General features: G+C 53.1%; 10 protein-coding genes, 1 long non-coding RNA gene and 1 other non-coding gene across 26 annotated transcripts; 7 read left to right on the forward strand and 5 right to left on the reverse strand.

The window, feature by feature from the left end:
• Positions 1 to 7,764: 7,764 nt before the first annotated feature.
• CDIP1 (cell death inducing p53 target 1) lies at positions 7,765 to 31,356 on the forward strand. Of its 5 annotated transcripts, none has more exons than XM_033840229.2 (6): positions 7,765 to 7,886; positions 27,809 to 27,892; positions 28,467 to 28,572; positions 28,706 to 28,861; positions 29,598 to 29,871; positions 29,993 to 31,356. In XM_033840229.2, exons 3-6 carry the CDS (start codon positions 28,488 to 28,490, stop codon positions 30,102 to 30,104), a joined length of 627 nt encoding a protein of 208 aa, XP_033696120.1. In that variant the 5' UTR covers positions 7,765 to 7,886; positions 27,809 to 27,892; positions 28,467 to 28,487; the 3' UTR covers positions 30,105 to 31,356. The 5 variants fall into 5 exon arrangements, with proteins under 5 accessions (XP_033696120.1, XP_033696121.1, XP_033696118.1 ...); XM_033840228.2 differs by lacking the exon at positions 7,765 to 7,886 and adding an exon at positions 8,110 to 8,228; XM_033840230.2 differs by lacking the exon at positions 27,809 to 27,892 and having other exon boundaries at positions 7,771 to 7,886.
• Positions 31,357 to 32,153: 797 nt separating this feature from the next.
• On the reverse strand, positions 32,154 to 59,381 carry HMOX2 (heme oxygenase 2). 5 transcript variants are annotated; one of them, XM_073792377.1, is made up of 7 exons: positions 59,267 to 59,381; positions 50,788 to 50,915; positions 36,953 to 37,079; positions 34,950 to 35,067; positions 34,089 to 34,580; positions 33,027 to 33,153; positions 32,154 to 32,937 (listed from the first exon to the last, which is right to left on the reverse strand). In XM_073792377.1, the coding sequence occupies exons 3-7, from the start codon at positions 37,036 to 37,038 to the stop codon at positions 32,810 to 32,812; spliced, it is 951 nt and encodes a 316-aa protein (XP_073648478.1). In that variant the 5' UTR covers positions 37,039 to 37,079; positions 50,788 to 50,915; positions 59,267 to 59,381; the 3' UTR covers positions 32,154 to 32,809. The 5 variants fall into 5 exon arrangements, with proteins under 5 accessions (XP_073648478.1, XP_019784402.1, XP_004310399.1 ...); XM_019928843.3 differs by lacking the exons at positions 50,788 to 50,915; positions 59,267 to 59,381 and adding exons at positions 42,159 to 42,307; positions 43,812 to 43,941; XM_004310351.4 differs by lacking the exon at positions 50,788 to 50,915 and having other exon boundaries at positions 59,267 to 59,367.
• LOC117308387 (U6 spliceosomal RNA) lies at positions 43,912 to 44,018 on the forward strand. Its single transcript, XR_004522369.1, has one exon. It is a non-coding gene; the product is annotated as a U6 spliceosomal RNA (small nuclear RNA).
• Positions 59,382 to 65,533: 6,152 nt separating the features above from the next.
• Positions 65,534 to 75,341, forward strand: NMRAL1 (NmrA like redox sensor 1). 3 transcript variants are annotated; one of them, XM_019928851.3, is made up of 6 exons: positions 65,547 to 65,829; positions 65,988 to 66,061; positions 69,375 to 69,613; positions 72,267 to 72,516; positions 73,784 to 73,974; positions 75,053 to 75,341. In XM_019928851.3, the coding sequence occupies exons 2-6, from the start codon at positions 66,022 to 66,024 to the stop codon at positions 75,230 to 75,232; spliced, it is 900 nt and encodes a 299-aa protein (XP_019784410.1). In that variant the 5' UTR covers positions 65,547 to 65,829; positions 65,988 to 66,021; the 3' UTR covers positions 75,233 to 75,341. The 3 variants fall into 3 exon arrangements, with proteins under 3 accessions (XP_073648479.1, XP_019784410.1, XP_004310400.2); XM_004310352.4 differs by having other exon boundaries at positions 65,547 to 65,792; XM_073792378.1 differs by lacking the exon at positions 73,784 to 73,974 and having other exon boundaries at positions 65,534 to 65,829.
• A 2,491-nt stretch (positions 75,342 to 77,832) lies between these two features.
• DNAJA3 (DnaJ heat shock protein family (Hsp40) member A3) lies at positions 77,833 to 108,873 on the reverse strand. Of its 2 annotated transcripts, XM_033840220.2 has the most exons (12): positions 108,648 to 108,873; positions 102,656 to 102,789; positions 96,849 to 96,932; positions 95,845 to 96,045; positions 94,692 to 94,844; positions 89,420 to 89,567; positions 88,313 to 88,377; positions 86,722 to 86,850; positions 86,092 to 86,207; positions 85,233 to 85,330; positions 79,668 to 79,784; positions 77,833 to 79,060 (listed from the first exon to the last, which is right to left on the reverse strand). In XM_033840220.2, exons 1-11 carry the CDS (start codon positions 108,856 to 108,858, stop codon positions 79,681 to 79,683), a joined length of 1,443 nt encoding a protein of 480 aa, XP_033696111.1. In that variant the 5' UTR covers positions 108,859 to 108,873; the 3' UTR covers positions 77,833 to 79,060; positions 79,668 to 79,680. The 2 variants fall into 2 exon arrangements, with proteins under 2 accessions (XP_033696111.1, XP_033696113.1); XM_033840222.1 differs by lacking the exon at positions 79,668 to 79,784.
• Positions 108,874 to 117,137: 8,264 nt separating this feature from the next.
• On the reverse strand, positions 117,138 to 121,310 carry LOC101322877 (small ribosomal subunit protein eS19). Its single transcript, XM_073792382.1, has 2 exons — positions 118,858 to 121,310; positions 117,138 to 118,673 (listed from the first exon to the last, which is right to left on the reverse strand). The coding sequence occupies exons 1-2, from the start codon at positions 119,011 to 119,013 to the stop codon at positions 118,308 to 118,310; spliced, it is 522 nt and encodes a 173-aa protein (XP_073648483.1). The 5' UTR covers positions 119,014 to 121,310; the 3' UTR covers positions 117,138 to 118,307.
• On the forward strand, positions 121,299 to 179,148 carry CORO7 (coronin 7). Of its 3 annotated transcripts, XM_073792380.1 has the most exons (29): positions 121,299 to 121,456; positions 123,823 to 123,919; positions 124,329 to 124,433; positions 124,731 to 124,805; positions 129,079 to 129,149; positions 129,525 to 129,708; positions 132,187 to 132,263; positions 144,224 to 144,274; positions 149,764 to 149,850; positions 150,293 to 150,375; positions 170,565 to 170,619; positions 171,116 to 171,173; positions 171,250 to 171,395; positions 171,483 to 171,575; positions 171,730 to 171,861; positions 172,687 to 172,813; positions 173,190 to 173,365; positions 173,843 to 173,951; positions 174,056 to 174,142; positions 174,223 to 174,365; positions 174,439 to 174,543; positions 174,621 to 174,706; positions 175,499 to 175,640; positions 175,738 to 175,827; positions 176,749 to 176,865; positions 177,145 to 177,280; positions 177,677 to 177,768; positions 178,293 to 178,379; positions 178,502 to 179,148. In XM_073792380.1, the coding sequence occupies exons 1-29, from the start codon at positions 121,397 to 121,399 to the stop codon at positions 178,505 to 178,507; spliced, it is 2,877 nt and encodes a 958-aa protein (XP_073648481.1). In that variant the 5' UTR covers positions 121,299 to 121,396; the 3' UTR covers positions 178,508 to 179,148. The 3 variants fall into 3 exon arrangements, with proteins under 3 accessions (XP_073648481.1, XP_033695733.1, XP_073648482.1); XM_033839842.2 differs by lacking the exon at positions 124,329 to 124,433; XM_073792381.1 differs by lacking the exons at positions 121,299 to 121,456; positions 123,823 to 123,919; positions 124,329 to 124,433; ... (3 more) ...; positions 132,187 to 132,263; positions 144,224 to 144,274 and adding an exon at positions 149,099 to 149,516.
• On the reverse strand, positions 154,678 to 165,638 carry VASN (vasorin). Its single transcript, XM_033839844.2, has 2 exons — positions 165,472 to 165,638; positions 154,678 to 157,363 (listed from the first exon to the last, which is right to left on the reverse strand). The coding sequence occupies exon 2, from the start codon at positions 157,351 to 157,353 to the stop codon at positions 155,323 to 155,325; it is 2,031 nt and encodes a 676-aa protein (XP_033695735.1). The 5' UTR covers positions 157,354 to 157,363; positions 165,472 to 165,638; the 3' UTR covers positions 154,678 to 155,322.
• A 2,381-nt stretch (positions 179,149 to 181,529) lies between the features above and the next one.
• On the forward strand, positions 181,530 to 189,045 carry PAM16 (presequence translocase associated motor 16). 2 transcript variants are annotated; one of them, XM_019928861.3, is made up of 5 exons: positions 181,530 to 181,663; positions 186,997 to 187,081; positions 187,907 to 188,043; positions 188,400 to 188,465; positions 188,890 to 189,045. In XM_019928861.3, the coding sequence occupies exons 1-5, from the start codon at positions 181,661 to 181,663 to the stop codon at positions 188,974 to 188,976; spliced, it is 378 nt and encodes a 125-aa protein (XP_019784420.1). In that variant the 5' UTR covers positions 181,530 to 181,660; the 3' UTR covers positions 188,977 to 189,045. The 2 variants fall into 2 exon arrangements, with proteins under 2 accessions (XP_019784420.1, XP_004325048.2); XM_004325000.4 differs by lacking the exon at positions 181,530 to 181,663 and adding an exon at positions 181,703 to 181,935.
• A 455-nt stretch (positions 189,046 to 189,500) lies between these two features.
• GLIS2 (GLIS family zinc finger 2) lies at positions 189,501 to 210,758 on the reverse strand. Its single transcript, XM_033839845.2, has 7 exons — positions 210,525 to 210,758; positions 196,210 to 196,452; positions 195,158 to 195,330; positions 194,436 to 194,612; positions 194,219 to 194,352; positions 194,016 to 194,134; positions 189,501 to 192,758 (listed from the first exon to the last, which is right to left on the reverse strand). Exons 2-7 carry the CDS (start codon positions 196,379 to 196,381, stop codon positions 191,959 to 191,961), a joined length of 1,575 nt encoding a protein of 524 aa, XP_033695736.1. The 5' UTR covers positions 196,382 to 196,452; positions 210,525 to 210,758; the 3' UTR covers positions 189,501 to 191,958.
• Positions 210,759 to 216,574: 5,816 nt separating this feature from the next.
• Positions 216,575 to 232,065, forward strand: LOC141276494 (uncharacterized). The gene is made up of 2 exons (XR_012326133.1): positions 216,575 to 216,785; positions 230,602 to 232,065. It is a non-coding gene; the product is annotated as an uncharacterized lncRNA (long non-coding RNA).
• Positions 232,066 to 238,195: 6,130 nt separating this feature from the next.
• Positions 238,196 to 250,138, forward strand: TFAP4 (transcription factor AP-4). The gene is made up of 7 exons (XM_033839876.2): positions 238,196 to 238,496; positions 245,791 to 245,956; positions 246,067 to 246,165; positions 246,574 to 246,744; positions 247,348 to 247,488; positions 248,132 to 248,287; positions 249,104 to 250,138. The coding sequence occupies exons 1-7, from the start codon at positions 238,408 to 238,410 to the stop codon at positions 249,296 to 249,298; spliced, it is 1,017 nt and encodes a 338-aa protein (XP_033695767.1). The 5' UTR covers positions 238,196 to 238,407; the 3' UTR covers positions 249,299 to 250,138.
• Positions 250,139 to 251,077: the final 939 nt, after the last annotated feature.

Raw genomic sequence — 251,077 nt, forward strand, 5'->3', positions numbered from 1 at the left:
CCAAGTGTTGGCAAGGATGCGACTACAGAACTCTCATATGCTTTGGTGGAGTGTGAGTTGGCAGAAGCACATTGGGAAACTTTGTGGCACAGTCTACAAAGCTGAACATAGGAGCACCCTGTGACCCAGCCACTCCACCCCTTGGAGGGCACCTGACAGAAATATGCTCATGCCATACACCAGAAAGTCTGTGACAGCAATATCAGAATAGCTAAAAATTCCTACCTGGGAATTACCCAGATGCCCATGAACAGCAAAACAGACAAACTGTGGTCTGTTCACAAAATGGACTATCACATGACAATGAGAATGAACACTGACAACTATATAACAATGTGGATTCCTTTCTTTTTTAAAATTAAAAATTTTTTTTTATTTTTTAGGCTGTGCCACGCAACATGTGGGATCTTAGTTCCCTGACCAGGGATCGAGCCCATGCCCCCTGCATTGGGAGCGCAGAGCCTTAACCACTGGACAGCTAGGGAAGTCCCTGGATGACTTTCGTAGGTGTAAGATTGAGCCAAAGAAGTCATATACAAAAGAACTCATACTATATGATTCCATTTCTGTAAAAATTACAAAAAGGGAGAAAACTAATCTTTGTTGCTAGACGTCAGGAGCGTGGTGACCCCGGGGTGACCTCATGCTTGGAAGGGAGCGTGAGGCAGGTTGCTGGGAGGTGGGTACAACAGTGTTCGGTTTGTGAAAATGCATCATGCTGTAGCTGCTCTTTTCTGTGTCAAAGGTCTGAGAATCTGCAACAATTCAAACAAATCAATCATCCAATCATGTGGATTCTGCAGGGGTGGCAGGCTCCCCTCCTGTCCTGTGCAACGTGAGGGCCTGAGTCTGACAGCTTCCTCTCTCACCTCGTCCGTGCTGGCTAGCGCCGCCTCTGGAGAGCAGTGTGGGTGGTGAGGAATCAGTCCAGGGTCACAGGAGCTGGGTCTGCCGGCCGCTGGCTCTGCAACTCCTAGCACATTACTTCTCTGCTCAGCTTTAGGTAAACGCACACAGGCTCCTTGTGGGAATGCAGAGAGGGGTGAGTGTAAAGAGCTTAGCATGGCACCTGGCACAAAGCAAGTGCTCAGTGATGTTAGCTGCATCTCCCAAAATGATCACAAGGCTGTGTTTGAGGCTTTCAAGCCAGTAACGCATCAGCCTGGTGGGTGGAAGGGGGTTAAGGAGGACACAGAGGACTGTGGGAGGAGAGCGGCACCCAGAGGGGCTCAGGCTCTGCTCCAATGGGCAGAACCCTTTAGTTACCTGGAGTGTTGCATTACAGAGCTATACACGTTATGCTCCAACTGGCTCCAACTGGCTCCAGCTTGTAATAGAAGATACAAAAACAGGCAAAACAAATCTATTCGTAGAAGTCGGGCTAGTGGCTTCCTCGTGGGGGGACAGTGAGTGGAAGGGGGCACAGAGGAGGTTGCTGGGGAGAGGAGGTCTCACTCTGTGTCTTGACCTGGTGCATTAACGAGTGAGGTTCATGTAAATGCATCAAGCTCAACACTTAAGACATGCACTTTTCCTTTGGGTCTCAATGTAAGAATCAGGCCCAATTTTAGCTCTGGCCTGACAGAACTAAACAAAGAAGGCTGAATATTACCCCGGCCCCCATGTTCTGTAATGCAGGCTCCAAGTCAGGAAGGAAAGGCCAGCGGGGAGGCCACCTCCACATGTGCGCCATCGTTTTGCCAGCAGATGGCACTGGTTTAGAAAGGATGGAGGAATTCTGACTTTTCCCACTCTGGGCCATTTTCTGCACAACCTGGGAGGCAAATGGTTGGATGAAAGTTGTTGGGAATCCAGTGGGCCAGCCCCATTGAAGGCCAACATGTGTTCATCCAGCGGCAGGAGGATGATCTAGTGGCAGGGGCCCAAAGGCACCCGTCACCAAAGGCGTGCTGGGCCTGAGGTGCTCCAGCTGGCCCAGTTAGGGTCAAATCTGCACTGAAAATAAAGGGCGGCTGGCTTTGCAATACAGGTCGGTGGGCAGAGGAGAAGGCAGGTGACACGGAAGGAGCCGTGGGTGTGTGTTCATGAGGATGGAGGTGTCTGCAGAAAGTGAATGCTCCCCAGGAAAAGGTGAGACAAGCAGTTATCCTGCAGGATGGCCAATGACTCCTGCCACCTCCTGGGATGGCTGGTCATGGGCTCCTGGTCTCACATACGCCCCTATGGATTCTATAGTAAATAACACGGAAAACATCTCTCTCTCTGCACAGAGGGGGTGGGGGCTTGCCTTTATTTTGTTGTTTCATTATGTGTCTGAATTCTTCTGAGTTGCTTTGGGTAGTGTCTTTCTCTCTCTCTCTCTCTCTCTCTCTCTCTCTGTCTGGTAACTGCTTTAAGGTATAGTTCACATTCACCCATTTAAGTGTACAATTCAATGGCTTTCAGTACACCCACAGAGTTGCGCAACCATCATGACAAACAATTTTAGAACGTTCTTATCACCCCCCAAGATAAAACCTGTACCCATTAGCAGTCACCTCCACTTCCCCTGAACTCTCCCAGCCCTAGGCAATTGCTAATCTTTCCGTCTCTACAGATCTGCCTATTCCGAACATTTTACATCAACGGAATCATAAAATACGTGATATTATGCAATAATATTTTGCATATATTGGGTCCTGTGTGATTGACTTCTTTCAACTCGCATGATGTTTTCAAGGTTTATCCATGTTGTAGTCTGAATTTCAGTCCTTTTTATGGCCGAATAATAATGCATTGTATGAACAGAACACATTCTGTTGATCTACTTATTAGTTGATGGGTTGTTTCCACTCTCTTGGCTATAGTGAATGTGAACATTCATGCTATGAATATGAACAAATGCTGTGGACATTAGTGTATGTGTTTCCGTGTGGACATATGTTTTCATTTCTCTTGGGTGTATTCTTAGGAGTAGAATTGCTAGTGACCCCATGTTTCATCTTTTGATGAACATTTGCCTTTGTTTTTATTTATTTTTTAAAATATTTATTTATTTCTGGCTGCGTCAGGTCTTAGTTGTGGCATGCGGGATCTTTTCGTTGCAGCACGAGGGCTTCTCTCTAGTTGTGGCATGGGGGCTTTCTAGTTGTGGCACACGGGCTCAGTAGATGTGGTGCACAGGTTTAGTTGTCCTGCAGCATGTGGGATCTTAGTTCCCCAACCAGGGATCGAACCCGTGTCCCCTGCATTGGAAGGCGGATTCTTAACCACTGGACTACCAGGGAAGTCCTACCCTTAGTTTTAAGTGCAAATACAACTCAATCATCTCATTTATTCCTTGATTCCTTTAACAGCAAGTGGTAGATGGCAATTCCATTTTTGTTAAGTGAGGGAACTGAGGCCCAGGGCATTGAAAGGATAGCAAATAGTAACAGCTACTATTTGTATCGAGTGTCAGTAAGTGCCAAGATCCGTGTAAAGTGACCTAACTGCAGTAAGCCAATCCATCCTCACAACAGCCCCCTGAAGCTGGTCTTTTTTTTTTTTTTGGCCATGCCACACGGCTTGCAGCATCTTAGTTCCCCGACAAGGGATTGAACCTGGGCCACAGCAGTGAAAGCGCCAAGTCCTAACCACTGGACTGCCAGGGAATTCCCAAAGCTGGTTTTATATTTAATCTCATTTTGTGGTTAGAAAAACTTAGTACTTTGAGGACTTCCCTGGTGGCGCAGTGGTTAAGAATCCCCCTGCTAATGCAGAGGACACAGGTTCAAGCCCTGGTCCGGGAAGATCCCACATGCCGCGGAGCAACTAAGCCCGTGCACCACAACTGAGCCTGCGCTCCAGAGCCTGTAAGCCACAACTACTGAAGCCCACGCACCCTAGGGTCCATGCTCCGCAACAAAAGAAGCCACCGCAATAAGAAGCCCGTGCACCGCAACGAAGAGTAGCCCCCGCTTGCCGCAACTAGAGAAAGCCCGCGCACAGCAACGAAGACCCAACACAGCCAAAAATGAAGAAAGAAAAACTTAGTACTTTGAATAAGGCCACACAGTGGTATAGTCCAAGACTTGAACCCAGTTCCATCTTACTAAATTGTAGGTTCTCACTGGTGCTCAATCCCTCTGCCATTTCATGGACTCTGGAGGGTCAGCAAATCCCCACCAGCCTCTGGCATAGTAAGGTTTGCCTGTTCTTTTCTACTGCACAGAACATGCTGGACCACCCTTTGCCCTCCCTCCTCTCTGACCCTTCTCAGTCTCCACGGGGCTTTCTTCTCCATCCATCCTAGGGTCCTTTCCCTTCCTAATGGGTCTTCCTGTCTCCGGTTTCCACCCCTTCCCCGTTGCCAGAATGATCTGTCTACAGCACAGATCTGATCACATCACTTAGCTTAAAATTCTCACCATTCCCCATTACTACTTAACAGGGTAAGTTCTACATTCCATATATTGGTCTATAAGACCCTCTTGTTTCCTTACCCACCACCCTCACATTTCATTCCCCACACTCCAGCCATAAAGAACTGCTTGCATTTCCCCAGAGATGCTCGGCATCATTTCTCTGGGACTTCGCATAAGCAGTTCTCACTGATAGGAGTGCCCTTCCCTACTTCTTCCACCTGGGAATCTCCTACACATCCTTCAAGTCCCAATTTCAATGTCTATCTCCTCTCTGAAGCTTTCCCTATCTGGGTGCTCCCTCCCTGACCTCTCAAAGCACTTTGTCTTGCGGTCTTCAACACAAGCTGTTACATTAGTCTCCCTAGCTGGAGTGTGCACTTCAAGAACAGAGATTGGGCTTTATTACATTCTGTATATTTCCAGGCCTACAACAAGATCTTGCTTGGTTGAATGAGTAAATGGATAAATGTTCAATATCTGCACTGTCTCATATAATAGCTACAAGACACATGTGGCTCTTGAGCCCATGAGATGTAGCTGAACCAAACTGAGATGTGCTGTAAGTATAAAATACACACTGGATTTTGAAGACTTGGTGTGGGAAAAATAAGAATGTAAAATATCTCATTGATAATTTTTTATACTGATTAAATATTGAAACAATAATATTTTGCATATATTGGGTTAATTAGTACAAATTAATCTCACCTGTTTCTTTTTACTTTTTTAATATGATTAGTAGAAACTTTAAAAACTGCATGTGTACTCGTTTCCCAGCTTCCTAATTGCTTCTCTTGGTCTAAACCACGTTCTACACAATCAGAATGATTCTTTAAAATGTCAATCGAGGGCTTCCCTGGTGGCACAGTGGTTGAGAGTCTGCCTACCGATGCAGGGGACATGGGTTCGTGCTCTGGTCTGGGAAGATCCCACATGCTGCGGAGCGGCTTGGCCCGTGAGCCATGGCCACTGAGCCTGCACGTCCGGAGCCTGTGCTCCGCAACGGGAGAGGCCACAACAGTGAGAGGCCCGCGTACCGCAAAAAAAAAAAAAAAAAAAAAAAAAAAAAAAAAAAGGTCAATCGAGAGACTGCTCTGCTGGTGCAGTGGTTGGGAGTCTGCCTGCTAATACATGGGACACGGGTTAAAGCCCTGGTCCAGGAAGATCCCCCATGTCACGGAGTGACTAAGCCCGTGTGCCACAACTACTTTGCCTGTGCTCTAGAGCCCGCGAGCCACAACTGCTGAAGCCCGCACGCCTGGGGGCTGTGCTCCACAACAAGAGAAGCCATCGCAGTGAGAAGCCCCTGCACCGCATAAAATCGAATCATATGCAGTTGAGTCTCATTATTAGTGGTATATATGTTCTATAAAGTTGCTGCAACTTCTCAGCCATAAAAAAGAATGAAATATTGCCATTTGCAGCAACATGGATGGACCTAGAGATTGTCATATTAAGTGAAGTAAGTCAGAAAGAGAAAAACAAATAGATGACATCACTTATATGTGGAATCTAAATTATGACATAAATCGGGAACTCCCTGGCGGTGCAGGGGTTAGGACTCCGTGCTTTCACTGCCAAGGGCGTGGTTTCAATCACTGGCCAGGGAACTAAGATCCTGCAAGCCGCATGGCACGGCCAAAAATAAATAAATAAATAGTTAAAAAATAAAATATGACACAAATGAACTTACAAAACAGAAACAGACTTACAGACATAGATAACTCACAGACTCATGGTTACTAAAGGGTAAAGGAGTGGGGAGGATAAATTAGGAGCTTGGGATTAGCATATAAAAACTACTATATATATTGAATAAAACAGATAACAAGGTTCTATAGCACAGGGAACTATATTCAATATCTTGTAATAAACCATAATGGGAAAGAATGTGAAAAAGAAAAAATATATATGTATAACTAAATCACTTTGTCGTACACCAGAAACAAACACAAGATTATAAATCAAGTACACTTCAATTAAAAAAAAAAAGTTGTGGGCTTCCCTGGTGGCGCAGCGGTTGAGACTCCGCCTGCCGATGCAGGGTACGCGGGTTTGTGCCCCGGTCCGGGAAGATCCCACATGCCGCGGAGCGGCTGGGCCCGTGAGCCATGGCCGCTGAGCCTGCGCGTCCAGAGCCTGTGCTCCGCAACGGGAGAGGCCACAACAGTGAGAGGCCCACGGCGGTCCAGTGGTTAGGATTCAGCGCTTTCACTGTGGTGGCCTGGGTTCAATCCTTGGTCGGGAAACTAAGATCCTGCGAGCCACACGTTGTGGCCTAAAAAAAAAAAAAAGGAAAGGAGGAATATCATTTGGATAAATTAAAAAATGACCAAAGGCTTAAAGGTTAACAATAAAGTATAACTAAATCCCTTACTAGGCTGATTAAGAAAAAATAAAATAAAAATTATTTTTTAAAAAAGTCACTGCACGGTGCTCTGTGACAGCCTGGAGGGGTGGGATAGGGAGGGTGGGAGGGAGGGAGACGCAAGAGGGAAGAGATATGGGAACATATGTATATGTATAACTGATTCACTTTGTTATAAAGCAGAAACTAACACACCATTGTAAAGTAATTATACCCCAATAAAGATGTTAAAAAAAAAAAAAAAAGTCACTGCAAACACTGAAATAGTGAACAGTGAACCACTCACTGCTCCAGGGGAAATGCAGGGTAAGGTTCCTGCCAGCCACTGGTCATAACATTTGTATCAACTAATTAATACATAACCATATTTGAGTGTTTCTGTTTAAAAACAACTTATTTAATATATATTATTGGTTCAGTAACATTGAACTCAAGGCCAAGGGCACTATAACTCACACAGGCACAGTTGATATAACACAGGTACTTTCTGTGTAAGGCACATCACAGCTTTCTCATGCTCACTGAACACTGGACAGCGCTTCAACACCATGCTTGGGGGCCATTTTAAACAGCAAAACCAACCAAAGGAAAAAAACTGCAAAAAACATGGCATTAAAAATGCCCACTAACACTTGTTAACAGTATGAGAGCTGAAAGGAAAAGGCGGAGTGTTGTCTCATTTAAGCTCTGCTTGGAACCGCCACATCAGGCAACTAAAATCTTTCCACCTGGTCATGTCCACATAATGTCCAGCGCCTAAACCCAACAGATATTTGTGGAATAAACGAACAAATGCGCCTGAAAGGAAGAAAGGTGCGCCTAGCTCTGGTGGATACCCGGGGTCTGGCGAGCCGGGAGGGAGACCTAGCAGGGCCTCCCTTGATTGCTCCCTCACCTGACAAAGACCCCACGCCCTGTCACGTGCCTCGCGTGGGCCGAAGGGCTCCCGCTCTCGTGAAGTCACCAGGGCTAGTCACGTGCCGCCTCGAGGCCCCGCCCCTGCACTGACCTCATGGCCCCTCCTCTGACCGCATGGTTCCACCCCTCGCTGTGACGCCACGGGCCTCGACCCTGCTCCAAAGTCTACCCGCCTCCTTCTGACAGACGCGCCACTGCGAGCTGCGGAGGCGGCTGTTCTTGCTGCTGCGGCCGCCGCGGCCGCCGCGGCGACGGTGAGTCGCCTCGACCATTCTAGACGGCTTCCCGCGGAGACTCCTGGGAGCAGGGCTGGGTACTCGCGGCCAATGCGGGGACTGCTGAGACCTTGTACCGCGCAGTCCCCTCCCTGCCCCCGCCTGCGGCGCCCGCGCGGTGCACGCCGGGCACTGTGGTCCCGCTGGCCCGCGGAGCGCGTTTCGGGCACCCGGACGGACTACATCTCCCAGAGGCGTTTGGGCGGACGGGGGGCGGTGGTGTGCGCGCAAAGCCCCGCGGGGCTGAGGGTCTTGTCCTCCGAGCGCTTGGACCCGGGCTGTCTCGGCGTTCGCTCGGCCTTGGGCTGCTGGCTTCTCGAGGTAAAGGGACCACGGGGGCGGCGCAGCGGGCCGGTCGCCTCCTCCCAGGATGCTGATGCGATCCAGAGCAGCCTTGGGGTTTTGACGTCGTACCGTCGCTGGGTTGGCCGGCCACCCGCGGGGCTGCGGTGACAGCTTAGCCAGGCTTCGGCAGGCGGCGTGCTCGGTGCCCCGAGGGCTGACGGTCCGCTCCTCGGATCCCGCTATCACGCCTCCCACATCCTCTGCAGGGAAGGTTGGGGAAGTACCATCCCCGGTTTTCCGCAGGGGCTGTTTCCTCAAGGAGGGGGGGGTCGGGAGGAGGGTCCCGGCGACAAAGAAGCTTCTGCTGAGCTCCGTGGTGACCTTGGCAGGCCAGGCGGGCCCCGCGCGGCTCTCCCTCCCCCGCCCGCCCTGGTTTGCCTACATCTGTAAATCTCTGCGCCCGCTCTTGACCGCACACGCCGGTGCCGGAGGTGGAGGCAGTGACCTGGCCTATCTTTGGGCCCAACCTCATACCATCGAGGACTTTGGTGTAGTTGAACTCACGGCGTCATGCGAGCCCGGGTTTGGGCACTTGACTTATTTAAGGGTATGCGTGTTTTTGCTTTCCTCTAAATGTTCCCAGGAGGCCTTTCAACAGGTGTCAGGTAAGGAGCAAGAGGCTATAAGTTTCTCCAGTATGGGCCTAAGATCCTCTGCATCAGAGACATCGGGGCCCTCGTTAAAAGGGCCGATTCCGGGGACCCACCCCCAGAGGTTCAGATGTAGCAGTTATGAGATGTGCCCCAGGAGTTTACTTAATAAGTTCCACAGATAATTCTCGGGCTCATTTGGGGTTGAGAACCTTGGTCTTAGTGTGAGGAGGATGGAAGACGAGCATAGCGTTTATACCAGTTTCGTGTGTGTCCTGTGGGCTGCTGGGCAGGGCAGTGCCTAGCAAGTGTGACCTTGCTCCTCCGTGCTTTGTTTCTTCCCTCAGGGCTGATCTAAGAGTCTGGTGGGGAGAGGCACGCCAGCTCTGCCTTGCCCTCTGCCAAACGTTTAATTATGAAAAGTTTCAAACGTACAGGAAAGTTGAAGAAATTCTACAGTGAATGCCACCTGGAAAGTCCAACATTTTATTGTACTTTATCACAAATCTAACCATCCAGCAGTCCATCTGATTATTTTGTTTTTATGTGTGTCAGAGTAAGTTGCAGATATCGGTCTATCCCCCCCTAAATAGTTAAACATGCATATTATTAATTAGTCTTAGAATTCTTGTTTTTTAACTGACTGCATATTTGAGAGTCATTCTCTCTGTCTCTCATCCCTGAGGAGCTGAGGACTTTGGAGGTTTTTCTATAGGATGGGCCTCTGGAACCAAGAAAGAGCTTTATATGGGCTCTTGCAAAGATTTGAAAACAGCAGGCCATGGTTCTAGAATCACCCTAAGAGCAAAAACATGGACTGTGTGACATAGAATGATACTTCAGGGAACAAAATTGTTTTGAGGGGGAACTGATGGGATGTGTCCCGATGGCCAGGTCGCCCCACATATTGTGTTGGCAGGGACTGATGTAAGTCGTCAGCTTGCAAGCCATTCCTCCTCTTTACACTATAAGCTTTCCCGGTTTGAATCTGCTGGTTTGGTGTGTTTTCTAAAGCCCTAGGGGCACAGGGCTTCGTAGCCCAGTGAACAAGCTCTGAGTCCCTTGGGCCCAGGTACTTTATTCCATAGCCAGAGATACCAACCCTGACCCTCTTCAGTGGTCTGAAAGGGAGCGAAGAGACAGGTCCTGTGAAAATTCGTCTCCACTTTCAGAAACACTATTCAAAGGGCACGAACGTATTTGTACTCATATAGGACACAGTCAGGGAAGTGTGGCAGTTAAAGTCATGGCATCTTATATTGATGTCTCTACCCTTACAAGGAGGAAGGCAGTTGTGCCAGTGAGAAAGCAGCATGCAGTGGGAGCTCGGCCCTTAGTGGGGAGGAGAGAGGAGGAGAGCCAGGCTGGCAGTGGTGGCATGAGGCTTATTGTGCCCCACAAAGGGACTTGGAAGTGCAGTGCACAGAATGGAAATGTGCCAGTTTCTAGGATCCCACAAAGGTCTTCGTTCTCTCTTCTCTGCATAGTCAGGACTCTCCCAGACACATCTCCCCTGGAGGTGGTAGAGGCTGCAATGCAACTTAGTGCTGCAGGGGACAGGGGGCACCTGGCCTGGGACCTGTGGCAGGCAGAGCCTCTCACCCTGAGAGGGCCCTGCAGACCACGCTAGAGGCCTTTTTGTCGCTTCCAAGCTGTGTGACAAGTCATTTGCCCTTCCAGACCCTCAATTGCTGCATCTGTGGTAGGTGAGGAGCAACACCCAGATGAAGGTCTGTCTCTGCTGTAAGCACTGAGAAGATTAGGGGCCCCTAATATTAGACAGAAGACAGCACGAAACCATGCAGTGCAGGGTAAGGAAGGCCAATGACGTTCTGATTCTTTCCATGAAAGCAGTTGTGATGTGTTTTTGGTAATGTTTGATCATTTTTCTAGAAAACATTTCTCATCACCTTTTTGGTACTCCTGATCTGTGGGTGCTGTGAGCTCCTGCGTGGTCTGTCCGCTGGGTGATCCAGACCATCAATTCTTACCACGAGGAGGTGTCCAGTAAAAATTGTGAAGGTGCTGGATACATAATATGTTCAATAAGTGTTGATTCAGTCTAAAACTCAGATCTGTTTCAGTGTCTGTGCTTTTCCTTCAAGGAGAAACAGAGGCCAGGAAAGGTGGAAGTAGGTAGGGAATGGCGGAAGGGTCTCCCTGGGTGGAGCTTGAGGAGAATTCTAACCTGTTATTACTTCAGGAAGACGTGAAACGGTTGTCACAGTTCTAATTAACATTAAGAGCAATAGTCTTACAAGTTGGGGAAACAGCAGGGAATGAAGTTTTGTCTGCAGTGTGTGCCTTTTGTATGTGCTTTGTTCCCACCGGACAGAACTCTCACCTGTGTTTTGTCATTGCATGCAGTGTCAGCTCTGCAGATGCAGCTCAGGCACCTCTGAGTCTCACGGCTGAGGAAGCAGCCAGAATACCAAATGACGTGTCCAGGGTTGCCAAATAATGGCAGAGCAGAGCCCCAAACCCAGCTCTCCTGAGACAGCAGGGTTGAAGGGAAATGGGGGCTCCCCCGGCCCCCTTGTGCAAACTGCTCCCTGGACTCGACAGTGACTCAAGAAAGGGTTTCTCTTCTTGTCTGGATTTTTGGCACTCTCATCGGGAAGCCCGCACACTGCTGCTCGGCTGAGGCTGTGCTCTGGGCCAGTGGCTGCGGGTTAGGGACAGCATGGGAAGCCTTCCCTCACCGACCTGCTTATTCAACACACCTGTGCCAGGGACTGAGCTGGGTCCCAGGAAAATGAGGGGGAGAGTCCCAGTGTTCTCCAGTGGGGTGACAAGAGTGAGGGACAGAGGATCCCCACCACAGGGAATTACAGGAGAGGCTCCATCTTCTGGAAAGAGGGTTTGGAGGCTGAAGGAAGGGTCGGTGGAAAGGTTCTTTGGTTGGGGCGGGATTTGGTTTGTTTGGGAAAGGGCGAATTACACTCTTGGGTAGAGAGATCTGGAACACACGGCCAAGTCCAGACTTTTCCCCTTGAACCTTGACCAGTAAACCTTGACCTTGAACCTTGACCAGTAGATGAGTTCTGAGAGCTTTGGGAACCATGGCATTCGCAAGGCTTGCTGACAGGTCAGGTTTTAAGGGGCAGAGACAATTCTGGAACATCTCTCAGACGTCCATCTTGGGGACAGGGGTACTGCTAACTGAAGCAGGGCCTGTGGGCTGGGGGACAGAGCTCCTGCCAGGGAGTATCAGCCAGGCTGTGTTATCATCCAACTGGTCAGCTGATATTTGATGTATTGCCTGGGGCTGTGGAGAGACTGGCCCCAAACACCACCCCTGCCCTCTGGGAGCTGCCAGTCTGCCTGGGGAGGCTGGGCCTTTGACCACAGTTCTTTCCCCCTTTCTCCTAGTGACTCTTGCTCCAGTCCTGGAACCCCTGCCCACCTCCTTGCAGGGCCTACCTAGGGCCCACCTGGTCCCTGAAGCCTTCCCAGGGCCCCCACCCACAGACCGCCCCCTCTCTCACCTGGAGCACCTGCTGTCACATATTCTCATTTGGGTTTTGCTGAGTATCTTTTGCAAAATTTTTTCAAGTGTGAGCTGGCTTTCCAGCTGGATCTGCAGCTGCCTGAGGGCAGGGACCAGGGAGGTGAGTGGCCTCTATAGAGGGCCTATGAAATGTTGGCTGAATTAAAGAGTCAGGAATCAAGTCTTTTCAAACAGGTAGTCACTTGAAAGAAAGAATAAGCAAACAAACTTGGGTAGTGATGGCTCTGCTGAATAAAATTGGCTAATCCCAGAGCTAGAGGAATTCTGTGTTGCTCACGTGACCACTTCTCAGCTCTGGCACTCGGGGCAGGCCTCGGTTTCTGTCCCCATGGAGGCAAGCTTAGGTGAGCTCGGGTCACCTGTCTACCTGCTTTGCCTGGGGAGTATGGGGGCCACACGGGGGCCCATTTCTCTGTGGTCCCAGTCACACTGGCCAAAAAGAACCTGTGCCCGCCGGAGGTGGGGGCCAAGCACTGTAGGGTTCAGGACTCTTGGGGACCCACGTTAGTGCCTAGGCACAGCACGGGAAGCCCTCCATCTCACTCCTGCCCCAACTCTGCCCAGCTGCCTGCCCAGCCACGGGCGTGTGGACATGCTCCAGGCCTCTGCGCGGAACTGCACTTCCCCAGGGCCTTTCCCCAGCCGTGTACATGGCTCGTGGCTCTCGCCTCACCTCCGTCCTGTTTTTGCCTGAAGGTTCCCCACTCAGAGAAGCCCTTGCTTCCCTGCTCCTCCTTCCTCCGTGGTACGCCTCACTAGCTGACATACAATGTATTTTACTAGTTTCTGTGTTTTACAGCCCCTCTCCCACTGGATTGTGACATGAAAACTGTTTCCCCCATCTTCAGGGCCTAGATGCGTGCTGGCTGTTTGTGTGTTGAATAAAATCATGTATGTGTCTGCCCTTCAGCTGTCCCATCTCTCTACTGGCTGGTAAAGCCTTGAGGTGTAGGGCCCGTGGTCTGTGTGTGCTCCATCCTCCCTGGAGTGGGGAACACAGATCTGCGTAGAGTTGAATTCCCTAGTGAATGTGCAGTGGTCAGGACTGCAGTCAGCCAGCAGGGCAGAGGCCTCCGGTCCTGGTGCCCTGTGGAGGCCTTGGGTGGCACCAGGGGAGGCATGCAGGAGCCCTCCTTCTGTTCCAGGAGAAAGGGAGGGACTGGTCAGCTCACTTCACTTGTTTCTCCTTTTGTCCTGGGTGCAGTGAAATCCATGTATGCTCACACAATGGAATTCCACTGTGTGAAGCACTTTGTTGGGTGTTCAAGATTCTGCTTAAGCAAAATTTTGAGAAACATTTTGGAAAATGTGTGAGATAAGAGATGGGGCTGAGCCAGCTGCAGTGGGAAGGAGCACTGGTTTGAGACTCGACTCTTGTCTGAGCAGCTGGGCCAGGCTCCCCGTCAGGGAGCTGCTGGAGGGCAGGCGCGGCCATCTTGCCCACTGTTAAATGCAGCACCGCGCCCAGGCCTGCCTTCATGGGTGCTTAGTAATGTCTGAAGACCAAACGTATGTCAGCTGAGACCTTGGACTTGGTGATCACTAGAGACACTTGTGGCCTGAAAGGTGGCCTCTAGATGTACGAAACATAGAGAAATACGCACATGGCCGAAAATAAGGCAACCCCAGATACAGCGTGAGCTCTCATTTCCTCAAAGAGAAGATCCAAAATAATTCTGTCCCAAATGGCACAAGCCAGCTCTTTGGGTCAGATGTCCATTTAGAGTGATATGAATTTAGTTCAACTTCCATATACTGTTTCATGGAGTGTAATTTCACATGCTGATTAGATTTGTTCCCCACTCAGGTTTCCCAGGGCACTTTTCCGGCTCTTCCCCTTCACCTTTGTGGACATCGTGTCCTTGTCCTGGACGCTAGCTCCTCTGGATTGTCAGTGCCAGTTGTGTGAGTGCCCCTTGCTACACGTAGGGGCGTTTCCGCTGGAGAGTATCCCTGTGCTGTTGTGTGTTCTTGGGTTTTTTCGTCAGTTCTGTATGCAGCTTCTTACCGTGTGCCCCTTCACAGGGTGTTTACGGCACATCTAAGCATTGCAATTGTGAGGTCCTACCCCAGGAATAATTACTGGTCTGCTAGGTGTCTGCTGGCTTTGGGCTTCTTTCTTTTCACTGATTCCATCCAAGTGACCTCTAGAAGCGTGCCACGCTGGACTGACTGCACCTGCTGTTCTTCACCCAGCAGTGCTTAGTGTAAAAGAATTGAGACACTGCCTGCAACAGGAGGGACTTAAATGATGCAGAGGCGCTCCCTCCTTGTGCTCACGGAAAATGAGCAGTACCTACGGGACTCGGAGTTCATGAGGGCAGAAAGGCAAAGCCATTCTCTTGGGAGCATAGCGGTTCCCCCACCCCCAACGGAATGGGGGGACTTGGGCAAGGCTCAGCTGCAGGCTGAGTTCCTCTCCTGGGCCAGCAAGGCCAGCAGGCCTTTGTGTCCAAAATAAGACTCTTACAGCTGAATGGGGACTTGTAGTGGCCACGTGGCTTGGCTGCACTTAAGGCCCTAGAGCTTTTTCCTGGATCAAGATGGTGTATCTTGATCTCAGATAACCAGTTAAAGTAGAGTCGATCCAAAGACTGTCCATTTGTGTCAGCTCGCGTAGGTGGTGTAGTGGTGAGCATAGCTGCCTTCCATTTTGTGTCAGCTCAACAAAGGCAGAGTTAAGGACTTTTTCTTTTCAGGGTTCCACTTTGATTGCCTAAGGGATGGTTCTTTAGATTCATTGCATTTCTAAAATTAGTCAGCCTTCTGGTTACCAAGCCCTGCCTGTCCAGCAGGTGCAGATGACTTGTTTATCCACTTGTGGTTGCAGCTGCATCTGTTTTCTGCCCTTTGCTCCTCATCCCCCTCCTGTCTGTACTTCCTTCTTCTGTGTCAACGGTAAAACATGCAGAATCCAAGCTCCTGAGCTTGGTCCTGCCTGGGAGGCGGCTCAGAGGGCAGGAGGATACCTGTGTTCCCAGCGCCAGCTCCAGCTAGTGACCTCGGTCAAGCCCTGTGATGCTGTCAGTCTCAGTTCTGTCATGTGTCTGTTGGGATTTTCTCACCTGCCTCCTCTGCCAGGTGACTTCCTGCTGGCTCTCCAGGCAGGGTCTCTGGGGCTAGAACTACCTTGGATGGCGTTTATGTTCCAGCTTCACAGGTCTAGACCCTCAATTTTACTGGAGCACTGGGAAGTGACTTGGTATAGAGAACTGACTTGTGTTACCAAATTCCTACAAAACTGAAGCAAAGACCACTCCAACTCATGAGAGGGGAACAGCCCAGTCCTTGGGTTTGCTCCTTGGAGCATTTCTTTCCCTACAGACAGAACTAGATTATGGTCAGAGACACCTTTTCTGGACTGAGGAGGAATATACATAAATATAACACACTTATAGTGAGCATTTTGAGGAAGGAACCAACCAAAGGAGCTGCCTACCCTATAAAAACTAGAAACTACACAGAAATAAAAAGTTTCTCTATATGTGTGTGTGTGTATGTGTGTGTGTGTAAACAAATCATCCAAAATCTCACTATCCAGAAAAAACCACCCTTAACATTTGGTGTGTAATCTACATGTAAATACACACGTCTCTCTGAGAAGGGATCGCACTGTACATGCTACGTGGTGCTCTATCAAGTCCATCTTCCTATGTCAATAAAGGTAGATCCACATCATTTTGAGGGAGTGAATATAGTTACATGGTATAGGTTAACCAGATGGGTAACTAGTTCCTTTGGTTGAACATCAAAACGTTGATCTACAGAAACATTTTTACATGTGAACCTTTGCTCATGTGTTCGTTTATTTCTAGGACAAATGCCTCGAAATGGAATTAATGTGTTAAAAAGAATGTACAGGAGTGAGATTGTCCTCCAGAAGAGTTGCATGAACCCACTCTGCTGTGGCCCAGGTGCCCTTGCCTCTGTCACGGGGAGTCAGAGTGGTTTGCCACGGCTCTGACCAGAATTCAGCATGATGTAAATTGTGCATTTATGATTTTCATCATCATCACAGTTCCTAGAAGCCTTACTACTTTTTAGCTTAGAACCATTCTTTGAGTCCTGTCTGCCTTTTGATTTTGCTTCTGATTAAGAGCAACCAATGTATTCTCTTTTCTGTTTTATTGTATACTTCCTTTTCCCACACTCTGCTTGCGTCTCCATAAATACAGCTATTTGTATTTATGCAAACCATGATTTGTGCTTATTGAACACTATGTGACAGGCTCTGAGCTCTTCATCCATGACCTCATTTACGCCTCATCACAACTCGGTGGGTCAAGGACGGCTGCTGCCATTTCACAGATGAGAAAACTGAGACTCTGGAACATTAGGTGGCCAGATGGGTGGGACCTAGTGCCTGGGTGCCAGCAGGTGAGGAGTCTGCCCTTCCTGCTTGGCCTGTGACATCAGGACTCAAGCCTCCCTGGGGAAGGGCGTAGGCTGTGGTATTTGGGGCCATTGGCTTAGGCTGATGTATCAGCTCTGTTGAGCCATGATACTCATCAGGGAGAAGAGTGTAGGGCTGGGTGGGAGGAGAGCAGCCAGATGGGAGAACCAGATCTACTTTCTGGTCCTTTCCATGTCTTTAGCTTGTTTTGAAGTGTTTAGAATTCCCAAGGCATCAGATACACCCAGGTTCGAGCGTTAAAATAAATGGTTTGCAGCCACCAGTGATGCTATCTGAGGGAGGGATTGTCTCTCTTGTCCTGCCTGCATCTTTAAGGACAATGGAAAAGGGGCTGAGTTCAGGATTTCCAGTCTGCCAGGGCTGAACTTGGCCTCCTATGGGCCTGCTCTGCAAGGCATTGTGAGCTAGAGGAAGCCAAGGCATGGGGAAGTCCTAATGGGAGCTTTTCAATGATGGACCACTTGTTTACATACCTTCAGGCCCAAGGAGCACTATTTATTTTTAATGGTACTTGTTTTCCTTTCTTGTTAATAACTAACTGGAAATTTACCAATCACAAGTAGATTCTGGCTACCTTGGATTTGAGAATTACTGGAAAACTAACTTCTCTGTTTCTCTTTGATATTGAGGTCTGGCTGCATTTACTAGGAAACTCACAGTAACCCCAGGGAAAACAAGTTAGTTTGTTTCTCTCTCACTACAAGATAGGTGAGAGAAGTGGTCCATTCAGTGCTGGAATGGTATCTCCATGGTCATCCAGGGCCTGGGCACCTTCAGTTGTCCTTAGCATGGCTTCCATTCCCAAGGTCACCTCGTGGTCAAGCATGGCTGCTAGGGCTGTCACATCCATCTTCCTGGCAGCAGGCAGGAGGAGGGCCTGAGGACATGGGCTCCATCTCCCTGCCGAGGTGGCTCCCTTTTAGCACCTTCCAACAAGAACATATGTCACTCTACTGTGACTCATTCGCCAGAACTTAGCCACATGGTCACATGACTGTCCTACATCTTAGCAAAGATACTGCTGCCCTGAATAAAAATGGAGTTCTGTGGTCCAGGTGGGGAAACTGAGGCGTGGAGAGATTATATAGGGTCATACAATCCATCGGTGGCGCTCTTCAAATTTTACTGCCGGTCTAGAAAGGAAGTCAGTGTCTTTGTTCCTGAAGGCTGAGTTGAGGGGGTGGTGCATGGGGTGGGGGGTGGCTGCTCAGAGGAGAAGGGCCGGGGTGCTGCTGTGGGCTGCGTGGCCTGAGGTCCTTATCCTGCCTACTGGCCCAGGTCCTCTGTGGGGATCTGAGGTCTGTGCGCTGCAGGGCAGCCCCTGCGCCTCGTGCCTCTGAAACAGTCCCGAGGCTCGATGGCTCCAGGCTGCTGTCTGGCCACCCACACCAGGCGCAGCCTCCTTCCTGAGGCCTTGTGACTCACTGTCCTGCCACTGTCCCGTCCTCTCCTTTGCCTGCTAGTCTCATTGACCCCACCACCTCCCCCCGGCTTACTTGGAGAGTTGCTCCCTGACCCCCGGAATGGGTCTGATCTTTCCGTACTTTCTTGTACACCACTGGTTTCACTGTGTACTTAGGTTTGGTGTTTCTGGTGTGTATCTGACTCCTGTCTCCCCCACTCAGTTGTGAGCTTCTGGAAGGCAGGGACCGAGCCGCTCACTCCCTGACACTTCCCAGCCTGTGCCCAGCGCAAAGTAGGTGCTACACAATGATCAGCACCAACAGATGGTTGGTTATTCCCAGAGGAAGTGCCGTCCCCCTCCAAGGGCCTCTGTTAAGTGGCCACCAAACAGACTGTCCTTAAGCCCACCCCTGGGAACTTGGGAGAACAGGACGGTACGTGGCGTCGCCCAGGGAGTCAGTGGCCATCCCTGGTGAATAAGCCCCCAGCCACAGGGACGCCTCATGTTGCCTGGTCCTTCATGGTCCACGCAGCCTCTACAGTGGGCAGGCGGGGTGTGGACGATGTGGGCCAGGCCCCCTTGCTCAGCAGGGGCTGAGTGTGCTCCCCTTCCCCCATCCTCTGGGTGGGCCCTAGGGGACCCCCCCCCCCCCAGGGCACTTGGCTTTCACCCCGGGCCTCCACCCTTCGCGGAGCAGTGGGCGCCTCCTTGGTTCAGCAGATGCAAGGCTGTGGGCAAGGCGGAAAGCTGCCTTTCAGTTTCCCCAGCAAAGCCCAAAGCCCCCTCTGGCCAGACGCCTGGAACCTGCCTCCTGGGGACAGAGGAGCCCCTCTGAGGCCAGCTGGCATCCTGGTGCAATGGCTGCTGGAGGGTGGGGGGTGAGTTCCTCTGGCGGGAGGCAGTGGGCAGGCCAGCCCGGCTGTGGGAAACTCGGCCCTGCAGTTGCTGCCACTAGGGTCTCGGGTGGATGCCAGGGTCTGGGCAGAGTGCCCTTCCCGGGGCATTGTAGCCCATGGAGCTCCAGGGCAGTCGCCTGGAAGGAGCGATGGCCCTTTAGAATGATTGCTGGTATCTCTTCCTTTCCAGAACTTGTCTTAGGGGCTCACAGAGCAGTTGGCCGCCACTTGGCCATGCCACAGTGACCTCTTCTGGGCTGAGCCGCTCAGGCTGGGCTTGACTACGAGTACCCCGGGATCCTGGGGGAATGCACACCAGGATCCCCGCTCCTGTGGGAGCAGAAGCTGCCATAGCAGAGGCATCAGTGCCTGTTTTGTTTTCCTTCCCATTGGAAGTTGTTCACAATAATTGACCACAATAGCAGGTGCCATTTATTCAGTGTTCTTGTGTGCTCGGTCTCAAGCTACTGCTCTGGGTGTTTTGCTTATTATGCTGTTTATTATAAAACTAGCTCCAACCCTGAGAGGTAGGCATGATTATCTCCATTTACAAACAAGAAACTGAGGCTCAGTGAGGTCACACAGCTGGAAAGTGGTGGAGCTGAGTCTGAACTAGTCTGATGCCTCCTTAAAGCCTTGCACGTTGCAGCAAGCATGTTCCTGGGGTGGGGGCCTCAGTGTGACAAACAGCCAGCTCAGAGACTCACCGGCGCAGTCCACTCGGTCCTGGGACTCTTGGTCCCTCTGGCCCTGACCCTGCTCTGCCTGCAGGTACCCTCTTACCGGCGTGGGGGTTCCTCTAGCCCGGCAGCTCTCAAAAGGTGACGTGCAGTCTCCTGGAGGCTTCCTGAGACCTTCCAGGGGCTGAAGGTCAGAACTATGTTTATAAGGACACCAAGACGTTATTGGTTATATTGCCTTTTTCACTATGTTGGCATTAGCATTGGCCGTGCAACAGTAGCAGGACTTAGCTCTGCTCGAGGCGTGGCACCCAGCTGTGCTAGTCATTGTTGTGGTTGTGTTCACGCCAGTTTCATTTAAGAAAAAGCAGTAAAAATTATTGAGTTTATTATCTGGACCCTTGAGTACACATTTTTTTAATGTTTTGTGTTGTGATGAAAGGACGCACATGAAGCATGCTGGAGACCTCAAGGGGAAGCATGTGTGCAGCTGTTTGAGCTGTGAGCTGAACTAGCGTTTTCATGGAGCTCCATATTTATTTAAAACAACAACTGACACACAGACTATGGTTATTCAGACTTAGGGATTTAGCAGACATTTTCTTGAAAGTGAACAAAGTGAGCCTGCTAATTCAAGGAAAACAACTGACCTTTTATTTTTGTATAAGTTGCCAATGATAAATTTGTTACTGTTTTCAATGATAAAATTTGAGCTTTCAAGTGAAAATGTCAGAATTTTGGAAAACTTGTATCTGCCACCGTGAGGTTGACAGCTTCCCAGTAGTTAAAGACTTTTCTGATGGGGTTGGTGGTGATAGTAACAATGTGATTTTTTGGAGGGAGGCGTATCTTACAATGAGATGTGTTAACATTGCTAGATCTACATAATCAGGGCTCATATCATAATCGTGGACCATTATTTTCCAAATGACCCATGCATGCTGTTATAAAACGGGACATGTGTAAAAGATCCATTCCAAAATACAAGGTAGCCCAATGATTTTCAATATAATAGGAAAAATTTGTTGTTAAAGATTCAGATTCCATATTGCAACTAACCTTTAAGAAGCTACTACCACCTGTCAGGTTTGGGTGTAGTGTTGAAGAATATCCACAATTAGCTGAGAAGACTATTCAGATACCTTTCCCTTTTCCAGCTACTTACTGTGGGAGGCTGGATTTTCTCATACTTTAACCAAAACATCACAACAGATTGGATGGAGAAGAAGATATGAGCATCTAGCTGCCTTCTCTTAAGCCAGACTTTTTTATTTTATTGAAGTATAGTTGATTTACAATGTTGTGTTAATTTCTGCTATACAACAGTTTCAGTTATACATATATATTAATTCTTTTTCATATTCTTTTCTATTATGGTTTATGACAGGATATTGAATATAGTTCCCCATGCCATACAGCAGGACCTTGTTGTTGATCCATCCTTTATATAATAGTTTGCATCTGCTAATCCCAAACTCAGTCCTTCCCTCCCCACCCCCACCCCCACCCTGCTTGGCAACCACAAGTGTTCTCTATGTCTATGAGTCTGTGTTTCATAGGTAAGTTCATTTGTGTCATATTTTAGGTTCCACATATAATTGATATCATATAGTGTTTGTCTTTCTATTTGACTTAGTATGATAATCTCTAGGTCCCTCCATGTTGCTGCAAATGGCATTATTTTCATTTTTTAAAAAATTTTATTTATTTTTGGCTGCATTGGGACTTCATTGCTGTGCACAGGCTTTCTCTAGTTGTGGCGAGTGGGGACTACTCTTCATTGCGGTGCATGGGCTTCTCATTGTGGTGGCTTCTCTTCTTGCAGAGCACAAGCTCTAGGTGTGCAGGCTTCAGTAGTGTGGCACGTGGGCTCAGTAGTTGTGGCTTGCAGGCTCTAGAGCGCAGGCTCAGTAGTTGTGGCACGCGGGCTTAGTTGCTCCGTGGCATGTGCGATCTTCCCGGACCAGGGCTCGAACCTGTGTACCCTGCATTGGCAGGCAGGTTCTTAACCACTGCGCCACCAGGGAAGTCCCCCATTCTTTTTTATGGCTGAGTAATATTCCATTGTGTATATGTACCACATCTTCTTTATCCATTCATCTGCTGATGGACATTTAGGTTGTTTCCATGTCTTGGCTGTTGTGAATAGTGCTATGAACATAGGCGTGCATGTATTGTTTTGAATTATAGTTTTGTCCAGGTACATACCAGGAATGGAATTGCTGGATCATATGGCAGCTCTATTTTTTGTTTTTTGAGGAACCTCCGTATTATTTTCCATAGTGGCTGCACCAGTTTACATTCCCACCAGCAGTGTAGGAGGGCTCCCTTTTCTCCACATCCTCTCTAGCATTTGTTATTTGTAGACTTTTTAACAATAAGCCAGACTTCTAAAGGGTTTGCAAAAATGTAAAACAATGTCCATCTTCTTATTAAATTTGTTTTGGAAAGTAGTTATTTTAAAATTTTATTTATGTTAACATGTAATAAGTTAATCTTTTTAATGAATAAATACTTTTAACAATTCCTTATTTTTTATTTCTAGTAAGGTAAGTATTGATATATATAACTCACACAATCTTTTTGGAGTCCTCAATAATTGAGTGTAAAGGGGTTGTGAGACCAAAAAGTTTGAGAACCGCTGCTCTAGCAGACCCTGGGGGAAAACTGATGTCAGAAAGTCCTTCTTCTGGGTGCGTCCTCTCCCTTCATCTCTGTCTCGTCCCCCACATCTGTCCTCAGTCCTCCAGGAACCTGCACTCATGTACAGATGCGTCTCAGCTCCACACTGCCCTCCCAGTCCTCCTCCAGAAGGCAGTGTGGGTATGTTTCCTCAGCAGAGACTGTCTGGGGTGGGGGGACCGGGGACAGGGTTGGCACCCCCATGGTGGTGTGCAGGACAGCTTAGACTGACTGCAGAATGGAGTTTGCAGCAGCGGCTGAGCCAGTGAGGGGTGTATCCTGCTGGCCCCGGGCCCAGGCCCTCCCAGCTCCCCCGGGGAGCCACCTGGGCCACCTCAGGCTGCTGCCAGTTGGCCAGGCTCTGGCCCTGGATCAACAGCAGCGCTCTCCACAGGGCACAGTGAGTAGCTGGGAGCAGAGCAGAACACCAGAGCCGTTTCCCAGGGCCGGGAGGTCTTGTGCTTTTAACTCCACTAGGGGACATGGGGAGACCTGGCTTTGCAGAAAGTGCCCGGCCCTGTGTCCTACCCCAGAGGCCCAGTGCCTGCTGCTCTGGGGAAGGTGACATGAGATTGCAGCAGGGAGTGGGTCCAAAGACAGACAGACAGACGTGGAGACAGGCTTCATCTCACTTTAGGGTGACCGGAATAATTCCCTCCTACATAAGAGCACAGGGGGTGCTAGGCTGTGTTGGTTGTGGGGGCAGAGGCCAGATGTGGCTTTTAAGTGGCCCCATTCCATCCCCTGGTGGAACAGGGTGCAGGCAGGCCCTCCCTCTCCTCTCTCCCATGTAGGGGATGATGGTCCCAGAGCTTCTGGACACCCCCTTGTCCCTTGGTCCGTCCTCGGCTCCTGAGGAAGCTGTGGGCTCACGGCGTGGATCAGAGTCCCAACAGCGCCTTCTCAGCTTGCCAGCCACGCGCCCCACGCTGCCTCCCTGCCCTGTGGCCGTAGTCAGGACATTCCTTTCAGGCTAGGCCTCAACCTGAAAATGCAGTGGAGGGGACACTGATCTCCTTTGTCAGTTCCATCTTCGGGGCCCCGTGACAGGTGCCCTAGGAATCCAGCCTCTGCCGTGCACACATTTCCAGCTCCTGCTTAGTTCCAGCCCAGACTTAAGCTTTTCGAAAGTGCTCTGTCTCCCAAGGCCGGTGGCTTCTAAAGTAGGAGCCGTCAGGGCTGGGGCAGCGGCACTTCGCTTTCATCCAGGGTGAAGTGGAAATTCCCCAGCATCCCCAAAACTGCCAGAAATCAGGTAAGCAGGAATTTAAGGCTCCTTAAATAGGAAATCCATGAAGCTTGTGGCAGAGTAGAGTCAGCTCCCAGGTCTTGGGCGCCCTGCTCTGCACCTTACACCCACTTGCTGCTGGGGTCAGCGCCTTGGCTGACCAGCTGCTAAGCGGTCAGCTGGATCTCTAGCTCTCTTCTCAGAGAATCTGTATTTTATCAGTACTATGACTGGGTAATACCTCTGCATCCACCAAGTCCAGAGGGCATAAAGGGGTGTGCTGTGTAACGTCCTCTGGGCCCCCTGGGAGCTCCTGTTTGGTTTATGATAGACTCGTGACGGCTTTCAGACAACTCTGTTTCTTCACAGTCTGTAGCTACAATATCTAAACAGGAGGCTGAGAGGCCTGTCTTGGGGTTCAGGGGCTGCACGTTGGCTTCATCAAGCTCCCAGGACCATGGGCCTCCCTCTCCTCTGTTGGGAACTTGCTGCCCTTCCTGAGCCTCTTTTAACGGACGCTCCAGCACCTGCCCAACAGTGAAGTTGCCGGGGCTGTGATATCAGATTCCACGCTTGCACTTGTAGTTTAACTTGAGCAGTGTGCGTTTTTATTGGAAAACTGTTCTTTTGGACATGTGCCTTTTTTTTTTTAAGATTATTGCATTCTTGAGGTTTTTGATTACACCTTGGACAATGCAGTTTTGTGGGAACACACACATTTGATTTTATATTGGGAAGCACTAGGGGAACTGGGGTTTGAATTCCTGAAATCTTCATGAGCCATTTTTCAGAAACCTCTCTTTCGTATTGGAGGGGCCTGCCCCCCAGTCTCTGCCACAGTTCAGGAAGGCAGCTGCATCGTGGGTGTGGGTGTGGAGGGGAGGGGAGGAGACAGGAGCAGCTGGGCCGTGGTGTGGTCAGGGCCTGGAGTGTAATGAGTGTCCTGCAGCAGTGCCTGCTCTAGGTTCTGCTGGACACCAGGGGAGGCCTCTGCCCTGTGTGCAGGGCTTATGCCATCATTATGATGGTGGGATTCCAGAGTGAATTCTTGCGCTCTAGGAGATGATGGAATTAGATCCAGAGATTTTGGTGACAAGGCAGGCCACTCCTGCATCCTCTGAAGTGTGTGTGTGTGCCTGCTCCCCAGACATGGAGGGGCTAGTTCCTCCCTCTTAAACCCAAAGGTGCTCAAGTGCCTTGCCAAGCACAGTGCAGCTCTTCCCGGCCTGCTTAGCGACCCAGGACCCGCCAGTTTCCTGGTAAGCCACCCCCACAGGCATCCCTGATGGGCGGAGCATGGCAGTTTGCAGCAGGTGCCCGCCCAGGTTCTAACAGACTCAGCATATTAGAGTTTTCTGCAGACTCGAGTCAAGCCCCTTAAGGAAAGCTGCCCTTTTCTCCCATCGGGGTGGCTGTGGCCACTGGCAGTGGCCTGGGCAAGGGACCTCAGGCCCAGCATGCACAGCCAGTGCCCCTGGACAGGGACCTTCTGTGACGTCCTCTAGAGGCTCTGCTGTTTACTGTTCTTGACCCTGTGCTATGAGGAGTCACCTGCAGGTGGGGGTGGAAGAGTCACACCAGGGTCCTAGGCTTGGCTCAGCCTCTAATAAGCCATGGGACCTCAGACAGGTCCTGTCTTTCCTTGGCCTCCATGTCTTCACGGGATAATTATAAGCAGCAACTCACAAGAGCTGGCATATAATTGATAAGCATTTGGGAAGATGTCCTCCCTCTTAGTGATCAAAGAAGTAAACATAACCAAGTGTCATCTTAACATTACAAATCATAATAACAGTAGTATTCAGAGTTTGCACTGTAAATCAGCATCATCCTTCACAGAAGGCATAAAATGTCCATACCCTTTGACCTAATAATCTCACTTCTGACAGGTTTAGCCCAAGGAAATAATCCCAAGAAAGGGAAAGAGCATTAGCCAAAGGTGTTGCAGTTTTTTATGAAATAAGAAGCATTCTAAATGCTTTAATAGGGATTGGTCATGTAAACAGTGATAGGCCCATTTTTGGAAATATTAAAATCTATGGTCATGGAGTCTTGCAAGATGGAGTAAATATATGTGACACAATGTTAAAAGGATTTAAAACTTTGTCACAATGGCAACTATATAAAAATATAGGTGCCTATACATACAGACTGGCAGGAACATGCAGAGACTGGCTGCATTAGGGTGATAAGGTTGGGCAATTTTGTTTTCTTTCAGTTTAATAGGTTTTATTGACATACAGTAATCCACATACCATACGATTTCCCCATTTAAAGCGTGCAATTCGGGGACTTCCCTGGTTGTCCAGTGGTTAAGACTTCGTGCTTCCAATGCAGGGGGCACAGGTTCAATCCCTGGTCAGGGAGCTAAGATTCCGCATGCCGCAGGGCGTGGCCAAAAAATTAAAATATTTTAAATAATTGTGTGCAATTCAGTGGTTTTTAGTATATTCACAGAATTGTGCAACCATCATTACAGTTTTACAATATTTTCATCATCCCTAAAGGAACTCTGTAATTGCTGTTCTATGGCCAGCCCCCCAAACCCCTGGAAACCACGAATCTGCTTTCTGCCCCTATGGATTTACCTGTTCCAGACATTTTATGTACGGAATCATATAATATGTGGTCCTTTATGTCTGGCTTCTTTCACTGAGCATAATGTTTTCAAGGGTCATCCAGGTTGTAGCTGTGTCAGTACTTCATCTCTTTTCATGGTTGAATTAATATTCTACTGTGTGGAAATATATATATATATATTTATATCCAGTTTATCCATTTATCAGTTGACGGACACTTGAGTTGTTTACACTTTTTAGCTGTTATGAATAATTCTGCTATGAACATTCTTGTACTAGTTTTTGTATGGACATGAGTTTTCAATTCTTTTGGGTATATACCTAGGAGCAGAATTGCTGGGTCATGTGGTAACTCTATTTTAACCTTTTGAAGAACTGCCAGACTGTTTTCCAGAGCGGCTACACCAGCAATGTGGGGGGTTCCAGTTTCTCTACATGATACTTGTTATTGTCCTTTTCATTTTAGCCATCCTGGTGGGTAGGAAATGGTACCTTGTAGTTTGGATTTGCATTTTCCTTTTGGCTAACAATGTTCAGGTTCTTTTCATGTGCTTATTGGGCATTTGTTTATCTTTGGAGAAATGTATGTTCAGATCCTTTTGCCCATTTAAAAAAATTGGGTTATCTTTTTTGTTAATGAATTAGAAGAGTTCTTTATATATTCTAAATGGTACAGGTCCCTGAAAAGATACATTATTTGTAAAAATTTTCCTCCACTGTGTGGGTTGTCTTCCCACTTTCTTGACGGTATCCTTAGAAGCACAAGTTTTAAATTTTGATGAAATCAGTTGTATCTTTTTTCACTTTTGTTGCTTGGACTCAGTTCCTCTGGCCCTGCCACTAATGTGTTAAATTTAATATTTAAACTTACTGACTCCAGGCTCCCTCTCCCCTGGCAGGATTGTTTGGGGCCCTCCATCCCCACATCGTTCTGAACTTAACACTGATGGGCTCTAGGAGGGAGCTATACTAGGAGACTTGCTTTCACTGTATATATTTTTTATACTGTTTTTTTTTCTAGTTCATATTATATCAGTTTAAAAATATGAGTCTCACTTTAAAATGCTACTAATTTTTAGCCTTTTATGCTGCTGAATAGAGTGGAGGAAGTGTCTTACTAAAGGACACAGAATACAGACTCAGGGGCGGGAGGATGGCCTGCTTCCCCTGCTTCTCCCCCAGTACCCGGCAGCAGGTGCTCAGTGGACCTTGTGAAGGAAATGACCAACACTACCTCCTTCCTTCTCGCCCCATCCACTCTCCGCCCAAAACAGCGCTGCTGCTGTGGGGAGAAGCCCTTGGTTCTGATTCCTTCCCACAGGGCATGTGGACATGAGGGGGCTGCTCTGGGCCTGGTGGGGAGTGGACAGAGGACTGGCTGTGGCCCTGAGGAGACAGCAGCTGTGGGGAAGGGAAGGGGGGGCTGAGGAGTGGGTAGGGACACAGGACGGCGCTGAGCTGGGCAGCGGGGGAGACACCAGACATACAGTGCCGAGGGAGTGTGGCTGCGTGGGGCCAGGTGCCCAGGGCAGCCGCTGCTGAGGGCGCTACCTGTTCTCCCCCTGAAACAGCTCCCCAGAACCCTGTGTGTCTGCCCAGGCCGGCAGTAGAAGGAGCCTCACCTGCCTGTCTCCTCTGAGTACCTGGGATTGGAGGTAAAAACTCTCCCAGACCCCCTCCCACAAGCAGGCCACAGTGCCCTGGCGTGGAGGCCAGCCTGGTGCTCCCTAAGTTGGAGGGGAGGAGAGGACCAGTGACCAGACTGCCCTGTGAGAAGTCCTAGATTAGGTTCCCAAGCTGCTGGGTTCTGTCCCCTTCCCAGGGCCACCCCACTGTCTGGCTTTCACAAAGGAAGTGTGGGTGACCCCTGAAGCTGGTAGTTTCTGGAGGTTGGAGGATGGTGGCTCTGGGCTGGGTTACCTACGCAATGGTGGGGCATCTCCAGGGCCTACAGGGAGCCCAGTCTGCTCTCTCGAAGGAATTGGTCCCAGCCCATCACAAGTGTGGAGATTTATGGGGAGGGGAGTGAAAGGTGATCTGAGCCCCGGGGCAGGGGATACCTGCAGGAGCCACAGGAGGTCCTGTGTGCTTGGGCTCAGCAGGGGCGGCTCTGAGGATGACCACACACCTTGTGCTGCAGCCCCTCATCACAGACCAGTGCCTGACTGGCAGTGGGGGGCTGAGGGGGGCGGGATGGGAGCATACTTTGCATCTCAGTTTGTCCTCCAGGGTCCAGGAGAAGCAGCAAAGATGTCGAATGAGCCGCCCCCTCCTTACCCTGGGGGCCCCACAGCCCCCCTTCTGGAGGAGAAAAGTGGAGCTCCACCCACCCCAGGTAGGTTCAGCGCTTGATTGCTGTCTCCTGCCCTTTCCAGCTGCTAGGAGCTGGTGCCTGGAGCAGCCATCCGCTGATGGCTGGAGCCGTCTGAGCTTCCTCTCCCTGTCTCTCTGTGTCACTCTCTGTCCAGGCCGCACCTCCCCAGCTGTGATGCAGCCCCCACCGGGCATGTCACTGCCCCCTGCAGACATTGGCCCCCCACCCTATGAGCCGCCGGGTCACCCAATGCCCCAGCCTAGCTTCATCCCCCCACATGTGAATGCAGACAGCACCTACATGCCTCCAGGTAAGCTGGAAAGGAATCCGCTTAGCCCAGCACTCAGCATGTCACCTGGGTTGCCAGCCAGCCTTTGCTGCGGGCGGGTAGTCTGTCTGTGTGGGTGTTTAAGGGTGGGGGGCTGATCGTGGGTCTGGACGTGGACATGGGAAGGTGCCCTAGAACATGGTGCAGGTTCTGTGGGCCAGAGGTGTCCCGGGCCCTGCCAGGGGAGGGCTGGCTCTGGGAGGTGCTGCCAGGAACCTGAGTCCATGGTGGAGGCCTGGGATCCTGCTCACCCAGCAGCTCTTCAGAGAGACTACACAGGCTGGAGAATCGGGCCCTGGTCAGGTGGGCTGGCCCCTGGCACCACAGTGCAAGACCTGATGCTGGTGGGGAGGAGAGGCTGATGAGAGACAAGGTTTTCCCTCCTGTGGTCAAGGTCCTTGAGCACAGCTCAGTCCCCTGTGTGTCAGAGGCAAGGGAGCCAACGCATCAAGCTAAGATTGAGGAGAGGTTAGACCTTGTTCCCAGCTCTCTGCCCTATCTGGCTGGGCCAAGTAGCTTCTCTGTCTTGGTCCCCATGGGACAGGGAGCAGGAAAGGTTGGGAGAATGTCGATGGTTACTTTGGCCCAGGGCCTGGTCCCCAAGGCTTCACCCTATGTCCTTGGGTGCTGGGGGCCTCAGGGCTTTGTGCTCACCTCTCACATGGGGCAGGTGGCAAGGCAGTGATCTGTCTTTGCTCCATCTTCTGTGTCATTCCAGGTTTCTACCCTCCTTCAGGCCCCCATCCACCCATGGGCTACTACCCACCAGGGCCCTACCCGCCAGGGCCTTACCCTGGCCCTGGGGGCCATACGGCCACGGTCCTGGTCCCTTCAGGGGCTGCTACCACAGTGACAGTGCTGCAGGGAGAGATCTTTGAGGGTGCGCCCGTGCAGACGGTGTGTCCCCACTGCCAGCAGGCCATCACCACCAAGATCTCCTACGAGATTGGCCTGATGAACTTCGTGCTGGGCTTCTTCTGCTGCTTCATGGGGTAGGTGGTATAGCGCTTGCTGGGTGGGGAGGCTGAGCCCACCCACCACCACGCTGGAGTAGGCCCCGGCCCTCGGCGCCTTTTCTTCAGGCCTCCCTGTCTCTCCCCATCTCCGATTCAGGTGTGACCTGGGCTGCTGCTTGATCCCCTGCCTCATCAACGACTTCAAGGATGTGACGCACACGTGCCCCAGCTGCAAAGCCTACATCTACACGTACAAGCGCCTCTGCTAACGGAGCCGGGACTGGACTCCCACTGTCAGTCTGGCCCCCTGTGCTTTGCTCCCCGCGCTCAGTGGCTCGCTTCCCTGCTCCCACTTGGGGGTGGAAGCTGTTCCACCAGTCCGTCCCCTGGAAGTCTTGTCCTCTTCACCTTGCCCTTCCCTGAGCATCTGACTCTTTTGGCAAAAATTCTGTTGGATTTTAGGCCAAGGGTCAGCAAGTGGCAGGGGGATGGCACTGAGCTTGTGTGCTGCTGGTTTGCTTGGTGTTTGTGATCAGAAAGATAAGCAGGGAATGATCTCACATGGTCTCCCTGCTGGGGTCTCTTCATGCATTTCTGAACCAGGTACAGGTTCGGTCCTGGGTCTTCCTGGGACCAAAAGCAGCCAGAGCAGTGGCTGGTTCCCTAGACCTGGGGCCTGCACTGGGGCCTAGCCTGTAGCCACAGTCATTTCTGATCTGCTGGGCTGAGAGTGGGGGATGGACCCAGGCAGGCCTGAGTTTGTTTTTGGAGTGCTAGAGGCAGGTATGATGGTCAGAAGGAATGACTCTGGCCCTCAGAACTCAGGAACTCTTAACAGTGCCCAGATGCCACCTGGGATAATGTGGACATTGGCACACCTACAGGCCATGGGGTAAGAGATTGGGCACTAGCTTGCCAAGAAGGGACTCTCCTCCGGCCCCTGCCCAGCTCCCTTTCCAGCCACACCTCTGTGAACCCTGGTCTTTGCTAGGGCCAGAAGGAATGCCCAGGAGCCTAGCCCATCAGTGTATACCACGTCCTTGCTGCATGTGGGCACAACCTCTGTGGGGTGTGTCCCAGCTGGGACTAGAGGTGACAGAGAGGAGGGGCCTCCTTGCAGGCACACTCAGATCTGCAGTGCACTCTCCACGGATCCTCTTCCCAGTAAGTGCTGCGCCCTTTGCCCTGGCTGGCTTGCTGTCACCTGTCACTGTGCTCGCTCCAACAGCGGGCACTGCAGCAGGAGCAGCTGCAGCACTGGACGGGGGACAGGCTGGGGACGAGAAAGGAGCAGCCACAAGTGGCACAAGTGCCCTGGTGGACACCAGCCCTGCCCTGGGCCTGAGCCCACACTGTCTATTTCCTGAATGGTTTGTCTGTGAACTTGCTCACGTGGACCACTGTATCCTGCTGCCGCCCCTCTCCTGGTCTCGCACTGCCACTGCATGGCCTCCTGTCACTGTGAATTGTGGCTGGTCTCAGTTTATAGTTTCTCATTAAATCGGCCCTTTCACTCCCCTGCCCGAGGCCTCTGCTCTCTTGCCTGGCTTCCTTTTGCGAGGGAAAGAGGGTGGGGGGTTGAGTCCTCAGGGTGTCGGTGCACCGACTATCCAGGAACAACACTGCTATCTCAGTCCCTAATTAAACCCGCCAGAGCCCAGTGTGGATGAGCCCTAGGATTCCAGCTGTGACTGCACCAGGAAGTTGGCTTCATGACTGTCAGGCCGCCTTACTGATAACATGTAACCCGCCTCCACACCATGCATCCACCCACAGGGTCTGCAAGCTGGAGACCCCCAGCTAGAGCTCAGGGTCATCCCACCCTGCAGGGAGGTACCCTCACTCCCTTAAGCAAGACAGAGCCACTGGGGCTGAGGCTACTGGGGGTGGGCAGGCAGCTGGGCCCGCAGGTTCTGGCTGGCTCTGCCCCTGCCCCTCATCTGACTTGTGAAGGCAAGTGGGCTCAGTCAGTTATTGAAAAAAGTGTCCCCACCGTTGAACCCTTTTCTGAGTAAAACTTTCACAGATCCTCAATATATAAAACCGCTAATAAATTCCTATTAAAATAAGTACTTCATTTCTATTGCTCTTTTATCTTAGTTATTAAAAAAAAACCTCAAAAAGTAGGAAAACTCCAGAGCACTCTAAGAATTAGAAAACCACGGGACCACATGGACTTTAAGGGTCTTTGTGAGATGGTCACAGTGACTCTGCCCTGGAGAGGTGCGCTGCTGGAACGGGACCAGCAGTATTGGGAGCACATGAGGGGCTGCCAGGGGCCATCGAGAAGGATGACATCACACCAGGAAGGAGCGAGGCAGCTGTCAGAGTCCATTTTATTGAGTGCAGTAGCATTTCCACAGGTCAGAGAAGACAGGCCATGGGCAAACAGACCCCACTTAGGTTTCTGCTTGAGAGGCATGAGGACTGGCTACCCCGGACAGAGCTCCCAGGGCCTCTGAGGCAGGGTGCAAGCCTGGCTTCTGCCCCCTTCCTGGCCCCTGCCCCCAGGAGAGGTCCTGCAGAAGAGCAGCCACATCTAGGGAGCCCCCCGACCCCAGGGGTATGGGAGCCTGAACTTGCTAGCTACTCCACTCCCAACAGGGGAAAGATACCCACCTAAATGCCAAAATGACGAGGAAGAGCAGAGGGAAAGAGCCTTGGGGTCAGAGGTGTGGGTGCACCAGCAGCAGAGCTGGTTCCAGAGGCCCAGGCTGGCCCGCTGAGCTGCACTGGCTGCTCCTGCTGCCGTGGCCTGGGGGCTGCAGGGAGGGTGGACCTGCACCCAGGTCAGCATTTGGCCCACAGATGGGATGCTGACAAGCAAAGGCTTTAGCATCTGGCTTTTATTGGTTGCTTGTTTTCTCAAGCCCAGCATTAAAAAAAAGTCACCTGAGGTGGTAGTTTGGTCGTGGGTGGAGGTAAGGGCAGGCCAGTGGTCAGGAGGAGGGCGCCAGCATGGGTGGTGGGTCCTTCACATGTAGTACCAGGCCAAGAGGCCGGCAGCCAGGGCCACGCTGGCGGCCAGGATGAACTGGAGGCTGGGCTTGCTCAGTACAGCTAGGACTGTTCGGAAGGGGCAGCTGCTGCCCTCCAGGGCACCTGCACGGCAGCACCAACAAGGGACATGGCATCAGCGGGGGACACGGACACAACCACCCTGGGGGGAGCTCAGGACACACGAGACCTACCTTTGTCTTGTTTAGCAGCGTAGTAGGGGCATTTCCGCACATCTCCTTTCCCATCGTGCACAGGGAGCCCATCCTCCAGGGTCTCTTTGGCCAGCAAGGAGCCAGCCTGGTCCAGTTCACTGAATATCTGCAGGTGCAGAGGATCGACAGCCATCACTGGACTGTGTATCCTCTGTTTTCAAAGAAAAATCTCTCTCCCCCGGACACGGAGCTGGAGCAGGCGAGGCTTGCTCAGGAGTGCAGAGCAGCAGCCCCAGTCCGTGCCCCACCGCCGAGCTCTGGGAGGTGTGGCCGCGCCTGTGCTGCCCAGACTGACAGCCCACAACTGAAACTACCAGGGGACAGATAGGAGAAAGCAAAAGCGCTGCCCCAAGACACTGTGTGAGCACTGGTACTTCCCTACTTCCAGCCACTGGGTATTTTTAGCAAGAAACAACAGAAAAGGAGGAACATGGGAGAATGAGGCCCTGACAGGGCTGATCTAGCCTAAGTGGCCCTCAGAGGCCTGCTGAGATCAGACTAGAGGGCTGCCAGGCCTGTGGTCAGGCTGGCGCTTCACCACCTCCCGTGGCAACTTTCTGGTGCTGAGGGCTGGGCCTGGGCTCTGGACACAGAATCAGCCTCCCCAGACTTGGGCCCATCTAACAGCTACTTGTAAACTGAGTCATTCTCACTCTCCTTGGTTCTCTCCCTGAACTTATCAAGTAGGGCTTCTCATAGCAATCCTCGCTAAAAAGAGGGAAACCCATTCCTTAAGACCAGAATCCTGGGGTGAGAGGGAGGGAGATGGCTCTCTCCTTCCCAACCCCTCAATGTGCTGGGGACTCGCCTTCCCAAAACACAACACACAGGCTATCAAACAAGGCAGAGCTATGACTGGGTTAGTGCTCTCTGGCCTGTTTGGTCCCTTGACTTTCTCTCGGGCAGGCTGTAGCTCCTGTCCTAGTGCACTGATGCCCATTTGGGCAGCCCCTCTGTCCTAGTGCACTGATGTCCATTCAGGCAGACCCACAGCGGCCCCCCACGGTCAGAGGCCCTTTCCCGCCTGACCCCTGGCAGTACCTGCATGTTGTACTCGAAGGCCTTGTTGGCCTCCTCCACAATCTTCTCTTTGGTCTTCAGGTTCAGGTCCAGGGCGTTCATCCTGGCCCGGTAGAACTGCTTGAACTGCTGTGCATTGTCCACATTCTCAAACAGGTAGAACTGGGTCCCTTCCCCTGTGCTGGGGAGTTTCAGGGCCCGCTGGGCCACCTTTTTCAGCACCTGGCCCCCTGAGAGGTCCCCCATGTAGCGGGTGTAGGCGTGGGCCACCAGCAGCTCTGGTTCATTCTGCCCCACACAGTGGATCCGCTCCACGTACTTTCGGGTGGCCTCGGAGCACTGCACCTGCTCCTCCCAGTCCTCACCATAGAAATACTCCATGTCCTTGATCAGCGCCGCCTTCCGGTGCAGCTCCGAGGGGAAGTACAAGGGGGCAAAGGCCGGGTGGTCCTTGTTCCGGTCCATCTCTTCCTCAAGTGCCGAGTATGTGAAGTACAGTGCAGTGGTGGCCAGCTGCCGAGGGCGATGGGGAGACCATGGGAAAGGGAGACCTTGGCCAGCAACTCCCGAGCCCACTGCCCACACTTCTGAGCAGCTGTAGACAAAAGCTCGAGTAGCACCCCCCTCCATTCCCCAAAGGCCTACTTTTATACAGTGAATTATTTCACATGTGCAGGAAGCTTTTGTTTCTTAAAGGAATGACACGGTGAATTCTTTGGAACATGGATCACTTCCTTTACATCACTATGTTATTCCACTTAAGACATGAAACCACAGCCTGACGCTGAGAAAGCATGTAGTATGGAGAAAGGCTCTCCAGGGGGGCTTCCTCATGGGACTAAGGCCCCCAGCCCGACCCAGTCCATGACCTAGGGCACAAACCTTAAACAGCTCCTTCCTGATGTTGCCTTTCAAGAAGTCCTTGACAAACTGGGTGTTTTCTGCCCGGTCATGCGCTTCCTTGGTCCCTTCCTTCAGGAGCTCGGAGAGGTCCGCCATCCTATGGAGAGAGCATGCATGTGTGTATTAGCCCTTCCCAGCTCTAGGCTGACCACTTGCTGAGCTAGAGGCAGAGGCTGCTCAGAAACTTGATTCCAGCCTCTTACCAAGAAGCACAGGGCAGGCAGACGTGAGTCTGCTCCAAGGACTTGGGAGATACTCTGGATGACTGTGACCTACTCCTCCACAGTATCCGTGTCTCTCTGAACCACCCAAATGAATGACGCTTTGCTACTGTGGCCCCCTAGTGCCCGAACAAACACACCACAGCGTGTGCTGGCTTCAGGGAACAGACAACCTTTGGGAATGTCTCTCCTGGAATCCACACCACTGAGAAGGACTGACCATGCATCTCCTGGGGTGGCCCTGCTGCTTTCCTCCCACCTTGGACCCACAGTGTCTTCAGGATTACATGTGGCTGGGTCCAGGAGTAGGAGGATGCAAATGAGATCAAGGCCGGGGAGGTTAGAGCCAGGACCTAGGTTTGTGCTGCTTAACAAAATTATGCAGGATGGAGTGGTGCTGACAGATGCCAGTAGCCAGTACCAGACAAAGTGGAGAACGCACCGAGTAGGGGCTCACGTGCGTCCACACAATCATCTACTAGAGTGAGAAAAACCTGACCTCTCGAAGCCCAGCCTCTGTTGGCTTCTTTAGGAGACTGGCTCATATCACTCATGTGCTGACAATAGTTTATTATTAGCAATTATTTCAAGATATAAAAAAAGAACTTTGCTGGAACTCTACTCACTGCTCTGTGGTGACCTAAATGGGAAGTAAATCTAAAAATGAGTGGATATATGTATAACTGATTCACTTTGCTGTACAGCAGAAACACAACATTGCAAAGCAACTATACTCCAATTTTAAAAAAAAAGAATATGTGAGATATATATATATATAATACATACATGCATACACATATATGGAATGGAATATTACTTAGCCACAAAAAATAATGAAATAATGCCTTTTGTAGCAACATGGATGGACTTGGAGGGCATTATGCTATGTGAAATCAGAGAAAGACAAATACTAAATTCCACTTACATGTGGAATCTAAAAAATACAACAAACTAGTGAATATAACAAAAAAGAAGACTCACAGATATAGAGAACAAGCTAGTGGTTACCAGTGGGGAGATTGAAAGGGGGAGGGCAATATAAGGGTGGGGGACTAAGAGGTACAAACTACTATGTATAAAATAAGCTACAAGGATGTATTGTACAACTCAGGAAATATAGCCAATATTTTGTAATAACTATAAATGGAGTATAACCTTTAAAAATTGTGAATCACTATACTGTACACCTGTAACTTATATAATATTATACATCAACCATACTTTGATAAAAAATAAATATTCAGGAAAAAAAAAAAAAGAACTTTGCCAATGACAGGGCTACAAGGACAGGCTAAGAACAGTGAAGAACAGGCCCAGGTAACTAGAGGCTTTGAGTGAACTGGTCCTCCCCAGTAAGGAAAGCCCTGAAGTTAGAGTTGCTCCCACATTCGAGGGGGTGGGAGACACTGGAAAAGGTGCCAGCTTTGCCTCTGATTACCCTTTCTCACCCCAGATGACAAAACGCTTAGAATTTTAAGAAGAAAAAAGGACCAGGAATATCATCAAGTTCCACTATTCAGCATTCCTAGCAGTGCCCGTCCTGCCTCCTCGTATGATGGAGGTGACGGTGAGAAGGAGCGGGCAGAGCGCTGAGCAGCCCAGGGTGCCATATGCTGTCTCTTCAGTGCCAGCCTGGCGTCCGGGAACCACAGCAGCATGACTCTGACCACACCTGGTGCCTCCAGCACCTAAAGCCAGGTGTGCTGGGCATGGCAGGCCCTGGGCCCACCTGACTCAAGATGGCCAGCCCCCATCGCTCACCTGGTGTGGTTTTCTTTTTCTGGGGCCCCAGAGCTCTTTTTCTCTGGCTCATCCACCCCCTCTGAGGTCTCCAGTTCCGCTGACATCGTTGCCGGGTGTGGTTCTTGCTGCTCTCACTACTCTGGTCCTGCAGAGACATGAGGAGTAGGTGATGCGGCGCCCACGACAGTCACGTCCCCCAAACACCTGCTGGCTCTGCTCTCCCCTGAGCAACATAAGCAAAGAGTCACCCACGTGCCTCAGGAATGTTTTTGTTAAAAATAAAGCTTTGCCGTTACTGGGACTATATCTGCATATGGACAAAACATGGACAGTGGTGACAGTATTGCACTGATGCTGAACTTGCTGTTTTTTATAATTGCACTGTGGTTAGTTAAGAGAACGTCCTTGTTTTAGGAAACACATACTGAGGTATTCAAAAGTAACGGGGCATACTACCTGCAACTTATTGTCAAATGGTTCAGAGACAGAGAAAAAGAGCGCGCGTGTGCGTGTGCGTGTGTGTGTGTGTGTACAGGCACGTACATGGAGGGGGGAGCACACACAAGTAAAGCACATGAGGCAAAATGCTGATGGTAAATCTGGATAAAACGTACACAAGAGTTCTATGTACTATTCTTACAACTTTTCTGTATTTCTGAAATTATAGCAAAATTAAAAGTTATCCAAAACATAAAATAACAAAGAAAACATCATTTTAAAAAAAAGAGCAGTGCAGCAGCTCTCAGTGCGGCAGCAAGCTCATCTAAGCCAGTCCAGCCTACCTGTTAAAGGCAGGTGGCCTTGTGCAGAGAAGCACACAAAGTGGAACGTCAAGCCAGGCCATTCAGAGCAGCTCTGCTTTAAAGCAGAGCTGCTTGAAAGGCCCCTGAAAACCTGCATCAGCTACACTGAGTCACCACGCAAGCAAACTGTCCCCAGCCCACTCCAGACTCTGCCCGGCTGATGGAAATAACAAGTTAGCCAATCGGTGCCTGCTGCTTGCTGCCACGGCTGAGCCTTCCTCAGCCAGGGAGATACGGTCCCAGAACACAACAAGCTCACCCTCCACTCCGGCAGTGCAAAGGGGTGGGAGCCCATCTGGGAACTTTCCAGATGAACAGCAGCACAGCTGCACCAACAACTAACAAAGTAACGCAAGACCAGGGCTACCAACTCAGGCCAAATCAAGCCAAGAAAAGAAGAGACCTTAACTTTCTACCTCAAGCAGCATCTACTTACTGAGCATTACTGAGCTCTACCCAGAAATAGGTACTTCTTTGTTCAAGCAGAACAAAGAAGTACAAGAAATGGTCTTTGAAAGGTATAAAGAAGGCATAAAGGTCCCTGAAAGGTATAAAGAGTAAAAAACAACCTCTATCTCACCCCACAGATACAACCAGTTAGTATTTTGCTAAATATCCTGAGTTTTCTCTAGATAACATCTTCTTTGTTATCTTTGGGGATATTATAAGGCATGGTTTTGCTCAGCAGGATCTTTCTGAACCTTCTCTCACCTTTAGATTTAGTATTTATACAATCGGATTAATGACAGGAAGGATTAAGTGAAAATACGGAAGCATAGTGCCTGCCATTTGGTAAGCACTCAGTAAATATTAGATATAATGGTTTGTACTTGCCCAAGAACACTTAGAAAATAGCAGAAAGTTAAATAAGCCAGACAAAGCATGGTACCATTTCCATGCACAATCTTTAAAAAAAAAGGTTCAGTTCATAGAACACAGTGGAACGGGGGCTGCCTCGGAGTGGGGGCAATGGGTAATGCCTGGTAAAAGGGTACAAATTTTCAGTTTGAATAAGGTCTGAGAAGCTAATGAATAGCATGGTGACTATAGCTGATAATAGTGTACTGCGTAACTGAAATTTGCTAAGAGAATAGATCTTCAGTGTTCTCACTTAAAAAAAAAAAGGTAGGGGCTTCCCTGGTGGCACAGTGGTTAAGCATCTGCCTGCCAATGCAGGGGACATTGGTTCGAGCCCTGGTCTGGGAAGATCCCACATGCCACGGAGCAGCTAAGCCCACGCGCCACACGTACTGAGCCTGCACTCTAGAGCCTGCAAGCCACAGCTACTGAGGCTGCAGACCACAACTACTGAAGCCCGTGCGCCTAGAGCCCGTGCTCTGCAACAAGAGAAGCCACCACAATGAGAAGCCCGCGCACTGCAACGAAGAGTAGCCCCCGCTCACCACAACTAGAGAAAGCCCGCGCGCAGCAACGAACACCTAACACAGCCAAAAATAAATAAAATAAATAAATTTATTTTTTTAAAAAAGGTAAATATGTGAGGTGATGGATGTGTTAATTGTGGGGATCCTTTCACAATGTATGCATATACCAAATCATCACGTTGCACACTTTAAACAATTACAATTTTGTCAATTATAACTCAATAAAGCTGAAAAGAAGAGAGAAAAGAAACAGCAAAATAGGGCTTCCCTGGTGGCGCAGTGGTTAAGTCCGCTTGCCGATGCAGGGGACACAGGATCGTGCCCTGGTCCGGGAGGATCCCACATGCCTCGTAGCAGCTGGGTCCGTGGGCCATGGCCACTGGGCCTGCACGTCTGGAGCCTGTGCTCCGCAACAGGAGGGGGCGCGGCGGTGAGAGGCCCGCGTACCGCAAAAAAAAAAAAGAAACAGCAAAATATAGAAAATGGGACCTTCTTTTGACTCCAAATTAGATACACTCTTCTCTATCAAAGTGTTGGTGACGGTATGGTGCAGACCATCAACAACAGACGGGATCTGGGGTGGGGGAGAGGAAGTGCCTCTAGATCAAGCAACAGTATGAACAAAGCTAGAAACTGGACAGTCCACAGAGATGGTGAAAGGCTACCCAGCTATGTGTCCTCTTTCTGAGGGGTCGAGGTAGACTCTGCCAACTGTGGAATAAGCCCCACATAGCTTCCCCCAGCTTGTTCATACTGACCCAACTTTACAGACTTCTTTTTTGGCCACACCGCGCGGCCTGCGGGATCTTATGGGATCTTAGTTCCCTGACCAGGGATGGAACCCGGGCCCTCAGCAGTGAAAGTGTGGCGTCCTAACCACTGGACCACCCGGGAATTCCCCAGACTTTTAAGAAAGAACATCTGAGCTCCACTCCCTTAGGGACCCTGAGAGCCACAATTTGTCCCCAGCTGCTCGGCACTCAGACTGCAGAGAGAAGAGGGTGCTGAGATGAGAGTTCTAGGCTTCCCACAGGAGGGAGCTGCAGTAAAAGGCCCCAGAGGCTGTAGGCAGGTGCACGGCCACACTGAGGACACGCCCCAGGCACCTGAGGACTGCAGCCCGCATGCTGCTTACAGGAAAAAACTAAAATCAGGCAAAGACAAGAACAAATGCCATTCGGTTGCCTAGGTTACCAACTGCAGTAACTTAGGTAAATTCCTCCACCTGAACATCATGCTGCACAGCAGTGATTGTATCAGCGATTAAATCTGACCATTAACTGTTTTACTTGATAACTGCACATTCTGGGAGGTGTAGTCACTTGAGCAACAAGGCTTCTGCTTCTCTTAAAAACACAGAGGAAGGCAAAGCCAGTTTTCCTCCAGTGCCCGTCTTGGCTTTTTTTTTCTCAGCAGCACTTTATTTGTGCCAGTCCTCCCTCAGGCACACCCTCCGCCCACGCTCTTCAACCTGGTCCTGCCCAACAGCCCCTAATTCCTTCCTCCCAGCTCTCAGGAGGCCCGACTCTGCCCCCAGGGGCGTGGCCACAGCTGTCTGCTTCACTGCTGTAGCTCCAGGGCCCCCAAAATAACAGGCTCTCCATAAACACATGTTGAACAACAAATCCAAAGGAATGAAGGTGGGTGTAATGCGTGCCGCCAACAGCAGGCATCTGTGGCCAGCAAAGCGCACTCTGCGGTCCACTACTTCAACAGGTTCTAAACTCAAAACACGGTTTAAGGATTTTGCTTTGAAACAAGGACAGATACCAGCTTATTCCATCCCAGTGGCAAGAATACTGAGTCCTGGAGTTTTTACACAGGCTAAAAACTCCATCTGGCAGGGAAGGAGAACATTCTCAGCAAGGCTCAGTTAGTACATTCAACCCACACAGGCTCGGTGCCAGGAAGAGGGCTGTGTCCATTCCTGAGGCCTGGCCACTGTTCCTCAAGGGAGTGGCCTGGGGTGCAGCATTCAGGAGCCACCTTGCACGTCAGAAACAGAAATCACTTCATTCTCTGAAAAGCTACATGGCCAAACTTGGTCAGGCTGACTTCTACACTCAAATCCTTTTTTCTTTGTAGGAACCACTGTAATCCCTAGAAAATCAGAGGCCAAATCATAAATGTGGAACCTTTCTAGACTTCAACCTCTTGTTATCAACAAGAAGCTGCCCCAACCCCCCCAACAAAAACAGAAAGATCCCAAAATATTCCACTGTGGGAAATACACTTCAAGAAGTATTAACAGTAATCAAAATGATAAGTAGCCATACTATGACATTTGCAAAAAGTCACACAGTCTAACAATACAGGGCAGGGCTACTCAAACAACAGTAAACAATGGAATCCTGGCACCACAGCAACAAGTTGACGGGCTCTACCCCTGCATAAAGAAGTCTACAGAAACTTCTTTGTTAAAAAAAGGCCCCCAAACACTGACTACGACTATCTACAACTAAGTATACTGATGGTGACAGGAAGGGAATTTGGAAAACTATGAATACTTGTTATTTGTTGGACTTTTTAGCTAACTGGCTCCTTCTTTCATATAAAGTGGCTCAATTCTCTTGAAAGGGGGGAAGGAAAGGCATGGGAGGAGGGAGAGAGAGAGCAATTGGACCAAGGAAACCAGCTAAGACCCTGTACTGTACCAAGTGGTCACCAGGAAGTCCCCTGGGCCCTTTACTTTGCTCTTACTAATTCTAGAAAGGTCGATCTGCCCTCTCTCTTCTACTTCCAGAAAACTGTGACTTTCTGTTTGTAAAATCTACTTCCATAACTCCATAATTCCTGTACTCCTAGCTGTTCACCCGATCACTACTGGTTTTCACTCCCACTCCTACACCTGATCTGAGAGAAGCGGCAGCAACGTCCCGATCACCAATGTTCCCTCCTGTGGACCTGGCCCAGCAGATCCACAACACTCATTTCAAAGCCTCTGCCCTGGTAAATGACAGGCTCAATCAAGACTCTAGGGCTTCTGAAAAAACAGTCATGTTCAAAGACATTAAATCCTCCTCCATAGAGACTCACGTCAGCAAATCTCAGGTCAGTCAGCCTGGGACACGGCTGCCAGACGGAAACACAATCACCACTCCTTCCCCACCTGGTGATCCCAAAAGGCACAGTGGAGACTTCATCCGTAACAATTCTTTTTTTCATTCCCATTCTTCTTCTTTGCCCTGGAAAACCACAAGTGAGGGAAGGGGGCAGGTTGCTGAGCTTGGCCAGAACTAGAGAGGAAGGAGCAGGGAAGGGGGAGGAAAGGCAGGCAACCAGCTCCCTGAAATGAGAACAGTTCTCCTGCCTGACTGGAATTGACAGTGACCAGCTATCAGCTACCGCAACTCATGGGATGCCCACAACATGAGCTAGTGCTGTTTTCCCACATACACAGAGGAGGAAGCAGCCAGACGGAAGGTGAGTGGCTGCTCCCTCCCTACCGAATGGCTTCCTACTGGGCACCAGAAGTCCCTGCCTGCCTCCTAGAAGGCTGTTGGTGGCTCAGAGTTCACTCCGGTCTAGAAGTGGCGTCACATTTATAAGAGATGATTATTCTTCATCTTCCACAAGTGCCATCAGCCTGTTTCCCACCCCATTAAACTATAAGCATCCTACAAGACAGATCAAGATTCCCTCATACTCTGAGTTTCCCAGAGTCCAATACCATGTTCCAAATCATGTACAGCACAGCACCCTGAGGAGTCTCCAACCTGAGCTGTAATTGTTGCTGATGCATGAATGAAATGCCTACTGACAAAGCTAGCTAAATGAAGGGGGCGGGTGAGGGGTGACAATAAAATATGGATTAAATTCTAAAATACCAAGTAAAATAATAAAAAAATTTAGTTGGGTACTACCTCTCTGAATTAAATGGTATGAAATCTGGTTTTATTTTTCTTCAAATCTGACTCCTTCCCTCCCTCCTTCCCTCCTTCTCTCTACCTCCACCCCTCTTTCTGGTGGTCTGGTTTTTTTCTAACTAATGACTTGTTTATAATTCCCATGCCTCTGAGCTGGCCAAGGCCATTCACCTCACAGGGCCCAGCTGGGCTGTTGCTTTCGTTTAGGAGCCAGTGTTGTTTTTTCTGCTGCTCCCCCAGAGTCCTCTCCCAGGGCTCCAGCAGCCCAGGGTCTCCCCCATAGTCCCTGCCCCGGGCTGCTCTCCCCACATCAGAGGTGGACACTGACTCCCTGGGTCCCTCTGACAGCACCACACAGGCCCAGTCCCACATCCTCTCTCCCCTTGCCCAGCAAGGCCTCTCCTCACCCGCGGGCCTGTGAGGGCAGGCGCCTCAGCAGGCTCTGACTCCTTTTCTTAGCCAGTACTGCTGGTAATGAGGCCTCTGGTTTCTTCTGTCTCAAGGTGCCTCTGGTCATTGGTGCAGCCTTCCTCCCACAGCCCATGGAGATGTGTTTGTGTGTTTTCCACTCTTCTGGCTGAACTAATACCTTTCAACTGTATACATCTTTGTCTATGATCTCACCCCACCCACATATTGTGACATTCAGGAGGGTCATAGTTAAAAACGATGCATCACCTGTCACAGAAACCATGTACAATATGTGCCCCATAAATGTTTTCAGATGATAAACACAGAATACAAGAGTCCAAGACACCCCCTTTCCTGGACTATAGGATTTGTTCCTTCTCTACATCCCCTTTTCACCTTTAAGTGAGAATACCTGTTTCTGTTGAACAATCCCATAATCAGGCCAAGTCAATTCTTAATGGTGCCACATACTCCTATCAGGCAAGCCTCAGCAGATAAAGAAATGGGTTGTTGTGCTTGCTTCGGCAGCACATATACTAAAACTGGAACGATACAGAGAAGATTAGCATGGCCCCTGCGTAAGGATGACATGCAAATTTGTGAAGCATTCCATATTTTTTCCAATAAAGATGTTAAAAAAAAAAAAGAAAGAAATGGGTTGCTTACTCATCATGCAAGTTCTTTTCTGAATATCTGTCTACACAAAACGAGTAAATTCTAACATCCTCCTTCTAACCCTATATATGATCTGGGGAACAAACAATGCTAGGGCTACTGTGGAGGGAGAGGGAGAAGGAGAGAGGAAGCCAGGGGGCAGGAAGGTGCATCTCTTCAGAGCTTCCAAATCTCTCCAGCTTTCTCCATTTTTCACCTGTAAAATGCAATGAATACTTGCCCAGCATTCAACAAAAGACTATTACTAGGCTCAAACAGGATAATGACCATGAAACCACTTTATAACAAATGTTAATGTTACAAAAAGAATTGAGAATGAACTCAGAACTGTTTACTAGCTGGTCTACCCTAGAAGACACTCCTGGTGAGCTTTTTTCAGACCGTGCTAGGACACCAGGAAATTCTCAACAGGGGGAAGAAGCCCTGTTCCCGGATGCAACGTGGAAATAAACTTGCTCTCCTCAGCACTGTTTAAAATCCAGTATTTATAAGCGTAAACCCTGCACCAAGGGCCAGTTTTGCACCCCAGCTGGCATATGGATATGAAGAGGAGGTGCAACCTGTTTTCTGTAGCAAACAGCCTTGACTGTCCCTGCACTGCTCCCAGACCTCAGGGAGGGCTGGAATGATGCAGGGGAGGGGGGAGCTCAGTGGACCTGTCAGTTTACAGGGGCCACTTTTGGGCTCCCACTTACTGTTGATTATTGCTCTAGACCCAGCTCACCTTCGGGAATGGAAAGGTAGCTGGGCCCTGCACAAAGGGTATGGTCTTTAGAGTTAGAAAGATCTGGGTTGGAGTTCCAATGCTTAGTAGCTCCATGGCTATAGGTAAGTCATAACCTTCTGAAGGCTGAGTTTCATCATCCATAAAACTGGGTAACAAAACTCTCTTTGCTCCACATTCTCGAGTGTGCTGTGAGGACTAAATGAGCTAATGTGTGCACAAGTGCTTCATGAAACTTAACGCTGCTCAAATGCTCTCTTGAGAAAGTTGTTGGTGAAAACGGGCAGCTGGGTGATTCTGAAACACTGAGGAAGAATGTGAAATTTGGTGAATCCATAGATAATTCTGGGCAGGTCACACCTGAGGACTTCTGACTCAGCCCTCATCCTCTGACAGTGTCAGGAAATGGGAATTCCTGCTCTTTCTGAGGTGAGACCTGTGACCACTGAAGCTAGAAAATCCACACTGCAGATGCTGCTTGATGCTGGCTAAGTTGGATGTTGCAAGCGGTGCACAGGGTTGACTCAGCTCTTACCCTACGAAGCAGTTATAAGAGGGGCCTCCCAAAACCCTGAGGAAACCACATCACCTAGATCAATACCTTCTGAGTTTCAAGAATAAATGACCTGAGGTCTCTGAACTCTGGTGCTGCCATACCTCAGGAAATCTTACACACAAGCTTCACCCATTTCATTTTGATCACTGGGTGAATTCAATCCCACAGTTCATTGAATGAATGGATGACTATTAACCTCTTGACAAAGAGCAAGTTCAAACAAGGATTCCTGGAAAAGTGGGGAGTCCAGGGACACAAAGCTCTTGCATCAGATTTACTCAACACACACCTGCATATTTGGGCAACAAGCAACCAGAAAGCAACTAAGGGCACTAGTCTCTTAGTAACCTCAAAAACTGGCGTGATTCAGGAAGTCCAAGACTTCTCTGGCAGGCTTTTTTCACTATGGAGGGGTGGGCTCATCTGTAGCACATTCTAATACAGCTGAGCAAGAATTCAAAAGCAAACACTGGGACGAAACCTGAAACACTGAAAAGAGCAGAGAAGAGGCCAGAAATCTACTGCTGCTGGCACCAAAGACGCCACTTCCTACTACAAATGAAATAAATACAAGACCTGCCCTTGTTCCCTGAGTGCCACTGGGTCTCAGGGCTGAGAAGACAAGACTCTTTAGTCCCATGAGAAGGACCTGGAGGGATAGGGGCTGAAGTACTGACTGAATTCTAAAATGGTTAGGTTGGGATTTTATAAGAACAAAGCCTAGGCACCAGACATCTACAGGGCTGGTTGTAACAGAGTAAATGCTGGTGGGTCATCTCCATCAAACAAAAATCATTCCAACTTTGGAACAATCTTGAAAGCACATGTCCTGTGGGTTAAGTGATCAGCCACATTTCCTTTCACTCAGGTGCAACAACTGTCACCTGTGACTTCAGCTTCTCTCATAAATGATGACTACAAATAGCATTTGGGAGTTGAGGGAGAGAGTGGATGATTAGGATGCTTCTGCTGAATTTCCATTTTGGAAAACCTAGAAGTGCTATGGGCTCCCAGGTAATTTCCTCTGTACAAACAGGATCAACAGAACCTAAGCAGCATCCTTGCAGGGACCAAAGGCCCTCAAGTTCACCCCAGAGAGGGTGGTGCAGAGGAAGAGCACCAGACTAAAGTCTAACAGATGTGGACACACCAGACTAAGTCACTTTCAAGCAGAATCCCATGACTATGAAGGAACTAAGATCAAGAGAATTAAGTAATATGGCCAAGGTCACTCAGAGTAAACAGTCGAGCTGGGACCAAACCTGAGTCCTTCTGAATGCAAGGTGATTCCTCCTGTGTCCCCAGCTAACCCTCAGTGGTACATGAACGTGAAATTAGTAGGGTGTCATGACAGACTACTAGCAACATGGAAACTGAGGTTATATTACACTGCATTTACGCTAACAGTGGAGGGGTTTGCTAAACCACTGAGTGCCATTTGTTTTTTAGTATGAAAAGTGAGCTCAGTCCTATGATTTCTGAGAAGTAAATGCTCAGGCTCCCATTTGAAGATTCAGAAGCTGCTGCTGCCCATCCCCACAACTCTCATCTTGGCTCACTCAGAATACAGGGCAACCCGAGAAGGTTGTCCCCTGGAGAGCCCTACTTTTGTTGACTAACACGGCAGGCCAAGGCTGGAGATGGTTGGTCCCAAGGGGGAGGATTGGGACTCCATTCCCCGACCCCTGCCACCACTCAGTGCCTGGAAGGAAGCAGCCAGATCTGCCAGGTCTTGGTGGACGATGAAGCCAGAGGCTCTGGGGCATCCCAACACCAAGAGGAAGTCACAATAGAGTCTGCACATTTCTATAGTACCTATTACCATAGTAACTACAGAGAAACAGAAGACCTGGTTTTAAGAATCTGAAAGCGTGTCCTCCATGTGTTAAGTGTCTAAGACCTATTCAGTCCTTTCTGTCTACTGAAAATACATCTGCCTTTGAAACAGTAGTGTGATGGATAGGAAGTACATCAACATAAACTTCTTATAAGATTAGCAACTCCACAGGCCAAGGCATTGGTCAATCTAATAATCTAATGAGGTGGCTCCTCTGTCTCACTTTGGACCTGTTTGGGATCTTGACATATTTCCACAGCCCTACAGAGTTAGGTGTCATTCTCAGGCTTTTTCACGACTGCCTAGATTCTGGCAGCAGGGGAAGGGGTGGGTGAAGTGGTGGCAAGGAAACAAGCCCTGACCAAGAACTGGCAACTCCAAGAGCCTGGCCCTGTCCTCACAGGCTTGTGTCTATGGTGGCAGGGGACCAGCAGCAATAGCTACCGGACTTTCTTAGAGTAAGAGGCTCGGCTTTCCCAGCGTTCCCAGCAGGTCCTGCCTCCACTGGAGGAGCAGTCAGGAGCACAGAGTAGGCAGCCTGCTGCCACTCAACTCTCTGGTTCCCTGTATTAATAAATGAGGCAACAGCTCCTAGGAATGGGGGTGCGCAACTGTTTTCCTCCCTCAGTATATCTGGCCTATTTGTACATGGATGAAAATATCCCTAGGAGTAGCCAGGAGCTAGAGGGTAGAAAAAATATACTGTAGGTGATGTGAAGTTATCAGCAGTTAGTTGTAACAGCAGCCCTCTCTTCCACTCTAAAAAGCATCTCAGAATGAGAGCTGACTTATAAGGATAATCTTTAACTCAATAAAACTTATTTTTTGAAAGACAAAATATTCAAAAATTTCACTGTTAGTAACAATTTACTTGCAACACCCCTCAAAACCATACTTGAAAGGCAGAAAAATCAAGGTGGCACAGTGATTACTTAGCAAAATGCCCTCAAACTCTTTTTCTAGATACTCTAGGTCTTCACTGAAGCCTTCTCAGATCCAAGGTAAGAGATAACAGATCATCACACATTACTCTACCTGGTCTATCCATGAAATTTCCACAGCCATGTGCATTAGTTTCCTCACCAAGACGAAATGCCCAGGACACAGCCTCCCCATGCAGTAGTCACCGGCAGTAGCTCAGCATCTGTATAAATGTGACTATTAACTTAGATACAAATATAAGTATTTGTATTTCGGTATACATCCTATGACATGCAGACCGAATCCCTCCACCTCAAAGTTTCTGGAAGATGGGCTCAACAAATCTAACAGCAGCCATACACACAGAAGTCCTATCTGCACAGCACAATGCTAATGTGCTGACAGGACACCAAAGGAGTTGAGGCAATGACTGAATTGCATGATGATCTCTAGAGCTGGCCTATGGTAAGCGTCCAACAAACCTGACCTGAACTAAGCCCAGCCAAGAGAGAATCCCCTGCCACACACAGGCTGAGAGGCAGCAAAGGGCTGTGGTCAAGGCACAGGCTCTAGTCAGGCAGGATAGAGAGAAAACCCTGGTTCTGCTGCACACCTGCTGGGTGGCCCTCGACCAGGTACCTCTCTGAGTCTCAGTTTCTTCATCTGTAAGGATAGTAATAACAACTCTGCAACGTAGGTATAAAAATGAGATAATTTACTTATAAAACTGCCATATAGTATGATGCTGATTAATAAACTAAAGAAAGTGTCACTTAAAGTTAACAAATGTTCCTGTATACTTTTAGTTAAGAAATGGAAAAACCCCTGTCTCTATGAAAGGCCCTACAGGTAGCATCAAATCTATACTGGGATCACAGACTGAGTTGAATGCTCACTGTGAAGAACCTCTGTTTTCATTCTGATAACACTAGATACCAAGAAAGGAACAGAAAAACCTTGGAATTTCTAGCAAAATAAAATTTGCAAAGGACCTAAAGGAAGATGATCACCAGAGTTCAAATTCTTTTAAGGAGGCTCTGAACATGAGTTAGGTGAAGCCCCTCCCTGCCACAGAGGGTCAGGATCGGGGACGGGACATGTTACTGTTTTGTTTCTTTAGAGCAGCTCATCGCTGTAAATAAAAGTTTAGGTAAATGAAAAATGTACTTGAAAATTCTGATTTCCATTTAGGTCTCTTGCCGATCAATCCCTAACCCAGCAGTTCTCAGATGGGGGCCGTTTTATCCCTCAAGGGACATTTGGCCATGCCTGGAGACATGTTTGGTTGTCACAACTGGAGGATGGGCTGTGCTACTGGTATCTAGTGGGTCTGAGGTCGGTCTGATGCTGCTCAACATCCCACAGAAAGCACAAGTGTGCACACACACACACACACACACACACACACACACACCAATAACAACAACAATTATCCAGCCCAAAACGTCAACAGCACCAAGGCTGAAAAACCCCGCTCGAACCTCTCATCCCTTCATCAGTTTACAGAGACAAGAAGAGCTTTGTTTTCAGGCTAAGCTTCACACCATCCATCACACCTTCATCAAATATCCTTTACAGAGATTTCTGAGGAAACTGAATTTCCACCAGAAAACAGAAGAGGCTGTAGGTGGGGCAACTTGGCACTGCCCACAGATGACAATGAAAAGGGTCACAGTACCTTCCTGGGAATAGGACTGATTTGTATTTAGATCGCTAGGAGGCAAAACCTTTAAAGTAGGCTCAGTAACAAAGCCAGGCAGAGGTGAAGCCCTGACAGAAATGTACTCACTGACTTCTTGGAGGAATAGAACATAAAACTGGGAGAAAATCTAATTATTGTTTATCAGTCTGGTGTCTGACTGACAAGTAGGCTAAGGATGAGAACTAAGCTCTACTACCAGGTCTGCGCTAGCTAGCTGTATTACACGACTGCCCTGAACTCCAACATCCTCATTTATAAAATAAGAGGCACTTCTCAGTGAGCTGCAGGGAAGATGGTATTTAACAGGAGGCAGAGCAGGAAAGACTGGGTTTCCCCCACCCATTTCAGACAGAGCAGCTCCCCTATTCCTCTGAAAATGGAGTTGTACTGCTTCTAAAAATAAGGTCTAGATAACAATGAGCTGGATGATATTGGAGGCATGATGTTACATTAAGGGCTACCTAAGTAAGCCTTTCATGATCTATTATAGCACTTGTATTCTGTTACAGTATTTATTTGTACACATGTCTTTTTCCGGATTATGGCTCATTTATCTTTGTCTCCTACAGCCCAACACAGGGTACCTACCTAATCAGGGTTTGCTGAGTGAATAGACAATTTCCAGAATGTAAGGTATTCTCAAAATCAAGGTATTCTCAAAGAGCAGATGACAAAGAGAACATTTAACAGTGAATCCCAGAAATAAGAAAAATGCCTGGCTAGTGAGTAAGCATCTTTGAGCAGTATTTTTACTGCAGAAATTGCTACTGATGGAGGGTGGGGGGTGACACAGACCTTGTAGGGGGACCAAGCACATGATGCTCTGTGCTCAAATAGCTCACTGAAAGAGAAATGTTGCACTGCATTGGTTTTAAACTGGCTTCCTAACATTCTACAGATACAGCTATTGACCACACACCTTTTAGATTTTAAGGACTTTGAAAGCCTGATTAAGAGCAGAATACTGCCTTACCTTTTTTTTTTTTTTTTTAAAGAAATGGATAGGTGGGACTTCGCTGGTGGTCCAGTGGTTAAGACTCTGCACTTCCACTGCAGGGGATGCGGGTTCGATTCCTGGTCAGGAAACTAAGATCCCACATGCTGCGCAGCGCGGCCGAAAAAAAAAAAAAGCAAAGAAAAGAAATGGATAGGCAAAATTTTAACAGTCCAGGTAACAAACACTTACCAGCACTCCTCCACTCCATGCATGCACAAACCACTGACCCTTCCTGCTGTCCACCTCTGTGAAAACCCTTTATTTTCCCCCAGTTGGCTTTAGAGAAGGGATTTCACAGCAGAATTCTCTTCATGTTCGTTAGTCTAGGGAAGGTGTCAACCTTCTTTTAACATGCCCATATCCTGTCTTTAAGCACATTTTGGAGGAAATACACCAAGGCATTAGGTTATTATTGCAAGGGGGAAAAGCAAAATGCTACAGTGATCGCAATTTACCAAAAATAAAATAAAATTAAAAAAACAGCATTTTGCCACTGTAAAACGAATAACTTCCTGTTCCATGAGGCAGCCTGCACAAAATACATAAATTAAAGATACATGAGGGCTTCCCTGGTGGCGCAGAGGTTGGGAGTCCGCCTGCTGATGCAGGGGACACGGGTTCGGGCCCTGGTCCGGGAGGATCCCACATGCTGCGAGCGACTAAGCCCGTGCGCCACAACTACTGAGCCCACGTGCCACAACTACTGAAGCCCGTGTGCCTAGGGCCGTGCTCCGCAAGAAGAGAGGCCACCGCAATGAGAAGCCCATGCACTGCAACGAAGAGTAGCCCCCGCTCGCCGCAACTAGAGAAAGCCCGCGCACAGCAACAAAGACCCAACACAGCCAAAAGTAAAATAAATAAATTAAAAAAAAAAAAAAAAAAGATACATGAAATGGGTGCCTGTAATTCCCAAGAGGTCTCCAGAACTGGTCAAACATCATTGTCACCACTAATCATTATCGAGAGGAAACTCAAATAGCCCAGAACATCTACTGCTGACTAAGGACCTGATTAGGCAATAATGAATGAATAACTAGGGGTAAAAAAGGTAGACACGATGGGGAGGGCAAATGTCAAGAAAGGAAGAGAATCATGTGCTCCAGGGCTTTGAGAGGTATGCTCACCCCTTTTCTCAAACCAAACCCTACACGGAAGGCTAATACATGGAGCAAGTACAGTGGAGCATCCACAGTTAAAGCAGTCAGGGCGGGTGGGAGGCAGGAGCTCAGCTCCTCCTCCGCCCTCAGGAGCCCTGAGCTCAGCATGCTTTGCTGGCTGTGGTCTGGGGCAGCTAGGGCACTCACTCTGAAACAGATGGTTTCCATTCTCGCCGTGTGTGCTAAGTGACGGCAGCTCTAGGACAGTCTTTTAGGTCTGCATGTCCAAAGCAGCAGAGGGAAGCTGGTCTTGAATTAGGCACTGTTCACAGACCTGCCCAGGGCTCCCTCCACTCTTTCATACCTTGTTTCCAACAGTCTAGTAGTTTCTGAAAAACATCCTGACCTTCCAAAAAGCATGTGTTTTCTGTGCCAACTCACCCTCTCCCCAACACTCCTGCTTGGCTCTAGCTCTGTATCACAGACAGGTACACACTCTATTGGCTGCACTTGACTATAAGGTCCCTGAGGGCAGACCTGGAGCCTTACTCACACCAGTCAGGTAAAGGCACTTTAGCTACCCCACTCCTGGGAACCAGATTAGACCACTGTGTATGTGGGAACATGCTGCCCTTTGCATGAACACTCAAGTATGTCCCATGACACTTGATATTTGGTAGAAGGCTTCTTGTTTACAAAGGAATCCTACGGTTTCTGTCTCTAATCTTCCATGGAAATACCTCCTCATCTGAAGATACAAATTCACAGACGTGCACTTCTGAAGATGGGTAGCAAGGGTATTTGTCAGAATATAATAATCATTAGCCTTTTGAAGTTGCAAATCCCTTTGAAAATCAGATGAAGACTTCAAACTCTCTCTCCAGAACAATTATATATTTAAAAAATGCTACCTATGCCATTCCAGAGCAACCACAGGCCCCTAAAGTTCACCTGTGGACCGAGAATTCAGGTTAAGAATCCCTATTCTAGATGAGTTACTTTATGAGAGACATTCCTTTTGTGGGTAATATGTTTTTAGTAAAACCCCTTAATGCTTATTCATTAAAGAGGGGTTTCCCCTCCTTCCTTCTTTTCTCTTCCTACTCTGTCTTTTACCTAACCCAGTGGGTTTCATTCAAATTATCATCTTTTCCACTTCTCAGCTCCATACTTCCCTGACCTCGCAGAATATTGAGTGTCAAAACAACAAACATAAACCATACAAAGTGAATTTACTGTTTTGCACCTCCTCAAGGTGACTGCCAACCCCCTGTGAACAAGGATTGCTGGATTTGCTGTTGTTTTTGTACATCCCCTCAGTGCCAATAGTCTGCACACCATAGAGGCAAGACATGTGTGCCAAATGGGCAGATAGTTAGCTTCTTTGTCCTTCTACCTGTAGGCATTTGCACTTGAATGTGTTGACTTTAAAATCTGGGCATAAGTCCCGGAAAAGCCACATGCAAAGGGAAGAAAGCATAACCTAGAGCAGCCAGTCACCCCACTTTGTTCCTTCTGGGTCTGCCGGTAAGACTTTTTGCAAACACAAAAAGTGTTACAAAGCAAGACAAACATGACACTGAGCACAGACACTTAGAAATTTTGCTGAGGCTGACAAAAACCCAAGTGTGGCAGAGGAATAGAGTGTTTTTGTTTGTTTTTGTTTTTGAATATTTTGGTTTTTTGGCCCCGAGGCACGTGGGATCTTAACTCCCCAACCAGGGATCGAACCCACACCCCCTGCATTGGAAGGCGAAGTCTTAACCACTGGACTGCCAAGGACGTCCCAGAATAGAGTGTTTTAAAAGTTCTTTTCTAATTAGTGGGATACCTGCTACTACTAAGCAAAGAGGAGGCGTGACTCTTCCCTTGCCTTCCTGTAGAAAATCAAGGGAGTAAAGGTTTAATGCCACTTCATTACGTCTGCTTTTCTCATCTGCCTTCAAACACTACTACCTAGTCCCCACTCCCACCCACACTCAGTTTTGCTCACCGATTGTTCTCCTTCATCTGCCTGCCCTCCTCCAAATTGCCCTGGAAATAGTTCCAGGTGACAACAGCTCCTCTGCAGCAGCTCCTAGTGGTCTTGCCAGAGAGAATAGCAGATCCAGTACTAAGGAAGGCATGTGACATGCCATCTTATCATCAACAAACACTTATAATGCTCATGGGCTCTACGACTACAAGGAGGCCTAAGATGTTCAGGACCTCAAGCAGCTTTCAAATGAGAAACAGACAGAGAGAAATAGAAAGATAAATGACGTAACAGGTGTATTATAGTATAAATGCTAATTGTGCAGTACAGACAACAGTGCTAAAGATGGAGCCTTATGTTCCAGATTTTCCAGGACAGTTCTGACTCAAATATCCTGTCTCACCAACTCCTTCAGTATACCTGTATGCTCAGACTATGGGTCCCACTGTTTGGCATAATAAATATGATCACCCCAGTGACTGAGGAGGCAGGTCAGCCAACTAGATTAGCTAAAAGCATGATGGCAAATTGTTTTTAATCATGCTAGCACCTTCCCATAGCCCTAAGGTAACTGCGGGATTGAATATAATACAAGACAGTGAAACTTGAGGCTTCCAAGACTGAGAGAGCTCACTGGGAGAAAGGCAAGAAGCTGGGAGTATTGAGAAAAAGTCAGGCTGGCGGGGTGCTAGACACCTGTCTCTTTATGCCATTCTTCCACAAAGCCCTTTTAAAGTTACTGAGAACTATGACAATAATTAGACTTATGATATTCCTGGGAAGGAAACAAATCTATTCGTGTGACAAAAATTAATTTTTCCCCTAAGTGGAGAGAAAAGAATATCCACTTGCTGGGCCTCTGGCAGAAAAGCTGACCACAGTCACTGTGTGCAGCAATCCGCCCTTCCTGTCCTCTCTGCTGTCTCCTTCCTCATGTATCCTGTCGCTTACTTCTCTGCCTTCCTACCAATCTATTCCCTCTTCCATCCAGCCTGGGCTTTAGACAAGGAGGCCCCAAACAAGAATCACATGGGAAACTTTAAAAACACAGGTTCCCAGGCCCAACTCCAAACTTAGTGAAACAGAAAAGTTTGGAAACCCCTGTCTTAGATTGAAAAGCAGCATTCAAGGCACTCAAGACTTGAAGGCTCATCAAGAATTAATCTCATTTTTCAGACACAGAAACTGCAGCTCAAGGGGCTAATGTTTTTCTCATGATCAAAAATATACCACAGCTTCCTTTTTGGGGAGAAACAAACCGTTTATTTTTCACTCTTTCTAATATAAATTAATATGTATTATTTGGATACATATACACACATGTAAAACAACATTGTCTAGTGTTGAATAGCTGTTTGTGAAAATAATGGTTACAAATTGATTAATCAGCTCAATTTTGTACTTAATCCAATCATTTTGAAGTGCAAACAAAAAGTTAGTGTATATGTAGACTTTCAGAGAGAGAGATACTTAAGCATACATTTGAAAAAAGAACCCTCCTCAACATCACATCATTGAACAGCAAGAAGACACGCAATCTGATGCAATTCCTACTCCAAAAGCAGACTAAACAGCCCTTGGATTACTATTAAAATATTTGCTTAAAAGAAATGTATCACATAGGGAAATGCACGTTTGCTAAAAGCCTTTTAAAATTACATCAAAGCAACATTAAAACCTGCTCACTGAGAAGAGCCTCATGAATTTAACTGCTGTTTTGAAATGCCTAGTTAAGGTTTAGAATATTACCTTGTAAGGTCTGACTATAGATGTGGTTGATATGACGACCCAGAAAGAGTTCCTGGCTCCACTGCAGTCAGCCACAATCGCAATTTAGATGCAGTCCTCTGATGGGCTGATTGTAAACATATTCCCTTTATAATAGCTACGCACCTCTAAATTATCTATAGTGAACTACAAAACCATTGTTATTCTTAATGGAAAGACACTGGTCATACAGAAAGGATTTATGAATAAATGTAACTGCATATCCTGTAAACATATGTAACACTGTTAGACCAGACCATCAGTTATGGGCTGCTGTATTTCAGTACTGTGTGTCAGATTTTTAGAAAGTTTAAAAGAATTTAAAGCCAGATGCCTTCATTAGCTGGCTTTACAATGTGTAATATAATGGGAGACATCTTATGGTAAATAAATGAAGTCAACAGGGAAAAGTAAACCTTGGAGTGAACTATCACAGAGCACCCGAGTGGTCACCAGAGTGAAATAACTTCCATATAAAAAACAGGAAGACCCCAGTATAAGCAGTTATATTAACTGTTCCAATTAAAGATATGCCCCCTCCACTTTCTCTCATTGCTGGCAAGAATTAATCAGCAATGGCACTGCTTCTCAGCAGGGAAAAAATACCCTGAGAGATTATTCAGATTACAATAAAAGGAAGAGGGGCTTCCCTGGTGGTGCAGTGGTTGAGAATCTGCCTGCTAATGCAGGGGACACAGGTTCGAGCCCTGGTCTGGGAGGATCCCACATGCCGCGGAGCAGCTAGGCCCGTGAGCCACAGCTACTGAGCCTGCGCATCTGGAGCCTGTGCTCTGCAACAAGAGAGGCCGTGATAGTGAGAGGCCTGTGCACCGCGATGAAGAGGGGCCCCCACTTGCCACAACGAGAGAAAGCCCTCGCACAGAAACGAAGACCCAACACAGCAAAAATAAATTAAATTAATAAGATCCTACCCCGACATCTTCTTAAAAAAATAAATAAATAAATAATAAAAGGCAGAGCTTTCGTCCTATACTTTTACACAAACAAACCTAACAGATATAATAAATTAAGTTAAAAAGCAAAAAACCTTCACTGTGTTCAACACAAAAGGAAATGTGACCCAGATCTCTTAATTCTCCCATTAACTAGTATCAGAAAAAGAGACTGCATTAAATGTCTATTTATCACTTTTTAGTTAACTATGGTCAATAATATACAAGGAGGTAATGTATTGTTCAAATCTTTCTCTCCAAGGAGTTACAAACTAAATTCTGAATTTTACACTGAAATATACAATTCCAATTTTCAAAAATATCTTCCTCCTAGAGGAGTAATATTTCAGTTTTTGGTGCAAACCTGATACAGAGCCCAACTATCCTATGAACAGAGCCCAACTATCCTATGAAGAGAGTCAGCTTTTAAAAAGAAACCAAAACACCAAGGTAGCCCAAAGGTCCCAGCTATTTTGCTTTTCAACAGACTCAAGGAACGGTAAGCCAAAGGCAATGAATACTTTACTTTCTGTAATTCACCTTCTCCTTGGCATTGTCATTTCTGGAGTAGCTCATACTCCTGACTCTGGTGACTCACAGCATATCATCTCATTGGCTCAGGCAAAGGAAAAAAGGAAATCAAGTCAGACAATGGGGGAATCACAGATTTTTCCTCTTCACATAGCCAGTCTGACAAGGTCACTCAGTAAGTGTGTTTCCAAGCTCCCTGGAATTCCCATACCCCCAAGAGTATTTTGGCTTAGGTACTGTATTTGAAAACTCTTCCCAATTTCACCAAGTAAACTTGAAATGCCCAACTGAACTGTTAGCTCTTGGTAAGCTTGTGATGTCTTGTCTTGTGATGTTTCTTGAAAAAAACATAATGAATAAAGCCCAGATTTAGGGACTTCCCTGGTGGTGCAGTGGTTAAGAATCCGCCTGCCAATGCAGGGGACCCCGGTTCGAGCCGTGGCCCAGGAAGATCCCACATGCCGCGGAGCAACTGAGCCCGGGCGCCACAACTACTGAGCCTGCACTCTAGAGTGCGCGAGCCACAACTACTGAAGCCCGCACACCTAGAGACCGTGCTCCACAATAAGAGAAGCCACTGCAATGAGAAGCCCATGCACCACAACAAAGAGTAGCCCCCGATCTCCGCAACTAGAGAAAGCCCGCGCACAGCAACGAAGACCCAAAGCAGCCAATAAATAAATAAATATAAAATAATAATTTTTTTAAAAGCACAGATTTACTCATTTATATTCCTTATCCTCCTCCTCGCAAAAGAAAACCTAAAAATTTTAATATGACAGTTAAAATTTTAATCAAAACAGGGGCTTCCCTGGTGGCACAGTGGTTGAGAGTCTGCCTGCCAATGCAGGGGACATGGGTTCGTGCCCTGGTCCGGGAGGATCCCACATGCCGCGGAGCAACTAAGCCTGTGTGCCATGGCCGCTGAGCCTGCGCGTCCGGGGCGTACCGCAAAACAAAACAAAACAAAACAAAACAAAACAAAAAAAATTTAATCAAAACACCTGGTTAATGCCTAACAGAAATTCAAATACATAAAACCAGTAAGCTCCCTGTTTCCTTCTGCTTGGGAGGGCAGTTTAGGGGGAGAGGGAAAAATGTCTAGTTTAAATAACATAATCCATTTCCAACCTCCATGGCTCTGTTTAGGAAAGAGCATGGGATCTGGGAGCAGACCACCAGGTACAAGGCCATCTGTGCCATCTTCTTGATTGTGGGATGCAGGTTAAATCTCTTAACTCAAGATTCATCATTAAAACCCATTTCACCTGTGGGAAAACTATCAACTCACAGGGTTTTGTTAGGGGCTGAGAGTGAGAGGGCTTCCTGAACTGTAGAGCGCCATAGGATGTTTATATTTTTTCAATCATGCTCCGCCTTGTGTGGTTCACAGAGCCATGAATACAAGACAATAGGATGAACAGCCACAGACCACAACAACCAGTTCATCAGAAGTCATTTAAATGACATGACACAGGCCTTGTGCAAAGACTGTGCAAGGCGGTCCTGGCAGCTTTTACGAGACAATTAATACACCTAGGGCACTGCGCTTATGAGGTGACAAGCAGACTCCCTGCCAGACTAACCGGTTGCCCCTGACGTTGGTCCCTCGCAATCTGGCGGCCGCGGGTCACTCCGTCAGTCAAGACAGTGACTCAAAGGGCCCTACGGACCGAGGTGAGTCAAGAGCAGGAAGGGCAGAGCCCCGGCCCACGCCAACAGCCCAGGCACGGCTCTCCGCCGCCGGGCCAGGTCTGGGTCCTCGCCGGCCCAAGGTGGACAGACGTGCGGGCTGGGCGGCCAGAGGCTGCAGGCCCCGCGGGAACGCCAAGTCCGCCCGCGGCGACCAGGGGGTCACCTCCCCCGGGGCACAACTACGCGAACTCGCGGCTTAGGCCTCCCTGGGCCTCTGAAACGCCGTCTAGGAAGCGGGGTCCCCCCGCTCGGCCCCCACCCCGCTCGCCGCGTTCGCCCTCTCCGGGCCGCCCCCCGCCCCTGGCCCGCCACGGCTCCCTCAAGCGGGCGCTGGGGCGCAGCGGGCCATGGCCGACCGAGCCCAGCTCCCGAGGGCCCGGGCGGGCCAGGCCCGCGGAGGAGCCCCGAGGGAGGGGCGGCAGGGCGCGGACACTCACCGGCCGCTGAGGTCTGCTGCCCGTCAGCGCCGAGTCCGCGCGTCACTCAGCGTCTAGCTCAGCGCGGCGGCCGCCGCAGCCAAGCAGGCGGCCCGACGTGCGCACGCAGCGGAGGCGGGGCCTGCGGAGGACACACCCCTGCGGCGGGCAAGTGGCTGCAATCCCAGAACGCTGGTCGGCTGCGGAAGTCGAAAGTGCTTGCGACTGAATGATCCATTCATTAGAGGGGGTGTTTATGAGGACGTCTCGGGGCTAGGCGCTTTTCTTGCCTTTTGTCACATCCTCTTCAGGCTCATCTAACACTGGGCTCCACCTGTCCCTTCTGTTTCAGCCACACTGGTTTCCCGTCATTTCCTTAACCACGCGACTGGCTGCAGATTAAAAGACTCGTATTGTCCGGTACTGGCAAAGGTGTGGGGAATGAGCGGTATTTGCGGGAGTTATTGGGAAAGGGGGAACAGTTTGGCAAAATATCTGTTAAAATTCAGAATAGGCATTCTCTTTGATCCAGTACTTCCACTTTTGGGTAGCTGTTCTAGAGAAACACAAGAACCCCAAGAGACACAAACAAGGAAGGTCATTGCAACAGCATTTCGGTGAAAACCTTGAAACAACCTTAACGTCTATCAAAAGACGATGGGGTTGGGGTTGACAGGGGCACATCTATTCAACAGAGCTGTGCCGAATAAAAAGGAAGGGCAGGGAATTCCCTGGCGGTCCAGTAGTTAGGACTCGGCCGCTTTCATCCCTGGTCGGAGAACTAGGATTCCGAAAAAAAAAAAAAAAAAAGGAAGGGCGGACATCAAGTAGAAGGGGGAAAAGCAAGTTGTAGGAAAATACAAAAATACATTCGAACCTAGAGATTGTCATACTGAGTGAAGTAAGTCAGACAGAGAAAGACAAATATATGATATCTCTTACATGTGGAATTTAAAAAAAAATGGTGCAAATGAACTGATTTACAAAAGAGAGTCACAGATGTAGAAAACAAACTTACCGTTACCAGGAGGGAAAAGGCTGGGGGGGGGGGGGATAAATTGGGAAATTGAGATTGACGTATACACACTATTATATATAAAATAGGTAACTAATAAGGACCTACTGTATAGCACTGGGAACTCTACTCAATACTCTGTAATGACCTATATGGGAAAATAATCTAATAAAAGAGTGGTTATATGTATATGTGTAACTGATTCACTTTACAGTACACCTGAAACTAACAACATTGTAAATCAACTATACTCCAATAAAATTTTTTTAAAATACATTTGATAGTATGTAAATTTAATCTTAAAAACAAATATTGAACTCTAAACAATGTGTGTGCTGAAGTGTTAAAGGGTAAAGAGTACTGATGGGGCTTCCCTGGTGGCGCAGTGGTTGGGAGTCCGCCTGCCGATGCAGGGGACACGGGTTCGTGCCCCGGTCCGGGAAGATCCCACATGCCGCGGAGCGGCTGGGCCCGTGAGCCATGGCCGCTGAGCCTGCGCGTCTGGAGCCTGTGCTCCACAACGGGAGAGGCCACAACAGTGAGAGGCCCGCGTACCGCAAACAAAAAAAGAGTACTGATGTCTGCAACTCACTAGAAAAAACATAAAAAAATAAGATTAGTTGATGGCTAGATAGATATCTGATAAAGCAAATATAGCAAAATGTTAAGAATGAAAGTGGTGAGATTTCGCTGAAGGTTCGGTGGTTAAGACTCTGCCCTTTGGACTTCCTTGGTGGTCCAATGGTTAAGAATCAGCCTGCCAATGCAGAGGACACAGGTTTGATCCCTGGTCCAGGAAGATCCCACATGACACGGAGCAACTAAGCCCAAGAGCCACAACTACTGAAGCCCTCAGGCTTAGAGCCCGTGCTCCACAAGAGAAGCCAGCTCAATGAGAAGCCCTCACACCGCAAGGAAGAGTAGCCACCGCTCACTGCAACTAGAGAAAACCCTCGCGCAGCTACAAAGACTCAGCACAGCCAAAAATAAATAAATAAATTTATTTTAAAAACTAAATAAATTGTTGTTATTTAAAACAATAATTAAAAAAATTTTAAAAGACTCCATGCTTCCATTGCAGGGGGTGCGATTTCCATCCCAGGTCGGGGCATTAAGATCCCACATGCCACATGGCATGGCCAAAAAAAAAAAAAAAAGAATGAAAGTGGTATTAATATATAGCTGCTTACTATAGAGTTCTTTCAAGTTTTTTTTATGTTCACAAATTTTCATAATAAAATTCGGGGGAAAAATATATTCAATATGATACTGATGAAGTAAAAATTCACATTTTGAGACAAGAAAAATTCTGGGAATTCCTTGGCCGTCCAGTGGTTAGACTCTGCGCTTTCACCGCCGAGGGCCCGGGTTCAGTCCCTGGTCAGGGAACTAAGATCCCACAAGCTTCACAACTTTGCCAAAAAAAAAAAAAATTCTGTTTGGGCCTCCTCCCTCCCCTCTAGTGTGCATTATGTGTATCTGCTTTATGCATTAACCAGCCCTCCCTAGCGGCAGAAATACCTGCTCAACCATAAATACCAATTTTTCCCCTTCTGAAGCCAGTCATGAAATTCCTGAGACCATAACATTCCTTTCTCAATCCTGTAAGGGGTCAGGATGCAGATATCTTGGGGAGATACTGGGTTGCACCTAATGGAAGTTCTTAGCTTAAATATTTATTTATGACTTTATTAATGTAACTAGCTGAATTACTTGTATTCTACGTTTACAAGATTAATGTTTCTTGCATTACCAAATGTGTGACTGAGCCTCAGATCAAATTAATGACGATTAAGCAACTTGAAACAATTGACCTTATATATAGTTCTAGAAGATCAATGATTGTAATAGTATAACTCTACATATGGGAAGAAGCAACAAGAGGGAATCATTTCCTTGACCATGACAGACTGTAAGACAGGTGGTCCAGAGGCTTTTGACTACTCTAAGCAGGGCCTAGTCCAGTAATAGTACATTAAGTGGCCTATCAATGAAATCCTGACCTGAGAATGAGCATTCCTAGTTCCATGGGACAAACTGGTCACAAAATGCCTCCCAAAACTTGGTTGAAATTAAGACTGAAAGGGAGGAGATTGTAAAATAAAGAATGTTGCCCACCAGCCAGTTCTACAAGAATTGTCATTAGCCACTAGAGTCACTGACCTACAACCCACCCTGAAAGAGCAAAGATCAGGATGAGGCACTTTGTGCTCTAGGAAAACTGACAGAAATGGCCCTCAGATATTTTCAGGAGAAATTTTTAAGAACCCAGTTTCCTGTATCTTCCCATACTTAGAAAAGCACTAAAACAATTAACTAAGATATCTGTTCCTCATGAATAGCAGTAGGCTTCTCCCAGGATGTGTGCTTGACTGCATGTAACCCTTCATCAAAATCACATATATTCTGGCCTCCTCCCTTACCTCTTTGGAACAGTTCTCAGAGCTCAGGTTGATGAGAATAAAATTTTCCATTTCTTTCTTAGATTGACTATTTAATTTTTTTAGTCAACAATCCCTTTTATTTTTTATATTAAAAATTGTTTTCTGTTTTATTTTTTTAACTGCAAAATGTTATCTTTCTACATGTTCATGTTTAGGCATGTAAATGCATCCAAAAGAGGGAAGGTTTACACACTAGAATGACAGAGGGATGTCAAGGCTCACTTGTGCTATATATCTGTACCATTTAAACTTTTTATGAGAATGAATAAATGCATTATGCTATCAAAATCAAATTTAAAAGAATGAATCTTGGGACATCCCTGGTGGTCCAGTGGTTAAGACTCCACACTCCCAATGCAGGGAGCCCAGGTTTGATCCCTGGGCAGGGAACTAGATCCCGCATGCGGCAACAAAGATCCCACATGCCAAAACTAAGACCTGGTGCAGCCAAATAAATAAATAAATATTTTTTTAAAACCCAAAAAACACAACAGGATTAACTTAAAAAAATAATAAAAGAATGAATCTTAACCACTGGCGGTCCAGTGGTTAAGACTCCGTGCTTCCACTGCAGGGGGCATGTGTTCCATCTCTGGTCAGGGAACTAAGATCCTGCATGCCCATGCTGCGTGGCCAAAAAAAAAAGAAAAAAAATGAATGAATCTTAAAACTGCCCCCTGCCCCAAACACGCACACGTAAAATTGAATTAAATCGAGTGGCACTGATTGAAGGAGGGGTTGCTCTAGAGTTAAAAATGAGATAATGTGGGGCTAAGTCTGTGCCTGACATGTAGGAGAAGCCCAGAGAAGGGTTCCCACTGTTATCATCATTAGTACATGTCGCTTGGCTGAGTGAGCTGCTGGCAAGTGCTTTGCTGGAAGTCCTTTGTCAGATATAAAGTCCCACAGGAGGTGCCGAGTCACGGCTGATCATATGCCAGTCAATAGCCAAATCTCTTCCCTCAGGCCTCAGGGAACCGCCTGAGGTGGGTAGCTGGGGCTTCAAGAAACAAGACCTTTGCCCAGGCTGCCTGTCTGCCCACCAACTTCAGGACAGCTCCCTGGCACCAGCACCACTGACCAGAAGCCCAGGGCAGAGATGCTGTTCCCTGCCACTCATTGCCTGCACTGATTTCCAAGCTTCAGGTTCAGCAAGGCCAAAGGGCACTGGAGTTGCTCAGGCCCCAGCGTGGCCCTGGGCTGCTACTCTCAAACCTAGGGACCAGGGCCAATCAACTTCATGGGCTTATGACTGGAGCAGTCATACTGGGTCCCAGGCTCAGAAGGACCTTGGGTTTGGTTTAATGCTCTGCTATCACTGTTCTTGGTAATTTTAAAACAAGGAGCCCCACATTTTCTTTTTTCACTGGGCCTTGCATATTATGCAGCTGGTCCCACTAGGGATCTCCTTGTTTGGATTTATTTCCTTAAAGTGGAGACCTCGGAACATCGAGTTTTGTGGTTTAACCCATGCAGTTAAAGAAAAACCGCATCTTTTATCAGAATAATATGCACTTGTGTTCCATTTAGTGAGTATTTATTGAGTTCCTACTAAGTGCTGGACATTGTGCCAGGAGGGAGAGAGATAGAGACAAAAAAGACATGGGGCCAGCTCTTAAGAAGCCCTGGGTCTAATATGGTAGAGACAATGTTGCCAGTGGAATAGAGATGGGAGTGAAATAGTAGTTACCCTAGCCTAGGGGTCAGGGATGGCTTCTTGGAGGAAGTGGTGGTTATGTGGCGCATTAAGGAATGAGTAGGAGTCAGCCCTATCTAAGGTGGTGGGAGGAAGGTATTGGCAAACTTTGCAGTCTGAGCTCAGAGACATACATAACAGGGTGTGGAGACAATGCAAGATTTAAACATTCTATTTAGACACCACCTTCACTTGTAAACACAAACATAAATGAGTATTTATTAAAATAAATGCATCTTACAACACATAAAGACCAATATTTTACATACATAAAATACACATTACCTGGTGGGTTATCTCCACTATTAGATTCGGGAAAACAGCACCAGTTTTACTTTGATTTCCCTGTGACTCCAGTTCCTAGTAGATGTTTAGACAACCAGTCAGTCAGCAAATATTTATTGAGCGACTACTTTGTGCCAGGTACTATTTTAAGTGCTGGGAACTCAGCAGTGAACACAGAATGTTTACTGTCAGGAAGCTGACGTTCCCTGAGGAGTCAGTACACATTTTGGAATGAATGAAAGGAAAAAAATGAATGCTTTTATCCAGTCAGCAATAAATTTCCGAAGAGGAGTGAGAGGGCCATTTTTGAGTTTTAGTTGAACACAAAGAAATCTCTTTTCTGGGGACTTCCCTGGCCGTCCCCGCTTCCATTGCAGAGGCACAGTTCAATGCCTGGTCGTGGAACTAGGATCCCACATGACGTTGCCTGTGGCCAAAAAAGAAAAAAAAAAAAAAAAAAAAAAAGAAAGAAAGAGAGAGAGAGATCTCCTTCCTGTTAAATAGAATTCAAAACGGGCAAGTAGTAGCAACCTCAAATGTGAGTCAGGTATACAAAAACTCAAACAGAGCCTTGGGTATTAAGACTCACAGATATAGATTTATTTGTCTTTGGGTGACACCCGTATATCAAAGTTCAGATGCTCATGCAAGATAAAATTTTATTTATTTATTATGTGTTTATGTATTTATTTTTGCTTCGCACAGTCATGACCCCCAGCATCCGGCTAAGAAGCCCTCGGCGTGTACATTTCGGTTAGATCCGATTTACACAAATTCGGTTTACGCAGGCGTCGGGCTGGCGGGTTCTGACCTGAGGCTGAGTCTAGCCGGAGCTGGGACGAACCATCTGTGTCCGCGGAGGGGGGTGGCGGGTCAGCTCCGCGCAGAGTCAGGGCCCAGACGGCTGGGATTCGGAAGCAGGCCAGCCTGGGGTCCCTTCACGCAGGGTCGCCGGGAAGGGGTGACTTTGCCAGGTTGCAGCTGGTGCTGGGGGCGGGGGGCGGCGCCGCTCGCAGGCTTCCATCCTTCCCCTCGGCGGTGGACTCGGCTGCAAAACCGGGGGTCCCTATTTCCCGGACCGTTTCCCACCTAGGCCGCGGCTAGGAGGTACAGCCGACCTGGGGGACCCGGGCGGCGGGTGCAGGTAGGACCCGGGAGGGTCGGGCCCGAGGGGGCGGGGGTCGCGGTGTCCCGACCTCTCCCGGCCGGACCGCCCCCTTGGTCCTACCCGGCGCGCGCGGGGTCGTTCCGGGCAGGCACCCCCGACCCCTTCACCGACTGTGCACCTCTCACGGCCCTCAGACCTCTCCGGACTTAATTTCCGGCTCCCGGCCTCATGGCAGACAAGAAACTGGTGGTCGTGTTTGGAGCCACAGGTAAGCGAAACCCCAAACGGGGGCCCCGAGGCGCAGGACCCCTCACCAAGGCCAGCCCAGGGCAGAGGTCAGGCCGGTCCGACCCCGCAGAGCGTGGGCGCCCGCCCCTCAGCTCCAGAAGACGTCCCCGGCGTCCTGGAGGGAGCGATGAGATGGCTGGGACCCCTGACTCACGGTGGGGCCGTGGGGCAGGACCTGAGAGCAGATTCCCTTTGAATTTTTTTTAAAAATTACTTAGCTTTGAATAGCAGGTGATTGCACATAATATCAAAATTAAATCTCCCTCCCACCTCTGTCCCCGAAACCCCATCCATCACTGTTGTCAAGTTTCTTGAGTAGGGCTTCCCTGGTGGCGCAGTGGTTGAGGGTCCGCCTGCCGATGTAGGAGACACGGGTTCGTGCCCCGGTCCGGCAAGATCCCACATGCCGCGTGCCCCGGTCTGGGAAGATCCCACATTCCGCGGAGCGGCTGGGCCCGTGAGCCATGGCTGCTGAGCCTGCGCGTCCGGAGCCTGTGCTCCGCAATGGGAGAGGCCACAACAGTGAGAGGCCTGCGTACTGCAAAAAAAAAAAAAAAAGTTTCTTGAGAATCCTTCCAGACAAATTAGGTATATAAAGATACTGTTTATTAAATGGGAGTGTTTTATTTTTACCCCACCTGTTTTTTTCTTTACTGTATATATTTTAAAAATATATAACAGCTTTATTGAGGTATAAATCACATACCATACACTTCACATGTTTAAAGTGTTCAATTCTAGTATATTCACAGAGCTCTGTGACCCTCATCACAATCAGTTTTAGAACATTTCATCACCACCCCCAAAAAACCCATACCCACTAGCAGTCACTCCCCATTTCCCCAGCCCCTGGAAACTGGCAGTCTATTGTCTAAAGATTTGCCCATTCTGGACATTTCATATAAATGAAATCATACAGTACATGGCCTTTTGTGTCTGGCATCTTTCACTGAGCATTGTTTTCCAGGTTCATCCACATTGTAGCATGAATCTGTACTTCATTCCTTTTTATGGCTGAATAATATTCCATTATATGGATATACCACATTGTGTTTATCCATCATCCATTATGGACATTTGATTTGTTTCCACCTTTTGGTTATTGTGAATAATGCTGCTGTGAACCTTCACATACAAGTTGTTGTGTGGACATATGTTTTTAATTTTCTTGGGACTATACCTAGGAGTGGAATTGCTGGATTATATGGTGACCGTGTTTAGCATTTTGAGGAACTGCCAGACTTTTTCAAAGCGACTGTACCACTTTACATTCCCACCAGTACTGTATGAGGGTAGTTGTAGTTCTTCAGTTTGCCTTTTCCACTCCAGGACATGTTGTGGTCACATAAGTCGTGCATACAGATCTGCTACATTCTTTTTTTTTTTTTTGTAATTTTATTTTTATTTTTATTTATTTTTGGCTGTGTTGGGTCTTTGTTGCTGAGTGCAGGCCTTCTCTAGTTGCAGCGAGCGGGGGCTACTCTCTGTTGCAGTGCGCAGGCTTCTCATTGCAGTGGCTTCTCTTGTTGTGGAGCATGGGTTCTAGGCACACGGGCTTCAGTAGTTGTGGATCGCGGGCTCTAGAGCACAGGCTCAGTAGTTGTGGCGCACGGGCTTTGTTGCTTCGTGGCATGTGGGATCTTCCCGGACCAGGGCTCGAACCCGTGTGCCCTGCACTGGCAGGCAGATTCTTAGCCACTGTGCCACCAGGGAAGCCCTGCCACATTCTTTTTAATCACTTTTGTATGGATTTAGCACTTATTTAGCCAGGTTCTTACCAAAGGACATCTAGGTTGTCCATAAACTTCCACTATGGATAATAATACTGCAGCCAATGTTCTTTTTTTTTTGGTAAGGAGTGGATTTATTTATTTATTTATTTATTTATTTGCAGCCAATGTTCTTATACATATATTTATGGATGATTTTTATTTTCTTTCTTTTGATGATTTTAATAATTTTCTCTCTTTTTTTTTCTTTTTTGGCCGTGCCACAGAGCTTGTGGGATCTTAGTTCCCCGACCAGGGATCAAACCCAGGCCCTCAACAGTGAGAGTGCAGAGCCCTAGCCACTGGACTGCCAGGGAATTCCCCTCAATCTTTTTTTTTTTTTTTTTTAAGGTATAGGTGATACTTTATTTCTTAAGCTAAGCGGTGGGCTTATGGGTGTTAGTATCCCTTTTTTGTATGTGCTAAATATTTCATAATACAGACTTCCCTGGTGGTCCAGTGGCTAAGACTCCACGCTCCCAATGCAGGGGGCCCGGGTTCGATCCCTGGTCAGGGAACTAGATCCCACATGCATGCCGCAACTAAAGAACCCGCATGCCGCAACTAAGACCTGGCGCAGCCAAAATAAATAAATAAATATTAAAAAAATATTTCATAATACATTTTAAAATTTTTGTAAAGGTGTAAGTGTGATGACTGCTAAAACATGGATGAACCTTGAAAACATAAGTGAGAGAAGCCAGACACAAAACACCACATATTGTGTGACTCCATTTATGTGAAGTGTCCAAAATAGGCAAATCCGTAGAGACAGAGAGTAGATTAGTGGTTGCCAGGGGCTAAAGGGGAAGGGAAAATGGGGAGTGGCTGCTGATGGGTATGGACTTTCTTTTCTGGGGCAATGAAAATGTTCTAAAATTGACTGCAATGATGGTTGCACACTCTGAATGTACTAAAAGCTGCTGCACTGTACACTTTAAAAGGGTGAACGTGGGCTTCCCTGGTGGCACAGTGGTTAAGAATCCGCCTGCCAATGCACAGGACACGGGTTCAAGCCCTGGCCCAGGAAAATCCCACATGCTGCGGAGCAACTAAGCCCGTGCGCCACAACTACTGAGCCTGCACCCTAGAGCTGTGAGCCACAACTACTGAGCCCGTGCGCCACAACTACTGAAGCCCATGTGCCTAGAGCCCGTGCTCTGCAACAATAGAAGCCACTGCAATGAGAAGCCTGTGCACCACAACAAAGAGTAGACCCCACTCGCCGCAACTAGAGAAAGCCTGCGTGTAGCAACGAAGACCCAACACAGCCAAAAATAAATAAATAATTTGTTTTAAAATTGTATTTAAAAAAATAAAATTAAAATAAAAGGATGAATGTTACGGTATGTGAATTCTATCTCAATGAAGCTGTTAGTTACAAGATTGTGTGAGGCAAAACAGTGGGAATCATAGGTGAAAAGTGCCAGGTGTGTTGCTGTGGTGGAGGATTCCCTGCAGGGCCTCACCCTTGGCAGGCTCCCAGGCTGGTCCCACCCTGCGGGTCTTTCTGCCTCTCTGCAGGTGCCCAGGGGGGCTCAGTGGCCCGGACACTCCTGGAAGATGGGACATTCAGGGTCCGAGTGGTGACCCGGGACCCTGGGCAGAGGGCAGCGAAGAAGCTGAGGCTGCAAGGTGCAGAAGTAGTGCAGGGAGACCAGGATGATGAGGCCAGCATGGAGCTGGCCCTGATCGGGGCTCACGCCACCTTCATCGTGACCAACTACTGGGAGAACTGCAGCCAGGAGCAGGAGGTCAAGCAGGTAAGGGCAGGCGGGAGGGCATGGGGAAGCCAGGGCAGGAGCAGGCCATCTTCAAAGGTGCTCCCAGGTCTCTACTTGCCCTTGTGGGGCAGCTCCAACTTGCCAGAGAGGGGCTGACCCCTGCCTGACCACTGACACTGCAGGCCTTTCCCCTCCTCTTCTATGCAGCCCTCCTAGACTTTGATGAGGGCAGAAGGTGGCCGCTTCCTCATCCGATGACTTCTTTTAGACATCATTCATGTACCATACTGTTCACCCTTTTGTTTTTAAAGCTTTTATTTTATTACTATTTTTAAAGTATTTATTTATTTATTTTTGGCTGCGTCAGGTCTTAGTTGCGGCACGCGGCATATTTTGTTGCAGCACGTGGGCTTCTCTCTAGTTCTGGTTCACCGGCTCAGTAGTTGAGGCACGGGCTTAGTTGCTCCGCGACATGTGGGATCTTAGTTCCCCAACCAGGCATCAAACCCGCATCCCCTGCATTGGAAGGCTCATTCTTAACCACTGGATCACCAGGGAAGTCCCTGTTCCCCCTTTTAAAGTGTACAATTCAGTGGTTTTTAACATATTCACAAAGTTGTGCAGCCATTATCACTACCTAATTCCAGAACATTTCATCACCCCAAAAGAAACACCATACCTGGTAGCGGTCACTCCGCATTCCCCACTTCCTCAGCCGCAGGCAACCACAATCTGCTTTGTGTCATCCAGTGACTCTTTACACTTTCTAAAAAACTCTATTGACCCATAATTTTCTTAAAATCAAATATAGGGACTTCCCTGGTGGTGCAGTGGTTAAGAATCTGCCTGCCAATGCAGGGAACGTGGGTTTGATCCCTGGTCCAGGAAGATCCCACATGCCACAGGGCAACTAAGCCCGTGCACCACAACTACTGAGCCTGCACTCTAAAGCCCGCGAGCACAACTACTGAGCCCGCGTGCCACAATTACTGAAGCCCACGCGCCTAGAGCCCGTGCTCCGCAACAAGAGGAGCCACCGCAATGAGAAGCCTGCGCACCACAACGAAGAGTAGCCCCCGCTCTCCGCAACTAGAGAAAGCCCACACACAGCAGCGAAGACCCAGTGCAGCCAAAAATAAATAAATAAAAGTAAACTTTTTAATTGTACAATTTAATGAAATTTGAAAATAAATATACCCATGTAACTACCATTCTAATCAAAATATAATACATCTCCATCATTCCGAAAAGTCCTCCATGTCCCCTTTCAGATGTTTTCTGTTTCTCTTTATTCTGTTTTCCACCCAGCTTCTCTCTGGTTGGGTGGTTATTGAGCCCAGGTGGTGGGGGGAGGGATGTGAGAGGAACACGCATCTTTTTAAAGTCTCTTGGAAGGTGGGGACACTTGCGGTGGGCCTGTCACGTAGCAGGCACTCAGGTATTTGTGGGAGGTATGACTGGTGCCACAGCAAAGGCACTGGGCTGAGACCGTGCCTGTCGGCTTTCAGTCCTGCCTCATCCACAGCTCCCCACCGTTGTGGCTGTGGACGTGACTTCCCCGCGCTGGTCTGTCTTTCCTCCTGTGTACAATAAAGGGAGACTGGACCGGACCACTGGTCTCCAAACTTGTTTTTAGCCCTGAGCCTTTCTTTAGTTACAGTCTTACATGGAAGCCCATCTCAGAGAGTGGACAGAGACAGCTTTTCTGGTGCACGCAGATCTCGTCAACCTGACCTCCTGAGCCATAACAAATGACCCCAAGCCAGGTGGCTTAAAACAACAGGAATTTATTCTCTCCCCGTTCTGGAGGCCAGGAGTCCAACAGCAAGGTGTTGGCCCTGCCCTGTCTGGAGGCTCCAAGGGAGGTTCCAATTCTTGCCTCTTCCAGCGCCCAGTGGTACCAGCTCTCCGTGAGGCAACATCACTCCGGGCTCTGCCTCTGTTTACACAAGGCCTCTCCTCTTCTCTGTGTCTCCTCTTCCATCTCTCATAAGGACACTCGTCATTGGGTTGAGGGCCCAGGAGGATAATCCAGGATGATCTCAAGTTCCTTAACAAAAATATCTGCAGAAACCTTTTTCCAAATGATGTGGCATTCACAGGTTCTGGGGTTTGGGACATGGACATATCTTTTGGGAGGCCACCATCCAGCACCCTACACAGCCTTGTGCAGCAGGTCGTGTTTCTGTCCCCATTTAACCGACAAGGCCAAAACAGTTAGACCCCTTGTCTTGGATGGCACAGCCAGTGTGCTGCAGAGCTGGTCTGGAGCCCAGGTGGTTTGTGTTGTGTGCTTAACTGCTGAGCCGTAGCACTTCCCTAGGGGATGGTTGGGGCTCTCCCAGGAAGACGGCCCAGCACGGGGACAAGATGCTTTCTGAGAGCAGGCAGAGGTGGAAGCCTCTGTGCGCACCCTCCCACGTGGCACACGGTGGGCTGTGGTCCAGTACACTGGAAGGTGGAACGACCCAGACGATCTAGAGAAGGGGCGCTAAGGCTATGCGAGTGGTGAGAAGCTTATAATCCCGTGGTAGAGCGTGTGGCGCCATGTGAGCCGCACACGGAAGAGGGAGCCTTATCAGAGGGCTCTTGGCACCGGGCACAGTGGCCTCTGGGGTGGGAGAGCCAGTGCTGTGATGGGGACACACATCCTCCCTCTGAGCTTTGTGGTTTCTCCTTCCCTGCCCACCAGGGAAAGCTGCTGGCCGATCTGGCAAAGCGCCTGGGCCTGCACTACGTGGTCTACAGTGGCCTGGAGAACATCAAGAAGCTGACAGCAGGGAGACTGGCAGCAGGACACTTTGATGGCAAAGGGGAGGTGGAGGAATATTTCCGGGACATTGGCGTCCCCATGACCAGCGTGCGGCTGCCCTGTTATTTCGAGAACCTCCTCTCCTGCTTCCTGCCCCAGAAAGCCCCAGATGGAAAGAGCTACTTGCTGAGTGAGTGCCCTCCCCGCTTCCTCAGGTGTCTCCTCTCACCGTGTGGAGCCGTGGTGGCCCACTGGGCTTGTCCTCAGAGGGCTCTGGGTCCAAGCTCTGGCTCGCTCACGTTAGGCTGTGACTGCGAGCAATGCATGTGACCACGCTGGGCCTCTGCGTCCTGTCCCGTGAGATGGGCATGACTCGGACTTCCCCGGGGCCATGGGAAAATCTGCCGAGTCTGGGGATGCAGTGCTTTGTCTGTTGAAGAGCTTTACGGAGAGAGTGTGCTTATCGTTACTGCTTCATAAATAAGGAGAGGATTTGGACAGCGAGGTCCAATTGTAGATTTCCCGAAATAGGAAAGCACTTTCTTCTCAACATCTGTTTGCAAATCCGTAAACAGCTTCGAGGGAACCATGTACGACCTGTGTCCTGCCGGCGGGGCAGTGGGTTAATGCAGGTGGCTCAGCAGGCGGAGCAGGAGGGGTCTGAGCCCTCCCAGCCTCTCACCTCTGTGTGAACGCCGCTCACCCTCGCTTGGGTCTCACCTGCTGGTGAGCAGTCTTGTCCTTGTGTTGGCACACGGGTTTGCAAAGCCATAACCAGAGATTTGCAAAGCCATAATCAGATTCACCTGTGTTCCGTCTGTAAGTTGGAACAGGCTCCACCCCGGCAGGCTCCCTGGCCCATCTGAATGGGCAGCCACGGAAATTTTATAGGGCAGGGCCTGAGCGCTCCAGGTGCCTCATCAGGACACAGCTCTGCCTCTCCATCCCCAAGACCACACCTTGGCAGGTGGAGTCACTCGTTAATTTAACATGTTTATCAGCACCCGTCATGCTGCTCTGGGGTCAGCCCTGGCCTCAGCTGATCGAGCATTCCTGCCGGTGGAGCTGGTGTTTGGAGCACCCCCCACCACAGGCGTCCCTATCAGGGATTCGGGTCTGACGAAGTGTACGGGGGCCTGAACCCTGGGAGCTCCCGTTCTCAGAGGTGCCTATCAAAGCCTTCCTCTCCTTCCCCTTGTTCCCGTCTCAGGCCTGAGAGGGGCAGCAGGCCCAGGGTTCTCCCCGCCTTGGGAAGAGCACAGCCAGGCTCCCAGGGTTTGAATGGCCTGCCAGGTGGCACAGCTCGATCGTGTCCCATTTCCTGACTCATTTCTCCTGCTGACACCGGAGGTGTCTGCCTCGTGCCAGGTGCTGGCTTGTGCACACATCCAGTCGACTGGCCGGTGGGGACCAACCCCTCAGAGACGCGTGCCAGCACGTCCCTCTTTCCCTCCCAGGCTTGCCCATGGGTGACGTGCCCATGGACGGCATGTCTGTGTCCGACCTGGGCCCCGTGGTGCTCAGCCTGCTGAAGATGCCCGAAGACTACATCGGCCAGAACATCGGGCTCAGCACCTGCAGGCACACGGTGGAGGAGTACGCTGCCTTGCTCTCCAGGCATACCAGGAAGACCGTGCGAGATGCCAAGGTGGAGGGCCCAGGCTTGGGACTTGGCAGCCGCGGTCAGAGGGGCTTTGTGGGTAGAAGGGAAGGGGCATCTAGGGCTTCCCTAGCACTCTGAGCAGCGTAAAGCCAAATTCATTCACTGTGAACGTTTATATCGTGCTGTTCTTAGGAGCCAGGTGTGGCCACTGAGTGAAACTTCTGGTTTTGTCAGTTGATCAAGTGGTAAGGAAGGGTTCCAGGAAGAGGGGACAGTAGGGGCCAAAGCAAGGAGGGAAAACGCAGGGTGTCTTGGGCTTCTCTCGGGGAGGGGAAGGAGGCCGGATTAGGCCCCATCCTGGTCCCCTCTTCTTGGCCTGGCAGAGTCCCCTCCTCACCTTGCCTACTCTGTCTTCCTGTCCAGACCCCCAGGTGCCTTGTTTCTTGTTTCTCATTATGAAAATCTGGGCTACTCCAAGTCATTAAATGACAAAAACCACCTGTAGAGCGCCCTCAGACCCAAGCAGAGCAATGATGGGGGAGAGGCTACGGCAGGACGGGCCAGTCAGACCTTGGACTCAGATCTTGCTCCCAGCCCTTAACACCCACCCGTGTGTGACTGGAGGCCCAGCCCCTGACCCCTCTCTGCCTCAGTTTCCTCATCTGTAAAGTGGGTATATGGAGAGTATCCCCCTCCTCGGGCTGCTGTGAGGATTGAATGGAACAATTGCTGTAAATGCTCCCAATGAACGCACTAGAAACATGCACTAAATGGTTGCATATTACTCTCTAAACAAAGAAAGCCTGAGGCAGTCATGGAGGATTTGGAAGCTGAGGAGTTAAGATTCAGTTCGGTCAGGAAAGGGGAACACCTTTGGTTTTTTGAGCAAGAAGTGACGTAAGCATAGTTCTGATTTGGAAAGGACTGAGAAGTTTTCATCTCGTCATCTTGGAAGAACAGGATTTAAATTGCCCTAGAACAGTGGGTTTTGACGTTTCATCTTTATAATAGACTGGTTTTCAGGTGAACTTAGTGGGGACCAAGGTAGGAACTGAGGTGTCAACAGCGTGGTCAGGGTACTGCAGATGCCGATCGACCCTAAGAGACTCCCCTCTGCTTCCAGATAAGCCCCGAGGACTACGAGAAGCTTGGCTTCCCCGGCGCCCAGGACCTGGCCAATATGTTCCGTTTCTATGCCCTGAAACCTGACCGCAACATCGAACTGAGCCTGAGGCTCAACCCCAAGGCCAGGACGCTGGACCAGTGGCTGGAGCAGCACAAAGGGGACTTTGCAGGACTGTGACCCTGCCCACCTCTCAACCCCATCTGGGGGGACGGGAGGTATAGTCACAGTGATCCTTTCTTGTGTTACAAGAAAGTTTATTTTTTAAATAAAGGCCATTGTTCTCACAGATGGCTTCCAAAAGAAAAGTGCTTTGTTTCAGGGACTGGGGTTGGGGTGGCAGCTGCCTGAGGACATGAAAGTTCCAACAGGAAGCATAAAGTGGTGGGGGGCCCAGTCAAGTGGGGGGGGGCTGAGAGGACCCCCCCTACGCCCGCCAGCCAGGAGCAACATTTGACACCCCTGCACACATGCCGTTCCTCTCCAGAACGTGAGTGCAGCCACCCACGTGTTCCTTCTTTGAGTTTTAGGGCAGGAAGACCGGCCCCTTCTCCCACACTCTTTTCCTGCCTCCTGGGCCCCCGGGTGCAGAGGCCTCGAGACGTGGGTGATCGCAAAACAGGCTGGAAAGAAACCCTTGAAGGAACGTGGCAGTTCTGTGGACCCCAGGTCATATAAGACTTGGACACTGCTGAGAAAAGGTGACACCGCCCGCAGCAAAGGCTGGGAAGGGAAACCAGAGAAATAACCACCCAGCCCTACTTGGTGGGTTGAGCTCCCCAGGCATTTGGACCGTTTCCCTCTACTGCTTGCTTTACAGAAGAGAAATGAAGGCCCAGAGGACACAGCCGGCAGACTGACCAGTGTCTGCGTGGACTTGTGAAACCTCCACCAGCATCTGTACTACCCCGCCTCAGCCTCAGGACCCGCAGAGGCATTGAAAGGGGAGCAGGGCAGCCAAACTCATTCGATCTGTTCATTAACTGAGTCACTGAAAAAGCACTTCTTTGACAACCTACCAGTGTAAGCTAGGCCCTAAATACAATGTTCACCAGAAAAGTATGCGCCCTGCCTTGAGCCTGGTTTAGCAAGAGAGCCAGATACAAATCTGCAGAATGACTGCAGATTGACATAGGGTTGCAGAGAGCAGGAGGAATGAGGAACACTGGAGGAGGGGCCCACTTTAGTGGGACAGGGCCAGCTTGCGGTCTGAGGGGAGCAGCCTCCCAGGCAGGGTAGGAGGAAAAGGATGTGATGACATGGGCTTCCAAGCCCACCCATGTCAGCAAGAGAACATGAGAGGTCATCTGTGTCCAGCCCTGTGATGCCCAAGTCCCCCAGGCCCCTGCGTGGGAAACTCACCTGCTGGGGCTATGACTCACCGTGCCGAGATCCTGGAGCAGCCCTTGGCCAGTACCAAGCCTGGGTAGAGCCTGCTGTGCCAGGTCCAGGTCCAGGTCCAGGGCGAACTGCAGGGAGCTGATGCCAGGCTCCAGCCGCTCCTCCTCCACAAGCAGGCCATGGACACGTCGCCGAGCCTCTTGGGTCTGTTTGCTCACCCGGTGCCCCCTGGCCAGGCTGTGGTGAAGGCAACGTAAGGGCATTTGTGCGAAGCGGTGTCTGACTCCCCTGGGCTCACATGGTCAGGCCTGTGAGCCTCCAATGCCTTCCCTTGTCCACGCTCCAAACATTTCAGCAAATGCTCACACCATCTACCTCTCCTCCTCTCGATCCCCAGAGGCTCAGGGACCTGGAGATACTCTTTTGTATTTTTAAATACCTCACCTCACACTACAGCCCCACCTCGGGCTGCAAAGTTGTCTGAAGACACGTCTCAGGATCCAGCTGTGGGAATAAGCCAAATCCAGTCCAGGCCTTGAGTGGCGCTTGATTCTACAGATATTGCCCCGCCACCTTCTGACCATCTGAGGGGAGGACGCCTCAGTACAGCAATGAAGATGTCTCGCTAGAAAGAAAATCCACTTTTCCCTTTCAAAGTCTAGGCTTCTGTTTTCAGAAGACAGGCCATGAGTGGGACTTCGGTTGGCTTCTCCAGGAAGAAAACCTAAGCTATCACGAGAGAAACCATCTAGCTCCCCACCGCCATACCCCGGGGTCTAGGATCCTTCCAGGCCCATACTGAGTCCACAGCAGGCACTTGACAAACTTCTGTTCAATGAAGGACAAGTTTGGAAATTGGCAGGAAGTCACTGAGCCCCTTTCTCACCCAACAGGTATTCCCAGCCTCTTCACCCAACCCAGCAGTGCCCTCACACCTCAACCTGCTCAGCCCAGAACCCAGAGTGGGGCAGAGCTATATGCTCGGGGCCCACTCCAGCCATGACAGCACTTGGGCTTTTGTGAGACAGCCCAGACTAACACTGCAACACAAAAATATACCTTAATATTCCTCTGAAAATAATGGAGGAAAAAAAAAATCTAGTGAGGGAGCTGGTGACCTGTAGGGACCTAAGTAGGCCACACTGCACGTCTCTCAAATCGCAGGCTGCCAGAGAAAAAGCTACATGCCGAACCCTAGAACATTCGTCAGATCAGCACCCTCCCCCCTCTGGGATCTGGGCTGGAGAGGGTCAGCGCCTGTCAGAGCGCCACCCGTCGCTTGGCGCACGTGACTCCAAGGACTAGGACAGCTACCTCCAGCCGCCCCAGGAAGGCCAGCAGAGACGTGGGGTGACCTGACTGGCAGGTGACCACCAGTAACCCCCTGCTGGGCCACCTGCAGAAAGCTGTCTGAACTCTCAAAGAAGAAATGACAACAATTTAGGTTTTAAATATCTCTTTGTAGTAGATAATCTTATTTACATTGATACAGAATCATTTTACATTCCTAAAGCAGACACTAGTAGATACTTTATTTTAGTAAATTATGAAGGAAAACAAAAAGGGAACTAATCAGAAGTGTTCTCCATTAACCTGTCTTACCACAGCAGGGGGATCTGGAAACACAATGGAACCCACACATCCTACGAGCCAAGGCTGGGGAAACAGTGTTTTGCTCTGGCTGGATGGTGGAGAACCTTCAACTGCTGAGACTGTGCTCTCCTTTCCTAAACAAACGTTTATGAGGAAAAGACGATGATTCTTAGCACTGAATAATTTAAACACACTTCTGAAAACAGAGGTCAACTGTGAGTGGTGAGAACCAAGGCCCTGGCAGGCAGCAGGGCAGGGCTCCGGGTTTAAGAGGCCGTTAGTCGGCCCCAGGCCACGGCTGGCTGTGGTCCAGCAGAAGGGCAGGAGCTCCACTCTCACCCGGCTTAGAACAACAGAACTCAACTGTCAGGGGACAAGGGGCCACCCCAAGTGGGGTGGGAGGAAGGACTATCCATCCTGACAGAGATCATGGCCCATGTGATCAAGAGTAGCATCTCCAGGGACTGTCTTCATATGTGTCACCCCGGGCCCCCAAGGCCCCCATGTTCCAGCTGCTTGGTACCTTTTGGAATTAAAACAAACTCTAGCAGGGGATGCCCCTGCTGAGGAGTGGATGACACAAGTGGGGCGTGCATGCCCCAGGTTCCTGGAAAAGACAACCCTGTCAGGAAAGACTCATTCTGGAACCTCCCAGAGGTTTGCTGAGAGGGAAATTAATCACTTCACAACTCGGTGCAACTTAAGGCTTCATTTTTAAGCGGTAAGCATGGCCTTTAATTCTTTAACCACATTTGATTCCAAATCAGAGTTTTAGCTCTGCAAGAAATGTCCAGCTGTCTGACTCTGCCGGAGCCAGAAGAGGCCAAGTTACCTACCCATGGATAGGAAACTACCAGCCCTGAGACCTGCCATGCCTTACTGCCCAGGGGCTGTCCACCATGACCCTTCCATGGAGAGGTGCATTGTCACATGATTTTGCTGTTTCCAAGGTGGTCCAGAGGGCCTCTGCAGGCAGGGGCTCGGTGCTGCTGTGTGGAATCCTCCTGCATCTGAGATGCCCTGGCCACAAGGAGGGGCTGCTGCTCCCGGCCTAGTTTCCGGTGGACCGTTTTCCTGAGCCAAGACACAAACAGTTACATTTCACTGGCATCGCAGGAAGAACACGCCCCGTTGGTGAGCTTCTGTCATCCCTGAGAAGGAGCTGCACCAGGAGCCCCAGCCACCAGGGACCAGCACAAATAAAAAGTGAGTCCCGAGACACCACAGTGAGCAAGCAGGACTCCTGGCAGTGCCCCCCACCCCAGCCCTAACCAAGGTTGACACCTCCCCGTGCCTCCCAGGCAGGACAGGGCGGGGATTGGGGAGATCTGAGTTCTAGGCCTGGCTCTGCTATGACTTGCCCTCTGTGACCGTGGGCAACCTGGTCCTCACCACGGCAGGACGCAGAGCCCCCAGGAGCTGGTGGAAGGAGGGCTGGGAAGCAGCAACCTCTCCAGGAAGTGGAGCCGCAGAAGCGGCTACATTCTGTGGTTCGGCCCTGCACTACCGGCTGACTCCCCACAGGCTGAGGCTTGACTCTGAGGGGAGCCAGACACACCACGCCTGAGACTGGAACCTCTTCAACTCTGGGTGTGGGGGGACGATACTGGTTAAAGTGACAGAAAACGGATTAGTTCACAGAGGGGAACAAAAAGGGGAGGAACCTCAGGGGTTTTCCTACCTCGGCTGGGATATCAGGAGGTAAACATTTTCTTAAGTTTGGAAAGGAGTCCCTCCTTGTCCTCCCCAGCCTCAGGCCTAGCCTTGCCTCCTGCGGAGCTATCCATGGTGCTACCACCTGGGCACAAACAGCAGAGAGAACTGGGGTCAAGGGCGCACACCTCCATGTGTCCCATCCCAGGTCCCGCCTGGCTACCCAGGGCTCGCCACTGAAGGAGCCACCAAGCGCCACCCGGAGAGGAGAGGGGGCTGCACCCCGATTGGCCAGGGCTGCCCCGCCTGTCAGATGACTCAGCACTTCGGAGCATCCCAACTGCTCCTCGAGTCACTGGCCCTCGAAAGGAAGACAAGAAATAGAAAGGGACAAAAAGGAGCTGTCTCTACCTTAACAACCGTAATAGAAATAGAGCCAAGTGCCAGATGTCTTCTGGGCCAGGCCACACGGCATCCACATTAGCTCGTTCAATCCTTAGGCTAACCTTACAGGTAAGTTCCACAGATGAAAAAACCAAAAACCAGAGGCACAAAGGGGTTAGGTGGCATGCCCAAGGTCACAGAGCCGGTAAGCAGGCAGGAGGCCCGAGATGAGACCCAAGCAGTCAGATGCCAAAGTCCAGGCTCTCACTCACCGGCTCTGAGAAGTGAAGAACACGCACCAAGACCAACCAACCAGCTTCCACAGCCTGTCGGGGCACACAAACCGTCTCCGGGACACCTGGGGATCCCAGGACATGCGCACTTCTCATCTATGACAATGGCAGCCGAGGACCCTGTGTGTCACTGGGCAAGCATCTGGCTCCAAATGCTCCAGATAAAGGGAGGCTGATCTGCTGTTTCTTGAGGGCCCACTGAGAGCAACTCTGCTGCACTAACACATCGTTTTAAAGACCTGCCAACCACGAGGCAGAGGGCCAACTTGTTATGAGCTGGACTGTACTCAATATTTTTCATTGTGCTAGGAGAATTAGCACATCTCAACATGCTAGGAGATGTACATCAAGTACAGCACGTCGAGGGTACAAAATGGTCACGTCTCCAAGATCTCAGTCTAAGACGCCTTTGTTGGTGAGAGGCCCAAAGCTCTGGGCAACAGGCCCCCAGCAGGGGTGGGGCAGGTTGTCCTGGGTACAGCCCCCCGGGCCGTCCTCTGGACCTGATGTGCTCTCCTAAGTCAGGAATGTCCTCAGAGAGATAGCGGTGGCCCCAAACAAGAATGTGCTGACAGAGGTCTGAGCAACCACAAAAGCCCGATGCCCAGGGCTCCCCAGGTGAGGACCCGGGCACTGCACAGTCACGGCGGCAGGCCCCTGTGAGAGGCATCCATGGCCGCAGGTTACAAGGCCAGGTGTGCCCTCCTTCAGTCCTTCACGTCCCCTTTTCTTACATAAAGACTTAAGTAACAAAAAAGGACTCTCCTAACACAAAGGAATCCACAAACCAGAAATTTCCTGGGCCTCCTCGGACAAGGCAAGGCATGGCAAAAGTATTGAATTTTGTTATGTCCTTGGTGAGGGGACAGCAAGTCTGTGTGTGTGTGCACGTATGTGTGTGTCTCACACTATGAGTTACTGCTGCTGATGGAGCTTTTAACATGTGCCAGGTATCGTGCCAAATGCTTTATCCACATGATCTTATTTAATCACAGAAGAACCCTATGAAGTAGATGCTACTATTATCCCCAATTTATAGATGAGGTAACTGAGGCTCAGAAGTGAAGAAATTTGCCTAAGGCTTTATAGCTAAAAATGGCAGAGCTGGGACCTGAATCATTTGATAGCAGAACCCAAGCTCTTAACTATTAGTCACAATGGGGCACAGAAACACTCAGTGACCACCATCACCCCCACCCCCACTCTGCTGTCCCTGCAGTCATGCCCCGGGGCCACAGCGTTTGGCCAAAGTCTGGGAGAGCCAGAATAAATACCTAGTTAGCGGGTTAATGATTCAAAACCAAAAAATAAAACAGAACACAGACACACCTGGAAATTCTCACCCCCTGCCACCAGAACACATTCTTATCTCTCTATATTTTAAATGTGGGCTCCTTCAGGAATAAGGCTTACTGACAGGGACATCAAAGGATTTAAACACTGAATTTAAAATTCTGAACCGAAAGTCAGGGATAAACTGTGAGCCTCTGCACACGGATGATGCAGTCTATACCTACATCACTTTTCTGGCTCATGGGAGGAGGGACGTGTCCTTATAGGATGTCCTAAGCACTCAGGTGCCTTCTGGTTTCATTACAGGATACAAGCTGGCACATGATTCCTGCACTTAGGATAAACAGGAAATGCCCATGATCCCTCCAGCTGCACAGGCACTGCATGAGCGTTTCCAGTCTGCACCTTCAGGAGGTGACCAGAGCGGAGGGGCTGCTCAGCCAACCTCAGGCAGAGGTCAGACCCGAGGCACAGGACTCCTCTATCAGACCACACGCAGCTTGCCCGAGCAGGGGTTACATTTCCATCCCTCAGAAGGAAAATGAATTCAGATAAACTCAGCTAACAGGCGCTGTGCACGTGCAGGGGATTCAAAGAGGACATGCTCCCAGCCTACAGGCAGCGATTCCCAGTCATAAGTGTTTGATGGCCCTTTACAAAATGAAGAATAACCAGGTAACATTCATTCTGGGAATGTGTACCACCTTTCTCCACAGTCACAAACCCCTAGTGTTATAAGCAAGGTCTAACACTTATTTGGGGGTTCAGTGCTTGCCCTGTCCTCCCCACTCACACTGTAAGCTGGATGGGGCAGGGACCCTGTCTCTCTGTGCATTGCTTATCACGTGGCAAATGCTCAATGACCATCTGTGTGAAGAAACAGAGAAGCCAACAGGACTCCAGGATGACTTCTGAGGACTGGACCCACCCTACAGGTAGAGGTGTGGGTCTACACTCACAGCCTGACTCCCTGAGCCGTCTACACGCACAGACTGAGCCAGTGGAGCACCCCTTGTTCCACTAAAATGTCTCTTCCCTCATCTTCCTCTTGCCTCCACTCTGCCTAGATAAAGGGGCTCTATAGTCAACTGTCAGCTTGTCAGAGAAGAGAACACAGTGGGATCCCCAAATAATGAGCTATGGAACAGGCTCCTACACGACAGCTAAGTGTACGTATGTGGGTTGTCACAGGAATTAATGATGATCCAGAAACACAAACAATGAGCCACACTGTCTCTAAACCCAAAAGGCCACGTGGTACCTCAGAGCACCCCAGGCCCCCGAGAGCACTAAGGGTCCCAAGCTCACTACGGTCTTCTGCTTCACAGACTGGGAATGAAGCCAGGGTCAGACATTAGGGTTTTCAGCAGGGGCTTTAGGGAACAAAAGTAAACAAGGGATACTAAACCCACCAAAAACTTTAGGTCAGTTTCCTACATAATTGTAACTATTCCAAATGCCTTCCCGTAATGAAAGCAAAGACACCCAGGAATCCGTTTGTATCTGCAGTGACAGTCTCCGATGACTATCTCACTTAGAGGCTATTAAGAAATGACACTTTAGCCCAAGAACCACTGATGACTGCAAGCAACTGCTTCTAGTAAAACTTCAATGAAAGAGATTCAGGCTCTACTTAAATAAATAGGAGTCACCTTAAGGAAGTTGACAGGAGGGGAATTTTGTACACTGGTGTGTTTTCACACGTGGACTGCAAAGGTAACTTTCTTCACAGTGTAACAAGAGGCTTAACCACACCCAGGTAGCAGACTGACTGACAATGCATTCTTTGAAGCCATTACTAAGATTCTTAAATGCCTTTTAAAGAATTATGTCTGGCAGCCAAATTTCCCACTGGAATACAATTCTGAAATGACAACAGAAGTAGAAAAAATAGTAATTCGGCATACTCATTTTACTTTATAAACACTTTTCACAAATGCATCCAATGCCTATGTAAAGTTACGCTCTAGTTAACAAAATTATGTCAATAAACATTTAAAGGAAGAACTGGCAAAGTGTCTGGCACACAGGAGCGTCCCAATAAATCCTGGCTGAACAAGGGGACAGGGAATGAGCTAACAGGACAAAGAACCATGAAAATAATGACGGTTCTAAGAACACTCATAAGCTGACTGCATGATCAACTCCCAATTTAAGCTCTCAGAAAGGGACTGAAGACAACAACTGGTGATGACTAATAACTGACATTCAAATATAGTGAACAAGGCCCAGGTGGACCTCAAGTTCCCAATGTGGGAGGGGGCACAGCTGAGAACTGGCTGCAGAACAAATCTCACATGCTCCATGACTGCGGAAAAATTTGGGACTCAGGAAGAAGCTAGAGGTGCATAAGTAGAGTTACATGGAACAACCATTCCCACTTCCTTTTAGTTCAAGGGATATTAACAGAAAATATGAAAAAAGTCTAAGAACGAAACCACTAAAGTAAGTGCCCATTTGGTGCCTAGTTGGCCACAGACAGGATTTGTGGCAGCTGCTTTTTCACGGAGGACTTGGTCCCCTGGACTTAACAGGAACTCAGGGGACCTCCCTGGCAGTCCAGGGGTTGAGACTCCACGCTTCCAATGCAGGGGGTGCAGGTTCGATCCCTGGTCTGGTTACTCAGAACCCACAAGCCACATGGCACAGCCAAAAAAACACAAAAAACAAAAACAAAACGAGCTCAGCCAAGTCCATGCAAAGGCTATTGCTGCTGGGACCCCCACCCCTACCCCGGGGTGCAAGGCCAAGCCCCCACCCCCCACTCCAATCACCTGCTCTGAATGACCATACACTGATCTAATGCCATTCAAGCTCTGAGAAGGTGAGAGGCAGATCCAGGACCCAGACAAAAACAAAATGATGCAAGGAGGAAGCAACATGTTGGGCAGCTGAAGCCAATTCACCCTTGGCACGGCCTGTCCTGGCCCCAGCAGAGGCCCAACCGACAGAGAACAGCGTTTTCTCAGCAGAGCAGCCCCATCCCATGGCAGGAGGGCTGTGGCTGAGGTTCCCGTGGTCAAAGCTTCTGCCTGTGGGCATTTTGGTATCAAATCACCAATATTTAACTCCACTCTACAGAGGGCCTATGATGTTTAAGCTCAGGGTAAATAAGGTGTTTTGTTTTTCATTGCCCTAGGAATTCAGAATTTAAGCCTGCTATGAACAGGCAGATTTGGGGTAATGTGACCACGGTCCTTCATTGCTGTAGTAGTTGTTTACAGGACACTCTGAAATCCTGGAGAAGCTTTCTGGGAGAGGAATGCATTAAGCCTCCCAACCCATCTTCTCCTTTAGTGGTTACAAGGTGATCTCAGGTAGGGATGTGCCCAAGGTCACAAGGCAAGTGGCAGAACCAAGGATAGAACTCAGGAGAGCAGCCCTCTGAGACACACAGCTGATACCTGGCAGGAAGCATCGTGGAACTTGCTAACCTCGGCAAGCAGCACAGGTGCAGAGGAAGGGGGAACAGCTTTACTCTGGAGCGCGGCTGCCCCTGCCGTTCCTAGCCCTCAGCTCTCCTCTTTCTACTCTGCTCTGCCCAAGTGGAAACCCCAACACGCTTCTGAACCGTCCACCCTCCGAGGGGCTGGGGGCTCCCACAGGTCGCTGGGCCACCTTACCAGTGCTTGTGTTGGTGACGCCGTTCACTGTCCCCTCCACATCGGTCTCATCCTCAGCGTAGCTCAGAATCAGGCTCTGCTGCCGGCTTGTCAGTCTCCTGTGGACCGAGCACAGTCAGTGTCAGAGTGCTTCCTCTGGGCAGCTCTTTAAAGGACGTGGACGCGGCCAGTCCCCATGCAGCATGTGGGAAATGCAAGACCCGCAACCCAGGCACAGGACACACCCTGAATCCAAGAGCCCACACCCTCAAAGCTTCCGTAAAATAAACCTCCTGAACTACCCTAACTTGTTCTAAACAACTGCCACTGTGGCTATGCTAAATAGTTTACAGGGGGGAACAAAATGGAAATGATCTAATTAAAGAGAGGGCTGGAAACCCAGTCCTCCCAAGTGGAGTCTGGCATGCCCTGCTCCGGATGCCCACAGCTCCTGGCTTGGACTTTTCTCCCAGACACCGCAGACATCACCCACCACTATCTGGTTATAGGTCTCTCCCACCAGATGGCAGGCAACCTGAGAACAATAATAACAAAATCAACAGCAGCAGCAATAGCTAAGCATTCCCTATGGGTTATTCCTTTAATCTTCCAGCAACTCAACGAGGTCGAGCTTTTGTATTACGTCCACTTTCAGAAGGAGCGCCCGGGCAGGACACACTTGACTTAGAGCGAGAAGTAACCTGCCTAAGCCTCAGCGCTTATGGCAGCAGAGTCACACAGGTCGGGCAGTCGGGCTCGGCGCTGAACCACCATGCCGCTCAGCACCAACTCAGCAGGTAAGAAGCCCTCAAGCGGCTCCTGCCCAGTGCTGAAAGCTGCAGAGATCGGGCGGGCCTCGCCACAGCTGAGCAGCGCTTACTTTGGAACTCTGATCTTGATGTGAATGTAGTGATCTCCATAGCCATAGCTGTTAATCCGGGGGATGCCTTTCCCGCTCATGCGAATCTTCTGGTCTGACTGAGTCCCAGGGGGAATCTATAAAGAAAGAAAGGAATCTCTGGTTTTCCTTGGTTTCCAGTTGCCCAAATGAAAACATTTCACTACGTGAAGACAATCTTATTCCCAAAAAGAACTCCATTCAGGTTTCTAGACCAAACCCACCAGACACCACACGGAAACTGGCTAAGCCAGGTCCATCCCGAGCAGAGCCTGTGACGGCCTTGAGGGCAGGGAGTCTGGGGTGGCAAGCCCAGAGCAGGAGTGAGGGAGCATGGAGAGCAAGACCTGGGAGGAGGCAGAGCCAACTGGGGCACCACTGAGGCTGCTCCCCCGCCCGGCAGCAGTGGACATGGCCCGGGAGCTCCCTTCCCTGCCAAGTCACACCCAAGGCACAGCCAACACTCCTCCTTCCCCCCCACACCCAGCTTGTCTCCTCGAATCCCCGACAGGCTGGCTGTTCCCAGGTTCCAGCCACTTCTCAGCCATTTCCCGTTTCAGAAAAAAAGAACAAGGAAATACAAGGGTGGCGAGGCCACACTTGTCCTCTTACCATCACGTTGATGGTCTCATACAGGCCCTGCGCTCTGGCGGTGCCTCCCAGAATGGCCTGAGCTATGGAAATGAAGAGGTCGGAGTGGATGTCTGCACCGTCCCTCCGGAACACGGGGCTTTTCTGCACCTACAGCCAAGCACGAGAGGGGGTTACGCTCAGAGAAGTTATTCTGGAGAGCGGGCAACAGACGCATCTCAGCAGCTCAGAGCACAGCGTCAGGGAGAGAATGTACTTTCACCAAAGCAACCACGCCCTCAGGCTCTGGGAGTTACAGGGCAGGTTCCTACTCCACTGCAATGCAAGAGTGTCATCTCAGATCAAGCTGTTCAACTGTTGAGGGAAGTAAAAAAGTAAAATCAGCTTCTGAACATTAAAAAAATAAAAATCTTTATTGGAAAGTATAAAGAAACACAGACTAATACAATCTACAAAGGCGAAAACGGTTTACTTTCCAGAGTCGTTTGGTACAAACTACCTTCAAGTCAGACTGACAACACTGGAATTATTCTGATTTTATAAGCACTATTTTTTGTGTGTCAAAGACGTTCTTTGCCTTCCAGTGATTTCTTCTTTTTTTCTTCTCTATCATCAGCTGCGAACAATCTGAATTCTCTACCAAGCCTTCCTTATAGATTGGCTTCCAGCACGCTGCCTTTGTCTTCGATTTCTCAGTCTAGAAGACTCACCCTTTACATTATTTTTTTGTTTTAAATTATAAAATATTTCACATATACGTAAACCAGCAAAGTAAATAACACACGGTGTTTCCACAACCCAGCTTAGGTAACAGAACATTAGGACACAGGTGACTTCTCCCCACCTCCAGCTCACCCCTCCAGAGTAACCAGGCCAATTTAGTAGGTATCATTCCTACAAGCATCTGTTTACTTTTCCTACATGTTTACATGCCCCTAAACAATACATAACACCACCTCACATGGTTTAAAGTTTTACACAGATGACCTCCTTCCCTCGCCCTGCAACCTGCTCTCTCCCTGTTCGTAACTGAGAAGTCCAGGACATCTCATGCTGACATGTGTAGCGCGAGCCTCCTGCTCTGAGGTGCCCTGGGCCCACAGTGCAGACCACTCACCATTCTCCTCTCCAAGGACAGCAGACTGTTGTCACTGTCTCGCTGTTGTTAACGAGGCTGTCACACACCCTGCCTCTGCGAACTGCACCTCCTTGGGTACACGTCTGGTGGAATCGCTGGCAGAAGGCGCCACCTCCTCTCATGTTTCCCTCACCTCAGAAAAGTGGGTTTGCCCTGCACATTGTACGTAAAACTGTAGCTGTGGCACTGTTTGTCCCTATGAACAATTTGATACATAAAAAATACAAGATGTTTTCTGTATTTTTATGAGTCCAACTTGTAAACACCTCGAGGAAACTTTGTTCTCTCCACATTTAGCACAAAAGCTTGATGTAACACACGTTTAATCACCCTGTCAAAGTGGTCACTGCTCATCTTGGAAACTCAGATGGCCAGACACTCTGTGAAGCTCCTACCTCTCCTATGAGAAGCCTGGGCCGTACCCTCTCCAGGAGAGCAAGGGCCTGACAGAAGCTGTGCAAACAGAGAACCTACCCTGAATGTGATGAAAATTTCTCTTTTTCCTACAGGCATCCTCACAGTCTGGCCATCCTCGACTCCTGTAAGTAAAAACAAAAGTTCAAAAGAGAACGATTATTTTGGGACCTCCCAAGGCATTTTCTATGCTAGATCCATTTACAACCCACCAACTTACTCTTTTCTGTTTCCTGTTAACAAGGAATAACACAACTACCGAAGATAGCAACAAGTATAACTTAAAACAAGAATAACTTTCCAAAGGTGCAACATACAATAATTGATAACTGAACAAAAGCCCCTTCTATTCATTTCTTCGGTTTACTGCCAGGTCCACCTCGTATCTCAGTGAGTTTAGAGTCTAATTGGGGTGACAGCTATTAGCCAAATAACAATACTAACAAATGTATCGCTACAAACAGAGACGTGTTCTTAGAAAGAAAAGATCACAGCTCCAGACAAAGGAACATCTAAGGAACAGGGAGGTTCCAGAAGGCTCCCCTGGGGAAGTGACACTTGAGCTGGGAGCTCCGGGAGAACAGAGTTAACCTACTGAAAAGAAGGTGGACAGTGAGCTTCAGTCACCGGGGAATGGCGTATGCAAAGGCTCTGTTCTGGGAGGCAGGGGCTACGTGAAAGTCAGGAAGCTGCAGGGCAGGTAATGAGGGGGAGACTAAAAAGAGCGGAGGCTGAGACCAGCAGGGGCTGGAAGGGGAGGCCATTTCTCGGCCCCTGAGAGTCACTGCAGTGTCTTCAACAGGATGAGAGACATGACCAGACCACACAGTGGAAACACTACCCTAGGAACAGGAGCCAGTTAGGGAGAGCAGGCACAAGCTGGCCCTGGAGGCAGGAGGAGGGGGTGGTGTTGCCCGCTGGGCTGTCAGTGGGGACGACATTGGCCTTGGGACAGAAGATGGAGGAGATGGGGGAGTCCTTCACACAGAAGCAGAGCAGTCACATCGGGTTCCATCTCCCCACATGACATGGGTGCAGATGTTAAGGATAACTGGTGCAGTGGAAAACGCAAGGAGACCCTGGTTCCTCCTCGAGTTTGGGCTCCAGAAACAAGGACACGATGGCCCCGGCTCCCAGCCCCTGTGCGTGGAGGAGCCCCAGACCCACCGGCAGGCACAGGGATCACCACCTTCTTCTTCTGCTTGGCTTCTCCTGCTCCTCTGCACACCACACAAGGAGACGTGATGATGGAGCCCCGGCCACCACACCTCCGACATGTGGAGCGCATCACAAAAGGGCCTGTATTTATGGTTTCCTGATAAAAAGAAGAAAAATGGGAGCCTTAGACACCGGTAAACCCTGACAGCGAGGTCCTGGGACCACAATGTGCACGAGAAACATTTCACCAAAGATGCACGTGTTGCGTGCACATGCGCTAAAACATACTGCCTAAAGACACAGGTGCAGGAGCTCAAACTGTTAATCTGACTTAGAGCGCACCGACTTCTGAATCCCAAACCACAAACCTGATTATATGAGGCTGAAAAATGAGATGCTGCCTCTCTACAGAAGTTCCCGAAACTCCTGGGAGCTGAGCAAATATGCTTTAAAAAGAGTACCCCCCCCCATTACAAAAGGGACAGCTGGGAAAGCAGAGAAAGAAAGAGGAAAGTGACGACTGGATGCAACCCCCACCCAGAGCTGCCATTGCCCACTCCAAGGGAGAAGCAGCACTGGCCTCTCTGTCTCCCAGGGCCCCCCCACTGTCCCCAGCCCCCATCACAGGTACCCTGGGAGCAAGGAGGCAAGCTGCTCCTCTCGCAGGTACTGGTGCTGCTCATGCTCCCACCCAGGGGTCTCTTCTTCCCCACCCCCCCCAGCCCCTCCCACCCCAGTCCTCCAGGAGCCTCCCCGGCTCCCAGCCCCTCGCACAGCTGGTGGGGCCTTACAATTTGTGGCCACTCCCATCAGCTCCTCACTGGGCACTGGAAATCGGTTACCTTTTTATTTAACCTAACATCCTTGGGGGTTTTTTTCTTGGTAAATTATCAAATACCTGTTGTTATAGCAAATCAAAGGATACAAACATATATTAAAAAAATTATTAATCTCCCCCCTCATCGTGATTCCCAAGGTGACCAGCTCTTGGTAGCTCAGTTTGAGGTGTTCTTTCCCACAACTCGCTCACTCACTCTCTCTTTCTCTCCATAAAAAACTTTTTAAGTAAAAATTTTATAATGACAATATATTATACTATCGCTCTGCAACTTGCTTTCCCTTTCATCTTCATGATACATCATGAACATTCCTCCAGACCAATATATATAGATTTCAATTTCCATTTTAATATTTAATTTTTGTTTCGGTGAAGAAAAAAATCTCTTCACATAGATCCTTCTGTTCTGATGTCTTAATTCTTTTTTCTAAGACAGATTCCCAAAGGTGGACTTGCTAGGACAAATATTTATTAAAATTAAAATTTTATGTGCTAGGTACTTCCCTGGTGGTCCAGTGGCTAAGACTCCCAATGCAGGGGGCCCAGGTTCGATCCTTGGTCAGCGAAATAGATCCCGCACGCCGCAACTAAGAGTATGCATACCGCAACTAAAAATCCCGCATGCCGCAACTAAGACCCGACACAGCCAAATAAATAAATAAATAAAAAGACTTTTTAAAAAATACAATACAATTTTATGTGCTATATTTATTTGAAAAGGTCCTATGTGCGTATGGTACAAAATTCTAAAGTAGGGACTTCCCTGGTGGTGCAGGGGTTAAGAATCCCCCTGCCAATGCAGGTTCAAGCCCTGGTCCGGGAAGATCCCACATGCCGCAGAGCAACTAAGCCCGTGCGCCACAACTACTGAAGCCCATGCGCCTAGAGCCCATGCTCTGCAACAAGAGAAGCCACTGCAATGAGAAGCCCATGCACCACAAACAGAAATAGCCCCTGCTCGCCGCAACTAGAGAAAGCCCATGTGCAGCAACGAAGACCCAACATAGCCAAAAATAAGTAAATAAATAAATTTATTTAAAAAAAAATTCTAAAGTAAAAAATGAAGGTACGGTGAAAGTTAAATGTCCCCCTCACCCCTGGCCCCTAACCATTCCAAGTACCTTCCATAGATGCACAGCTGTAGTGATATACTTGTGTATCCTACTTTTACAGACACACATTTCAAGCCATCCATCTGTGCATTACAAGTTTTCAATAAGCCCAGGTAGCATACCGTGCACACAGTTCTGTGGCTTTTGCTATTTTGTTTTTAACAATTTAATAATCTCAGAGAGCACTCCTCATCAGTGTATTTTTCAGACAACTCACTCCTGGTGGTCACTGAGGCTGTCCAGTCCTTTCTTATTACACACAGGCTCCAAGGGACACCCTGTACATGTGCTATTTTCCAGGTGTGATCTATAGGCTACATCCCCACAGAGAGAGGCATATGTGCAGGTGAACAGCCACTGCAGCTGTGGCCAGGGTGGTTTCCACATCCACCATCAGTGCACACGAGTGCCACGTCCCACAAGCCTGTCAGCAGGGCCTGAACCCATCTCTGAAATGTGTGGCGAACTTCAGGCATCTCCTTGGCTCCACCTGCACTTCCCTGATCGCCAGCAAGAAACATTTGCTGGTCACTTGCATTTCCTCTTCTCACCTTGATCTATTTTTCTAATGAGCTGTTAGTCTTTTTCTCAATATTCTGAAAGAGCCCTTTACATATTAGGAATACTAATCCTTTAGCTATGTCTTGCAAATTTTTTTCCCCAATCTCAAACATTACATTTTGAGAGAAATACACTTCAGCTTGTCTTATCTCAATGTTCACCTAAGAAATGTGAAAAAAGAAAGTCATAGCAATTCATGGCCTTGGAGAAAGGACCTTAGAAGTGAGAGGGAATTAGGATCAATAAAAAGTATCTGTAGGGAATTCCCTGGCAGTCCAGTGGTTAGGACACGGAGCTTTCACTGCCGAGGGCCCGGGTTCAATCCCTGGTTGGGGAATTAAGATCCCATAAGCTGCCTGGCGCAGCCAAAAATGAAATAAAATAAAAAGTATCTGTAACAAGTGGCAGCAACTCAACTCACAAAACTGTAACCACAGGAATCCTCATCCTCTCCAAGAGCGCCCTCTAGAGGAATGTAAGCACAACTTCACTTTCTCAGACTAAGCTGTAGGAGTATTTACAGGTAACTCTGGGCACACCCATCAGTGGACTATTATTTAGCCATCAAAAAGAATGTTTAAAAATATTCAAAGATATGGAAAAATGCTTTCATTATAATAAATGAAAAAAGGGAAAAATTGCATGTATGATTCTGAACGTTGAAAATTATATACAAATAGGCAAAAATATATTCAAAGTCAAAAGACAAATACAACTAAAATCACTGGCAAAGGACTAATTCAATTAATTTATAAAGGGCTTCTACAAATGAATAAGAAAAAGACCAATTACTCAATACAAAGAAGGACAAAAGATGGAATACATGCAAAAAAACAATGGCTCTCAAATCTTAGAAAAGATATTCTACTTCACACGTAATAGATACCTGTATATTCAAAAAATGAATATGAGGAATGACACTATTCAAAGGTATCCGTTGTCTATAACATGAAAAAAATATGAACCACCTAGGCATCCAGCAACAGGGGCCTGCCTAAACAAACGGTGATGTGTCCATATAAAGGAATACCGTGGCCATAAGAAGACTGAGGCAGGGACTTCCCTGGTGGCGCAGTGGAATGATGGGGACACATCAAAAGAATACAGGAGCCAGCCAGAAGACACTTCCACAGGCCAAGTCAGGGACAGTTTGAGCATCAAAGTAAGTAATACTAATGACAGCTCAGTGAATAAAATAAGAATCCATGAGTTCATACTGATATGAATGAAAGAATGAATAAATAAATGGAGAAGAGAAAGCTCTTCCTTTCAGTAGAATGACAATAAACAAAGAAGGGATGTTGCAATCAGAAAAGCACCATTTAGGGAGATTGGGATTGACATATATACGCTAATATGTATAAAAAAGATAACTAATAAGAATGTGCTGTATAAAAAAATAAATAAAATAAAATTCAAAAATTCCAAAAAAACCCTTAAAAAACAAAAAAGAAAATCACCATTTAGCAACAGTCACAATAATCCCTGATTTAGGCAAGACTGATCCATGGATGCTGTAACTATTGGGTATAAGTTTGATGAGGAACAGGATATTTATATAGTGTCAAGGTACCTCACAACTTCCTTGTTAATTTCAATGGGAAAAATAATAAACTTTATAATGAAGAAACCCGGTGGACACTACCTTAACTGATTGTGAACAAATGTAACATCACCACTAATGAGACAAACTGACACCTCATGACTCCTGACATGATCCATGAAAAGGGTACTACATGTCTGGTGTTTCTGCAAAAAATGCATAATCTGAATTTTATCAGGATAAAACATCAGATGACCTAAATGAGGGACATCCTACAAAGCAGGTCTGTAATCCTAAAAAATGTCAGTTGTCATAAAAGAAAGACTGAGAAGTCATTCCCGATTAAAGGAGACAAAAGATATGACAACCAGATACTATGCAAGATCACAGACTGGATACTGGGCTTGTGGAAAAAAAGAACATTATAAGGACAACTGAAAAAATCTGAATTGTACAGATAATGGTATTGTATCAACATTAAACTTCCTGATTTTGACAACTTACTGTGGTTACGTAAAAGAATATTCTTGCTCTTAGCAAATATATACCATAGGGACTTCCCTGGTAGTCCACTGGTTAAGACTCCACACTCCCAATGCAGGGGGCCCAGGTTCGAACACTGGTTGGGGAACTAAGATCCCACAAACCACAACTAAGTTCGTGTGCTGCAACTACTGAGCCTGTGCACTCTAGAGCCCAAACGCCGCAACTAGAGAAGCCCACGTGCCACAACAAAGAGCCCGCGCAGCCAAAAAAAAAATATACACACACACACACACACACACACACACACACACAGGTACACACCACAAATGACAAAGCAAATGGGACAAAATGTTAACAATTGGTGAAGCTGGGTAGAAGGAGTAAGGGAGTGGTTCTTCATACTATTCTATAAGTTTGAGTTATACCTGAAACTTACCAAAAAGAAAAAAATGATCACACTTCAAGCAAAATTTAAGTCCCCCTCCCCTACCCCAGGTTCAAATTATCAAAATACCCCACAATGTATTTTCAGAGAAGACAGCAGAGTTTCATTGCTTCTTCTGTATTGTTGATTAGGACAGAGCACTCCTGGGAAAATGCAGAAGATTCTAGATAAAACAGTCCCACCTAGTTATGAGCTCTCAAAGCCCTAGGTCCATTGGAGCACAGAAAAGAGGAGTGGTGGAGGGGAGCAGGAAGGGGGCAAGAGGTGGGAGGCCAGGGCCTCGGCCTCACGCTCACCATGCCGGAGCCACCGCAGTAGTGGCAGTGCTGCATCTTGGTGCCGGGCTCGTTCCCTTTGCCACCACACCGCTCACAGGTATCAGTGATGTTCACGGTGAACTCCTTGTTGACACCCTTGGCAGCTTGATTGAATGTCAACTCCATGATGTACTAAAGAAATCAAGGGACCGCCTGTTATCTCTCTTAAAGTAAGGGAGAGCACTGCCCAGCAGTTTACAGTTACTTTTTCTTTTAAAGACTTTATTTTTTAAGCAGTTTTAGGTTTACAAAATTGAGAAGGAGGTATAGAGATTTCCCACATACCTTTGCCCCCACACATGCACAGCATCCCGTTATCAACATCACTCACCAGAACGGTATTTATTTTATCAAGGATAAACCTACATTGACACAACATAATGATCCAAAGCCCACAGTTTACATTAGGGTTCACTCTTGGTTTTGGATATTCTATGGGTCTGAACAAATGTATAATAACATGTATCCTCACCATAGTTTCATGCAAAGTATTTTCACTGCCCTAAAAATCCTATGCTCCACCAATTCATCTGTTCCCCTAGTTACTTTACTTTTTAACCTACTTGTACTTTATCAAGCAAGAATAGATGGGACTCAACTGATTCTGCCCTAGTCCTCAGAATTTTTAAGAGATAATATTTAAGTGAAAATGTACTTTTCAACAAACTGAAAATGCTCACAGAAAATATTTGTACATGGTCCTTCCTAACAACTCAAACGATCCACAATCATAACTCACATCATAAAACAACTCCCCTCTCTCTTCAATTCTGATAATGTCTGAAACAAGACATAAATATGGAAGAGGCAGGACTGGCAGTAGCTCCCTATGGATTGAGCTCTCCTAGAATAATGAGGCAGGCTCTAGATAAAATATTCACACTCTAACTATGGACTCTGAGAGCCTTAGGTGTTGCTGGATTAAGCAACTGTAAGAATATAGTAAAACTGTATGTACACATTATTATATGATTTTTCAAATACTGGAACCATTTCCTACCAAGATGGCTGCCTCCAAATCATCCCATTTAAGCTGCTTTAGCTTTTTCTTTGAGAAAAAGAATTGGTAAAATCCGTTTGCATCACACTTGGCAGCTAAAATTTGAATGATTCTTCAGAATGAGATGCTTACCTCCTGGGGCTGATGGAACACACTCTGGAAGTCTCCAAAAGAGGAGGATGAGAACTCCCCAAAGATCTTCCTGAAGAGCTCCTCAGGGTCAACAGTGGGGCCTCCTTTCCAGTAGCTCTGCCCAGAGCTGCCGGCCCCAGGATCGAAGCCAGCAGAGCCATAGGTGTCATACTGCTTCCTCTTCACTTCATCACTCAGGACCTACCGTGAAAGGCACAGCAGTCAGGTGCTCCTGAGTCTCCCAAGGTCCAGGGACACACACACCAAGCACAGACAGTGGTATTGAATCAACATAAAATTTCCTAATCTTGACAGCTGTACTGAAGTTATGGAAAAGAATGTTCTTGTTCTTAGTGAATACACACAGAAGTACTTAGGGATAGAGAGACACCATGTCTGCGACTTATTCTCGAATGGTCGGGGGGACGCACACTTGCGCACGCACACGCACACACACACACACACACAAACACACACACAGAGCAGACATAGGATATCCTACATATCCTGAACCCCTTCAGCACGGCCGAAGTCCAGGAAGGAGGTCCGCTTTCACTTAACTCTGCAATGCTCAGTGGCTGTTTCATGTCCGCTTCATCCCCCTGATTACATTCTACATTCCTCTAGGGCAGTGGTGGTCTACTTTTATAACACCCACCATCCCCACCAGACAGTGATGCCCTAAGTTAGGGATGGGAGGGGTCATCAAATAGGCACAAAACTGTTTACTCTGACAAGGAGTTCCGAGACCCACCTACAAGTCCGAGTGGAGGGAGCTCTGTTAACACAGATTATTGGATCCTGTTCTTTGATGAGATTCCAAGTTAGATCTAATGTGAAAATTTTGGATCTGGGAATTTTTTTTTTCCTTCAACGAGGTGATCTTGTGGGGAACACAGCCTTCCCACTGGACCTTCTGACACAGCGATTGCCCTGGGCAGCGAGCTCTGATGCACACACACAGCGGAATGACAGTGACTGCACACACCGGTGGGCTGCATTACCTCATAGGCCTCTGCCAGCTGGGAGAACTTCTCCTTGGCTTTGGGATCATCCTTATTCGTGTCTGGGTGATATTTCTTGGCGAGCTAAGGGAGGAAATGGTAAATTACTATGGACACAAGATGATTACTAAAACTGAACCCCAGATACCAGTTACACCTCACCTCCTTTGTAGCAGTTGTCTGAGACTTTACAACCAATAGCAATTCTTAAAACAAGGTTTAAGACTTTAAAATAAACCATCTCTAACTAGACTTACTGTGATGATCATTTCAGTGTATGCAAATGTTGAGTCATTATGTTGTATACCTGAAACTAACATGTCAATTATACCTCAATAAAAACAAACTAAAAGCAAAGCACAGCCAGAATTAAGAACATACACATTGTGTTCAGCTTTCAAATTTGATCAAAAGTTTATTACAAAATGACAAACTGAATTTTGGGAAAGAGAAATAAATAAATAAATAAATAAAGCTATCTCTTCAAATCTGAGGTGTGTATACATTTTTCAACCACAACAAATCTCTAACAAAAAAAAAAAAAACTAATTCTTTAGAACTTGAGCACCTCTGTGAAAGATGCAAAAGAGTGTATCTGGTAGACTACCATCTATATAAAAAGAGAGAAAAATAACTGGATAGATAAATAGCTGTATCTGTTGTATAAATTAGTTAGAACATACACTAAGCTGAAAACACTGACTGCTCCAGGAGGGATGTGGATGAATGGGAAGGAGGGAAGACTTCTCACTGTACACTCCTTTGTACTTTTTGATTTCTGAACCAGGGGAATATATTATCTACTAAAAACACACATTTAAATATTAAAAAACAAAACAAGATCTCCCTTGGCTGTCCAGAGCACAGAGGCGAGCTGAGCAGCTCTAAATGAAGGTTTCTTCTTGGCCATGCTTAGCAGTGCTGTGTGACACCTTTGTAGGTGTTCACTATGTTTGCTACAGCTACTGATGCCTTCCAAGTCTGGGTCACCCTGATGGAGGGTGAGGAGGGCACAGAATCCTAAAGCTGAAAGCGACTCAGGAGACGTCTGGCTCCACCACTGCCGGCAACTGGCTGCTCACTTTGCTGCTGGACATGCTGGTCCTCACACCAGCACGTGGAAGGACGTCGGAGGCTGAGTGCTCAGCCAGAAGGGGGCCCTCAAGGTAGGGCAGTAGATCACGGTGGGCCACAAGGCTAGTTCCAGGCCAGGGCAAGACATACTCATGAGATCAGCACAAGGAAAAGAGAGGCCTTTTGCAGTCAGAAAGACCTGTGTTTTAGTCTTATATATGCCACTTATTGACTGTGTGGCCTCAGCTGCATGTCATAACCTCGCCAAGTCTTTTGCCATGAGGATTAAATGATGTAACACATGAAAAGCTTTTATCACTGTCTGACCCCAGTTATTGCTCCATAAAGCCTACTTTCTAAATTTCCGGTTTTAAATTACACAGCTAGGGCTTCCCTGGTGGCGCAGTGGTTGACAGTCTGCCAATGCAGAGGACACGGGTTCATGCCCCGGTCTGGGAAGACCCCACATGCTGCGGAGCGGCTGGGCCCGTGAGCCATGGCCGCTGAGCCTGCACGTCCGGAGCCTGTGCTCTGCAGCGGGAGAGGCCACAATGGTGAGAGGCCCGTGTACCGCAAAAAAAAAAAAAAAAAAAAAAAAGAATGTAAATTACACAGCTTTACCTGATCTATTTACTTCCACACCTAAAAACTTGGATGGTTCCCTACTCTCTCTTAAATTAAATCTCTAGTACTTGCTAAGGGCCTCACATGCCCCCTTAAGTTGGCCCCAGGCTCCGTCTCTCCAATCTTCTCCCACCCTTGTATCAGGTACCTTACCTTCCAGCTCAAGAGACACACTATTCACTATCCCAAGACAGGATCTCTGCTTCCTATCCCCAAGTCTTTCCTCATTCCCTAACAACCCAGTAAATAAAAAGATATCTCAATTTAAAAATGGGCAAAGGATCTAATACACATACAGCAAATGGCCAAAAATCACATGAAAAGGTGCTTAACATCATTAGCCACCACGGAAAAGCAAATCAAAACCACAGTGAGATACCACTTCACACTCACTAGGGTGGCTTGAATCAAAAAGACAGATAACAAGTGTTTGCGAGGATGTGGAGAAATTTGAACCTTCACACACCACTGGTGAAAATCTAAAACAGTGCAGCCTGCTTGAAATAGTCTGGCACTAGAAATAAACCCACACACCTATGGTCAATTAATCTATGACAAAGGGGGCAAGAATATACAATGGAGAAAAGACAGACTCTTCAATAAGTTGTGCTGGGAAAACTGGGCAGCTACGTGTAAAAGAATGAAATTAGAACATTCTTTAACACCATACACAAAAATAAACTCAAAATGGATCAAAGTCCTAAATGTAAGACCGGACACTATAAAACTCCTAGAGGAAAACATAGGCAGAACACTTTTTGACATAAATCGCAGCAATATCATTTTGGAACCATCTCCTAGAGTAATGGAAATAAAAACAAAAATGGGGCTTCCCTGGTGGCGCGGTGGTTGAGAGTCTGCTTGCCTATGCAGGGGACACGGGCTCGTGCCCCGGTCCGGGAAGATCCCACATGCGGCAGAGCGGCTGGGCCCGTGAGCCATGGCCGCTGAGCCTGCGCGTCCGGAGCCTGTGCTCCACAACGGGAGAGGCCACAACAGTGAGAGGCCCGCGTACCGCAAAAAAAAAGAAAAAAAAATCTACAAATGGGAAATAATTAAACTTAAAAGCTTTTGAACAGCAAAGGAAACTAAACAAAATGAAAAGACAACCTACAGAATGGGAGAAAATATTTGCAAACGATGCAACCGACAAGGGATTAATTTCCAAAACATATAAACAGCTCATACAGCTCAATATCAAAAAAACAAACAGCCCAATCAAAAAATGGGCAGAAGATCCAAATAAACATTTCTCCAAAGAAGTCATACAGATGGCCAACAGGCACATGAAAAAATGCTCAACGTTGCTAATTATTAGAGAAATGAAAATCAAAACTACAATAAGGTATCATCTCACACTGGTCAGAATAGCCATCATCAAAAAGTCTACAAAAAATAAATGCTAGAGAAGGTGTGGAGAAAAAGGAACCCTCCTACACAGCTGGTGGGAATGTAAATTGGTACAACCACTATGGACAACAGTATGGAGGTTTCTTAAAAAACTAAAAACAGAGTTACCATATGATCCAGGGATCCCACTCCTGGGCATATATCCAGAGAAAACTATAATTCAAAAAGATACATAAACCCCAACGTCTACTGCAGCACTATTTACAATAGCCAGGACATGGAAGCAACCTAAATGTCCACTGACAGATGAATGGATAAAGAAGATATGGCTTATATATATATATAATGGAATATTAGTCATAAAAAGAGAATGAAATAATGCCATTTGCAGCAACATGGATAGACTTAGAGATTATCATACTAGGCGAAGTAAGTCAGACAGAGAAAGATAAATAACACATGATATCACCTATATGTGGAATCTAAAAAAAAAGATACAAATGAACTTATCTACAAAACAGAAGTAGACTCACAGACATAGAAAACAAACTTATGGTTACCAAAGGGGAAAGGGGAGAGGGAGGGATAAATTAGGAGTTTGGGATTAACATATACACACTACTATATATAAAATAGATAACTAATAAGGACCTACTGTATAGCACAGGGAACTATACTCAATATTTTGTAATAACCTGTAAGGGAAAAGATCTGAAAAAGAATAGATATATATATTTATGTATAACTGAATCACTTTGCTGTACACCTGAAACTAACAACAGTGTAAATCAACTATATTTCAATAAAAGAAAAAAAAGAAATAGCCTGGCTGTTCCTCAAAATGTTAAACATGGCAATCGGAATTGCTATGAATTGACCCAGCAAGTCTGCTCCTAGGTATATGTATATACCCCAGAGAAATGAAAGTATAAGTCTACACAAAACTTACAGAGGAATGTTCATAGCAGCACTACTCATGATAACAAAAAGCTGGAAACAATCCAAATATCCATCAAATGATGAATAGATAAATAAAACACAGTATATCCATGCAATGGAATATTATTTGACCACTAAAAGGAATGAAGTACTGCTGCATGTTACAACATGGATGAACCTGGAAAACATTATTCTAAAGTAAAAGAAACCATGGGACTTCCATGGCAGTCCAGTGGTTAAGACTCCGCGCTTCCACTGCAGGGGGTACAGGTTAGATCCCTGATCAGGGAACTAAGATCCCACATGCCACATGGCGTGGCCAGAAAAATAAAAAATAAAGAAAAACAAACCAGTCACAAAAGTCCACATATCACATGATTTCATTTCTATGAAGTGTCCAGAATAGGTAAATCTATAGAGACAGAAAGTAGGTTAGCAATTTCAAGGGCAGAGGAGAATGGGGAATAAGGGCTTATGGTGTGGGGTTTCTTTTTGAGATATGAAAATGTTTTAAAATTGATTGTAGTGATGGTTATACAATTCTGTGAATATACTAAAAACCAGTGAACTGCACCCTTAAAAAAAAAAAAAAGTAAGAGAAGAAAGTAGCTATCCAAGCTATAAGGTCTGGTCTTGATCAGTATTTGGCTTTAAAAAAAGTTTTTTTTCTTTTTGGCCGCGCCGCTCAGCTTGCGGGATCTCAGTTCCCCAACCAGGGACCGAACCCAGGCCACGGCAGTGAAAGTGCCGAATCCTAACCACCAGACCACCAGGGAACTCCCAGTAATTTTTAAAATTTAAATTGTATTTAATTTATTAATTTTATTAAATTTTAATCTTCTTGAAGAGATGGGAACATATGTATATGTATAACTGATTCACTTTGTTATAAAGCAGAAACTAACACACCACTGTAAAGCAATTATACTCCATTAAAGATGTTAAAAAATTTTTTTAATCTTCTTTATTCTGATATGGCTTTCCTATGTTTATGGTGTTAAAGTGCTCTTTCTTTCATCAAATGACATTAATAGATTGTACTTGATTATTTTTAACACCTATATTAGGCAAAATACAAAAGCTAGCATTCCTACATCGGCGCCCTTGGTCTTTAATTTTTTTTTTTATTTTGATTGTGTTCATCAGAGCAAAAGCCTGGAAACCACAGGTCTAGATAACTCACATGCCACTTTACCAATCAGCCCAATACATTCCGGGATATGGATGATGGGTTAAAAAAATGAAATAATTCTAAACCCATAAACTTTTATCTAAATGCAAAGAATGAGTACCTAAAACTTAGAGCAGCATACCTACTGACTCAGAAGATACAGAAGAGATTTAAGTACAAAAACAGCCCTGGAAAAAGATTTTTTTTTTTTTTTTTGCGGTACGCAGGCCCCTCCCCGCCGCGGCCTCTCCCATTGCAGAGCACAGGCTCCGGACGTGCAGGTTCAGTGGCCATGGCTCACGGGCCCAGCCACTCCACGGCATGCGGGATCCCCCCAGACCGGGACACGAACCCGCGTCCCCCGCATCGGCAGGCGGACCCCCAACCACTGCGCCACCAGGGAAGCCCAAGATTTTTTTTTTTTTTTTTTAATCTCTGGTTCTGACTCTCCTTTTTTCTACAGCATTAACCAGTGTGGCCTCACGCACTTGAGGAACATGGTTCAGCAGAGCCCATCTTTACCATCTCATTCCACACTCTCGGCTGCACACAACCGACAGGTACGGGCACACACACTGCACCCGTCAGGGTCACACTACATCCACAGCATCCCTTCTGCAGTCTCGTCTGTAAAATCTTCCATACAGACCTGGTAATAAGCTTTCTTGATCTCCTTCTGGCTGGCACTTCGGGGCACTCCTAATATCTGGTAATAATCCTCTTTGGCCAAAGGGGCGCTCGAGTGGAAGGAGGCAGTACAAAGAAAAGGGTAACTTTTTACTCCTAAAAAAGAAAAAAGGAAAGAAAATCACTCTGGGAATGTACTCAACAAAAGGAAATTGTGAGCAAACAACCAGCCAGGCTATACCTGTGAAGGAGCAAAGAGGTCACAGCTTTAGGGCCTCTTCTCCTCCAAGCCCACTGGGGACCAAACTCACTGCACTTCAAAAACAGCTAAAGCCACTGTAAACGGAGTCTACAAAAAAAAAAGTGCTGGGTGGGGCTGATTCTGCTGGATTACACTAGGGCTGTAGCCTCATTATACCTCTAAAGGAACCACCCCCAGATGGGGGCTGCACCTGAGGATGACTGAAAAGGAACAAAGCTCTCCTGTTACACGGCTGGCCGAGCACCCACCATATGCCAAGTGTTCACATAGGCCTTGTCTCACTTAAAGCTTAACGACTCCCAGGTTCTTTCCCTCCACCATGCAACCTTGGATATCTGCTTATGGGGTGGTTTTCAGAGTGTGGTCCCTGGACCAGCAGCATCATCAGCTTGCTGGAAATGTAAATTCTCAGGCCCCACCCAAACCTGAATCCAAAACTCTGGAGGTGGGGTCCAGCAAGCTGTGTCTAACAAGCCCTCCAGCTGATGATTCTGCGGCACACTCAATTTGAGAACCACTGTGCTAAATAAATGGTTCTTGGTCTTTAGAGTCACAGATCTCTTTGAAAGCATCGACCCCTCCCCTAAAAACAATACATATATATAGACACACAAGGTTAAACGGCCCTGTGCCAGAACCTCTGTTTACCCCAGAGCAGACAACCCAAAAGGGATCAAAGCACATGGTAGCCCCACCTCCATGCCCTGCCCTCCTTTCAGGCCTCCTGCATCAGAAGCTGGGAGGAAAGGCTGACAGACACATCTACTCAACTGCCCTCTGTATGGAGCAGCGAGCCAACTGGACTGTCACCAAGTGAAGGGGGAAGAGCTGCTCTACAACCTGCCTCCTAACCCCCAACCTATCCTGTGACAACTGAAGATGGGGAGCGCAGGGATGGGAGCAGAAGGCGCCAAGTTATTGCAAAAGAGAGGGCAGGGCCACAAAAGAGAATGAGGATCATGAGGCAGCTCCAGGTTTTTAAGTCAAAGGTTCCCCTGCCAAGGAGAAGCTTCTAGATTCACCACTCATTCATTCAGCAAACTTGCCTGCCAGGCACTGGGCTCCTCGCAGGAGACACAGCACCAGCACGATCTTAATACTACTAGGCAATGAGGATACAAGTCTAAGCCAATGCCCTCGAGGAGCTTACCGCCCAGCAGGGGTGTGTGGGAGGCAGTGTGTGAAGTGATATGAGCACACAGGGAGACAGAGTAAGAATACACAAAAGGGTCACCTAGCCAGAGTCTCTCTGCCTCCACACTGTTGACAACGGGATCAGGTTCCTCGTGGGGGGGGGGGGGGCTGTTATGGGCTGAATTGGGTCCTCCCTCCCAAATTCACATGTTGAAGTCCTAACCCCCAGCACTGCAGAACATGACTGTATTTGGAGATGGGGGTCTTTAAAGACAACCCTACCAAAACATTGATCTTGGAATTTTATAGCTTCCCGAACTGTGAAAAAATAATTTTCTGTTTTTTTAAGCCACTTAGTCTGTGGTACTTAGTTATGGCAGCCCTATGTTATCTATTTATAGCCTAACATACCTATGTATTTATTGTAGGATGTGTTAGCAGCATCCCTGGCCAACTAGTTATCAGTAGCAACCCCCAACCCCAAACTGGTAACTAAAACTGCAGATGTTGCCAGATGTCTCCTGGAGGGTAAAATCATCCCCAGGTGAGAACCAGTAAACCCAATCTCAGAAATTCAGAGGTCTTCTAAGGCACTTGCTGTTAAGCTGCAGAAATTAGCTCAGCTAAGGAGGGCTGGAATCCATCCAGATTTATGCCTGTAGTCCTGGCACTGTTTGCAATAGCATCCCCTTTTGCTTTCAAAAGTGCTCCATTCAGCAACTACATCATATGATCACCTTTGGTTTGGAGAGAGAAAGTGCTTGTGTAACTGCAGGTACTATGATATAACTAGAGATTCGAGTGTGTGTGTGTGTGTGTGTGTGTGTGTGTGTGTGTGTGTGTGTTTGGTGGTGGTGGTGGTGGTGGTGGTGGTGGTGGTGGTGGTAGAGGGGTGGTTACAGATGTTGATGAGGATGATAATTAATAGGGCCTAGGAATAAACAGAAGGGCCTTTGAGTATGCTAAGGAGTCTGGATTTTATCCTGAGGGCAATAGGGAGCCACTGCAAGCATTAAACAGAGAACTGATCAGATTTGCATGAGAAAGAGCTCTCAAACAATAACAAGGATTGGGAGACAACTTAAAATTCATGTATGCACAAAAGACAACCCAGGGTGTGGAGCATATCCAGGAAGGGGTCAAGAAAAAGGAAAATCAGGAGAATAAGTAGGAATGGTCAGAACGAATGATAAAATCAGAAGCAGAAAGTAAATCCGTATTTTCAGTATCCTCCATACTTGTTTTCTGTTGCTGCACCCTAGATTTCCTGGAATATGAAAAGTAGGCAGTGTGGGAGAGGCAGAGACCACTGTCGTCTTTACCTGGTCAGATCTGAGAAAAACAGCAGAGCTAGTTTCTCAGTGCTCCCATACTCAACCCCCGCTTCACTCCAGGACTGAGGGGTTACCTTGACTTATCTGGCCTGTTTCCCCCACCCCTTCCAATCCAGAAGGCAGAGGGTGGTAGTGGCAAAGGTTCTGGAAGCTGCAGCTTCTACATCATGAGAAGAGAACTCAGGCTTGGGTTAGAATGGGAGACAGTAATGTGCACAACTGCATATAAAGACAAGTACATTTAACTAGCACAAGTTTGATGACTTGACATTATCCCAAAGGCATCAATGATTAGCAATGATTAGAAAGAGCTCACTTAATAGACATATTTTCCCCCGAGATATGACCAATAAATGTCTTGCCCATTTTAGAACAACCCAGAACAGGATTAGCTTCCAAGTCATTCCAAGAATGGCCAACCTTCCACTCTGGGAGAAGGTGTGAAATAACTACCTTCCATTCTGGGAGAAAAAGTCAGATTTAAAGTGTTGTTTTTAGGGACCTCCCTGGTGGCACAGTGGTTAAGAATCTGCCTGCCAATGCAGGAGACATGGGTTCAATCCCTGGTCCAGAAAGATCCCACATGCCGCAGAGCAACTAAGCCCGTGCACCACACCTACTGAGCCTGCACTCTAGAGCCCACAAGCCACAACTACTGAGCCCTCATGACACAACTACTGAAGCCCATGAGCCTAGAGCCCGTGCTCCACAACAAGAGAAGCCACTGCAATGAGAAGCCTGCACACCATAACGAAGAGTAATCGCCGCTCGCTGCAACTAGAGAAAGCCTGCGCACAGCAACGAAGACCCAATGCAGCCAAATATAAATAAATAAATAAATTTTTTAAATAAATTGTTTTTACATCATCTAACTGTACTGCTGGATTTGAGATGAGATCACACACCAACGTTTGGGAGCTGAGATGATGACCTTAGATGTGGTAACAGTGCACCTTGAAGGATGCCACCTCTCACAGGTGTTCAACACCTGTTACAAAACATGCCCATTGTGGGCACTGGGCTCACTTGGGGAAAAGGACAGCTGACTGCAGTTCCTTAGTAATCACGCCATGCCAGGCTCAGTACTTAGTGCTTGTCTGTCTCTCACACATACACATACACAATTATCAAAAAATGTTCCCAAACCTGGACAAATGTGATATGAACTAATTTAGCTTAATAGGTATCTAAGGAATTAGTAATTGAGCACAAAGATGTAGTCAAATTCTATTCACAACAACCTTGACATTAGAAAACGTTGGCAAAACCTAAAAACGACCACTTTTGCTCATACTGAGAAATACAGCATGACATCAATCCAAATAATCCTGAGGAAACCTGGGCAGACTACTGCTCCATCCATCCATGAGGAAATATAGGTGGCACGAACAGAATTTAAAAATGTGACCATTCTGGGGCTTCCCTGGTGGCGCAGTGGTTGAGAGTTCGCCTGCCGACGCAGGGGACTTGGGTTCGTGCCCCGGTCGAGGAAGATCCCACATGCCACGGAGCAGCTGGGCCCGTGAGCCATGGCCGCTGAGCCTGCGCGTCCGGAGCCTGTGCTCCGCAACGGGAGAGGCCACAACAGTGAGAAGCCCGCCTATCGCAAAAAAAAAAAAAGGGACCATTCTGACCAAAACCACATCCAATCTCTTTGTTCTCTGCTGTATCCCCTGTACCTAGAACAGTACCTAGCATACGACAAGTCCTCAATAAATACCTGTAAATAAAAAAATTTTCAATTAAGGAATAAGAGGCACAAAAGGATTAAATAATCCACCCAGGTCGCACACACATTACTGGAGTAGTGTTCACTGTACAAGGTAATAACAATTACTGATACTTTAATTACTGGCTTTTATGTAAGTATTAAAAATTGGATCTCAATAGGAAATTACCTTGTGTAAATTACCTTGCCAGGATCCTCTAATTAATCATCTTTGTAAGTTTATAGTTTAAATATCATTTGCACAAATTCTAGGGAACACAAACATCTAGCCCAATCCAGGCACATCGTTGGTTGTTCACTGTTTCCTCCTTCCTTCCTTATCTCACTATAAGGGAAATCACCCAACACACAGCATAAGAAACCATCATAGCTAAACACTTAAAAGGATTAATATATACTAATTCAACATCACCTCCAGCAATTAAGAAAGCAGCAGGTTTTGAATCAAGGCTCAACTACTTTCTAGCTTTGCGACATTCTTCAAGTTAACATCTAAGCCTCAATTTTTTAATCTATAAAATAGAATTAATAGCAGTGTTTATTACATGGAAATGATCCATGCCTGGTGCATAGTAAGTGCTCAATACATATTAGTTTGCATCAATGACCAAGATAAGAACTTCTTTATTTTTGAATTTTACTTTTTATACATCAGGCTCTTACTAGTTATCTACTTTATACATATTAGTGTATATATGTCAATCAAAAGGGACTTCTAAAAAACAGTATGTCCTTCAATTTACACCATGTGGTGGAGAGCGTAAGCTATGGAAGAACAGCTCTGGATTTGGGACAACTCTCCTTATCTAACTTTATGACCTTGGGCGGGTCAACTCCTCTGCTAGAACCTCAGTTCCCCACTCTTTAAGATGGGGATGATGGGGCTTCCCTGGTGGCGCAGTGGTTGAGAGTCCGCCTGCCGATGCAGGGGACGCGGGTTCGTGCCCCGGTCCGGGAAGATCCCACATGCCGCGGAGCGGCTGGGCCCGTGAGCCATGGCCGCTGAGCCTGCGCGTCCGGAGCCTGTGCTCCGCAACGGGAGAGGCCACAACAGTGAGAGGCCCGCCTACCGCAAAACAAAAACAAAAACAAAATAAAATGCGGATGATGAGCCCCACCTTGCAGGGTTGTTGTTACCATCAAGTAAGAAGAAGCACAAAGTGCCCAGCTAATCCATGAGCAGGTACTCACCGAATGGCAGTTACCTCTTCCCTTCCATTACAGGCTAGAAGGTAGAGGGAAGGGAAAGGAATTGGGCAGGAGAGCAGCGGCAGGCCGGAAAGAGGCCTCCAGAAATGTTTACAGAGAGGTGAAGGTTCACGGCTGCGGGGCGTTTCATCCCCGCCGCCGGAGGCTCCACGCAGGTCTCCCTCGTTTACCACCTCTGAGTAGCCATTTGGGTCTCTCTGCCTACTGCTGGCCCATCTCCCCCAAGCGATTCTGCATGTAGATCAGAAGACACGCTCCACCCTGCTACCACCGTAGTCGGAGCAAAGCGAGTCACTCCTTTCCAGGCCCTGGAGCCCCTCACTCAGGCGCTGGAGCCTGCACTCACCTGTGAGGCTGACACCCGGTCTCAATGTCAGCAGCGCCCCGGGACCACGAGCTCCCAGGGAAGGCGCAAAGGCTGGGACGCTCAGACTGCGGCCCAGCGACGCCCCCACCACGCCCCCCATGGGCGGCCGAGCCCCCCTCCCCGCTGCAGCCGGCAGCCGCGGAGTCCCCACGGCCACCAGCAACCAGCGTGTAGAGCACCGCGCCGCCATCTTGGCCCGGGGACACTGCGCCTGCGCCACCCGGCTCAAGGCGGCCTCACGCGGACTACGCACGCGCGCAGAGCCGGCACTTCTAGGGGCGGGGCCCGCTGCATTCACTCGCGGGGGGAGTGAGGGAGACACACGCACGCACCCGGGCGCACGCGCGCGTTGCGCGTGCGCGTCCGCACCCAATGCGCTTTCTTCGTAGCAGACGCCGAAATGATGTTTGCTCTAAGAACTGCTAATAGGTAACTTGCCTTGAAGAGCCTAGTCATTCTGTGTTGGATGATCAATACTGTACCTTATCTGTATAAGGGCGTGGTTGAGTGCAGCCGAATGTAACTGGTCTGAGGGGCCCGGCAAGGGGCGGGACTACAAACCCCGGCGTGCAATGCGGCCGTCAGTAGCGCAGATCTCAGCATGCAGCGCGCGGCTTCCTTCCTCCTGACCCTGAGTCTTAGGTCTCCTTGCTTGAGGCTTACTCATCCGGCGTCGGCGCAAGCGGCTGCGGTCTCTGCCCTACTCCTAGATCCAGGCCTCAAGCTCACTCTCCCTCTGGATGATTCCCCACGAAAAGAACTTTGATCGCTCAGCTGTCTCCTAAGCGCATTTGTCTTTTCCAAACCTGTAGTGAACTTGGCGGTCGCTGAATGTGAGCCGAGCTACCCGAAAACGAATTTAATAAACGTTTTGGTCACCTATTAGGTGTCCCGCGCGTTCTAGAATGTCGAGGATGCAATGATGAATGACATACCATCCCTACTTTGGAGGAGCTCACGATGAGTCGAGAGACAGGCTCCTTGGCAACTAAGATAATGTGATCAGTGCTATTGTAGGTATAAACAGTGTTACAGGCACACAGGTGACGAGTTTCTCAAATAGGTCGGGAGCATTGGGATGTCAGGGAAGGCATCTGAGAGGTAACATTCGAGTTGGACTTTGGTGAAAAGTGTGTCAGGTAGCGGTGGAGGGGAAGAGTATTCTAAGCAGCAAGAACTTCAAAAGCAGATGTGAAAGTGCTTGCCCTGTACGCTCTAAACTTGGGGGTGAATGACTGGAGATGAGGCTGGAAAGATAAACCTGGCCTGGTAAGTCCTGTAGAGGGGTTTCTGCTTTCACACTCCCACCGCCACCACCCCTAACAATAGAAAGGTAACCTGAGGGCTCATGGATGAATTTAAGATGGTCTGTGCTCCTTGCCCCTTCCCCCATTATACATGAAATTTTTGTGTATGTGGATATAAATCTGGGGAAATATCCATAGCTTTCATCAATCAAATTCTCCACAGGCTCTGAAATTGAAAGAAGGTTAAAAACCACCGAAGAAGAGTTATGAGGCTGTTGTAAACTGCAAGAAATAGTTGAGAGTTTGCGCTAGGAAATGTAGAGGACTGAGGTGAGCAAGGGACGTTCTAGAGAAACAGGAAAAGGCTGTCCATGGGATGGGAAGTGGGGAAAAGAGTTTGTTTAATATTTAAATGTCTCCAGCATAGTGCTTAAGCTTATGGGCTGTGGAGTCAGACTGCCTGGGACTGAATCCCAGCTCTGCTGTGTGTCCTTGGACAACTTACTTTACCTCTCTGTGCCTCAGTTTCCTTTCTCTTGTTTTTTTGGCTGCGCCACGCGGCACACAAAATCTTAGTTTCCTGACCAGGTATCGAACCTGTGCCCGCTGCAGTGGAAATGTGGAGTCTTAACCATTGGACCAGACCGCCAGGGAAGTCCCTCAGTTCCCTTTCTCTAAAATGGGGCATAATAGTAACTACCTCAAAGGATCATCTGAGGACAGAGTGAGATAATCCATGTAAAGCCTTCATACTGTACTTGGCACATAGTAAGTGCTCAATATATGTCAGTCCTATGTGCCAGGCTCTATGCTAAGCACTGGAACACCAAGGAGAACGCAGACAGTTACTTGCCCAAAGGGATCCCAAAACCTAAGGGGAGCGGGGAGGGTGCTGGATGAGAAGTACAGCTTTCAGGAATAAAAGCTGAGAACAAGAGCCAAAGGGATTTTCATTTACCACCTCAGAGTGAGTTAGGAACTAGAGGAGGGCTCACTAATATGAAAACTTTGTCAGCTTTGTAACTTCCTCACTTTTTTGTATTTTAGTACCAGCCCCTCCCCCCATCTACTTCCCCACACTGATTAACAGTGAAGATCCTCCACACCGAAAGTGGGTGTGTGTTCTTGTTTTTGGGGATAGCAGGAAGGCTGATTGTTGGGGAGGCCATAGGGAATGGAGTGGGTGAGGGTGACTACTAAAGGAGAGGAAAAAGGTCCAGGAGAGAACACGGAAGCCTCTGGCAAGACTCCCTGGTGAGAGCAGCCTAGGGCTATGCCCGCTTTCTCTCACTGCTAGTCACCATAGAAAAACAAGAGATGATACAGTTACTAAACGAGTAGATTACAAAGCTTGGGAAATCTCCACAGCAGTGGTCCTTGGTCTGTGCTTCCTGAATCATCTTGAGTCGATGGTTGTTTGGAGACAACGAATATGCTTTTTTATGTTCTCCAAACAGTAGTCATGCCAAGCTAAAAATCCCAGGAAAGAAGCAGTTTTGGGGGAAAAAGATAATGAGTTATTATTACTTGGACTGAACACCCCTGAGATATCGATGGGACCAATTTCAGGCAATTGGTGGCTATGGAGAGATCGGAAAACTTTGGCTGTGCTAAGAACAGTCTCCAGCCCACAAAGAACTTTCTCATGTTTTCTATCTTGATACAATCACAACCCTGTGGGTTAGTAGGGCAGAGGCTATTCCCATTTTTACAAATGGACCCCTCACCCTCACCACAAAATAACACCAAAATAAGCTCTGAAAAGTGAAAAGACTTGTCCAAGTTCACACAGCTGGTGAGTGGGTGAACTAAGATCTTTTAACAGCAAAACTAGAGCCCTTCTCTTTAAACCATGAGCCTTGGTAAATTGTGATCAGTAGATCCCAGTCATATAACCCTGGATAGTTTACAAAGCACTTCCTCATGCAGAATTTCATTTGCTTTTTACAACAAAAGGAGAGGGGCAGGGCAAGTATTTATTACCACCCTCACCTACAGATGATTTCACCATCACGCAAGGACTTCAGCTGTGACCGAACACAAACGCATCCATCCCAGGCTGTGGCTAAAAACTGGGATGAGCACACAGGCGACACCTACCCACACTTTCAGGCAAAATATGTCCTGGGTCTCCTTCCCCGCTTCCTCCCCGCACCCCCCCCCCCCGCCCCCTTCTCTGGTCTAAAGCCAAAAACTTCAGCTTTAAGGAGAAACAAATGTTTTGCAAAAGGCAGACAAGTTTCGAAAGCATCTTCCTGTCTGCACTTCTCATTTTACTATTCTACTGCTCCCTTTCTGGCTCTCCTGAGGTGGGGAGATGTGGGAGCACTAGCAGGGAATTTAAGTGTGGTCCTCCAGCGTGCTGGGCTGAAGGCAAAGGGAGACTAGAAGGTCTACCCTGTGATTTCCAGTGGACATTGGGCTTCTGAGGTACTATGGGACTGCCCAAGTCCACAGCTACATGATGGGACCGCTGCTCCTTCTCCATATGAGTGAGGAGCCCTTCCCAGGAGGGCAGAAGGGCCTAAGCCTTCAGAGGCAATACAAGCAAGGTCACAATTTCTCTAGTTGTGGCATTTCCTTTCCTCCCCAAGAGAGTATGGGACAATTCCGGGGGAGTGTGGAATGTGGGACCCAGATGTTCCCAGGCATGACCTCTGCAGTGGGTGCAGTTTCCTGCAGTAGAAGATGAACTATATCCTTGCCTGGCTCACCTGGGTATTCCCAACAGGACTTTCATGCTAATGATTTCCTAAAAGGCCCTTTAAAAAAAACACAAGTTGTTTCAGCTCCCAGCTAAATACTCTTCTGCCCAAGCTAGGCTTAAACTTAAGCAATGTTTCACAAACCTGAGAAATGAAAGGAACTCCTAAAGAAAAAAAAAGAACCACAGTTGCTGAGAATAAAGCTGTGGATCTCCTGGTGATCAGTAGACTCCAAAGTGAAAAACATCACCTTAGTAAATGACAGTCTTTTCTATGGAAATGTCCTTTAGTTGTGAATTATCACCACAAAAATTAAATTTTGTGTTTCTGTTAAAATATTTTGGGGGGCTTCCCTGGTGGCGCAGTGGTTGAGAGTCCGCCTGCCGATGCAGGGGACACGGGTTCGTGCCCCGGTCCGGGAAGATCCCATATGCCGTGGAGCGGCTAGGCCAGTGAGCCATGGCCGCTGAGCCTGCGCGTCCGGAGCCTGTGCTCCGCAACGGGAGAAGCCACAACAGTGAGAAGCCCGCATACCACAAAAAAAAAAAAAAAATATTTTGGGGACTTCCCTGGCAGTCCAGTGGTTAAGACCCCGTGCTTCCATTGCAGGGGGCACAGGTTAGATCCCTGGTTGGGGGAACTAAGATTCTGTGTACCACGCGGCACGGCCAAAAAATATATATATAAATAGTTTGCAAGTTATTGTAAAAAAAAAAGCAGAACAAATCACTAGATGTAGTAAAACTTCAGAGCCCCAAGACTACATGGGTACACCTCCATAAACAACAAAATAATAATACAAGGTGCACTGTCATGTTTTTCTCCATTTTTGAAATGTATTTTGTTGCTTAATTGTTCATTTCCTGTGCTGAAATAATTACATGTGCCTTTGTGTATTTTAATAAACAACCATTTCAGGGGCAGATAACTAGATCTAAATAATTTGTCATTGGCACTGAAGCTGGCCTCATGCCTCCCTCTCTTACAAAAATTCTAATTTATGGAAACAACTGACTTTACAGAAGATTGAGGGAACACCATGTCAGAAAATTACTCTCTTTGGAATCACAGCTGAAAATAAAGATGCATCCTAAGGCTCTTTAATGCTTTTGTGTGGTTTTTTTTGCTTTCTTCTTGCTCGTCCCTTTTCTTTCTGCTGATGTCTCTTCCTTTGGTTACACGAAGTGTTTTGAGTTTTCTAGAATGAGGACCTCACTATAATGGACTCCCAAATTCTTGTTCATTATTAATTACTCTTGGAAATAGGACCTGTGAAATTGAAATCATCCTGCCAGGCACCAAGCTAACCAGACATCCGCCCTATTGAAATCTAATCCACGTTTTGATAGGCTGCCTTTTAAGGTAGAGGGGTGTCTTCCTGTGTCCTTATAGACAGACAGTGAAATGGGGTTTCTAGGAGTGCAAAGAGACAAAGCTGTCAATTCATAGGCCTGAGGGGCTGGAAGGAATCTTGGAGGCTGTCAGTTCAACTTTGCAATCCATGAAGTAATTTATTCTGCTCAAGTCTGCAGCAGCCTTAGAGCTCTGAACTCTACTAAAATTATTCTCCAGTGATCACTCAGCCAGAATGGACCTGGGAACACGTGAGATGGTCATTCTCTGGGCCTTAATGATGTCCCTCTGGCCCTTCCATCTCCCCTGCTGTGGAGCTCAGGTTCATCACTATGGCAATGGAAAAGTTGACATTCTTCTACTCTGATTCCACCAGCCCCCAGTTTGTGGCAATAGTCACATGACCCAGCACAGCCAGGGGCATGACCTCTTTCTCTCCTGGGAGAGAAGGTCAGGGGATCACAAACCCAGGTGCCAGGACCAGACAGGTAAAGCACAAGAGTGGAGTGGCTGTGCATAAGACCACAGGGGCTGGGACTTCCCTGGTGGCATAGTGGTTAAGAATCCACCTGCCAATGCGGGGGACACAGGTTTGAGCCCTGGTTCAGGAAGATCCCACATGCCGTGGAACAACTAAGCCTGTGTGCCACAACTACTGAGTCTGTGCTCTAGGGCCCGCGAGCCACAACTACTGAAGCCCGGGCACCTAGAGCCTGTGCTCCGCAACTAGAGAAGCCACGACAGTGAGAACCCCACACACCCCAATCGAGAGTAGCCCCAGCTTGCTGCAACTAGAGAAAACCCGTGGGCAGCAACGAAGATCCAGCGCAGCCAAAAGTAATCAACTAAAGATCCCACATGCCGGGCTTCCCTGGTGGCGCAGTGGTTGAGAATCTGCCTGCTAATGCAGGGGACATGGGTTCGAGCCCTGGTCTGGGAAGATCCCACATGCCGCGGAGCAACTAGGCCCGTGAGCGACAACTACTGAGCCTGCGCGTCCGGAGCCTGTGCTCCGCTACGGGAGAGGCCACAACAGTGAGAGGCCTGCGCACCGCGATGAAGAGTGGCCCCTGCTCGCCACGACTAGAGAAAGCCCTCACACAGAAACGAAGACCCAACACAGCCAAAAATAAATAAATAAATTTAAAAAAAAAAAAAGATCCCACATGCCAAATGGAGATCTTGCATGCGGCAATGAAGATCCCATGTGCCTCAACTAAGACCCTACGCAGCCAAATAAATAAATAAATATTTTTTAAAAGTGGCAGTTGCTGTCAGCTCCAGCGCATTTTAGCCACGTAGGGATGTGGACCTAGTGTTGCCAGATCTTTCAGTTTTTCAAGAGATCTGAAATCCAAACTTTTTTGAAGCGTCCCAATTTTTAAAACACCATGTGAACCACTAAAACATATCTGTAGACCAGATTTAGCCCATGGCATATCCATTTGTTACCTCTGGGGGTTAAAGGCTTTCTCGCTTTCTGACTGTGCCCATTTAGGCCCATCTGACATAATGGTACATTAAAAAAAACACAAGTAATTCAGGGATAACAATGGAGTGACATCAAGCAAATCTGGGAGGTTTACAATGAACTTTTGCAGTAGGTGTATAGTTGATTTATATTTTTTTTATTGTGGGAAAATGCACATAATAAAATTTAACATCTTAACTATTTTAAGGGCACAGTTCAGTGGTATTAAATATATGTATAATTTTGTGCAACCATCACCACCATCCATCTCCAAACTCTTTTCATCCTGTAAGACTGAAACTCTATACCCATTAAACTCCCCACTTCCTCCTCCCCCAGCCCCTGGCAACCACCATTCTACTTTCCATCTCTATGATTTTGAGTACTATAAGTACCACATAAATGGAATCGTACAGTATTTATCTTTTTGTTCTCAAGTTTCATCTATGCCTAATGAAATCTGCATCTTGCAGATTTTCTTTCCTTTTTTTTTTTTGGCTGCACCATGAGGCTTGTGGGATTTTAGTTCCCCAACCAGGGATGGAACCCCGGCCCTCAGCAGGGAAAGTGAAGATTCCCAGCCACTGGACTGCCACAGAATTCCCGATTGTCTTTTTTTTTTTTATCTTATTTATTTATTTTTGGCTGCGTTGGGTCTTCATTGCTGCACACGGGCTTTCTCTAGTTGCGGCGAGTGGGGGTTACTCTTTGTTGCGGTGCATGGGCTTCTCATTGCGGTGGCTTCTCTTGTTGCAGAGCACAGGCTCTAGGTGCGAGGGCTTCAGTAGTTGTGGCACTTGGGTTCAGTAGTTGTGGCTTACGGGCTCTAGAGTGCAGGCTCAGTAGTTGTGGTGCACGGGCTTAGTTGTTTTGAGGCATGTGGGATCTTCCCAGACCAGGGCTCAAACCTGTATCCCCTGCATTGGCAGGAGGATTCTTAAGCACTGTGCCACCAGGGAAGCCCCCCAATTGTCTTTCTTTTTAAAAGCTAATTACTTTAAACAATATTCCAATGAATGTATATACCACATTTTGATTATCCACTCATCCATCAATGTACATTTGGATTCTTCCATGTTTTAGCTATTGTGAACAATGCTGCTATGAACATAGGCGTGCAAATATTTCTTTGTGACTCTGTTTTCAATTCTTTTGGGTATGTACCCAAAAGTGAAATTCTTGGATCATGTGGCAGTTTTATTTTAATTTTTTAAGGAACTGTCATAAAGTTTTCCACAGTGTCTATACCATTTAACATTCCCACCAAGCACGTACAAGGGTTCCAATTACTCTAAATCCTCTTCAAGGCTTATTACTTTCTGTTTTTCTGGGTTTTGTTTTTCGTTTTGTTTTGTTTTTGATAGTAGCTATCCTACTGTGTGTGAAGTGTTAACTTATTGTAGTCTTGATTTGCGTTTCTCTGATGAGTAGTGATGTTGAGCATCTTTTCATGTGCTAATTGGCCATGTGTATATCTTCTTTGGAGCAATATCTATCAAGTCCTTTGCTCATTTTTAGGTAGGTTTAGGGCTTCCCAGGTGGCGCAGTGGTTGAGAGTCCGCCTGCCGATGCGGGAGATGTGGGTTCGTGCCCCGGTCCGGGAAGATGCTGCAGAGTGGCTGGGCCCGTGAGCCATGGCCGCTGAGCCTGCGCATCTGGAGCCTGCGCATCTGGAGCCTGCGCATCTGGAGCCTGTGCTCTGCAACGAGAGAGGCCACAGCAGTGAGAGGCCCGCATACCGGAAAAAAATAAATAAATAAAATTAGGTAGATTTTTTTCTTTAAAACTTTTTAAAAATATTAATTTATTTTCCTTATTTTTTTGGCTGTGTCAGGTGTTAGTTGCAGCACACGGGATCTTTGTCGAGATTATGGCGCGTGGTCTCTGCTGTGCTCAGGCTTCTCTCTAGTTGTGGTATGCGGGGTTTTCTCCTCTAGTTGTGGTGGGATGGCTCCAGGGCACGTGGGCCCTGTAGTTTGCCGCACGCGAGCTCTCTTGTTGAGGCGTGTGAGCTCAATAGTTGTGGCACGCAGGCATAGTTGCCCCGTGGCATGTGGGATCTTAGTTCCCCAGTCAGGGATCAAACCCTTGTCCCCTGAATTGGAAGGCAGATTCTTTACCACTGGACCACCAGGGAAGTCCCTATGTAGGTTTTTTGTTGTCGTTAAGTTTTAGGAGTTCTTTATATATTCTGGATATTAATCCCTTATCAGATCTATGATCTGCAGATATTTTCTCCCACCCTGTGGGTTGCCTTTCACTCTGCTGACAGTATCTCTCTCTTTTTTTAAAAATAAAATTTATTTATTTATTTACTTATTTTTGGCTGCGTTGGGTCTTCATTGCTGCGCGCGGGCTTTCTCTAGTTGCGGTGAGCAGAAGATACTCTTCATTGCGGTGCGCGGGCTTCTCATTGCGATGGCTTCTCTTGTTGTAGAGCACAGGACAGGCTCTAGGCGTGCGGGCTTCAGTAGTTGTGGCTCACGGGCTCTAGAGCACAGGCTCAGTAGTTGTGGAGCACGGGCTTAGTTGCTCTGCGGCATGTGGGATCTTCCCGGACCAGGGCTCAAACCCGTGTCCCTTGCATTGGCAGGTGGATTCTTAACCACTGCACCACCAGGGAAGCCCCTGACAGTGTCTTTTGATGCACAAATTTAAAAAATTCTTATGCAAAAAACAAAAAAAAAAAAACAAAAAACAAAACAAAACAAAAAAAATTCTTATGAAGTCCAATTTGTCTATTTTTTCTTTTTTGCCTGTACCTTTGGTGTCATATCCAAAAATTCAGTGCCAAATCCAATGTTGTGAAGCTTTTTCTTTCTTCTTACGAATGAGGCAATTTATTAACCCATCATCGTTTGTTCTAACACTTCTTGTTGGCAGCTGCCACCTGTCCAGAGATTCCATCCAGATCTCTCTGTCCGTGAGGTGTTAGTTTGAAGCCCCCATCTTGGTCCTTTTCCACCATTTTTAGCCCGTCCAGGGCTTGGAGGACCCGACGGGCCACGCTCTTGGAGCCTCTGCTGAAGTGGCTGGGCATGACACCATGTCTCTGACACACCTCATAGATCTTGGTCATGGAACCAACCCCAGCGTCACCCTGGAGGTATAGGTGCCATGCTGTGGAAGCATCTTGTATGTAGAACCAGTTCTCATCGTAGGGAGAGAGCTCTCTATGCTTGGCCAGCTTGACAGTGTCCACCCATTCAGGGACTTTCAGCTTCCCGGACTTTTTTTTTTGCAGTACGCGGGCCTCTCACTGCTGTGGCCTCTCCCGCTGCAGAGCACAGGCTCCAGACGCGCAGGCTCAGCGGCCATGGCTCACGGGCCCAGCCGCTTCGCGGCATGTGGGATCTTCCCGGACCGGGGCACGAACCCGTGTCCCCTGCATCGGCAGGCAGACTCTCAACCACTGCGCCACCAGGGAAGCCCTTCCCGGGCTTTTTGAGGAAGGCTGCCAGAGCTCTGACGAACTCCTGCTGGTTCACGTTTTTTACAGTAACTCCAGGCATCGTGCAGCCTCCAAGCTGCCAGCCAGGGGAAAGGTTGTTGTGAAGCTTTTGCCCCATGTTTTCTTCTAAGAATTGTATAGTTTTAGGTCTACAGTTGATTTATATTTGAACCACAATACATAATGTCTGAATGTCCCCATACTGGAAAGTTATAAGTCAAATACAGTTGATGCAAATAGGGGTTACTGCATACTGTAGAATTAACCAAACAACCAACAGTAAGTAAAGGATGGTAATAAACTTTTAGTAGGACTTCCCTGGTGGTCCAGTGGGTAAGACTCTGTGCTCCCAACGGAGGGGGCCTGGGTTCGATCCTTGGTCAGGGAATTAGATCCCGCACAAATGCTGCAACTAAGAAGTCCACACACCGCAACTAAAGATTCCTCGTGCCGCAACTAAGACCCATTGCAACCCAAATAAATAAATATTTTTTAAAAACCCTAACTTTTAGTAACCGTAATTCTAAAAACAATATCTGGTATGGAGGTCCCTCAGAAAATTTAAAATAGAACTACCATATGCTCCAACAATCCCACTTTTGGGTATATATCCAAAAGTATTGAAAGCAGAGTCCAGAAGAGATATTTGCACAGCCATGTTCTTAGAAGCATTACTCACAATAGCCAAGAGGTGGGTGAACCCAAGTAACCATTGATGGACAAATGAATAAACAAAATGTGGTAAATACATGCAACAGAATATTATCCAGTATTAAGAAGGGTGGAACATGCTTCCACCCTTGCTTCCACCCTGCCACATGCTACAGCAGGGATGAGCCTTGAGGACATTACAATGAAATAAGCCAGTCACAAAAAGACAAATGGTGCATGATTCCACTTATATTTGGTATCTAAAGTAGTCAAATTCATAGAAACAGGAAGCAGAATGATGATTACTATGGGTTGGGGAGAAGGGGAAATGGGGAGCTGTTGCTTAATGGCTATAGTTCCAGCTTTGCTTGAAAAAGTTCTGGATATCTGTTGCACAACACTGTGAATGTCTTTAACACTCCTGAACTGTACAGGTAAAAATGTTAGATTTTATATGTTTTTTTGCCACAATTAAAAAAAAGAAAAGCATAAGCGACACCTGCAGTAACTGAACACCACACGAACTCAAGACTGTACTGATGGTGCCTTTTCCAAAGCTGCTGGAATTCCAGAGTCTGAAGAGTATGTGCCATGGGAAAGCTGAACTCCAGTGGCTGCCAGACTGCTTGGAATTCCAAATCCCAGGCCTCAGTCAACCCTACTGCCAGTCTATCTTTAGTTTATGGAGATCAAAGGCGCTCTTAACTCAGTAAGGGCCCCTGAGTGGTCACATTTTACCTGTGAGAACTGAAAAAAAGAACTTGCATTTTGGAGTCCATTCGTGCCCATCGCCAGACTAAGCTTTCAGAGTTACCCTCTGGACAGCCTGCCTAAGTTGAGGCTGTTGTCTGCAGCAGGCTGCGGAAGGCGAATTTTCACAGCAGCGGGACGTTGCGACCAATCATTCGCATTCCTCAGATCAAAGTCCCCTTTCCAGACACGCCTGAGCAGGTGTTATGTCTGTTCTCAAGCAGAAAGCATATTCTGGAATCACGGAGTCAATTTTCAAAGCGAAGAGAAAGGCTTGTGGAAGGCATCGCCCCGGGTTTGTCCAGGGACTAACCAAGCAGCGCCGGTTGAGCAAATTTGCTGTTTAAGAGATTCTCCACGGCCCTTATCTCCTGCCCTTTCAGCTTATCTGTAATTGATTGATTTCCTTCGGGGAGTTTTGCCCCACCGCGCCCAAGGCCTGACTCGCCCTTATAAGGGGACGCTGAAGTCTCCATCCCCGCTCCTACCGAGCCCACATGACCTAAGCAGGGTGGGTGGGATGCGGAGCCTATAGAGTAGGTCCCACGGACAGGGATTTGCATCAGACCTGGGCTCCCCTCCGCTGCCACTATCTGTGTGACCCGTGCCAGCGGCCCTTCTCTCCCTGAGAGTGTTCCCAGTCTCCTAAGTGGAGCTAGTTCACTTCTGCTTTCCCTCCTCCCGGGGAAGGACGTGCCCCGCACACTGGAAAGCCTCCTGAGGTAAATCCCTGGCCACAAAATCACAGCTGTTGCCCCTCGTCCCGCACGCCCGGCGAGACAGCGGGCGGACAACGCGCCGCACGTGACCTCCGGACCCGCGCGGCCAGGCCTTCGGCATCGGGGCGTGGCCTCCAGGGGAGGCCGAGCGGCGATTGGCCTGGGGGCGGGGCCCTCGGCGTGCGCGCGGAGGGAGAGGGGCTGGGGGAGTGGCTCGGTGGACCGGAGCGGGCTGCGATTGGCCTGAGACGCGTAGGGGCGTGGCCGCGAGCGGCGGGCCGTGGGTGGGGCGGGAGGAGGCGGGAGTCGCGGCTGCTTGCGGTGCACCTGAGAGCCGACGCTCGGGTCTTCGAAGCTGCGCCCGCCGCGGTCCCCGCCGCCATGAACCGCTTCAAGGTGTCCAAGTTCCGGCATACGGAAGCTCGGCCGCCCCGCCGCGAGGTGAGCCCGGCTGCCATCGCCCCTTGCCCAGCGGCCACCCCTCCCCCTCCTCTGGCCCAGCGCGGGGACCCTCCCCCCGCCCCGAGCCCGCCTGCCCAGGCGCGCCCCCTTCAGGCCCGGGGCCGTCGTCCGGGCCGTCCGTCGCCGCGCGGTGGTTGGAGCCTGGCGCTCCCGGGACACTCTCTGGCCTCGCCATGAGCCCTGCGGTCCGCTGGGCCGGCCGCCTCGCACCGGGACCACCGAGGCGGCGCAGCCAGCCCAGTGGGGCCAAGGCCTGAAGCCTGCGAGGCTGCCTGCCTTCCCGGCTTCCGGTCGGCCTCGCCCCGAGCCGGGCGGCTCCTCCTCCCTGCCGCCCCGATCGCCCCTGCCCGGGGCTGGGGTGTGAGAGACATGCCCCTCTCTGCCCTGGTCTTGGCGAGTCTGGGTGTGTCAGCTGGAGAGGGGGAGCTCCTCGGCCAGAAGCGCGCTCCTCCCTCGGGTTTCCGCTGGCGCTTCCTCTCGCGGCTGGCGTGAGCTCTTCCCCTATTCGGGGTGATGCTGCCAAAGGCTGGGTGGGGCCTGGGAAGCCCGAGCAGGTGGAGCCCAGAGGAAGAGCTGAACCAGGTGGTGGAAGGGCACCTCGGTCCCTTGGAAGCGCAGCAGGCCTGATGAGGGGTGTGCTTCAGAGATGATGCCATCCTTGGTCTGCAGCGAAACATTATTTGTGAGGCCTGTGAGTGTCTTCCAATAATGAAGCCTAGGAACTGACCTCTGGTGACCCCATCAGGGACCATCTCACATGAGGGCAGCCTGGAGCAAAAACCCGGTTTTTATCCTCTGGATCATATTTCCTGGGCACGTCCCATGTGCTGTGTCCAGCTGCTGGAACCACAGCAGTGAACACGACAGCATTTTCCTTCCTCTCTGATGCTTAGTCTCTTGAGGGAGACAGCCAGAAAGCAGACAGGCATGCAAGGGCAATGCAGGTTTTAATAAGTGCACTGAAGATCACACATGAGGGGCTGGGATGAAGATGGAGATGGACCTAGAGGTGGGGTTAACCTCAGTAGGATAGTCTGGGAAGGCTGCTGGGAGGAGGTGACATTTAAGCTAAGTCAGGAAGGGTGAGAAGCAGCCAGCCGTAGGAAGAATGGGGTGAGAAAGAGCCTGGTGGAAGAAGGAAAGTGGGCCCGGGTGGATGGAGGGCAGTGACAGGGAAGGATGGTGTCAGATGAGTCCATAGTGGGCCTGCAGAGCCCGAGGGCCACAGGAAGAAGTTGGGTTTTACTCTGAGTGCAGTGGGGAGCCATCGAAAGGTTGAAGTGGGTGTGGGGGGCTGGTGGTGGAGAGGTTCTCACATTTGCATTAACACCGTTGCTCTGAGTGCAGTAATGCTTGGAGGGGTCTGGAGTGTACTTGAGGAGCTCTGGGGCTTGTTTCTGGGTGGATCTCAGTCCAACAAGGTAAACAGACAGGCATGGAATTAGGGATTACAGGGAGAGCTTAAAACGGTTTATATGTTAGGGAGATGGGAGAGCAGGTGATGGGTTCTCTTCAAAGGTATTTCCTGTCACTATATTTGTACAGTAAACATGAATCAGGAGGGGAGAATAATGCAAGATGGTAATGTTCTACCCGTGGCAGGTGAACATTGAACTAGAAACTTGGATGGTGGGGGTGGTTTCCAGGACACTGTGAGTGGGTGGGCTGGGAAATGTGGGTGCTCGATCGTCAGGCAGCAGGGATGCTGCGAGGTGCTGAAACCAACAGGAAACATTGGGACCCCGCCGACCTCCGTTTTAGAAAAAGTGTTCCTCTACTCCTCTACGTATGTGGGTGTTAACCTTATTGCCTTTTTATGGGGGTGCATCGTTCACCTGACTATGGGACTTCGTGGAAAGGCCTTTATTTTCCCCTCTCTTAGCTTGAATGTTTTCTCCTGGGGCTTGGAAGAGACCCTGTACTTGGTGGAGGCCTTGAGCAATGTAGCTGAGGAAGTCAAGTCTGTCTTCTACCTTAGGTGCTTACTTCTCCTTTCTCTGCTTCTCTCCCTTTGAACAGAATCAAACCCCTCCACCCCCGACCAACACACACACTGCCCAGTTAGCCTCTTGACTTTGTTCAGCCTAAGCTTCCTTCTGACAGCTTCGTCCCCCTTATTAGAGAACTTATTTAATAAGGGAAATCAACTCCTTAATGACAGGTTATCATTTCAAGGACATTTTGCATTTTCTAAGGGACTGTGTGAGTGGGGACAGGGTTTGATCCTAAGGAATGCATCTCTAATGGTGCAGCTTTAAGGTAGAGTTCCCTGGATTATGCCGTATGCCCTACCCCTTGCTTTAGGCAGAGCCCTGGCCAACACGTTTTTTGTTCTTTATTTTCAGACCTGGATCAGTGACATTCGAGCAGGAACTGTCCCCTCATGTGGCAACCATATCAAAGCCAGCTGCAGCTTAATTGCATTCAACTCTGACCGTCCAGGTAGGGAGGTGAACATGGTTGTGGGAATTCAGACATTGTCACCCTAGGTAGGGTGGGGCCAGAGGCTTGGAGGGGCCTCTCAGGACTCAGAGGTCAGCACCATGAAGGCCTTAGACCCCTGCAAACTGGTCAATGTGCAGTAGGCAGATTGCCTTTGCTTTGGGCATTGCCAGCACACTTTGTATAAACATGTTGGCTTGGTCTTCAAGAGCTTGGCCTGGAGGGTGGGGAGGGGGCTGTCGCCTTTGTTTCCAGCTATCCTCATATGCAATCCACTCCTCTTCTGGGAGCAGCTGGGATCAATACAAATGCAAAGCTCCCTGTGTTGGTTGAAACTCTTTTGGTTGTCAGTGATAACTCAGACCTCAAATTGACTTAAGCAAGAAATGGATACCTTTTTGGTTTATAGAACTAAGAATTCCAGAGGCTTCAGGCAGAGCTGTATCTCACTGTATCCTGATCTCTCTCCCTGTTCCTCAGCTCTGCTGCCCTTGGGTGAGGGCTTCTTTCTCAGGTAAAGCTGGGAAGGTGGCAACTGGTAGCCCCAAGCTGACTGCTTATGACCCACAGTGCCTTAAAGAGACAACCTTTTACCCTAGTGTCTTTGCACAGTCGATGTCACGGAAGGCTCTTGTGTGGGGCAGGAACCGAAACCTCTGCCAATCACTCTGTCCCAAACGGTGTGGCCTTACAGTTGGTGGAGGCTCTGGGAAGGTCCAAGGCTGAGCATTTGGGTCTTGTGTGCTCTGGGAGTCCTGGGTAACAGATCCCTATTAGGCCTGAAGTCAGAGTCCCCGTGTTTGTTTGACAGGCGTGCTGGGCATCGTGCCTCTGGAAGGCCAGGGAGAGGACAAGAGACATGTGGCCCACCTGGGCTGCCATTCAGGTGAGTGGAGACTGGACCCAGGAAGCCTGGAACTTGCCCTTCCCGACCTGGGGCCAAGGATTCATACTCACCTGGTCCCACAGCCCTGTGGCTGGCTGGATCCTTCCTGTTCTCCTCACTGTGCCTTCTGACAGATGGGGTCCGGATTGGAAGGCTGGTTCCTGGTTGAGAATTCTGCCCTGGGCAGAGAGGAGAGAAGCTGGGTGCTCCAGGTGGTCAGGCTGGAAGGAGGGGGATATGCACCGGCCAGTGCCAGGCTCCAGGCTGATGCTCCCCATCACTGCAGAAGACTCAACCCTATGTGGTTCTTAGCCCTGTGTGCTCACCTGGAGCCCAGCAGATCACCTCTCACCACCAGGCATCCTCTCCAGCCAGGCTGCGCGGGGCGCTCCAAGGAGGGGGCTGGTTGGGCTGCAGGGCCGGAGATGGGCCCTCACAAAGAGAGCTTTTGTCCACCACTACAGCTGCTTCTGGGGGCGCCCAGCAGTCCATCTGGCAGCCTGCCTGCTTTGAGGGAACAGTTTGCTCTCCTTGGGCTACAGCAGCGCTGGCCCAGCTGCCTCCCATTTCCCTGTCCAGCTGCATGGCCATGGGCCCAGACCCTCTGGACTGCGCTCCTGGCTGCCTGTTGGGCAGCCTTGGGTGAGGGAAGGGGGCTGATCCTTCGTCCCTGGTCTGGGTGTGCAGCTCAGTGTAGCAGTCCTGATGAAGATGGTGGTGGTTAATAAAATGACAGTAGTGAAGACTGATGGAGAGCTCCCTGGGTGCTAAGCGTGTATCTGCGTTTTTTCACCTAATCCTTTTTTAAAATTTGAAACAACTTTATCGAGGTATCATTTACATACTATAAATATTACTTGTTTTAAGTGAAGGATTCAATGACTTTTATTAAAGTTACAGGGTTGCATATCCCACCATCCAGTTTTAGAACATTAGCATTATTCCAGAAAGACCCCTTGTGCCCCTTGGCAGTTAATGCGTTTCTGCCTTGGGCGCTGCAGCCTCAGGCATCCGTTGATCTTTCTGCCTCTGCTGCAGGGGCTGCAAGCTACTGTGTGGCCAGATCTGGCCTGCTGCCTGTCTTTGTAAATAGTTTTATTGGAACACAGCCACGCCTCTTCATTGACTTACCGTCTGTGGCTGCTTTTTCCAACAACTGCAGAGTTAAGGAGACAGACTGTATGTCCCTCGAAGCCTAAAATGTTTCCTATCCCAACCTTCACAGAAAACGTTTGCTGGTTTCTGCTCTACAGACTGGCCTTTTCTGGACGTTTCACATAAATGGATTCACACTATACATAGTCTTTCGAATCTGGTCTGTTACGTTTGGAATGATGTTTTTGCGATCCATCTAATGTTGTAGCACGTAGATGAAGTCTGCTTTCTCATCCATTCTCATCCCTCATTTTTTTTTTGGCTGCGTTGGGTCTTCGTTGCTGCGCATGGGCTTTCTCTAGTTGTGGTGAGTGGGAGCTACTCTTTGTTGTGGTGTGCGGGCTTCTCATTGTGGTGGCTTCTCTTGTTGCAGAGCACAGGCTCTAGGCGCGCGGGCTTCAGGAGTTGTGGCACGCAGGCTCAGTGGTTGTGGCTCACAGGCTCTAGAGCTCAGGCTCATTAGTTGTGGTGCAGGGGCTTAGTTGCTCTGCGGCATGTGAGATCTTCCCAGACCAGGGCTTGAACCTGTGTCCCCTGCATTGGCAGGCGGACTCTTAACCACTGCGCCGCCAGGGAAGCCCCCCGAAGTAGGTTTTTTTTTTTTTTTTTCCGAAGTAGGTTTTTAAATAACCAGTTTTTCAGCTAAGGAAACTGAGGCTCAAAGAGTTAAAGAATTTAGCAGTGTTGGCATTGCTGCTGGCAGAGCCAGAATCGGAACCCAGGTGTTTTTAGGCACCATGCTGTTTGCTTCTTGATGCTTTTTCCTCATGGGGAAGTGGCCTCAAGTTGGTGTTGTCTGCAAGGTGGTGGGCCCCCTGTTACTGGGGAACCAGGCTTGTGTTGGCAGATCGTAGCCTCACTGTGGCTCCAGCTATCCAGAGCCTCTCCCTGCAGGAGCAGCCTTGCCAGAAAGCTGCTCTGAGGGTAGCTGAGCTCCAGCTCCTCAGAACCTGCTGTCTGGGCACCAGGCACTGGTCTGCCCTCTTAGGTGCTGGTGGGGTGGGGGGAACTGTGGTGGCCTGGGTTCTGGCTGCTGCCCTGACTTCAGGGCACCCTGCCTTCAGGGGCACCTTCTGCCTTTTGGCTCAGGGCCAAGTGGCCCTTTGGTCCAGGGGAGCAGAAGGCTGGGAAGCATCTAGAGAGTGTTGCTGCATGCCTGGGCTGTGGGGTGGTGGCTGGGGGCCTGCTCTGAGTTGGGAAACACTGTGTGTTGTGGTGAAGATGGAGGTTCTGAAGCTGGACTGCCTACCTGACCCTCAGCCTTGCCCCTTCTTAGCTGTGCAGCTATGGGCAGGTTACTTAACCTCTCTGTCCTCGTGTCCTCTTCCTCCAGTTGGGGATGACACCACAGTGCCATCCTGATGGGTTGTTGTGAGGATTTGGTGAGATAAACACACACGAAGGCCACAAGCCTGCAGGCACAACTGAGCACTCAGATCGGCCACATCACCACTGCTCATTCCCTTGGGGGTGCCAGCGTCTGCACCCAGCCTGGGCCCTGCCCTGTTCCGTGAGGAGCCCGCAGGGTGGGGTGGTAGGGCTTCCGTGGCCAGGAGTCCGGGTTAGGGCTGTCCCAAGGTGTGCCTCTTCCCGTCTGCCCTTTCTCTTCCTTTTTTTTTTTTTTTTTAAGTTTTTAAAATTTTATTTATTTTTTTTGGCTGCATTGGGTCTTCATTGCTGCACGCAGGCTTTTCTCTAGTTGTGAGTGGGGGCTTCTCTTGTTGCGGAGCACGGGCTCTAGGCACGCAGGCTTCAGTAGTTGTGCCGCATGGGCTTAGTTGCTCCACGGCATGTGGGATCTTCCCAGACCAGGGATTGAACCTGTGTCCCCTGCACTGGCAGGTGGATTCTTAGCCACTGCGCCACCAGGGAAGTCCCCACCCCTTCTCTTCCTTGTCTCCTCTGGCAGGATGCCCAGGGTCAGTCTCTGGCCTGGGAGGAAAGTGTACCTGCTCGGCCCCCCTGGGGAGGCTGGCAGTAGGGATGGTCACTGTGCTCCTTGCTCTGGTGACTTGGGCCTGGCCGTCCTGCTCACATCTCCACTGCCCCCACACCTGAGCCCTGGCCTTGTCTCTGTCCCCCTGAAACCCCCAGTCTCACTTCCCCTCTGGGCTCTGGCTCACTCCAGAGCCCCACCTCACTCTGTGCCCCACCTCCCCTTCCGACCCCCCGGAGATGAGCAGTTTAGGTTCTTTGGTTGCAAAGAACTGAGACTAACTCCAGCTTGCTTAAGCCAGAAAGGGATTTGGGAGACTCTTGGGGAGCTTCCAGAACTGAAGGAGCAGCTGGACGCACAGGCCTTAGGAGGGTCCTGGCTTGAGAGCTGACAGCTCCCTCCCAGCTGGCTGCTCTCCACCCAGGCCAGTCCCTAAGGCACCCTGTCGCTAGGCTTCCCATTCCTGGTTTAACTCCCTGCAGAGAGAAGCTGGCTGCCTGGGCTTGGGTCAGGTTCACTCCTGTAGGTGGGCCAGCCCTGGCTTGTCAAGGGGCAGAGAACTCCTAGGTCAGGCATGTCACTCCAGCCCCCTGCCTACCCGATGTCCTAACCTGTGCCATCCTCCATATTCTCCAGGGCCCACTGTGCCCCCTGCAGGAAGCCTCCTCTGACCCCTGACCTTGGGGACCCCCTGAGTTCACAGCCCGCCTCTTGCTGCATTTGCAGAGAAGTGTGTGTCTCCCTGTGGATGTGATAAGCGTCTGTTAGGGCTGGATGGCCTCCAGTCTGTCCTATATGTGAATCCTGTGGGGGCCGGCGCTTGTATCCATTCACCTGAGCTGGGTTCTGGATTTTGGGCGAATGCAGGTACCTGGTGATCCAAGGAGCTTCCTGCCTATTATCCTGCCAACCTCCCAGTGATGGGCCCTTGACCACCCTGGGATGCAGGACTCTTGGGGATGTGTGTTGCAGGCGGGGGCCTGTAGCATAGGCCTGTGGTCTCTAGAGGTGCCCTCCCCTCGAGGACTTTCAGCCTGCTGCCATGTAGGCAGAGGGGTCAGCTCAGAGGCCCTGGGCCGTGGTCCCGGCCTTGGGAGAGGGCACGGTGGGCTGGAACAGGACATTCCGGCGGGCCCACATCTGGCCCATGTCTGGCCCGTGTCAGCTGTTTCTCTCCCTCAGACCTGGTCACGGACTTGGACTTCTCTCCCTTTGATGACTTCCTCCTGGCCACGGCCTCAGCCGACAGGACGGTGAGTGGAGCGGCTGGAAGAGCTATTCCAGGCCTTATGAGCCACCAGGGCCCTGCTGGTTTGCAGTCCAGCCCCTCCTGCTAAGTTCCTCAACCCACGCCAGCTCCCGTGTGCTCCCGTGCGCTTACCCTGAGCTGTGGCCATGACCTGCGTTCTGCTGCTCGGCTGCCTGAGGACAGCAGGCCTGTGGTGCTGGGGGAGCAGTGCGCTTGGCTCTCCCCACTCCCACATCTTCCCCTCGGCCCCTAACCACACCTTGTGACCCTGAGCCCGTCCCCTCCCTTCCCCTGGGGTAGGGGGCAGCCGGGGCAAGGCTGGCTGGAGGCAGCGAGGCCCCTCCCAGTCCTGGGCTCACGGACTCGCTCTTTCCTGCAGATGAAACTCTGGCGACTGCCTGCCCCTGGCAGGGCACTGCCCTCAGAGCCTGGGCTGGTGCTGGGCCCTGAGGACGTCCAGGTGGAGGTGCTGCAGTTCCACCCCACCGCAGATGGCGTCCTGGTGAGCGCGGCGGGCAAGACCGTGAAGGTCTGGGATGCCGCCAAGCAGCAGCCCCTCACAGGTATGGGCCACACTCACTGTCCCTCCCTGGGCAGCCCCGTCTGGCAGCACTTTGTTCCTTTATGATTTTGGTAACATGACTTTTAAGACACGTAACAAAGTTTCACATGTATGTGATATATATACATATATATACGGGTGTGTGTATGTGTATGTTTGTATATGTGTGTGTATATATTACATATAATTTTACAAGGCTTGTTACAAACACCCCATCCCTCCCTAAATCCCATAGACATGTGTTTTCATCTCACTTAGCTGTTTTTTCTGCTTTTTCCTCCATATGTCTAAGTAACTTACTTATACTGTTATTTCTTGAATTGTGTGACATTTCAGTTTTGAAAACAAACTACTGATTTCTCCTCTAGGGGATGAGAATTTTGCTGTTTCTACATCCCCTTCCCCCTGGTGCTGCTTCTCTTATTTTCCCAGTGTATATTGTCCTGGTCCATTTGGGCTGCTATAACAAAATCCCACAGACTGGGTGGGTTATAAACAACAGGCATTTATTTCTCACAGTCCTGGAGGCTGGAAGTCTAAGATCAAGGCACCAACAGATTCAGTGTCTGGTGAGGACCTGCTTCCTGATTCACAGATGGCCGTCCTCTGGCTGTGTCCTCACGCGGCAGCAGGGGTGAGGGAGCTCTCTGGGGCCTCTTTTATAAGAGGCCTAATACCTTTCATGGGACTCCACCCTCATGACCTTATGAGCAGCACCCTCGCTGCTGCTGCCCCTTTCCCGGAATTACCCCCAAGCCAGGCTCACCATGGTGATACCCCCACTTCTGGGGCTAGCACCAAGGGCCGACAGTGTAACGGGGTGTCTGAGGGACTCCCTCCTGACTGAGGAGCCGTCTTGTGCCACTTGCCCCCAAAGTGCTGCTGGTGCAGTGGAGGAGACCACCCTAACCTGGTGCAGGCCACCTGGCAGTGTGTCATCAGAGTCACCCCAGCTGTAACTAGCATCTCTCAAGCCCTTCTCGTGTGCCCAGCGCTGTGCTGAGGGCTTCACGTGGGGGGGTGTTGCCGTTCCCTGCTACAGGTGAGGTGAGGTTAAATAACTTGGCCAAGGCCACAGTGCAAGCAGGTGACAGGGCTGGGATTAACCTCGGGGGAGTAGACCTTGTCATAGTAGTTTCCTATTGCTGCAAATAGAATTACCCCGAAACCTGGAGGCTTATAACAGCTGGTAACGTTTATCATCTCATAGTTTCTGAATGTCAGGGATTTGGGAGCAGCTTAGCTGGGTGGCTCTGGCTCAGGGCTCCTCATGAGGTTGGAGTTGAGCTGTCAGCTGGGGCTGCCGTCAATCTGAAGGCTGGACTGGGGTGGAGGGATCCGCTTCCCAAGTGGTTCACTCACACAGTGCTGGCTGTGGGAAAGAGGCCTCGGTTCTCCCCCATGGGCCTCTCTGTGGGCTGCTTGAGTGCCCTCAGTACATGGTAGCTGCTTCCCCTGGTGGACAGTCCAAGAGAGGCATCAAGGAGGAGGCCACGGTGCCATTTACGCCCCAGCTTTGGAAGGCACATGCTCTTCGTTAGAAGCGAGTCTCTGAGTCCTGCTCACACTCAAGAAGAAGGGAATCAGGCCCCACATTTTGAAAGGAGATGTTAGTTTCCTAGGGCTGTCGTAACGGAGTACCACAAGCAAATTTATTGTCTCACAATTCTGGGGACCAGAAGTCCAAAATTAAAGTGTTGGCAGGGTTGGTTCCTTTTGAGCTGTGAGGGAGAATCTGTTCAGGTCCCCTTCTCAGCTTCTGTGGCTTCAGGTGTTTCTTGGGGCATGTCGATGGCCGTCTTCCCTCTGTTCACATCATCTTCTCTCTGTGTATGCATCTTCTCTCTGATTTCCCTTTTCACAAGGACACCGTTCATACTGGATTAGGGTCCATTCTAGCAATATCAGCTGAACTTGATCATCATCTCAGGTCTCCCCAGTGGATCATCTGCAAAGACCCTATTTCCAAATAAAGTCACCTTCATAGGTGCTGAGGATTAGGACTTCAGCATCTTTTTGTGGGGGACACAATTCGGTCTATAACAGGAGGAGTGTCAAAGAATTTGTGGACACATTTTAAAACTGTCACGCTGTGGGGGGAGGGAATGGGGATGGCCCGAGTAGGGGCCCAGGGCGGGTGTGTGTGTGACATGTCCGTGGTCTGTGGGGGTTGGGGGGATGTTGGTGATTGAGCAGAGTGGGGTGGCCCAGGAGCAGGGAGCCTGGGAAGGGAGTGGGAGCGTGGCCTGAGGAGGGCAGGGCTGAAGGAAGCACCCCCCCAACAAAAGCATCCCCCCCCCAATCTGGGAGGAGCTGCTGCCCTTGCTCCTCTGCCTGAAGCACCCTCGCTGCTGCTGCCCCTTTCCCGGAATTACCCCCAAGCCAGGCCTGCCTGCGCCCGCTTCCCTGATGCCCTCATTGCATGGGACAGGGTTGGGGGGACCCTGGACCCCTCCTGACCTTGGCCGCTTCTCTGCAGAGCTGGCGGCCCACGGGGACCTGGTGCAGGGTGCCACCTGGAGCCGGGACGGAGCCCTGGTGGGCACAACATGTAAGGTAAGGGTGGGCGGTGAGACTTGAGTAAGTGCCTGTGGGGGGCCTGAGGCATGCGCAGCTCTGCCAGGGCTGTTGTGTTGCAGAGCCCGTGTCCTGGGCTGTACCTGTCAGACTCGGCAGTACTTGTGGGGCAGCAGCAAACTGAGGCCAGGATAGATGTTCACCTTCCTTGTCCTCATGCCTCTGGCTCATACCTGTCTCTTGAAGCCCCCACCCCACTCAAGAAAGACCCACACTGGACCTCTGGGGCTCCCAACACCACTCTCAGCCAGCCTCACCTGGCTGCCTGGCTGCTTTGTCCAAACTGCCTGCCTCTCCGTGAGGGTCGTGTTAGGCAGCGTCCACAAGCTGGGCACTGTGCTGGCCCTCCGGCCAGTCAGAAGGCCTCAGGGTCCTCAGTGATGCCAGGTCCTGTGCCCACTGAGTCCTGTGCTAGTGGGGGTGGCCTATGTGGGTCCAGGGATCGTACAGATAAAAGGATAATTGTGACCCAGGCTGTGAAAGAGGGACATGAGGTGCTTTGAGTGGTTGGAGAGGCCAGGGGAGGCTTGGCCTCTGGCAAGGGCTGTGAGGGAAGGGTTCATGGTGCGGGGCAGGGGGAGCGTGCTGGGGGCAGAGAGCAGAGCTGCGTACACAGAGTCGTGCTTGTTACTACAGAAGCAACAGGAAAGCACTGGAGTGTTTTTAAAACCAGAGGTGGGTGGCTGAGGTGTGAGGCGAGCAGATCTGCATTTTGAGGCTCCCCTCCTGCAGTGTTGACGAGAATTGCAGGCGGGGACGAGGGAGCTGGGGAGGAGAGAGCTGTAGGGTTGGTGGTGGGCTGTGTGTGAGGGGTGGGGGGGCCCGAGGCCGGCTCCTGGGCTCCAGGCTGGAGGAGGCCTGCCACCAAGACTGGGCACTCCGCAGGTTGGAGGTGCCGGGGAGGTCTGGGCGGAGGTGTCAGTTGAGTCCGTGCACTTGGCTCTGGGCAGTGGTCTGAGCGGAAGGGGGAGGCCTGGGTGGCGTCTGTGTTTATGTGGCACCTGCAGAGGGATGAGAGTGCCCTGAGTGGGAGAGAAGGATTGAGAGCAGAGGCAGAGGGAGCCTGAGGAAGGACCAGAACCTGCGAGGAGACGGGGGAGCACCTGGTGGGAGGAAGGAAGCCCTGAGAACTAGGCTAGAGGGCGTCCAGGGAACACGGGAAGGGTCTGAGAAGACGTGGCTGACACATACCTGTGGATTTGGGTCGTGAGACCTTCAGGAGCTTGCAGGGTGTCTGCTGCCTGAAGCTACACGTGAAAGAAGGTGGGAGGTGAGGAAGGAGCCTGCAAGGGCTCTTCCAGGAAGCGTGGCTCGGGGGGTGGGGACCAGAGCTGGCTGGGGTGGGGTTGAGGATGCCACTGAAGAGAAAATGTGGGGCCTGCATACACGGGAGGATCCTATTTCCCACTTTCTCTTCTCCCTGCCTTCTTGGAAGCCCCATTTCCTGGTCTTCATCCACTTTTCCCCCCTGTTTGGTTTATTAAACGTTAGGCTCCAGACATTGGCCTGAGCTCTGGGGGTCGAGAGGTAAATCAGACGGGGCTACTGTCCCCTTAGATCCCTAAGGAGCCGTGCTCGAGGGCAAGGCAGTCACATGGTTCCCTTGCTCGGGCAAAACAATGGTGACACAGCTTCCCAGGGACAGTGAGGTCAGGGCTACCCTTACTGAGGAGGGGACAGGTGTCCCAGGCAGAGGGACCAGCCTGGACAGAGTCCTGTGTTTGGGCTGTGACCTCCCCCTCCACTGAGAAACCCCCTCTGTGCTGCCTCCACAGCGCGCGCGCGCGCGTGTGTGTGTGAGGGGGGGGGACAGAATGAGACAGGATGGGAGCGAGGAGGAAGCTGGAAGGGAATTGTCATGGGAGGTGTTTTGATCACCCAAGCATAGTAGTTTATGCTTGTTTTACAAATTTTGGAGAGCAGTGAAAAAGTAAAGAAGCAAAAAAAAAAAAAAAAAAAAGTCACCTGTAACCCTTCCACCCAGGGACAGGGCCTGTCACCATTTTGACATCTTTCTCTCTATGCTTTTTCTATACGTGTAGGAATCATACTCTCAATGTTAGTTTTTTGTTCCACATAATAAACATTTTCTCTAATTCATCAAAAATTTAATAAATGTCATGGGAAATATTTAATCATATAGATTCACAGTTTTCTCAGTGGAGCTCCTACTCTCAGAAGCGTGGATTACTTCCAGTTTATGTCACTGTTATAAGCTGTAACGTTTGAATTATCTGTATATAGGGTTTTTCTCTGCCTTCTCTGTGAGTTTCTTAGCCTAGAGTAGGGGCAAACTTTTTCTGTGAAGGGCCAGATAGTAGATGCTTTGGGTTTTGCAGGCCAGGCTGTCTCTGTCAGTGCACCTTGTAGCAGAGCAGCAGCCATGGGCAGTGCATACATGAGGAGCGTAGCTGTGTCCCAGTAAAACTGCATTGGTAGAGCCAGGTCTCAGGCTGGATGTGGCCTGTGGGCCTTAGAGCTTGCCCACCCCCACCTAGATTCCTATGAGGGGTGTTGCTGACTTCAGGCTGTGAAGATTCTTAAGGTGGTTGATACATTTTAGCCAGCGGCTTTCCAGAGGAGGCGGCCCTGGGGCTGTTCTGTGAATGCCTTGGGCTCCAGCTTGGGCTTTGCGGGGAGACATGTGTCCGTGGGTGTGCAGTCAGCCCTCTGAGCCTGGAGGTTGAACAGAGCAGGGCTGCCCATCCCACATGTGAGTCCGCGAGGAAGTGTGCGGAAAGCCCCAGCCCCTGAGGGGGGGCCCTGCTCTTCCTCCTCCTCACAGTTCCAGTGGGTGCCTGAGGTGGTCAGAGCTGCAGCGTGTGGCCGCGGGCAGCTTGACAGAAGGGCAGCAGGAAGGGGCCTTGGTTTCCATGGTGATGGAGCAGTCCTGTGCAGACAGGTGATGTTCTGAGCAGGGACTGGCCTCAGCGATGGCCCACACATCAGCCTGCCTGGGCCACGGCCCTGGATGGGGAGGAAGGCAGCTTCTGTAGAGCTTGCCCGGGCCGCCCGCCAGCACCCCACCCTGCCCGCAGGTACTGTGGCCTGGACGGCCCTTCACTCGAGAGCTGCAACCCATGAGGCCATTCTAGCCTGTGGCCTCCGCCCTGCGTCCACTCGGCTCCAGGCCCCCAGCCCAGCCCCAGGCAGGGTGTCTAGGGAGCAGGTGTCTGGGGGCTGGACGTGGGTCGTTTCCTGTGGAGCAGCCAGAGGTGCCGGTGCTCCCCAGAGCTCCCGGCCCAGCTGGGCCTGATATGAACCGGACCCCCCAGAGTGGTCGGAACCCCCAGTGTGGTTGAGTCTGGCTTTGACGAGGCTGCGGAGGGATCGATTAGGAGGCAGGCACTCTCCCGGGGGGTCCTGTCTCCCAGGGGTCCTGCTGTGTTCAGAGGCAGCCAGCTGAGGGGTGTGGCCGGGGGCAGGGTAGGGCCAGCTGAGGCCGAGCCTGAGGCCACGCGAGGGCTTTGTTCTGAGGGCAGCAGTCACTGTGGTGGAGGACACGGTGTGGGGGTGGGGTGATGGCAAGGAGCATATCAGCCTTCAGGAGGGGGGCCAGCGCAGGGAGAAGTGACTCCCTGGGGGAAGGCCTGGCAGAGCATGGGGCTGTGGGTACCTAGGAGGGGGCCGAGGGCGTTGGGTCCAGGGACTGCTTGCAGATGCCTTGTGGAACTATGCGGGAGCTGTCCCTGTTGAGGCAAGGGGGCTGGGCCCTGTCCCCATGCTGACCAGTCACTGGACATGCGCATGGCTGTGGGCAGTAGTGCCAGGAGGGGTGACAGCTGCGAGCCCTCAGCACCCAGGGACGGAGGGCCTCACCACAAACCCTGCAGCCACGGCAGTCCCCAGGGTGCCATCCCTGGGGACAGCTTTCCCAGGATCTGGCTGCAACCTTGCGAGAGGAACCCTGGGCCGCTGGTCTCATCCTCTTCCTCCCCACCACCCAGGCTGGGCTCCTGAACTCTGGACTGCCCCCCTGCTGGTTACAGGGGGCGTCTCTGTTGTGGGGGTCCAGCCCCACGTCCCCAGGGGTCTGAGCCCCATTTACCATCAAGATTGGGCCCAGAGCGGGGCGGGTGGAGAAGGAAGAGCTACCCAGTCACAGAGCACCCTGTCCCCATTGTGTCCTGGGACGGCGACTCAACTCCTCACCTGCTGGTGTCTTGTGGGGAGGGATTAGTGGAGCAGGCCATCTCTGAGTCTGGTGGACCTCTGTGCCTTCTCCGCCCAGAGCCCAAAGGCGCAGGGACGAGAAACATAGATTTCCCAAGTGGGTTGCCTGGAGTGGTGCCCAGGGGAGGCCCCCCAGCTCCCACCCCAGTTTCTAGACCTGGTTACCTGTGGGGACACAGGGCCTCGCGATACTGTTGATGTGGGTGCGGCATCCTGGGGGAGGACGCTGTCCTCGAAGGGTGTCATGTGTCAGTGAGTGCCGGGTATCACCACAGTCCTGTGTACACTGCCCCTTCCTTTGCTGTAAAGGGAGCCTCAGGATCCTGAACGGGTTAGTCAAAAACCGCAAGCCCTTGGGGAGTGGTGCAGGAGGGGGGCTGCCCCTGTGACCGCAGTCCAGGTGGAGGTGCCCATGGGTTTGTTCTGAGAGTGCGGGAGGAGCCCGTGAGGGGCCCACCCTCATCAGGAGGGAACCTGAGCCCCTCTTGACCAGTGGTCGGCAACATTCTTCTCATCAGGGCCTCCCTGGTCTCCACACTGTGCTCCCCGCCAACCCCACGGGGAAAACCTCCCTGGCTACCTGGTTATGACTCCTGTCCTGCCTTGGAGCAGTTCTACCTGCAGGCTTCCTGATTCCCCTGCAGGGCGAGGGGCTGGCTCAGCCCAGTGAAGCCCGTTCTGGCTCCCCTCCCAGCTCCTGCGGCTGAGGGGAGGAGCAGGTGGCCGCTAGGGGGCACGCTGGCTCCACAGATGGCTGGGCTTGGCCAGCTGGGCTCCCACTCCACCGGGAGTGGGCCTGTGAGCCCAGCGCCTCAGCAGCCCAGTGCCACCCCCGCTTCCGGGCCCTGCAGGCCCCACCAGCGCCAGTCCAGCCCCCAGTGCCCAGTCTGAAGCCTGGTCTGGACCTCCTGTTGGAATTCTGCGCTCGATGGCCCAGCTGCCTTTAGGGAGGTGCCCAGGTCCCAAGACTGTGCCTCCGACCTGTGAGAGGTGCTGCCATCACCCTCACCCCACCCTGGGCTCTGGGGTTTGCCCAGGTCACAGAGCACATCAGTGGTGGATTTGGCGTCCTAACCCTGCCTGTCTGGTCTCCACAGGGGTGGGAGTGGCCGTTGCTGCCAGGAGGCCTTCCCTCTTGCCTGTCATCTGTCGAGATTCAATGTCGCTCACTGCTTGACCCATCCTCTGTCCCGTGCTGCCCTGTCTCTGTTCTCAATCTCTGGTTCTTTCACTGTCCCTTGCTGTCTTTTCTGTGTCTATAGTTGTCTCTGTTCTCTGTCTTTCTCTCTTTCTGTGTCTCTGTTCTTCTCTGACCCTCTATCTTTCCCCATCCTCTCTCTGTCTCTCACTGTTCTTTCTGCCTGTCTCCATCCTGTGTCCCTCACTGTCCTTGTCTGTCTGATCGCTGTCTGTCTCTAAGCAGCCTCCTCCCGACCGAGGCTGTGGAGTGGACGGTGCCTCAGAACTAACCACTGGACTGTGCCTGGTGCCCACCTGACACGTAGCAAGTGCTCAGTAAACTGCAGCTGGAAGGAGAACCCTGGGACCCTGCCCGTGAAGGCCCGTGAAGGGAGGCCTGGCTTTCGAGGCCTCTGCAGGCTGACCCCTCCCTTGTCCAGCTGTGTGCTTGCCTGCTGCCCCCCACTCCTGCCATTCATTCTCCCTGTATGACCTCGTCTTCCCTCCACGTCTCATGCCAGCGAGCTCCTGTCTCCACATCTTTGCTCGTTCTCCTCCTCCCTCGAATGCCTTTCCCTTCCCAGTACAAGCTCCACTTGTCCTCTGGGCTCAAGTCAGGTCCAGGTTCCTCCCCAGAGTTACCTGTGACCACCTCTGGGTTGCAGACACCAGCACTCAGCAGAGACTGTCTGCTCTGTCTGAATCCCAAGCACCTAGGCAGGGCCAGGCAGACAGGGCCAGGAGTCCCCATATTCCCCTCCCTACTCCACCTTGCATTGGTGAGGTGCGTTTGTTATAGTTAAACCAATGTTGCTACAGTAACTAAAGCCCACAATCTACATTAGGGTTCACTCTTCCATGTTTTTTTTTTTTTTAAACAAACTTGGTCTTTCTTTTTTTTTTTTTTTTTACGGTGTGCGGGCCTCTCACTGCCGTGGCCTCTCCCGTTGTGGAGTACAGGCTCCGGACGCGCAGGCCCGGTGGCCATGGCACACGGGCCAAGCCGCTCCGCGGCATGTGGGATCCTCCCGGACCGGGGCACAAACCCATGTCCCCTGCATCGGCAGGCGGACTCTCAACCACTGCGCCACCAGGGAAGCCCGGTCTTTCTTTTTTTTAAAAAAAAAAATTATTTATTTATTTGGCTGTGCTGGGTCTTGGTTGCTGCACGTGGGATCTTTGCTGCCGCTTGCGGGATCTTTGTTGCAACATGCAGGATCTTTAGTTGTGGCATGCGAACTCTTAGTTGCGGCATGTGGGATCTAGTTCCCCAACGAGGGATCGAACCTGGGCCCGCTGCATTGGGAGCGTGGAGTCTTAAGCCACTGGACCGCCAGGGAAGTCCCCAGGGTTCACTCTTGATGTGCTTTCTGTGGGTTCCCACAAATGCATGACATCATGTATCCATCATTACAGCTTCACACAGGATAGTTTCACTGCCCTAAAAAAAAGTGCCCTGTGCTTCACCCGTTCATCCCTGCCTTCCTCTTCCCAAACCCCTGGCAACCACTGATCTTTTTGTTGTCTCTGTAAGATTTGCCTTCTCCTGGATGTCAAGTGTCATAGTTGGAATCAAAGAATATGTAGCCTTTCCAGATGGGCTTCTTTCACTTAGTAATATGCATTTATAGGTCTTCCATATCTTTTTGTGGACTGACAGCTATTTTTTTTAAATTTTGGTATAAAAAACACATATAAAATTTGCCATCTTAACCATTTTAAATATACAGTTCTAGTATTAAGTATATTTACACTGTTGTGAAACAGATCTCCAGAACTGAAACTCTACACCCACTGAACAACTTCTCTTTGGCCCCTACCCCAGCCTCTTGTAATCATTTTACTTTCCATATCTATGAATTTGACTACTTTAAATATCTCATATAAATGGAATCATACATTATTTGTCCTTCTGTAAATGGTTTATTTCATTTAGCATAATGTCCTTAAGGTTCATTCATACTGTAGCATGTGACAGGGTTTCCTTTTTCAGACTGAAAAATATTTCATTGAATGTGTATACCATGTTTTGTTTTGTTTTGTTTTTTGGCTGTGTTGGGTCTTTGCTGCTGTGCGCGGGCTTTCTCTAGTTGCAGCGAGCGGGGGCTACTCTTTGTTGCAGTGCATGGGCCTCTCGTTGCGGTGGCTTTTCTTTTTGCGGAGCACAGGCTTCAGTAGTTGCAGCACGCAGGCTCAGTAGTTGTAGAATACGGGCCCTAGAGTGTGTGGGCTTCAGTAGTTGTGGCGCATGGGCTCTAGGGTGCGCAGGCTTCAGTATTGTGGCGTGTGGGCTCAGTAGTGTGGCTCTCAGGCTCTAGAGTGCAGGCTCAGTAGTTGTGGTGCACGGGCTTAGTTGCTTCGTGGCATGTGGGATATTCCTGGACCAGAGATCAAACCCGTGTCCCCTGCATTGGCAGGCGGATTCTTAACCACTGTACCACCAGGGAAGTCCCATGTTTTGTTTCCATTCATCTGTCAGTGGACACTTGGGTTGCCTCTGTGTCTTGGGTATCGTGAATAATGCTGCTGCAAACATGGGTGTGCAAATATTTCTTTGTGACCCTATTTTCAGTTCTTTTGGGTTTATACCCAGAGTTGCTGAATCATATGATAATTCTATTTTTAATTTTTTGAGGAACTGCTAGACTGTTTTCCATAGCATCTGTACCATTCTATGTTCCCACCACCATGCACAAGGATTCCAACTTTCCACACCCTCACCAACACTTGTTATATTCCAGATTTTTTGATAGTAGCCATTCTGTCGGGTGTGAGGTGATATCTTACTATAATTTTCATTTGCATTTCTCTGAGGATTAGTGATGTTAAACATCTTTTCACTTGCTTGTTGGCCATTTGTGTATCTATGGGAAAATGTCTATTCAAGTTCTTCGCTCATTTTTAGTTGGTTTATTTGATTTTTCATTTTTGAGTAATATGAGTTCTTTATATGCTCTGGATATTTATTCCTTATAAGATAGATGATGTGAAAATATTTTCTCCCATTCTGTAGGTTGTCTTTTTACTCTGTTGTGGTCTTTGATAAACAAAAGTTAAGTTTTACGTAGTCTCATTTGTCTATTTTTGCTTTTCTCTGTGCTTTATTATCATATTTAAGAAATCATTACCGGGCTTCCCTGGTGGCACAGTGCTTAAGAATCCGCTTGCCAATGCAGGGGACACGGGTTCGAGCACTAGTCTGGGAAGATCCCACATGCCACGGAGCAGCTAAACCCGTGCACCACAACTACTGAGCCTGTGCTCTAGAGCCTGTGAGCCACAACTCCTGAAGCCTGGGCGCCTAGAGCCCGTGCTCTGCAACAGGAGAAGCCACCACAATGAGAAACCTGCGCACCACAACTAGAAGATGCCTGTGCACAGCAACAAAGACCCAATGCAGGCAAAAATAAATTAAATAAATAAATAAATAAAATTTTTAAAAAAGAAAGAAATCATTACCAAATTCAATGTCATGAAGTTTTTCCCCTATGTTTTCTTCTTGGAGTTTTATGGTTTGGGGTCTGAGCTATTTATTTTTTTTATCGCTGAACAATATTCCATTGTATGAATGTACCACAGTTTATTTATTCATTCACTTACTGAGGAACTTCTTGACTGCTTCCAGTTTTTTGCAAGTGCTATAAACATTTATGTGGATATAAGTTTTTAACTTATTTCGGTAAATACTTAGGATATTAGGTAAATACAGTTGCTGAATCATGTAGTAAGAGTTTTTTTTTTTTTTTCTTTAAAGCTTTGTAAGAAACTGCCAGACTGTCTTCTAAAGTGGCCTTAATCATTTTGCATTCCCTTCAGAAGTGTGAATGAGAGTTCCTGTTGCTCCACATCCTCACCAGTATTTGGTGTTGTCAGGTTTTTTTTGTTTTTGTTTTTTTTTTTTTTGCGGTATGTGGGCCTCTCACTGTTGTGGCCTCTCCCGTTGTGGAGCACGGGCTCCGGACGCGCAGGCTCAGCGGCCATGGCTCACGGGCCCAGCCGCTCCGTGGCATGTGGGATCTTCCCGGACCAGGGCTCGAACCCATGTCCCCTGCTTTGGCAGGTGGACTCTCAACCACTGCGCCACCAGGGAAGCCCTGGTATTGTCAGTTTTTTGAAATTTAGGCATTCTAGTAGGTTTGTAGTGGTAGCTTATTGTTGTTTTAATTTACAGTTCCTTAATGAGATACAGTGTTAAGCATCTTTTCATGTTTTCATTTTTCATCTGTGTATCTTTTTTGGTGAGGTGTCCATTCTGATCTCTTGTCTATTTTTTAATTTTTTTTTCTTAGTTTTAAGTGTTCTTTGTGTTTTTTGGATATAAGTTCTTTCTCAGATATGTGCTTTGCAAATGTTTTCTCCCAGTCTGTGGCATGTCTTTATTTTCTTAACAGTGTCTTTTGCAGACCAGTAGTTTATAATTTTAATGAAGTCCAATTTATCAGTTTTTTCTTTCATAGGTCACACTTTTGGTATTGTATCTAATAGGTCATTGCCAAACCCAAGGTCACCTAGGTTTTCTCATATGCTATCTTCTAGAGGTTTTATAATAAAGGTTTGTGTTTTTATGTTTAAGACTATGATCCAGGGCTTCCCTGGTGGCGCAGTGGTTGAGAGTCTGCCTGCCGATGCAGGGGACACGGGTTTGTGCCCCGGTCTGGGAAGATCCCACATGCCGCGGAGCGGCTGGGCCTGTGAGCCATGGCCGCTGAGCCTGCGCTTCTGGAGCCTGTGCTCCGCAACGGGAGAGGCCACAACAGTGAGAGGCCTGCGTACCGCAAAAAAAAAAAAAGACTATGATCCATTTTTAGTTGATTTTTGTGAAAGATGTAAAGTCTGTGTCTAGATTCATTTCTTTGCATGTGGATGCCCAGTTGTTCCAGCACCATTTGTTGAAAAGACTGTCTCTGCTCCATTGTATTGCCTTTGCTCCCTTGTCTTGCCTTTGCTCCCTTGTCGAAGATCAGCTGGCTGTAGTTAAGGGGGTCTTCCTCTGGGCTCTCTGTTCTGTTCCATTGATCTATTTGTCTGTCTTTGTGCAGATCCACACCGTCCTGATTACTGTAGCTTTAGAATATGGCCGGGAAGCAGCAGTCCTCCACCTTTGTTCTTCTCCTTTATTTTGTGTTGACGATTCTGAGTCTTTTGCCTCTCCACATAAGCTTCATAATCAGTTTGTCGCTATTCACAAAACTTGTTGGGATGTTCATTGGGATTGTATTGAATCTATAAGTCAAGTTGGGAAGAGCTGATATCTTGACAATATTGAGTATTCCTAACTGTGAACATGGAATATCTCTGCATTTGTTTAATTCTGTGATTTCTTTCAGCAGTTCTGTAGTATTCCTCATGTAGATCTTATACGTATTTTGTTAGTTTTTTTTTTTGGCTGTGCCGTGTGGCATGCAGGGTCTTAGTTCCCCGACCAGGGATTGAACCTGCGCCCCCTGCAGTGGAAGCATGGAGTCTTAACCTCTGGACCACCAGGGAAGTCCCATTTTGTTAGATTTCTAGCTAAGTATTTCATTTTTGTGGGGTGCTGATATAAATGGTATTGTGTTTTTAATTTCAAATTCCAATTGTTCATTGCTGGTTGATTGTTTTTTGAAATAAGAAAATATGAATCTGTGCTGATCGGAAAAAAGTGGAGCTGTACTAAGATGTAAAAAGGAAAAGCTGATCACCCCTCACCTGCCTCACCCCTGGTGCCAGCATTAAAACATGGCCCGTGCCTGTCAAGACCTTTCTCCTTACTCAGCAGACTTGCAAAACATACAGGAATGTGGTCAGACAAATGGAGTTTTTTACTTTTACCACAGTAGAATCACACCTCACCACGTAACTCTGCATCTTCCTTTTTGTAGTTAACAATTTATCATGGCCAAGCCTGTAAATAGTCAATGGATACAGATTCCGCCTCCTCTCCCCCAGTTCTTTGTGCATGTACATTTGTGTACACTTTCACACTCACACACACAGAGAGATTATTCCACAGAAAGAAAGCTGTTTATATAAGGTATGGGCATTTTGTTTTGGTATTTTTTTTCTTCTTTTTTCGTCTGTTCCCATCCCCAGCCTCAGTCAGGTATTCTGAACCAGTAACTGTGTGCTGAGTGATAGATGGATGTGCAAGCTTGCTGTCCTGGTTAGACGCCAAGTTAAGTGTAGAAATTATGTTGTCCTGTGAGCCCCTCTAGGCTGGGCTGAGCACAGGGCCAGACACATGTGTAGCGGCTGGGAACCTAGAGTTTGGTTCTGGTCCTGTTTCTCCATCTGTGAAGGGGTCATGGTGATAGCACGGCTTCATAAGGTGGTTGGAAAGATAGGGTGAGATCATGCGTGTCACATAGTAGGTACTTCGGAAATGTGAACTCTTGTCACAGTCTTTGTTGTGGGTGATGGGCTGGAAAGGGGGCCTGCCCCCTGCTGTGAGAAGGAGGAACTGGGCTGGGGAGGGGTCGCCTGGTGCCTGATTCTCAACCTGTGTACTGGGTGTGGGACCATCAGAGCCTAGGGGTGGGGGAGATAGGCCCCCTCCCAGAGGACCTCCCCGGCCTAATTGTGCTGTTTTCTCCTCTCTGCTTTTCCAGGACAAGCAATTGCGCATCTTTGACCCCAGAGCCAAGCCCGAGGCCTCCCAGGTGAGTTGTGTGGGCAGCGAAGCTGGATTGAGGCCCCAGCGGCTTCAGCAGGCACGGGCAAGGGCAGCTCAGCCTCTGACACACAGATTCTGCCACGCCCCGTGCCCCTGGCTGAGGCCTGGCGGGTACGTGGGGGTCACCTGGGAGGTGGCTCGAGGCTCTTTCTGGGAAGCATGTTCTGGGTCTTGGGAGGATCCAGCTTTGATCACAGGGTGGGGGCAGCCAGGCCGCCCACAGGCCTTCGGTGGAAGCATCCTGTGGCTTCAGGAAGCTAATTTGAGATTCCAACTTCCTCTCCTTTGAAACCCTCATCTCTACCCACCTTTCCTGGTACGGTCAGCGGAGGCCAGCCACAGAGGAGCCAAGAAGACCCAGCCCCCACCCTCTGCACCCCTCCAGGCCCTGGTGCTGGGGGGCCTGCCTGATCTGTGGGCCCCGGGCGCTGAGCGGGTTCGGTTTGTGTCTGGCTGTGCATGGGTGCATGTGGCCCTTTGAGTTCCAAACGAGGAGGCCAGGCGATGGGTTCATGCTGCAGGCATTGAGCCACTGGGGACTCGTTCATTCATTTGAGAACAACTTGGTGCCAGGCATAGAATGTTCTGTGGTGAACGAGACAGATACGGGCAATTGCTGGGGGGCTCCTCTTGCTGGAGTGATTTAGTGCTTCCCTGAGGGGCTGGCTTGGGGCTGAGGCCTGAGTGCTGCTGTGGACGGCCTGGGGCGGGCTGAGCTTGTCCTAGGAGCCTGAGTCAGGGGCTTGTCACCTGTGCTTTGGGAGCCATTAGGGTTATAAGCCAACAGTGAAATGAGCGGATTTACATTTTTAAAAATTCTTCTAGAAGCTGAGGAGCCTTCTTTCCTGAGGAAGGTGCAGTTCAGGGTTCTGCTGCCAGCTCGTGGGCAGAGCTCCCCAGCGAGGCCCCAGGCCCAGCAGAGATGCCTCATCTCCATTTCTAGGACTTGTTCCCCACCCGGGCTCAAGGGTAATCCACCAGTCTAAACCCAAGCAGTAGTAGCGCACACAGACACACACACACACACACAGACACACACACACACACACACACACACACACACACACACCTCCCCTTCATACAGCCAATTGCAGCTCTTTCCCAGGGCAGTGCAGTCAGCTCCACCTCTGACTGGCTGAAGACCAAGAGGAGGCCCCATCCTGGCAGGTGAACCAAGCCCAGCAGAAGTGGCTTTAGCTCCACCCTGGCCTTGCTTCCTCGAGGCTGGGTCTTGGTTCCTTGGTGTCGTCGCCCCTTGGCTGTGGTGGAGCTATGTGAGCCTCAGGGCAGCGTGAGCAGTGGGCCTCACTGTAGCTTTCTGTGTTAAATAACCTTCAGTCTTTGCCTGGAAAGGGGCCCCAGGCTCAGCTCGAGGAGGGAGACTGAGGCCCTGTCCCTGCAGCTTTCTCAGGTCACCCTCTCCTCCCCAGGGTCCAGGCCACAGCGCCCGGCACCTCCATTCCTGCCCCAGCTAGGCAGTGCCTCTGGCCAGCTCATCCAGCTGAACCCTTTCCTCCTTTCTCTCCTCCTCCTCCAGCAACTGGGGGCAGTCATGGTGCTGAGGTAGAGATGCAATGGCTGCCGTCCAAGGGCTCCAAGTTCAGAGAAGAGGGAGGGAGCCCCCCTGAAGGGGGTTTCTGGGCCGAGGAGACCCGGGAAGAGCGTGGGTGGCTCCCACCCCCTCCTAGCTCCTGGGACGCTGCCTGTGCTTGGCCGCTTGTGCGGGGGCAGCAGGACCTGGAATGCTGCCCTCTGCCTGGCCCTGCCCCCCACTTCCGCCAGGGCATCTGGCCCACACCTGGCTTCTATTAAGAAAACTGCTGCTGGCAGCCAGGGTCGGTGTGAGCCGAGGGGCCAGCTCGGGGGAGAGGCCTTCTGGGAGTGCCTTCTTCTGAGATCCTCCTTCCCCACTGGAGGGGGTACTGGTGGGGGTTGGGGAAGAAGGCACTGCCCTCCCTCCAGCTTCTGCCCTCCCTGCCCCACTGGCTGTCCCCATGGCCTGGGGGCTGGGCAGGGAGGCCTGGGGAGTCCTCCCTCCACTGTCTTTTTTGGGCCCTTCCTCTGGAGACTGGAGCTTGGAGCAGGGGATGCTTGGGCGGCTCCCTCCTGTTCACACCCTCGGCTTTGCTTTTAGGTTGCATTTATGACGGGTTATTATGTCCCAGGCTCTTGGCACGCACAATCTCCTTCCACTCTCCTGACCATCCTGTAAAGTCAGTCCTTTGGTTATTTTTTCCCCCAGGGTTTCACAGCTGAGTGGCAGAGGCAGGTTCAGTCCATCTGACTCCGGAGCCCCAGGCCTCTCCTGCCCCTTCACTGTGCCAGAGCCCCAGTGGGGGTGGCCGAGGCCCTGAAGCCATGGCTGTGCCAGGGAAGTAGAAGCCACAGCTGAGGGGGTACCCAGGGGTGGTGAGCTTTGACAGGCTGGTCCAGGGCAGGAGGGGGCCAGAGGACCTCTGGCGTGGACAGGCGGAACTGCTCCTTCCGACCACCCCGTGTCAGACAGGCCTGGGGGGCCAGCATCTGCAGCCCAGGACTGAGCCTGGCTGAGGAGGGGTGTGGGTGAGTGATGGGGGTCTTACCACTGGAGAAGGTCCCCTCACCCTAGGAAGGAGCCCAGGGCCGCTCTTCCAGTCGCCCTGCCCCACACAGGAAGCGTTGCTGTGGCGACAGAGGGGGGATTTGGCTTCACTGCAGCTGGAATGCTGGGTATGCGCCTGCTCCTGGCGCCCCTGTACTGGGCAGGCGCGGCCTGGCCTCAGCCCCTCCTGTTTTCTCCTTGGGGCCAGGTGTGGGGGAGACATGGGAGTACCGAGGGGCTTCTCCACGAGCAGGACACCTAGCTGCCTGTAAGAGGGAAACCCCAAGGCCTGGCCTGCAGGCTCGGGATCACCATCAGCGGCTTCCTATGACAGGGCTCAGGTTCGGGTGGCAGGGTGCCTGGGTCCCAACTGCAGCCTCCCCTCTACCCCAGGAGAATGAGAATCCAGGGATTTGGAGGGAGGGCTCCTCCTCCCCGAGTCCCACTGAGGTCAGCAAAGAACTTGCCATTTTTGAAACTGAAAGTCACTCCGGTGATCTGGGGATAGAGGAATGGGGAGGGGGTCCTTGGCCTCCCCTCCAAGTTGCTGGGGCTTCCTCTGGCCCCTGGGGCAGACTGAGCTGGGTGTGCCCATGTTGGGTGCACTGGGCTCAGCCTAAGCTCTGACCTTGTCTCCACCTCCTGGGTGCCATGTCCTCTGAGACCCGAGGTGAGAGTGGAGAGCTGTGGGGCGAGCAGGACTCGCCAGCCCACAATGCCCTGCCCATCACTGCCTGGTTCCCCCAGTGTGAACTCGTCCAGGGAGGATTGCTGGAGACCCGAGGTGCCTGGGGGCAGCCAGCATCCTGGGCTCCTCCTGGTCTGGGCTCTGCTGCCTTCTGGCTGTGCCTGTCTCCTTGCCTGTCCTCCATCAGCTCCTCTTGTGCAGACAGAGAACAGTAACGGTTGGTGTAGGTGGCTGTCCTACTGGGTGACTTGGGGCAGATGGCTTCCTCTCTCTGGGCCTCTGGTTTCTCTGTGTGTGAAATAGGAAGGTTGAGACACGGGCCAAAGAATGTTCCATCCAAACCTGTGCCTCTGGATGAAAAACGCTCCCTCGCTGTCCACAGGCCCTGTAGACCCTGCTCCGCCTCCTCCTCTCCCCCGACCCCGCTGCCAGCTGTGCCGGCCTCTTCGCTCTCCGAGACCCCGACTCTTCACAGATGCTGGTCCCCACCACTGGCTCACGCCTGCCAATCCTTCACATCTTAAGTGTTACCCTAAATCCACTGCCCTCAATTATACTCTATTGTACCCTGTTACCATGCTTCTAAAAAATGCACATTGATGTGTGCCGGACACAACCCTGAGCGCTTCGCCCTCCACAGTGGGTCCATCATGGTGCTCTTTGTGTGGGTCAGGACACTGAGGCACATCCTGGGACGAGGCTGTTGGTGGCTTGGCTTTCACCCAGTCAGTCTGACTCCAAAGCTCGCACCCCTAACCCCCCACTTACAGCAACTCGCTGACATAGTTATTTCTGTTTGGTTCACATCTGCCTTTCAACCTGTACGTTCTATGAGTTTGCGGACCCTTTCTGTTTTGTTGACCATGTCCCCAGTGCCTAGTGTCACATGCAACTCAAATATTCATATTATGAAAGAACAAGTGAGTGAGCAGCCCTGCTTCACCCCGGACGTGACCATCCATCTGAGATGTGTTCGGCCCCACTGCCAGCTCCCAGCAGAGTACCTGGCCAGGAGGAGGCCTGCACGGCTGTTGAATGAATGAATGGTGTGCTAACGTAGTACGAGCCGTCTGGTGCTCCTTACATGGGATGTTTGCACACCGATGAGAGGGCGAGAGCCCATGTGACACTTCTGATTGACCCTGGGGTGTTGGTGGCGGAGCTGACCCTTGCCCTGACCCCACAGCCCGTCTTGCGTAAAGAGAGGGATGTTGGGCCCTAGTTCTCAGGCTCCAGCCCTGACTTCCTGTGCCGACTACAGCCGGGTGGGAAGGAAGCAGTGAGAAAAGCCCCTTGAATGACACGGAGCCGTTTCCGATGGTCTCCCACGCTGGGGTCGGCTTCCGCGGGCTGGGGAGGGGGCGCGGGGCCAGCTCCTCACAGCCGCCTGGCTCCCTCATTCATTCCCAAGGAGATCGTGGGAAGCTGGGAGGAAGCTGGCCACAGTTTGGGGTGAGCTAATTTTGGTAACAGGGTCTTTGGTCTCAGGCTCCAGGGGCCAGGGTGACTGGGAGGGAGCTGTTTGCATTTCCTCTGGCCCCCTCAGCTCCCCCCTGCTTGGGCCCGGGGGACAGGGCCGCCTGCGGTTTGAACTCATCTCTCCTCCCAGGGGCCCAGCAAACCTTCCTGCTGGCAGCTCCAGTACCACGGGAGGGCCAAGAGGGGCACTCTTCTGCCCTCTCCAGGGACTGTTCCCCATGCTTGGCACCAGGCCCTCTCCCTGGCCCCCTGGCAGCGTCAAGAGGCAACAGTAATACTCGTAATCCCTCGATCTGCACGGCGCTTTGTGGCTGGCCTGTTCCTATCACATGTGGTCTCAGTTGATCCTCGCGACAGTCCTGGGAAGTAGGCAGCCCAGGCCACGAGCAAGGAAAATGAAGTTCCGAGAGGGCACTGGGGTCCTCAGAGCCCGAGGATGGTGACCAGCAGCCAAGTGCCTCCCCCTGGACACCTGCAGAGGCAAGGACGTGCCGCCGTCCTGAGCCCCCTCACCGCAGCAAGAGGGGCCTGGCCATGAGCAGAACAGCCCGACAGGCCCCTTACAAGGAGGGAGACTGAGCCCAAGCTTCATGGCCAAGTAGGCCCTCTGGGTGCAGAGCTGTCCCCAGCTGACCCCTCCTGCCCTCTGGAGGGCTCTCAGGTGGGTGCCCCCCCCACCAAGGAGGCCCCCAAGGCTCAACTCAGTGCCATCTTTTTCCTCCTCCAGAGCACGTGGGCCCATGAGAACAGCAGGGATGGCCGGCTGGTGTGGACAGGCATCCAGGAGCACCTTGTGTCCACTGGTTTCAACAAGGTAGGTCTCCTCCCAGAGGAGTAGGGCATCCACACCAAGAGGGCGGGGGCGAGGCCCACTGGGAGGGGGGGCTGGGGCCAGCTCCAGACCCGTCCATATACGGCCCTGTGTGCAGCCGGGTCTCAGAGCCCCAGGGGACCAACGGCTGTTGAAAACGGGCAGATTCCATCTGCAATAGCTAAGCCTGACCCTGGGAACTGCGGTGGGCCCCCCCAGGGACCAGAGTCCACAGAGGGAACCGCCCCTTGTCCCTTGTCACCTAAGGGTTCTTAAAGGGGCAGGACATGAAAACCCAAACTCTCCCTCCCTGGCATGACTTACCCCCCCCCCCCCCCCACCGAATGCTCTGCTCTGGGGCGAGTGCTCCCATGCCAGGCTGTGTCCTTAGTCCCTGGGTTCCGGGCTGGGCCCCTCTGAGCCCCTCTTTGCCCCCTCCCTGCAGATGCATGAGCGTGAAGTGAAGCTCTGGGACACCCGGCTCTTCTCCAGCGCCTGCACCTCCCTCACCCTGGACACCTCTCCCAGGTAGGAGTGGCTGGCGTGTTGGAATGGCTGGGGGCGTTGAGGGCCCAGTGATGTCTGTAAGTGCACACTGCTGGTTGTGGGGCAGGCTTCTGCCCGGGGGCTTGTGCTGGTGTGTTTTGGCGTTTAGGGAGGGGACTGTGACTCGGCGGTGCGGGGACAGGGAGTCTGGGGATGCGCTTGATTTTGCTGTGAGTGTTCTGGTGGAGCCAAAGACTGAAGAAACTGAGGCTACGATCATGAGGTGGCCGCGGGGTGACGTGGGGTCAGGTGGGCTGGCAGGTCTGGAGGCTCCAGTGCAGGACGGAGGCAGGCCTCAGACCTGCAATTTCTGTGAGACCTCAGCCCTGGCCACATGCTTGTCACTGGTGGTCCTGGGCGGGTTGGGGGGTGCAGGCAGCCTGGAGGTACAGTGCACCTCATCCTTCCACCCTCCTGGAAGCGTGTGCAAGAGGGTTTATGGTGGTGCCCCACGGGGTCCTGGCCCAGCCAGCTCTGTGCAGGGGCAACCCACGCACCAGGATGCCCGCTGAGGAGATGAGGTACAGGAGGCTGGAGGACTGCAGCCCGGCTGGTGCAGGAGGTGGTGGGACCTGGTTCCCGTTCAGCTGTGACTCTTGGGGCGGCTTGCTGAACACCCCACCCAGGCAGGGACCTGGGAGGTCAGAGCCAGGATGGGGCCTTGGTCCTTGGATATCCATTCAGCCCCTTCCTCTTCCGTTTTACAACTAGGGAAACTGAGTCATAGAGGGCGTGGTGACCTGTCCAGGCTCTGGGAGCAGTGAGGGCCGTGTCTGGGGCACGCAGGGCTGAGTGCCGTAAGAGCTCCTGCCAGGGCGACCCCGCTGAGAGCCCCCAGAGAAGGGGAAACCATCAGGGTGGCACTCCCATCCTGTCTCACAACCCAGGGAAAGCCTGGGGTGCTGAAAAGGCCCAATTTGCAGATGAGGGAGGCAAGGCTGAGTGAGATCCCATAGCAGTAGGTGTGAGGCCTCTGTCTGCTCTTGGCCCTGGGGATACAGCGGGATGTTACCAGGGTCCCCCTGCGCTGGAGGAATCAGGGCCCCCAGGCCTTCTGGCTTCATGTCCAGCAACCCCTCCCCCAGCCCTCATGCTGCACTGATATCTTGTCCTCCACGCCTACCCAGGCCAGACAGCCCCTTCCCTATGGGGCCCCCCAGCAGAGGGAGGGAACTGGCCCAGCCTGGAAAAGGGAGCCAGCACTACCATCAAATGCTCCTCTCCCCACCACTTCCTGCCTTCCAGGCTCCGCCCCATCTGTGCTGGCCCCACCCCCACCCCAGGAGCAGCCCCTGCCCAGCCCCAGTGTGGCCCCTTGGGGAGTTAACGATGCCCAGACCCCATGGTGCCACTGGCCAAGGCTGACCCTGTAATTATAGCAGTTAAGAATAGCCTCGCAGGGCCAGCGAGGCCTGGAATTTCTCAAATCACTCCCAGATGGGCGGCCAGGCCAGTGTCCCGCCCCGTTCATCCCCCAGTCCTGGCCACTGCCCCACTGGGCCCACGCCCTTGGCAAAGGAGCTGGGACTCTCCAGCCCTCTACAAAGCTGGTGGATGCCAGGGATGCGTGCCAGCCTCCAGGCTGGCCTGAGAGGTGGTGGGTCCCCTACCCCCAGGCTCCCCAGAAGCCAGAACCCCTCAGAAGCCCCCTGGGGTGTTGGGGGCTGCTGAGTGAACTGGACTGAAGGTAGGAAGTGTGCAGGGTGTCAGCTGTGGGCACGGCATGGGTCTCCACCGCACCCGCTCAGTTTCTTTTCTATTTTACAGATTTTCCATCTCCATTTGGGCAGAACAGTATGAACTCTTATAAGAGCTATAGGGGGCCAGGGGTCAGGCACATGCCCCTCCCCATCTTCTCCCAGGGAGGACCCAGGGCCCCACCCTCCCAGGGGCCTCTGTCTCTGCTCCCATCTGTGCCCTTCCCCTGCTCATCTGTGTTGTTTGTGGAGCATACCTCCCCATGTGGGACGCGCAGGGCAGCAGGTCCTATCTGTAAAGCTGGGCTCGGGCAGCAGGTCCACAGATGGCTGCCCTGTACTTCCTGTGCTGGGTGGAGGTGGGGGGTTACCGGCAGGGCCTGGGCTAACGGAGCAGCTCGTGCTCCGGTCCAGGAGACACAGAAACACCACCACCTGTCTCGGGTGCCCTGCTCCTGGGCTGGGTGAATGGTCAACAGTATCGGCCCTGAGCTGAAGGCAGATGGAGATTTGTCTCCACACGTTACCAAAGAATAAAAGCTGAAGCCAGAGAAATCGATCTTCTCTTGAGGTCACCCTGGCAGCAAGCCTCACAGGGTCGACGCTGGGAGTCTGTTCTGCTTCTTCACACTGAGGTGTCCACCTCTGGCCAGAGGCACTGGCCCTGCATCCCAGCGAGTTCCCTGGAGGTTGGGAACCCCCTCCCTGCCTGCCTTCTGCGGCTCTCAGTAGCCCCTCCCCTCTCCTGGAGGGCCAAGCCCTCCCCGCAAGGCTGGTACCCCCACCTCCTGGGCCAGGGAGCAGGTGTTGGGATCCGTCCCTGCCTGCTGTGAGCAAGCTGCTGTCTTACCGTTTCCGGCCTGTGATTCTCTTCTGTAGAGGGATCACTGGACGTGAAATGGGAGCATGTGTAGCCCGCGTGGCACAGGGCCTGTGGCAGCGAGGACCCAGCAGTTGGGGGCTGGCGTCTCCCCACAGCAGGATCACCCTGGGTAGTGGCTGTATCTTGGCTCGGTCCCCAACTCGTTCCCTGGCCCTCTCTTCGTCCCCCGGCCCCTCATCTGATGGGATGCCCGAAGACCTTTTCTGGGAGGGCTGGCGTGAGCGCTCAGGCCCCTTTCTGTGGGCCCCACCACTCACCCCGCCCCTGCGGCCCCACTAGCCAGGTTTAGCTTTGCAGCGAAAACATTCATTCAGCAGCCACTGTGTTTAGCAGCAGCCCATAGACCCACAATGGCCCCTTTGACGGGGCCGCCGAAGGGGAGGGCAGGCCTCGCCAGAGCCATTCCCCTAATGGGACCCAGGCCCATAGGAAATCCACCTGGGCTGCTGCCTCCGCTGCCTCAGGAAGAAGGGGCCCCACCCAGGCCCGCTGCCACCACTCTCTGCCCACCATGACCCACCTCCTCCCTTCTCATGCCAGAACCCTCAGCAGCCGATAATTGAATCCAGAGCCTCGTGTGGCCGGGCCTGACTCTGCACTGACATCAACGCCCAGAACCGCAGGGCCTGCTCCCCAGGCCTGGCTGGGCTGTCTCCTTCCCGCCAGGGTGAGGCTGGGGGCCAGGGGCCATGACCCATGCAGGGAGATGGGCATGGGGCCGCAGGGAGGCTCGCTCTAGCCTTTGCAGGGCCTCTCTGGCTCCAGGGGCACCTCCCTTTGTGCCACAGGGTAATAGGAAAAGGTGCTGGGCGCATGTGTCTGTCACTGTTCCTAAGCTCCCAGCACCTGGTCCAGGCCAGGGCTGTGCATAGCATCCCTGGGGGCCCTGCCCCCACCTTGGCCTGTGGCTTCCTGGAAAACACTCCCACTTCCGGGGTTTCTGGAAAGCCTGGGTACTTTACTCAAGTGCAGAGAGTAAAGGGGCATCACAGGGCCACCTGCCCCTAACAGCCCTGGCTCAGTCCCTGCCTCCTCACCCAGCAAAGCGCTCCTGCCATTCAGGATCTGTGCTGCTTCTCTACCAAGGCCCTTTCTCTGTAGCTAGAGCAGGAGGCTGGGAGCAAGGTCTTGCAGCCTGAGCCCATGCAGAGGGGCCACAGGACTGCAGGAAGGGCTGGGCCGTGTGTGCCATCTGGTCCAGGACCATCCATGAGGGCCTGGCAGGACATGGCTCAAGGCACCTCCTCCACAGAGGAAGGCAGGCGGTGAACTGCTCATCAGACCCATCTCTGAGGAGGGACCCTTGGGGGTCATCTTGGCCTGCGTCTGCCATGAGCGTCTCCCCAGCCTCTCCCAGGAGCTCTGCAGCTCCTGCTGGCAGAAGACTGGGCCTGGGAAGGGTAAGGCTGCCCTAACCGTTCCTCTACCCGGAGGTTGAAGTGGCCCCTTTCCTATCCCAGCTCCCTCCTGGTTCCCAGTCTCACTGGGAAGCTGGTCCAGGCACCTCAGTCGAGCGGACTGAGCAGACACAACCCAGGGCAGGACAGCCTAGGGCATGCTGACTAGGGCCTGGTGCCTGCTGGGGAGAGGGGTCCCTGGCCCCAGCTTCCCCACAGAGAGGGCTGTCCCTTTAGGCTGACCCTGTGAGCCCCCACCCTCCCTTAGTCCAGCCCAGATACCCTGGGGCCATGCCTGAGAAACATGCTTGTTTCTTTTCATCTTTTATTTTTCTTACAAAAGGCTTTCATATCATCATTTGTCTTACAAAAACCAAAGTCCTTGTCTCTGAGTTTGAAAAACATTTTCCCAGAATAAATGGGAAGGGATCTTTTATAAATATATTTTAAAAAACAAAAGCAAAACTTGTTCCTAAAGCATCTTTCTTTCCAGTTTCTTTTGTTCCTTCACTTTCTGGGGCTGAGGCAGTTTCACCCACCCCATCCCCAGTCCCACTCTCCCTCTGCTCTCTTTTCTGGGGGCTTCCTTCACTGGCCCCCAGAGTCTCCTTGGGGTGGGGGGCTTGGCAGCCCGGGCCTGTGTTACCAGCACACGGCAGGGCCCGCCCCACCCCAGAGGTTGCATGTTGCAGAAGACGGGGCTGACGCCATCCTCTAGGCACTCGGGCGGGGGGTGGGGGGACCTTAGAGGTTATCACCTGGGTCCCAGCTTCTTACAGATGAGGAGACCAAGGTCCAGAGATGGGCAGGGACTTGCTGTGGTCACACAGCCCTGGTCCTGACATGTCCTCATCGTACAGATCTGAGAACTTCCTTGATCTGGCAGCAGGAGGGCCCTGGCCAGTCCCAGTGGGGCCGAGAGCCTGGCCCCGACCGTCCATCACTCGCAGGCTTAGATGTAGGGCTTAGCTGGGAGGGACCCCTGGGGGCCGGGCCCTGAGTAGCCCATGAGCGGCACCTCACACTCAGGCCCAGCAGGCGGGACCTCCCCACCACCCTCAGTCGCCTTGGGGCCTGGCTCCAAGGGGGCCTTCACCCCCTCCAGCTCCAGGGGCCCGGCCCCTGGCCCCACTTGCCCTTTGCCCTGAGCCACAGCTGCCGCGGCCCGCCCCCGCCGCACACAGAAGGCCGCCCCCACAGCAGCCAGCACGGCCAGGAGCACGGCGGCCAGGGCGGGCGCAATCAGGAGTGGCAGGTTGCCCTCTCGGGCCTGGGTGACTGGGGCGTGGTTGGAGCGGACTGCCGGGGGCGTGCGGGCCTCCCCACAGGCCTCCTCGCTCTCAGGCACCCTCCCGGCCCCCAGGGGCCGGACGCAGATGGAGTAGGTGGCGTTAGGCCGCAGCTGGGTGACCGTGTACTCTGCGAGTGAGGCCGGCAGCCGCAGTGTCACTGGCCGTTTGTCGGGACCCGACAGGTTGCGGTAGGTGAGGCGGAGGCTCCTGAGCTGCACGGTGCTGCCCTGCAGGTAGCGCTGCAGTCCCACTCGCAGGGAGGTGGGGCTAGCGGGCTCAATGCCAAGGGGCAGGGGCTGGGGTGGCTGCATGGTGGCCGGGGCAGGGCTGGGCCTCGGCCCTGGCCTCACCCGGCTCTCACAGTACAGGCCCGTGAAGCCCTCAGGACACAGGCACTCCAGGTGGCCCCGCGCCCCCAGGTGGCAGGTGCCCCCACTGAGGCAGATGGATGCCGGGCAGTCCTGGGGCTGGGGGGCAGGACCCATGGTGGGCGGGGCAGGGGGCAGTCGGCTCAGGGCCTCAGTGGTTGGCTCCGTGGGGCTGAGCCAGGTGGGAGCCATGCTGGAAGGTGGGGCTGTGGGCGCCCACACCGTGGGCCTCATGGTGGGCACCGTGGCCGTGGTGGTGGTGGCCGGGCAGCCAAAGTCGGCGTAGTCAAGGTCCAGGAGCAGCCGGCCGGCGTTCTTGGGTGGAAAGTGGCAGCGTGTCTCCTCAGGGCTGGCCAGCGCCACACGGCTCTCCCGCACCCAGGGGCCGAACCAGCTCAGGGGGCACACGCAGTTGAAGGGGTTGCGGGCAGCTGCCAGGAGCCGCAGGCGGGGGAAGAGGACCGAGAGCTCGTGCGGCAGGGCCTGCAGGCTCAGGTTGCTCAGGTCCAGCTCCTGCAGGGCTGCCAGGCCGGCCAGGTCCTCGGGCCGCAGCTGGGCGATGCGGGTGTTGCCTGCCAGCCGCAGGCGCGTCAGGCCCCGCAGGCCCCGGATGGCGGGCGGCGCGAGCTCCAGCTGGTTGTCGGCCACGTCCAGGTCGTGGAGGTTGCGCAGGCGGCCAAAGAGCCCCTCGTCCAGCCGCTGCAGCCCCAGGCCGGCCAGCCGCAGCGCCTCCACGTTGGCGGTGTCCAGGATGCCAGGCTCCAGGGCTGGGAGGCTGTTGTGGCTGAGGTCAAGCAGCAGCAAGCGTGGCAGGTGCAGCGGGGGCAGCGCCCGCAGCTCATTGTCCTGCAGTTTGAGCTCCAGTAGGTGGTCGAGCGCGTCAAAGGCGCCGGGCTGGATGTGGTGGATGCGGTTCTTGCCCAGGTAGAGGCGCTCCAGGCGCCGCAGGCCACGGAAGGTCTCGTTGGTGATTTCCCGAAGCCTATTGGCAGTCAGGTCCAGGTTGCTGAGGTTGACCAGTGGCTGGAAGACCCCACCAGGCAGGCTGGCAATCTGGTTCTGTGACAGGTCCAGGAGCTGCAGGCCCGGCAGGCCGGCAAAGCTGCCCGCGTCGAGTGTGGTGATGCCATTCTCAAAGATGTACAGGCCCACCGTGTCGGGCGGCACGTCGAGAGGCACGGTGGTCCCCTGGCGGGCGGTGCAGAAGACTGTCTGTGGCTGGTTGCACTGGCAGCCGGATGGGCAACCCCGCACCCTGGGCTCCAGGACCGGCAGCAGCAGCAGCAGCGGCAGCAACAGGGGCGGGGGTGTCTTGGAGCGCATCTTCTGGTCCCTGGGAGCAGAGAGGAAAGCGGGAGACCCTGAGTCAGGGGCCCCAGGGGACAGCCACTCCAGGAAGGACCGGGAAGGGAATTCCCAGCCCCCTTCTCCACTCCCCGCCCCCAAACCCAACAGCATACAGTAGTTATGAGTCAGGTCCCTAGTGCCCTGGCTGGGTTCCTGTCCCTGCCCTGTCACTTCTTTGCTATGTGACTTTGAGCAATCACATGACCTTGTTACGATATCAGTTGCTACTTCCTGCGCTGACACCAGGGTTCGGTGGGCTGATGCACACAGAGGGGGGCCTGGCCCCCAAACACTCAGTGACCACAAATAACCCCCTTCTCCTTAACTCCAGCCCTTTGGCCTCTCTGTGGCTCAGAGAGAACACGTGGTCAAAAAACATCAGACTCTGTGCCCTCCCCCTAAACCACCCCAAAAATCTCTGCTGAGGTGGACAGCGAAGGAGGGAGAATGGTGGGTTCTGGAGCGGCAGCCCCTCCCGCAGCATCTGGGAGAGACCAGGCAGGCAGGCGGCCGAGCATGTAAGTAGAGAAGCTGCCTGCCCTGGGCCACTGGCCGCTGCCACCGCACTCTGAGTCCTCTGAATGAGGAGAGACCACAGCAGGAAGACTTCACGGGGAAACTCTGGGATTGGTGTTTTTCCACTTGTGAAGTCAGACCTGCCTAGGACATGGCCAGCAGGAGAGTTCCCCGGGGAGGCAGAGGAGGGCTGGAGCCCTTGGCAGGTGTCCCTGCTGTGGGAAGGGGGGAGGCAGGGAACCTTGGTCTTCAGATCCCCCATCTCTGAGCCACGATGAAAGAACTAGAGGTGAGGGGCCCCCAGCCTCCCTGGGCTGACCCAGGTCTCAGGTTGGGGGACGTTGGTTGTGTGGTGGCCCCAGAGGCAGTGTCAAGCCTGGAAACGCTTCGCAGATCATATCCTCTATCGTTTCTTGGGAATCAACTCTAGGCCAAGCCCTGAGCAAGAGGAGCAGCAGCCCTTCCCACGTGCCCGCAGCACTGAACGTCTACAGTCTTCTCGTTTAGTCCCCCAGCAGCCACTCCAGGTGGAAGCTGTTCTCCTCACTCCCAGATGACAGGAGAAGAGGCTCCTGGAGGTGCAGTGACTTGCTGCTTTTGCACTCCCGGAAAATCTGAGCCAGAGCCCAGGTCCTTAACCACATCCAGGTGTGGCTGGGCCTGCCCTCCTGATGTGGGGCCCAGTCCTGCCCAGGTGGGGGTGGCTCCCCCAGCCGCACCAGGCTCCCACTCGTAGCTGGAACTGCCTGAGACAGGATAGGGCCACAGCATGGGCCCCCCTTCACTCAGGCTCCTGCGGGCAGCCCGGAGGCCACCCCAGCAGCGGTCCCCACACTGTGGTTCCCTAAAGTCCCCGAGAGGCCGGCATGCCTCCCCTCCAGGTGCCTCCTACTCTCACAAGGGCCTTTTGTGCTGGGGCTCAGCCTCCCCTTCCCCCATGCTGGCCAGCCATCCAGCCACACAGGTAGCGTGGCCCCCTACGCAGCCCATGTTCTGCCCAATGCCGTGGATCGGGCTGCCCCTCTCCAAGGATGTGGGCTCCTGGAACGTGAGGCGGAGGAGGGGCAGGTGGTCCCCAGGAGGCCACTATGGTGTTGGGCCAGCTCTGACTAAAAGCCCATCACCAGGTTGGGCCTGCCTAGGCCCTGCCCACCTGCAGGGTCTCCTCTGCCCCTCACTAGTTAAAACTGATGACTGCCCTTCAGAGGCCAGCTAGGGAGGCCTTCCCTGACCCCAGCCAGTGCCGCCTGCTCTGCTCTCTAGATTCTGCTGCACCCTCCCTGAGGGGGGGCCCTGTTTTTGCTCCCTGTATCCCAGAGCCCATCTTTTGCTGAGTGAATGGCAGAGGAGCGTCTTGCACTCAGCCTCAGATGAACCTCAGCCAGAACCCGGGAGGCCTCGTGTGCCCCCAGCCCTGCCGGCGCCATTCCCAGGGGGCTGTGTGTGCCACACCTGGCCTCCTTCCCTGTGGGGACCCGCTCCACCCTCCCTGACTCAGAAGGCGGCGGGTATGGCCTGGCCTCCAGATGTGGGCTGTGAGCAACCCCCACCCCCTCATGCACCTGGGGGGTGAGCTGCCTCCCCCTGAGTTAACCCTTCTGGTGGGGGTGGGGGTGGCAGGCAGGGTCAGGAAGGGCACAGCCAGGCTCTGGGGTGGGAGGGGACCTTACACTTGGCCAGCCTGGCCACCCCTACAGCTTCAGCTCCCCTGAGCCTTATAAAAGATCACAGTTAAAAGCTCACACTCCAGTCAGGCAGCCCTGGGCCAGGGGCACCCGAACTGTGAGGCCACAGACAGCAGCTTTCTCTCAGTTTCCTCATCGTCCACCTGGGCATTCCAGAATGGACACCTCCCAGGATTGGGAGCACTTAGCTCCGAGGAGCCAGGTATGTGGTCCTTAGGGGCCTGGGATGCTTACTGGGGGGTGTTTCCCATTCTGCATTGATGAGGGGACCAGCATGGGCTCTGAGCTTCACCTGTAGTCTGCTGGCCCTTTAATCAGTAAAGTCATCATGGGGGAAGGAGGCAGGAACACCGGGGGTCTGTCTGGCCACAGAGGCAATCTGGGTAAGCTGATGGAGAGTGGGCGTTGGGTCAGAACAAGAGCAGCTGGCATTCTGGGCTGGGGAGACCCCAGTAGGCAGCAGCTACCCTGCTTCCAGTCCACAGGATGCAGGGATGAGTGCCTCTGCCTGAGCCCCATTCCACCTGTCCAGCAATGAGCTGGCACTGGGGCTTGGGAAAATGGCAAGCTGTGGGCTGTCAGCTCCAGGGGGCTCTGCCACCAAGAACAGATCAGAGAGCCCCCAGAGGGGACCCAGAGGGCACTGACTGACTGGAGGGGGCCGGTGACACGGCAGCAGGAGACCAGCTCTGACCCTAAATAGCTTCCCAGATCCTTTCTCACCTGTGGGCTTTTTTTCTTAGCAGCCCTGCTTCACTTTCTGGTGTTGTTCTGAGCACGTGTTGTGGTTCTGTGTTGTTCTGTTTGTTTTAAATGGGGAAGTTCTTTTAACAAGTTCTGGGAGCGATTCCGCCTGTCTGGGTGCATGCTGGTGTGTGTGTGCATTGGGGGTGGGAGTGTCTCGTTGGGGTCATGGCTGCCCTGGCCCTTGCAATTTCAGCAGCCCTGAAGGACCAGGGGCCTGGGCTTTGATATCTGATCTGCTGACTCGATGCAGGGAGGTGGGCCCTTTCCCTCTGCAAAGGGTGTGGGGAGAGTTCTAGAGGTAGCCCTGGGATTTGAGCGGGGGGGAGTGGAGGCAGGAGGGCAGAGTGTCCAGGGCCTCCCCTCCACTTGGACTCGCCTTGGCCTGGCCCCACCACAAGGGCCCTCTAGGGGACAGTGCTGGGATGGGGCTTTGGGGTCTGACTGCCTGCATTTGCACCCTGGCTGCATGATAGCCTGGCCACAGCCCTTAGCCTCAGTTCCCATCTGTGAAGTGGGGGAGGCTGGGTACAGCGCCTGAGTCTCAGGGCTTGTTTAGTTTGTATTTGGAGGACATTCTAGGTGGTCAGTAAACACTACCTAGTGAGGGTGTCACCCATAAAACCTGAGTCTTGCCCTCCGCATGCATGGGGTGAGGATGCCATGGTGTGAGAGGGGCTTCACGCAGATTTAGGCACAGACAGGAGGCCCCCTGGGCTCAGGGTAAGGCCTCTACGCAAAGGCTGCCCTCCATCCTCAGGCGTGGAAAAACAGGAGAAGCTAGAGAGAACAGCCTGGGAGGTGGGAGGAAGGTGCCTTTAGTTCTAGAAGGGGGTGGGGGGAAGTGAGCTGTCCTTTGGCCGGCAGTTCAGCATGTGATGGGGGAGGAGGGGGAGCAGAAGGAGGGGCTCAGTGAGTAACGACATCATCATTTCAGCTCTCAGGGGGACCCAGAGTGTCCCCACCCACCCCCAAGTGTGGGACACCTGGAGGCACCCACTCATAGGCCCTGGATCAGGCAGGGACTGGCAAGTGAGTGGAACCCCGGGCCTTCGGGTGACCACATGAGACCTCAGGCTGGAGCATCTCCTGTGCCTGGCCAGTGGGGAACAGGAATGGGCAAACAGAAGCAGGCACACGTCCCTTTCCGTACCCAATACTGCGGAGTGGGTACAGGGGTCTGGAGCTGCAGATCTGACCCCACGGCTCTGGGCCTCTGGCTCCCAGTGCCGGCCCGCCAGGGTGAAGCACTGCCGGCCAGGCCTGGCAGCAGCCCAGCCCAGGAGTCTGCCAACCCCCCAGGCAGGCGGGACCATGCCGGCAGCCAGGACAGTTGGCTCCAGTTTCGCTGACGTGTCTGAGGAGGCTCCAGGCCCGGGCTGGGTCCACCATTCTCCCCATCCCTGGGGAGAAGCAGCCCTTGGCCCAGCAGGTTGGGGTTTCTATCCTGGGCCCTCATGGAAGGGGCCGAGGGGGCTGAGCCTCAGGTTCCTCGGAGATAGCCCTCTTGGGGGGTGGTCCTAGCCCTGCCTTTTGATTAAGCCCTGCCCTTTGGTGGTGGGGGTACCCACCAGTCTTGGCGTCTCTGCTTTACTTACTCCATCACCACCCCCAGCGGGTTCTACTCACGCTATGGGTAAGTCCTGACACTCCACACCATGAACTCATCCGGGCTTCCCTTCCGTCTCCCACCTATAGGGCTTCTCAACTCCAGCTGCACATCAAAATCACCAAGAAGCTTTAGAAAGTTCCTAATGCTCACACCACACCCTCCCCCGGCCAATTAAATAAGAATTTCTGGGGTGAGACCCAGGCAGAGTTGTGTTTTAGCGAAGCTGCTTGGGTGGGTCTCCTGTATAGCCAGGCCTCAGATCCTGGGGCAGAATATTGCCAAGGGGGATAGTCTGTACATCAGCCCGTCTCCCTGTCCAGGGAAGAGTCTAGATCCCTGAGCAGGTATGGCCAGCTGGCAGCACCAGAAGAGCAGGAGCTAGACCTCCTCCCCCTTCCCCACTCCATGGCAGGAGCTGCCTGGCCCCAGGTGGGTGTCTTCTGTGGCACTGTGGGTGACTTGGCAGCTGCTAGACCTGTCAGCCCAGGGCAGGGAGACCAGTGACTAAGGCCAGTCCCTGGCTCAAGCGAGCCCTCAGGGTGGCAGGACATGCCTTCTCAGCAGAGGTGCCACTCTGCTGGAAGAGGACACCTGCTGCCCCAGGAGCTATGTGGTGGCTGCGGCCCAACTTGAAATGGGCTGGTCCAGATGCCATCGTCAGCACGTGCAGTTGTGATGCCACTGGGGCTGGGCTCAGACATGGGGCTTGCTCACTGCCCTGTCCCCACCCAGGGCCAAGCACCCGTCAACTAAGGCCCTAACTCTGCAATTAAACCTGAATTTACCAGAGGAAGACCTTAGTCACCAAGGGAGGCCACCAGCCCCAAGCCGGCTGGGCCCAGGCTGTCTGGGGCCTAGACAGGGTCTGAGAAGGAGGTAGCCCCAGAGGGGTCTTGCCCTTCTCATTCCATCATGCCCAGGGTCTCGGTTACCCTGCAGCAAAGGAGGCCCTTCCTGGGGCCTGTGAGATGATCGGTGGGCAGGTGGGGTTGATTAGGGGAGCCACAAGTCTGCCTCTCACCTCTCACTGCTGCCCACCCAGGCCCAGGGCCAGGGGGGCCCCAGTGGCCATCCCAGCCTCAGCCTCTTCTCAGTGCAGGCTAGCTCTCTCCTTCCTCCTTAATTAAATCTCTCAGGCAGCCTCTGAGGAATGTGAGAGCCTTACTGTGTTCCCTGGGAGGAGGCGGGTTGGGGCCCTTCCCCACCTTGGAGAAGAACTGGCCCCTCGCCTGTTCCCACCCCCCAATCCTAAGGTGGCCCAAGGGAGTCTGCTCCAGCCTCCTCATACCCAGGGAGGGTGGAATGAGGAAAAGCGGGGGAGGCCGGCGGGTCTGGCCGGCCAGGCGGCCCAGCCAGCTGAGGGAAAGCAATCCGGCTGACTCTGGAATGTGGAAACTGATAAAAGGAAGAAGGCTGAGCCCCCGCCCACCCTCAGCACACCCCTGCCCGCCCCCAAACACAGCCCTGCTCTGGTCACGCGCGCGCAGACACATGCCCACGCCAGACACACGCCCACTGGGCTGTGCTTTGGGACACACACGCACACACACGCCCTCCCCCTTCTCCAAGAACTCTCAAATTCCACAGCAGTGAGGGGAGCTGGTTTTCTTGGCAGTGCGGAGCCTTGGGCTCCCTGGCCCAGGGCGGGGACTCTGAGGGGGGCTCCGGGAGGGATCACTAACCCTGTTAAGTGGCATTGCTGTCCTTCCCATGAGCTCAGGGCCTGCCAGTGGTCAGGGATGCTTCTGTGGGCAGAGGCTCACCCAGCCTTCTCTCTGGCCACCAGGGGAACTGGCTGGCTGGCCTACTGAGGTGGGAGCTGCCTCCAGGGCCCAGCTGAGACCCTGCTGTCCTGATCCCAGGAACTGCTACCCACTTAAAAGCCCCCACAAGGACTCAACTCTTTACCTGGGACTTGTCCTAGCTCACCCAGGACTGTAGTGGAGGTGTCAGGAATGGGAGCCAGGAGCTGGATGCATCCCCTGCCCAGGGCATCTCCCTGGGGGTGTTTGCCAGAGGGGACTGCCTGGCGAGAGCACTGGTCTGGGCACTGTCTGAGGGGCTTCTCATGTTGAACCCCTCCTCCTCCATGTCCAGGGTCTGGAGAGAGTGGTGCCATTCCAGCAAATACCCTGGGACACCAGCCCCCACCTGCTCACTGGTCCCAGGTAGTTGTTTCACTGAAACATGAGGCCAGGGGAGGTGGGGACAGGCAGTGCCCGGGCCCCCAGCCTGGCACGCGTGTGCTCATCCTCCCTCCCTGGGCCCAGGAGAGGCCAGATAATGGTCTGGAGGGAATCCAGCTGGGCTGCTCATTACCAGAGCCCTCTTCCTGCCTCTGACACTCTGTTTACAGAAGCTCCAGGGGCTGATTCCCCTGGGAGAAGACAGCAAACTCAGGGGACTACTCTCCCATCCCCCACACTGCCTGCCTTAGCCCTGTTGGGCCTTGCCAACAGCTGGGCCTGCTGACCCCACTTGGAGGTCACCCACCCAGACACCCCTCTTTGCCCCCAACGCCCAAAGTCCAGCCTAGTGGGAAGGGACCTTGAGATTTAGTTCAGTCCCCCAGCCCTAGAAGCTCTTGGTCTGGGGAGGGGGCTCTGGGTCCTGGTGCCACGCCCCAGAGCCTCACCTGTCCTTGGTGCAGAAGGCAAGCAGAGGGACCCTCAGGGTCACTTCCTCCTTCCCACCTTTCACACTCCAGCCCTTGGCCCCAGCGGGAGAGGTAGTCAGCTACCCTGGTGTGGTAATCGTTAACAAATGGGGGTGAGGCAGAATGGCTGGCACTAATCAGCTGGCCTGCCAGTGACCACAGGGGACCTCAGCAGCCCTCAGGCTGCAGTGCTGCCAGCCCAGGGACACAAAAGACTAGGCTGGCTCCAGGCCATTGGGTTCACAGCCTGAGCAAAGCCCCTTCCCTGGCAGGGGCAGAGATGGGGCACCCTGATACCTGGAGTACAACCCAGTCAGCCAAGGTCTGTACCCCATTTCCAGGGTTGCATGCCTGTGGGCCCCTTGCTCTGCCCTGAGTGACAGAGCCCTCAGGACGGACCCCAGGCCGTCGATCTGCACAGGGGGACAGGGGTTAGGGGTATTCATGCCCAGAACCAGTGTCACTCCAGGAGGTAAAAGTAACCCAAGACTCTGGCTTGGCCATCCCCTCAAAGGGGTTTGTTTCATAAAACTGGTCATGCCGGAGGGCCCAGCCGTGGGAGGAGGGAGGGGGTGTTTATTTTGTCTGCTTGCAGCCCCGCGGGCCGGTGAGCCGCGTACTCGCGCGTGCGCGCACCCCGGCCGTGGAGCTGTCGGAGCCCGAGGACTGCCAGATAAGGGGGCGGGCCGGGGGCGCACGGTGCCCGCCCGCCGTGCGTCCCCGAGTTGATCCAGTTGATCGTGCAGGACTGGGGGCCGCGTGCCCGCCCTGAGTGCATGTGCGCGCGGCGGAGGTCGGGGGGGTCCGCGCGCGTGATCGGCGCGTGTGCACAGCCCGTCCCCTGTTCCCGCCCGCAGCCCCCCAGCCCGGTAGACACTCACCGGGCGGCGGCGGCGGCGGCGGCGGCGGGAGCCGGGCGGGACGGGCCGCGGCCTCAGGGCTTCCTGGCCCGGAGGCCGGAGGGGTCCTGGGTCCTGAGGTCTTGAGGTGCCGAGGCAGCCGCGTCCGCGTCTCCCCGCCCCAAGGCTTGGGCTGCGGAGTCGGCTCGCGGGAGGCGGGTTCAGTCTTAAGAGTCTGGGGGCGTGGCCGCCATGGGCGGGGGGTGTGGCTGTTCCCTATTGGCCGAGGTGGGGCCGACGGAGACCCGCCTCTCCTCTGCTGAAAGGGTCATTCGGCCAAGAAGCCAGGTCCTCACCCCGCCAACTCCCGACCAGGCGGGCAAGAGAGACCTTGCTTGGCTCCGTCGGGAGTCAGGAGTCCTGCGGTCCAGTCTGGTCTGCCACTAGTTTGTAATATGACCCTGGCAGATCCCTTTTTCCCTGTGAAGAAGCGAACGAATAATGAGTGAGACCAAGCATCCCAAACCTGGATGCCTGTGACATAGCAGGCAGGTGATAAAAACTCGAGGAACGGACCCCAGAGCCTGTGGAGACCTGGGGAGGGGAGACTCAGTAGCTATGACCTGTCCCAGTCTGCCAGAGCTTCAGGTTTTACAGAAGAAACTGGAAATCTGGATTTTTTATGTGAAATCTTTCCGTGTTGTTGTTGGTAGCTAATCCCAATTTCAGAAACTCCTGGCTAGGCCACACACACAGATCCCTTCTGAGAGCCTCATAAGTACAACCTCTAATGCCAAATCTGAGTCCTGGGGTCGTTTTGCTTTGAGCACCTCTGGACCACTTTCCTCATGTCTTAGATGAAGGGAGCAACACCCAGGAAGGGGACATGATAGACTACCCACAGTTACCGGCAGCTTCAAGGCCAGAATGTGCTGGGGGGTGCTGGGCTGAAATGTGAGGTTGGGCCTCGCTGTCAGTAGGTGGGGCCTGGGTGCTGCTGACAGTGGCCCTTAATGGGGCAGAAGGGGTGGGTGCCAGGGGCTGGGCTAGTCCAGAAAAATCCCCTGCCTTGGAGGATTCCAGGAAAACACTCTGCCCTCCTCCCCCTCTGCACTTGTGGTCAGAGTCATGCCTCAGAGCCTTTGGGGACCCAGCTCAGCTCCTAACTTACAGCCGGCTCCAGGACACCCGCCACCCCGTCCAGCCCAGCCCACAGTCAGGGCTTGGCTGGGCCAGCTCAAATCTCGGGGGGTGGGGCCTGAAGGCTTATCCCAGCAGGCTGGGCCACACCAACTTGCATGGTGTTTGAAGGACTGGATCACCTCCAGAAGGCAGGATAGCCTCCGTGTCCAGTCTCTAACAGGGCTAAGCAGGGTCCAGGTGCAACGGTTACCTCCCAGACTTTTCTTCTCAGCTCTTCGCCTCCTCAGGACCTCTCCCCAACACGGCCCCCTTTCAGGATGGGCAGAGGTCTCCACCCCATGCTTTTGTTGTTATATGTGGCTGTGGAGTGTGCCTTGCACACCTCTAAACGTCCGTTCCTAGGCCAGTGCAGGCCCTCAGGTGTGCTTCATTTGGCTCCTGTGGGACTTTTTAAAAATTTGAAGCCATTGCCAACATTGAAAAATCCAGTAGTTTCACATTAAAATGGGACTTCCCAGCTTGCCTTGAGTGGGAACTCTCGGCCAAGGCTGGGCAGCAGCTGCCCCCTGTGACCAAGGCCCAGACTCACAGGTGGCCCCAGTCCCCACCAAGCCTAGTTGTCTCACACCAGGCTGCTGCACTCCTTCAGTTTCCTGAAGCATTTGAGTTTGCGGTCAGCTCAGACTGTCCCTATGCCTCTGCCCTTGGGCCCTGTGTCCCCTAAGGCCCTCAGGAGACCCCAGCCTGACTCTCCTCCAGGAACAGGACTTCCTGACAGGTCCTGAATCTTCTCGCTTCTGTGGCCATTTCTTGCTGATAGTGAGATCCCACCTGCCTAAAGGATCCATCCCCTGCCCCAATCCTAAGCCTGGACTCACACAGGCCATGCTCCTGTCCACCCGGAGGTTCAAGGACAGCTTCCAGGAGGCCCCCCTCCCCAGTATGTCCATCCTGTCCTCATTTGGCTTCAAGGCACCACCTGCCTTAGAACCTGGTTCTAAGGGAGCAAGGAAGTGGGGGGCAGGGTTTGGTTCAAGGGGGTCCCCACTGCCCAGCCTGGGTGACAAGAACTGGGGACCTGTTCTGCTTTGGACCAGTGCCAATGCCAGGATGTTTAGGTGGTGGGTCTGAGTGGGAGAGATGGGCTGGCAGGGAGAACCAGAGGAGGGTTCTTGAAACTGTATTTCCTGGCAGGCTCACCGCGGTACTTCCTGTGTTATTTGCAGCAATATTGGGAAAGCTGATGGGAGTATCAGGGGGTAACCCCTCCCCCACGTGATCCACTTGATACCACCATGGTTCTGCATCTTCTGGGACTTGGGCTCAGGGGTAGGTGGCAGGTCTGGGCTCTAGACCTTCTGTGGCTTTGAGTCTTGAGGAGACTCCTAGATCTGGGTCAAAGCCTTTCCCAGTGGCAGGCCCAGATGCCAGCCCTCCCCCATTGCCATGGCAGCAGGAGAGATGCCCATGCCAGCTTTCCCACCCTCTGGCCCTATGCCAGGCTGGGGCTTGGTTCTGCATTCCAGACCCAGACCTGGCTTGGCTCTCTTTACAAGGCCCGGGGTCAGGCCCGTGCCAGCTGTTGGCCAACTCTTGGGGCTGGGTGCCATGACCCCATTTCTTGGCCTGTGCTGTGGTGGGTAGGATGCTCCCGCCTGACGGAGCTTCTCAGGTAGCTCTGCCTAAGGCGAAGAAGACTGGCCTGACCTGTCAGAGAAGCCAGCCCTGCCCTCCTTGACTTCCTGCCCCTGCAGCCCTAGCACCTGAGTCATTGGGCCAGCCAGCTGGGCCTGATGGGGCAGGGGCACAGGGGTGCCAGGTCAAGCCTCTTAAAGAGGTTGGTTTAGAGCATAGGTGAGCCATTGATGCCAGGGTGGAAACTGCAGGCCGATTCCCCATTTCTTGCCAAGGCAGCAGCAGGGTGATGAGAGTCCCTGCCCAGCATACTTGCTCTCAGACTCTTGTTTTCCTTCCTCCTGCCTATCTCCACATGGTGACTTCTGCTCAGCACAAATCTCATCCTCTCCCTCTTCACTTAAGATGTGTCATTTGCTTCTCTATTGCTCATCCGATGGGGGGAGGCAGAACCCTCCTCCTGATGTACTAGGCCCTGCTCTGTGTGGCCTCTACCCACCCCATCCTGAGCCTAGCCCCTCACCCTTACTGCCCAGACCACCAGCCATGTCATTCTACTCCCTGTTCCGCAAACAGGCTGTGCACCCGCCTGCCACAGTGCCTTTGCATATGCTGCCCTTTCTGCCTGGAACTCTCTCCCCTTGACGTGGTTGATCTCTCTTAAACTTTGGGTCATAAAGAATGCCCACTCCCCTGTGGCCAGTCAGAGTCAGGCCCTTCTGCTCCCTGCTGTGTGTCCTCAGAGAACTTTTCCTTCACGCGTTTGTCTGTGGAATTCTGTCTGCCTCTCACCCAGGCTGTGAGCTTTTGAGGCCAGAGGTGGGGTCTGCTGCACTCACCTTTGGTCACACCTGCCAGCCCAGCTGAGGGCCAGGCGCAGACCAGCTCACCAAGGGAGTGAATGATTGTGGATGAACTAGTGGGTGAGTGAAAGTCCTGTTAGAACTGCTGAAGGGACTTAGGTGTGGCCCCACTGGATCCAGCGTCAATGTGGGGGACACCTGAGGTCACATGACCACGTTGTCCCCCTGCCCCCCTCTCCCCCACAGCAGGCAGTGATCAGACCAGGTCAAGAGGGCAGTTCTGAGCCCAGCTCACCCTGCTGGGCTCAAGGTAATTAGAGGCTGTGTTACTCACAGGTGACCAGCCCAAGGCACTCCAGGAAGCTATGGAGCCACCCAGGGACCCACCCAGCTTCCCAGTCCACTCTGTGGCTCCCTTCCAGCAGGGTGGGGAGGGGTGGTGGGCAGCTGGCTGGGCAGGGGAGGGGGTGGGCTGGACCGTTTGTTGCCTGGGTGAGGGATGGAGGCAGCTGCCACAGCTGGGCGACCTCTGACTGCTGGGACCACAGTGAGGAAGACGGGGTTCCATTTGAGGATGAGTGTCAGCGTTGAGGTGGGGGTCCAGGCCCATGGGTCCCCAGGTGAGAGCAGGACCAGAAAACCAGGAACAGGAAACAGAAACAGATGAAGACACCAGTCTGAGTTCTCCTGGGTGCCCCACGTCCAGGAGACTCTGGGCCTGGAAAACAGCAGTCAGGGCTAGGGGCTGCAAAGGGGCCCTGCAGGGCCTGGGAGGGGAAGGGGAGTGGTAAATCTCTGGAGAACAACAGGCTGTTGGCCGAGACAGGCAACACAGAGCAGCAGGGGCTCTGGGGGCTTCCAGCCTCTGCCCCCGCACCAGGGCCCCACCTGGGGGACAGAGAACAGGGAGGCCAGGGAAGCACGGCAGGAAGGAGCCCCTGCTCCTGGCCCCTGGCTCAGGCTTGGGCACTGGGGCTCAGAGATGGTGCCTAGGGGAGTTCTGAGTCTCTAGGACAGCATCAAAGCCCAGGAGCAGGGGTGACTGAGGAGAGGGTCCCTAAGCCTGGGTCCTGGAGCACCCAGGCCAACTGTGCCGGGTGGAGATGGAGGGGGTCCCCAGCTCCAGCACCCCTCTCACCTTCCCGGGCCTGGTGTTTAGGCTGTTGGAGGTGAGACCAGGGACAGAATGTATGTCGGGGGGCTTCTTGGAGCTGCTGAGCATGGGAAGAGATCATGGCTGAGGTGCAGAAAGAGGGGGCAGCTCCCCTGTGCCCAGGCCCAGCACAGTCCTGGGGTGAAGCAGTTGGGCAGACGGAGGACCTGGGAAAGAAAGGCTGGGACGTGAGGATGTGCTCAGCATGTCGGGAGCGCAGGGAGAGGAGGTAGAGGGTCCCTGGGGACCAGGCTGGATGCAACTGGAGGGGCTGCATCACTCCTGGCCACTGTTGTGCTTGGCCTAAGCCCCGATCTAGAGTCACGATGCTGTCAGCCTTTCCCCTGCCCCTTGGCCACAATGACTGGCTGTATCCCTATGACAGGCCGTCTCTCCCCCAGGTCTCTGATGCCCCTGCTGGATCCAGACTCCAGGCTCCTGGTCCTGGCGGGAAAGGTGAGGAGAAGCTCAAGCCCCCACCCATGTTGGCTGGTGCCCTCACTCGCCAGACTGGGCCCCAATGTTTGACCTGGCCAGCCACCTGGGAGAGTGGGGAGTGCAGGATGCTATTCACCCCGGAAAGGAGGAGCTAGAACAGTGCTGCCCAGACTCCACCCCTGCCAGGGGCTCCAGGCACATGGGGCTCCAAGTCTCCATTCCATGCAGTCGGGATCACTCCCTAGAATGTCAGCTTCGTGAATCCAAGGCTGAGAATAGAGCAGAGTCAGCACACACCAGACACTTTGTCCTACTGAACGTATACCCCTGGTGCTCATTCGTGCTCCATGATGATGAACAGGCGAGGCAGAGTCTACCAAGGGCTCAGCTCAGCGCCCAGCGCACATCAGCGCCCTGTAGACGTTGGCTGTGGCTCTGTGACTCCGTCCTTGGGGAGGGACGGGGTGGCTGGAGCTAGAGTCAGCGAGCAGCGCTCGGGTGGGGATCGTTTCAGGGCGACAGTCAGCTGTACTGCTATGAGGTGGCCCCCGAGCAGCCGGCACTGAGCCCAGGTAAGCCCTGCTCCCCGCCCTGTGCCCCCTCCCCTCCCCGACCCACTTTGACTGTCCTCCACGGTGTCCCTGATAGTGACCCAGTGCCTCCTGGAGAGCGTGCTGCAGGGGGTGGCCCTCGTGCCCCGGCGAGCACTGGCCGTCATGGGCTGCGAGGTGCTTCGCGTCCTGCAGCTGAGCGACACAGCCGTCGTGCCCATCAGCTACCACGTGCCCCGCAAGGTGAGGGGGTCCTGCGTGAGGGACTGGGAGGGCCTGGGGGAGCCTGGGGGACTTGACCTCACTGCCTGTGTGCTTGTGTGCCACCAGGCTGTGGAGTTCCACGAGGACCTGTTCCCAGACACTGCAGGCTGTGTGCCCGCCTCCGACCCCCATGCCTGGTGGGCTGGTAGCAACCAGCAGGTAAGGCCAAGGCCTGGCTGACTGCTCCTGGCCTGCACCACCGGCAGCAGCCGCGTCCGTGGCACGTGGTCCACCTGTGCACTAACTCAGCTGCCTGGTGTCCCCTATCCCCACCCCAAGCCCTCCTGCCTCACCTGCCGGCCTCTACCCACAGGTGCAGAGGGTCAGCCTCCACCCAGCCTGCCGACCCCACCCCAGCTTCACTTCCCATCTGGTACCCCCTGCAGAGCCCACCCCGGAAGAGGCCCAGCCTACAGAGACACCTGTGGGTGATGCGGACCCCAGCGTGAGTATCAGCGTAGCCCACCTGGCTTCCCCGTTGCAATGCTGCAGCAGGGGCCCCAGGTCAAGGCAGGAGTGTGTGGCCTGCCCGATGGTCTCAGAAACACAAGAAGCATAAATGAAGAACCTCCGTGTTCTCAAAATTGAGCAAATGCCTAGAAAGTGAGACTTTCATATAAAATCTGGATTTCTAGTTTCTCTTGAAAGATCTTTTTTTTTTTAAATTTATTATTTATTTATTTATTTATTTATTGGCTGCGTTGAGTCTTCCATTGCTGTGCGCAGGCTTTCTCTAGTTGCGGCTAGTGGGGGCTACTCTTCGTTGTGGTACAGGGGCTTCTCATTGCGGTGGCTTCTCTTGCTGCGGAGCACGGGCTCTAGGTTGCATGGGCTTCAGCAGTGTGGCACACGGGTTTCAGTAGTTGTGGTTCGCAGGCTCTAGAGCGCAGGCTCAGTAGTTGTGGTGCACGGGCTTAGTTGCTCCGTGGCATGTGGGATCTTCCCAGACCAGGGGCTCGAACCCGTGTTCCCTGCATTGGCAGGCAGATTCTTAACCACTGTGCCACCAGGGAAGACCCTCTTGAAAGATCTTGACCATTCTGGGCCCACCTTCCCAGGAGCAGCAGCTGCTACCTGCTGTCCCACATGCTAATGCTCAGCTCACCCCATGTTACCTCCTGCCCATCAGCGATTGCGTCCCCACCCCACATCCCACGGTGGGGCTTCCTGCCTACCCCAGTGTCCCAAAGTGATGACCCCGGCATCTCCTCTCTCTTTGGCTGACCACCCGCCTGACGGGGCTGCTGGCTGACCGGAGCTTTTCTCCCAGGAGGGCTTCTCCTCCCCTCCCAGCTGGCTGACCTCACCCTCCACGCCCTCCAGCCTGGGGCCCTCGCTCTCCAGCACCAGCGGCATCAGCACCAGCCCCAGCCAGAGGTCCCTGCAAAGCCTGCTGGGTAAGTGCCTCAGTGCGGGGCTAACCCCCTACCATGGGAGCCCTGTCCACCCCCACCCCAGCCACCCTCCTCTGCACCCCAGTCCTGCCTCCCCCCACAGTCCCGCCTCCCCTCCTGGAGGAGTCACTTCTTTGCGGGATGAAGAGAGTCTCACCTGTAAGAGGGTGGCCTAAACGTTCCGAGATCCCTCGAGTCTCGTTCTGGGCGAGTTGTGTTGGCTGGACTGGCAGAAATCTGGGCACACAACCTGCACGGTCCTTTGCTGAGGGGAGCAGGCAGCCCGGACTCAGGACTGGCCCGGGTCCTCCTGCAGGACAGCGCAGGGCAGGCAGGGCACCCTCACCTCACGTGGCTCCATGTCCCTGCTGCCCGCCAGGCCCCAGTTCCAAGTTCCGGCACGCTCAGGGCACCGTCCTGCACCGAGACAGCCACATCACCAACCTCAAGGGGCTCAACCTCACCACGCCTGGCGAGAGCGACGGCTTCTGTGCCAACTGGCAGCGTGTGGCCATGCCCCTGCTCAGCAGTGGTGGGCAGGTGGCCGTGCTCGAGGTGAGGGGCCCCACCCTGCCGTGCTGTCCCCATGTCCCTGCAGGACGCTGAGGGCATCAGGTGCCCACACCAGCTCACATTCTCTAAGCACAAACCAAGTGCCCAGCATCCCATGCGGTGTGGGGGGGGTGCTACTCTTATCCCTATTTTACAGATGAAAGCAGTGAGGCACAGAGAGGCTTAGTGACCTGCCGGGTCACACGCTGTGTAAGTGGTGGAGCTGAGAATTGAACCCAGGCCACCTGAGCCCCAAGCCTGAGCTCTTTCCACCACTCCATGCTGCCTCCCTCACTTTCCGGGGCTTGGCACTTGGGGCTCAGAGCGCAAGGTGGCTGAGGCAGAGAGCTTGGGCCACCTGGTGGTGCATCATCAGCTGCAGAGGGTGTGGGCCCAGGCATGCTGCTTGCCCTGCAGCCCTGGGGACCGGACTCTCCTGCACGTTACTGATGGGCCTCGGGGTGGGGGCACCTCCCACAGCTGCGGAAGCCCGGCCGTCTGCCCGACACAGCACTGCCCACGCTGCAGAATGGGGCAGCCGTGACCGATCTGGCCTGGGACCCCTTTGATCCCCACCACCTCGCTGTGGGTAAGGAGGCTGGGCACTGGGCTTGAGGGAGGGTCCCAGGGTCCTCAATGGGAACAGAGAAGGGGGGCCTTGGGTCAGCAGTGATGAGCCTGTGCTCTCTGCAGCTGGGGAGGATGCCAGGATCCGACTGTGGCGGGTGCCCCCAGAGGGCCTTGAGGAGGTGCTCACCATGCCTGAGGCCGTGCTCACAGGTCAGGGGGGCCTGGGTGGGGGCTGGGGGGTGGGCGGTGGCTCCTGAGGGGCTCAGTGTCACCCCATGCCTCGCCTCCAGGCCACACGGAGAAGATCTATTCTCTGCGCTTCCACCCGCTGGCAGCTGACGTGCTGGCCTCCTCTTCCTATGACCTTACCATTCGGATCTGGGACCTTAAGGCTGGAGCAGAGCGGCTGAGGCTGCAGGGCCACCGGGATCAGGTAGGACAGCATTGGGGGCAGGTGCCCAGCCACAGGGCAAGAGGCTGCTTCTCACATCCCCACCTGCCCCCAGATCTTTGGCCTGGCCTGGAGTCCTGATGGGCGGCAGCTGGCCACTGTCTGCAAGGATGGGCACTTGCGGATCTACGAGCCCCGGGGTAGCCCTGAGCCCCTGCAGGTGAGCAGGAGGGGCTGGGGGCGGCCCTCAGACCTGGCGGGGGTCCCAGCTGGGCCTCATGTACTGTATCTCAACAGGAAGGCCCAGGGCCTGAGGGGGCCCGTGGAGCCCGCATTGTCTGGGTGTGTGATGGTCACTGTCTCCTGGTGTCTGGCTTTGACAGGTGAGAACTCTGGGACCACTATTCCCATCCCCAGACTTCAGCAGCCACCTGTGCCCCCTCCCCCAGATACACATACATGTGTCAGGCATGCAGAAGCTGTCCCCAACTCTCATTTATTGGACAGGTGGATGGATGGATGGATATGTGGATGGATAGATGGATGGGTGCATGGGTGGATTGATGGGAGGGAAGGAGATGGGGAGGAATGAATCAACTAGGGGCCCAGAGGGATGAAAGCCATCCTTGCTGCAGAGCCCATAGCTGGTGGGGATCAGACGAAGCACACAAAACACAGAACCAAGCCTCCTGGAGAGGTCCAAGGGATGGGCATTTGGTGCTCTGAAGGAAGGATCAGGGAGGGCCTCCTAAGAGAAGTATCATCTGAACTGGGTCACAAAGGGGCTGGTAAACACAGACCCGGAGGAGAGGGCATTCACCTCTGGGTGGAGTGGCCCAGAAGGTGACCAGCCTGGCTGGAGCAAAGGGCCTGGAACAGAATGTGGGGAGAAAAGTCCAGACTTAATAGCCACGGTGGCCATGGGACAGGAGTGTGCTGAGGAGGGGCAGAGGGGTCAGAGGTCCGGGAGGAGGCAGGGTGGCAGGTTAGAAAGCTATTGTATTAGGCCAGGCCAGTGGTTCTGAGGCTGGGTTAGGAAGGAGGATGGGCAGAGGCCTCTCCTCCCACCCCGAGGCCCTCAGGCCTCCAGCCCCGCAAGATTGGGGGCCTTGCTGGAGTCCTTGCCATGCCCCAGGGCCCTCCAGTTCTGAGGACCTGCTTCTGCCCCCCTGCAGCCGAAGTGAGCGCCAGCTACTCCTGTACTCGGCTGAGGCCCTGGCCAGTGGCCCCTTGGCAGTGCTGGGGCTGGATGTGGCTCCCTCGACCCTGCTGCCCAGCTATGACCCAGATACCCGCCTGGTGCTGCTCACGGGCAAGGTGGGCTGGGGTGCACAGGCGGGGGCTTTGGGCAGGTGAGAGGAGGTGGGGGGAAAGGCAGCTAATGCTGGCCACCTCACTGTTGCCGTCTCCCCAGGGCGACACCCGCGTGTTCCTGTATGAGCTGCTCCCCGAGGCCCCCTTCTTCCTGGAGTGCAACAGCTTCACATCACCTGACCCCCACAAGGTGAGCCCTCGCACACGCACACGCTCCCTGGTCCTCCTTCCGTAGGTGGGACCATGGGCTACCCGCCCTCTCGTGGCCATGTGCAGGACTGCAGGGGCCTGTGGGGCCCTTGAGTCACTGGGCCGGGTGGGGTGTGCCCAGCAGCCTCGGGAACTGTTTTTTGTTGTTTTTTTTTAATTTATTTATTTTTGGCTGTGTTGGGTCTTCGTTTCTGTGCGTGGGCTTTCTCTAGTTGCAGTGAGCGGGGGCCACTCTTCATTGCGGTGCGCGGGCCTCTCACTGTCGCGGTCTCTCTTGTTGCGGAGCACAAGCTCCAGATGCGCAGGCTCAGTAGTTGTGGCACACAGGCCTAGTTGCTCCGTGGCATGTGGGATCTTCCCAGACCAGGGCTCGAACCCGTGTCCCCTGCATTGGCAGGCAGATTCTCAACCACTGCGCCACCAGGGAAGTTCAGGAACTGATTTTTAAACTCAACCATTTGTTAAAAATTAAACTACGTAAGTTTAAGTTTTATGAACCCACAAATAAGTTACAGTAAAGACCAAGGCAATAGATACTTAATTTATCACTTCCTAATTATTTTACTTGACTTCACTATTATTTGTACTGTTGAGGTTATTTACATCTGTGGGCCCTGTCTGGCAGAAATATTGTATCATGGGCTGCTACTGCACATCTCTTCCCAAATCTGCATTCACCCAGTCATGTTAGTAGTGTGAAATTGACATGGTGGGAGTTTTCACACCATGGAAATAGGCAAATGCTACAAACCGGGGCATTTTCCCTCCAGAGAGCTAGTTGTTAAATATCACACCACTCTCCAGGGATAGGCCTTGGTCCTGATGGTCCTAAGTGAGGGGGCCCAGGTGCTCAGTGTGAGCTCTGGACTCCAGCCCCAGCTCGACTCCCTTGCCGCCCCAGGGCTTCATTCTCCTGCCCAAGACGGAGTGTGACGTGCGGGAGGTGGAGTTTGCCCGTTGCCTGCGACTTCGCCAGACCTCCCTGGAGCCTGTCACCTTCCGGCTGCCCCGAGTCAGGGTGAGGTTGGGGGCCCAGCATGCCAACGCCCAGCACCCCCTGCCTAGCTCCTGTCAGAGGCTTTGGGGCCTGACTGGTCTTGTCACCAAACTGCCCCACTCACTGCTCTTTGGGGCACCTGTTCCCCTTACTCTGCTGGTGTTCTGAAACTTGCAGAAACCTCAAATTGGGGTCCTGGGTCTTGCCATGCCCCCCTCCCAATGGATGCCTGTGTGCCCTAGGCCTCTGGGCACAGAGTAGGTCAGTATCTCAGGGCAGCCCCTTACTCCCTCCCTGCAGAAAGAATTCTTCCAGGATGACGTGTTCCCAGACACCGCCGTGAGCTGGGAGCCGGTGCTCAGCGCTGAGGCCTGGCTGGGAGGCGCTAACGGGCAGCCCCGGCTTCTTAGCCTGCAGCCCCCTGACATGACCCCAGGTAGGATGAGGGACTGGGCTGGGGGGGCAGGTAGGAAGCAGGGGAGTGGGTGGGGGTTGGGGAAAGGGGCAGAAGGCCCAAGTCCGAACCTCCATCCCTGCTGGCAATCAGAAACCTCTAGTGCTCCCAGGGATGGGGTGGTTGCTCTTCAGACTTGGTCTCTGAGGCCCTGGAGGGCAGGGCCCAGGGTCTGTGTTTCCATCACAAGCCCTCCACCCCCAACACACATGCGCACGTGCACACAGCCTGGTGCCAAGGGCAGGCCTTGTGAACTGAAGCGCCACCTCTGCACTCTCTGCCATGGAATCCCCCAGGGGCTGGTACCAAGCGGTTAGGCCAGGAGGCCCCACCAAAGGGGCTCTCTGCTGCCTGATGCTTGTTGCTGTCCCACCCCAGTGAGCCAGGCCCCCCGTGAAGGCCCAGCCCGGCGGGCCCTATCCTCAGCACTCTACCTGGAAGAGAAGTCGGACCAGCAGAAGAAGGAAGAGGTAGGCATGGAAGAGGGCTGGCCGCTGGGGTCACAGGGCCCTGGCTGCTCCTGGTGACTGCCCTTCAGTTCTCTAGTCCAACCCAGATTGGGCAAGGAGCGAGTGTCACCCACTTGTCAGTAGGACAGGGAAGACCTTCCAAAGCCCTGAAGGTGACTGCTGCCGCCCCCAGGGCACAGGGCTCAGGAAGCCAGGGAAGGGTGGAAAGAGGCCCCACCCTAGCCTGGCCCAACCCAACCAGACCCAAGTGCGCTGGGGACCCTGGTGCATATTTGAGCGTCTGAGGCAATATGTGGAGACAGCTGCCCTGTGACTCTTATGTTCCGTGTTAGAGTCTGTCTGTCTCTGGCTCCCCCGTCTCTGTCAAGGTATCTTTTTCAATGAAAACCATCAGCTTTGTCAGGGCTTTAATGAAAATGATTCTCCCACAACTTTGAACCTTGGGGTTCCAGCCTTGGCATCTGACATTCTTGGGGTCAGAAGCCCTGTTCCCTTCCCACCTCTTCTCCCGTCCCCTCTCCCAGCTGCTGAGTGCCATGGTGGCAAAGCTGGGGAACCGGGTGGACCCGCTCCCACAGGACTCCTTCGAAGGTGTGGACGAGGACGAGTGGGTGAGTGGACAAGTGGGCCCTGCTGCCTGTCCCATCTCTCCCCGACTCACACCTGCCGCATGCACCACCTCCCTCCCCCAGGCCCTCTCAACTCCCTCCCACTTCTTGGTTTATCTCCCCAGGACTAGCCTGCCCACCAGCCACCTCTAGCCTCACCTGCCACTGCTGCCTCCTTGAACCACCTGGTGCCCCTTCACACCTCACGTCTCACCCTCAAACTGGAAGCCACCTCTTGGCCGGGGCACACCTCACCCCAGAAGGCCTGGCTTCCTTTGGGTCTTGGGCATTTCCGTAGCCTCTGGGCCCTGCTGCAACCCCCATGGATTGTCTGCATCTCTGCATTTTCTGGGACCAGCTGCTTCTCCTCAGCTGCCTGCTAGCATGTGGAGCCAGGGGCATGGGGGTGGGGTGGGCGTGAGGGCTCAGTGGCATGTCCCTGGGCAGCCGTTGGGCTCCCTGTCCCCTCTACTCTGACCTGGGCTGGTCCCAGCTTGGGCTGGCTTCGCCCAGCACCTTGTTATCACATGCCGTCCTATCTTGCCTGCTGCTCCAGTTCTGGTCAAGGGCCTAGGGGGCTGGCCCTCCACCAGGCCGTTTGGAGCATCACCAGCCTCAGGGGCCTGGGACCAGTAGCCCTGCTCCCCAAACTTGAAGCCAGGAGGAATGGGCATCACAGAGCTGATAGCCCAACGAAGAGGGTGTGAGCCCCGCAGGGACTAGCCTGCACGTACCCTGGATGTTTTTAGCAATTAAACTTTTCTAAGCTGGCCACCTCTCGTGTCGCTGTGGTCTCTGGCTGGCTAGAAGGGGAAGGGGACAGGAGTATGGGTGAGGTCGGTTTGGCCCTGGGCTCCCGCTTGTCCCAGGCCTCACTCTGCTCCTGCTGGGAATTCATTCATTCATCCAACACGCTAGTATCCAGCAGGGCTCTGGATGGCAGCTCCTGTAATGAACGGGAGAGACATGGCTTCTCGAGGCACTTAGTATAATCTTAGTAGGCCAGGGTGAGCCGGACCATGTGCAAGTTCGCAAATAGACAGTGCAAGGAGGGCTGTGAAGTAGATAAACTACGTGAAAGGGAGCCACAGGGATGCAGGAGGAGACTCTAGTCAGGGTCTGAGAAGCGATGTTTAAGCTGAGAGCTAAGACCTGAAGGCCACAAAGGCATGGAGAGAGCCCTGGGAAGAACGTTTCAGACAAAAGGAAGGGCAGCCAGGGTGCTGAGAGAATAAAGAATTTGGAGAGTTGGAGGAAAGGAAAGAAGGGTAGTGGTCCAGAACATAGTAAGAGGCAGCCCGACTCTCATTCACTCAACAAACGTTTGTTGAGTGCCTTCCATGTGCCCGCCACTCTTCCAGGTGCTGATGCCCAAGAGTGGAGAAAAGAGATCAATGTCCTGCCCTCCAGGAATCCACATTCTAGTGGGAGGGAACAGATAATAAACATAAAGATGAATGAATGGTATAATTTGATAGAATGTGGTAAGAGCTTCGGAAAAAAATAGGAGGGATCAAGAATGGGGCTCCCCTGGTGGCGCAGTGGTTGAGAATCCGCCTGCTGATGCAGGGGACACGGGTTCATGCCCCGGTCTGGGAAGATCCCACATGCCGCGGAGCGGCTGGGCCCATAAGCCTTGGCTGCTGAGCCTGCGCGTCCGGAGCCTGTGCTCCACAACGGGAGATGCCACAACAGTGAGAGGCCCGCGTACCGCAAAAAAAAAAAAAAAAAAGAATGGAGGTTTATGGGTCTTCCTTGGTGATCCAGTGGTTAAGACTCCAGGCTTCCACTGCAGGGGGCACTGGTTTGACCCCTGGTGGGGAAAATAAGATCCTGCATGTCACATGGCATGGACAAAAAAAAAAAAAAAAAAAAATGGAGGTTTAAACCAAATACAAGGGGCTTCCCTGGTGGCGCAGTGGTTAAGAATCCGCCTGCCGGGCTTCCCTAGTGGCGCAGTGGTTGAGAGTCCGCCTGCCGATGCAGGGGACACAGGTTCGTGCCCCGGTCCGGGAAGATCCCACATGCCGCGGAGCGGCTGGGCCCGTGAGCCATGGCCGCTGGGCCTGTGCGTTTGGAGCCTGTGCTCCGCAGCGGGAGAAGCCGCAGCAGTGAGAGGCCCGCATACCGCAAAAAAATCAAATCAAAGAATCCGCCTGCCAATGCAGGGGACATGGATTCGAGCCCTGGTCTGGGAAGATCTCACATGTGTGGAGCAACAAAGCTCATGCGCCACAACTGCTGAGCCTGGGCTCTGGAGCCCATGCTCTGCAACAAGAGAAGCCACCGCCGTGAGAAGCCTGTGCACCGCAACGAAGAATAGCCCCTGCTCACCGCATCTAGAGAAAGCCCGCGCCCAGCAACGAAGACCCAACGCAGCCAAAAACAAAAAAACAAAAAAAAAACGGACACAAAAGGCCGCATGTAGTATGATTCCATTTCTATGAAACATCCAGAAGAGACATCCATAGAAGAGGAGGCAGATTAGTGGTCACGAGGGGCTGGGGAGGGGGAAATGGACAGTGACTTCTCATGGGTATGGAGTTGCTAAGGCTGGGCTGAAAATGTTCTGGAACTAATGGTGATGGTTACACAATTCTGTGAATATACTAAAAAGCACTGAATTATGCATTTCAAAAGGGCAAATTGTGTGGTGTATGAATTCTCTCTCAATAAAGCCTGTATTAGAAAAGAAAAGGAATGGAGGACAAGTTGCAGCGATGGTAGGGCATCAGGGTGGCCTCACTGAGAAGGTAACATTGGAACAAAGACTTGAAGGAGGAGGGAGACGAGCCTTCCTTTCCAGACAGGGAACCTGGAATGAAACCTACTTTGAAGTTTCCTGTTTTCCTAAATATTTGTGAGAATTTGACGTCTTACTCATTGTTTGTGAGGTGTTGTATGTTTATTGCATGTCTTTTAGTCCCAAATATTTTGGCAAAATGGAGGGAAGAAATAGTACACACACACACACACCCATTTGACCGGTGTTGTTCTGTTGCTCCTAGCGCCCCAGGATAAGCAGGACGGCCAGAGGGTCCTGAAACCGCCCATCAGTAGCCTCCGGTGGTCGCCGGAACGCCGGAGGCTGAGGCAGGCCCCGCCCCGACTCCGCGCACGGGCCATAGGTCTCCGCCCACGCCCCGCCCTTTCAGAAGCAACGCGCATGCCCAGCGCACGCGCTTTTTGCAGCTTCCCTTGACCTTTGACCCGCCGGCCGCCCTTGAGCCGGGGCTGAGGGGCCGGGAAGCCGGAGCCCGTGCCTCCGAAGCACAGTGGCCGCCATGGTGAGGCATGAGGAGGGGAGGGGAAGGGAGGCAGTTTCGGGGCCGGGGCTGGGAGCTCCGGCTGGACTGCGGGCGCCGCGCGCCACCTGCGTTCCCGGCGGGGAGCGGGGACTGGGGTGTCGCAGCCGGGGGTTACTGAGGCGGGCGCTGGCGACCTCGGGGCCAGGGAGAGCCTTCTGGCTGGAAGGCAGGGCGGGTCTGGCATGCCGGGAAATACCGAGCAGATGCGATCGCCGTGTGCACTAGCCACGTGCCGGCAGCCCTAGATGGAGGTAAGTCCGGCCCGCGAGCCCTTGCTCGGTCCCCGAGCTAGTTGATGGTGTCGCCCTATTATCGTCCCCATTTGAAAGCTGGTGAAACGGGCTCCGGGACTTTCACGAGGAAGTGGCAGAACTGGGACTTGAACCAGACCCTGCAACACCGAAAACTGAGCATTTCTTTGGTACCATTGGCACCCAGAGCCAGCCCACAGATCTGGGCCACACTGGCTGCGTCAGGTCACCTGGGGACCTTTAAAAGTACAGGGTCCTGAGCTCTATCCCCGGTTAGAGGATTGTTGAGTGATTGAGGCAGTGGGTTTGGGGAGCCACTTATTAACTGATAGTGTTAAGGATAAGGTAGGAGCTTACAAGTGCCAGGCCCTGAGCTGAGGCTTATGTAGATTCCCATTTAATTCTAAAGAAGTCGGTGCTCTCATTGTCCCCATTTTACAGATAAACAATCTGAAACTCAGGGCATCTGACTTTTCCAGGGTCACTCATCCCAGTTTTAAGCCCAGCTGCTCTGTGTCCTGAGAGTACACATAGAACCACATTGTTCCTGCCTTGTAATAGTCACTGCCATTTTCTGAGGACCCCACCCCCCACCCCGCTGGGTCCTTCACACACATTCCTGCATGTGGCTCTGGAGGAGTTGGTACCTTAAAGGAGAAAGCAAGCGAGTCCGTAAAATAGGACAGTATTAATAGGAAAATGACATGAGCTAAGTCTTTATATATATATATATATATATATATATAAATTTGTTTATTTTATTTATTTATTTTTGGCTGCATTGGGTCTTCATTGCTCGGGGCTTTCTCTAGTTGCAGGGATCAGGGGCTACTCTTCGCTGTGGTGCGCGGACTTCTCACTGCAGTGGCTTCCCTTGTTGCAGAGCACAGGCTGTAGGTGCGCGGGCTTCAGTAGTTGTAGCACACAGGCTCAGTAGTTGTGGCTCGCGGACTCTAGAGCGCAGGCTCAGCAGTTGTGGTGCACGGGCTTAGCTGCTCTGCGGCATGTGGGATATGTGGGGTTTTCCCGGACCAGGGCTTGAACGTGTGTCCCCTGCATTGGCAGGTGGATTCTTAACCACTGTGCCACTAGGGAAGCCTGACATGAGCTAAGTCTTGAAGCATGTTGGGATTAGACAGTAGTGGAGTAGAGGAGAGAGGATGTTCATTGGGTTAATGGGTATGGAGTTTTGGGGGGATGGATAATGAAAATGTTATACAGCTCTATGAATATCCTAAAAAGTGCTGAATTGTGCACTTGAAAAGAGTGACCTGTGTGGTGTATGAATTCAGAATAAAGAAGGAGGGGAGCCGATCCTGGAGTAGATGGTGTGGCTGCAGTACATGACGTGGAGAGCAATGAGGGGAGAGAAAACTAGAGAAGTCATTTGTAGCCAGAGCTGGGGATGCCAAGCTGGGGGTAGACTGAATTGGCTGGCAGTGGCAGCAGAGGTAGGGTATTGTGTGCGTGTTTTGGGAGGATGGCCAGAACCCTCCTTCAGCAGAGGGAGTGGGAGGCATTTGGAAGCCCTGTCAAGTGTCACGTTCATTCAGATATGTATCGGGCACCTGCTGTGCTAGCCACAGCCCAGGCCCTGGACATATCATGGCAGATGTGACAGTTGTGGTCCTGACCTCCCTCCTGCCTAGTTGTGATGCCAGCAGCTGTTTGCAGGGGCCCTGGGTGAAGAGAGCCCCCTTTCTATCTCCATGTGTCCTTGAGAGAGGGTGAGTCAGTGGCTGTCTCTACCCACCAGCCCAAGGAACTGTGCCTTGAAGGGAACTTTGCACATCCATCTGTCCAAAGCCAGGTTGCCTTCTTGATGCACTTCACACAGGACAAACCACATTCCTTAGGGCTTCCCAACCCCCCACACTGCCTGTGGTCCTTTGCCCCAGCTGCAGGGCTTTGGTCCCGCATTGTGCCACGTTGCTCTCCAGGCAGGAAAGCATGTGTGCCATCTGCAGTGCCCCAGGCATGGAGTCTCATGGCTCTGACCTCTGCTCCTTGACCAACAGCTTGGCCTCAGTTGGATGCTGTGTTGGCCAGTTGCTCTTGCCCAGGGTCTTCAGGCCCGAGCATCAGTCAGTGGATTATGGGGTGTTTTAGGGCTTTCTGGGAGAGGCCTCAGCCAGTAACTGTCTTCATCCCCTGTGGTAGCTGCAGCTGGCACAGCTGTGCTCTCCATGAATCCTCAGCTCTGAGCACAGCTGACCCACCTGGCACTTGGTAGGTGTCTGGGTATTGAGTAGGTAGCTGAGAAGCTTGGCTGCACCTCTGATCTCTAGATCATTCAGCACCAAGCAGGATCTGGTCTGGAAGCAGAGGCAGCTGTTGAGCTGCTCAGGTGTCCACTTTTTACATGCCTTGCCTTCTGAGGGCCTTAGCCCTCCTATAAGGGGGGTATTATTCTCCCCATTTTGCAGATAAGAAAACTGAGGTTCAGAGAGGTTGAGTGATTGCCAGGGCCACACAGCTGGCAAGAAGCAAAGCGGGGACCCAGGTTATGTCAGCCTGACTAAAGCAGCCTTCTCACTTCTCTTCCACGCTGCTTCCAGCTCCCTGGGAATGTAACCCAACATTTTGCAGCTTTTTCCCCTGAGGAATCAGAGGCTCTATCAAATGAGCTGCTGTGTTGGGCGGAGCTTTGTTACTCTCCAGTGCCTGGCCAGTGTCAGGTTTTGGGAAACAAAGAGTAGTAATAAATGAAAATCAACATTTATTGAACACCTACTATATTATCAGGGTCTGAGGGAGGCACTTTATAAGGATTACCTCATTTAATCCCCATGACAGCCCTATTGTTAACCACAATAGGAGAGGAAGCTGAGGCTCAGGGAGACTGGGGAACTTATCCAGGGCACCCAGCTGTCATTTGCACACAGGTGATTCCAGAGCTTGTCTGTGTAACCTCCGCATCACTGCCTCCCCCAGGAGATGCCTCCCGCAGGAACCTTGGTAGCTGCGGTGGGTGGACCAGGCAGCTCCCTTGGATGACTGGGGTAGCCTCTGAAACTTTGCAGGAAGCCCAGCCTGCCCTGCAGCTATGGAGCTCTGGCAGCAGGAGCCATGGGCAGGGGGTGGTGGGGGAGCTGCCCAGTTAGAGCCTCAGCTCTTAACGTTCATTATTTAGCAACAGTCACCACCTGGGCAGAGAAGTAAACACCTGACTACGAGGCAGTGCAGGCAGTGGGATGGGGCTGCTGTCAGGTGTGGCAGCAGAAGGAGGTGTGGTCGGAGGCCTGGTGGAATTCCTGGCCAAGGGAACACTCGGAATCACCTGCTGGTCAGCCTCTCAGTCCCTCAGACAGGACCAGCTGTCCATCTCAGAGCCTCCTGCCCGACTTGGGAGAGGCTTTAGGCAAGCGGGGGTTGCGGGAGAAGCCAGGTGAGACTTTCCCGTCTGAAGCAGATCCTCGTTAGTCTATTCACCTCAGTGCAGCGCCTGCAGCCCCGCCCCTCTGATCACTGGAGAGTCTTCATGGTATGAAATACGGGGCTTATGAAATTTCCACCCACTTGTGAAATCCAAACCCACTTCCAATTTATCAATCCCCACTAATGGCCTGGAACCGCATCCCACCTCACCCATTAGGAGGCCAGCAAGGCCAGTTCTGGAGTCGGGGTTCCACTGGAATCTAACAAGCCCCTCTTCGGCCTCTGGGTTGGGTCCTGATCCTTGTCATGTTGTTCAGTCGCCCTCCCTGCAGACCGCGGGATTTTGTGTGAGGTGGGCAGCCTGGGGATAGCTGATAGCACTGGCTGTGGGTTTTCTGCCCATCTTCCCCCAGGTATTAGTTGTGTGTCCTCATGTTGGTCACTAAACCCCTCTGTGTTTCAGTGTCTTGAGTTGTTGGGATTAGATGGCACAATAGATAGAATGTGTTTGTCACAGTGCTCAGCACCCTGGCTAAGTCCATTCTTGGTTGTTGGAAACCACTTGGATGTGCCATGTGAGCAGTGGTGACCTGCTGTGAGCATTCTCCGGGTGTCCTCCACGCACCCACGTTTGTACCAGCTCACACACACGCGTGCTGTCTGTTTGTAATCCTTGGTCACAGTAAGATCTGTATGTTTCCCATCTCACCCGCCTGCCTCATCTTACCTCCTACTATTTTACAAGACCTCTGGGCTCTTGGCTGCTCCCAGGCATCCCCTACACTTTCTCCCAGTTGGACTCACCCTGGTCCCCCTGCCTAGAAAGCCCCCATCTTCCCATCGAGATTCTACCTGCCAGGAGAAGTGCCGTTGCCTCCCAGAGTCTCCCTGTCCTTCCTGAGGTGTCCCTCCGGTGCCTTTCCACACCTCTGGTCATGCTTGATGAGATGCCCCACTTGTCTCCATGGTGCATTGGCCCACGCAGTCTTGGGGTAGAAGACGCTCGCGCTGCGCTGCAGTGGAGGGTTTCCCACAGGGCCGGGTCCTGGGTATCTTTGTGGTCCCAGTGCTAACTATCAAGCAGGGTTTGAGTGAAGGAGTGAGCCAGTGGAAGAACAGGGGTTGGCCTGCTCTCCCTCACCACTTGGTCCCTGCTGTGTTTGTCTAAATGCCCACCTAGTGGGCTTTGCTCCTGAAAGTGGAGGGTATTTTGGTCTTTTGTTGTGTTGATTGGAACTGACTTGAATAGTGTGGGGAGAATTAGAATGGCACTGCGTTTCCCCACCAGTAACGGTTGGACCAGCCAAGTACAAGAAGCTGCCGGTCGTGGCAGAGTGAATGGTGGGTCTGGGACCAGCCCTGAGTTCTGGTTCCCAGGCCACTTTGCCTTGGCTCCTGTCCGCCTCTTCCAAAGGACGAGGGAGAGTCCCGTCTGCCTCTGGGGATTCTCTTGGGTTCCCCCCCCCGCCCCGCTCCCCAGGCCTGCTGTCCCATGGGCACCCGAAGCCACCCAAAGCAGAAGCTTTTTATCAGGGTGCTTTGGAGGAAGTGGTCTATGGCTGCTGCTCTGAGCTTCCTTACCTCAGCAATCCAGAAGTCTTGTCGCACAGCCACCACTTCCAGGGTCCATCACTGGGGGCTCTGAGAATGTAGCCTGCTAATAGGTGCCTGCTTTGCTCACAGGCCAAGTACCTGGCCCAGATCATTGTGATGGGCGTGCAGGTGGTGGGCAGGGCCTTTGCCCGGGCCCTGCAGCAGGAGTTTGCAGGTAAGCTTGGGCCTCTGTCTCCTTGGGCTGGGAGATCCTGCCTGGCTCAGATTTTCCCGGTAGCTCTGGGCCCCTCCCTGGCACTGGGCCAATTGTGAATGCAAGGGCCCTCTGTGGGGTGGGGTTCTGGCAGCTCAGGTCGCCTGGGGCACTTCCCATTGGGGGGGCAGACTGCTAGATCTTGGGACAATCCTATAAAAGGGAGACCTGATGGGCGTGAGCATCCGGCCAGAAATGGGCACACTGGCCCTCCTGGCCACCTGTTTTTGTAAATAAAGTTCTATTGGAACAGCCATACCTCTGGCTGTTTTCGAGGCAGAGTCCAGTAATTGCAACACAGACTAATTGGCCTGCAGAACCTAAAATACTTATTCTCTGACCCTTTAAGAAAAAGTATACTGGCTTCTGAATCTAGAGGCGTTGAAAGGGAAGAAGTCACCCAAGGCAGCCTGCTTTGGTGGCCTAGGTAACCGTAGGGCAGAGCCATGCTGCCTCCCCCTGCTTGCAGCTTCACTCTGTTCCCCATAGTAACCTAAACTCCCCAACTTGCGATGCATCCAGGAGGTAGAGGCCAGGGGAGAAAAGAGGGACAGGGTCATCTCATGGTCTAGGTTGGGGACCTGATGCCAGGTTTGACCAGCCCCTGCCCCTGTCCTCACTTTACTACCCCCCACCCCCAAAAAATTCACTCCTGGAGAAGAGATGCCCTCTGGCCCGGCTTGTCTCCTCCCCCACGCCACCTGGCAGCGGTGAGCTGCCCACGTGGAAGGCCCGGGGGAGCTCCGGGCTGCTGAGTGCCAAGTGCTCACCCGTGTGTCCCCACAGCCAGCCGGGCAGCAGCTGACGCCCGGGGGCGCGCGGGACACCAGTCTGCGGCCGCCTCCAACCTCTCCGGCCTCAGCCTCCAGGAGGCACAGCAGATTCTCAACGTCTCTAAGCTGAGCCCTGAGGAGATCCAGAAGGTGAGGCCACCAGGCCAGCTCTGAGACAAGCAGACCAGAAGTGGGGATGGGGCGGCAGGCCACCAGCGTTGGGAGGGGGAAGGGGGGCAGCAGAAACGGGCAGGAGCGGGGGCTCTGGCTGCGGCCAGCTGGGATTCGAAGAAGCCACTGTCACTTGGCAGTGTTTAGGCCACAGGCAGCGGTGGCAGAGGTGTGGGCCTCCCTCAGTGGGCACCTGTCCGCTTTTCCGCCCCTCAACGGCTCCGGGTGCTGTAGCGTGGCGGAGGGGGCGAGCCCTTTCGCTTTCCTTTTTGTCATCTCCTAGCTTCCCCCGCCTCTGTAACCCAGGGACCCTCACCGTCTCCCCTCCTCTGCAGAACTACGAACACCTATTCAAGGTGAATGATAAATCCGTGGGTGGCTCCTTCTACCTGCAGTCAAAGGTGAGTGCTGGGACGGGGGCAGGCCACGGGGCCGCTTCTCACTGGGCCTCCCTCATTTCCAGGCAGTTCAGAGCTTGGCAGGAGAAAGGTCCCTGGGGCGCAGGGAGCCCCCTGAACTGCCAGTCCCTCAGGGCTCTCAGCTCCATGTGGCCCAGCCAGTGGGGCTGTGTTGGCCTGGGCCCTGTGTCACCCTGGACAGTGGAGCCCCCAGCAGCTGAGGCTTTGAAGGGCCAGGACCGCTAGCTGGTGGAGTGCTGGAACCAGCTCTCAGCTCCCAGACTCAGTCAGTGCGTCCCCGGGCCCCTCTGTTTATATGCCACTCAGGCTGTTACCTCTGACCTGCCTACTGCTCTCCAGGGAGCTGGAGCTGGACCCGGGGAGGGAAGGGGCCATCCTGCCTAACTGTTTGTGACTCCCTCCCCAGGTGGTGCGAGCGAAGGAGCGCCTTGAGGAGGAACTCAGAATCCAGGCCCAGGAGGACAGAGAGCGAGAGCAGCCGCCCAAAACGTGACCGCTCGGTGCCTCACACCCCACCCGCCCACCTCTAATTTATAGCTCGGTAATAAATGTCTTTTCTGCATTTCTTGAGTGCGCACGGCCAGATTCCAGAAGGCAGGCTGCTCTTCCCGCCAGCCGTGGGGCTGTACGTGCAGGGGAGGGGAAGCAGTGGCATCTGCCTGCCCGTTATTGGGCCTTTGACACCTAGCGGGGCCAGTGTGGGCAAGGTTGGCTAGAAGCCAGCCAGCCTGGCCCTGCTTGTCTAAGGAAGCTGGTCGGGTTCTGTCAAGTACCGGACACAGCCTCTCCTGCTGTCGCAGTCCCAATGCCACGCCCTCCCTCGGCATCACTGTCCTCAGGTCTGTCCCGCCCACCCCGTGGGTGGATGGAGCTCGGGCCCCTGGGCTCCGTCACAGGCCGCCTTTCCCTGACCTGGGTTGGGCTCTAACACCTCAGTAATCTGGGGGGAAAGCTCCAGGGTGCGGCCGGAAAAGAGGAGCTTTTGCCAGCCTCTCATTGCACCGAGGCCAGGGAGCCAGGCTTCCCCATAGCTAAGGCACTTAACAAAGTCATGGCAGGCAGTGGCAGATGAGTACCTGAACCTGCGATGTGTTGTCCAGAACCTTCCATCTCAGCACCTCCCCCTGCCGCCCTTCCCTTCCGGCTCCCAGCAGCAGATAGAGAGCTTATGGCCCCCACAGGGTTGGGAGAAAACCCCAGGACAGGGTCTCGGCACTGCAGTCTGGGTGGGGGACCCCAGAGCCAGGCACAGGCGGTCGGAGGTGGTCTCCTGTGCATGGCCCAGCTCCTGGCACATCCAAGACAAACCGTGTTTGTAACTCGCTTTTATTGTTTCTTTATAAACTTCCTCTCACATGGAGGAATATATTGTTATAGTCATTAGCTTATCTCTTTTCTTTTTTTAAAACTCTATGCTAACAGCAATGGAGCCAAGAGGAGGAAAAACATAAGCTACGATAGAAAGGCACTTAGAACCTGTTAGAATACTGATATCCTGGAATGTGCAACAACAAACCGACAACAACGACACGTACACCGGCCCCTTCGGGCCTGGTCTATCACCGAGTCACATGCTGAGCTAATGTCACCTTCCAGTGCCCTGTTCCTCTGCTCCCGGGGCTTGAGTCTCAAACCCCTCACCCCAATGGGGACTTAAGGCCTGGGGCCTTTAGTGGGGGTGGGGGTGCCTGGGTCCTGGGTGGGGCGCGAGGGAAGGAGACCAGCTCCCTCCTGCTTTGCTCACAGCCCCTTCAAGGGGCAAAGCCAGTGCTGCCGGGCCCTGTCAGTGGGCTGGGTCAGGGTGACCCCTCTGGGACAGAAGGGCAGTCCAGGAAAGGGCAGGGTCAGCAGAGCTGCTCAAAGGAGGGAAGCTGCAGGGCTGCTAAGGACCCCCCTGCAGTCCCATAGCTCCCTTGTTCTGCAGCCGGCGACACGGAGGGCTTGGTCACTGTGGCCAAGGGCAGGGCAGGCCTAGGAGCCAGACAGAGCTCCTGACTGCTGGGCCAGCACCTCCCAGACGGAACCAGGCCCCCTACGGGGAGGGAACGTGAGGGCTTAGGGCGGGGAATGAGACATGTGCTGCACTGCCAGGCCTGTGGGAGAGCCCAGCTCCCTGGGTTTGGGCAGCAGTGTGGGCTCTGGGGCACACGGAGCCCCAGCATCCTTAGCTTATTCTGGTCCCCTCCGTGGGGGAGCAGAGCAGGGACACCTAGGGCAGGAGCTCAGCTCAGAAAAGCCAAAGGAAGCAGCCAGGTCGCCAAGTCCAGGTTCTTTTGTCTGGTTTCCCCTTCCCAGGCAGAGGAGTGGGGCCCTCCCAAGGACATCCTTGGCTGCTTCGCAGCCCCTCTTCCCCTCCTCAAGCCCAGGTCCTTCTGTCCATGGCCTCTGGAAGCTCCCATGCCCAGCACCAGCCTGGAGCCCTCCCTCACCTGTGCTGGCCGTGACTTGGTGTCCCCAGGACAGAAGCCGTATCCCAGCCCGGGGTTGTGCCTAGCCAGCCTCCCCTCCTAACACCACGTTGCAGGCCTCCACAGCCCCTTGTGCAGGGTGGCACCACCCCAGGCCAGGCCAGGCCCAGCCCCACCTATTCCCTGAGCTGGGCCGGTCCCAGGTCCTGGCACCTCTCCCCACTCAGGGCTCCCTGAAAGTAGAGGGAGGCCCAGTGGTGAAGGGGCAGATGAGTAGTCAGCCAGCCCCCTCAACCTGGAGTGTCAGCCAGTCCACAGGAGGGACTGACCCTCAGGCAGCGAGCTGGCTGCTGCAGATGGCGGGCAATGAGGGGCAGCTGGCAGAGCGGGCCTCCCTCTCCAAGCTGGGAGGCGCCTTGTCATAAGGTAAGGTGGCTTCTTCCTGTGGCTTTGCCAGGGCCTGCGTCTGTCTTGCTCTCCCTCTGGAGGGTAGACCAGAGGGAAAGGGGTCAGGAGCCCCCAGAGCAGGGGCCCAGTGAGGCTAGGCAGGATGGGGTGGGACCTCAATCCCAGGGGGTCCTCACAGCTCACCATTAAAGGGGATGGGGAGGGAGCCTGGCACTAGTCAGGAGGGCAGATGCCACCCCACCACCCCACTGCTGGGACAGGGCTGGCAGGTGGGCAAGGGAGGGAGGGTGACCTGCCCGGCTGGCCACTGGATGAGGGTGGCACTAGAGTTGGGGGACAGGGGGACTGAAGGCTAGGTGGAGGATGGGGTGGGGTGGGGTGGGGCAGAGGTGAGCCAGGCCTCAGCACCCAGGAGCACAGCTCTCCCTAGCTGGCAGACCCAGTTCCTCCCTCGGGAGCCTGGGGTGCCAGCAATGCCCTTCTAGCACCATCCTTGCTGCCCAGCTTATCTGGGGCTAGGTCTGCCCAGGGGACACAGCCAACTGGGCCCTGGGGCAGGAGAACATTATTGCTATTTCGCAGAAGAGCTTCCGTTCGTCGGGGGGCAGGGCTGGGAGCCGCCGGCTGGGCTACAGGTGGTCGGCGTCCACTAAGTGGGTTCAGTTCACCACAGCCGGTTTGAGCAGCACGGAGCCCGGCGGGATGACCACCCAGCCAGGAGTGAGTGCCTCTGGGCTGCTGGCCGCTGAGTTGACGCCTGTGGACAGGTCCAGCACGGTGCCCGGCAGCAGGGGGAGGCCATCGGGACTTGGCCGGGAGCGGCCGCTCTCAGTCCTCTCCAGGGGGGTCTTGTGGCCTTCTGTGCCCAGGGCCCTGGCCGGCACTGCCCCACGCCCCTTCTCCCCCTCAGCCTTGCCGCCAGCGGAGCCAGCGAGGAGGGAGACCACGGGCAGGCCCAGTCCGCCAGCCCCAAAGGGCGAGGGCAGCAGCGGGTTCTTGGCCAGATTGAGGGGCAGGACGGGGCCGGGCAGCCCAGGGCCCATGCCCCCTGCACCCCCACTGCTCCCGCCATTGCCACAGGCTAGGGCACTGAGGTCAAGGGGGCCGGGGGCCAGGGGCAGAGGCAGGCCGGGCAGGCCGGGGCCTCCGAAGAGGGCAGCCGGGTTGGGGATGATGATCTGGGCCCCGCTGACATAGGGGCTGCCGTCAGGGGTGGGCAGCGGTGGTTTGGGGGGTGGGCGAAGTTGCAGCAGCTCTTGCTGCTCGTGCGACACGAAGTGTCCGTGGGCCTTGATATGTTTGCGCAGCGAGCTGGGGTCCGTGTAGCGCTTGTGGCAGCCGGGCATCTTGCAGTAGTAGGGCTTGTCCACGTAGTGGGTACGCGTGTGCTTGAAGCGGTCACTGGAGTTGGAGTAGCGCTTGTTGCAGCCCTCGTAGGGGCACACGTAGGGCTTCTCGCCTGTGGGCGGCGCCAGTGCCGGTGTGAGGGGCTCCCGCCGCCCAGGCCATCCCAGCCCAGTTTCCCACCCCCCACCACCCACTCGACAGTCCCCAGGCCCCTCATCCCAGACCGAGACCTCCCTGAGAGCAGGGGCTGTCTGATTTGGGGGGCGGTGTCCTCAGCACCGGCAGAGCTCTGACTCCAGTGGGGACGGCAGGTCGTGGCCGCTGAGAAGCCAGCCTGTGGCCTGGCTGTGTGTGCCCTTGGCCTCAGGCCTGTGCTTCAGACTTTGATGACAGCGACCACTTCCACAGGTAATTGCTTAAAGACCCTGCTAGGGCCTGGCTCACAGTGAGCGCTGCGTGGATGCCCTTGGCCCTGACTCAACACAGTTTCTCCAGATTTATGAAAGGGCTGCTCCTGCTGACCAGGGCCGGCCGGAGCCCCGTGAAGCTGTGAGCCTTTGAGATGTGCCTCTAGTGTAAAATATACTAGAGTCCACAGACTTTGTAGGAAATGAAGAATTTCAGTGTCTCCTTGATGTGTGTGGGGTTTTTTTGTCTGTTTGTTGGCCACGCAGCGCAGGCATTCGGGATCTTAGTCCCCTGACCAGGGATCGAACCTGCGCCCCCTGCATTGGAAGCACAGTCTTAACCACTGGACTGCCAGGGAAGTCCCTCCCTGATGTTTTAATATTGAATTGACAACATTTTGAATATATTGAGTTCAAGAAAATATATCATTGTAATTCACCTCACCGTGTATTTCTTTGTACTTTTTTCAATGTGGGCGATTAGGAAATTTAAAATTAAGGGGCTTCCCTGGCGATCCAGTGGCTAAGACTCCACACTCCCAATGCAGGGGCCCCGGGTTTGATCTCTGGTCAGGGAGCTACATCCCACATGCTACAACTAAGAGTTCGCGTGCCGCAGCTAAGACCCAGTGCAGCCAAATAAATAAATATTTTTAAAATAAATAAATTAAGTGTGTGGCTCTGCTGGCCAGTGCTGGCCCTGTTGTGTGCTGGGATCCACGAGAAGCGAGCAGACACACTGCAGTCACAAGTGGCATGAGTCGACGATCATACGAACACAATGCCGAGTGTGACACAGGAAGACAAGTCTGTGTCCCAAGAGCGCGTGGCGAGGGTCTGACCCATGGGAGAGGCTTCCCCAGCGAGTGGCACTCGGAAAGGGGCCGCCAAACAGTTGGGGTACGCGACTGTCTCTTGGCTGCAGAGATGGCCCGGCGCCCGCACTCCAGCCCCGCCCTCACCTGTGTGTGACCGGTTGTGGATCTTCAGGTTCTCCAGGCGGGAGAAGCTCTTGCTGCAGGTGGGGCAGCGGTGCGGCTTCTCGTTGGTGTGTGTGCGGATGTGGATGAGCATTTTGTATCTGCTCCAGGGAGGGCACAGGAGGAGGACAGCTCAGCCGCTGGACACCCAGGCCCCCCTTCCCACCCACCTCGCCCTCCCTCACCTGGCGTTGAAGCCGCGCCCATGGCGGGCACAGCCCTCCCAGTGGCAGCAGTAGCCTGCGTCCTTTTCGGGCTTGACGTGGTAGTCATTGACGTGGTCCACCAGGTCTTGTAGGAGCTCAAAGGGCTGGTTACACTGCAGGGCCAAGAGTGTGCTGAGCCCGAGTGGGGCCGCCACCTGCCCTGGATCCTGCCCCACTCTTCCCAACCCCCACTCACCTTGGCCCAGCGACACACCAGCTGCTTGGGCAGGGGCAGCTCTGGCGAGAGGCACTTGTCCTTGGGGGGGGTGAGGAATGAGGAAGCAGGCAGGTGCAGGGCCCCCCCGGAGCCTAGGGGCAGGAAGAACTGGAAGGAGCTGGGGACGCTGTCCAGGTAGCGCAGTGGCTGGAGGTCCTGCGGGAGGGTAGGGGGCAGAGCTGGTCAACACCTGCCCACGGGCCAGTGGGCCCAAACCCCACCCCCACACCCCCGGTCTCCCTCTGTCTGGGGGTTGAGCTGTGTCCCACACGAGGACATGTCCCAGCCCCAACCCCTGGTACCTGTGTGCATGACCTTGTATAGAAATGGGGTCTTTGCAGATTTAAGTTAAGAGGTCAGACTGGACAGGGGCCCTGAACCCAGTGACCAGTGTCTCCAAAAGAGAAAGGGAGATTTGGACACAGACACACGGAGCGGGGAGGCCGTGTGATGACAGAGGCAGAGAGTGGAGTGAGTGACATGGCTAGAAGGCAAGGAGCACCTGGAGCCACCGGAAGCTGGGAAAGGCAAGGGAGGACTCCCCCTAGAGCCTTCGGGGAGACCATGGCCCTGTCAACACCTTGATTTTGGACTTTAGCTTCCACAATAATACATTTCTGTTTTAAGCCACCCAGTTTATGGTCCTTTGTTACAGCAGCCCCAGAAATACACTTTCTCTAGAACACACATCCCCTCCTTACCGGGCCAGTGGGCACTGCAGGCAGGTCCCCATTGCCCTGGCGCTCAGGGGACAGCGAGCTGCTGCCATTGGGCGAGTCCAGCCCGGACGGCGGCGACAAGCTGAGGTCCACCAGGGGGGCTGCCGAAAAGCGTCCCTCTACCTTCTCGGGGAACTTGGGGTTCAGCAGGAAGCCTAAGGGAAAGGCATGATTCAGGGATACTGGAGCCAGGAGTTCTGACGGGCCAGTCCCTCCTGCCCACAACTCCTCCACTGTGACTCTGGAAGCAGACACCAGCCACACCTGCCCCCCCCCACCCCGCACCACCCTGGGACCCAGGAATCTGAGTAGCAACCTGTACAGCTGACAAATGTGACCTCTGCCGTGGTGAGAGCTCAGCCACTGGTTAAGATGGGAAGTACCCATTTTACAGATGGGAATGGGCTGGCACACAGGGTAAGTAACTGAATAGGGACTGGAACCCAGGGCCCCTGGTTCCTCATCACAATGTCAGGTAGGGACCTCTCACTTCTCTCCCGTCCCTTTCTGCCCCCTTCTGTAACATGAAAGGTTTGGGCTGGGCTGCTTCCAGAGCCTTCCAGCTCAGACGTGGTAGATCTGGTTTTCAGGGTCCACCAGAGACGGAGCAGAAGACCTGAGCCCCAAGCACCCCCTGAGAAGCACTTGCTGGGCTCAGTCCCCAGTCTCAATTGGTCTGGCTGACCGACCACTCTGCCTCAGAGCCCAGACACTGGGCCATGGGGCCTTTTGCTACTACCCATGAATCCCCTGTAACCCCTTACCAGCTCCTCCAAATTCTCCCAGAGGCCTCAGTCTGAATCCTGGCTCTGCTGTGCCAGCTTCAGGAGCTGGGCAAGTCAGTTCCCTCCTCCCAGGGACAGTGTCACCTCCAAAGATAAACTGTTGGGAGGATGGATGGACAGTGTGGAGAGCACTCTAAGTGAGGCTGTGAGGGGCTGTGACTATGTCCTGGTGGATACACCTGGGACGTTTTTCCTATCGCCAGGGCTCCTTCAGGGCTCAGAGACTGCTGCCCTGCCCGGGCACAGTACCTGAGGGCGGGGAGCCCGGGGAGCCCGGGGTGGGGCTGTCATCCACCAGGCCGAGCTCCCTGTGCAGAGCTCGGTGCCGGACTGCACTCAGTGTCCTCTCCCGCTTCTCTCTCGCCGCCCGGAGCTTTGTGATGCTCAGCTTCAGGTCGAGCGGCTCGTCCAAGGAGTGCATGGTGATGGGGGCTGGGGGTGGGGGCGGCAGCAGGCAGCGAGGGGCTCCCAAGCTGGTATTCAGGCAGGAACCTGGGAGAGGACAGGAGCTGTGTTGTGACACTGTGACCCCAAACTCCTCCTCGGGCTGAGCCCATTAAAACCCACAGGAGCGGAGAGGCAGTGGGTGTTGGGCAGTGTGGAGGCTGCCTCCCCGGGTAGAGAGACCTTCTGAGTGGCTCTGGACAGCAGGTATCATGGTGAGCCAACCACCAACCCACAGCTAACTCCTCCACTTCCCACGAGACTTTTCTGGGAAGCAGCTCACAGGGTCCATTCTGCCATGAATGGAGTTTTAGCGACACTGTCTCAGGTTGCAGAGCTAGGAAGTGGCAGAACCATCAGATTCAAGGCCACATCTCCTCCCTGGAACTGGCCAGGCAAGTCCCAAAGGTCATTTCTGACTGAGTGGGAAGTCACGCCTGGGACATATGCCTGGTGTGAGCTGGAAGACCCAGAACCAGGCCAGGAGGGCAATGAGTGTCCTCCCAGGTGGCCCTCAGAGGTGCTAGTTACTGACCGCTAGCACCTAAGCAGCTGTGGTCACCTCCAAGGGAATGAGGCTGACAGCTTGTCCCAGGCAAGCTGTGCGAAGCCTGGCCTGGCCCCAAGGGTTGGGCAGACAGGTGGCCTTGCCTCCCAGGGGCAGTCCAAGGAGAGGGTCCCACAGGCGTGGGGAGCCCGAGGGCTCTGGGCCACCACCAGGGGGCAGCTGGGGACTGTGGCCCAGCCAGGCCATCCAGGGGCAGGGTAGGGGGAAGTGATGGGCTGTCTAGTGGTTAGTAAAACACATACATACATAATTTTTTTTTAATGATGATGATATTCTTTTATTTTGAGTGGTGAATTTTCACCACTTTGAATTTCTCAATGGTGTAATTTTCTTCACATATAAGTGACCCAAGAGCAAGGGTCCTTTATTCCAAATCATTTTTTACAGCAGCAATCTTTTCACATGCTGGGAAATGGTGTTTCCTTGTGTTTGTTAATTGAGATGATTACACCCTGAAAATCTATCTGCCAAACAAGATACTCTCTGTCGTTCACAGAATCTAGCTCTTCACAATTTAATAGGCAACATCCCCGAGACCACCACATGGTAAAAGACTTCGTGTATTTCACCAGTGTGTATGTTTGCAGAGCTGCCTGGAGCTCTCTCCACGGAGCAGGACGGGGACCCCACATCCTCACTCATCTTCTCCAGACCAAGCCCCTCAGCAACTTGGAGCTTGCCCCAGCTCCAAGCCCGGGCTCATCCGTCTCCCCAACAAGCTCCACTTCTGCCAAGACCCTCCACACACACACAGGTAACAGTGGTCCCCTCCCTCACTTAGGACCCTCTGCTTCTGGGGACACATCCCAAGACCCCAGCACATGGCTAACATTGGAGTCTCTGAGCCTGGGGAGGGGGCAGCATTATCAGAGAATGGGTGGCCACACTTGGCTGTGGGACCGAGGTCTGTGACTTTACTTTTCCCTGTTAAACTCCATCAGGTGGGAGCTGGCAGATCTGTTTGGATTAACCCGCAGGCCATGCATGGGCCAGGGGCTCCCAGTGATGCCAGAGAGCTGGGACCAGACTGCCACGCTGTCCCCTTAGGAGCTCCAGACCCAGGTGGGCAGGTGACAGTGATGGATGGACCTGGGCCCCCTCCACTCTTCCTCTGGCTGGGCAGGGAGCTGCCCTCTGCCTGACCCACCCCCCAGTTATGTCTGTCTGTCTGTGTGTCTGCCTGTCCCTCCACCTGTTTATTTTTAGACACAGGCCCAGTCCAACCTCCCTGAAGCTCCTCTGTGCTGGGAGCCTGGAAGGGGAGGAAGGAAGTAAATATTTATGCTGATTAAGAATTCAGGAGCCAGGAAGGGCTGGTGGCCTGGTCCTTCAGCTGGCCTAGAGCCACAGGCCTCCCCACAGCCTCTGTCCCCCAACCCCCTACCCGACCTTCTGGAGAAGGGGACCACGAGGGCAGGATGGATTGGGAACTGGGAATTCAGACTGACACTCTCATTGGCAACACTGCCCAAGTAACATCCTTTGGCACCTGCCCTATGCCCTCTCCTAAGGCCAGAGGGGAACCAGGGAGGAGCCATGGGTCACCTTGTTTTGAAGACTTGTAGGAGACACTGCCTCAGCCCAGAACTAGGGAGGACCCCAAAAGGAGCTCGTCTCCCAGGGTGAGGCTGGGCCTACAGCAACCCCCCTTAATCAGCAGACCCAGTCCCCAGAGACACCCCCCCCACTTCCTGCCACTGGGTCCTGCCCTGGGAACAGGGGTTCATTCTGATGAAAGCCAGAGCCCAGCCAGGAGGCCCAGCCTCCCCACTCCTGGGAAAGGAGGAAGGAGCGGCCCCCAAAAGCCCACAGCTCCCCACCCTAGGCTGCCCCACCCAAGGGGAGACGCCTGTGACCCCCACTCCTGCTCTGACCTTGGCCAACCTCCAAGTGTCCCCTTCCACCCCCCACCCCCAGCCAGCAGTGGCCAGTTCTGGGCTCGGGCTCTATTCTTTGCTCCCGGGCTGGGTGATGGGGGCAGTCCAGAGCCAGGGTCACATTCTCCTGGGCCTTAGAGGCCCAGAGTGGGTACGCAGCTGGGCCTGGAACCCCGGAACTGGCGCTGTGATCACCTCCGGAGGCCGGCAGCCAGCCATCACCCGATCGATTTGGGGGTGGGGAGGTGGACACTCGGTGTCTGTTTCCCGGAGAAGGAGAGGGACGCTCCGAAGGGTGACCCGCCTCGCTGAGAGTAGAGGCGAGTCTCTTGAGGTAGCGCGGAGCCTGGTTGCGGAACCCTGGCCTCAGTTTCCCGCTGATCGCGAGGTGACGCGACAAGCGCCCCGCCAGCGCGGGGTCATGCGGTCCCCGAGCGCGGGGGTTGGGCGGGAAGGCGGCGCCGAGGTGGCCGCGCAGCCGGGCGCCGCTGCTCCAGCTGCGAAAGGAACTAATTAGGGCGGAGGGAGCGGGAGGAAGCGGCGCGGGTGGGAGCGCGCGGGGGTGGCGCGGGGACCACCGGGGCGGCGGGGGCGGGGCGGGGTCACCCCGAGGGTGGGCCGCGGTGGCCCTCGGGGGCCCGCCCCCCGCCCCGCCGCGCCCGCCTTCTGGCCGAGCGCAGACAATGGCCGCTATTGTGCGCCCTCCGGCCGCGCGCAGACGGCCCCCAGCTGCAGCGCCCGCAGCGCCCTCCCGGCCCTACCTGGCAGCCCGGCCCACCCCAGCGGGGGGCGGGGCCGGCCCCTCGGGGAAACTAAGGCCGGGACAAGTCACCGCCTCCGCCAGGGTCCTGCGGCGTGGGGTGGAACGCACACCCGAAAGCGGGGGTCAGCATCCATTAAGCACCTACCATGTGCCAGGAGCCGTCTGTGCACGAATTCTCTGAACCCTCTAAAGTCGCTCTTGTGAGTGACGCCGTTGGTTTCCCTGTGGCACAGATGGGGAAACTGAGGCTCAAGGTCACCAGGCTAATGGGAGCCGCCGGCAGGAATCTGCTCTGGAGAAAGCCCCTCGTCCCTGCTTGGGAGAGGGCCGCTGGCTGGACCTGAGCCGGGAAAGGGGCCTGTGTGGACGGAGGCGGCAGGCTTGGCACGACCCCTGAGAAGCGCTCAGGGTCTCTTGGCAGAAACAGAGGACTGGGCCCCTGTAAGAGAGGCCTCCCTACCCACCCCACAGCAGCGTGGGACCAGGTGAGCGAGCGCCAGGGTAGCAGTGTTGTCAGGGCAACTAGAGGCACACCCTTTATTCCCAGGGGTTGTCCTGAAACTGCCCTTTGAGCAGCTGTGACCCGTCCAGCCTAGGACTTGGGGACCAGGACCCAGGAGGTACCTCTCAAAAGCCCACGTGACTTTCTTGCTATGGAATGTAAAGCAGAAGCGAGTCCCTGGCTTCCCTGCATTTGGAAGGGTGCCCCTGCATCTGGTACAGGGACCATCATTGTCAGCACGTGGGTCTTACAGAGGGGGAAGCTGAGGGCTGGGAGGGGAGACCTCTGGCCCAGGTTTCATGAGTGGGTGGCACGCCCACTGTTTAAGGCAGGTGTTGTTTCATCCCCATTTACAGATGTGAAAACTGAAGCTCAGGGAGATTAAGTGATCTGTCCAGGGTCACACAGCTTGTCTGTGGCAGAACTGGGTTTCAAGCCCACGTGAGCCCAGAAGCTGTGTTCGCCATTAGCCCCTCCTGGGCCCATGGACGTGGGAAGGGGCAGGCAAAGGGGGTCTGGCTTCCCACCCCCTCCCTGCCCAGGGGTTTGTGGGAGCTAGGTGCAGAGCCCAGGAGGGACAGCAGGCTGTGAGTGGGTGCTGGAGGGGCTGACTATTGGGGGGGGCCCACAGAGAGGCTTGGGGAGCTGAGGGCAGATATGCTACCAAAGCAAACGGCCCCACAGCCCTGCATTCCTGGGAACTGCTGCGGCACCCTGCTCTGGCCAAGAGCTCCACCCTCTTCAGCCGCACAGTGGCGGGGGCCGGGGGGCAGGGGCAGGCCTCATCTTCTCAGGGCCCCCCTTTCTGACCAGGCCACAGAGCAGGGCTCCAGTATGCATCAGACCACCTGGGTCTCCAACTTGGCTCTGCCACTTCCGGCCCATTTGACTTAGGGCAAGTCACCTCCCAGTCTGAGCCTCATTGTTGTCATGTCTAAAACAGGATGATAATCATAGAATAAGACATACCCCTCGGGCTTCCCTGGTGGCACAGTGGTTAAGAATCCACCTGCCAATGCAGGGGACACAGGTTTGAGCCCTGGTCCGGGAAGATCCCACATGCCGCAGAGCAACTAAGCCTGTGCGCCACAGCTACTGAGCCTGCGCTCTAAGGCCTGCGAGCCACAGCTACTGAAGCCCACATGCCTAGAGCCTGTGCTCCGCAACGAGAAGCCACCGCAGTGAGAAGCCCTATCACTGCAACAAAGAGTAGCCCCCACTCACCGCAACTAGAGAAAGCCTGCGCCCAGCAACAAAGACCCAACTCAGCCATAAATAAATAAATAAATTTAAAGACATACCCCTCATTGGATTTTGGGGAGAAATCAATAAAATGCTGCATATCCGATGATTAGTGTTTCCCATTAGTATGTAATGTTCAGCACCTAGAACACTGCTGGGCGCATAGTAGGTGCTTAATCAAACTTGTGAACAAATTGTCACCAGCGCTGCTGAGTCCCCCAGTCTTTGGCCAGTTTGGGGCTGTGAGGACAGCTGAGAGGGGACCGGCCCTCCCACTGTAATCACATAGTCTCACCCTCAGCTGGGAGTACCTGTACTTCAGTTGAGGGTGTAACTAAACAAGCTTGTGCCCCTCGGAGGGCCGCAGTCTCTGCTACCCAGTGGAGTGGCCACAGCTAACCCAAGCCACCTTCCAGAGCCTGACTGCATCAAAGAAAGAGCACTGGGAGGCCCTGGAGAGGCTCTGAGCAGCCCTGGAAGAAGGAAGCCTCCTCCCAGGACCCAGGGGGCTTATCCTGAGGCTTCGACCCAAGCAAGTCCCAGGAGAGGGGCCAGTGCCAGCAGCACTTCCTGGAAGAGTGTGGGGTTCGCCTTCCCCAGGAACCTCTTGCTTCACAAGCAGACCCCGCCCCCACCCCAAGATGGGCACTCAGCCAGCATGGGGGTGGGGGTGGGGGGCTTCCCCAGGCCCCCTGGAGGGCAGACCCTGCCCAGGTGGGAGCTCAAGGGCCTCCAGGTGACACAACCAGGGCTGAGCTCTCTGCTTAGCCATGGGGGCCTCGGGAAAGCTCCCAGCTGGGCACCTCCTGAGCAGGGGTGCATGCCAGGAACCCCCACTTGGGTACGTTTAGAAAGCGCTACCCAGAGTCAGGCTACCAGGTTCCAGTCCCGTCACACCTTTGAGACTTGGTTTCCTCATCAGGAATACAGGCCCCATGGATCAGGTGCCAGCTCACGGGGCACCCCACAGGGCGAGCTTGCCAGGCACCTGGCACACAGGAGGTGCCAGCAACTGGTAGCCCTGAAGATTCTTGTTTTCAGCCCTGGGCTGGGGGTGCCCCACACAGTAACTCAGCCTCCAAGGTCACCCAGATGGTTCAGGCAGTACTGATGCTGGAAGGCAAGCAGCTGGCTCCCCTATGCCCCTCCCCAGCTTCAGCTTCCCAGGAGCTACATTTCCTTTCCCAATGCCAGCAGGGTGACACCAGGCTCAAGCTGGGGGGTGGGGGGGGAGCAGCTCACACATGGGCCAGGCCTGCACATGCACACTCACACAGACACACACACCCATCCAGCTGCAAGGACCAGCCTGGCACAGAGGCCTCCCCTAGCCTGGTGGCTCCAGGCCCATCAAGGCGGCCTCCCACCCCCCGCTGCCTGCCTGCCTGCCTGCAGCCACCTTTGCACAACTATGTCTGGTATTTTCCTGTCTGCCCAGCTTGGGGGGGGGGGGGGCGGCGGTGCGTGGGGCTATGAGCACTGCCTGCACCTGGGCCTCAGCCAGAGGCAAGCCCGCCAAGCAGCCCCCACGCCCAGGTGGCGGGTGGAGAGGGAAGGGCTGGGCCCCCAGGCCGCCCAAATCCCTGGGAGGGGCCAGCACCAGGGGAGCCAGACAGGGACTCACACCAACAAGGCTTAGGCACAGCAGCCCAGGCCCTGCCAGGCAGCACTGCCACTCGGCGTGGGCGGGCAGGGCTGGGCACTCTGCCAGTACTCTCTAGGGCCTGCAGAGGCGTTGGCCAGTGTCCCACAGGACATGGATGGGCACCCATGGCACCCTCAGACATATAGGCACATGCATATGTGTCACACCTGTGCACACACACGCCACACACAGGACACGGCAGGTAACAAGGGTCAGGGTCCTGGACCCAGGAGTCTCGGCTTATGGGTGGGAGCGGGGATGAGGCCCAGTCCCCACAGAGAAGGAAACACTGTGCTTCCCACACTGAGCCTGGCTGCAGGACGAGCCCGGGAGTGCCACCCAAGTCCTGGGGGCCCCTCCTCACGGCCCAACCCTCCCACCACCCCGGGACAGGGACCAGGCCCACTGTGAACAGCCCCCACCAGCTCAAGATGGCAGGAGGCGGCCAGGCGGGCTCTGGACTTTGGCCCTTCCCTCCGCCTCATTTACCAACCACTCAGTTATGCATTCCAACACCAGGCCCTCCACTCGGTCCTGGGGGCCCACAGATGAATGAGAATGAAGGGCGCCCAGACTCACAGAGGTGAACAATGTTAGGGGTGGGGTGCTCCTGTGTGTGTGTGTTGCGGGGGGTTGGATCCAAGTTGGCCACATGGACATGGGGTGAAGCGTTGGGGTCCTCACAACCAGTGCTGTGGGCCATCTCCATTCATCCTCAGGACCCTGTGAATTAGGTGTTATTCTCCCCACTTTCCAGATGGGGAAACTGAAGCTCACAGTGGTTCAGTTACCTGCCAAAGTCACAGAGCTTATAAATAGCACGGCTGGGATTCACCTCCAGGCTCCAAAGCCCACATTCTTTCTGCACCCAACACTGCAGAGGCCTGGAAGCGTGGCCCCAACTGACCCATAATGAAACTGCCCGTCATTCAGCAGAGGAGGAAGCCCAAGAGAGAGGCTGGGCCAGGACCTGGAGGGTACTGGGGAGCCATGGACTGCTCTACGCAGAAGACTGCCATCTTCCTTTCCAGCCCAATCTCCTGTTCCCAGGCTCTCCCCTTCAGCACTCCTTTCTCAGGACTCTCTGCCTCCTGCTCACCTGATGCTCACCTGATGCTCTTGGGTGCTAGCTCCTGCCTCACAACCTTCTGCGCTTCCATATTCTCCTCCAGCTGCCACTCCCCTCCGATCTCCTCCTCCAGAGAGTCTCCCCTGATTCACTCTTTGTCTCTTGCAGCCATACATGGCTGTTCTTCCAGGTGCCTGAGAACTGAGCAGAGGACCTGCCTCTGTCCCCACACCGCTGAGGGCAGCAACCCTAGCCCTGCAGTGGCCCCTTGCTGCCTGCCACACTTGCCCTGGGTCCAAGTCCTCACAAGTGCATCACTAATGCCACTCCTTCCACCACAGTGAACTGAGCAGCAATGGGAAGTGCTGGGGACTCAGAGCCAGACAACCAGGCCTGCTCCGATTTGATGTGAGCAAGGCTCTGGGCCTCAGTTTCCCCATTGGTGAAAGGAGGGGGCTGGCCTAGAGTAGGACCAGAGCCTGAACATCCAAACCACTCCCCTAACGGCACCATCACACCTGCCTTTTCTCTCTCTCTCTCTCTCTTCTGCAAGGCATGAATCTTAGTTCCCCAACCAGGGATCAAACCCGTGCCCCCTGCAGTGGAAGCACAGAGTCTTAACCACTGGAGTGCCAGGGAAGTCCCCAGCCCTTCACTTTTCTCAAACACTTGGTACTCAGTGAATGTTTGTTGAATGAATGAGAGAATGAATCCATTGGTGGTACCTACCAGCAGGGGAGGTGTGGAGGGGCTTAAGGCCCAAAGAGGGAAGTGGCTTGCCCACGAGGCAGGGCCCTGACACAGATGTCTCCTCCTCCTTGTCTGGGGCAAGGGACCCAGGAGCAGACCTGGGTGGTGAGGGTAAGGCAGTCAGCATCACCCTCATCGGTTGGGATGACCAGAAGGGCGCAGTTCCCCCAGCTTCATCTCCTGCCACTCCCACCCAGCCCTGACACAGAGCCGCCCCAGAACAGCTGGTCTAGACCAGGCCCAGCAAGAGCTCCAGCACAAACTCTGGACTCCACCCCCATGCCCTCTTCCCAGCCACCCCTGCCCCTCCCCTGCTCCCCCTCTGGGTAGCAAAGCAAGTCCAGAAGCCAGGGGCATGAACCCAAAGGAAACACCCACTGGGTGGGGCCGTGCCAGGCCTGGCCTGTTTCAGGTCCTTGGGGCCCAGGGCCCACAGGACCACTCAGGGTATCCACTAGGTATCCTGAAGGGCGTGTTGGGGGCCTGGCCTGGAGGAGGTCAGGACTGGCAGGCAGACAGACAGCAGCACTGGAGTGGGCGGTACTTTATAACAGGCAGGACAATGGAGGGCCCCACAGCCTTGGGGGGAGGTGGACATCACAGCTCTGGGTCAGTCAGCCTGGAAGTGTGGTGATGGGGGTTGCCGAGGGTCTGGATGCAGGAAGGAGTGGCCCTGGGGAGAAATGGCTCAGGCAGGCTGGGACTTGCCAGGCAGACCCAGGCAGACGATGAGGGGGAGGGAGGGAGGCTTCCTCCAGACACAGCTGTCCCCACATGATGCCCATGCAGAGGATGGGGGGCAGCAGAGAAGCTGGGGGGATTCCCAGGCTGAACTGATATTTCAGCGGCCAGGACCACACAATCCTAGGCTCTGGTTCCCCTCTGACCCTCCCTGATCCCAAGTGACCCTGGGCCAAGCCCTCAAGTCTCTGAGCCTGTTTCCTCCCCACCCGCCTCCTTACTCTCAGGATCCCAGTGGGAAGCTACCCTGTGAGTGTGTCAGGCAAACAAGACCCTCGGTCAGCCAGGCAGGATTGTCTTCCTGGAGGCTCCCGGGGGCTGACTCAGGCAGCTCAGCAGTCTCCTGGGGCCTCAGCAGGTTCCCACCCACCCTTGGTCATGACTGGAGGAAGGGGCCAGGGACCAGGTCTGAGTCCTTCTGCAGATAGCCATCTGCCATGACAGGGGTATGTGTACACATGCACGTCACACATGCTCACGTCAGGCCCTCACTGTGAAGGTACTACCTGGCCTCTCTAGCAGTGAAGACAAAGGACCTGAGGAGGCTCCAGTCACCCCCCAGTTATGGCTCTGGAAGATTCTCAGCTCCCGCTGCCCATCCCCCACCAGGGGCAACTGGAGCAGATGGGAAGTCCTCCCCCATTGGAATCACCTCCCATCTCTGTGGCCCCCCAGGCCCCTCCAGTTACCCAGACCCTCCATCCCATCTGAGAGGGCGAGGGGAGTGGAGAGCCTGAGCTCCCTGCCCCGCAAGATGCCCAGAGCAGGGCCTTTACCCTGCCCAGCCTGAGGGAGCTTGCGACATGTCCCAGGCAGGAGGCAGGTCAGAACTCTGGGGCTCCCGGAGCGCCTGGGAGGGGTCCCACAGTCCCAGAACTGGAATGGGAAAGAGGACCAAGGACCCCTGCAGACCTGGGCTAGGCCTCGTCTCCCCCATGGAGAAGTCTGGAGCTGAGGCCAGGAGGATCAGTGCCAGGGAAAGGATGGAGGCTCAGGGCCCAGTATGCACAGCTGCTAGGGCCAGCTCAGGCCCCCCCTCAAGAGCAGGCTCCTCTCTTGTGCCAGGCCACCAGACCCCAACCCTACCCTCCCGAGCCATAGCTGACCCAGGAACTCAGGCCCAGATGCCCATTGGCCCTTTTCCATCCTGTGCCTCAGTTTCCTCATTTGTCAAATAGGGATCAATGAGTCTCTCTCACGAAGCTAATGTAGCAATTTCAGGTGACAGATGTCAGTGCCTGTGGTGGCCACTGGAAGGCATCCTTTTGATTTTCTCAGGGAGCTGTTAGAGGCGTTCCTCCCCTGCTGCTCCATCTCTTGACCCACTTCACCTCCCCAACCCACCCCCAGACCCCGGGACCTGAGCTGATATTTTTATTAGTTGGAGAGACAGCAGGGGCTTATAGGGCCAAGTTGGATCCTGGAGAGAAACCTGGGTCTACTCCAGACCACGCCCCTGCATAAGACACCCCCAACCCACTCAGCAAGTCCATTCCTCTCCAGGTGTCAGGGTCACCCCAACCCTGGCTGATCAGCAAAGCACTAGAGGTCCTGGGTGAAAGTGCAGGGTCCCTGCCCCCAGGGTGGGGCTGAAGCGGCCACCCTGGAAACCACTAGGGCAGATGTGTCCCAAGTGCCTTGCAAAAGCTGTGGTGTCTCCCACCCAGGGCTGGAGGCAGGCTGGGGCAAGGCTGGGTATCCCATCCCCGCCTGGCCCTGGCATTCTCAGAGAGGTGAACCCCCAGACTCATGTCTGGACTGTGGCCCATCTCTAGGACCCTTTCACAGGCCCTGGGAGGAGAGGCAATTTGTGTTGGGGGGAGATCCACATCTTTTGGCTGACCCCAAAGACACCCTTGCCAGCCAGGGACACCCCCACCTCTGAGAAGGGTGCTTATCGAGGTGAAGGGAGGACCACACAGCACCTTCCAGGGGTCAGCCCTCTGGCCTCAGTCATCTGTGTGAAATATAAAATGACAATAGCCCCGAATAGAGGAGGGCTTCTCAAAGCCTCGAAAAAGGCAGACCCACCCCCCACCGCCCCATTCCACTCGGCTCAGGGCCTCCCCACTGCAATCCGAATTTCCCACTTGGGTGAGGGGCCTCTTTAGCCCTGCCTGGAACACGGGAACCTGGAGAGGCCTCCTGCGCGGGAGAGAGCCAACAGCAGCCCTCGCCCCAACCCCTGGCGTGCCTCTCAGCGCCAGGGGCCCCACCCCAAACGCCTCCCAGAGAGCTCAACTGCACGCCCCAGTCCCACATCTGGTCCCCCAGCCACAGCTGTCGCCACCCTCCCTCATCCTGGGATTGCCCCAAACTCTGCCTGGCGCCCGTCCCCGCCCCCTCGCCCAAGTGGGAAATTGGGATTCCAGGCAAGTCGAGTTGGGGTAGATGGAAATGCACATAGGAAAATGTCAGGAAAACACATTCTTCCTTCTATAAGGCAGCTCAGACCCCTAGAGGATTAGGTGGCAGATGACACTCCCACAGCCTGGGCCAAGGCCAGGAAAGGAGGGGAGAAGGGAGAGGGGTCCACATGATGGGGCTGAGAGGGATCCAGGCCCTCTGACAAGCTCCAGGGAGAGGCCCTGGCAGAGCTCTGTCCCCAGACCAGTTTGCCCTTTTGCCCGGCACTCCCAGCAAGGAGGGGAGCCCAGGCATGAGAAGACATCGCTGTGGCTACCCATTTGCAGCTGGGCTTTTCAGAAACAACAAAAGCTTTGGGGGGGACTCAGTTCACAGGATTGTTTAAAAATGAGGTTTCTGGATGTCTGTGGCATTCAGTTATTCATAGTGGCTCCACCCACGGATAATTGAGAGTTGGCTTTTGTTGGCCTTAGCCCCCTCTCGGCACCCCCCACCCCCAGGTCTTCTCATGGACTCTGCAGGTCAGAAAGCTCACCTTGTCTGACCCCTCAGTCAGAAGAGGAAACTGAGACCCAGAAGGGGGAAGAGCATGGCCCAAGGACCCTCGGGAGTTGGTGGCACTGCCAAATGTCGAATCCAGGACATCAGACTCCCAGGCCAGGGGCTTTTCCCACTCACCCTCCGGGCTGTGGCCCAGCTCCAGCGAATCCCCCAAAGCCACTGACCCCAAAAGCAGTGATGCCTGGAAGTGGGGTGACTCACTGTCTGGCTTCCTGGGGCACCTCCTCCCCATCAGTGAGGGAAGGACTGGCAGGTGTCCCTGTGCAGAGAGCCAGGAGCAGGGAGAGGCCCCCCAGGGGTCCTGCATCAGGGTCACTCAGGGGCCGAAGAGCCCCAGCTGGAGGGATTTAACATCAAAGGTCAAAGGTCACAGACAGGGAAGGGCGGGCAGGCATAGGGGTCAGAGGGTCAGCGCTAATGGCAGCTCCGGAAAGGAGGGGGAGGGGAAGGGGCTAAGGAAAACGGGCGGCTTTCAATGGGTCTTCAACCCCCATAAATGGTGCCCAAGCCCCTGGCACTGCCTCCTGCTTGGCTGACTGTAGACAGGGCCAAGCCAAGCTGGGCTGGGCTGTGAAATGAGCTGGGCTGGAGCTCAGAAAGGGGTGTCCTGGGAGGGGCCCCCAGGTGCAGCCCCTCCCCCAGTGCCGGCCAGGGCCAGCTGGGAGGCCCAGCCTGGGCCCAGAGGGGAGAAAGAAGAGCAGAGGGGAGGTGCCGAGGAGGTCATGGAGAGGGTTGTGTGAGCTGGGCTGGAACAGCTGTGGCACCGTGGCACTGGTGTGGGGATTGGGGAGGGCTGGGCGGGTGGGCACACTGAAGGGGCCAGTTTCCCCTTCCCTGGGCCTGTCTTCCGTAGCTGCTGGTTAAGCCCCACCTTCCCTCCAGGATGTCAAGACAAGGCATGTAGGACCTTCAGATGGCTGCCTCCAAGGACCACAGCTCAGGCCCTGTCCCTGGCCCAGACCAAGAACCATGGGAGCCCAGGCCTTGGCCAGGTCCCCAGCTGGCCTGGCTGCCCCCTCAGTGTCAAGCGTTCCCTTCAGAGCCAAGATCCTGGGCTGTGATGGCTGGGGGCCCAGGGCTCCTCCCAGGATCCCTTCCCGCTTCCCAGGCCCCAGGGCAGGGCTGGGCAGCTCCCTGCAACCATCACTGCCCCGGGTGGCCGGCCAGGCGGGCCCTCCTGGAGAGGCGGACAGGCCGCATGCTGCCCTGCTGTGGCCTGAGTACCCGGCTGGGCAGGGCAGTGTGCCAAGGCCTCCAGGTGCCAGCCTGGATTCCAGCCCCATCCCAGGGGGCCTTCGGGGAAGCAGGGCGCAGGCATCTCCCTCCTTCGGGATGCACCTGCCTTGCCCCCCTCCTTCTGCCCCCTCCAGACCCTCCCTCAGGCAGATTGGAAACCCCTGCCCTCCCCACTCTGCCAGACCCTTCTGCTTGCACCCAGACAGCAGGAGAGGAACAAGTGTTGGACAGAACGCCAGCTCCCAGTCCTGACCCCCGGGGACGCCTCCCTCCCCTGGCCCAAGGAAGGTCGGGGCTAGCCAGGGGCAGCAGGGGGAGACTTTCCCGGACCAGGGAGGAGACACCTTTCAGCCCCCATCCTAGAAACAGCCCCGCCGTGTGAAGGGGCGGCTGCCCGGCTGCCCCAGACAAGTTCGTGCCCTGGCTCGGGGGTAGGGATGGGGGCCCCTCTCACCCCGCAGCACGCCCCCACCGCGGCCACCCAACTTCCCCGCCGAAGTTTGCTCCCGCCCGGGGCTCGGCCGCAGCTCGGCCCGGCCTCCGGACAGAGGGAGGTAAGGAGGGAGGAGAAAGACAGAGAGACGGTGGGACGGGGCCGGGGAGCCGGCGAGGGAGGGAGCGCGCGAGCCAGCGAGCGAGGGAGCAAGCGCGGGGGCCCCGGCTAGGGCTCACAATGGCCCGGGGCGAGGCGCGGACGAGGAAGGGGGAGGCGACCCTCGGGTCCCGCAGCCCCCGCGCGACAGGCCAGCCCCCCCCGCCGGTCCCCGTCCCCACGGCGCAATGCCTGGGGGCTTCCTACCTCGGCGGCGGGGGCGGTCGGGCTCCGGCTGCGGGCTCCGGCGGTCTGGGAGCGGCGGGAGAGCGAGCGGGGGACGGGGCCGGGCGGGCGGGGGCCAGGACCCGAGGCTCACGGGGCGCAGGCTCCCCTGGCACGGCCGCCCGGCGCCCGGCCGCTCCGCCACATCTGCAGCTCCGGCAGGGAAGGTGGCCGCGGCGGCCGGGCAGTGCGGGGATGTCTTAGAGAGGGAGGGAGGAGGGAGGAGGGAGGCGGCGGGAGGAGGGACAGGCGGGCCACGGAGGAGGGGTAGGAGGAGGGGCGCGGGGGGCAGCCTCCCTCCCTCCTCCCTCCCCCGCTGCTTCCCTCACTCCCGCCCTCCCAGCAAACCCCTCTCGCCGCCGCGGCCCCAGGTCCGGGGCGCCAGCTGCCAGGCGGGGCGTGCGCGTCGGGGGGAGGGGGCGGCCGGGACCCGGCGCTGGGCCGGGGGAGGGGAGGAAGGGAGGGCGGCGCGGCCTGGGGAGCGGGCACCGGGAGGGAGGGGGCGCCGGGCCACGGCGGAGCCGCGCACGTCCTCCGCGGCCCCATCCTGGGGTACCCCCCCGAGGCCCCGCCCCCGGCCCGAGGGCAGCTCTAGGACACGGCCCAGGAGGTGGCCTGGGGGTGGCGGGGTGGGGAGGGACGTCCCGCCCTCGGGGAAGCCCGGAGAGGGGGCGGCGCGCGGAGGAGGACTTGAGAGAGAGCGTGCGGGCCCAGAGGAAAAGCCCCAAGACCGGGAAGATGGAGGAGGTCGCGGCGGCCGAGGGGGTGGGGGCCCCTCGCCTCCCTCTCGCGGGGTCACCTTGGCCTGACCCCCTGCGGCCCCAGGCGGCGGGGAGGGCGGCAGGAATGCTTCTTCGCAGGCCCTGATTTCTCCGCCCAGCTCAGTTCCAGGAACGCGCGGGCAGCGCCCGGCGGGCAGAGGCCCAGGCTCCGGATTCGGGGCGGCGCAAGCCAGGGTGCGAGGTGGGCCTCAGCCCCTCCTTCCGTCGGACGTCGGGCGGGTCCTCGCCCTGCCCTCGGCCTCAGTTTCCCGTGGAATAAGGAGGAGGCCCCACCGCGTTCTTGATCCCAGCAGTTGGGACAACCTGCATTGTCAGGCCGAGCGCAGCTGGGGTCCTTGATCGCGCCGGGACCCTCAGCTCCCAGCGCGGTGCCAGTGGTTAGGAAGTGAAAGGAGTGGGTACACGCGAATGAGAAAGCCCCGCACCCGCACACGGCTAAGTTGATTTCTACCTCCTGAGATTTAACCCCAGACTCGCATTCTTAAGTGTGTTTTGTTTGGGCCAACCCAGAGCCCCCGCCCAATTATCTTCTTGCTGTCTGGTGGCAAATCTTGGTTCAAAAACAACCCTCCTGCTGTTGGCCAACCCTGCCAGTTGGCCTTGAGGGGTCCAGGAGAGGAAAAGCATCCTCCATAGGTGAGGCATCTGACTCTGGGCATAATTTTGCCTTCATTCGTGTAGTTGATGCTGCGGTGCCATGCCAGAGCCTGGGACGAGTAGGTCTTCATCACGCAGCATCCTCAGTGTGTGGCACAGTGCTTGGAACATAGTAGTTGCTCAGAATATGTGGCTTGTATGGACACAGCATAGGTGCTCATTCCATCTTAACTGAATGTACATATGGTAGTGCTCATGACTTTTGCATGAATGGACACATAATAGGTGCTGTGAGCTGTTATGTGGACACATAGTAGATGCTCATTATATTTCGGGCAAATGGATACATAGTAGTTGCATGAATGGACACGTAATAGGTACTCACGACTGTTGCGTGAATAGACAGAGTAGGCGCTCATGAACTGTTGGGTGATACATGAAAGGCCAGTAGGCCTGGAAGGCAGCAATTTGGGGGTAACCTCCCCTGCCCCCACCCCACCCCAGTTTCCCTCGTGTGGATAATGTGGAGTGAGGCCGGGTTAAACATTAGCCGGCAGATGATCCCTGGGGAAGGCCAGCTTCGGGACCTAGCGCCTTCTGGAAGGGGCTGTTAAGGGCCGACTCTCTGGGTCCGCCGACCTACCAGTGCGTGGGGAGGGGCGGAGACCCAAGGCCACAGAGCACCCCCTTCCGGCATCCCGGATAGCAGCGATTTAGCCCGCAGTGCGGCCTTGAAGCCTGGGGCCTCACTTCGTCCCCCGTTGGCAGCGCCGGGCTCCAGCCCCGAGGGAATGCAGGTGTATGGAAAAGAGGTACACAAAGGGCTAGTTTTATATTTGTTAAAAATGCTTATGGACTGCTTACAGGATGCCAGGCACTGTGCGACAGTAGGGACAGAGAGTGAACAACCCCAGCCATCCTTGCCCTCCTGGGTCTCACAGTTCAGCGGGAACGGATTCAAGTGAAATCCAAAGGTCTCTGCCCTACGAGGGGACCTGACCATAAGACGCCTTAACCCGGAGGGCCTTTCTTATTTGTTTTTCTACTCCCGTTTGTTTTCATGGACAAGCATGTTGCTCCCAGTGAGAACTCTGATTTGGGATTCCCATGTTTGGATAGTGAATAATAGTATCTCCTTTCTGAGGTTGATGTGAAGATTAAATGAGGTACATTCTCAATACACATTAGTGGTCACTACCAGGTTTCAAGCCTGACCCACCGCTTTTCAATTCCAGGACCCAGCTGGGGTCCCCTTAGCTGCAAATAAACCCCTAAATTTGGCACCTGCAAATCCAACAAGAATGAGGAACTCTATATATATTAGCTTGGTGGAGTTGACCCAACCAGAAACCCCTGATTCTCAGCCAGACTAGTTCTTCCTCTGTATGAGATGCTTTATTTTCATTATATTCATAACAACCCTGAGGGTGGGTCCTATTATTATTTCCATTTTGCAGAGAAAGAAACTGAGGCAGAGATTAAGTAATTTGGCTAAGGTCTTAGAAGCTAGTAGGAGGCATAGAACAGATTGCAGTCTCAGTCAATCTGATTCCAAAGCTTGTATTATAACCCACTACCTCCCTGGGACATCAGGTAAGTGGCAGGATAGGGGTATGGGACATTTCAGAGGGCCAGTCTGTGAGAGGGTTTTTCACAGTATGCTTTTCTGGGAGGCAGCACCTGCTATAGTAGTTAGGCCAGGCGTGGCTTCCTCCTTCTTAGTGAAAGGTGGGTGAAGAGGGATGTCCTCTTCATAAATGCTTCATAAATATTGCTGTTATAGACTGAATGTTTGTGTCCTCCCCCAAATTCATATGTTGAAGCTCTACACACCCACCCCACCCCCAAGTGTGATAATATTTGCACATGGGGTCTTCGGGAGGTAATTAGGTTTAAATAAGGTCATGAGGGTGGGGTCCCCATGATGGGATCAGTGCCCTTACAAGAAAAGGAAGAAAGATTGGATCTCTTTCTCATTCTCTCTCTCCCTCCCCCTCTCCCTCCCATGTGAGGACACAGCAAGAAGGTGGCTGTCTGCAAGCAAGGAAGAGAGTCCTCACCAGGAACTGAATCTGTCAGCACTTTGATCTTGGACTTCCAGCCTTTAGAACTGTGAGGAATAACATGTTGTTTAAGCTACCCAGTTTGTGGTATTTTGTTATAGCAGCCTGAGCTAAGATAATTGCTAATATATTTGGGGGCTGAATCTGGTCCCCTAATCTTTCATCAATAAACTTTTTTTTTTTTTTTTGGCCATTCTGTGCAGCTTGTGGGATCTTAGTTCCCCAACCAGGGATTGAACCTGGGCCCCAGCAGTGAAAGCACCGAGTCCTAACCACTGGACTGCCAAGGAATTCCCAATAAACATTTATTGAATATCTCGTAGGTTCCCATTAATTCAACAGATGCTTATTAAATTGTTATCATGTGGTCATTCAACAACATTTATTGAGGGCCTACTGTGTGCTGGGCTAGCAAACCCAGCCAGGTCTTCAAGGAGATCTCTCAGTCTAGTGGGGACTCCTTACATCAGTACCCAGAGGGGACATGGCTTACTCATTCACACACACATACCTGCCCACTGCAAGGAGGGTTTCCTGCACAACATGATGCTTAGTAAGTAGCTTTTCAATTAACACACGATGCAAGGTCCAGCAGAAACTCAGCTGTATAAGTACGGTTCGGTTCCTGTCTTTCCAGAGCCTTTATTCTAGGGGCAGGAAGTGAATAATACAAGACAACACAGAGACGTGAGCCTGAAGACCTATGTTACAGATGTAGGAGAGATGATAGGAACCGGGACAGATGAATGGCAGCAAATCCCAAACTCTAGCCCTTGACCTTAGCCAAGTCATCGCATCTCTCTTAGTTTCCCTATCTGTGAAATGGTGATCCTCATGCCTGTTATGGAGCTGTGTGAGGCTCTACTGAGAGGGCACACAAAGGGCTCCCACCAATGCCGGGAGGGGAGAAAAAGAGTGCAGCAAATGGTAGCTATTATTGTTATTAATGAAGCCTGCAACCCACTGTGAGTGGGGGCCCAGGCACAAGAATGGAGTGATGGCAGGAGTGAGATCAGGGTGACTTATTAACCTTGAGCAGGCAGCCTGGGGCGATCTCTCCCTGTTGGTGCTGGCTTTCTGTGGCTGAGGGCTGGGGCTGACTATGGGTGGAGTGTTTATTCTGGGAATCAGCCCTGACTGTTCCTCACTCCCTCCTCCAGTGAGAAAGAAGGGCTTTGAGTCAGAACTGAGGGCCCTGCTGGGCCCAGCATGTATGACCCAGCCCACCTGCCAGCAGGGCCCCTGGCTGAGAATGCCCAGGGGCCAGCAAGGTCATTTGGGTTTGAGACACACTCTCCCCGTGGGGACTCACCTGACCCCTAGAGGGCCTGAAGTGCTCAGCTTTTGGAGTTCTGGAGGCTGAACTCTGAATGCCAGCCTGGAGTGAGTCTCCTGGGTTGAGGGGGTGAGGGAGTGGGAGATATTGGAAGTGGGGGGTGTCTATGCTGTCTTCTCAGCCCCTGGCTCCTTCATCAGGGCCAGCTTCATGGACGTTCACCTGTGCAGTTGCACGAGCCTGACATTTAGCAGGGCCCATGCTTCGCTGAATGTTCTGCCGTCACTATCTTGAGATTGTTAATCATTTTTTTTTTAATTTCTTTTTTTTTTTTTTTTTTTGGTACGCGGGCCTCTCACTGCTGTGGCATCTTCCGTTGCGGAGCACAGGCTCCGGACGCGCAGGCTCCGCGGCCATGGCTTACAGGCCCAGCCGCTCTGCGGCATGTGGGATCTTCCCAGACCGGGTCACGAACCCGTGTCCCCTGCATCGGCAGGCGGACTCCCAACCACTGCGCCACCAGGGAAGCCCTCTTAATCATTTTTGAACACACTGTTCAAAACTGAACCAGTGCATTTTCATTTTGCACTGGGTCCGGCAAATTGTGCAGCCTGTCCTGCCCTCATGCTTTGGTTTCCCCCAGTCTGTAGCTTTTCCCTTGAATGAGGCGTTCAGACCCACCTCTCAGCCACGCCCAGCTAGCCAGGAGTGCCTTAAGTAAGCCCATTTCCTGCAAGGGGGGGTGGGGGGTACAAGCACCTGCCCCTCCAACCTATTGGTACCTACCTTTCCGGAAAAAGCCCAAGGCCGGCTGTGTGGTGGTGGGTAAGTCACTCAACTTTCTGACCTTCTGGTTCTGACAGTACTGTACTTATCTGAGTTGGACTGTTGGGAGGGTTAAAATAGGTAGTTCATATAAACATGCACAGTGCCTGGCACAGAGTAAGCGCTCAATAAGTTAGAACTATTATTATGTTTTAAAAATGAAGATTATTACAGGCGCTAACTTGGAGGGAAGGGTTAGCCCCATCCCTACGGACCTGCCCCAGGAAGGAGGAGCCGCCCCTCCCCTGACCCCGCCCCGCTGTCTTCCGAGGGAGGAGACCCCCCCCATCCCAGGCAGGGACGAGGGGGCGGAGGAGCGGGAGCGACACATTTTTGAGTCGTGACCAAGTGGAAACTCCCTCCCCAAGGCGGAAGCCGGGGGCGCCCCACTGGGGCCGGAGCCTCCGCCGAGGCGGGATCCGCAGCTTGGGGGGCAGGGCACCGCGGGGGACCCGGTCCCCGCCCCTCACAGCCTCATGAATATGAATGAGCCGGCGGGGGAGAGCAGAAGTGCAAGGCGGCCCCGACCCGGCTGGCTCCGCCCCCGCCTCGGGCCCGCGACCGGGGGCGTGGCCAGGCCGCAGACGCCCCGCCCCTCACACCCCGCGAGGGGCCTCCTTCCGGCCGGCGCGCCCCGGACGTGACCTCGCGGGCACGCGCCGGAGCCGCCCTGGGGGAGGTACGCGCACCCCTCTCGCAGGTAGGGCCGCCCTTTGTCCCCGGCGCCGCCCCCCGGAGTCCCGGTTCCCGCTACCCACCCCGGCCCGCGGCCCCAGCGCGCACTGCCCTTCTTGCTTCGGCCCGGCCTGGCGGCCCCCAGGGCGAAATCTGGCCCCTGAACCAGGCTCCCAGGCGCTCCCGCAGCCGAGTAGACGCGATAGGAACTCTTCGTTCACTCCAGCGCGGGCACCCGGGGTGGAGAGGGCTGCAAAAGCCCTGCCCTCACAGGGCTTGTGCTCCAGGGCGAGAGGCCGGCGGGTGAATCAGTAGAATGTCCACTATGTCGGATGAGTGTCAGGGTGAAGACAAAAGCGGGGGACGGACATCCAGGCGGCTAGGAGGGTCCTTGAGAAGGTGACTTTTGAGCGAAGTCTCGGAGGAAGCGAGGGAACAACCGGTGCCTGGGGGTGTTGGGGGCAGCCGGGCATTGAGGCCGGTGTGCCTGGAGTGGAGAGAGGGGCAGAAAGAAAAGACGGAATCATGACAGTAATGGCTCAGTGTTGAGCAGGTGCCCGGCAAAGTGTTAGGTGCTCTATGCATATTATTTCCTTTAAGCCTCAGGACAGCGCAGATGTGGGCGCTACCATTGTGTGAGAGGAAATCAGGCTCAGGCAGGCTAAATAACTTGCCCAAGGTCACACAGCATTGGAGCCCAAGGAGACTGGCGTCATTGCCTGAAACACCCAGGAGGCCCAGGGTAGGGTGACCTTGACCAAGTCCGGTCCTCTGTGCCGCGCGCCTCAGTTTCCTCCCAGAGTGCTAGAGGGAGAGGGTGTGATTGACCTCCTGAAGTGAAAGATGGGCGGGCAGGGTCCTTTTGCTGACCATCTGCGCAAAAGCCAGCTGGTTGTAATTCATACCCAGCAAATGGGGACCTGAAACCGAGCCTGAAATCAGTGCACAGAACAAGGGCGTAGCAGGAGCCTTCGAGGATGTCTGTTCTCTTGGGAGAGGCTTTTGTTGTCTGCGAAGCACTTGTCCCCCTTTCGGCTCTGGTGCAGGTACAAGTGGCTTTGGGGAGAGAGGGCAGAAGGCCCAGAGCCTGGAAGAGGCTGCTTCTGGGGGTGGTTGGGGGGAGCCCGGTGCGGCTGAGTGCTCCGGAGCAGTAAAAAAGGTGGAGTCAGCCAGGCAGGCTGTGTGCCGGCCAGCAAGTGCAGAACAAGCAGAATCCCCCAAACATGCCTGTGAGTCTGGAGAGATTCACACGCACACGCACAAACACAAAACACACGAAACCCGCCCATGTCTGCACCTGCAGCACATTCAATGACTGCTGCGCAGACCAGAGGGTAAGAGCCTCAGGGCTACCGATCTGGCTCTGCTGGCCATGCTGACCGGTTCTCTGCTTTGGGAAGGGGGGAAAATGTTTTCGTGCTCCTGTGAAGATCTGCTTGTGCCTCTGATCCTGAGAAGGGCTGTGGGTTTCTAATGGGGCAAGGATGGTGAGTCTTCTGCAATTTGCCCCTTCTCCAGCCTGGCGCAGCCTCCAGCCTTGGCCTTTGGGCTGTGGTGTGAAATGTGGCCCTGGGAGGGTTAGGGGTGCGACCCAGCCCCCTGTGTTGGAGTCTCCGGTCAGTAAGAGGTCCTGGTGGTACAGGACCACAGCAGAACTTACCGTCAGGCCTGTTTGGTAGATGCTCAGAAAGTTTAAGTGGTTTGCCTGAGCATGCACAGCTGTAAAAGAGCAGAGATGGGATCCTAGTCCAAACCATTTGACTGCAGAGCCCAAGCCCTGCCCCTCTGGGAGCTGATTCACCCCTGTAGAGGGGATACATTTCGTGTTTGGCCTGGAGACCCACACACACACACATACTCTGTGAGGTTGTAGGGGTGGCAGACGGGATGATGACCAAAGGGGATGGAGACACTTTCTGCTTTTCTTCTCAGCCACACCGTCCCCAGACCTTGTCACCAGGCCTTTGTGTCTGGGTCAAATTGGTCAGTCCTTTCTCACGGTGGGACTGGTGCAGGTGGGGCCAGAGGCACCTTGGGGGCGCCGGCAGAGGGCTTCCTCCTCATGAAGTTTGGGGGTCAGGTGAATGACTCTCACTCTACCTGGGCGCCTAGGACCTCCCATACACCCTGGCCTTTAAGGGGGCAGCTGGAGTTCTGGTCACTGACCAGGTGGGCCAAGAGTGTGGGAGTGTCTGGGTGGAGGTCTAGAGGTCTGAGGCGGCACATGTGAGTCCTGAGACTCATGTGGATAAATGTGGATAGAATGCCGGAAAGAGGTGAGGGCTGGTCCCCTCAGGTGAGTCTCCGTGCATTGCATTGTCGCCTACTGAGCTGGTGATATTCTGAGCCTTACAGCCCCAGTGGATTCTCAAACTGAGAGACTTACTGAACCGGTAAGTCCAGGGTGGGGCCCGGGGATCTGCATTTTTAACAAGCTCCAGATGCATGTGGGCCTCTGGCTAAACCTGGAAAACCACTGTCCTGGACTTCCCAGCCAGGCAGCTGTGAGAAACCCCTTCTAGCAAATCCGGAGCCTGGTGTGCGTAAATGCTTTCCACGACTGAATTTAAATGCATTCCACTCTCCGTTGGGGTGCTGTCATCAGCTGAGCTTCTCCCCTGTTGAAAATAAATGATGGGGGGCTCCCCTGGTGGCGCAGTGGTTGAGAGTTCGCTTGCCGATGCAGGGGACACAGGTTCGTGCCCCGGTCTGGGAAGATCCCACATACCGCGGAGCGGCTGGGCCCGTGAGCCATGGCCGCTGAGCCTGCGTGTCTGGAGCCTGTGCTCTGCAACGGGAGAGGCCACGCCAGTGAGAGGCCCGCGTACCGCAAAAAAAAAAAAAAGAAAATAAATGATGGACTCCGAAGCGATAGTCCTGCCTCCATCCCTCCCCAGCCAAGTTTCCCCAGAGAGCAGGCCACCCAATAACCTGCTCAGTGCAGAGCTGTCCCGAGCTGTCCCCTCGGCAGCACTTCCTGTGGAGACCTCCTCCCAGCCGCCTCCCTGCAACAGCCTGTGCTCCTGCTCACCTGAAGCTCTCTGGGGTCTGCACTGCCTCCCCTGCCTGTGGCCCCCTAAAACCAGGTATTCCCTAGGGTTGCATCCTTGGGCCTTCTCGGCTTGATGCTTTCCTCAGTTGCAGAGGCAAAAGTGAGGGGAACCCCTCTATCTCTATTCAGGAGAGCACCCCAAACTTACACCCAGCCTTCGGGGTGCACCAGGCCTACATTTTTAGGGGATAGCTTGATATCTCCCCTCAGCTAGCCCCCTGGAGCTCTTCGATGTAGGGTCTTTGACTTGAGGGGAGTCTGGTCACACCTGTCACCCTAGAGTGGTCCAGCCGCTGTGGGTTCTGCCAGGCTCCTTCTATGCCGCACACGCTGGTAGAGGAAAGAGTGCCCCTCTCAGTAGCCGGGCTTCCCTTCTGGACACTTCTGACTTCTTTTTGCTTTCCCTGATAAAACTCTTAGTACCGCCTCATCTTCCTAACTCCCCTCATTGGTGTCTGTCCTAGTGCCCCAGGCTTGCAGCCTTGAGGTCTCTTTGCACCTTTTCTTCTCCCCCAACCCCCCCAGGCATGGTCAACTTCTGCTTTGGCAGCATCTCTGGCGTCCCTCCATCCGTCCACCCGCTGTTAGGGGCCTCTGAGCTCCCCAGCGGCCTGCCCACTTTCTGAGAACCAGACTCTGAGCCCAGGGGCATCAGTTGAACAGGCAGGTCTGCCTCAAGACCAGCCCATCTGTCACCTGCTCGGAGGCTGCCCGGCTTCCCTCCATCTGTGTCAGGGGCCACGTGGCGTTGGGTCAGTGTCCCCGCCTGGAGTCAGGGGTCTTGGTTCAGATCCTGTTTTTTTGTTTTTTGGCCACGCTACCTGGCTTTTGGGATCTTAGTTCCCCGGCCAGGGACGGAACCCAGGCCCCAGCAGTTGAAGCGTGGAGCCCCAACCACTGGTCCACCAGGGGATTCCCCAGATCCTGGTTTTTGCCATTCCCAGCATTCTAACTGGACAGATTCCTTGAGCCCCCAGAGTTCCTGTTTCCTGTCTATAATGTCAAAGCTGGTAATAATAGTCCTATCTCACAAGGTTCTTGTGAGGATTTATGTTTCATGACCTCGTCTCTAGAAGTCCTTGGCCTGGAATACTGCTTGATCTTTATCACCACGTTTAATCCTCAAAACCATGCTGTCAGGTAGGAAGTCACTGTCAGGCCCATTTTGTAGATGAGGCAGGGGAGGCTCAGAGAAGCCAAGTGATTGGCCCAAGGGCACACAGCTACAAAGTAGCAGAAGTGGGATTCAAGTGCAAACCAGTTCACCCAAGAGCCTGAGCTTCTAACCGCTAATCCCCTCTTTGGGTTCTCTTTCTTCATCTTCTGTTCATTCATTCACTCATTCAGCAAATTTTTTTTTTAAGTTCTTTTTTTTTTTGCTGCGTTGGGTCTTCGTTGCTATGCGCAGGCTTTTCTCTAGTTGTGGCGAGCGGGGGCTGCTCTTCGTTGGGGTGCGCGCAGGCTTCTCATTGGGGTGGCTTCTCTTGTTGCAGAGCACAGGCTCTAGGCGTGTGGGCTTCAGTAGTTGTGGCTTGCGGGCTCTAGAGCACAGGCTCAGTATTTGTGGCGCGCAGGGCTTAGTTGCTCCTCGGCATGTGGGATCTTCCCGGACCAGGGCTTGAACCCGTGTTCCCTGCATTGGCAGGCAGATTCTTAACAACTGTGCCACCAGGGAAGCCCTTGGCAATTATTTATGCTGAATGAGTGAATGAATGTGTGCCTACTATCTAGGGCAATGAAGGAACAGAAGAAGCCCTGCCCTGTCTGTGAAGGCGCAGATAGGCTGAGATGCATAGGAGCTCCTGTAGGAAATTGCCCAAGGCCCCTCTTCCTCGTTCTGCCCTGGGGTCACAGACAAGGACACCCCACCCCGCATCTCGCCTCCCCACTGCTCCTTGTACCTAAAGGCCTGCAGGCATTGGACTGGATTTGGGTTTGACCCTTGTGAAGGAGGAAGTGGATCATAGCAGGACCTGCTGTAGGGCTTGTAAGCCTTGGAATCTCCAGGGGGTGGGGGCAGTGCAGGCATGAAAGGAATGGAGTTGCAGTTGGGTACCCCATGAGATACCACTTCAACCCAGCAGATGGCAGTGACAAAAAAGGAGGGGCAATAGCAAGTGTTGAGAAGAGGGAGGAATTGGAACCCTCTCCCACTGCCGGTAGGCATGTCAGGTGGTGCAGGCACTGGCAGTTCTTCAGCATAGTCACCATTTGACCTGGTGATTCCACTCCCAGGTGTGCACCCAGAGAAATGAAAACACATGTCCATGCAAAAACTCGTATGTGGATGTTCACAGCAGCATTATTCACAACAGCCAAAAGGTGGAAACAACCCAAAGGTCCATCAACGGATGAATGGATAAACAAATTGTGGTCTGTCCACACAATGGAATATTACTCAGGCATGAAAAGGAATGAAGTACTGACACAGGCTACCATGTGGATGAACTTCGCAAATGTGATACTCAGTGAAAGAAGCCAGACACAAAAGGCCACATATTGTATGGTTCCATTTCTAGGAAATGTTCAGAATAGGCCAGTCCATAGACAGAAAGTAGATGTGTGCTTGCCAGGGGCTGGGGGCAGAGGGGTGTGGATGTAACTGGTAAGCAGTGCAGGGTTTCTTTGAGGGTAGTAAAAATATTCTAAAATTGATTGTGGTGAGGGTTGCACTACATTGAAATACTGAAAACCATTGAATTGTATACATTAAAATGGTAAATTGTATACTATGTGAATTATATCTCAATAAAACTTTTATTAAAAAAAATATTAGCCAGACACCCCTACATTAATGCTGACAGAAGGCACGAGCACAAGGACTCAAAAACTTGCTGAGCAGTCGGGGGACATTATTTGGGGTTGCTATGCTGTGGTTCCCACGACAAGATCGCCGAGAAGTGACCCTGTAGATAAGGTTTCCGTTCATCCTTTAGGCCTCAGCTTCCATGTGACTCCTGAGAGAGGCCCCCACAACCCTCCCTTTGTCCTTTGTCATCTGTCTCAGTCCCTTCTTTCTTTCCTTTAGAGCTGTGCCCGCACTTGGAATTATTTTCTGTCTGTGGACCTGATTCTGTCTGACTCTCTTGCTGGGCTGAGTTCCGTGAGGTCAGGGACTTGTCTCTATCTTGCTTGCCGCATAGTAGGTGCTCAGTAAATTCCTGCTATGTGAATGAGCCACATATACTGATAACAGCTGGGGGCGCCCAGGCTGGGGTCCGTGCTCGTGCTCGCTGCAGGGGACAGAGCCAGCAGGGCGGATCAGGATGTCTCCCGGCCCCAGTGGCATTCTTTTTCCAGAATGTCCCTGGAAAGGAAGCCCAAAGCCTGGTCTGGCTGGGAAGAGGCGATTGGGGAGGAGAGCGGAGCGGGAGCTGGGGCCGGGGGCGGGCCTGGGGAGGAAGTCTGCAGCCCCAGGCTGCCGAGGGCGCGGTGTCTGTGTTTGCACCTTTGGAATGTGGCTGATTCACTCTGGGGGGAGCCAGGCAGCCACCGCTGCCGCCTCGGATCCGACATCTGGAGGCTAAATTCCAGGAGGAGAGACGGAGTCTTGGAAGCAGATGTCAACTTTGAAGGTCAAACTGAGCCAGGGAGGAGGAGGCTGAGAGGGTCCCACACTCCCCACCCCCCCACCCCAGGATTCTGGGAGAGAGGTGAGGCCCCATCCCCAGCCTTATCCCAGCTCCTAAGCTACCAGGGCCCCGAAGGGGACAGCGTGGGGCAGGGAAACAGTGTGAGCTCTGCAGTCAGACCTTCCTTCAGAGAGCTCATATAACTGCAAAGGCCGAGGGCCTAGCTGGTCCAGTGCTCAGCAATGGCCCTGCGACACTGGCTTGCATCTCCTGGCCCAGTGTCCTCTGTGTGGGTTTACTCTTGGGGCTTCGCTCCCCAAGGCCTGCGAACTCCTAGCGTGCCTCTCCCTGGGGTGCCAGTGAGACCCTAGGCTTGCCTCTTGTTGGCCCAGTTGGGGCCCAGCTCATCCTGGACACTGATGAGACAGGTCTGGGTCAGGAGCTCGCTGCAGTGCAGGGCCGATGCCCAAGAGCCACACGGAGAAAGTGGAAGTGGGAGGGGTCCCCCAAAAGAGCCAGTGCCAGGGTGTGGGCAGAAACAGTACTCTGCTGAGCTGCTCCCACAGAACTGCCTCCTGGGGCTTGTGCCAGGCACTGTGCTTGGCTTTATGGCTCTTACCTACTGGAGTGTCCCACTGGCTAAATTCCTTAAGCTCTCAGAAGCTCATTTTCTTCATCTATGAAATCTCATAGGATTCTTTTTGGGATTGACTGAGACAATGCTTGCAAATCCCTTGGCACCTGCCTGGCCTGGAGAAGGTTCTATGCTAACTAGCCTAGGTCCCTTTCTCTTCCCTGTATCTAGGTGCTGTGTGATCTGCCCTGTGGGCTGAAAGGATGGGGGTGTGTGTGTGTGCGCGCGCGCGCGTGTGTTCATGCTCCTTTCTCTCCTCCAAGGACTACTTGGGACAGAGGATGGAGGCAGGAGGGACAGGAAAGGGGTAGAGGGAGCAGCGGGTGGGCCTCACCTGTGAGCCTGCAGGCTCAGGCCTGCCTCTGGGAGTTGCCTCCGTATGCCCTCAGCTCCACCTGGGGCTGGAGGAGGGCCCCAGGCTCTACTCCTGGGAGTGGCTGCCTCTTTCCCTCCCGTGCCACAGCGTAAACCTGGTCGTTTGACATGGGTGTGTGTGTGGGGGGGGTGGTTAGGTGGTGAAGGGCCTGACCCAGGCTCGTCCATCTCCTATATTCTCTCTCTTGGAACCCTGGAACCTGGGGGGTGGCTCAGAAGAGGAAACTCGGTGCCCAGAGTGATCCAAACCTCCTGGACACCTCCTGGGAACCTAGAGGTTCTGGGAGGGTGGAGGGCCAGCCTCCTGTAAGCTTTCTGCAACCATTTGTGAACTGAAGTAAAGCTCCTCCCAGAATCTGCTCAGGGCACAGGGAGTGCTCCAAGGAGTGTCCCCCGCCTTCCCCCAGGGCTCAGCACCCTCCACTCCTGCCAGCCCTGCCTGCCAGCATCCCTCTGGGATGCCACACATCTGTGGGTGCCTGCTCATCCCCACCAAACCACCCACGTCCTCTGACTCATAGCCCAAATGCCACCTCCTTTGATTCCTGACAAGACTCCCGCACTCACGGTTATTCTCCTCTGGACGTGGTGGTGTCGGTACCTCTGTGCGGAGCTTATCTCCACATCAGCCAGCGTGGCGACTGGGGGCTCCTGCATCGGTCACTCGTTCACGTCCTGCACGCCCTGATCATGACTCTACGACAGTTGTCCCGGGCTGGGACCAGGCTGCCCGGCTCTCTTCTGGGTGTCAAACATTTTTTGATGTGTTCATCTGGTCTCTTCCATTAAATGACTCTCTGAAGTTGAAGGACATAGTAACAGTAACGAGAACTACGTTTTCTGAGCTCTTACTAAGTGCTTTTTAAAAATTGAGGTAGAATTCACATCCCGTAAAATTCACCCCTTTAAAGTAATACAATTCAGTGGGTTTTAGTATATTCACAGAGTTGTGCATCCATCTCCACCATCTAATTCCAGAACATTTTCATCATCCCCCAAAAGGAACCCCAGGATGTTCATCAATTGTAAGAAATGTACCGTTTACATGGGGGATTTGATAGTGGGGGCAGGGGGTGTATGGAAAATCTCTGAACCTTTGCTCAGTATTGCTTAAAAACTTAAAACTACTGAACTTAGGGAATTCCCTGGCGGTCCAGTGGTTAAGACTCCGTGCTTCCGCTGCAGGCGGCGTGGGATCGATCCCTGGTCAAGGAACTAAGAGGTGCGGCCAAAAGACAAAAAAAAAAACTACTGAACTTAAAACTGCTTTAAAAAATAAAATCGATTTTGGGAATTCCTGGCGATCCAGTGGTTGGGACTCCGCGCGTTCATTGCCAAGGGCCTGGGTTCAAGCCCTGGTCGGGGAACTAAGCTCTCAAAAGCCGTGCCATGTGGCCAAAAAAAGAAAAGAAAAAATTGATTTAGAAACAAAACAAAACAAAAAAGAACCCTGAACCCATTAGTAACCACTCCCCATTCCTCCCCTCCCCACCACAGTCACTGGCAATCACCCGTCTGCTTTCTGACCCTACAGATTTGCCTGTTCGGAACATTTCATATATTGGGTTGGCTAAAAAGTTCATTTGGTTTTAAGTAGAAATAAAAGACATTTTTCATTTCCACTAAGAACTTTATTGAACAGCGTATTCATTAACCAAACGAACTTTTTGGCCACCCCAATAAATAGAGTCCCACAATATGTGGTCCTTTGTGTCTGGCTTCTTTCATCGAGCATCGTGTTTTCAAGGTTCATCCATGTTGTAGCCTGTGTCAGTGCTTCATTCCTTTTTATGGGTGAATAATATTCCACTGTATGGATGGATCAGCATTTGTTTATCCATCCATCCATCAAAGGACATTCGGGTTTTTTCTACTTTTTGTGAATAATGCTGCTATGAACATGCATGTACAAGTTTTTGTGAAGGTGAAGTTTTTCAATCTAAGTGCTTTTTGACAAATGACCCATTTAATCCTCACAGCAGCCCTCTCTGTTGGTGCTGGCATGATCCCCCTTCTGCAGGTGAGGAAAGCAAGGCTCAGAGAAGTGAGTCAAGGTCACACAAGGTCACAGCTGGAAGCTGTGGAGCTGGGACCTTCCTGCCTCCTGGCCAACAGGCCCCAGTGGGGCCTACTACGGTGCTTCTGTACATTTTTAGCAGAGCCTTGCCCACTGCTCTTAGTTTCGGCTCGCGGGATCTTGAATCTTCCTTGTGGCATGTGGGAACTTGAGTTGCAGCATGAGGGCTTAGTTGTGGCATGCGGGCTCTTGGTTGCGGCATGTGGGATCCAGTTCCCCAACCAGGGATCGACCCTGGAGTGCGGAGCCCCAGCCACTGGACCACCAGGGAAGTCCCTCCCACAGTAAATGTTGCTAACTCTTCAAACAAGGGCCATGCAAACCTCAAGCCCCGGAAGTGCTTTATGATCTGTCAAGGTGAGTGGTCACCCGCTCAGTGATCCTGTGGCTCCAAGGGCTGCATCTTAAGCGGTTACAGGAGATCTCTACCACCATAGAATGATCATCTACAGATCCAGGCAGGACCAGGCCTTTCCCCTGCTTCCTCTGGATGCCGTTCTTACCACCTCACGGGGTACCAAGCCCCAAACATTACTGCCCCTTTTGTTCATCTGCAGCCTCTTTCCTGAGGTTCCTGGGCTGCCTTTCATCTCTTGCCTTCTTGGATTTGGCGCACAGCCCTGGGTCACCTGCCGGTAGACTTTGTTCCTTTTGCCTTCCTGGGAGCATGGCATGGTGGGTAATTGCTGTCAGACAAGCCCAGGTTCACTCTGGCTGTGTGGCTTTGGGCAAATTTCTGAACTTCTCTGAGCTTCTGTTTGCTCATCTGTGTTGGGGGGGGCGGGTCACACACACACACCCGCCAAAACTCTGATACGGCGGGTGTGGGACTGACTAAGGGCAGGGAGATGAGGGGCTCCCGCGGTGCCCAGCACCTCGCACACACTTGGGAAGTTGAGGTCGGTCCTCACGGCAGAGGCAGGCTGGCAGCGGGCCCAGGGAGGGGGCGGGGAGATTTGTGTGTCTCCCTGCCTTTGGAGCAGTGGGAGGCTCCCATGACTCAGTTCTGCCCAGAGGAGGGGGAAGTCAAGGCCAGACCTCTGAGGACCGGCCCCGAGGGACCTCCCATCCTCCTCCCCACTCTGCCCTCTGCCTGTTTCCCCACCCAGTGCTTCCGGCAGTGCTGGGCAGGGCCCCACACATACATTCTCTGCTGGTCGCCTGGGCACACCCTCTGTCCCTTCCCCAGATCTGCAGCCCCGACTTGCTGCTCCATGGCCCAAGGGCTCAGACGCTGACCATGATCATGGACCACCTTGAGTGGGTGCCACAGCCCCATGGCCTGAGGCAGGAGGGGCAGTGATGTGGAGGGGACGTGGGCCGAGGATGGGAGGGCCTCCTCTGGCCGCTGGAACCGAGCTGCAGGCTCCTGCCAGGGAAACCCTCTCTCCTTGCTGCTGCCGCGGTGGCTCAGCTTTTCCCAGCCCTGCCTCTCTCCTCCTGCTTCTCACATTTCAGCTTCTGAGTTACTGGCATCACAGCCTGCTGCCACTGCTGCTGTGGTCACTACACCAGACAGATGTTAACCCCCAGTGTGCTGGCGGGAGCAGCACAGCCGCAAATGGGTGCAAGGTCCAGAGGTGTTGAGGGAGGAGAAAGCCGTCTTGAAACTGTCCTTTGCACCAGTCAGGTTGCCCTCTGGAGAGCTTCTCTCACCTCCTTCCTCCCTGTCCGCCCAAACTTGAATCCAAAGCCTTCCCTGACCCCTAGGAGTTGCTCCTTCCCTTGGCTGTCTGGGCACTGACAGTCAACCACAGAACATGGGTTCCATATCACCGTGAACTTGACCTTGTCATTTCAGCAGACAGGGTTTTCTCCCTCCACATCCAGCAGCTCCCCTCTTGCACCTGGCCATACCTGGGCAGGGCCTGGCCACCAGAACCAGGGGAGCTCTCAGCCTGGAGGCTATTCTAGGGGCAGCAGCACAGGCTGTTGAAGGAGCCAGGTGCTGGCACAGACTGGTCAGGTGACCTTGATAAGTCCCCAGGGTGTAACAGGATTTAGGGGCCTGTAGTGAGGATAAAACGGGGAATGCAGGTAAAGCCGCCGGAGCAGCATCTGGCACACAGTGGCCCAGACCTCTCGTGCCCACACACACATGCCTCCTGACATGCTAGGGTTCTGAGCTCCCCTCCTCAGGGAGAGCTACTCCCATTTCCTGGCAGCCTCCCCCCTCACAGCCCACCCAGGTCTGCTTTCTCATCAGAGAAGGCCTGTGTCCCTCCCCTGGCCTGGATGGTCCCAGCCCACACTTTTCCATCCTCAAATGGGACTGGACGTCCCGCCTTGTCTCCCCGCCCCTGTCCACTCCTCCAGTGGGAGGAGAGCCCGCTGCCCAGAGGCACACTGGACAACCTCTCGAGCTCGGCAGCTCCCCAGCTGTCCTCATCCCGATTCCTCTCCTTCCTGCCTTTCTCCTGAACCCCAAATGCTCCCTCCCGGTTTCTCGTGGCGCCTCTGCTGACCCTTCGTCCTATCCAGCCACACCCCCTTGGTGCCTTGGCTGACTTACTCTCTTTTTATGTTGACCAGAGGCTCTGTCCTCCCCTTCCCCTGCACCCCTGGTTAAAGGGCCCAGGCTGGGCGTCATTAGGTCCCCCTTTACTGCTATGCTGTGCCCCAGGCTACTGGGCTGCCTGGTGGGATTGTTATAACCGCCTTGTCAGCTTACAATCAACTGAGGAAGTGGTCACTCAGCCATTTCTGTCTAAAACTGAAAGTCCAGCCAGGGTGGCCATTCGCTGAGTTGTTTTGGTTTTTGGTTTTTTTGCTTTTAGTTTTTTTGCCACACCCAGTGGCTTGCGGAATCTTAGTTCTCCGACCAGGGATTGAACCCGGCCACGGCAGTGGGAGTGCCGAGTCCTAACCACTGGACTGCTGGGGAATTCCCTCACTGAGTTTTTATACAACTCAGTGGGATGCACCCAATCGAAGCAGATGGCCTGGTTTCTCCTTGTCCATGTGTTGAAAATCAGAGGGGCATTTCCCTGGGGGGACCCAAGACAGGGCGAGCTGGTGGAGGAAGAGGAGAGGAGAAGGCAGGAGCTCCCCCGTCATGGGCTGCAGTGTCAGGTCTGGAAACATGGGGTCAGGACTAAAGGGGGAAACGGGAGACACGCCACAGGTGGACTCCAGTCCCCTTTCCAAGAACTCCCTTATGAGCAAAGTGAACCAGATCGGGCTGTTAGAAGGAAGCGGGCATCCAGAGGTCAGGGCCTTTGGGCACCTTGACAAGCCTGGTGCCCCAGAATCTGCAGGGCCTTGGGGGTGTGGGGACCTGGGCTGTCAGTCCTTCCACCCCAGTACCTGCCTTGGGTTCCCCCAATGTGCTCAGGCTCAGCTTGCACAAAAGCATCGTGTGTGCCAGGCTCCCCCTAGTGGTTGGGGGACCCCAGCCTTGTCGGCCCAGGAGTCTCCCTGTGACTAGGGTAAGAAAGGGGACCAGGGCATTGGGGGATATTGGGGTTTGCTCCAATCCACTGCAGAAGCGTCTGACCCCCATTCTGCCTTCCTGGGAGCATTCAGGATCCTCTCCCAGGCGGGGGCTTTTTGCTTCCATGGGGCCTCATCCCTGCTCCAATGGCTGGTATCCACAACCCCCCACCACCCTGCCCCCCCCAAGCAGGCTGGGGTTCCCCATATGCACCAGATTATGCTGGAGCCTTAGAGGTCAACGGGGGCCCTAAAGGCCATCTGGTCCTTCTATCCACCACTCCTGGCATATTTGTGTAGAGGATAAAGCCTCAAATTAGGGTTGGGGCCCTAGGTTCTTCTTCAGGCTCCATCTCCAATTCTCTGTACATCCTGAGGGACGTTCCTTAACTTTCTGTGCTTCTCCTTCATGGTCCCCCCTCAATAGTAGCAGAATTCTCCAATGACCCCCAATGACCTTTGCCCTCGTATACTCCTCCCCCTTGAGTGTGGGCGGAACCTGTGACTATGGCATCACTCCCGTGATTAGGGTGTGTTATATGGCACAGTTGCCCTTGAGGTAGATTATCCAGGTGGGCCTGACCTAAGCACACAAGACCTTTAAAAGCAGAGTTTTCTCCAGCTGCTTGTGGAAGAGGAAATTAGAGAGATTCAAAGCGAGAGAGGGAATCAACATGTGGGACTCTCTCTCTTCCTCAGATGGTGGGGCCACGGGACAAGGTCCTGAGGATGGTCTTCAGGAGCTGACAGTCCACAAGACAACGGGACGTCAGTCCTACAGCTGCAAGGAACTGAATCCTGCCAACAAACAGTGACTTTGGAAGGGCATCCTAGCCCCTGATGAGATTGCAGCCCCGCTGACACCTCGATTTCACCCGGCAGGACTCTGAGCCGAGAGCCCAGCCGTGCCACACCTGGCGATGATAAACTGTGCTGTTTCAAGCCAATAAATTTATGGAAATTTGTTACACAGAAGCAGGAAATGAATACATCATCTGTCCAAGGAGAAGAACAGTATTCTTGACACACATGTAGGATAAAAGTTTAAAACTGAGAAAAATGCACCCCCCCTCCCAACGGGTGCTATGTAGAGTGGAAACCTGCCTCGGCCTCTGTGCTGACAGTCTTCCTGGCTGCAGTTTAAATCCACATTCTCAGGGTTCCCATCTCTCACCTGAACCTCCAACCAGCCTCAGAGGAAGGCAGGTGTGTTCTGAGAAGGGCAGTGCCGATCGCACCATCAGGGCAGCCAGATCCCACTTTGGCTGAAGAAAGAAGCTCTGGAACCCTCTGCTGTAGGGGATCCCTGTGATTTCTGGGGCTCCCGGGACTTCTGGACATCTTTAGGGTCAATAAAGCTGTTTTTAACCTAACAGCTTTATTTGGGCTTCCCTGGTGGCACAGTGGTTAAGAATCCGCCTGCCAATGCAGGGGACACGGGTCCCAGCCCTGGTCTGGAAAGATATCACATGCCACGGAGCAACTAAGCCCAGGCACCACAACTACCGAGCCTGCGCTCTAGAGCCCACGAGCCACAACTACTGAAGCCCTGCAAGCCTAGAGCCAGTGCTCCACAACAAGAGAAGCCAACACAATGAGAAGCCCCCGCACCGCAACGAAGAGTAGCCCCTGCTCGCTGCAACTAGAGAAAGCCAGCGCGCAGCAACGAAGACCCAGCGCAGCCAAAAACAAAAACAAACAAAAACCCCCAACATAACAGCTTTATTAGATATAATTCACATACCATATAATTCACCCATCTAAAGTGTAAAATTAAGTGGGGTTTTTTTTTGTACAATCAATTTTGTAACCGTCACCACAATCAATTTGAGAACATTTTTATCACCCCCCGAAAGAAACCCCATACCCACTAGCACCCACTCCCCATTTCCCTCTGACTACCCCTCATTCCTTGGCAACCACTAATCTACTTTCTACCTCTGTGGATTTGCCTATTCTGGACGTTTTATAGAAACGGAATCATACAATATGTAGCCTTTTGTGTTTGGCTTCTTTCACTGAGCATCATGTTGTCAAGGTTCATCCACGTTGTGCCACGTATTAGTACTTCATCTGTTTTTATCCTAAGTAATACTCCATTGGATGGATAGACCATGGTTTTTTGATAGACCAGTCATCAATAAAGCCTACTGCTGACTCTCATTCACTCCTCCCACCTGGAATTTGGGGGTGGGGTTGGGGGAAGGGGAGCAATGGGGAATTTTGGGGAGGGGGGCTGATTGGGCTTGGGTTTGACAACATAGAGGAAGGAAAGCTGGGTTTTCAGGTGTCCCAGGCCACACTGCTGTCCCCGGCTCTTTCCCCCAGGCCGAGCCAGCCCCTTCTCCACACCCGCTTTCCAAAGCAGTGTCTGATCAGGGTCTCCAGCCCCAGAGTCCTGCTGCAGGTGGGCCAGCTCTCTGCCAACTCAGTACATGATAATCTGCATTTCTAACACCGATCATCTACGGGCAGTTATTTGATGACAGTCTTCACAGAGACTCCCCTTTTAAAGGGCAAACTGTCTGCAGGCTGATTTTCACACCATCAGATCCTACCTGGGAGTGTCTTTACTGTAAAGGAGAGGAGCCCCACATTCAACAGAAAAGAACCTTACAACACGCCTGCTTCCTTTCACTGTGACAAGTTTTGGGGTTTTTTGCCTTTTTAAAAAAATTTTTTGGCTGCGCCACACAGCATATGAAATCTTAGTTCCCTGACCAGGGATCAAACCCATGCCCCCTGCACTGGAAGGTGGATTCTTAACCACTGGGCTGCCAGGGAAGTCCCATCACTGTGACAAGTTTGAGCAGGGAAGGGGGAAAGCTTGGCTTCTCCTGTGTCCCTCTCCTGCACATCACCAAACCCTGTCATTCTCTCTGGGCCCACCCAGATGTCTCTGGCCACTGCCGCCCGTGGCAACTCAGTACCAGTGATAATAGGAAATAACACTTATTAATGCTACGACATGCCAGGCATGTCAGCGACTTCTCGTGACAGCCTGCAAGCTATGTGCTATACGGTCTCTGTTTTACAGACCGGGAAGCTGAGTCAGGTCAAGGAACTCGCCCGCAGTCACCCTGTTAACACCTGGAGCTGGGGTTCGGGCAGAACCTAGATTCTGAATCACACTGCATGGCCTCAAGTCCTTTCTGGAAGTCTTGTCCGAAGAGCAGGGAGTGTGTGTAGACAGAGACAGAGGTCTGAGGACCGTGGCCCTGGGATATCTCGGATGCCAAGTAGAAAAGAACTTTAAGAAGTTCAGGTAGGAAACTCCGTGGTGGTCCAGTGGTTAGGATTCCGAGCTTCCACTGCTAGGGGCCTGGGTTTAATCCCTGCTTGGGGAACTAAAAAAAAAAAAACGATCAGATACAGTGAAGACAGAAAACAGGGCTCCTTGGAGTCACCACTGAGAGCAATTTTCATGAAGTCCTGGCTCCAGATGGAGTGAGCAGGATGGGAGAGTGAGCATAAGTACCCACTTCTGGGACAGGGAATTTTGCAGTCAAGGAGAGCAGCATAAGAGTGGTAGCTGGAAGGGGATGTATGATTGTGCTTTTTTTTTTTTGGCCGTGCGGAGGGGCTTGCGGGATCTTAGTTCCCAGACCAGGATCGAACCTGCGCCCTCGTCAGTGAAAGCGTGTCGTCTCAAACACTGGACCGCCAGGGAATTCCCTTTTGTTATTGTTTTTAAATGGGAATAAAGACAGCTTGTTCTCGGTGTGGGAACGACCCAGTACAGGGCACGAGGTAAGGATGCGGGGGCTGGGTGGGTGGGGGGACAGCCGCTGGAGAGACATCTTTGAAGAATTCACATGGAAGGTTTCTCCGTGCACGGACAGAGTGCGGACACGCATCCAGACACAGGTTAGGAGGCAGATTTCCGGTACAAGGAGGGAGGCAGAGGCGGTGACGGGAGCCTTTGGGAGAGAGGGAGGATGGACCAGGGCAACATGAAGGAATCGCCAGCTGCACAAATGAGGATCTTGTTCTGGCATTTAAAAGTGAGATGGTGGGATTTCCTTTTCCCAGCGCTGTTCAGCTCCAGGGGGCAGGGCTGGGGCAAGGCGGGTGGGGGTTAGACTCACAAGGGAGCATGCATGCAAGATGATTATGTTGGTGGGCTGTGAAATCTAAGCTGGCAAAGGAGCAAAGTGAGAAGATAAGGGGCTTGCAGCACACCGCGGATCAATGGGGTCAGGCAAACTACAGCCCACGGCTCAAATCCAGCCCACTGACCATTTTTTTTATACTTAAAAGAAAAGGAAAATTTATTTATTTATTTGGCTGCACTGGGTCTTAGTTGCGGCACGCGGGATCTTTTTAGTTGTGGCATGTGAGATCTTTTAGTTGCGGCATGGGAGCTCTTAGTTGTGGCATGTGGGATCTAATTCCCTGACCAGGGATCAAACCTGGGCCCCCTGCATTGGGAGTGCAGAGTCTTAGCCACTGGACTACCAGGAAAGTCCCCCACTGACCATTTTTTAAAAACTTTTTTTTATTGTGGTCAAAAACATATAAAATTTGCCATTTTAAAGTGCACAATTCAGTTGCATTAATTACATTCACAGTGTTGTGCAACCATCACCACTATTTCCAAAAGTTTCCATCACCCGAAACAGAAACTCCATACCCATTAAGCAATAAAGCTCCATCTCCCCTCCCCCCAGCCCTTGGTAACCTCTAATCTACTTTCTGTCTCAATGAATTTGCCTATTAGATATTTCACATAAGTGGAATCATACAACATGTGACTTTTTGTATCTGGCTTTTTTCACTTAGCATTGTGTTTTCAAGGTTCAGCCATGCTATAGTATATATCAGAACCTCATTCCTTTTTTAAAAAAATACTTATTATTTATTTATTTATTTGGTTGTGCCGGGTCTTAGTTGTGGCAGGCTCCTTAGTTGCGGCAGGGAAATCTTAGTTGCGGCATGCATGTGGGATCTAATTCCCTGACCAGGGAAGGAACCCAGGACCCCTGCATTGGGAGCACGGAATCTTAACCACTGCACCACCAAGGAATTCCCTGGCGGTCCAGTGTTAACCACCACCACCACCACCTTGTTTGAATAGACATATTCAGATCTGAATAATATTTCCTTGTTTGAATAGACCACATTTTGTTTATCCATTTATCCATTGATGGACCCTGGGTTGTTTTCACCCTTGGCTATTGTGAATCACGCTGATGTGAATACTGGTATATGATCATCTGTTTGAGTCCTTGTTTTCATTCTTTTGGATGTGTACCTAGGAGTGGAATAGATGGAGCATATTGCAACCTCTGCCAGGTTTTGTATGGCTCATGAACTGAGAATGGTATGGTAGACAGAAAAATGACCTCCCCAAGATGTTCATGTCCTAATCTCTGGAACCTGTGAATAAGTTACCTTACATGGCAAAAGGGGCTTTGAAGATATAATTGAGTTAAGGATCTTGAGTTGGGGAAATTATTCTGGATTATCTGCTTGGGCCCAAGGTCATCATATAAGGGTGTGGGGGGGTCAGAGTCAGAGAAGGAGATGTGATGACCGAAGAAGTTGGAGTGATGCACTCTGAAGATGAAGGAAGCCAAGAAATGTGGGCAGGCTCTAGAAGCTGGAAAAGGTGAGGAAAGGGATTCTCCCCTAGAGCCTTCAGAAGGAGTGCAGCCCTGCTGACACCTTGATTTCAGACAAATACAACCCATTTGGACTTCTGACCTCCAGAGAATAATTTTTTTTTTAATTGGCTGCACTGCGCAGCTTTTGGTATCTTAGTTCCCTGACCAGGGATTGAACCCTGGCCCATGGCAGTGAAAGCACCGAGTCCTAACCACTGGACAACCAGGTAATTCCCTTGTGTTGTTTTAAGTCACTAAGTTTGTGGTAATTTGTTACAGTAGCAATAGGAAACTAACACAAATATTTAAAAAAAAATTTTATTGAAGTACAGTTGATTTACAATGAGTTAATTTTTGCTGTACAGCAAAGTGATTCAGTTATATATATATATTTCATATTCTTTTCCATTATGGTTTATCACAGGATATTGAATATAGTTCCCTGTGCTATACAGTAGGACCTTGTCGTTTATCCATCCTATATATAATAGTTTGCATCTCCTAATCCCAAACTCTCAGTCCTTCCTTCCCCACCCCTGCTCCTTTGGCAACCACAGGTCTGCTCTCTATGTCTGTGTGTTTCTGTTTCTTAGATATGGTCACTTGTGTCATATTTTAGATTCCACATGCAAATAACTTTTACACGCCCTTTATAGAAAAAGTTTGCTGACACCTAACTTAGAGCAAGAAGGTGAGGGGTAAAGTCAGGTACCAAGGATAAAGGGGATTTTGCTGAACACCCTTTGAGGGCTCCAGAGGGCACAGTGGACTGAATTAGGAGTTGGGAAGGGATCAGACTAAGGGGTGTACAGAGCCTCCTGGGAATGGAAAACGGCCTGGAGTCTGGGGACTTCTGGTGCTACTGCCGTGAAGCGGGTTAGCGGTGGGAGAGTGTTGGAGTGGGGCGGTGGGAGCAGTGATGATATTTCAGGCCTTGGGGCAGGAGCAGCTGAGCCAGGGGTGTGTGGGTTGGTGCATCTGAGACAGCAGAGGGCTGTAGATGAGAAGACGCCTTTGGCAGAAATGGGGAGGCCAGTCTGAGTGACAGTGTGCTCGCAGGAACTGGGCTCAGGCTGGGTCAAGGCATTTCTGTAGAAGACAGAGCAAAGGGTGGACACGCTTCTCCCAGCTCTCGTTCATTCATTCACCCAGGCACTGTGGACGCTGCTCAGTGTACACAGTTATGTGGCTCTGTATCCTATGTTGTCCCCAGATGTCATCCTTCCTGTCCCAACAGTGAAGCCTCCCAGGGACTGTGATGTTACACGGTCCGGGACCTGTACTTACAGAAGCAGCCTGACAGCTTACTTTAAGGATTGGAAAATATTCACGCAAAACTGCCAGGCATCTACAAGGTGCTCCGAATATCTAATAACCATAACATTTCCTAATAATAACAGTAATCCTTGTTATAAGTAGCAGTATTTCAATTAGGAGGCGCGATTTGGGCGGAACCTGGAAGGCGGATGGGATTGGGAAAGGCGGTGGGCAGGAGGGAGGACATTCCAAGGCAAGCGCGGTCTTCCTGAGCCAGGGGCCAACCTCCAGGAGCCAGGGGAGGGGACGCGGGAAGGGCGGACGGAACTCGCCGCCAAGGCGTCCCTCCCTTACCCGCTCCAGGCCTTCACCCCTAGTAGAGAGCGCACCCTGGCGGGGGAGCAAGTCTCGCACTGGCTTCGCCCTGAATGGGAAGATGCAGCCTTCGCCTGCCCGGGCCAAGCTAGGGCGTGCCGCCTGCTGTCCAGCCTCCCAGAGGAGGGGTAAAGCGAGGGGGCATAGGAGGCGACCCGGCAGCATCCACCAAACCTCCCAGCCGCGCTGGCAGCCCGCCTCCGGGGCCGCTGCTGTCCTGGCCCGCCTCCACCCTTCCCTCCCCGCTGGGGCCCCTGCTTCCTAAGGCAGCCCTGGGATCCGAGGCGCCCGGCGCGCCCCCCTTTGCCCTCCCCTCCCCGGCTCCGGGATTCCCAGGCTCCGGAACCCAGGCTGGGCGGGCAGTGGCGGGCAGCTAGGCAGGGAGCGAGTGAGGGAGGGGGCTGGCCGGCCTCTGAAGTCGGCCCCAAGTTACATGTGGGAAGTGGTGGCTATGACGCAAGTTTCCAGGGGGCCCTGGGCTCGGAGGGAGCGCGCCAGAGCAGCTCCTCTCTGTGCAGTTGCAACCGAAGAAGAAAAAAGCCCGGAGCAGCACCTCAGGCCGCCTTCGCCTTCGCCGGGCCCAGCTGCGCACCCCCGCCCCCCGACGGCCGCCAAGCGCGCAGACCCTGCACGGAGCAGTCCCCGCCGGACCCCGGGCGCGCGGACTGGGTTTCCTCGCTGTGGCTGGCTTTTTTTTTTTTTTTTTGCTACGCTTGCCAACCTGTCAGCTGATGGACCTCATCACCCATAGTGGCGCATGTAGCTCGGCCGCAGCTCGCTCCATTCACGCCGCGCCCTTCAAGCCCGCCCGCGGCCCCCGCACCCGGAACTCGTGGGGAGGCGCGCAGACCCTGGCTACCACGCGCCCCCGGGGGCCAGCGCCCCTCTCGCCCGGGCCTCGCGCCGCCCTGGGGGGCGCTGCAAATAGTCCTTTGTTTACATGCAATTCCTTACTCCGCGGAAGGAGGCCGGGGGAGTGCTGAGTTTTCACCAGCTGTTTCCCGCCTTGAAACAGACATCTGATCAGCTGCAAACACACACACACACACACACACACACACATACACACGCCCGGGGAGGCAGGCCGGAGAGACCTCCCTCCCGCCCCTCCCGCCCGCCTCCCTCCCCTCGCCGCCGCCGCAGCCAGCATCTGGGACCGGCCGATTCTGCACCTCCGTCCGGCGCTGCCCTTTGATTCGGATTTCCATCTTGTATTCTCCGGCGGACCGCGGGACCTGGCTCGTGCAGAGGAGGGGGGCCGATCGCTATGGAGTATTTCATGGTGCCCACTCAGAAGGTGCCCTCTTTGCAACATTTCAGGAAAACAGAGAAAGAAGTGATAGGAGGGCTCTGTAGGTGTGTACTCCTCCTCCCCCTCACCCCCTTCCCACGATTGCAGCCCCCGGCTAGTCCGCCTCGGCAGGCGCGCGTGTGCGCACGCATGGCCCGCGCCGCGGACCCTCTCGCCTTTCTTAGCCGCGGGGGTGGCTGCAGCCCTGCGCGCCAGGCTCGGGCCGCTCGGGGACCCTCCTCCCTCTGAACGTGGGGGCCCCCAGCGGCCCCGGTCACTTTTGTCCGCTGCAGGCGGGCGAGTCGCGACGTTTGTAAATTGCAAACAGACCCACGTGGTTCTGCAGCAGTCCCGGCCATGCTTGGTGCTGGTGGCTTTCCCCCCCCTCGCTTCCTCCTCCCCCCTCCTGCGGCGGCTTCCTTCCTCTCCCTCCTTCATCGCTCTCTCTGGGCGCCCCCTGCAAGGGGGTCTGGGGGGCCGGGGGCGCGCGTGGGGCCGCGGCGCGGACGGCTACAATGCAGCTAAGCCGCGGCTCCAAGCGCGGGGGGGGGCGGGCGGGGAGCCGGGTGGTGTGAGTGTTTGCAGGGAGCGGCTGCAGCGGGGTCGGGGGGGCGTGCTGGAGTCGGGGTGCGGGAGTGGGCGGGACCCGAGGGGCCGGCGCGGCCCTCCGGGAGCGCCGTGGACCCGGGCACGTTGGCGGCCACTCGCTAGCTTGCCGCCCGCGCCCGGGCGCTGTTTACTAGCGAGGCCTGGACGTGACTCTGCAGCCCTCTTGGAGTAGGCGGACCTCAGCGCGCCGCCTCGCGGGAGCAGTAGTTCTCCGTGCCGCGTCGGTGCGGCATTGTGGGAGTTGTAGGCGTGCCTGGGCCACGCTTTACCCGCACAAAGCTCTGACCCCGCGGGCGGGGTGGGCGAGGCAGGCCGGGTGCGGGGCTTTTGGGGGGAGGGGCATCAGAGGTCGCCCCTAGCCTCACCAGGCCGCTGCCCGCCGCACGTGGGTCTCCGCTGCAAACTTTCTGATCTCGTGCCCCTCCCCCCAGCCATAAACCGAAAGCGTCCGGTTGCCCGGCAGGCTGGGTGGGTGGGTAGATGGGTGGTCCGAGATCCGTAGCCTTCCTCAGGAGGCACTTTCTTAGTTTGGCCCGGGTTGCTCCAGATATACCCTTTACCGAAGAGTTATGGGTTAGCGGAATCGCCCTGAACAGTTGTTAAAATGCACACGCCCGCAATTCCGATCGCTAGGAGAAGGGCCTGGGCCTCTGCATATTGAACACAAGCTGCGGGACGGCGATACTGCGTGGGTTGTTCTCTGCGGGTCCAAGTTTGGGACCTGTGGCCCTTTTCCTGCCGTGCTACTTTAGGAGCGAAATGGCTCCCCAGGGCTGGGGCCACGTGCTCTGCGGTCCTGGGCAGGCAAGGCGGGGATTGAGGGAGGAGGAGCCGCAGGCGGTGTGGCCCAGGCTGGTCGACACCAGGGGCTGCAGAAACCAGGTTGGGGGAAGGTTGCTGCACACGTATACACCCCCAACACCCCCCACCCACCCCCGCCTCCCGCACACACCAGGGCTCCCACCTTAACTACTCTTAAGTTCAAGGTGGTGGGCAGTCAGCAGCACCACCCTGAGTGTTGGCCCTTCCCTAAAGACCACCTGGAGGGCTTAGCTGTAATAAGTGGAAAGAAAAAAAAATTCTGGAGCACATAATGCATTGTAGGGATTCGTTTTGCGAGATTTTTCTCACTGAATTGTCACAATCTTCCCCTGAGTAAAGTGGCTTTATGATTTCTGTGTGGGTGGAGGATAGGTTTGGGAAGGAACAGGTAGGGCAAGTGGTGGGGCCGGGACTTGAACTCTGATCCCAGAGCCCTGCTCTTACCCTGAGCTGCTGATTGCTCAGAGGGTGCCTGGGCAGTAAGGAGGTGGGTTGAGCTGCCCCAGATGCTGGAGTGGACATTCTGGGCCTGATCCCAGGCAGGCTTGGTACCATAGGACCCTCTGGTTGCCAGGCCTGGGCCTTGGCCGCGTTCTCTCTCGGCCCACTAGGACTCCAGCTTGACCTGTTCCTCTTCCAAGCCCTCCTTCAGAGGAGTCCAGCAGTCCCTTAGGGACCAAGTGCCCCAGGGTTGGGCACGGGGACTACTCAGCTTGTCCAGCTGTGAGACAGTTGTCAGCCCATGCACTGGGTGTGGATTTGGGGCTTCTGGGTTTTTTCATTTTCAGGAGGAGCTGCCTGGTGAGGTAGGATTGAGTGTGGGTTGGGTGGGGCCTTCTGGCCGGATATACTCGCTTCTCAGGCTGGTGGACTTTGCTTCATCCCTCAGTGACTAGCAGGGCTCCCTGCTTCTCTCCTCAGTCTCCCCGAGGGGACAGTACCATACAGCGGGAGGCCGTACCCGACAGCGGCACGCACATAAGCTGTGTGGTTTTGGACATGTTGCCTAACTGCTCTCAGCCTCCCGTAAAATGGAGCACCTGTGAAGTTGGGCCATGTGTGTGGAAAGTGCCTGGTAGCTATTAAGTGGCACTCAGATTCTTAGAAGCAGGAGCATGGTGGTGTTAAAGAGTTTACCTACTGCCTGCCATAGGGGGGAAAGAGACCATCTCTCCTCAGAAGGAGTTAGAGAACAATTAGGGACTTTGGAGTGTGTTGGGTCCCTGATCTGGTATTTACGAGGAACCTACTTCGTGCTGGGATTGAGGACACCACAATGAACGAGAACTTGCTCCTGTTCTAAGAGCTGGAAGTCTCATGGTGCTACAGGACAAGTCAGTTTCCTTAGAGCCATGGGTTCTCCTGGGATCCTGGGTACAAACTCTGAAAAAACAAGGCATCCTGTTATCCTCAGTCTGTCTCCCTTATTTTTTTTCCTCCATTTCTTTTAAACTTCACCACGACCCTATGAAGTAAGGCAGTATTCCCCTGTTTTATAGATGGGGAAACTGAGGCTTTGAGAGACTAAGTGGCTAAGCTTGGGGTTCCACAGCTAGTAAGTGGCAGGGCTGGAGTTTCCACTTGAACCCAGTGCAGGGCTCCCTCTGAGGGGCTGGAGAAGCTGTGGGAAGGGGGTGTTTCTGATGGGAACAACCTGGACGTGGTTTGTTCTGGGACTGAGGGCAGGGTGTATGGATAGAAGCAGTGGGGATGGGCGGGGGCCCTGGGCTGCTTCAGTACCTGCTGCAGAGAGAAGGATGGGGGCCTTGGGCATCCTTGATGAGAGGGTCGTCTTCCTCCTGTCTTCCTTTGGGGGTATGGGAGAAACCCTGTGTGGGTTTTCCCATCTCTGACTGTGTAGACATTGAGTGGTGGGTGTGTGAGTGACTTCGGGGCAGTGTGAAATGAGAGTTCTCAGTGGCTAATTTGAGGCTGGAGCTGGGCAGGGGTGTGTGGGGATTAGGGGATACCAGTTTGCCCTTGGGCTAGGCAGGAGGAACAGGTACAGATCTGGATCTAGAATTGAAGAGCCGGCTTCCTGCCCTTGAGCCTCTGGTTGGGATGTGGGCATTATTCCGGGGGATGTCTTGGGGGCACCCAGGTAGAGGGGGTGGCAGCTCTGGTCTTGGCACTGGAGGCTGGTATGCAAACAGTTACTTGGCCATTGGCTGCCCAGCCCCAGGAGACTGGCTTGCTGAGGCTCTCAGGGAGGGAGACAAGTAAGAGAGAGCATCTGTGGACCAGGCCTCACTGCTCACCTGGGTGGGTCTGAAGTTGATGTGAAGGAGGTGGAGGACCTTACAATTACTGTAAATCATGTTTACTTCTGCAAAACTCAGAAAGAAATGTAAGAAACTTTCAGGCGTTTGCAGAAAAATCCACTTTATCTAGTAGAGTAGCAGCTAGAAATGGTAATTAGCCATCCTGTATAGGAACCCCTGGATGGCCATGATTCCACTCATCAGAACCCCTGGTTAGTCTGCATTCTATTAAAGAAACTTCCAGGGCTATTTAGGTGAGTTGGCCTTGGTGGCAGCCTAAGTCCCTATGAGGAACTGTGGCTTTGGGGTGAAGTCTGTTTTCTGGGACTTAAGTCTGTACTAGGTTAACCAGCAGCTGGTTCCTGAACCAGGAGGCTGGGCTGATGGACTTGGTGGTAAAGCGGACAGGATAGAACATTCGGAAGAGCTAGGATGAGGAGGCCCTTTCTCCCTGCCTGGACGCCAGGCCCCTTCCTTCTGGGAACTTCTGGGCTGGGGCCTTCAGGCCTGGGGCCCTGTGGTCTCCTTTGGTGTCTCCCAAGCTCGTGGGCATCCTGGAGAGAAGGGAGGGGCTGAACGTTGGCTTCCCTGGGCTGAGGTTTCATGGGCAGTTGAGCTGGCTGGTGGGGCTGTGGCCGTGGTGGAGGGCAGTGGGTGTTGAGTTCTGGCTTCAGCCTGGGGAGTTGGTGGGACTTGGGGGCTGGGAAGTGCAGGAGGTGCGTTGCAGCTGTACCCTGCTATGCCCGCTCTCATGGTGTGATCTTGGGCAAGTCATTTCACTTCTGGGCCTCGTCCTGTCCCACCATTTGTCAGGAGGGCCAGGGCGCTGCCTCTTGAGGCCACACACAGGGCTCTGGGAAGCATGGTTATGTGTGAGCCCTCACTAGAGGGTGCCACCCCTGGGTGGCAGAGGAGAGCATTCGTTTTGGCTCCTGCAGGTGCCTGTGGTGCCCTGGTGTGGCTGCCTGACCTTGGACCCTAGATTCCTCATTGCCACGCAGCCACCCAACTGGGTGTCCATGGTAGTCAGACAGGGAAAAATATAAAAAGTTCTGTGAGTGATAGTAAGAGCTAACCTGATGGCAGTGCACACCCATGCTCAATCCTTTCTACAGGGGTGACTGTCACCTGTCTCTCGGGGTGTCCGGCTCTGAGGGATGGTGCAGAGCCCACTCTGCCCTGTGGGTAAGAGCAGGGCTCTGGGATCAGGGTTCAAGTCCCAGCCCCAGCGCTTACTGTAGCTGTTCCTTTCCCAAGCGTCAGTGTCCTCATGCCATAAGGCCGCTTAACTCAGAGGAAGATTGAGATGGTTCAGTGAGAAAATTCCAGCAAAGTGAGTCCTTAGCACACTACGTTAAGAACTCAAGACTTTTTTATATTTTATTTTATTTTATTCTTTTGGCCATGTCCCTTGGCTTGTAGGATATTAGTTCCCCAACCAGGGATTGAACCCCAGCCCACCAAATGAAAGTGCCAAGTCCTAACCACGAGACCACCAGGTTAAAACAGTAACTCTATTGCTAGGGTCTCCAGGTGGGCCTTCTGGAAGGGCCAGCACTCAGGGTGACCCAGGGCTGGAGGTGGGTCTCCTTTTTGACCCCTTACCACTCTGGTCAGCTCTGGCCTGTGGGCATCACCAGGGAGTACCCAGGGGTGGGATAAGTGGGGGGGTGGGGCGGTCTCTCCCTGTATCTCCCCAGGGCAGGGATGGGGAAGCTCCCAGACAGATCTCAGTCACTCAGTGGCTTGGCTTCCTAAGGATATTTCTCCCTGTGTCTTTACAGTTTTTTTTTTTTTTTTTTGGCTGTGCTGTGTGGCATGTGGGATCCTAGTTCCCCGACCAGGGATCAAACTCGTGCCCCGTGCAGTGGAAGTGCAGAGTCTCAACCACTGGACCACGAGGGAAGTCCCCCCTCCCCATGTCTTTAATCCACCTGCCGCAGAGGGTCTGGAGGGCACTGCCAGACCCAGGAGCCTGGACTCAGTTCTGATCCACCCCCAACCCCCGCACCCCCACCCCACCCCGCCTGCAAAGGGGTAGGCAAGCCACTGTGTATCAGGTCTCTGACCTGCATCCTCCCCTTTTCACCATCACCCCCACTGTAGGGGCAGGGAAACTGACAGAAGGGAGGTGCCCCTGGCTCAGAAGTGGGGGAGCCAGATGCCCAGCTGTCTGACCCTAAAATTGTGTCCCTCCCACTCTGAGCCCTAAGTCTCATTTGTAAATAGGGGTCGTTGGCCACCTTTCCAGTGCTGTGAGGGAACTGTATCTTGGGGAGGGTCCCAGGGAGATGCTGGGGGTGCTGGTGGAGGACAGGGCTTCAGACACCCAGCAGCGGCTCATGTGGACCCTGCTCCCAGCCCACCCCCAGCGGACCACCCTCTCTGTGGGGAGAGGAGGCAGAGACCCAGGAGGGGGCAAGAGCGAGTTTAGGGTCCCTCAGGGAGCTGAGGGGGCACAGGTGGGGCAGGCCGGGGGGCCAGCAAGGCCTTGGTTGTATCTAGCTGTTACAGATGTGCTCCTCTCCTAGGTTTCCAAGCAAACTCCTTTTTGCCTAGGGATGGGCATGGGGGCCTGGGCACCTACCTCTTTGAGCCCAGGCTCCCCCACCAATGGAACAAGGCTGCCCAGAATCCTTTCCCCATTCTCCTAGACCCAGAGGTGTGAGCTCTCTTGGCCCAGGCCTGGACCAGGTCACCCCAGGAGGGCCCCTCAGGAAGAAGCCAGGGCTGTGGCTTTGGGTGGGGCTGGTGGCCTCTTCTGGGAGCCCAGCATCTGGAAGCCATCAGTTCAGGGGCGGGGGAGTTGCAGGAGAGGGCCTGGAAGGGGAGCATGCCTCCTCCAGGCCACACACAGGCCCACCTCTCGGGAGCAGTGGCGTTAGGCCCACAGGCCCTGCTGCCGTCTCTGCCTCCTGCCAATGCCTCTCGGCAGGCAGCCTCGCCCCCTACCGCTCGCTGCCTTCTCTCTCACCCCACTGGCTGCCGCTCCTGCAAGATGCAATCACATAATATGCAATAACATCGCCTACTGCATGCTGGGAGCCTCGATTCTCTGGCACAGGGTGGGCTTGCCTTTTGGGATGGGTGGGCTTCAGGGAGAACTGTCCCCAGGGGAGGTTGGCCGGGTCCTCTTCCTGGAGTGAGTGGTACCTGTCTTGTCTTTGAAGCCTTAGCTCAGGGTCTGGGTCCAGGCTGGGGGCTTACGTAGTAGCTTGTGGCTGTGGGGGTGGGAAGGGAGGAGGGACATCTTCCTCAGTCCTCAAGCCTGCGACCTTGAAGGAGGGGGTCTAGGTGCATAGCAAGGAGCTCAGAGGTGTCCCAAGAGCAGGTGTCTCTGATTATCACCTGAGGCCACCTGTATCAGAATCACAGGGATTCTTAGCCATGTGGGTTTCTGGGCCCCACTCAGACCTGCTGGCCAGACACTGGGCTCGGGACCTGGGGTCTGCATGCTTATTTTGACACCCAGGCATCCCAGAGCACGCTACTCCATCAGCCCCCGATCTACTGGGGGTGTAAGCATCAGACAGAGCTGGTATCTTCTGTAGTGGGAGGGATGCCTGTTACACTTAGGCCCCTCTGGAGATGAATTGTAAAGGCAGGGGCCACTGGGGGCAGGGCATGGAGGGCGCCCAGCCTGAGCCTGGCTCTGTCCTCCCCGCAGCCTTGCCAACATTCCATTGACCCCTGAGACTCAGCGGGACCAGGAGCGGCGGATTCGGCGGGAGATTGCTAACAGCAACGAGCGGAGGCGCATGCAGAGCATCAACGCGGGGTTCCAGTCCCTCAAGACCCTCATCCCCCACACAGATGGAGAGAAGCTCAGCAAGGTGGGCAAGTGCCAGGAGGACTTCCTGGAGGAGGTGGTGGGCTGGAGCAGGGAGATTCGGAAAACACTGTCAGCCAGGTTCCCTGATTTGTCTGTCCCTCCTGCCCTCAGGCAGCCATTCTCCAGCAAACGGCCGAATACATCTTCTCCCTGGAGCAGGAGAAGACCAGGCTTCTGCAGCAGAACACACAGCTCAAGCGCTTTATCCAGGTAGCGCCCTGCCCTCCTCCTGGCTCCCTCTCACTGACATGGGTGTGTCCGGGCCCAACCACTGGCTTGGGACTGTGATGTGGCTGTGGGTCCCTTCTTCCCCACTGACCTGCCTACTTCTGGCACTTGCGTTCCTGCCCAGGCCCTGATTTAGCCAGGGTCAAGTGCAGTGGAGTGGGCTCTGGAAGGAACTGGGTGACTTTTGGGAAGCAAGTGCATTCTGCCTCCTTTCCCAGCCTTGGCTGTCTGGTGGATTTGCACACTGGGGCTCCCCAGTGCCGGTGCACCTGGGTTTGACAGCTTTAGGGGGCTGTGATGGAGCTTCCCACCCCCACTCCCGGTGGTGGTGGTGGTGGTGGTGGTGTATGCAGTGTCACAGCACACTCACCGACCCCTTGGGGTCCTCAGGAGCTGAGCGGCTCATCCCCCAAGCGGCGGCGGGCAGAGGACAAGGACGAGGGCATCGGCTCGCCAGACATCTGGGAAGATGAGAAGGCGGAGGACCTGCGGCGGGAGATGATCGAGCTGCGGCAGCAGCTGGACAAGGAGCGCTCGGTGCGCATGATGCTGGAGGAGCAGGTGAGGCAGGTGGGCGGGCAGGTGGGGGATGCTGTCCAGCTCTCTTCCTTTTCTCCTGTTATTTACGGGAGCTCCTGCTTTGTGCCAGGCCTGGGAGAGGGGTGTCCAGTGGGGAGCAAACCAGACAGGTCCCAGTCCTTGGGGGTCACCGTCTGCCTGGGGAGAGATGAGTCAATGGCTCTCACGTCGTAATTATGCAGCTGTGATAAAGGCCACACCGGATGGGTGGGCATCAGGAGGGGGACCTGGTCTGGTTCCAGATGGGCCGCCCCATAGCTTCTCTGTGGAAGTGACCTGAGCCGAGGGTGGGAGGGCGAGTCTCACCACTGACCAGGCAGAGAGGGGAGAAGGGTGCTCCAGGCAGAGAGAACAGCATGGGCAAAGGCCTGGGGCTGGAGGCAGGCAGGGAGGGAGCATGGCATGAGGGGGGCTGCACGGGAGGGGAGCAGAGTCAGGGCAGGCCTGGCTGGCTACGGTCAGGACTTTGGTCTCCACCCCGAGGGTGGCAGGGAGGCCAACCTCAGCAGTCTGTGGGCCCCGAGCTGGGGGAGGCGCCAGGGTGTGGCCTGGGTCCTACCCCTGAGCCTGCCGTTCCACCCTCAGGTGCGCTCGCTGGAGGCCCACATGTACCCGGAAAAGCTCAAGGTGATCGCACAGCAGGTGCAGCTGCAACAGCAGCAGGAGCAGGTGCGGCTGCTGCACCAGGAGAAGCTGGAGCGGGAACAGCAGCACCTGCGGACCCAGGTGAGCAGGAGGTGCCTGGAGGGGCAGTTTGGGCCTGGGCCTGGGCCAGGGCTCTCAGACTCAATGTTGGTGCCTCTGGGTGTCTAGCAGGGTGGACCCCGGGCCTAAATCATGGTAATGCAGATGTTCCTGGCTTCCAGGTGTCTTGCATACATTATTCCATTGAATCCTTGTTGTAGCCCTTTGAGGCCTGAGCTGTTATTACTCCTATTTACTGATAAGGAACTGGAGGCACAGAAAAGTTCAGTAACACACCCAGTATCCTCAGCAGTTTGGGGCAAGGATTTGGACCCTGGCCATCTAAATTCAGTCTGAACTCCCGACCACCACTGTATTTGTTAGATGTGAAGTGCTGGCTTGGCTCTGGAGAGGGAAGGGCCATGCAGTCTTAGACAGCCTAAAGCCCCTCTCCAGGCCACGTTTTCTTCATTCTTAAAATAAGAGGGGTGGGAGGGGGTCACAAACTGGACAGCCCCCAGCGAGTGAAGGAGGCCGATGGGCTGGGGTGATCGGTGGAGGCTCTCCAGGAAGTGGGCAGAGGGAGATGGTTTTGGAGGGCCGTCCCACACCCTCTGTGGCGGACAGAAGGGAAGGGGCAGCTCCCAGAACCTTCGTAGAAAGACTGAGGGCCTCTGTCTTGCAGCTTCTGCCCACTCCAGCCCCTACCCACCACCCCACGGTGATCGTGCCGGCGCCAGCGCCCCCTCCCTCCCACCACATCAATGTCGTCACCATGGGCCCCTCCTCGGTCATCAACTCTGTTTCAACATCCCGGCAAAATCTGGACACCATTGTGCAGGTACCTGGCTTGGGGAGGGGGCAACGCGTGGGGGGTCGTCCTCTGGGAATGGGCCCTTTGTGGGGAGATAAGAAAGTGGGCGACTGGCGGGGATTGAGACAGAGCTTGAGCTTTGTGGGGAGGAAGTCTGGAAGCCAGATGGGTCTCCATCTCTGCATCTGGGGTGAGGGGCAGAGAGGGGGGACTGGATGGCCCGGAAGACCCCATTCCTTCTCTCCACGTGGCATTTGCTGAGGGGGGTCCTTTGTTCCCGGAGCCCCTGCTTTCAGAGTTCCTGCATCCAGCTCTTGGGTTGGTCCAGGACCTGGGATGGGGGTGGAGGGGGCAGTGACCGGTTGGGTGGCAGTGAAGCCTGGCTTCACTGTCAGCTCTGAAGGTCGAACCTGAAGTCACTATTGTGCCCAGCCTGGGGCAGAGACCTCTTGGGAGGCCCAACAACATTGCAAAGAAACAATTAACCCAAAACGCCCAAACAGAATAAAGGCCATCAACCCCTGGAAATTGAGTTGCACGTAAACCCGAAAAATTGAATAATAAAATTTATAACAGAGACCTTCCATAAGCCAACAGGCAGGCTTTGAAATATATAAGTGAGCGTAAGAAGCTTGTGACTTCACGCAGCTGGGCACTGTCTCCCCTCCAAGTCTTTTTCAGCTCAGCAGAGGGCTTCTGAAGTTTTTCTCCTGACTCTGGCAGGCTGCCCCTGCTTTGCCAGGCTTGCTTCTGGACCTTTCTGGGGGGGGGGGGGTGTGGGTGGTGGGGGAGATGGTGGCTGTCCACATGGCCCCGCCATCCTCATGGCAGCTTCTCTGCCAGGCGATTCAGCACATCGAGGGCACCCAGGAAAGGCAGGAGCAGGAGGAGGAGCAGCGTCGAGCCGTCATCGTGAAGCCGGTCCGCAACTGCCCCGAGGCCCACGCCTCCGACACCGCCTCCGATTCGGAGGCCTCCGACAGCGACGCCATGGACCAGAGCCGGGAGGAGCCAGTGGGGAACGGGGGTCTTCCCTGACCACCCCCCAGCCCTCCTCTCCCTTCTGGGGGCTGGAGGGGGCGGGGCAGCAACTGGGAGACATGAGGGTGAACGAGTGAGGAATTTTTACAAAATTACGGCATCATTTGGGTCTCTTTTATGACCTCTTTTTCAATACTGTAAATCGACCTTTGAGTGAAGCCACCCAACCCAAGGTCCGGGGCTGGGGCGGCAGGAGCGCGTGGCAGCACCGGGACACCTGGGGCTGGGCCTCGGCCCCGGAGGCTGGGGAAGCGGACATGGAGGTGCCTGGCCTCTCTCGCCAAAAAGCATTTTTTCATTGAAACATGTTTTTAAGAACAGGGAAAATCAAACAAAACCCCAAGGTATTTCTGCCCTCCCCAGAGCCAGCCCTATGACCGTCAGTTTTTAATTCCCCCTTCCCTCCTCTTTTTGGTGTTCTTTCTCCTTTAAGCACTTACACGGGTTGGGGGTCTGGCTGGGTTGGGGCTCTCGGGGTCCGGGGGTCTCCGTTGCTTCTCGGTTGGGGTTTGCTGCTGCCCTTCTTCCCTCCCCTCCCTGTCTCAGCACTAGGAATCGCCACTCTCCACCACTGTCCGGCCCCCACCTCTCCCTCCAGGTTTCCCATCTTCCACCCCAAAAAAGTCTTTGTCTTTCTCTTTTTGTTTTGTTTGTTGTTGGTTCTTTTTTGGTTTTAGTTTTGTTTTTGTTTTGTTTTGTTTTGTTTTTTTTTACAATCTTGAGGTCTTTGTGTTCAAGGAGAAGCTATTATATTTTGTTAAGAAAGTGGGGGGAAAAAACCAAGAGGCCACTGTGCCTTTATAAAGAAACAAAATAAAGTTTGTACTTTGTTTTTTAGATTCTGTGTCTCCTGGATGTGTGCTGTCATGAGGAGCTGGCGAAGGCTTCCTGGGGTAGCGTAGGGGGTGTTCTCTGGGCCCACTGGAGGGGATTGGATGTGGGTGAGTGTGATGACTCCCCCAACTTATGTGTGGTGTTATGATGAGAAATTGGCGTCCTTAGATTCCCTGGGTTTACTCTGGGGATTCTGCAAAGATGGGAGATGGTGTTGGGGCTGAGGTGAGTGGCTCCCAACTCCTCCTTGGTGGGAGGCAAGGAGAGAATGAACAACCACGCCATAGGTTCCTGTCTCCTGGAGAAAGGACACAAGATGCTCAGTGGTCCTGATTGATCCCTAGGCTTTGCAACTTCCTCACCTTGTGTAACCTCTTGGAACTTCAGTATCCTCATCTACAGAAGAGAAGTGAGCACTCCCTTATGGTGCGGTGTTTAAGAGCTCAGGTCCTGGGGTTGGTCTGCTGGTGATCAGATCCACCTTGGGCAAACCACTTGATCTTTGAGACTCAGTTTTCTCTTCTGAAAGTTGAGAATCATAATGGCACAAGGACATTACATCTTAATTGGTAAGGAGGTGGTCCTTTAAATTCCTTAATCCTCCATGACCAGAGATTGCTTTATAATGTGTCCCTCTTGACCTGCTTTTCCTCAGGTACATGACAGGTACGTGGGGACTGAGGCCAGAGAGGAAGAATAGCTGATTCACATCTCACCCCACAATGAATGCCTCCAGACAGGAATTTGTTGAATAGAAAGGCAGGCAGGAGCCTGCATTTTTTTTTTTTTAGAACTTTTAATACTTTTTTTTTAGTGAAATTCACATAACTTAAAATTAAGCATTTAGAAAGGAACAATTCAGTGGCATTTACTACATTACTATGCTGTGCAACCATCACCTCTATCTCATTCCAAAACATTTCTCACTCCAAAATGAACCCC

The sequence above is a fragment of the Tursiops truncatus genome, chromosome 15 (assembly GCF_011762595.2).
Source record: "Tursiops truncatus isolate mTurTru1 chromosome 15, mTurTru1.mat.Y, whole genome shotgun sequence".
Lineage (NCBI taxonomy): Eukaryota > Metazoa > Chordata > Mammalia > Artiodactyla > Delphinidae > Tursiops > Tursiops truncatus.

What these genes read in the sequence shown, in the direction of transcription:
- GLIS2 (XM_033839845.2), bottom strand. Translation starts at nt 196,381, where the DNA reads ATGCACTCCTTGGACGAGCCGCTCGACCTGAAGCTGAGCATCACAAAG. An exon ending in CCCGGGCTCCCCGCCCTCAG is followed by an intron (nt 195,331 to 196,209) that starts GTACTGTGCCCG and finishes CCTTTCCCTTAG; the next exon opens with GCTTCCTGCTGAACCCCAAG. An exon ending in TGGTGTGTCGCTGGGCCAAG is followed by an intron (nt 194,353 to 194,435) that starts GTGAGTGGGGGT and finishes TTGGCCCTGCAG; the next exon opens with TGTAACCAGCCCTTTGAGCT.
- PAM16 (XM_004325000.4), top strand. An exon ending in CCTGCAGCAGGAGTTTGCAG is followed by an intron (nt 187,082 to 187,906) that starts GTAAGCTTGGGC and finishes GTGTCCCCACAG; the next exon opens with CCAGCCGGGCAGCAGCTGAC. An exon ending in CCTTCTACCTGCAGTCAAAG is followed by an intron (nt 188,466 to 188,889) that starts GTGAGTGCTGGG and finishes CTCCCTCCCCAG; the next exon opens with GTGGTGCGAGCGAAGGAGCG.
- LOC101322877 (XM_073792382.1), bottom strand. Translation starts at nt 119,013, where the DNA reads ATGGGGCAAAAGCTTCACAACAACCTTTCCCCTGGCTGGCAGCTTGGA. An exon ending in AGGGCTTCCCTGGTGGCGCA is followed by an intron (nt 118,674 to 118,857) that starts GTGGTTGAGAGT and finishes CAAAAAAAAAAG; the next exon opens with TCCGGGAAGCTGAAAGTCCC.
- HMOX2 (XM_073792377.1), bottom strand. Translation starts at nt 37,038, where the DNA reads ATGTCAGCGGAACTGGAGACCTCAGAGGGGGTGGATGAGCCAGAGAAA. An exon ending in TCAGGAAGGAGCTGTTTAAG is followed by an intron (nt 34,581 to 34,949) that starts GTTTGTGCCCTA and finishes CGCCCTCGGCAG; the next exon opens with CTGGCCACCACTGCACTGTA. An exon ending in CGCTGCTAAACAAGACAAAG is followed by an intron (nt 32,938 to 33,026) that starts GTAGGTCTCGTG and finishes GCTGCCGTGCAG; the next exon opens with GTGCCCTGGAGGGCAGCAGC.
- VASN (XM_033839844.2), bottom strand. Translation starts at nt 157,353, where the DNA reads ATGCGCTCCAAGACACCCCCGCCCCTGTTGCTGCCGCTGCTGCTGCTG.
- TFAP4 (XM_033839876.2), top strand. Translation starts at nt 238,408, where the DNA reads ATGGAGTATTTCATGGTGCCCACTCAGAAGGTGCCCTCTTTGCAACAT. An exon ending in AGCTCAAGCGCTTTATCCAG is followed by an intron (nt 246,166 to 246,573) that starts GTAGCGCCCTGC and finishes TGGGGTCCTCAG; the next exon opens with GAGCTGAGCGGCTCATCCCC. An exon ending in ATCTGGACACCATTGTGCAG is followed by an intron (nt 248,288 to 249,103) that starts GTACCTGGCTTG and finishes CTTCTCTGCCAG; the next exon opens with GCGATTCAGCACATCGAGGG.
- CDIP1 (XM_033840229.2), top strand. Translation starts at nt 28,488, where the DNA reads ATGTCGAATGAGCCGCCCCCTCCTTACCCTGGGGGCCCCACAGCCCCC. An exon ending in CAGCACCTACATGCCTCCAG is followed by an intron (nt 28,862 to 29,597) that starts GTAAGCTGGAAA and finishes GTGTCATTCCAG; the next exon opens with GTTTCTACCCTCCTTCAGGC. An exon ending in TTCTTCTGCTGCTTCATGGG is followed by an intron (nt 29,872 to 29,992) that starts GTAGGTGGTATA and finishes TCTCCGATTCAG; the next exon opens with GTGTGACCTGGGCTGCTGCT.
- DNAJA3 (XM_033840220.2), bottom strand. Translation starts at nt 108,858, where the DNA reads ATGGCGGCGCGGTGCTCTACACGCTGGTTGCTGGTGGCCGTGGGGACT. An exon ending in TGTTCCATCAGCCCCAGGAG is followed by an intron (nt 94,845 to 95,844) that starts GTAAGCATCTCA and finishes TGATTTCTTTAG; the next exon opens with TACATCATGGAGTTGACATT. An exon ending in ATGAGACCATCAACGTGATG is followed by an intron (nt 86,208 to 86,721) that starts GTAAGAGGACAA and finishes CTTTCTTTATAG; the next exon opens with ATTCCCCCTGGGACTCAGTC.
- NMRAL1 (XM_019928851.3), top strand. Translation starts at nt 66,022, where the DNA reads ATGGCAGACAAGAAACTGGTGGTCGTGTTTGGAGCCACAG. An exon ending in TGGAAAGAGCTACTTGCTGA is followed by an intron (nt 72,517 to 73,783) that starts GTGAGTGCCCTC and finishes TTTCCCTCCCAG; the next exon opens with GCTTGCCCATGGGTGACGTG. An exon ending in AGACCGTGCGAGATGCCAAG is followed by an intron (nt 73,975 to 75,052) that starts GTGGAGGGCCCA and finishes CTCTGCTTCCAG; the next exon opens with ATAAGCCCCGAGGACTACGA.
- CORO7 (XM_073792380.1), top strand. Translation starts at nt 121,397, where the DNA reads ATGAACCGCTTCAAGGTGTCCAAGTTCCGGCATACGGAAGCTCGGCCG. An exon ending in GTCCCTGCAAAGCCTGCTGG is followed by an intron (nt 172,814 to 173,189) that starts GTAAGTGCCTCA and finishes GCTGCCCGCCAG; the next exon opens with GCCCCAGTTCCAAGTTCCGG. An exon ending in GCCTGAGGCCGTGCTCACAG is followed by an intron (nt 174,143 to 174,222) that starts GTCAGGGGGGCC and finishes CCTCGCCTCCAG; the next exon opens with GCCACACGGAGAAGATCTAT.